Source organism: Ranitomeya variabilis, chromosome 3 (genome assembly GCF_051348905.1).
Source record: "Ranitomeya variabilis isolate aRanVar5 chromosome 3, aRanVar5.hap1, whole genome shotgun sequence".
Classification (NCBI taxonomy): domain Eukaryota; kingdom Metazoa; phylum Chordata; class Amphibia; order Anura; family Dendrobatidae; genus Ranitomeya; species Ranitomeya variabilis.
The window spans coordinates 780,280,789-780,569,146 of record NC_135234.1 but is presented as its reverse complement, the minus strand read 5'-3'; the positions used below and the strand labels follow the sequence as shown (position 1 = coordinate 780,569,146).

The following is a 288,358-nucleotide window of genomic DNA, read 5'->3' as shown; positions in this document are numbered from 1 at the left end:
ATAAAGCCTTCCTAATACCCTGTCTGATGACAAATGCACACTTAGCAGGATGCAGCAGGCCTCCACTGATAAAGGCTAGGTGCGGCACGAGTGCAAACTACTTGATAAAAACAACCACCCCTATCCTCCAAACATTGCAGGGGTTGGCTGCCTAGTAGAAAAAAATGCACATTGATATGACTCACATAGGACGCCAGTCACACTGATAGGTGTGGTGCACAGTGTCTGGTATGCAACCTATTAATGACGCCCCTTGTATTAACAGGCGGGCTGCCCAGCACTATAATATGCAGCACACGGTGACAAACGCCCCCCCAAAAAAACCTAACCAACATAAAAAGGCCTGGCCACATCCTGCAAAAAAGGATATGATATAGTGCAAAAAAATGTATGCATATGATACCCTTGACTTTGGGTTGCGGGCTTACGTTGTTTTGGCCAAAATAATAAACCAATACCTCATATAGTGTATGTGTTTATCATTTGCATACATTTTTTTTCACATTTTTTTGCACTATATCATATCCTTTTTTGCAGGATGTGGCCAGGCCTTTTTATGTTGGTTAGGTTTTTTTGGGGGGGCGTTTGTCACCGTGTGCTGCATATTATAGTGCTGGGCAGCCCGCCTGTTAATACAAGGGGCGTCATTAATAGGTTGCATACCAGACACTGTGCACCACACCTATCAGTGTGACTGGCGTCCTATGTGAGTCATATCAATGTGCATTTTTTCTACTAGGCAGCCAACCCCTGCAATGTTTGGAGGATAGGGGTGGTTGTTTTTATCAAGTAGTTTGCACTCGTGCCGCACCTAGCCTTTATCAGTGGAGGCCTGCTGCATCCTGCTAAGTGTGCATTTGTCATCAGACAGGGTATTAGGAAGGCTTTATCACTTGGTATGTGTTTTTTCTGAGTTTTTTTCTATGTTAGCTGTCTCTGACTCCTCCCTCATCTTTTCTCTATGGCTCCTCCTTCATCCAGTCTATCTGGCTCCTCCCTCATCCTGTCTTTCTAGCTTCTCATGTTGTCTTTCTAGATCTTCCCTCGTCCTGTGTTTCAAGCTTCTCATCTTGTCTTTCTAGCTTCTCATCTTGTCTTTCTAGATCTTCCCTCGTCCTGTGTTTCAAGCTTCTTATCTTGTCTTTCTAGCTTCTCATCTTGTCTTTCTAGCTCCTCCTCATCCTATCTTTCTAGCTCCTCATATCGTTTTTCTAGCTTATCCTCATCCTTTCTTTCTAGCTCCTACTCATCCTATCTGGCTCCTCCCTCATCATGTCGTTCTAGCTCTTCTGTCATCCTGTCTTTATAGCTCCTCCCTCATCCTGTCTTTCTAGCTCCTCCCTTATTCTTTCTAGCTCATCCCTCATCCTGTCTTTCCAGCTCCTCCCTCATCCTGTCTTTATAGCTCCTCCCTTATCCTGTCTTTCTAGCTCTTCCCTTACCCTGTCCTTCTAACTTCTACTCATCCTGTCTTTCTAGCTTCTCCCTCCTCCTGTCTTTCTATCTTCTCCCTCATCCTGTCTTTCTAGCTCCTCCTTATTATGTCTTTCTAGATCCTCCATCATCCTGTTGTTCCAGCTCATCCCTCATCCTGTCTTTCTAGCTCCTCCTCATGCTGTCTTTCTAGCTCCTCCTCATCCTGTCTTTCTAGCTCCTCCTCATCCTGTCTTTCTAGATCTTCCCTCATCGTGTCTTTCTAGCTCCTCCCTCATGCTGTCTTTCAATCTCCTCCCTCATCCTGTCGTACTAGCTCCTCCCTTATCCTGTGTCATGGTTCACACCGTGCTGCCAACACTAGGTCACGGTTCCCAGCAGTATGTCAGGGATCCCGGGGAGGATATCTTTATCATACCCAACACTCACACCCATTTGTCATGGACCGGGGTTGTTTGGTTGCCCCTGGTTCCTTCTGAAGAGGATTTATCTATATCCCACTTCCCAGTTCCGGTTTGGGACTTGCAGTTCTCTGGCGCCCCCTTACCCTCAGGTCAGACCAGGTACTGCACCTAGGGTAATTAGTCACCAGAAAGGCTGCCTGCTGTGTACTTGCTATTGGGCACACTGGAGCGAGGGCGGTATAACTACTCCCACGCAGGCGGGAACAATAATTATCAACGCCGCCATTGCTACAAAGATTCCCAATCGCACAGAACAAAGTATGCTGCCACCAGCTCCGATTAATGGGTCCAAAGCCAACCCAAATCAGTAGCGCAATTCACTTCAGAGGATGCACATTTCATTATAGAACAGAAGAGACAAGCTAGCAATTAAATATTTGACTCCATCAAAAATTAGGCAGTGTTTACAAAGTATAAAAAGATATTTGAAAGGAGACAATTCGTATATACATTACAGATTATAAAATAAAATAGCTTTAACGTTGAAAAAAAAAATTAAAGGTTATGTCATGAAATCATCTTTGCTGGCCTGTAGCTTAGGAGGATAAATACATTCAGATGCATGGAACAGCTTTGCCAAACTGGTGTTAGCTTGCTTACCGGCCAAGACTGAAGGCTGGGCTAAGAGTATAGTGGCCTATACTCCTGAGCTTGTGACATCACTAAAGGGCTGGTTAATGATATGGACTGATCTGAGAGATATTTAGGGTATGTGTCCACATTCAGGTTTGCTTCAGGCTTTGGTCAGGATTTTATGCTGGTAAAATCCTGACCAAAAATGCACCTGAGGTCACTGGCAGGTCACCTGCGGTGTTCCTGCATGTTTCGCTCATTGTAGCAACATGCTGCGTTCTGAAAAAATGCACCGCATGTGCGTTTTTGCGGGAAAAACGCATGCGTTTTTTAATGCACAGTGGAGACGGGATTTCATTAAATCCCCTCCACTATGCTGTAACATCTGGACGCTGCGTTTTTGATGCTGCGGCTCAGCGCTGTGTCAAAAACGCAGCGTTTCCTGAACGTGGACACATACCCTTACGCTTTTGCAAAGTCTCAGACTAAGGGTATGTGTCCACGTTCAGGATTGCATCAGGATTTGGTCAGGATTTTTCATCAGTATTTGTAGCCAAAACCAGGAGTGGAACAATTAGAGGAAAAGTATAATAGAAACATCTGCACCACTTTTGCATTTATCACCCACTCCTGGTTTTGGCTACAAATACTGATGAAAAATCCTGACCAAATCCTGATGCAATCCTGAACGTGGACACATACCCAAAGGCATTCCTGAGTGGGGGGGACCACGAGTGGCTTTACAGGATTGGTCACCTGCAGTTTAAAGCCACACCCTGCTCACACACTAGGTTCAAGTTACCCAGTGTCGCTTCTCTGGGCTTTGCCTTTGGGTGGAGGAATGCAGAGGGGGAGGACGGCTGAAAGGGGGGTCGCAGCTGCATTGTGTGTGTAGAAAGCCATGTCCTTCAACCTAAATTCACATTTATAAGCTCCTCCTCATCCTGTCTTTCTAGCTCCTCCTCAACCGGTCTTTCTAGCTCCTCCTCAACCGGTCTTTCTAGCTCCTCCTCATCCTGTCTTTCTAGCTCCTCCTCATCCTGTCTTTCTAGCTCCTCCCTCATCCTGCCTTTCTAGCTCCTCCCTCATCCTGCCTTTCTAGCTCCTCCTCATCCTGTCTTTCTAGCTCCTCCCTCATCCTGTCTTTCTAGCTCCTCCCTCATCCTGTCTTTCTAGCTTCTCCTCATCCAGTCTATCTGGCTTCTTCCTCATTTGGCATCTGTGTATTCTGGCTGTTGCTGAGAACATGTGACAATATTCATATTTTTCCCCTTGTGGCAGGCCTCGCTCTACCTGCAGATGATGACCACCCAGTTGTATGTAATGGGGATGACCATGATATTGAGCCAGGCATAGTACCAGCTTCCTGCAGGGTCCAGGATCCAGGCCCGCTTCTGTGTGCTGCAAAAGATAACCAGAGGTATCCTATAAATCACTGTATGAACCATTGAATGAGAACAATTGTTCTTTACATTAAGGGTAAATATCAGACTGACATCACACTTTAACCAGCTGAGGGTTTCATGCCTCTGAACCTGCCCCATACTGTGTATGTTGGGGAAAATTTACTATGGTGACATCATACTGTGTGTGGAGGGAATGTACTGTGGGGACATCATACTGTGAGTGGGGAATGTACTGTGGGGACATCATACTGTGTGTGGGGAATGTACAGTGGGGACATCATACTGTGTGTGGGGGAATGTACTGTGGGGACGTCATACAGTGTGTGGAGGGAATGTACTGTGGGGTCATCATACTGTGTGTGGGGAGAATGTACTGTGGGAACATCATACTGTGTGTGGGGGAATGTACTGTGGAGACATCATACTGTGTGTGGGGGAATGTACTGTGGGGACATCATACTGTGTGTGGGGAATGTACTGTGGAGACATCATACTGTGTGTGGGGGAATGTACTGTGGGGACATCATACTGTGTGTGGGGAATGTACAGTGGGGACATCATACTGTGTGTGGGGGAATGTACTGTGGGGACGTCATACAGTGTGTGGAGGGAATGTACTGTGGGGTCATCATACTGTGTGTGGGGACATCATACTGTGTGTGGGGAGAATGTACTGTGGGGTCATCATACTGTGTGTGGGGGAATGTACTGTGGAGACATCATACTGTGTGTGGGGGAATGTACTGTGGGGACATCATACTGTGTGTGGGGGAATGTACTGTGGGGACATCATACTGTGAGTGGGGAGAATGTACTGTGGGAACATCATACTGTGTGTGGGGGAATGTACTCTGGGGACATCATACTGTGTGTGGGGAATGTACAGTGGGGACATCATACTGTGTGTGGGGGGAATGTACTGTGGGGACGTCATACAGTGTGTGGAGGGAATGTACTGTGGGGACATCATACTGTGTGTGGGGGAATGTACTGTGGGGACATCATACTGTGTGTGGGGAGAATGTACTGTGGGGACATCATACTGTGTGTGGGGGAATGTACTGTGGGGACATCATACTGTGTGTGGGGAGAATGTACTGTGGGGACATCATACTGTGTGTGGGGGAATGTACTGTGGGGACATCATACTGTGTGTGGGGGAATGTACTGTGGGGACATCATACTGTGTGTGGGGACATTATACTGTGTGTGGGGACATCATACTGTGTGTGGAGACATCATACTGTGTGTGGGGAGATTGTACTGTGGGGACATCATACTGTGTGTGGGGACATCATACTGTGTGTGGGGACATCATACTGTGTGTGGGGAAATCATACTGTGTGTGGGAGAATGTACTGTGGGGATATCATACTGTGTGTGGGGACATCATACTGTGTGTGGGGACATCATACTGTGTGTGAGGAATGTACTGGGGGACATCATACTGTGTGTGGGGAAATGTACTGTGGGAACATCATACTGTGTGGGGGAAAGTACTGTGTGGACATCTGTGTGTGGGGAAATGTACTGTGAGGACATCATACTGTGTGTGGAGGAATGTACTGTGAGGACATCATACTGTGTGGGGGAATGTAATGTGGGGACATCATACTGTGTGTGGGGGAATGTATTATGGAGACATCATACAGTGTGTGAGGGAATGTACTGTTTGGACATCATACTGTGTGTGGGGGAATGTATTGTGGGGACATCATACTGTGTTTGGGAGAATGTACTGAGGGGACATGACCCATACAGATTCACGTCCCCACAGTACATTCCCACACATGCAATATGTTTCCACAGTACATTACCCCCCCACACACAGTATGATATCCTCATAGTACATTACCCCACATACACAGTAATTTTTATTTTACACTAAGCCAGTACCCTAAATTTTCCCACTCCTTGATATATGTGGGCACTGTAAGGCAGCTAGCATGTGCAGTAGTAGAAGGTGCCAAGCCCCACAGCTTTAGGCAGAAGGGGAGGTATGTAAGGTGGCTGCCGGACACATAGTTGATGGGAGGTATGTATCTTGGAGGTGGTTGTCCTCTGTGATGTAAACCTGGAGAATTGCTCTAGTGCACTTAGTGCTAAGAGGCTTGTTTAGTGCATCTGGGCCAGGTTTTATAGGCAGCCTGAGAGATGGCTGGGTCTGGCTGTTCACATCTCTGGGTCTTGTTTACATGTTATGATGGAGTCCATTATTTGACACAGGGTCTGTGTGTGCATGGAGAAGGCCTCCTATGTGTAATCTCCAGACTGAGCGGGTATCCTGGATGCTATCCAGCCTGTGTGACCAGGACTGACTCTTAGGAGACTTTATATAAGGAACTGTTTCCTTTGTTTTGCCGGCACTGGAGGCCGTATATTTTCCTTGTGGCTGGTTTATGAAGCAGCAATAAACCAGCATGGACATCTAAATGGAAACGCTTGTTGTTTTGCCTCCCAACGCACCCAAGTGAGTAGCATTCCCTCAGCACCTATCGAGGAGTGGGCAAGTTTAGGGTCCTGGCTTAGTGTTAAATACAAATTACCATGGGTGCGGCAATATGTTTCACTTGGTTTTTCCCGCCATAATGTGGAGGAATGGGGTTTGTTACAATGTATCAGTACAAGCAATCATCCAGGATGGAGCTCACAAAGGACTGTCTTCTCTGATAAATTCTGTGTTACTGATACATTGTAACAAACTCTCTGTATTAAGTAGGGGTCTTCTCTCACACCCCATACCCCAGAGTTATCTCCTATTCCTCATACCTGGGGTTTTCGGCGTTCTCCATGGGTTTGGTCCAGGCTTTGATCTCCTCTTTCTCCATCTTCACTTCTTCCTTCATCCTCTCGGCTCGATGGGACATCATCTGGGTCAGAGTATTCATGGCTGCAGCTAGAGGGTCCGGCCACCATTACTATCCCTGTGATGTGTGCTTTCTGCACGTCAGTCGCTGCCGGAGGCACAGGTGACACTAAACCTTAGTAACGGAGCTGAGACAGATCCCCCCGGGGAGATCACACCTGAGCCCAGACGTGAGGACCTAACCAGCAGTAACTAGAGCTAATGAGCGGCAGCTCCGCAGAATCTCTGCCCATTATCAGTGTCCTCTGTACCTGGAGACTCACGTGACCGCACCACTCCGGATCATTACTGGTATCATCATACACCTGGAAACGTCACGTGACTGCGCCACACTGGATCATTACTGGTGTCATCATATACCTGGAGACTCACGTGACCGCGCCAAACCGGATCACTACTGGTGTCATCATACACCTGGAGACTCACGTGACCGCACCACACCGGATCACTACTGGTGTCATCATATACCTGGAGACATCGCGTGACCGCACCACTCCAGATCACTACTGGTGTCATCATACACCTGGAAAAGTCGCGTGACTGCGCCACACCGGATCATTACTGGTGTCATCGTATACCTGGAAACGTCACGTGACTGCGCCACACCGGATCATTACTGGTATCATCGCACACCTGGAGACTCACGTGACCGCGCCACACCGGATCACTACTGGTGTCATCATACAACTGGAGACATCACGTGACCACACCACTCCGGATCATTACTGGTATCATCATACACCTGGAAACGTCACGTGACTGCGCCACACCGGATCATTACTGGTGTCATCGTATACCTGGAGACATCACGTGATCGCACCACACCTGATCATTACTGGTGTCATCATACACCGGGAGACATCACGTGATCACACCACACCTGATCATTACTGGTATCATCGTACACCTGGAGACTCACGTGACCGCGCCACACCGGATCACTACTGGTGTCATCATACACCTGGAGACATCACGTGACCACACCACTCCGGATCATTACTGGTGTCATCGTATACCTGGAGATGTCACATGACCGCGCCACGCCTGATCATTACTGGTGTCATCATACACCGGAAGACATCACGTGACCGCGCCACACCTGATCATTACTGGCAAGGAAATGTGCGATACATGAAATGTGAATAGCATAATGGCTTGTGAAATCTATGAAAAAATACATGAGATGTATTTTTTCATAGATTTCACAAGCCATTATGCTATTCACATTTCATGTATCGCACATTTCCTTGCTTTAGTACAGTTGAGTGCAGCCATTGATCTATTTGCTATGTAAGTCTTTTTTGGTTATGCACCTGTTCAGACTAGATTGCTGTTCAGTCAGTTTACCTATATTTACTATGATCATTACTGGCGTCATCGTACACCTGGAGACATCACGTGACCACATCACGCCTGATCATTACTCGCGTCATAATACACCAGGAGAATTCACGTAACCGTGCCACACCGGATCATTACTGGTGTCGTCATACCCCTGGAGACTAACGTGACCCCACCACACTGGATCATTACTAGTGTCACGATAATGTGAATATGCCATGTCTGAGTATCTGCCTAGCTTTACAAGACACACACTGTGGGCTATTCCAACCCACCCTTCTTTCCCTTTCCACTGCCTTCGCTGGTATAGGAACAAACCCCTATGGCCAAGACCATGTGTAACTTGAAACTCCAGTGTGGGGCTCTGACCCTCCTCACTCCTTCCTTCCTCCCTCCCGTAGGAATTTCTTTGTCTCCAACCACCTGGGCTTGCTATGTGTGCGTGAGATATTAAAGAAGCCATAATGCGACGCCAGTGTATGATAGAAATATGACAGATACATATTTGGAACGTGCTTTGATATAGCAAGGCCTTTTGCTAAAATCTAGCACCAAGAGAACCAGAGAAATGGATTTGATGGGTGTGCCGTTGTTCTGCTAGGTTCTCAAGCACATTTATGAGTATTATAAGTTTTCATACCAAAATGTGCACCCTGGCAGCTAGGGGAGGGTGCAGGTAAACCAGCCCCTTTAGTGATGTCACAAGCCTACAAGTATAAGTTACTGCCAGTCAGCCCAGCCTTCAGTCTTGCCTGAGAAGCTGTTGTACCAGGACCCTCTGATGAATTGGGATGTCTGTCTCCTCCCACCAGGATGGTTAGCTAGGATGATCTAAGCAACATGTGAGTGTTTATCTTCTTTAATCCCTGTTTTTTTTTTTTAACTTCTTGTATATACTTTGATGGTCTCATATTGTAGAATCTTTTTATATCTTCTGTAAACACTGCCTACCTTTTGGAGTAAACTATAAAAATTACCAGTTCATCTTCTCCATGTTCTATGCGAATTTTCACGTGCCTGAAGTTAATTACGCTACTAATTTGGGTTGGCTCGAACCCCTCTGTTGAGGAATCTGAGCTGGTGGCAGCAAAGTGTGCTCTGGGCTAGGTGGGTAAAGCTGGCTGCGACGGAACGGGGTTTGATAAGCTATTGTCTGGCTGCGGCCTGAGCATTTATAATTCTCTCGCTGCAGCGTGCCTGCTAGCCAGTCCACAGTGAAGCGGCCCATCCGGCGACTAATAATCCTAGGTGTAGTTCCCCGACTGACCTGAGGGTAATAGGGGCACCAGCGAGCTGCAAGTTCCGAAGCAGAACTGGAAAGCGGGATATACATAAATTCCTGCAGTTCATGACATATTGTAGAAGCAGTGGGATAACTAAAATAAGCCCCTGCGGTAAATTGATAGGTCAAAAGCCTTGTTTGTGTTTTCATCACATTGTAGCAGTGGTGGGATAACTAAGACAAGCCCCCCTGCACATGTAATAGCCGTGTGCTGGCCAAAGGTCACCACCCTTTTCGTGACAACTAGTGTCATTGTATACCTGGAGACATCACGTGAAAACGCCACACCTAATCATTACTGGTATCATCATACACCTGGAAACTCACGTGACCGCACCACACCGGATCATTACTAGTGTCATCATACACCTGGAGACGTCACGTGACCGCACCACACCTGATCATTACTAGCATCTGCGTACACCTGGAGACATCACGTGACCGCACCACACCTGATCATTACTGGTGTCATTATACACCTGGAGACATCACGTGACCACGCCACACCTGATCATTACAGGAGTCATCATACATCTGGAGAAGTTACGTGACCGCGCCACACCTGATCATTACTGGCGTCATCATAGACCTGGAGACATCACGTGACCGCGCCACACCTGATCATTACTAGCATCATCGTATACCTGGAGACATCACATGACCGCGCCATACCTGATCATTACTGGCGTCATCATACGCCTGTAGACGTCATGTGACCGTGTCACACCTGATTATTACTGGTGTCATCATACACCTTGAGACATCACGTGACCGCACCACACCTGATCATTACTGGCTTCATCATACACCTGGAGACGTCACGTGACCGTGCCACATCGGATTATTATTACTGTCATCATACACCTGAAGACGTTTCGTGTCCGTGTCACAGCTGATCATTACTGGCTTCATCATACACCTGGAGACATCACATGACCGCGCCATACCTTATCATTACTGGTGTCATCATACACCTGGAGACTGTCAGGAAATAGGAGAAGTTCTGACTACTTAAGTTACACATACAGAGCTCTCAGCTGCAGTTTCGTCTGCCTTCCAACACAAGGCCTCAAGAATTTATATGGCTCTATGCTGCGGCAGGCAGGTCTCCCTACCCTACTCATTCCCCCTTCCACCTGGTACTGGTTAAAACTGGTATAGAAACCATGAGCTTCAATTGTTCTTTTCAGGTTATACTGTATATAGTGGCACTGATCAGGGCTAGAGATATAAGGATTATATATTCTGGACGTCCATCGAGGGATCTATAACTCACTGAAACCGCTAGAAGCTAAACCCGAGTGCAAAGATTGTGTTTCTCTGTAAGCGGGTCATGTAACTAAGCCGTGTTTACTGTTGTGAACTCTGTTTTCGGGCTCCCTCTTGTGGTCACTGGTGGTATGGTGCGACTTTTGCTTTGGGCTCCCCCTGGTGGCTTTGTTTGTTATCCTGCTGGTCTCTGGCTATCAGCTGGTTCGTTATCCTCTGGGAGGTTCCTATATAGCTCTGTTTTACTTCCACTTGTGGCCGGCTGTCGATGTAATCAGTGCTACTCAGATTCCTTCTGACTACCTTGCTCCCAGTCCATCCAGGATAAGCTAAGTTTTGTTTGCTCATTTTTTCATCAGCAGTGTTTATCATGTTTTCTGTTATAGCTTGCTAAAATGTAATTCCCTCGCTTGCTGGTTGCTCTAGTGGGCTGAGTTTCTCCCCACACACTGTTAGTGTTGTGAATTTGCTTTTTGCTCCCTCTAGTGGTTACTAGTTTTTTGACTCTGGTTTTTCTGTCATTCCTTTTATCCGCACCTGGGTCGTTAGTTAGGGGTGTTGCTATATAAGCTCCCTGGACCTTCAGTTCAATGCCTGGCAACGTAGTTATCAGAGCTAGTCTGCTGTGCTCTTGTCTACTGATCCTGGTTCCAGTTATATCAGCTAAGTCTGCCTTTTGCTTTTTGCTATTTGTTTTGGTTTTGTATTTTTGTCCAGCTTGTTCCAAATCTATATCCTGACCTTTGCTGGAAGCTCTAGGGGGCTGGTGTTCTCCCCCCGGACCGTTAGACGGTTCGGGGGTTCTTGAATTTCCAGTGTGGATTTTGATAGGGTTTTTGTTGACCATATAAGTTACCTTTCTTTATTCTGCTATCAGTAAGCGGGCCTCTCTGTGCTAAACCTGGTTCATTTCTGTGTTTGTCATTTCCTCTTACCTCACCGTCATTATTTGTGGGGGGCTTCTATCCAGCTTTGGGGTCCCCTTCTCTGGAGGCAAGAAAGGTCTTTGTTTTCCTCTACTAGGGGTAGCTAGATTCTCCGGCTGGCGCGTGTCATCTAGAATCAACGTAGGAATGATCCCCGGCTACTTCTAGTGTTGGCGTTAGGAGTAGATATATGGTCAACCCAGCTACCACTGCCCTATGAGCTGGATTTTTGTATTCTGCAGACTTCCACGTTCCTCTGAGACCCTCGCCATTGGGGTCATAACAGTTTGCCAGGCCAGTATTAAATGTTTAATGCATTGCAGAAGAGGGATTATAAGAAAGAAGATTCTGAGTTTTTTTTTTTCTCCTTCCCCTTTACCTCAGAGTGGCTATGCTTGCTGCAGACATGAATGTCCAGACCTTGATTACAAGTGTGGACCAGCTGGCTACTCGTGTGCAGGGCATACAAGACTATGTTATCAGAAATCCTAGGTCAGAACCTAAAATACCGATTCCTGAACTGTTTTCCGGAGACAGGTTTAAGTTTAGGAATTTCGTGAATAATTGTAAATTGTTTTTGTCCCTGAGACCCTGTTCATCAGGAGATTCTGCTCAGCAAGTAAAAATTGTTATTTCGTTCTTACGGGGCGACCCTCAGGATTGGGCTTTTTCGCTGGCGCCAGGAGATCCGGCATTGGCTGATCTTGATGCGTTTTTTCTGGCGCTCGGTTTACTTTATGAGGAACCCAATCTTGAGATTCAGGCAGAAAAGGCCTTGCTGTCTATGTCTCAGGGGCAGGACGAGGCTGAAGTGTATTGCCAAAAATTTCGGAAATGGTCCGTGCTGACACATTGGAACGAGTGTGCACTGGCCGCTAATTTTAGAAATGGCCTTTCTGAAGCCATTAAGAATGTTATGATGGGTTTTCCCATTCCCACAGGTCTGAATGATACTATGGCACTGGCTATTCAAATTGACCGGCGGTTGCGGGAGCGCAAAACCGCAAATTCCCTCATGGTGTTGTCTGAACAGACACCTAATTCGGTGCAATGTGATAGAAAAACCGCAAATTCCCTCATGGTGTTGTCTGAACAGACACCTGATTTAATGCAATGTGATAGAATCCTGACTAGAAATGAGCGGAAAATTCATAGACGCCGGAATGGCTTGTGCTACTACTGTGGTGATTCTACACATGTTATCTCAGCATGCTCTAAACGTATAGCTAAGGTTGTTAGTCCTGTCACCGTTGGTAATTTGCAACCTAAATTTATTCTGTCTGTAACTTTGATTTGCTCACTGTCATCTTATCCTGTCATGGCGTTTGTAGATTCAGGTGCTGCCCTGAGTCTCATGGATCTCTCATTTGCTAAGCGCTGTGGTTTTATTCTTGAACCATTAGAAAATCCTATTCCTCTTAGGGGTATTGATGCTACACCATTGGCAGCAAATAAACCGCAGTATTGGACTCAGGTTACCATGTGCATGACTCCTGAACACCGCGAGGTGATACGTTTCCTGGTTTTACATAAAATGCATGATTTGGTCGTTTTAGGGCTGCCATGGTTACAGACCCATAATCCAGTCCTGGACTGGAAGGCTATGTCAGTCTCAAGTTGGGGCTGTCGTGGTATTCATGAGGATTCCCTGCCTGTGTCTATTGCTTCTTCTACGCCTTCGGAAGTTCCGGAGTATTTGTCTGATTATCAGGATGTCTTCAGTGAGTCTGAGTCCAGTGCACTGCCTCCTCATAGGGACTGTGACTGTGCTATAGATTTGATCCCAGGCAGTAAATTTCCTAAGGGAAGACTGTTTAATCTGTCGGTACCTGAACATACCGCTATGCGTTCATATATCAAGGAGTCTCTGGAAAAAGGACATATTCGTCCGTCTTCTTCCCCTCTTGGTGCGGGATTCTTTTTTGTGGCAAAAAAGGACGGATCTTTGAGACCTTGTATTGATTATCGGCTTTTAAATAAGATCACTGTCAAATTTCAGTATCCTTTACCGCTGTTGTCTGACTTGTTTGCCCGGATTAAGGGTGCCAAGTGGTTCACCAAGATAGACCTTCGTGGTGCGTACAACCTTGTGCGCATTAAGCAAGGTGATGAATGGAAAACCGCATTCAATACGCCCGAAGGTCATTTTGAGTACTTGGTGATGCCTTTTGGGCTCTCCAATGCGCCTTCAGTTTTTCAGTCCTTTATGCATGACATTTTCCGGAAGTATCTGGATAAATTTTTGATTGTTTATCTGGATGATATTTTGGTTTTTTCTGATAATTGGGATTCGCATGTGGAGCAGGTCAGGTTGGTCTTTAAAATTTTGCGTGAAAATTCTTTGTTTGTCAAGGGCTCAAAGTGTCTCTTTGGTGTACAGAAGGTTCCCTTTTTGGGGTTCATTTTTTCCCCTTCTGCTGTGGAGATGGACCCAGTCAAGGTCCGAGCTATTCTTGATTGGACTCAGCCCTCGTCAGTTAAGAGTCTTCAGAAGTTCTTGGGCTTCGCTAACTTCTACCGTCGTTTTATCGCTAAAATTTCTAGCATTGTGAAACCTTTGACGGATATGACCAAGAAGGGCTCCGATGTAGCTAACTGGGCTCCTGCTGCCGTGGAGGCTTTCCAGGAGTTGAAACGCCGGTTTACTTCGGCGCCTGTTTTGTGCCAGCCTGACGTCTCACTTCCCTTTCAGGTTGAGGTGGATGCTTCGGAGATTGGGGCAGGGGCCGTTTTGTCGCAGAGAGGCCCTGGTTGCTCTGTTATGAAGCCTTGTGCCTTTTTCTCTAGGAAATTTTCGCCTGCCGAGCGAAATTATGATGTGGGCAATCGGGAGTTGTTGGCCATGAAATGGGCATTTGAGGAGTGGCGTCATTGGCTCGAGGGTGCTAAGCATCGTGTGGTGGTCTTGACTGATCACAAAAATCTGATGTATCTCGAGTCTGCTAAACGCCTTAATCCGAGACAGGCCCGCTGGTCATTGTTTTTCTCCCGCTTTGATTTTGTTGTCTCGTATTTACCAGGTTCAAAGAATGTGAAGGCCGATGCTCTTTCTAGGAGCTTTGTGCCTGATGCTCCTGGAGTCGCTGATCCTGTTGGTATTCTTAAAGATGGAGTTATCTTGTCAGCTATTTCTCCGGATCTGCGACGTGTGTTGCAGAGATTTCAGGCTGATAGGCCTGAGTTTGTCCACCTGACAGACTGTTTGTCCCGGATAAGTGGACCAGCAGAGTCATTTCCGAGGTTCATTCCTCGGTGTTGGCAGGTCACCCGGGAATTTTTGGCACCAGAGATCTGGTGGCCAGGTCCTTTTGGTGGCCTTCCTTGTCAAGGGATGTGCGGTCATTTGTGCAGTCCTGTGGGACTTGTGCTCGAGCTAAGCCTTGCTGTTCTCGTGCCAGCGGTTTGCTCTTGCCCTTGCCTGTCCCGAAGAGACCTTGGACACATATCTCCATGGATTTCATTTCTGATCTTCCGCTATCTCAGGGCATGTCCGTTATCTGGGTGATATGTGATCGCTTCTCCAAGATGGTCCATTTGGTTCCTTTGCCTAAGCTGCCTTCCTCTTCCGATCTGGTTCCTGTGTTTTTCCAGAACGTGGTTCGTTTGCACGGCATCCCTGAGAATATTGTGTCAGACAGAGGATCCCAGTTCGTTTCCAGGTTCTGGCGATCCTTTTGTAGTTGGATGGGCATTGATTTGTCGTTTTCGTCTGCTTTCCATCCTCAGACTAATGGACAGACGGAGCGAACCAATCAGACTTTGGAGGCTTATTTGAGGTGTTTTGTCTCTGCTGATCAGGACGATTGGGTGACATTCTTGCCGTTGGCTGAGTTTGCCCTTAATAATCGGGCTAGTTCCGCCACCTTGGTTTCGCCTTTTTTCTGCAACTCTGGTTTCCATCCTCGCTTTTCTTCGGGTCATGTGGAGCCTTCTGACTGTCCTGGGGTGGATTCTGTGGTGGATAGGTTGCAGCAGATCTGGAATCATGTGGTGGACAACTTGAAGTTGTCACAGGAGAAGGCTCAGCGCTTTGCCAACCGCCGCCGCGGTGTGGGTCCCCGACTACGCGTTGGGGATTTGGTGTGGCTTTCTTCCCGCTTTGTTCCTATGAAGGTCTCCTCTCCCAAATTTAAACCTCGTTTTATTGGGCCTTACAAGATATTGGAAATCCTTAATCCTGTATCTTTTCGTCTGGATCTTCCTGTGTCGTTTGCTATTCACAATGTATTTCATAGGTCCTTGTTGCGGCGGTACATTGTGCCTGTAGTTCCTTCTGCTGAGCCTCCTGCTCCGGTGTTGGTTGAGGGCGAGTTGGAGTACGTGGTGGAGAAGATCTTGGATTCTCGCCTCTCCAGGCGGAGGCTTCAGTACCTGGTCAAGTGGAAGGGCTATGGTCAGGAGGATAATTCCTGGGTGGTCGCCTCTGATGTTCATGCGGCCGATTTAGTTCGTGCCTTTCATGCCGCTCATCCTGATCGCCCTGGTGGTCGTGGTGAGGGTTCGGTGACCCCTCACTAAGGGGGGGGTACTGTTGTGAATTTGCTTTTTGCTCCCTCTAGTGGTTACTAGTTTTTTGACTCTGGTTTTTCTGTCATTCCTTTTATCCGCACCTGGGTCGTTAGTTAGGGGTGTTGCTATATAAGCTCCCTGGACCTTCAGTTCAATGCCTGGCAACGTAGTTATCAGAGCTAGTCTGCTGTGCTCTTGTCTACTGATCCTGGTTCCAGTTATATCAGCTAAGTCTGCCTTTTGCTTTTTGCTATTTGTTTTGGTTTTGTATTTTTGTCCAGCTTGTTCCAAATCTATATCCTGACCTTTGCTGGAAGCTCTAGGGGGCTGGTGTTCTCCCCCCGGACCGTTAGACGGTTCGGGGGTTCTTGAATTTCCAGTGTGGATTTTGATAGGGTTTTTGTTGACCATATAAGTTACCTTTCTTTATTCTGCTATCAGTAAGCGGGCCTCTCTGTGCTAAACCTGGTTCATTTCTGTGTTTGTCATTTCCTCTTACCTCACCGTCATTATTTGTGGGGGGCTTCTATCCAGCTTTGGGGTCCCCTTCTCTGGAGGCAAGAAAGGTCTTTGTTTTCCTCTACTAGGGGTAGCTAGATTCTCCGGCTGGCGCGTGTCATCTAGAATCAACGTAGGAATGATCCCCGGCTACTTCTAGTGTTGGCGTTAGGAGTAGATATATGGTCAACCCAGTTACCACTGCCCTATGAGCTGGATTTTTGTACTCTGCAGACTTCCACGTTCCTCTGAGACCCTCGCCATTGGGGTCATAACAGTTAGTTGGTGTGTGGGTTCTTGAAATCTCAGGATGGATATTTTGTAAGGGTTTTTTATTGATCGCATAGACCCCTGCTCTATTTTCTGCTTTCTAGTACTAGTGGGCCTCTTTTGCTGAATCTGATTTCATCCCTATGTATGTGCCTTCTTCTTACTTCACCGTTATTATCTGTTGGGGGCTTCTATATCTTTGGGGATTATTTCTCTGGAGGCAAGCGAGGTCTTTCTTTCTCTTTAGGGGTAGCTAGTTCCTCAGGCTGGCTCGAGACATCTAAGAATTTTTTAGGCACGTTCACCGGCTACCTCTAGTTGTTTTGGATAGGTTCAGATTTGCGATCAGTCCAGTTACCATCTCCCTAGAGCTCGTCCTTAGTTTAATCACTTGCTGATCTATTTGTGATCCTCCGCCAATTGGGATCATAACAGTACAGCCGGCCGTAAAGTGTTAATTGCATGGCAGAAGCAGGAGAAAAGAAGCCTTGAAGTTTTTTTTTTTTTTTTTTGTTGCCGTGTGTCTAGCTGCTGTGGCTGCTTCTCTCCTCCTCTTAATCTTGGTGTGGCTCTGAGTTCAGCTGCTGACATGGATGTCCAGAGCTTGGCTTCCAGTCTGGATCATCTTGCTGCTAGGGTTCAAAGTATTCAGGATTTTGTTGTTCACAGTCCTATGTCAGAGCCTAGAATACCTATTCCGGAGTTGTTTTCTGGAGATAGATCTAGGTTCCTGAATTTTAGGAACAATTGTAAGTTGTTTCTTTCTTTGAAACCTCGTTCCTCTGGTGATGCCGTTCAGCAAGTTAAGATTATCATTTCCTTTTTGCGTGGTGACCCCCAAGATTGGGCCTTCGCATTGGCGCCAGGGGATCCTGCATTGCTTAGTGTAGATGCGTTTTTTCTAGCCCTTGGATTGCTCTATGAGGAACCTAATCTTGAGAACCAGGCTGAAAAAACGTTATTGGCCCTCTCGCAGGGGCAAGATGAAGCAGAGGTGTACTGCCAGAAATTTCGGAAATGGTCGGTGCTTACTCAGTGGAATGAGTGTGCCCTGGCTGCAAATTTCAGAGAAGGTCTTTCTGAAGCCATTAAGAATGTCATGGTGGGGTTCCCTACGCCTGCAGGTCTGAATGAGTCAATGACTCTGGCCATTCAGATTGATCGGCGTTTGCGGGAGCGCAAACCTGTGCACCATTTGGCGGTGTCATCTGAACAGACACCTGAATCTATGCAATGTGACAGAATTCTGACCAGAAGTGAACGGCAAAATTATAGACGGCAAAATGGGTTGTGCTTTTACTGTGGTGACTCAGCTCATGTTATCTCAGCATGCTCTAAGCGCAAAAAAAAGGTTGATAAATCTGTCACCATTGGTACTTTACAGCCTAAGTTCGTTTTGTCTGTTACCCTGATTTGTTCCCTGTCATCTTACCCGGTTAATGCTTTTGTAGATTCAGGTGCCGCCCTGAGTCTGATGGATTGGTCATTTGCCAGGCGCTGTGGTTTTGATTTGGAGCCTTTAAAATTCCCTATTCCACTAAGGGGAATTGATTCTACACCATTGGCTACGAATAGACCTCAGTACTGGACACAAGTGACCATGTGCATGACTCCTGTTCATCGGGAGGTGATTCGCTTTCTTGTACTGCATAATTTGCATGATGTCCTCGTGTTGGTCTACCATGGTTGCAGACTCATAATCCAGTTCTGGATTGGAAAGCTATGTCGGTGTCAAGTTGGGGTTGTCAGGGAATTCATGGTGACGCTCCTGTGGTGTCAATTGCTTCGTCCACTCCTTCTGAAGTCCCTACGTTTTTGTCAGACTACCAGGATGTATTTGAGGAGCCCAAACTCAATTCTCTACCTCCTCATAGGGACTGTGATTGTGCTATAAATTTGATTCCTGGTAGTAAGTTTCCTAAGGAACGACTTTTCAATTTATCTGTGCCGGAGCATGCTGCCATGCGGAGTTATATAAAGGAGTCTTTAGAGAAGGGACATATTCGCCCGTCCTCATCCCCTCTTGGTGCAGGATTCTTTTTTGTGGCTAAAAGGGATGGTTCCCTGAGACCTTGTATTGATTATCGCCTTTTGAATAAAATCACGGTCAAATTTCAGTATCCTTTGCCATTGTTAACTGATTTGTTTGCTCGCATTAGGGGGTCTAGTTGGTTCACCAAGATAGATCTTCGTGGTGCGTATAACCTTGTGCGTATAAAACAGGGTGATGAATGGAAAACTGCATTTAATACGCCGGAAGGCCATTTTGAGTACTTGGTGATGCCTTTTGGACTTTCTAATGCTCCTTCAGTCTTTCAGTCCTTTATGCATGACATCTTCCGTGAATATCTGGATAAGTTTATGATTGTGTATCTGGATGATATTCTGTTTTTTTCGGATGATTGGGAGTCTCATGTTAAGCAGGTCAGGATGGTCTTTCAGGTCCTTCGTGACAATGCTTTATTTGTGAAGGGCTCAAAATGTCTTTTTGGAGTCCAGAAGCTTTCTTTTTTGGGTTTCATTTTTTCTCCTTCTACTATTGAGATGGACCCAGTCAAAGTTCAGGCTATTCATGACTGGACACAGCCTACATCTGTTAAGAGTCTTCAGAAGTTCTTGGGTTTTGCTCATTTTTACCATCGCTTCATAGCTAATTTTTCTGGCGTTGTTAAGCCTTTGACGGATTTGACCAAGAAGGGTTCTGATGTGACTAATTGGTCTTCTGCGGCTGTGGAGGCCTTTCGGGAGCTGAAGCGTCGGTTTTCTTCGGCTCCGGTCTTATGTCAGCCAGATGTCTCACTTCCCTTCCAGGTGGAGGTTAATGCTTCCGAGATTGGAGCGGGGGCTGTTTTGTCGCAGAGAAGCCCCGATGGCTCTGTGATGAAGCCATGTGCTTTCTTTTCAAGAAAGTTTTCGCCTGCCGAGCGGAATTATGATGTCGGTAATCGGGAGCTGTTGGCTATGAAGTGGGCATTTGAGGAGTGGCGACATTGGCTCGAGGGAGCTAAACATCGTGTGCTGGTCTTGACTGACCACAAGAATTTGATTTATTTCGAGTCGGCCAAGCGGCTGAATCCCAGACAGGCTCGTTGGTCGTTGTTTTTCTCTCGTTTTGATTTCATGGTCTCGTACCTGCCGGGTTTGAAGAATGTGAAGGCTGATGCTCTTTCAAGGAGTTTTGTGCCTGACTCTCCTGGAGATTCAGAGCCGGCTGGTATCCTTAGAGAAGGGGTGATTTTGTCTGCCATCTCCCCAGATTTGCGACGTGTGCTGCAAGAGTTTCAGGCGGATAGACCTGACCGCTGTCCACCGGAGAGACTGTTTGTCCCGGATAGATGGACCAACAGAGTCATCTCCGAGGTTCATTCTTCGGTGTTGGCGGGCCATCCTGGAATATTTGGTACCAGAGACTTGGTGGCCAGGTCTTTTTGGTGGCCTTCCTTGTCACGGGATGTGCGTTCCTTTGTGCAGTCTTGTGGAATTTGTGCTCGGGCGAAGCCTTGCTGTTCTCGAGCCAGTGGTTTGCTGTTACCTTTGCCTGTCCCGAAGAGGCCTTGGACGCACATTTCCATGGATTTTATTTCAGATCTCCCTGTCTCTCAGAGAATGTCTGTCATCTGGGTGGTGTGTGATCGTTTTTCTAAGATGGTCCATTTGGTGCCCTTGCCTAAGTTGCCTTCCTCCTCCGAGTTGGTTCCACTGTTTTTTCAAAATGTGGTTCGTTTGCACGGGATTCCTGAGAACATTGTTTCTGACAGAGGATCCCAGTTTGTGTCTAGATTTTGGCGGACCTTTTGTGCTAAGTTGGGCATTGAATTGTCTTTTTCGTCGGCCTTCCATCCTCAGACGAATGGCCAAACCGAGCGAACTAATCAGACCTTGGAGACTTATTTAAGATGTTTTGTTTCTGCTGACCAGGACGACTGGGTTCCTTTTTTACCGTTGGCCGAGTTTGCCCTTAATAATCGGGCTAGTTCTGCTACTTTGGTTTCTCCTTTTTTTTGTAATTTGGGGTTTCATCCTCGTTTTTCCTCGGGTCAGGTGGAGCCTTCTGATTGTCCTGGAGTGGATGTTGTGGTGGATAGGTTGCATCAGATTTGGAATCATGTGGTGGACAATTTGAAGTTGTCACAAGAGAAGGCTCAGCTCTTTGCCAACCGCCGTCGCTGTGTGGGTCCCCGACTTCGCGTTGGGGACTTGGTGTGGTTGTCTTCTCGCTTCGTTCCTATGAAGGTCTCCTCTCCTAAGTTCAAGCCTCGGTTTATCGGTCCTTATAAGATTTTGGAAGTCCTTGGCCCTGTGTCATTCCGTCTGGACCTCCCGGCATCATTTGCTATTCATAATGTGTTCCATCGCTCGTTGTTGCGGAGGTATGTGGTACCTGTGGTTCCTCCGGTTGAGCCTCCTGCCCCGGTGCTGGTTGAGGGAGAATTGGAATACGTGGTGAAGATCTTGGATTCTCGTGTTTCTAGACGGAGGCTCCAGTATTTGGTCAAGTGGAAGGGCTATGGTCAGGAGGATAATTCTTGGGTTGTCGCCTCTGATGTTCATGCGGCCGATTTGGTTCGTGCCTTCCATGTGGCTCATCCTGATCGCCCTGGGGGTTTTCATGAGGGTTCGGTGACCCCTCCTTAAGGGGGGGGTACTGTTGTGAACTCTGTTTTCGGGCTCCCTCTTGTGGCCACTGGTGGTATGGTGTGACTTTTGCTTTGGGCTCCCCCTGGTGGCTTTGTTTGTTATCCTGCTGGTCTCTGGCTATCAGCTGGTTCGTTATCCTCTGGGAGGTTCCTATATAGCTCTGTTTTACTTCCACTTGTGGCCGGCTGTCAATGTAATCAGTGCTACTCAGATTCCTTCTGACTACCTTGCTCCCAGTCCATCCAGGATAAGCTAAGTTTTGTTTGCTCATTTTTTGATCAGCAGTGTTTATCATGTTTTCTGTTCCAGCTTGCTAAAATGTAATTCCCTCGCTTGCTGGTTGCTCTAGTGGGCTGAGTTTCTCCCCACACACTGTTAGTTGGTGTGTGGGTTCTTGAAATCTCAGGATGGATATTTTGTAAGGGTTTTTTATTGATCGCATAGACCCCTGCTCTATTTTCTGCTTTCTAGTACTAGTGGGCCTCTTTTGCTGAATCTGATTTCATCCCTATGTATGTGCCTTCTTCTTACTTCACCGTTAATATTTGTTGGGGGCTTCTATATCTTTGGGGATTATTTCTCTGGAGGCAAGCGAGGTCTTTCTTTCTCTTTAGGGGTAGCTAGTTCCTCAGGCTGGCTCGAGACGTCTAAGAATTTTTTAGGCACGTTCACCGGCTACCTCTAGTTGTTTTGGATAGGTTCAGATTTGCGATCAGTCCAGTTACCATCTCCCTAGAGCTCGTCCTTAGTTTAATCACTTGCTGATCTATTTGTGATCCTCCGCCAATTGGGATCATAACAGTTTACACTTAAAAGAATCGCCCCGGTGTGAGGCACCTCCTGATCATTGTGTCTTTCATATACGATGTTCGTACAGTGAGCTAGGCATAAAAATGGGTGCTATAAGTCCAAGAAAAGGGGAGGATTCGGCCTCTAAGTGAGGTCAATACAGGGGGCGTGCCTTGGTGTTAGGCTAGGAAATAAGTAAATGAAGCAGCAGTCTTCACGTGTCTGGGGTCTATGTTGTGAATTCTGCTCTTGTACTCCCTCCGGTGGTTGTTAGTGGTAGTGCAGTGGTCTCTGGGTTATAGGCCAGGGCAGGTGTTTCTGCTTATTGCAGCTCTATTAGGTATTTAGGTTTGTAGGATCCATCAATCCCTGCCAGTTGTCCATTGTATCTTGGAGGGATTGCATCTCTGTCTGGCTCCACTGCCCTGCTGTCATTTCAGCTAAGATAAGTGCCTTGTTTTGGTTCTCTGTAGCACGCATGCAGTGTGCTTTTATGTGCAGTGCAATCTATTGTGTTTTTGTCCAGCTTGACTTGTTTGGATTTTTCTGTCATGCTGGTTTCTCTGGAGATGCAGATATACATCCTATGTCTTTAGTTAGATGTAGTATATAGTATTTTCTGCTGTGGAATTTTCTAGTGTTTTAATACTGACCACTTAGAACTCTGTCCTATCCTTTCTATCTAGCTAGAAGGGCCTCTTTTGCTCAACTCTGTTTTTTCTGCCTGTGTACGTATTTCCTCTTAAACTCACAGTCAATATTTGTGGGGGGCTGCCTATCCTTTGGGGCTCTGCTCTGAGGCAAGATAGGATTTCCCATTTCCATCTTTAGGGGTATTTAGTCCTCCGGCTGTGTCGAGGTGTCTAGGACGTGTTAGGTACATCCCACGGCTACTTCTAGTTGCGGTGTCAGTATTAGGATTGCGGTCAGTACAGGTACCACCAACTCCAGAGATAGTCTCATGCGGCTCCAGGGTCACCGGATCATAACAGGTCTAGCTGACAGACAGGGGTATGATGCATCGGGATATATGCTCGCTCATCCCTGACAGTACGCAGTCAGCCATGAAATTATATGACTAAATGTAAGTGTTTTTCAACCTTAATCCCATTTTATTTGTAATTGTACATATGATAATTGTCTTCTTTAAAATATCTTTTTATACCTCTGTAAACACTGCCTACCTTTTTAGGAGTAAAATATATAAAATTACTAGCTTGTCTCACCTTGCTCTATAATGAACTGTCACGTCCTCTGAAGTGAATTACGCTACTAATCTGGGTTGGCTCCTGACAGACGTCATGTGACCGCTGCACGCTTGATCATTATTGGCATCATCATACACCTGGAGACATCACGTGACTGCGCCACACCAGATCATTACTGGTGTCATCATACACCTGGAGACATCACGTGACTGCGCCACACCAAATCATTACTGGTGTCATCATACACCTGGAGACATCACGAGACCGCGCCACAACGGATCATTACTGGTGTCATCATACACCTGGAGACATCACGTGACTGCGCCACACCAGATCATTACTGGTGTCATCATACACCTGGAGACATCACGTGACTGCGCCACACCAGATCATTACTGGTGTCATCATACACCTGGAGACATCACGAGACCGCACCACAACGGATCATTACTGGTGTCATCATACACCTGGAGACATCACGTCACCGCGCCACACCAGATCATTACTGGTGTCATCATACACCTGGAGACATCACGTGACCGCGCCACACCTGTACATTACTGGCGTCATCATACACATGGAGACATCACGTGACCGCTGCACGCTTGATCATTACTGGCATCATCATACACCTGGAGACATCACGTGACTGTGCCACACCAGATCATTACTGGTGTCATCATACACCTGGAGACATCACGTGACTGCGCCACACCAGATCATTACTGTTGTCATCATACACCTGGAGACATCACGAGACCGTGCCACACCAGATCATTACTGGTGTCATCATACACCTGGAGACATCATGTGACCGCACCACACCGGATCATTACTGGTGCCATCATACACCTGGAGACATCACGTGACTGCGCCACACCGGATCATTACTGGTGTCATCGTATACCTGGAGACTGTTTCATTAGTCTTTTCCGCCATAATGTAAAGTAGGTCACGTCTGACATTTGTACTGATGTCCCGCACAGCTGGCGTCACCCAAAATGCACGGCAGCTAACCGTCGCTATTCGGGTGACAGTTCAGGGAGACTGGTCACATGACAGGATGGCTGAGAAGTTTCCAATGATTGATATTGTGGTCACAACATAATGAATCTACAAAGAAAATGATCCAGCTGTGCCGGAGGGCTCGGCAGCACGTTGTGAGTCACATGGACGTCGGCAGCACAGACCAGGATGGAGGTGACGGGCAGCAGCGATGGTCAGGAGCATTCACAGCTGTAATTAGATCGCGTTGTAGAAAGTCGCAGATGAGTCGGGATTCTGCAGACGCCGCTGGTGTCCGGTGCCGAGTCCAAGCAGAGCCTAGATTGGGCTGCAGAGCACTAGAACATGGCTACAAAAAGCTGGGACATAAGAAGCCAATTCTGTATATAAAACATATACAGTACAGACTAAAAGTTTGGACACACCTTCTCATTTAAAGATTTTTCTGTATTTTCATGACTATGAAAATTGTACATTCACACTGAAGGCATCAAAACTATGAATTAACACATGTGGAATTATATACTTAACAAAAAAGTGAGAAACAACTGAAATTATGTCTTATATTCTAGGTTGTTCAAAGTAGCCACCTTTTGGTTTGACTGCTTTGCACACTCTTGGCATTCTCTTGATGAGCTTCAAGAGGTAGTCACCAGGAATGGTCTTCCAACAATCTTGAAGGAGTTCCCAGAGATGCTTAGCATTTGTTGGCCCTTTTGCCTTCCCTCTGCGGTCCAGCTCACCCCAAACCATCTCGATTGGGTTCAGGTCTGGTGACTGTGGGGCCAGGTCATCTGGTGTAGCACCCCATCACTCTCCTTCTTGGTCAAATAGCCCTTACACAGCCTGGAGATATGTTTGGGGTCATTGTCCTGTTGAAAAATAAATGATGGTCCAACTAAACGCAAACCGGATGGAATAGCATGCTGCTGCAAGATGCTGTGGTAGCCATGCTGGTTCAGTATGCTTTCAATTTTTAATAAATCCCCAACAGTGTCACCAGTAAAGCACCCCCACACGATCACACCTCCTCCTCCATGCTTCACGGTGGGAACCAGGCATGTAGAGTCCATCCGTTCACCTTTTCTGCGTCACACAAAGACACGTGTTATGAACTGGTAATTTAGGAGTGACATGCGACTAGCTCTGGGCAGGTGGTAACTATACAGACCGCAGTTCCTGATCTTAACACAACACTAGCAGTAGCCGTGGGATGTTCCTGTTACTCCCTGGACACCTCGTCACAGCCGGAGAACTAGCTACCCCTAAAGGTAGAAACAGGAAAGCTATCTTGCCTCAGAGAAAATCCCCAAAGGATAGGACAGCCCCCCACAAATATTGACTGTGAGAGAAGGAAATGACATACGTAGTATGAAACAAGATTTAGCAAAGGAGGCCAATTCTAGCTAGATAGACAGTAAGGAAAGACACACTGTGCGGTCAGTAATAAAAACTAGAAAAAGTCCACCGCAGAGATATGCAAAAATCTCCACACCTGACTAAAGGTGTGGAGGGCAAAATCTGCAGCCCAGAGCTTCCAGCTTAGCTAAATAGATCCATACTGATAAGCTGGACAAATGAGCAAAACATAGAATGTGCTGAACAATAAAGTCCACAACAAGTGGACTGCAAAAGGACAAAAGGACTTATCTTTGCTGAACTGGACAGAGTGTCAGGGAAATCCAAAAGAGCAGTGGCTCCAAGCAGGAACAATTGACAACTGGCATTGATTGAGGAATAAGGCCAGACTAAAATAGCCGAGCCAGAAAGACGATCAGTGGGAGCAGCTGCTGATGCTAAATCCAAGAAGCAGCTATACCACTGAAAACCACAGGAGGGAGCCCAAAAGCAGAATTCACAAAAGTGCTACTTACAACCACCGGAGGGAGCCCAAGAGCGGATTTCACAACAGTACCCCCCCCTTGAGGAGGGGTCACCGAACCCTCACCAGAGCCCCCAGGCCGATCAGGATGAGCCAAATGAAAAGCACAAACCAAATCGGCAGCATGGACATCGGAGGCAACCACCCAAGAATTATCCTCCTGGCCATAACCCTTCCACTTAACAAGATACTGAAGCCTCCGCCTCGAAAAACGAGAATCCAAAATTTTCTCAACCACATATTCCAACTCCCCCTCAACCAACACTGGGGCAGGAGGATCAACAGAGGGAACAACGGGTACCACATATCTCCGCAACAAAGATCTATGGAAAACATTGTGGATGGCAAAAGAGGCTGGAAGGGCCAAACGAAAAGACACTGGATTGATAATCTCAGAGATCTTATAGGGACCAATAAACCGAGGCTTGAACTTAGGGGAAGAAACCTTCATAGGAACATGACGAGAAGATAACCAGACTAAATCCCCCACACGAAGCCAAAGGACCAACACACCGACGGCGGTTAGCAAAACGCTGAGCCTTTTCCTGAGACAACGTCAAATTGTCTACCACATGAGTCCAAATCTGCTGTAACCTGTCCATCACAGAATCTACACCAGGACAATCAGAAGGCTCAACCTGCCCTGAAGAAAAACGAGGATGGAAACCAAAATTACAAAAAAAAGGCGAAACCAAGGTAGCCGAACTGGCCCGATTATTAAGGGCAAACTCGGCCAACGGCAAGAAAGCCACCCAATCATCCTGATCAGCAGACACAAAGCATCTCAAATAGGTTTCCTAGGTTTGATTAGTTCGCTCAGTTTGGCCATTTGTCTGAGGATGGAACGCCGAAGAAAAAGACAAATTAATGCCCATCCTAGCACAAAAGGCCCGCCAAAACCTGGAAACAAACTGGGAACCTCTGTCAGACACAATATTTTCCGGAATGCCATGCAAACGAACCACATGCTGAAAAAACAATGGAACCAAATCAGAGGAGGAAGGCAATTTAGGCAAAGGTACCAAATGGACCATTTTAGAGAACCGGTCACAAACCACCCAGATAACAGACATCCTCTGGGACACATGAAGATCCGAAATAAAATCCATGGAAATATGCGTCCAGGGCCTCTCATGGACAGGCAAAGGCAAAAGCAACCCACTAGCGCGGGAACAGCAAGGCTTAGCCCGGGCACAAGTCCCACAGGACTGCACAAAAGAACGCACATCCCGCGACAAGGAAGGCCACCAAAAGGACCTAGCCACCAAATCTCTGGTACCAAAAATCCCAGGATGACCGGCCAACACCGAACAATGGACCTCAGAAATTACCTTACTTGTCCATCTATCAGGAACAAACAGCTTCCCCACAGGACAGCGGTCAGGTTTATCAGCCTGAAATTCCTGAAGCACCCGCCGTAAATCAGGGGAGATGGCAGAAAGAATCACCCCTTCCCTAAGAATGCCAACCGGCTCAAGAACTCCAGGAGAATCAGGCAAAAAACTCCTAGAGAGGGCATCCGCTTTAACATTCTTAGATCCCGGAAGATATGAAACCACAAAATCGAAACGGGAGAAAAACAGGGACCATCGAGCCTGTCTAGTGTTCAGCCGCTTGGCCGACTCAAGGTAAATCAGATTCTTATGATCGGTCAAGACCATAATACGGTGCTTGGCCCCCTCAAGCCAATGTCGCCACTCCTCAAATGCCCACTTCATAGCCAACAACTCCTGATTGCCGACACCATAATTGTGTTCCGCAGGCGAAAACTTTCGGGAAAAGAAGGCACATGGTTTCATCAAGGAACCATCAGAATTCCTCTGTGACAAAGCGGCCCCTGCCCCAATCTCAGAAGCGTCAACCTCAACCTGAAAAGGAAGAGACACATCCGGCTGACGCAAGACAGGGGCAGAAGTAAATCGGCGCTTAAGCTCCTGAAAGGCCTCAACAGCCTCAGAGGACCAATTTGTCACATCAGCGCCTTTCTTCGTCAAATCGGTCAGGGGCTTAACCACACTAGAGAAGTTGGCAATGAAACGGCGATAAAAATTAGCAAAGCCCAAAAATTTCTGAAGGCTCTTCACAGATGTGGGTTGAATCCAGTCATGAATGGCTTGGACCTTAACAGGATCCATTTCTATAGACGAAGGAGAAAAAATAAACCCCAAAAAAGAGACCTTCTGAACTCCAAATAGGCACTTAAACCCCTTCACAAATAGAGCATTATCACGAAGGATCTGAAATACCATCCTGACCTGCTTCACATGAGACTCCCAATCATTGGAAAAAATCAAAATATCATCCAAATACACAATCAAGAATTTATCAAGATAATTGCGGAAAATGTCATGCATGAAGGACTGAAATACCGAAGGAGCATTAGAAAGCCCGAAAGGCATCACCAGGTATTCAAAATGGCCTTCGGGCGTATTAAATGCAGTTTTCCATTCGTCACCCTGTTTAATACGAGCAAGATTATATGCCCCTCGAAGGTCAATCTTGGTAAACCAACTAGCCCCCTTAATCCGAGCAAACAAATCAGAGAGCAAAGGTAAAGGGTATTGGAATTTGACCGTGATCTTATTAAGATGGCGATAATACAGGGTCTCAAGGAGCCATCCTTCTTGGCAACAAAAAAGAATCCCGCTGCCAATGGTGACGAAGACGGCCGAATATGCCCCTTCTCCAAAAACTCCTTTACATAGCTCCGCATAGCGGCATGTTCTGGCACAGACAGGTTGAAAAGTCGGCCCTTAGGGAACTTAGAGCCTGGAATCAAGTCAATAGCACAATCACAGTCCCTATGTGGAGGAAGGGAACTGGACTTGGGCTCATCGAATACATCCTGGAAATCTGACAAAAATTCAGGAACATCAGAAGAGGGGGAAGAGGAAATTGACATTAAAGGAACGTCACTATGTACCCCTTGACAACCCCAACTAGTCACAGACATCGATTTCCAATCCAACACTGGATTGTGTACTTGTAACCATGGAAAACCCAGTACAACAACATAATGTAAATTATGCAACACCAGAAAACGACAATCTTCCTGATGTGCTGGAGCCATGCACATAGTCAGCTGAGTCCAATACTGAGGTTTATTCTTGGCCAACGGTGTAGCATCAATACCCCTCAAAGGAATAGGGCTCTGCAAAGGCTGCAAAGAAAAACCACAGCGCCTGGCAAATTCTAAGTCCATTAAGTTCAGGGCAGCGCCTGAATCCACAAATGCCATGACAGAGAAAGATGACAATGAGCAAATCAGGGTCACAGACAGGAGAAACTTAGGCTGTACAGTACTAATGGTAACAGATCTAGCGACCCTCTTAATAGGCTTAGGGCAATCAGAGATGGTATGAACTGAATCACCACAGTAAAAACACAGCCCATTCTGACATCTGTATCCCCTCTGTTCCGCTCTAGTCAGAATCCTATCACATTGCATAGGCTCAGGACTCTGTTCAGAGGATGCTGCCATATGGTGCACCACTTTGCGCTCGCGCAGGCGCCGATCGATCTGAATGGCTAGAGACATAGATTCGCTCAGACCAACAGGCATGGGGAACCCCACCATAACATCTTTAAGGGCTTCAGAAAGACCCTTTCTGAAAATTGCTGCCAGAGTGTCCTCATTCCATTTAGTGAGCACAGACCATTTTCTAAATTTCTGGCAGTATAATTCTGCCGCTTCCTGACCCTGGCACAGAGCCAACAAGGTTTTTTTCCGCATGATCCACAGAGTTAGGTTCGTCATACAATAATCCGAGCGATTGAAAAAATGCATCTACATTAAGCAATGCCGGATCCCCTGACTCAAGGGAGAATGCCCAGTCCTGAGGGTCACCACGCAGCAGAGAAATAACTATTTTAACTTGCTGAGTGGGGTCACCAGAGGAACGGGGTTTCAGAGCAAAAAACAATTTGCAGTTATTTTTAAAGTTCAAAAACTTAGATCTATCCCCGTAAAACAAATCTGGAGTAGTAATTCTAGGCTCTAAGGCCGGAGTCTGAACAACATAATCTTGGATACTCTGAACTCTTGCAGCAAGCTGATCCACACGAGAAAACAAACCCTGAACATCCATGTCCGTGCCCAAATCCACCCAGAGATTAAGAGGAAGGAAAAAGACAAAACAGACTAAAGAAAAAAAAATGGCTCAGAACTCTTTTTCTTTTCCTTCTTTTGAGATGCATTCAAATCATTTTTGGCCAGTTGTACTGTTATGGACTGGTAATTTAGGAGCGACATGCGACTAGCTCTGGGCAGGTGGTAACTATGCAGACCGCAGTTCCTGATCTTAACACAACACTAGCAGTAGCCGTGGGATGTTCCTGTCACTCCCTGGACACCTCGTCACAGCCGGAGAACTAGCTACCCCTAAAGGTAGAAACAGGAAAGCTATCTTGCCTCAGAGAAAATCCCCAAAGGATAGGACAGCCCCCCACAAATATTGACTGTGAGAGGAGAACGAAATGACATACGTAGTATGAAACAAGATTTAGGAAAGGAGGCCAATTCTAGCTAGATAGACAGTAAGGAAAGAAACACTGTGCTGTCAGTAATAAAAACTAGAAAAAGTCCACCGCAGAGATATGCAAAAATCTCCACACCTGACTAAAGGTGTGGAGGGCAAAATCTGCAGCCCAGAGCTTCCAGCTTAGCTAAATAGGTCCATACTGAAAAGCTGGACAAATGAGCAAAACATAGAATGTGCTGAACAATAAAGTCCACAACAAGTGGACTGCAAAAGGACAAAAGGACTTATCTTTGCTGAACTGGACAGAGTGTCAGGGAAATCCAAAAGAGCAGTGGCTCCAAGCAGGAACAATTGACAACTGGCATTGATTGAGGAATAAGGCCAGACTAAAATAGCCGAGCCAGAAAGACGATCAGTGGGAGCAGCTGCTGATGCTAAATCCAAGAAGCAGCTATACCACTGAAAACCACAGGAGGGAGCCCAAGAGCAGAATTCACAAAAGTGCTACTTACAACCACCGGAGGGAGCCCAAGAGCGGAATTCACAACAGACATGGTGGTTGGAACCAAAGATCTCAAATTTGGACTCATCAGACCAAAGCACAGATTTCCACTGGTCTAATGTCCATTCCTTGTGTTCTTTAGCCCAAACAAGTCTCTGCTTCTTGCCTGTCCTTAGCAGTGGTTTCCTAGCAGCTATTTTACCATGAAGGCCTGCTGCACAAAGTCTCCTCTTAACAGTTGTTGTAGAGATGTGTCTGCTGCTAGAACTCTGTGTGGCATTGACCTGGTCTCTAATCTGAGCTGCTGTTAACCTGCGATTTCTGAGGCTGGTGACTAGGATAAACTTATCCTCAGAAGCAGAGGTGACTCTTGGTCTTCCTTTCCTGGGGCAGTCCTCATGTGAGCCAGTTTCTTTGTAGCGCTTGATGGTTTTTGCCACAGCACTTGGGGACACTTTCAAAGTTTTCCCAATTTTTCTGACTGACTGACCTTCATTTCTTAAAGTGATGATGGCCACTTGTTTTTCTTTACTTAGCTGCTTTTTTCTTGCCATAATACAAATTCTAACAGTCTATTCAGTAGGACTATCAGCTGTGTATCCACCAGACTCCTGCTCAACACAACTGATGATCCCAACCCCAATTATAAGGCAAAAAATCCCACTTATTAAACCTGACAGGGCACACCTGTGAAGTGAAAACCATTCCCGGTGACTACCTCTTGTAGCTCATCAAGAGAATGCCAAGAGTGTGCAAAGCAGTCATCAAAGCAAAAGGTGGCTACTTTGAAGAACCTAGAATATAAGACATAATTTCAGTTGTTTCACACTTTTTTGTTAAATCTATAATTCCACATGTGTTAATTCATAGTTTTGATGCCTTCACTGTGAATGTACAATTTTCATAGTCATGAAAATACAGAAAAATCTTTAAATGAGAAGGTGTGTCCAAACTTTTGATCTGTACTGTACGGTATATAAAGCTGTGCGCGGCGGTATCAATAGCCCCAATATCTGTCCGTGATGAATGCAGACATGTGTGCTTCTCTGCAGTCTCCTCTCACATCCTGGCCATGAATCCCAATATGTCAGGGATCCCGGGGAGGATACCGCTATCATCCCCACCCCTCACACCAATTTGTCATGAACCGGGGCTGTTTGGTTGCCCCTGATTCTTTCTGAAGGGGATTTATCTATATCCCACTTCCGGTTTGGAACTTGCAGCTCTCTGGCGCCCCCTTACCTTCAGGTCAGTCAGGGTACTGCACCTAGGATAATTAGTCACCGGAAAGGTTGCCTGCTATGTACTGGCTAATGGGCACCCTGCAGCGAGGGCGATATAACTACTCCTGTTGTGAAATTGGATTCTGGGCTCCCCCGGTGGCCACTTGTGGAATTGAACTTGTGTGCATCATCCCCTCTGTTCACCTGCTCCTATCAGGATGTGGGAGTCGCTATATAACCTTGCTCCTCTGTCAGTTTCTTGCCGGTCAACAATGTAATCAGAAGCCTTCTGTGCTTGTTCCTGCTACTAGACAACTCCCAGCTAAGTTGGACTTTTGTCCTTGTGTGTTTTTGCATTTTGTTCCTGTTCACAGCTGCTGTTTCGTTACTGTGTCTGGAAAGCTCTTGTGATCGGAAATTGCCACTCTGGTGTTATGAGTTAATGCTAGAGTCTTAAAGGAATTTCTGGATGGTGTTTTGATAGGGTTTTCTGCTGACCATGAAAGTGTCCTTTCTGTCTTCCTGCTATCTAGAAAGCGGACCTCGATTTTGCTAAACCTATTTTCATACTACGTTTGTCATTTCATCTAAAATCACCGCCAATATATGTGGGGGCCTCTGTCTGCCTTTTGGGAAAATTTCTCTAGAGGTGAGCCAGGACTGTCTTTTCCTCTGCTAGGATTAGGTAGTTCTCCGGCTGGCGCTGGGCATCTAGGGTTAAAAAACGTAGGCATGCTACCCGGCCACTTCTAGTTGTGCGGCAGGTTTAGTTCATGGTCAGTATAGTTTCCATCTTCCAAGAGCTAGTTCTCATATATGCTGGGCTATGTTCTCTCGCCATTGAGAATCATGACAGTTTGACCGGCCCAAAAAAGGGTTAAATTACTGGCTGAGAAAGGAGAGAAAAAAGAAGTCTGCTACAATTTTTTTTTTTTTTTCTCTAGTTCTGAGTGTGCTCTTAATTGAATCACTTGCTAGTCTGCCTATACTGCAGCCTTCCTCTCTTTCTCTCCTTCTAATCCTTGAATGGCTCTGTGTTCACCTGTTTCAAATGGATCTTCAGAGTGTAGCTACAGGTTTGAATAATCTCGCCACAAAGGTACAAAATTTGCAAGATTTTGTTGTTCATGCACCTATGTCTGAGCCTAGAATTCCTTTGCCTGAATTCTTCTCGGGGAATAGATCTCACTTTCAAAATTTTAAAAATAATTGCAAATTGTTTTTGTCCCTGAAGTCTCGCTCTGCCGGAGACCCTGCACAGCAGGTCAGGATTGTAATTTCCTTGCTCCGGGGCGACCCTCAAGACTGGGCTTTTGCATTGGCACCAGGGGATCCTGCGTTGCTCAATGTGGATGCGTTTTTTCTGGCCTTGGGGTTGCTTTATGAGGAACCTCATTTAGAGCTTCAGGCGGAAAAGGCCTTGATGTCCTTGTCTCAGGGGCAAGATGAAGCTGAAATATACTGCCAAAAATTCCGCAAATGGTCTGTGCTTACTCAGTGGAATGAGTGCGCCCTGGCGGCGATTTTCAGAGAAGGTCTCTCTGATGCCATTAAGGATGTTATGGTGGGGTTCCCTGTGCCTGCGAGTCTGAATGAGTCCATGACGATGGCTATTCAGATCGATAGGCGTCTGCGGGAGCGCAAACCTGTGCACCATTTGGCGGTGTCTACTGAGAAAACGCCAGAAAATATGCAATGTGATAGAATTCTGTCCAGAAGCGAGCGGCAGAATTTTAGACGAAAAAATGGGTTGTGCTTCTATTGTGGTGATTCAACTCATGTTATATCAGCATGCTTTAAGCGTACTAAGAAGCCTGACAAGTCTGTTTCAATTAGCACTTTACAGTCTAAGTTTATTCTATCTGTGACCCTGATTTGTTCTTTGTCATCTATTACCGCGGACGCCTATGTCGACTCTGGCGCTGCTTTGAGTCTTATGGATTGGTCCTTTGCCAAACGCTGTGGGTATGATTTGGAGCCACTGGAGGCTCCGATACCTCTGAAAGGGATTGACTCCACCCCATTGGCTAGTAATAAACCACAATACTGGACACAAGTGACTATGCGTGTTAATCCGGATCACCAGGAGGTTATTCGCTTTCTGGTGCTGTATAATCTACATGATGTTTTGGTGCTGGGATTGCCATGGCTGCAATCTCATAACCCAGTCCTCGACTGGAGAGCTATGTCTGTGTTAAGCTGGGGATGTAAAGGAACTCATGGGGACGTACCTTTGGTTTCCATTTCATCATCTATTCCCTCTGAGATTCCTGAATTCTTGTCTGACTTTCGTGACGTTTTTGAAGAACCCAAGGTTGGTTCACTACCTCCGCACCGGGAGTGCGATTGTGCCATAGACTTGATTCCGGGTAGTAAATACCCTAAGGGTCGTTTATTTAATCTGTCTGTGCCTGAACACGCTGCTATGCGAGAATATATAAAGGAGTCCTTGGAAAAGGGACATATTCGTCCTTCGTCATCTCCCTTAGGAGCCGGTTTTTTCTTTGTGTCTAAGAAAGACGGCTCTTTGAGGCCGTGTATTGATTATCGACTTTTGAATAAAATCACGGTTAAATATCAATATCCGTTACCACTGCTGACTGATTTGTTTGCTCGTATAAAGGGGGCCAAGTGGTTCTCTAAGATTGATCTCCGTGGGGCGTATAATTTGGTGCGAATCAAGCAGGGGGATGAGTGGAAAACCGCATTTAATACGCCCGAGGGCCATTTTGAGTATTTGGTGATGCCTTTTGGTCTTTCAAATGCCCCTTCAGTCTTCCAGTCCTTTATGCATGACATTTTCCGCGATTATTTGGATAAATTTATGATTGTGTATCTGGATGATATTCTGATTTTTTCGGATGACTGGGACTCTCATGTCCAGCAGGTCAGGAGGGTTTTTCAGGTTTTGCGGTCTAATTCCTTGTGTGTGAAGGGTTCTAAGTGTGTTTTTGGGGTTCAAAAGATTTCTTTCTTGGGATACATTTTTTCCCCCTCTTCCATCGAGATGGATCCTGTCAAGGTTCAGGCTATTGGTGATTGGACGCAACCCTCTTCTCTTAAGAGTCTTCAGAAATTTTTGGGCTTTGCTAACTTTTATCGTCGATTTATTGCTGGTTTTTCTGATGTTGTAAAACCATTGACTGATTTGACTAAGAAGGGTGCTGATGTTGCTGATTGGTCCCCTGATGCTGTGGAGGCCTTTCGGGAGCTCAAGCGCCGCTTTTCTTCCGCCCCAGTGTTGCGTCAGCCTGATGTTGCTCTTCCTTTTCAGGTTGAGGTCGACGCTTCTGAAATCGGAGCTGGGGCGGTGTTGTCGCAGAGAAGTTCCGACTGCTCCGTGATGAGACCTTGTGCTTTTTTTTCCCGTAAATTTTCGCCCGCCGAGCGGAATTATGATATTGGGAATCGGGAGCTTTTGGCCATGAAGTGGGCTTTTGAGGAGTGGCGTCACTGGCTTGAGGGGGCCAGACATCAGGTGGTGGTATTGACTGACCACAAAAATTTAATTTACCTTGAGTCTGCCAGGCGCCTGAATCCTAGACAGGCGCGCTGGTCGTTGTTTTTCTCTCGGTTTAATTTTGTGGTGTCGTACCTACCGGGTTCTAAGAATGTTAAGGCGGATGCCCTTTCTAGGAGTTTTGAGCCTGACTCCCCTGGTAATTCTGAGCCCACAGGTATCCTTAAAGATGGAGTGATATTGTCTGCCGTTTCTCCAGACCTGCGGCGGGCCTTGCAGGAGTTTCAGGCGGATAGACCTGATCGTTGCCCACCTGGTAGACTGTTTGTTCCTGATGATTGGACCAGTAGAGTCATCTCTGAGGTTCATTCTTCTGCGTTGGCAGGTCATCCTGGAATCTTTGGTACCAGGGATTTGGTGGCAAGGTCCTTCTGGTGGCCTTCCCTGTCACGAGATGTGCGAGGCTTTGTGCAGTCTTGTGACGTTTGTGCTCGGGCCAAGCCTTGTTGTTCTCGGGCTAGTGGATTGTTGTTGCCCTTGCCTATCCCGAAGAGGCCTTGGACGCACATCTCGATGGATTTTATTTCGGATCTGCCTGTTTCTCAGAAGATGTCTGTCATCTGGGTGGTGTGTGACCGTTTCTCTAAGATGGTCCATCTGGTTCCCTTGCCTAAGTTGCCTTCTTCTTCCGAGTTGGCTCCTCTGTTTTTTCAAAATGTTGTTCGTTTGCATGGTATTCCTGAGAATATCGTTTCTGACAGAGGGACCCAATTCGTGTCTAGATTTTGGCGGGCATTCTGTGCTAGGATGGGCATAGATTTGTCTTTTTCATCTGCTTTCCATCCTCAGACTAATGGCCAGACCGAGCGGACTAATCAGACCTTGGAGACATATTTGAGGTGTTTTGTGTCTGCGGATCAGGATGATTGGGTTGCTTTTTTGCCTTTGGCGGAGTTCGCCCTCAATAATCGGGCCAGCTCTGCCACCTTGGTGTCCCCGTTTTTCTGTAATTTGGGGTTTCATCCTCGATTTTCCTCCGGTCAAGTGGAATCTTCGGATTGTCCTGGAGTGGATGCTGTGGTGGAGAGGTTGCATCAGATTTGGGGGCAGGTGGTGGACAATTTGAAGTTGTCCCAGGAGAAGACTCAGCTTTTTGCCAACCGCCGTCGTCGTGTTGGTCCTCGGCTTTGTGTTGGGGACTTGGTGTGGTTGTCTTCTCGTTTTGTCCCTATGAGGGTTTCTTCTCCTAAGTTTAAGCCTCGGTTCATCGGCCCGTACAAGATATTGGAGATTCTTAACCCTGTGTCCTTCCGTTTGGACCTCCCTGCATCCTTTTCGATTCATAATGTTTTTCATCGGTCATTGTTGCGCAGGTATGAGGTACCGGTTGTGCCTTCCGTTGAGCCTCCTGCTCCGGTGTTGGTTGAGGGTGAGTTGGAGTACGTTGTGGAAAAGATCTTAGACTCTCGTGTTTCCAGACGGAGACTCCAGTATCTGGTCAAATGGAAGGGATACGGTCAGGAGGATAATTCTTGGGTCACTGCCTCTGATGTTCATGCCTCCGATCTTGTCCGTGCCTTTCATAGGGCTCATCCTGATCGCCCTGGTGGTTCTGGTGAGGGTTCGGTGCCCCCTCCTTGAGGGGGGGGTACTGTTGTGAAATTGTATTCTGGGCTCCCCCGGTGGCCACTTGTGGAATTGAACTTGTGTGCATCATCCCCTCTGTTCACCTGCTCCTATCAGGATGTGGGAGTCGCTATATAACCTTGCTCCTCTGTCAGTTTCTTGCCGGTCAACAATGTAATCAGAAGCCTTCTGTGCTTGTTCCTGCTACTAGACAACTCCCAGCTAAGTTGGACTTTTGTCCTTGTGTGTTTTTGCATTTTGTTCCTGTTCACAGCTGCTGTTTCGTTACTGTGTCTGGAAAGCTCTTGTGATCGGAAATTGCCACTCTGGTGTTATGAGTTAATGCTAGAGTCTTAAAGGAATTTCTGGATGGTGTTTTGATAGGGTTTTCTGCTGACCATGAAAGTGTCCTTTCTGTCTTCCTGCTATCTAGAAAGCGGACCTCGATTTTGCTAAACCTATTTTCATACTACGTTTGTCATTTCATCTAAAATCACCGCCAATATATGTGGGGGCCTCTGTCTGCCTTTTGGGAAAATTTCTCTAGAGGTGAGCCAGGACTGTCTTTTCCTCTGCTAGGATTAGGTAGTTCTCCGGCTGGCGCTGGGCATCTAGGGTTAAAAAACGTAGGCATGCTACCCGGCCACTTCTAGTTGTGCAGCAGGTTTAGTTCATGGTCAGTATAGTTTCCATCTTCCAAGAGCTAGTTCTCATATATGCTGGGCTATGTTCTCTCGCCATTGAGAATCATGACATACTCCCATTCAGGCGGGAACAATAATTATCAATGCTGCCAGTCGCTACAAAGCCTCACAAATGCACAGGACAAATCCACTGCCACCAGCTCCGATTTCGTAATTATTAACGTATTTAACGCGTCCGGAGCCAACCTGTTATGATCCCAATGGCAGAGGATCTCTGATATTCGGGCAAGATAGCAAAAATATAAATACTGCTCTAGGGAGGTGGAAACTGGGCTAACCGCATACCTGATCCTGACACAAACAACTAAAAGTAGCCGGTGAACGTGCCTACGTTGGTTCTAGACGTCTCGAGCCAGCCGGAGAACTGACTACCCCTAGAGGGAAAAAATAAGACCTCGCTTGCCTCCAGAGAAATTGAACCCCAAAGATATAGAAAGCCCCCAACAAATAATAACGGTGAGGCAAGAGGAAAACACAAACGTAGAGATGAACTAGATTCAGCAAAGTGAGGCCCAATAGTCTAGATAGCAGAAAATAGATAGTGGACTATGCGGTTAGCAGAAAACCCTACAAGACATCCACGCTGAACATTCAAGAACCCCCACACCGACTGACGGTGTGGAGGGAGAATATCAGCCCCCTAGAGCTTCCAGCGAGTCAAAAATCAAATGTAAAGCAAGCTGGACAAAAACACTGAATAATGCAAACGATCCAAATTGTACAAAACAGACTTAGCTTTTCTTGCATGAGGCAGACTGAAAGGAATCCAGAGGAGACCAAATAGGTCTGGATACAACGATGCCAGGCAAGAGACTGAGTCCAGAGGAGACTCAAATAGGAAACACCCGCTGCTTAACGACACAGCTGGAGCTCAGGCCTGCAACAAGACATACCTAACACAATACCGTTAGTGACCACCAGAGGGAGCCCAGAAACACAGTTCACAACAGTACCCCCCCTTGAGGAGGGGTCACCGAACCCTCACCAAGACCCCCAGGGCGATCAGGATGAGCAGCGTGAAAGGCATGAACCAAATCAGCCGCATGAACATCAGAGGCGACAACCCAGGAATTATCCTCCTGACCATAGCCTTTCCACTTAACTAAATACTGGAGTTTCCGTCTAGAGATACGAGAATCCAGAATCTTCTCCACCACGTACTCCAACTCGCCCTCAACCAAAACCGGGGCAGGAGGCTCAACAGCAGGAACCATAGGCACCACGTACCACCGCAACAAGGACCTATGGAACACATTATGAATAGCAAAAGACGCTGGAAGGTCCAAGCGAAAAGACACCGGGTTAAGGATTTCCAAAATCTTATAAGGACCGATAAAGCGAGGCTTGAACTTAGGAGAGGAGACTTTCAAAGGAACATGCCGAGAAGACAACCAAACCAAATCCCCAACACGAAGTCGGAGACCCACACCGCGGCGGCGGTTGGCAAACCGCTGGGCCTTGTCTTGTGACAATTTCAAATTGTCCACCACATGGTTCCAAATCCGCTGCAACCTATCCACCACAGAATCAACCCCAGGACAGTCAGAAGGTTCAACCTGACCCCAGGAGAAACGAGGATGAAAACCAGAGTTGCAGAAAAAGGGTGAAACCAAGGTGGCAGAACTAGCCCGATTATTAAGGGCAAACTCGGCCAGTGGCAAAAAGGTAACCCAGTCGTCCTGATCAGCAGAAACAAAACATCTCAAATAAGTCTCTAACGTCTGATTAGTTCGCTCGGTCTGGCCATTAGTCTGAGGATGAAAAGCCGACGAAAAAGACAAATCAATACCCATCTTAGCACAAAAGGATCGCCAGAATCTGGACACAAACTGGGATCCTCTGTCAGATACAATATTCTCAGGGATGCCATGCAAACGAACCACATTCTGAAAGAACAAAGGAACCAAATCAGAGGAGGAAGGCAACTTAGGCAAGGGCACCAAATGGACCATTTTAGAAAAACGATCGCACACCACCCAGATGACAGACATCTTCCGAGACACCGGAAGATCCGAAATGAAATCCATGGAAATGTGCATCCAAGGCCTCTTTGGGATAGGCAAGGGCAAAAGCAACCCGCTGGCACGAGAACAGCAAGGCTTAGCCCGAGCACAAATCCCACAGGACTGCACAAAAGAACGCACATCCCGCGACAAGGAAGGCCACCAAAAGGACCTGGCCACCAAATCTCTGGTACCAAAAATCCCAGGATGTCCCGCCAACACCGAAGAATGAACCTCAGAAATAACTCTGTTGGTCCATCCATCAGGGACAAACAATCTCTCTGGTGGACAACGATCAGGCCTATCAGCCTGAAATTTTTGCAGCCCTCGTCGCAAATCTGGGGAAATGGCAGACAAAATTACTCCCTCTCTGAGAATACCAGCCGGCTCAGAGACTCCCGGAGAATCAGGCACAAAACTCCTAGAAAGTGCATCAGCCTTCACGTTCTTCGAACCAGGCAGGTACGAGACCACAAAGTCAAAACGGGAGAAAAACAACGACCAACGGGCCTGTCTAGGATTCAGGCGCTTGGCAGACTCGAGGTAAATCAGATTTTTATGATCAGTCAAGACCACCACACGATGTCTAGCTCCCTCGAGCCAATGTCGCCACTCCTCAAATGCCCACTTCATGGCCAACAACTCCCGATTACCAACATCGTAGTTCCGCTCAGCAGGCGAAAATTTCCTTGAAAAGAAGGCGCATGGCTTCATCACGGAGCCATCAGAACTTTTTTGCGACAAAACAGCCCCTGCACCAATTTCAGAAGCATCAACTTCAACCTGGAAGGGAAGAGAGACATCCGGCTGGCACAAGACTGGCGCTGAAGTAAACCGACGCTTCAGCTCCCGAAAGGCCTCCACGGCCGCAGGAGACCAATTCGCAACATCAGAACCCTTCTTGGTCATATCCGTCAAAGGTTTAACCACGCTGGAGAAATTAGCGATAAAACGACGGTAAAAATTAGCAAAGCCCAAGAAATACTGCAGGCTCTTAACAGACGTGGGCTGAGTCCAATCATGAATAGCACGGACCTTAACTGGGTCCATCTCCACAGTAGAAGGGGAAAAAATAAAACCCAAAAAAGAAACCTTCTGTACCCCAAAGATATATTTTGAGCCCTTCACAAATAGAGCATTCTCCCACAAAACCTGAAACACCATCCTGACCTGGTTCACATGGGACTCCCAATCATCCGAAAAAACCAAAATATCATCCAGATAAATAATCATAAATTTATCCAGATATTTCCGGAAGATGTCATGCATGAAGGACTGAAACACAGAAGGAGCATTAGATAATCCGAAAGGCATCACCAGGTACTCAAAATGACCCTCGGGCGTATTAAATGCCGTTTTCCATTCATCTCCCTGCTTTATGCGCACAAGGTTATACGCACCACGAAGATCTATCTTGGTGAACCAACTGGATCCCTTAATCCGAGCAAACAAATCAGACAACAATGGCAAAGGATACTGAAATTTAACAGTGATCTTATTCAGAAGACAATAATCAATACAAGGTCTCAGAGACCCGTCTTTCTTGCCCACAAAAAAGAATCCTGCACCAAGAGGGGACGAGGATGGGCGAATATGTCCCTTCTCCAAAGACTCCTTTATATAACTCCGCATCGCGGCATGCTCTGGCACAGATAAATTAAAGAGTCGTCCCTTAGGAAACTTACTACCAGGAATCAAATCTATAGCACAATCACAGTCCCTATGAGGAGGAAGGGCACTGGACCTGGCCTCATTAAATACATCCTGAAAGTTTGACAAAAACTCAGGGATCTCAGAAGGAGTAGAAGAAGCAATAGACACCAATGGAGAATCGCCATGAATCCCCTGACACCCCCAACTAGACACAGTCATAGCTTTCCAATCTAAAACTGGATTATGGGCCTGTAACCATGGCAGACCCAAAACGACAACATCATGCATTTTATGCAGTACCAGAAAACGAATCACCTCCTGATGTACAGGAGTCATGCACATGGTCACTTGCGTCCAATATTGAGGTTTATTCTCTGCCAATGGCGTAGAATCAATTCCTCTAAGAGGAATAGGATTTTCCAAAGGCTCCAGGACAAAACCGCAGCGCTTGGCAAACGAAAAATCCATCAGACTTAAAGCAGCACCAGAATCCACAAAAGCCATAACTGAGTAAGAAGATAATGAACAAATCAAAGTCACAGACAAAATAAACTTAGGCTGAAAAGTACCAATAGCGACAGGATTAACTTTTTTCTTTAAACGTTTAGAGCATGCTGAGATAACATGTGTTGAATCACCACAGTAGAAACACAACCCATTTTGACGTCTATGATTTTGTCGCTCGGCTCTGGTCAGAATTCTGTCACATTGCATAGAATCAGGTGATCGTTCAGACAGCACCGCCAAAGGATTATCAGATTTGCGCTCCCGCAAACGTCGATCAATTTGAATGGCTAGAGCCATTGAATCATTTAGACCTGTAGGGATAGGAAACCCCACCATCACATCTTTAATGGCTTCAGAAAGACCATTTCTGAAATTTGCGGCCAGTGCACACTCATTCCATTGAGTAAGCACGGACCATTTCCGAAATTTTTGGCAATATACCTCAGCTTCGTCCTGACCCTGAGAGATAACCAGCAACATTTTTTCAGCCTGATTTTCAAGATTAGGCTCCTCATAAAGCAAACCAAGTGCCAGAAAAAATGCATCAACATTCACCAATGCAGGATCTCCTGGCGCCAGAGAGAAGGCCCAATCCTGAGGGTCGCCGCGCAAGAAGGAAATAACAATCTTAACTTGCTGAGCGGAATCACCAGAGGAACGAGGTTTCAGAGACAGAAACAATTTACAATTATTCCTAAAATTCAGGAATTTAGATCTATCTCCAAAAAACGGCTCAGGAATAGGTATTTTTGGTTCAGACATAGGGCTATGGATAACAAAATCCTGAATGCTTTGCACCCTAGCAGCAAGCTGATCCACACTAGAAGTCAGAGTCTGGACATTCATATCTGCAGCAGAGTTTCAGCCACTCAGAGAAAAAGGGGATGGAAGAAGCTAGGCAAACTGCAGCAAAAAAACAAAACAAAACAAAAAAACCCTCAGAACTTCTTTTTAATCCCGCTTCTGCGATGCATTAAACATTTTCTTTTGGCCTGGCATTCTGTTATGATCCCAATGGCAGAGGATCTCTGATATTCGGGCAAGATAGCAAAAATATAAATACTGCTCTAGGGAGGTGGAAACTGGGCTAACCGCATACCTGATCCTGACACAAACAACTAAAAGTAGCCGGTGAACGTGCCTACGTTGGTTCTAGACGTCTCGAGCCAGCCGGAGAACTGACTACCCCTAGAGGGAAAAAATAAGACCTCGCTTGCCTCCAGAGAAATTGAACCCCAAAGATATAGAAAGCCCCCAACAAATAATAACGGTGAGGCAAGAGGAAAACACAAACGTAGAGATGAACTAGATTCAGCAAAGTGAGGCCCAATAGTCTAGATAGCAGAAAATAGATAGTGGACTATGCGGTTAGCAGAAAACCCTACAAGACATCCACGCTGAACATTCAAGAACCCCCACACCGACTGACGGTGTGGAGGGAGAATATCAGCCCCCTAGAGCTTCCAGCGAGTCAAAAATCAAATGTAAAGCAAGCTGGACAAAAACACTGAATAATGCAAACGATCCAAATTGTACAAAACAGACTTAGCTTTTCTTGCATGAGGCAGACTGAAAGGAATCCGGAGGAGACCAAATAGGTCTGGATACAACGATGCCAGGCAAGAGACTGAGTCCAGAGGAGACTCAAATAGGAAACACCCGCTGCTTAACGACACAGCTGGAGCTCAGGCCTGCAACAAGACATGCCTAACACAATACCGTTAGTGACCACCAGAGGGAGCCCAGAAACAGTTCACAACACCAACCCAAATCAGTAGCATAATTCACTTCAGAGGACGCGACAGTTCCTTATAGAACAAGGAGAGACAAGCTAGTACTTTTATATTTTACTCCAAAAAAAGGTAGGCAGTGTTTACAAAGTATAAAAGATATTATAAAGAAGAAAAATCATATGTACACTACCATTCAAAAGTTTAGGGTCACTTAGAAATTTCCTTATTTTTGAAAGAAAAGCATTTTTTTCCAATGAAGCTAACATTAAATGATTCAGAAATACACTCTATACATTGTTAATGTGGTAAGTGACTATTCTAGCTGCAAACGTCTGGTTTGTAATGCAATATCTTCATAGGTGTATAGCGGCCCATTTCCAACAACCATCACTCCAGTGTTCTTCTGGTACAGTAAGTTTTCTAACTGTGAAAGAAGGCTAAGGCTGGATGAATAGAATACCCTTGAAAACCCTTGTGCAAGAATGTTAGCACAGCTAAAAACAGTTTGGCTGATTAGAGAAGCTATAAACCTGACCTTCCTTTGAGCTAGTGGAGGATCTGGAGCATTACATTTGTTGGTTCCATTAAACTCTCAAAACGGCCAGAAAAAAAGAACTTTCATGTGAAACTCGACAGTCTATACTTGTTCTTAGAAATGAAGGCTATTCCATGCGAGAAATTGCCAAGAAGTTGAAGATTTCCTACAACGATGTGTACTACTCCCTTCAGAGGAGAGCACAAACAGGCTCTAACCAGAGTAGAAAGAGAAGTGGGAGGCCCCGCTGCACAACTGAGCAACAAGACAAGTACATTAGAGTCTGTAGTTTGAGAAATCGACGCCTCGCAGGTCCTCAACTGGCAGCTTCATTAAATAGTACACGCAAAACGCCAGTGTTAACGTCTACAGTGAAGAGGTGACTCCGGGATGCTGGCCTTCAGGGCAGAGTGGCAAAGAAAAAGCCATATCTGAGACTGGCTAATAAAAGGAAAAGATTAATGTGACAAAAGAACACAGACATTGGACAGAGGAAGATTGGAAAAAAGCGTTATGGACAGACGAATCCAAGTTTGAGGTGTTTGGATCACACAGAAGAACATTTGTGAGACGCAGAACAACTGAAAAGATGCTGGAGGTAATGTAATGGTCTGGGGTTGCTTTGGGGCTGGTAAAGTGGGAGATTTGTACAAGGTAAAAGGGATTTTGAATAAGGAAGGCTATTACTCCATTTTGCATCGCCATGCCATACCCTGTGGACAGCGCTCGATTGAAGCCAATTTCATCCTACAACAAGACAATGACCAAAACACACCTTCAAATTATGCAAGAACTATTTAGGGAAGAAGCCGGGAGCTGGTATCTATCTGTAATGGAGCGGCCAGCGCAGTCACCAGACCTCCGCCCCATTGTGCTGTTGTGGGAGCAGCTTGACCGTATGGTGCAAAAAGTACCCATCAAGCCAAACCAACTTGTGGGAGGGGCTTCTGGAAGCATGGGGGGAAATGTCTCCAGATTACCTCAGCAAATAAACTGCTAGAATGCCAAAGGTCTGCAATGCTGGAATTGCTGCAAAGGGAGCATTCTGTGACGAAAGCAAAGTTTGAAGGAGAAAATTATTAGTTCAAATAAAAATCATTTTTTCGAACCTGGTCAATGTCTGGACTAGATTTTCAATTCATTTGGCTACTTATTGGATTAATAAAAGCGGTAGTGTACAATACAATTACAAATAAAACAAAGGATTAAAATTGAGAACCCTTACAGGTCATTATGTCATTGCATCATCATGGCTGGCTGTGTGATGAGGAGGAGGGGCTACATCTAGATGCATCACACATCTGTACAGCAGCTAGACCCCAAACAAAAGACACTGCAATACTGCTGTCTCACTAAGTTATCTCATAGCCCAAAGCCCAGGCACTCCCCCTGTGGTGACCTCACTTAAGAGGCTGAAACCTCCCCTTTACTTGGAGCTATGGCAACTATTTTGTTGCCTAGCTCGCTGTATGAATCTCGTATACTAAATACAATGATGAGGAGGTGCCCACATTATGGAGATTCTTTTAAGTGTAAACATGGAGTAATTACATGACCCGCTTAAGGCGAAATCCACTCTTTGCAGTCGTTGCGTTTAGCTGCTAGCGGTTTCAGTGGGTTATAGATCTATCGATAGACATCCGTAATATATAATTCTTCTATCTCTAGCCCGGATCGGTGTCCTTATATATCACTTTAATAGAGCAATAGAAGCTCATGGTTTCTATATATCAGTTTTAACCAGTACCAGTTGGGAGGGGGAATGAGGAGTGTAGGGAGACCTGCTTGCAGCTCAAAGCCATAAAAATTATAGAGGGAGGAGGGAAATGAGGGGTTTTGGGTTACACACTCAGGCAGAGTGGGAAGAGGGGGGGTCGGAAAGGCCCAAAACTTGTGTCTGAAAAGCCAATGTACTTTTAGGTAGATACTCAAACATGGCATATTCACATTATTGTGACAGCCTGTCTCTCTACAGCTCCAGCACAATCCGCTCTGCTCCACTCCCCCAGCTGGACTGACAGGCCTGGCTCTAGTCCTAGTATCTCGGTGCAGTCTTCTCTCAGATCCAGGCCTGTCTCTCTACAGCTCCAGCACAATCCGCTCTGCTCCACTCCAGCGGACTGACCAGTGATCACAGGCACGGCTCTAGTCCTCGGGTCCCTGTGCAGTCTCCTCTCAGATCCTGGCCTGTCTCTCTACAGCTCCAGCACAATCTGCTCTGCTCCGCTCCCCCAGCGGACTGACCAGTGATCACAGGCCCGGCTCTAGTCCTGGGGTCCCTGTGCAGTCTCCTCTCAGATCCTGGCCTGTCTCTCTACAGCTCCAGCACAATCTGCTCTGCTCCGCTCCCCCAGCAGACTGACCAGTGATCACAGGCCCGGCTCTAGTCCTGGTGCAGTCTTCTCTCAGATCCTGGCCTGTCTCTCTACAGCTCCAGCACAATCTGCTCTGCCCCGCTTCCCCAGCGAACTGACCAGTGATCACAGGCCCGGCACTAGTCCTGGTGTCCCTGTGCAGTCTCCTCTCAGATCCTGGCCTGTCTCTCTACAGCTCCAGCACAATCCGCTCTGCTCCACTCCCCTAGCGGACTGACCAGTGATCACAGGCCCGGCTCTAGTCCTGGGGTCCCTGGGCAGTCTCCTCTCAGATCCTTGCCTGTCTCTCTACAGCTCCAGCACAATCCGCTCTGCTCCTCTCCCCAAGCGAACTGACCAGTGATCACAGGCACGGCTTTAGTCCTGGTGTCCCTGTGCAGTCTCCTCTCAGATCCTGGCCTGTCTCTCTACAGTTCCAGCACAATCCTCTCTGCTCCACTCCCCCAGCGGACTGACCGGTGATCACAGGCACGGCTCTAGTCCTGGGGTCCCTGTGGAGTCTCCTCTCAGATCCTGGCCTGTCTCTCTACAGCTCCAGCACAATCCGCTCTGCTCCGCTCCCCCAGCGGACTGACCGGTGATCACAGGCCCGGCTCTAGTCCTGGGGTCCCTGTGCAGTCTCCTCTCAGATCCTGGCCTGTCTCTCTACAGCTCCAGCACAATCCGCTCTGCTCCGCTCCCCCAGCGGACTGACCAGTGATCACGGGCCCGGCTCTAGTCCTGGGGTCCCTGTGCAGTCTCCTCTCAGATCCTGGCCAGTCTCTCTACAGCTCCAACACAATCTGCTCTGCTCCACTCCCCTAGCAGACTGACCAGTGATCACAGGCCCGGCTCTAGTCCTGGTGTCCCTGTGCAGTCTCCTCTCAGATCCTGGCCTGTCTCTCTACAGCTCCAGCACAATCCGCTCTGCTCCACTCCCCTAGCAGACTGACCAGTGATCACAGGCCCGGCTCTAGTCCTGGGGTCCCTGTGCAGTCTTCTCTCAGATCCTGGCCAGTCTCTCTACAGCTCCAGCACAATCCGCTCTGCTCCACTCCCCCAGCGAACTGACCAGTGATCACAGGCCCGGCTCTAGTCCTGGTGTCCCTGTGCAGTCTCCTCTCAGATCCTGGCCTGTCTCTCTACAGCCCCAGCACAATCTGCTCTGCTCCGCTCCCCCAGCAAACTGACCAGTGATCACAGGCCCGGCTCTAGTCCTGGTGTCCCTGGGCAGTCTCCTCTCAGATCCTGGCATGTCTCTCTACAGCTCCAGCACAATCCGCTCTGCTCCGCCCCCCCCAGCGGACTGACCAGTGATCACAGGCATGGCTCTAGTCCTGGTGTCCCTGTGCAGTCTCCTCTCAGATCCTGGCCTGTCTCTCTACAGCTCCAGCACAATCCTCTCTGCTCTGCTCCCCCAGCGGACTGACCGGTGATCACAGGCACGGCTCTAGTCCTGGGGTCCCTGTGGAGTCTCCTCTCAGATCCTGGCCTGTCTCTCTACAGCTCCAGCACAATCCGCTCTGCTCCGCTCCCCCAGCGGACTGACCGGTGATCACAGGCCCGGCTCTAGTCCTGGGGTCCCTGTGCAGTCTCCTCTCAGATCCTGGCCTGTCTCTCTACAGCTCCAGCACAATCCGCTCTGCTCCGCTCCCCCAGCGGACTGACCAGTGATCACGGGCCCGGCTCTAGTCCTGGGGTCCCTGTGCAGTCTCCTCTCAGATCCTGGCCAGTCTCTCTACAGCTCCAACACAATCTGCTCTGCTCCACTCCCCTAGCAGACTGACCAGTGATCACAGGCCCGGCTCTAGTCCTGGTGTCCCTGTGCAGTCTCCTCTCAGATCCTGGCCTGTCTCTCTACAGCTCCAGCACAATCCGCTCTGCTCCACTCCCCTAGCAGACTGACCAGTGATCACAGGCCCGGCTCTAGTCCTGGGGTCCCTGTGCAGTCTCCTCTCAGATCCTGGCCAGTCTCTCTACAGCTCCAGCACAATCCGCTCTGCTCCACTCCCCCAGCGAACTGACCAGTGATCATGGGCCCGGCTCTAGTCCTGGGGTCCCTGTGCAGTCTCCTCTCAGATTCTGGCATGTCTCTCTACAGCTCCAGCACAATCCGCTCTGCTCCACTCCCCTAGCAGACTGACCAGTGATCACAGGCCCGGCTCTAGTCCTGGGGTCCCTGTGCAGTCTCGTCTCAGATCCTGGCCTGTTGTGAACTCTGTTTTTGGGCTCCCTCTTGTGGTCACAAGTGGTACTGTGTGAGTGCTGTCTTTGGGCTCCCTCTGGTGGCTCTTTGTGTCATTCTGCAGGTCTGAGGCTGGATCAGCTGTCTCGTTATGTTAGCTGGTTTCCTATTTAGCTCACCTGGACTATCAGTTGTTGCCTGCTGTCAATGTATTCAGTGCTATTTTGATCTCTCCTGCCTACCTTTGTTACCAGTCTCTCCAAGAGAAGCTAAGTTTTCTGTTTGTTCATTTTTTGATCATCAGTGTTCAATATGTTCCTTGGTTATTTATTTGTCCTTGTCCAGCTTGCTAATATGTGATTTCCTTGCTTGCTGGTAGCTCTAGGGGGCTGAGTTTCTCCCCTCACACCGTTAGTTGATGTGGGGGTTCTTGAATTCTCAGCGTGGATATTTTGTATAGGGTTTTTTACTGACCGCACAGTTCCCTGCCTGTCTTCTGCTATCTAGTATTAGTGGGCCTCATTTGCTGAATGTTTTCATTTCTACGTTTTGTATTTTCCCATTACCTCACCGTTATTATTTGTTGGGGGCTTACTATATCTTTGGGGTCATTTCTCTGAGGCAAGTGAGGTCTTACTTTCTCTATAGGGGTAGCAAGTTTCTCAGGCTGCGTCGAGACGTCCAGGAATTTAGGCACGTTCACCGGCTACCTTCAGTGTGTTTGGTTAGGATCAGATTTGCGGTCAGTCCAGTTACCACCTCCCTAGAGCTCGTTCTATGTTCAGTAACTTAGCTAGTTCATTCTGTGATCCTCAGCCACTAAGGATCATAACAGTACAGCAGGCCAAAAAGTGTTTAATGCATCGCAGACGTGGGATAAGAGAAGTCCTGAGTACAATTTTTTTTTTTTTCCTCTCCCTTTGCTGCAGTCTGTCCAGCTTCTCTCATCCCCTTAATCTCTGGGTGGCTTTGAGTTTAGCTGCAGACATGGATATTCAGAGTCTGACTTCTAGTGTGGATCATCTTGCTGCAAGGGTGCAAAGCATTCAGGATTTTGTTGTTCACAGTCCTATGTCTGAGCCAAAAGTACCTATTCCTGAGTTGTTTTCTGGAGATAGATCAAGGTTTCTGAATTTTAAGAATAATTGTAAATTATTTCTATCTTTGAGACCTCGTTCCTCTGGTGATTCCGCTCAGCAAGTTAGAATTGTTATCTCCCTGTTAGGTGGCGACCCTCAAGATTGGGCTTTCTCCCTGGCGCCAGGAGATCCTGCATTGCTGAATGTGGATGCGTTTTTTCTGGCGCTTGGATTGCTTTATGAGGAACCTAATCTTGAGAACCAGGCAGAAAAGGCCTTGCTGGCTCTCTCTCAGGGCCAGGATGAAGCCGAGGTGTATTGTCAAAAATTTCGGAAATGGTCGGTGCTTACTCAATGGAATGAGTGTGCCCTGGCTGCAAATTTCAGAGGTCTTTCTGAAGCCATTAAAAATGTTATGGTGGGGTTCCCCACGCCTGCAAGTCTGAATGACTCAATGGCTTTGGCCATTCAGATTGATCGGCGTTTGCGGGAGCGCAAATCTGCGCACCATCTGGCGGTGTTTTCTGAACAGAGACCTGAGTCTATGCAATGTGACCGAATTCTGACCAGAGTTGAGCGGCAAAATCATAGACGTCAAAATGGGTTGTGCTTTTACTGTGGTGATTCAACTCATGTTATCTCAGCATGCTCTAAGCGCTTAAAAAAAAATCACTAAAACTGTCACCGTTGGTACTATACAGCCTAAATTCATTTTGTCTGTTACTTTAATTTGTTCTCTGTCCTCTTACTCGGTTATGGCTTTTGTGGATTCAGGTGCTGCCCTGAACCTGATGGATTTGTCGTTTGCCAGGCGCTGTGGTTTTGTCCTGGAGCCTTTAGAATTCCCTATTCCACTGAGGGGAATTGATGCTACACCATTGGCTGAGAATAAGCCTCAGTATTGGACTCAAGTGACCATGTGCATGACTCCTGTACATCAGGAGGTGATTCGCTTTCTTGTGCTGCATAATTTGCCTTATGTTGTCGTTTTGGGTCTGCCATGGCTGCAGGCTCATAATCCAGTGCTGGATTGGAAAGCTATGTCTGTTTCAAGTTGGGGTTGCCAGGGGATTCATGGCGATGCTCCTTTGGTGTCTATTGCTTCTTCCACTCCTTCTGAGGTCCCTGAGTTTTTGTCGGACTACCAGGATGTATTTGATGAGCCCAGATCCGGTGCCCTGCCCCCTCATAGGGATTGTGACTGTGCTATAAATTTGATTCCTGGTAGTAAGTTCCCTAAGGGACGACTTTTTAATTTGTCTGTACCAGAACATGCCGCGATGCGGAGCTATATAAAGGAGTCTTTAGAGAAGGGACATATTCGCCCGTCCTCCTCCCCTCTTGGTGCAGGATTCTTTTTTGTGGCCAAGAAGGATGGTTCTCTGAGACCTTGTATTGATTATCGTCTTCTAAATAAAATCACGGTGAAATTTCAGTATCCTTTGCCATTATTATCTGATCTGTTTGCTCGGATTAAGGGGTCCAGTTGGTTCACCAAGATAGACCTTCGTGGTGCGTATAACCTTGTGCGTATTAAGCAGGGGGATGAATGGAAAACAGCATTTAATACGCCCGAAGGCCATTTTGAGTACTTGGTGATGCCTTTTGGACTCTCTAATGGTCCTTCTGTGTTCTAGGCCTTCATGCATGACATCTTCCGAGAATATCTGGATAAATTTATGATTGTGTATCTGGATGACATTTTGGTCTTTTCTGAGGACTGGGAGTCCCATGTGAAGCAGGTCAGGATGGTATTTCATGTCCAGCGTGCTAATGCCTTATTTGTGAAGGGCTCAAAATGTCTTTTCGGAGTACAGGTTTCCTTTTTGGGTTTTATTTTTTCTCCTTCTACTATTGAGATGGACCCAGTCAAGGTTCAGGCTATTCATGACTGGACTCAGCCTACATCTGTTAAGAGTCTTCAGAAGTTCTTGGGTTTTGCTAATTTTTACCGTCGCTTCATTGCTAATTTTTCTGGCGTGGTTAAACCCTTGACGGATTTGACCAAGAAGGGTTCTGATGTGACTAATTGGTCTCCTGAGGCCGTGGAGGCCTTTCGGGAGCTGAAGCGCCGGTTTTCTTCGGCTCCAGTTTTGTGTCAGACTGATGTCTCTCTTCCTTTTCAGGTCGAGGTTGATGCTTCTGAGATTGGAGCAGGGGCTGTTTTGTCGCAGAGAAGCTCTGATTGCTCTGTGATGAAGCCTTGTGCTTTCTTTTCGAGGAAGTTTTCGCCTGCCGAGCGGAATTATGATGTTGGTAATCAGGAGTTGTTGGCTATGAAGTGGGCATTTGAGGAGTGGCGACATTGGCTCGAGGGAGCTAAGCATCGTGTGCTGGTCTTGACTGATCACAAAAATCTGATTTATCTCGAGTCTGCCAAGCGGCTGAATCCTAGACAGGCTCGTTGGTCGTTGTTTTTCTCCCGTTTCGATTTCGTGGTCTCGTACCTGCCTGGTTCGAAGAACGTGAAGGCTGATGCACTTTCTAGGAGTTTTGTGCCTGACTCTCCGGGAGTTTCAGAGCCGGCTGGTATCCTCAGAGAGGGAGTGATTTTGTCTGCCATTTCCCCAGATTTGCGACGAGTGCTGCAGAAATTTCAGGCTGATAGGCCTGACCGTTGCCCACCAGAGAGACTGTTTGTCCCAGATAGATGGACCAGCAAAGTTATTTCCGAGGTTCATTCTTCGGTGTTGGCAGGCCATCCTGGGATTTTTGGTACCAGAGATTTGGTGGCTAGGTCCTTCTGGTGGCCTTCCTTGTCGCGGGATGTGCGTTCCTTTGTGCAGTCCTGTGGGATTTGTGCTCGGGCTAAGCCTTGCTGTTCTCGTGCCAGCGGTTTGCTTTTGCCTTTGCCTGTCCCGAAGAGGCCTTGGATGCACATTTCCATGGATTTCATTTCGGATCTTCCAGTCTCTCAGAGAATGTCTGTCATCTGGGTGGTGTGTGATCGTTTTTCCAAAATGGTCCATTTGATGCCCTTGCCTAAGTTGCCTTCCTCCTCCGATTTGGTTCCTCTATTTTTTCAGAATGTGGTCCGCTTGCACGGCATCCCTGAAAATATTGTGTCTGACAGAGGATCCCAGTTCGTATCCAGATTTTGGTGGATCTTTTGTACTAAGATGGGCATTGATTTGTCTTTTTCGTCGGCCTTCCATCCTCAGACGAATGGCCAAACCGAGCGAACTAATCAGACCTTGGAAACTTATTTAAGATGTTTTGTTTCTGCTGATCAGGATGATTGGGTGACTTTTTTGCCATTGGCCGAGTTTGCCCTTAATAATCGGGCTAGTTCTGCTACTTTGGTTTTGCCTTTTTTCTGCAATTCTGGTTTTCATCCTCGTTTCTCCTCGGGTCAGGTCGAGCCTTCTGACTGTCCTGGGGTGGATTCTGTGGTGGATAGGTTGCAGCAGATTTGGAACCATGTGGTAGACAATTTGAAGTTGTCACAGAAGGCTCAGCACTTTGCCAACCTCTGTCGCGGTGTGGGTCCCCGACTTCATGGTGGGGATTTGGTATGGCTGTCTTCTCGGTATGTTCCTATGAAGGTCTCCTCTCCTAAATTCAAGCCTCGCTTCATCGGTCCTTATAAGATTTTGGAAATCCTTAACCCGGTGTCATTTCGTCTGGACCTCCCAGCGTCGTTTGCCATTCATAACGTGTTCCATAGGTCTTTGTTGCGGAGGTATGTGGTGCCTGTGGTTCCTTCTGTTGAGCCCCCTGCCCCGGTGCTGGTTGAGGGCGAATTGGAGTACGTGGTGGAGAAGATCTTGGATTCTCGTATTTCTAGACGGAGGCTTCAGTATTTGGTTAAGTGGAAGGGCTATGGTCAGGAGGATAATTCCTGGGTTGTCGCCTCTGATGTTCATGCGGCCGATTTGGTTCATGCCTTCCATGTTGCTCATCCTGATCGCCCTGGGGGTTTTGATGAGGGTTCGGTGACCCCTCCTCAAGGGGGGGGTACTGTTGTGAACTCTGTTTTTGGGCTCCCTCTTGTGGTCACAAGTGGTACTGTGTGAGTGCTGTCTTTGGGCTCCCTCTGGTGGCTCTTTGTGTCATTCTGCAGGTCTGAGGCTGGATCAGCTGTCTCGTTATGTTAGCTGGTTTCCTATTTAGCTCACCTGGACTATCAGTTGTTGCCTGCTGTCAATGTATTCAGTGCTATTTTGATCTCTCCTGCCTACCTTTGTTACCAGTCTCTCCAAGAGAAGCTAAGTTTTCTGTTTGTTCATTTTTTGATCATCAGTGTTCAATATGTTCCTTGGTTATTTATTTGTCCTTGTCCAGCTTGCTAATATGTGATTTCCTTGCTTGCTGGTAGCTCTAGGGGGCTGAGTTTCTCCCCTCACACCGTTAGTTGGTGTGGGGGTTCTTGAATTCTCAGCGTGGATATTTTGTATAGGGTTTTTTACTGACCGCACAGTTCCCTGCCTGTCTTCTGCTATCTAGTATTAGTGGGCCTCATTTGCTGAATCTGTTTTCATTTCTACGTTTTGTATTTTCCCCTTACCTCACCGTTATTTTTTGTTGGGGGCTTACTATATCTTTGGGGTCATTTCTCTGAGGCAAGTGAGGTCTTACTTTCTCTATAGGGGTAGCAAGTTTCTCAGGCTGCGTCGAGACGTCCAGGAATTTAGGCACGTTCACCGGCTACCTTCAGTGTGTTTGGTTAGGATCAGATTTGCGGTCAGTCCAGTTACCACCTCCCTAGAGCTCGTTCTATGTTCAGTAACTTAGCTAGTTCATTCACAGGTCTGGCTCTAGTCCTGGGGTCCCTGTGCAGTCTCCTCTCAGATCCTGGCCTGTCTCTCTACAGCTCCAGCACAATCCGCTCTGCTCCGCTCCCCCAGCGGACTGACCAGTGATCACAGGTCTGGCTCTAGTCCTGGTGTCCCTGGGCAGTCTCCTCTCAGATCCTGGCCAGTCTCTCTACAGCTCCAACACAATCCTCTCTGCTCCGTTCCTCCAGCGAACTGACCGGTGATCACAGGCACGGCTCTAGTCCTGGGGTCCCTGTGCAGTCTCCTCTCAGATCCTGGCCTGTCTCTCTACAGCTCCAGCACAATCCGCTCTGCTCCACTCCCCCAGCGGACTGACCAGTGATCACAGGCCCGGCCCTAGTCCTGGGGTCCCTGTGCAGTCTCCTCTCAGATCCTGGCCTCTCTACAGATCCAGCATAATCCAATCTGCTCTCCTCCCCCAGGGGACTAACCAGTGAACATAGGCCCGGCTCTAGTCCTGATGTCCCCCTGCAGCTCATCAGGACCTGCGCTGCTTACAAACACCACGGCAGAATTGGGGGTCTTCACCATTTTACAGAACTTAGTGCATTATGTGGAAATGTGAACGATCTCGATTGCTGTATGAGGGGGTCTGCTGTACGAGGGGGTCCACTGTATGACGCGTCCGCTGTATGACAGGGTCCACTGTATGACGGAGTCCGCTGTATGAGAGGGTCCCCTGTATGACGGGTCCGCTGTATGACAGGGTCCGTTGTATGACGGCGTCTGCTGTATGACGGGGTCCGCTGTATGAGAGGGTCCGCTGTATGACGGTGCCCGCTGTATGTCGGGGTCCGCTGTATGCCGAGGTCCGCTGTATGACGGGGTCCACTGTATGGCAGGGTCCGATGTATGACGTCGTCCGCTGTATGAGGGGGTCCGCGGTATGACGGCGTCCGCTGTATGAGGGGGTCCGCTGTAAGACGGGGTCCGCAGTATGAGAGGGTTCGCTGTATGACGGCGTCCACTGTATGACAGGGTCCGATGTATGACGTCGTCCGCTGTATGAGGGGGTCTGCTGTATGACGGCATCCGCTGTATGAAGGGGTCCGCTGTATGACAGGGTCCGCACTATGAGAGGGTTCGCTGTATGATGCGTCCGCTGTATGACGGGGTCCGCTGTATGACGGAATCTGCTGTATGATGGCGTCCGCTGTATGACAGGGTCCGCTGTATGATGGGGTCCGCTGTATGAAAGGGTCCACTGTATGACGGGGTCCGCTGTATGAGAGGGTCCACTGCATGACGGGGTCCACTGTATGGCGGCATCCGCTCTATGAGTTTCCACTGTATGATGAGGTCCGCTGTATGAGGGGATCCGCTGTATGACGGGGTCCGCTGTATGAGGGTCCGCTGTATGATGGAGTCTCCTGTATGAGAGGGTCCGCAGTATGAGAGGATCCGCTGTATGAGAGGATCCGCTGTATGACAGGGTCCACTGTATGATGGTGTCCGCTGTATGAGAGTCTACTGTATGACGGGGTCCGCTGTATGACGGCGTCCGCTGTATGACAGGGTCCGCACTATGAGAGGGTTCGCTGTATGATGCGTCCGCTGTATGACGGGGTCCGCTGTATGACAGGGTCCGCACTATGAGAGGGTTCGCTGTATGATGCGTCCGCTGTATGACGGAGTCCGCTGTATGACGGAATCTGCTGTATGATGGCGTCCGCTGTATGACGGGGTCCGCTGTATGACAGGGTCCGCTGTATGAGGGGGTCCGCTGTAAGACGGGGTCCGCAGTATGAGAGGGTTCGCTGTATGACGGCGTCCACTGTATGACAGGGTCCGATGTATGACGTCGTCCGCTGTATGAGGGGGTCTGCTGTATGATGGCATCCGCTGTATGAAGGGGTCCGCTGTATGACAGGGTCCGCACTATGAGAGGGTTCGCTGTATGATGCGTCCGCTGTATGACGGGGTCCGGCGTCCGCTGTATGACGGAATCTGCTGTATGATAGCGTCCGCTGTATGACGGGGTCCGCTGTATGATGGGGTCCGCTGTATGAGAGGATCCGCTGTATGACGGGGTCCGCTGTATGACGGGGTCCGCTGTATGAGAGGGTCCACTGTATGGCGGCATCCGCTCTATGAGAGTTTCCACTGTATGATGAGGTCCGCTGTATGAGGGTCCGCTGTCTGACGGGATCCGCTGTATGATGGAGTCTCCTGTATGAGAGGGTCCGCTGTATGAGAGGATCCGCTGTATGAGAGGATCCGCTGTATGACAGGGTCCACTGTATGATGGTGTCCGCTGTATGAGAGAGTCTACTGTATGACGGGGTCCGCTGTATGACGGGGTCCGCTGTATGACAGGGTCCGCACTATGAGAGGGTTCGCTGTATGATGCGTCCGCTGTATGACGGGGTCCGCTGTATGACGGAATCTGCTGTATGATGGCGTCCGCTGTATGACGGGGTCCGCTGTATGACGGGGTCCGCTGTATGAGAGGGTCCACTGTATGACGGGGTCCACTGTATGGCGGCATCCGCTCTATGAGAGTTTCCACTGTATGATGAGGTCCGCTGTATGAGGGGATCCGCTGTATGACGGGGTCCGCTGTATGACGGGGTCCGCTGTATGACGGGATCCGCTGTATGACGGCATCTGCTGTATGACGGGGTCCGCTGTATGACGGGGTCCGCTGTATGAGAGGATCCGCTGTATGACGGGGTCCACTGTATGATGGTGTCCGCTGTATGAGAGAGTCCACTGTATGACGGGGTCCGCTGTATGACGGCGTCCGCTGTATGAGAGGGTCCGCTGTATGACGGCGTCCGCTGTATGAGGGGGTCCACTGTATGAGGGGGTCCGCTGTATGACGGGGTCCGCTGTATGATGGGGTCCACTGTATGAGAGGGTCCGCTGTATGAGGGGGTCCACTGTATGACGGGGTCCACTGTATGACGGCGTCCGCTGTATGAGGGGGTCCACTGTATGACGGGGTCCGCTGTATGACGGGGTCCGCTGTATGAGTATCACCCTCATCATCAGCCTCACTCTCCCTCAGCCTCACCCTCATCATCAGCCTCGTCCTCACCCTCATCTTCACCCTCAGCCTCAATCATCAGTCTGACCCTCATCCTTATCATCAGCCTCATCCTCACCCTCATCGTCAGCCTCATTCTCACTCTCACCCTCATTCTCATCCACATTCACATCCTCACCCTCAGCCCCACCCTCACCCTCGCTCTTATTCTCATCCTCACCCTCACCCTTAGGGCTTGTTTCCATTTGCGAGAAACACGTCCGTGTCTCGCATGTGGAAACCAAGCTCTGGCACTCCAGAGCGGAGCGTGCGGCTCCACGTGTTCCTATGCGGCCGCACGCTCCGCTCTGGAGTGCCGGCACCAGAGCTTGGTTTCCACATGCGAGACACGGACGTGTTTCTCGCAAATGGAAACAAGCCCTTACTCTCATCCTTAGGCTGCCGTCACACGCTCAGTATTTGGTCAGTATTTTACATCAGTATTTGTAGTCAGGAAGGAGGGTGATAATACAGAAGTGGTGCAGATGTTTCTATTATACTTTTCCTCTGATTGTTCCACTCCTGGTTTTGGCTACAAATACTGATGTAAAATACTGACCAAATACTGATAGTGTGACGGCAGCCTTAGGGCTCCTTTTCACTTGCGAGAAATACGTCCAAGTCTCACATGTTAAAATCCTGCTCTGGTGCCGGCACTCTGGAGCGGAGCGTGCGGCTCCATGTATTGCTATGCAGCTGCACGCTCCACTCCGGAGTGCCGGTGCCAGAGCTGGGTTTTAACATGTGAGACTTGGACGTATTTCTCACAAGTGAAAAGGAGCCCTTATCTTCAGCTCCACCCTGACTCTCATCCTCACCCTGACTCTCATCCTCTCACCCTGACTCTCACCCTCACCCTCTCATCCTCACCCTAATCCTCACCCTCATCCTCTCACCCTGACTCTCATCCTCTCACCCTGACTCTCATCCTCACCCTGACTCTCACCCTCACCCTGACTCTCATCCTCACCCTGACTCTCATCCTCACCCTGACTCTCATCCTCACCGACTCTCACCCTCATCCTCTCACCCTGACTCTCATCCTCACCCTGACTCTCACCCTCATCCTCTCACTCTGACTCTCATCCTCACCCTGACTCTCACCCTCACCCTGACTCTCATCCTCATCCTCACCCTGACTCTCACCCTCACCCTGACTCTCATCCTCACCCTCATCCTCACCCTGACTCTCATCCTCACCCTCACCCTGACTCTCATCCTCACCCTCACCCTGACTCTCATCCTCACCCTGACTCTCATCCTTACCCTGACTCTCACCCTCACCCTGACTCTCATCGTCACCCTCTCACCCTGACTCTCATCGTCACCCTCTCACCCTGACTCTCATCGTCACCCTCTCACCCTGACTCTCATCCTCACCCTCTCACCCTGACTCTCATCCTCACCCTCTCACCCTGACTCTCATCCTCACCCTGACTCTCATCCTTACCCTCACCCTCTCACCCTGACTCTCATCCTCATCCTCTCACCCTCACCCTCTGACCGACTCTCACCCTCACCCTTACTCTCATCCTCACCCTGACTCTCATCCTCACCCTGACTCTCACCCTCATCCTCACCCTCTCACCCTGACTCTCATCCTCACCCTCATCCTCACCCTGACTCTCACCCTCACCCTCTCATCCTCACCCTGACTCTCATCCTCACCCTCATCCTCACCCTGACTCTCACCCTCTCCCTGACTCTCATCCTCACCCTCACCCTGACTCTCATCCTCACCCTGACTCTCATCCTCACCCTGACTCTCACCCTCACCCTGACTCTCATCCTCACCCTGACTCTCATCGTCACCCTCTCACCCTGACTCTCATCCTCACCCTCACCCTGACTCTCATCCTCACCCTCACCCTGACTCTCATCCTCACCCTGACTCTCATCCTCACCCTGACTCTCACCCTCACCCTGACTCTCATCGTCACCCTCTCACCCTGACTCTCATCATCACCCTCTCACCCTGACTCTCATCCTCACCCTCTCACCCTGACTCTCATCCTCACCCTCTCACCCTGACTCTCATCCTCATCCTCTCACCCTCACCCTCTGACCGACTCTCGCCCTCACCCTTACTCTCATCCTCACCCTGACTCTCATCCTCACCCTGACTCTCACCCTCATCCTCTCACCCTGACTCTCATCCTCACCCTGACTCTCACCCTCACCCTCTCATCCTCATCCTCACCCTGACTCTCACCCTCACCCTCTCATCCTCACCCTCATCCTCACCCTGACTCTCACCCTCTCCCTGACTCTCATCCTCACCCTGACTCTCATCCTCACCCTCACCCTGACTCTCATCCTCACCCTGACTCTCATCCTCACCCTGACTCTCACCCTCACCCTGACTCTCATCGTCACCCTCTCACCCTGACTCTCATCCTCACCCTGACTCTCATCCTCACCCTCTCACCCTGACTCTCATCGTCACCCTCTCACCCTGACTCTCATCCTCACCCTCACCCTGACTCTCATCCTCACCCTGACTCTCATCCTCACCCTCACCCTGACTCTCATCCTCACCCTGACTCTCACCCTCACCCTGACTCTCATCGTCACCCTCTCACCCTGACTCTCATCCTCACCCTCTCACCCTGACTCTCATCCTCACCCTGACTCTCATCCTCACCCTCTCACCCTGACTCTCATCCTCACCGTGACTCTCATCCTTACCCTCACCCTCTCACCCTGACTCTCACCCTCACCCTCTGACCGACTCTCACCCTCACCCTTACTCTCATCCTCACCCTCTCACCCTGACTCTCACCCTCACCCTGACTCTCATCCTCACCCTCTCACCCTGACTCTCATCCTCACCCTCTCACCCTGACTCTCACCCTCACCCTGACTCTCATCCTCACCCTCACCCTCATCCTCACCCTGACTCTCATCCTCACCCTGACTCTCACCCTCACCCTGACTCTCATCGTCACCCTCTCACCCTGACTCTCATCCTCACCCTCTCACCCTGACTCTCATCGTCACCCTCTCACCCTGACTCTCATCCTCACCCTCACCCTGACTCTCATCCTCACCCTCACCCTGACTCTCATCCTCACCCTGACTCTCACCCTCACCCTGACTCTCATCGTCACCCTCTCACCCTGACTCTCATCCTCACCCTCTCACCCTGACTCTCATCCTCACCCTGACTCTCATCCTCACCCTCTCACCCTGACTCTCATCCTCACCGTGACTCTCATCCTTACCCTCACCCTCTCACCCTGACTCTCACCCTCACCCTCTGACCGACTCTCACCCTCACCCTTACTCTCATCCTCACCCTCTCACCCTGACTCTCACCCTCACCCTGACTCTCATCCTCACCCTCTCACCCTGACTCTCATCCTCACCCTCTCACCCTGACTCTCACCCTCACCCTGACTCTCATCCTCACCCTCTCACCCTGACTCTCATCCTCACCCTCACCCTCTCACCCTGACTCTCATCCTCACCCTGACTCTCATCCTTACCCTCTCACCCTGACTCTCATCCTCACCCTCACCCTCTCACCCTGACTCTCATCCTCATCCTCTCACCCTCACCCTCTGACCGACTCTCACCCTCACCCTCTCACCCTGACTCTCACCCTCATCCTGACTCTCACCCTCATCCTCACCCTGACTCTCACCCTCACCCTGACTCTCACCCTCACCCTGACTCTCATCCTCACCCTCTCACCCTGACTCTCATCCTCACCCTGACTCTCATCCTCACCCTCACCCTCTCACCCTGACTCTCATCCTCATCCTCTCACCCTCACCCTCTGACCGACTCTCACCCTCACCCTTACTCTCATCCTCACCCTGACTCTCATCCTCACCCTGACTCTCACCCTCATCCTCACCCTCTCACCCTGACTCTCATCCTCACCCTGACTCTCACCCTCACATCCTCATCCTCACCCTGACTCTCACCCTCACCCTGACTCTCATCCTCACCCTCATCCTCACCCTGACTCTCACCCTCACCCTGACTCTCATCCTCACCCTGACTCTCATCCTCACCCTCACCCTGACTCTCATCCTCACCCTGACTCTCACCCTCACCCTCTCATCCTCACCCTCTCACCCTGACTCTCATCGTCACCCTCTCACCCTGACTCTCATCCTCACCCTCACCCTGACTCTCATCCTCACCCTCACCCTGACTCTCATCCTCACCCTGACTCTCACCCTCACCCTGACTCTCATCGTCACCCTCTCACCCTGACTCTCATCCTCACCCTCTCACCCTGACTCTCATCGTCACCCTCTCACCCTGACTCTCATCCTAACCCTCACCCTGACTCTCATCCTCACCCTCTCACCCTGACTCTCATCCTCACCCTTTCACCCTGACTCTCATCCTCACCCTCTCACCCTGACTCTCATCCTCACCCTCTCACCCTGACTCTCATCCTCACCCTCACCCTCTCACCCTGACTCTCATCCTCACCCTGACTCTCATCCTCACCCTGACTCTCATCCTCACCCTCTCACCCTGACTCTCATCCTCACCGTGACTCTCATCCTCACCCTCACCCTCTCTCTCATCCTCATCCTCTCACCCTCACCCTCTGACCGACTCTCACCCTCACCCTCTCATCCTCACCCTCTCACCCTGACTCTCACCCTCATCCTGACTCTCACCCTCACCCTCTCACCCTGACTCTCACCCTCACCCTGACTCTCACCCTCATCCTCACCCTGACTCTCACCCTCATCCTGACTCTCACCCTCATCCCGACTCTCACCCTCACCCTCTCACCCTGACTCTCACCCTCACCCTGACTCTCACCCTCATCCTGACTCTCACCCTCACCCTGACTCTCACCCTCACCCTGACTCTCACCCTCATCCTGACTCTCACCCTCATCCTGACTCTCACCCTCACCCTCTCACCCTGACTCTCACCCTCACCCTGACTCTCACCCTCATCCTGACTCTCACCCTCACCCTGACTCTCACCCTCATCCTCACCCTGACTCTCACCCTCATCCTGACTCTCACCCTCATCCTGACTCTCACCCTCATCCTGACTCTCACCCTCACCCTCTCATCCTCACCCTCTCACCCTGACTCTCACACTCATCCTGACTCTCACCCTCATCCTCACTCTCACCCTCACCCTCATCCTGACTCTCACCCTCATCCTGACTCTCACCCTCATCCTGACTCTCACCCTCATCCTCACCCTGACTCTCACCCTCATCCTGACTCTCACCCTCATCCTGACTCTCACCCTCATCCTCACCCTGACTCTCACCCTCACCCTGACTCTCACCCTCATCCTCACCCTGACTCTCACCCTCATCCTGACTCTCACCCTCATCCTGACTCTCACCCTCACCCTCTCACCCTGACTCTCATCCTCACCCTGACTCTCACCCTCACCCTCTCACCCTGACTCTCATCCTCACCCTGACTCTCACCCTCAACCTCTCACCCTGACTCTCACCCTCTCACCATCACAGTCCGCCCCTCTTCCCTCCCCGAGTGGCGCTGTTGTTGTACTTCTAGCTTCAGCCTCTAGATGGCAGTGCTGGATTCAGTCTGACACTTGCTCATGGCAGCACACAAAGGTCTCTGGGAAATGTAGTCCGATAGCCGTACTTAACCAAGATGAAAGAACAAAAGAAAACTACAACTCCCGTCACGTATCAGACTCAGGGAGAAACTATCCCAGTTACTACACGTCCCGGCATGCCTAAGGAATGCGCTTGCGCCACGGGGAGTAGGCGGGGCCAGAATCCTGCACCTTCAGAGCGGAGCAAGATGGAGGCAGGGAGCCGCGGAGAGGACGGAGCGGAGCGGGGGCAGGTGAGCGGCGGACAGCGAGGGACGGGGGCGGCGAGGGGCGACCACCGTCCACACAGAGGCGCAGCGGGGGAGGGCCGGGGTGTGTGTATGTGTGTGTATATATATATATATATATCTATCTATCACCTGCGGGGGAGGGGAGATATATAAGTGGTTACCTGTGAGGGAGGGGTTATATATGGGGGTCACCTGCGGGGGAGGGGTTATATATATGGGGGGGTCACCTGTGATGGGAGGGGTTATATATATGGGGGTCACCTGTGATGGAGGGGTTATATATATGGGGGTCACCTGTGAGGGAGGGGTTATATATGGGGGTCACCTGCGGGGGAGGGGTTATATATATGGGGGGGTCACCTGTGATGGGAGGGGTTATATATATGGGGGTCACCTGTGAGGGAGGGGTTATATATATGGGGGTCACCTGTGAGGGAGGGGTTATATATGGGGGTCACCTGCGGGGGAGGGGTTATATATATGGGGGGGTCACCTGTGATGGGAGGGGTTATATATATGGGGGTCACCTGTGAGGGAGGGGTTATATATATGGGGGGTCACCTGTGAGGGAGGGGTTATATATGGGGGTCACCTGCGGGGGAGGGGTTATATATATGGGGGGGTCACCTGTGATGGGAGGGGTTATATATATGGGGGTCACCTGTGAGGGAGGGGTTATATATATGGGGGGTCACCTGTGATGGGAGGGGTTATATATATGGGGGTCACCTGTGAGGGAGGGGTTATATATATGGGGGGTCACCTGTGAGGGAGGGGTTATATATATGGGGGTCACCTGTGAGGGAGGGGTTATATATATGGGGGGTCACCTGTGATGGGAGGGGTTATATATATGGGGGTCACCTGTGAGGGAGGGGTTATATATATGGGGTCACCTGTGAGGGAGGGGTTATATATGGGGGTCACCTGTGAGGGAGGGGTTATATATATGGGGGGTCACCTGTGATGGAGGGGTTATATATATGGGGGTCACCTGTGAGGGAGGGGTTATATATATGGGGTCACCTGTGAGGGAGGGGTTATATATATGGGGGTCACCTGTGAGGGAGGGGTTATATATGGGGGTCACCTGCGGGGGAGGGGTTATATATATGGGGGGGTCACCTGTGATGGAGGGGTTATATATATGGGGGTCACCTGTGAGGGAGGGGTTATATATATATGGGGTCACCTGTGAGGGAGGGGTTATATATATGGGGGTCACCTGTGAGGGAGGGGTTATATATATGGGGGGTCACCTGTGATGGGAGGGGTTATATATATGGGGGTCACCTGTGAGGGAGGGGTTATATATATGGGGTCACCTGTGAGGGAGGGGTTATATATGGGGGTCACCTGTGAGGGAGGGGTTATATATATGGGGGGTCACCTGTGATGGAGGGGTTATATATATGGGGGTCACCTGTGAGGGAGGGGTTATATATATGGGGTCACCTGTGAGGGAGGGGTTATATATGGGGGTCACCTGTGAGGGAGGGGTTATATATATGGGGGGTCACCTGTGATGGGAGGGGTTATATATATGGGGGTCACCTGTGAGGGAGGGGTTATATATATGGGGTCACCTGTGAGGGAGGGGTTATATATATGGGGGTCACCTGTGATGGGAGGGGTTATATATATGGGGTCACCTGTGAGGGAGGGGTTATATATATGGGGTCACCTGTGAGGGAGGGGTTATATATATGGAGGTCACCTGTGAGGGAGGGGTTATATATATGGGGGTCACCTGTGAGGGAGGGGTTATATATATGGAGGTCACCTGTGAGGGAGGGGTTATATATATGGGGTCACCTGTGAGGGAGGGGTTATATATATGCGGGTCACCTGTGAGGGAGGGGTTATATATATGGGGTCACCTGTGAGGGAGGGGTTATATATATGGGGGTCACCTGTGAGGGAGGGGTTATATATATGGGGGTCACCTGTGAGGGAGGGGTTATATATATGGGGGTCACCTGTGAGGGAGGGGTTATATATATGGGGTCACCTGTGAGGGAGGGGTTATATATATGGGGGTCACCTGTGAGGGAGGGGTTATATATATGGGGGTCACCTGTGAGGGAGGGGTTATATATATGGGGGTCACCTGTGAGGGAGGGGTTATATATATGGGGGTCACCTGTGAGGGAGGGGTTATATATATGGGGGTCACCTGTGAGGGAGGGGTTATATATATGGGGGTCACCTGTGAGGGAGGGGTTATATATATGGGGGTCACCTGTGAGGGAGGGGTTATATATATGGGGTCACCTGTGAGGGAGGGGTTATATATATGGGGGTCACCTGTGAGGGAGGGGTTATATATATGGGGGTCACCTGTGATGGGAGGGGTTATATATATATGGGGGTCACCTGTGAGGGAGGGGTTATATATATGGGGTCACCTGTGAGGGAGGGGTTATATATATGGGGTCACCTGTGAGGGAGGGGTTATATATATGGGGTCACCTGTGAGGGAGGGGTTATATATATGGGGGTCACCTGTGAGGGAGGGGTTATATATATGGGGTCACCTGTGAGGGAGGGGTTATATATATGGGGGTCACCTGTGAGGGAGGGGTTATATATATGGGGTCACCTGTGAGGGAGGGGTTATATATATGGGGTCACCTGTGAGGGAGGGGTTATATATATGGGGTCACCTGTGAGGGAGGGGTTATATATATGGGGGGTCACCTGTGAGGGAGGGGTTATATATATGGGGGTCACCTGTGAGGGAGGGGTTATATATATATGGGGGTCACCTGTGATGGGAGAGGTTATATATATGGAGGTCACCTGCGGGGGAGGGGTTATATATATGGGGTCACCTGTGAGGGAGGGGTTATATATATGGAGGTCACCTGTGAGGGAGGGGTTATATATATGGGGTCACCTGTGAGGGAGGGGTTATATATATGGGGGGTCACCTGTGAGGGAGGGGTTATATATATGGGGGTCACCTGTGAGGGAGGGGTTATATATATATGGGGGTCACCTGTGATGGGAGAGGTTATATATATGGGGTCACCTGTGAGGGAGGGGTTATATATATGGGGGTCACCTGCGGGGGAGGGGTTATATATGGGGGGTCACCTGTGAGGGAGGGGTTATATATATTGGGGTCACCTGTGAGGGAGGGGTTATATATATATATATGGGGGTCACCTGTGATGGGAGGGGTTATATATATGGAGGTCACCTGTGAGGGAGGGGTTATATATATGGGGGTCACCTGCGGGGGAGGGGTTATATATGGGGGGTCACCTGCGAGGGAGGGGTTAGATATATGGGGGTCACCTGTGAGGGAGGGGTTATATATATATGGGGGTCACCTGTGATGGGAGGGGTTATATATATGGGGGTCACCTGTGATGGGAGGGGTTATATATGGGGTCACCTGTGATGGGAGGAGTTATATATGGGGGGTCACCTGTGAGGGAGGGGTTATATATGGAGGTCACCTGTGAGGGAGGAGTTATATATATATGGGGGTCACCTGTGATGGGAGGGGTTATATATGGGGGGTCACCTGTGAGGGAGGGGTTATATATATGGGGGTCACCTGTGATGGGAGGAGTTATATATATGGGGGTCACCTGTGATGGGAGGGGTTATATATGGGGTCACCTGTGATGGGAGGAGTTATATATGGGGGGTCACCTGTGAGGGAGGGGTTATATATGGGGGTCACCTGTGAGGGAGGGGTTATATATGGGGGTCACCTGTGATGGGAGGGTTTATATATATATATGGGGGTCACCTGTGATGGGAGGAGTTATATATGGGGGGTCACCTGTGAGGGAGGGGTTATATATATGGGGGTCACCTGTGAGGGAGGGGTTATATATGGGGTCACCTGTGATGGGAGGAGTTATATATGGGGGGTCACCTGTGAGGGAGGGGTTATATATGGAGGTCACCTGTGATGGGAGAGGTTATATATATGGGGGTCACCTGTGAGGGAGGGGTTATATATATGGGGGTCACCTGTGATGGGAGGGGTTATATATATATGGGGGTCACCTGTGATGAGAGGGGTTATATATGGGGTCACCTGTGATGGGAGGAGTTATATATGGGGGGTCACCTGTGAGGGAGGGGTTATATATGGAGGTCACCTGTGAGGGAGGAGTTATATATATGGGGGTCACCTGTGATGGGAGGGGTTATATATGGGGGGTCACCTGTGAGGGAGGGGTTATATATATGGGGGTCACCTGTGATGGGAGGAGTTATATATATGGGGGTCACCTGTGATGGGAGGGGTTATATATGGGGTCACCTGTGATGGGAGGAGTTATATATGGGGGGTCACCTGTGAGGGAGGGGTTATATATGGGGGTCACCTGTGAGGGAGGGGTTATATATGGGGGTCACCTGTGATGGGAGGGTTTATATATATATGGGGGTCACCTGTGATGGGAGGAGTTATATATGGGGGGTCACCTGTGAGGGAGGGGTTATATATGGAGGTCACCTGTGAGGGAGGAGTTATATATATGGGGGTCACCTGTGATGGGAGGGGTTATATATGGGGGGTCACCTGTGAGGGAGGGGTTATATATGGGGGTCACCTGTGAGGGAGGGGTTATATATGGGGGTCACCTGTGATGGGAGGGTTTATATATATATGGGGGTCACCTGTGATGGGAGGAGTTATATATGGGGGGTCACCTGTGAGGGAGGGGTTATATATATGGGGGTCACCTGTGAGGGAGGGGTTATATATGGGGTCACCTGTGATGGGAGGAGTTATATATGGGGGGTCACCTGTGAGGGAGGGGTTATATATGGAGGTCACCTGTGATGGGAGAGGTTATATATATGGGGGTCACCTGTGAGGGAGGGGTTATATATATGGGGGGTCATCTGTGATGGGAGGGGTTATATACAGGTCCTTCTCAAAAAATTAGCATATAGTGTTAAATTTCATTATTTACCATAATGTAATGATTACAATTAAACTTTCATATATTATAGATTCATTATCCACCAACTGAAATTTGTCAGGTCTTTTATTGTTTTAATACTGATGATTTTGGCCTACAACTCCTGATAACCCAAAAAACCTGTCTCAATAAATTAGCATATCAAGAAAAGGTTCTCTAAACGACCTATTACCCTAATCTTCTGAATCAACTAATTAACTCTAAACACATGCAAAAGATACCTGAGGCTTTTAAAAACTCCCTGCCTGGTTCATTACTCAAAACCCCCATCATGGGTAAGACTAGCGACCTGACAGATGTCAAGAAGGCCATCATTGACACCCTCAAGCAAGAGGGTAAGACCCAGAAAGAAATTTCTCAACAAATAGGCTGTTCCCAGAGTGCTGTATCAAGGCACCTCAATGGTAAGTCTGTTGGAAGGAAACAATGTGGCAGAAAACGCTGTACAACGAGAAGAGGTGACCGGACCCTGAGGAAGATTGTGGAGAAGGACCGATTCCAGACCTTGGGGAACCTGAGGAAGCAGTGGACTGAGTCTGGTGTGGAAACATCCAGAGCCACCGTGCACAGGCGTGTGCAGGAAATGGGCTACAGGTGCCGCATTCCCCAGGTAAACAGCGGCAGAAGCGCCTGACCTGGGCTACAGAGAAGCAGCACTGGACTGTTGCTAAGTGGTCCCAAGTACTTTTTTCTGATGAAAGCAAATTTTGCATGTCATTCGGAAATCAAGGTGCCAGAGTCTGGAGGAAGACTGGGGAGAAGGAAATGCCAAAATGCCTGAAGTCCAGTGTCAAGTACCCACAGTCAGTGATGGTGTGGGGTGCCATGTCAGCTGCTGGTGTTGGTCCACTGTGTTTCATCAAGGGCAGGGTCAATGCAGCTAGCTATCAGGAGATTTTGGAGCACTTCATGCTTCCATCGGCTGAAATGCTTTATGGAGATGAAGATTTCATTTTTCAGCACGACCTGGCACCTGCTCACAGTGCCAAAACCACTGGTAAATGGTTTACTGACCATGGTATTACTGTGCTCAATTGGCCTGCCAACTCTCCTGACCTGAACCCCATAGAGAATCTGTGGGATATTGTGAAGAGAAAGTTGAGAGACGCAAGACCCAACACTCTGGATGAGCTTAAGGCCGCTATTGAAGCATCCTGGGCCTCCATAACATCTCAGCAGTGTCACAGGCTGATTGCCTCCATGCCACGCCGCATTGAAGCAGTCATTTCTGCCAAAGGATTCCCGACCAAGTATTGAGTGCATAACTGAACATTATTATTGGATGGTTTTTTTGTTTGTTATTAAAAAACACTTTTATTTGATTGGACGGGTGAAATATGCTAATTTACTAATTTATTGAGACAGGTTTTTTGGGTTATCAGGAGTTGTATGCCAAAATCATCAGTATTAAAACAATAAAAGACCTGACAAATTTCAGTTGGTGGATAATGAATCTATAATATATGAAAGTTTAATTGTAATCATTACATTATGGTAAATAATGAAATTTAACACTATATGCTAATTTTTTGAGAAGGACCTGTATATGTAGGTCACCTGTGATGGGAGGAGTTATATATATGGGGTCACCTGTGAGGGAGGGGTTTATATATATTGGGGTCACCTGCGGGGGAGGGGTTATATATATGGGGTCACCTGTGAGGGAGGGGTTATATATATGGGGGTCACCTGTGATGGGAGCGGTTATATATATACTAGACTGTGGCCCGATTCTAACGCATCGGGTATTCTAGAATATGCATAGAATATGCATGCCCCCGTAGTATGTGATTCGCGGCAGACTGTGCCCATCGCTGATTGGTCGAGGCAACCTTTATGACATCATCGTCGCCATGGCAACCATTATGACATCTACGTCTATACTGTGCCTGTCGCTGATTGAATTCAATCAGACGCGGGATTTCCATTATGACATCATCGTCGCCATGCTGTGCCCGTCGCTGATTGGTCGAGGCCTGGCGGCCTCGACCAATCAGAGACGCGGGATTTCCAGGACAGACAGACAGACAGACAGACAGACAGACGGAAAAACCCTTAGACAATTATATATATAGATGGGGTCACCTGTGAGGGAGGGGTTATATATATGGGGGTCACCTGTGAGGGAGGGGTTATATATATGGGGGGTCACCTGTGAGGGAGGAGTTATATATGGGGGGTCACCTGTGAGGGAGGGGTTATATATGGGGTCATCTGTGATGGGAGGGGTTATATATATTGGGGTCACCTGCGGGGGAGGGGTTATATATATGGGGGTCACCTGTGAGGGAGGGGTTATATATATGGGGGTCACCTGTGATGGGTGGGGTTATATATATGGGGGGTCACCTGTGAGGGAGGGGTTATATATATGGGGGGTCACCTGTGAGGGAGGAGTTGTATATGGGGGGTCACCTGTGAGGGAGGGGTTATATATGGGGTAATCTGTGATGGGAGGGGTTATATATTGGGGTCACCTGTGATGGGAGGGGTTATATATATAGGGGGGTCACCTGTGAGGGAGGAGTTATATAGGGGGGTCACCTGTGAGGGAGGGGTATTTGGAGTCACCTGCGGGGGAGGGGTTATATATATATTGGGGTCACCTGTGAGGGAGGGGTTATATATTGAGGGTCACCTGCGGGGGAGGGGTTATATATTGGGGTCACCTGTGATGGGAGGGGTTATACATATGTATATTATAAATGGGTCACCTGCGGGGAGGGAATATATATTTATTTGGGGTAGGAGTCATATATATGGGGGGGTCACCTGCGGGGGAAGGGATATGTATATGGGGGGAGGGGTTATATATTTGGGGGGGGTGTTATATATATGGGGGGGTCACCTGCGGGGGAGGGGTTATATATTTGTATGGGGGAGGGGTTATATATATGGGGGGTCACCTGCGGGGGAGGGGTTATATATTTGTATGGGGGAGGGGTTATATATATGGGGGGTTACCTGCGGGGGAGGGGTTATATATTTGTATGGGGGAGGGGTTATATATATGGGGGTCACCTGCGGGGAGGGGACATATTTATTTGGGGTAGGGGTCATATATATGGGGGGTCACCTGCGGGGGAAGGGATATGTATTTATATGGGGGGAGGGGTTATATATATGGGGGGTCACCTGCGGGGAGGGGATTTATATTTATAAAGTTGTATTAGTGTTCACCCCCTTCCTGATTTCTTGTTCTTTAACAGATGTAAATATTCGACCCCGATCACCCCGGTTACACAGAATGCCGTTTTTAACCCCGTAGCGGCTGCCGATGCCCCTTTAATGCGGCAGCTGAGGGTCCTTATTCCTCAGTGCGGCTTTTCATGGCGCTGAGATATAGGGGTATAGCGCCCCCCAGTGATCACAATATAATAATAATTAATAATAATTTGTATTTATATAGCACCAACATATTCCGCAGCGCTTTACAAATTATAGAGGGGACTTATATATATGGGGTCACCTGTGAGGGAGGGGAAAAGCCGCGGAGACACCATCACGTGTGGGGGGGCAGTGTTCTGGATCACTGCGTTGACAAACACGTGATGGTGTCTCCGCGGTGTTGGATGTTTTGATCTCCCCGAGGTCACAATAAAAAAGTCTGATTTAGAATTAATTCTTCTCTTTTCTGAAAAGATCTAAAATATTAGAGAAGAGAGAACTGGGGGCCCCCGATACCTCAGGCATCCCCGGCCCTCCACCTCAGGCCTGTTTAACACGTCAGTGGCTCCGGTACGTGACTTGCATTAAAATACTCACCCAGCTCCCGCGATGCCTCCTCTCAGCGCCGGCAGCTTGTCCTGTGTGAGCGGTCACGTGGTACCGCTCATTACAGTGATGAATATGCGACTCCACCTCCCATAGTGACCACGAACTTTATTTTAAACACAAAAAAAATTAAAAAAAATCTTGATTTTTCATTCCTTCTCTCCAGTGAACGCTGCTGGGGAGAAGGAATGAATGCCGGCTTCAGCACCAAAAGCAGGGGACAGTGCTTAACTCTAGCGCTGTCTCCTGCACGGTCCGTGTGGTCCTCAGTCGGCACACGGGCGGCACACGGCTGCCGCACATGTGCCACACTGATGTGCCACGTGAGCACACGGACACGGATAACTCCGGTACCGGAATTATCTGGACGTGTGAGACTGGCCTCATGTTTCCTGGAGATATTGGGGGCGCATACACAGAGCCCACCGAGAACAGCTGGACGGCACCCGGCAGCAGTGCGGAGAGTTTCCTATTGATCCCTCTTGATCATGGTGCTAGATTCTATAAATAATAAGGCTGTGTTCACACTGGGCGTCTTTGGTGCTTTTTGTTCTGCAGTAAAACCTGATTTCTTGCAGGAAAGAAGCTGCGGCAAAGACGCATGTTTGTGTGCGATTTTGGTGCGTTTTTTCCATGCGTTTTGGGGGCTATCTTGTCTCTTTGTGCATGCTAATAAAGTTGAGTTCCTCCAGAGAGAAAAAAACCTACGTCCTGTAGAACCGTACCTCCTTTATAAAGCCGTTAATTCATGAGCGGTGTGCAGTACATCCACACTGACGGGTTATAATAGGTCTATACACATGGAATACGTAGATATGGGCCCCTCTATTCTCGATAACCAGCCTGGCTGAAGCTGACATCTGAGAGCTTTGTCTGGCTGGTCATCAAAAATACAGGGGAACGCACGCCGCTTAAAAAAAATAAAAAATACATTAATACTCCCATCCGCCGCTCCGGCTCTCGCTGTTATTAGTGGCTGTAGGTGTCGGATGATGGGAGCAATAGTCCCATCATCTGACTCCAGTGACTGGAGGTGAAGGTTACACCTCCGATCACAGCTGAGTGCTCCCGCTGTCTGACCGTGTGGGAACTGCGGCTCTCTGACCGGCGAGGAGGATTTCATGCATGCCCCACGATCGGGGGTCAGCGATGCGTTGGCATAGTAACCAGAGGTCTCCTTGAGACCTCTATGGTTACTGGTGCCAGCTTGCTGTGAGCGCCACCCTGTGGTCGGCGCTTATAGCACACCTGCAATTCAGCTACATAGGAGCGATCTGGTGATCGCTGCTATGTAGCAGAGGCAATCAGGCTATGCCAGCTTCTAGCCTCCCATGGAGGCTATTGAAGCGTGGCAAAAGAAAAAAAAAGTTTGAAAAAATATAAAAGTTTAAATCACCCCCTTTTTCCCCATCCAAAATAAAACCATTTAAAAAAAATCAAACCTACATATGTTTGGTATCGCCGCGTTCAGAATCGCCCGACCTATCAATAAAAAAAAAAGCATTAACCTGATCGCTAAACAGCGTAGCGAGAAAAAAATTCTAAACGCCAGAATAACGTTTTTTTTGTAACCGCGACATTACATTAAAATGCAATAATGGGCGATCAAAAGAACGTATCTGCACAAAACGTGGTATCATTAACAACGCCAGCTCGGCACACAAAAAATAAGCCCTCACCCAACCCCAGATCATGGAGATGCTACAGGTATCGGAAAATTGCACTTTTTTTTACTTTTTGTTTTTTTTTTAGTTAAGTTTTGAATTTTTTTCACCACTTAGATAAAAGGGAACCTAGACATGTTTGGTGTCTATGAACTCGTAATGACCTGGAGAATCATAGTGGCAGGTTAGTTTTAGCATTTAGTGAACCTAGCAAAAAAGCCAAACAAAAAACAAGTGTGGGACTGCACTTTTTTTTTTGCAGTTTCACCACACTTGGAATTTTTTTCCGTTTTCTAGTACACGACATATTAAAACCAAAAGTTGTTCAAAAGTACAACTCGTCCCGCAAAAAAATAAGCCCTCACATGGCCAAATTGACGTAAAATTAACAAAGTTATGGCTCTGGGAAGGAGGGGAGCGAAAAACAAAAACGCAAAAATGAAAAAGGGCCGCGTCTTGAAGGGGTTAAGAAATGGGGGATGTGAACTTTTCATCAGGGTCATTTGGATGTTTTGAGTTGTCACTATGATTTAAAAACAAGACTTAATACTTGGTGGTAACCCTTGTTGGCAAGCTTAGCAGTTAGACTTTTTTGTACTTGGTGATGAGGTTTGCGCACAAACAGGAGGAATTTTGCTCCACTCCTCTTTGCAGATCATCTCTAAATCATTAAGATTTTGAGGCTGTCGCTGGACACTCGGAGCTTCAACTCCCTCCATAAGTTTTCTATGGGATGAAGGTCTGGAGACTGGCTAGGCCACTCCATGACCTTAATGTGCTTCTTTCTGAGCCACTTCTTTGTTGCCTTGGCTGTATGTTTTGGGTCATTGTCTTGCTGGAAGACCCAGACATGATCCATTATTAATGTCCTGGCGGAGGAAAGGAGGTTGTCACTCAGGATTTTATGGTACATGGCTCCATTCATTCTCCCATTGATGCGGTGAAGTAGTCCTGTGCCTTTAGCAGAGATACACCATCAGAACATAATGTTTCCCCCTCCATGCTTGACAGTGGGGATGGTGTTCTTTGGGTCGTAGGCAGCATTTCTCTTCCTCCAAACACGGCGAGTTTAGTTAATGCCAAAGAACTCAATTTTTTTCTCCTCTGACCACAGCACCTTCTCCCAATCCCTCACAGAGTCATCCAGGTGCTCATTGACAAACATCAGACAGGCCGCACATGTGCCTTCTTGAGCAGGGGGACCTTGTGGGCACTGCAGGATTTTACACCTTTACGGCGTAATGTGTTACCAATGGTTTTCTTGGTGACTGTGGTCCCAGCTGCAATGAGATCATTAACAAGTTCCCCCGTGTAGTTTTAGGCTGATTTCTCACCTTCGTCATGATCAAGGATACCCCACGAGGTGAGATTTTACACGGTGCCCCAGATCGATGTCGATTGACAGTCATTTTGTATTTCTTCCATTTTCTTACTATTGCACCAGCAGTTGTCTCCTCCTCACCCAGCGTCTTACTTATGGTTTTGTAGCTCATTCCAGCTTTGTGCAGGTCTATGATCTTGTCCCTGACATCCTTACAAAGCTTCTTGGGTCTTGCCCGTGTTGTAGAGGTTAGAGTCTGACTGATTAATGGAGTCTGTGGACAGGAGTCTTTTATAAAGGTGACTATGTAAGACAGCTGTCTGTAATGCAGGTAACGAGTTGATTAGGAGTCTAACTGGTCAGTAGGAGCCAGAACTCTTAATGGTTGGTAGGGGATCAAATACTTATTTCTCACTGCAAAATGCAAATGTATATAATTTATACAATGTGATTTTCTGGACTTTATTTTTGATATTCTGTCGCTCAATGTTAAAGTTAACCGACCCTTAAAATTATAGACTGTTCATGTGTTTGGCAGTGGGCAAACTTACAAAATCAGCAGGGGATCAAATACTTATTTCCCCCCACTGTATGTACACAGTGACTGCACCAGCAGAATGGTGAGTGCAGCTCTGAGGTATAATGTAAGGTGCACAGTGATTTTGCTTTTTATCTGTACAGATATTGACAAAATTGTAGTTTTTCTGATAAAGTAAGGACAGCCCCCCAGTCACTAAAATAACCTGAAACTAATAAAAGTATCGTATATACTCGAGTATAAGCCGACCCCCCCCCCCCCCCTAATTTTTCCACAAAAAACTGGAAAAACATAATGACTCGAGTATAAGCCTAGGGTAGAAAATGCAGGAGCTATTGGTAAATTTCAAAAATAAAAATAAATCCCAATAAAAGTAAAATTAATTGAGACATCGGTAGGTTAAGTGTTTTTGAATATCCATATTGAATCAGGAGCCCCATATAATGCTCCATACAGTTCATGATGGCTCCATAAGATGCTCCATACAAAATACACCCCATATAATGCTGCATAAAGGTTAACGATGGCCCCATAAGATGCTCCATAGAATAATATGCTCCATGTAACGCCTCACAAAGGTTAATAATGGCCCCATAAGATGCTCCATAGAATAATATGCCCCATGTAAAGCCTCACAAAGGTTAATGATGGCCCCGTAAGATGCTCCATAGAATAATATGCCCCATGTAAAGCCTCACAAAGGTTAATGATGGCCCCGTAAGATGCTCCATAGAATAATATGCCCCATGTAACGCCTCACAAAGGTTAACGATGGCCCCATAAGATGCTCCATAGAATAATATGCCCCATGTAAAGCCTCACAAAGGTTAATGATGGCCCCGTAAGATGCTCCATAGAATAATATGCCCCATGTAACGCCTCACAAAGGTTAACGATGGCCCCATAAGATGCTCCATAGAATAATATGCCCCATGTAACGCCTCACAAAGGTTAATGATGGCCCCATAAGATGCTCCATAGAATAATATGCCCCATGTAACGCCTCACAAAGGTTAATGATGGCCCCGTAAGATGCTCCATAGAATAATATGCCCCATGTAACGCCTCACAAAGGTTAATGATGGCCCCATAAGATGCTCCATAGAATAATATGCCCCATATAATGCTGCATAAAGGTTAACGATGGCCCCATAAGATGCTCCATAGAATAATATGCCCCATGTAACGCCTCACAAAGGTTAATGATGGCCCCATAAGATGCTCCATAGAATAATATGCCCCATATAATGCTGCATAAAGGTTAACGATGGCCCCATAAGATGCTCCATAGAATAATATGCCCCATATAACGCCTCACAAAGGTTAATGATGGCCCCATAAGATGCTCCATAGAATAATATGCCCCATATAACGCCTCACAAAGGTTAATGATGGCCCTATAGGATGCTCCATAGAATAATATGCCCCATATAACGCCTCACAAAGGTTAATGATGGCCCCATAAGATGCTCCATAGAATAATATGCCCCATGTAACGCCTCACAAAGGTTAATGATGGCCCCATAAGATGCTCCATAGAATAATATGCCCCATGTAACGCCTCACAAAGGTTAATGATGGCCCCATAAGATGCTCCATAGAATAATATGCCCCATGTAACGCCTCACAAAGGTTAACGATGGCCCCATAAGATGCTCCATAGAATAATATGCCCCATGTAACGCCTCACAAAGATTAATGATGGCCCCATAAGATGCTCCATAGAATAATATGCCCCATATAACGCCTCACAAAGGTTAATGATGGCCCCATAAGATGCTCCATAGAATAATAAGCCCCATGTAACGCCTCACAAAGGTTAACGATGGCCCCATAAGATGCTCCATAGAATAATATGCCCCATGTAACGCCTCACAAAGGTTAACGATGGCCCCATAAGATGCTCCATAGAATAATATGCCCCATGTAACGCCTCACAAAGGTTAATGATGGCCCCATAAGATGCTCCATAGAATAATATGCCCCATGTAACACCTCACAAAGGTTAATGATGGCCCCGTAAGATGCTCCATAGAATAATATGCCCCATATAACGCCTCACAAAGGTTAATGATGGCCCCATAAGATGCTCCATAGAATAATATGCCCCATGTAACGCCTCACAAAGGTTAATGATGGCCCCATAAGATGCTCCATAGAATAATATGCCCCATGTAACGCCTCACAAAGGTTAATGATGGCCCCATAAGATGCTCCATAGAATAATAAGCCCCATGTAACGCCTCACAAAGGTTAATGATGGCCCTATAGGATGCTCCATAGAATAATATGCCCCATGTAACGCCTCACAAAGGTTAACGATGGCCCCATAAGATGCTCCATAGAATAATAAGCCCCATGTAACGCCTCACAAAGGTTAATGATGGCCCCGTAAGATGCTCCATAGAATAATATGCCCCATGTAACGCCTCACAAAGGTTAATGATGGCCCCATAAGATGCTCCATAGAATAATATGCCCCATGTAACGCCTCACAAAGGTTAACGATGGCCCCATAAGATGCTCCATAGAATAATATGCCCCATGTAAAGCCTCACAAAGGTTAACAATGGCCCCATAAGATGCTCCATAGAATAATATGCTCCATGTAACGCCTCACAAAGGTTAATGATGGCCCCATAAGATGCTCCATAGAATAATATGCTCCATGTAACGCCTCACAAAGGTTAATGATGGCCCTATAGGATGCTCCATAGAATAATATGCCCCATGTAACGCCTCACAAAGGTTAATGATGGCCCCATAAGATGCTCCATAGAATAATATGCCCCATATAACGCCTCACAAAGGTTAATGATGGCCCTATAGGATGCTCCATAGAATAATATGCCCCATGTAACGCCTCACAAAGGTTAATGATGGCCCCATAAGATGCTCCATAGAATAATATGCCCCATATAACGCCTCACAAAGGTTAATGATGGCCCCATAAGATGCTCCATAGAATAATATGCCCCATGTAACGCCTCACAAAGGTTAACGATGGCCCCATAAGATGCTCCATAGAATAATATGCTCCATGTAACGCCTCACAAAGGTTAATGATGGCCCCATAAGATGCTCCATAGAATAATATGCCCCATATAACGCCTCACAAAGGTTAATGATGGCCCCATAAGATGCTCCATAGAATAATATGCCCCATGTAACACCTCACAAAGGTTAACGATGGCCCCATAAGATGTAGTCCATGAGCCAAGAACCAAATTTGACGATATCGGTACCAAGCGGAGTGACTAATTCTCTTTGGTATTTTTAGGTAGATGCATGTCTGTAGTTTATTTTTTGATATGATAGCCCTTACATATACGTAGCTTATTAACCCCTTCAGCCCTAGGCCTATTTGTACCCAAGTGCCTAAGCCAATCTGACCTGTGCCACTTCATGGGCTAATAACTTTGGAACGCTTTCACCTATCCAGGCCATTCTGAGATTGTTTTCTCGTGACATATTGTACTTCACGTCAGTGCTAAATGGGAGTCAATATATTTTACCTTTCTATATAAAAAAATGCTAAATATTCGGAAATTTTGGAAAAATCGGCAATTTTTTAACTTTGAAATTCTCTGCTTTTTACAAAAATACTGATACCCCCCATAATAGTTATTAATTTACACTCCCCACATGTTTACTTCATATTGGCATCATTTTGAAAATGAAACCTTATTGTTTTACGACGTAATAGGGCTTATAGTTTTATGCGCAATTTTTCACATTTACAGCAAAACCCACTTTTCAAAGGACCAAGTCACTTCTGAAGTCACTTTAAGGGGCTTACATAACAGAAACCACCCATAAATTACCCCATTTTGCAAACTACACCCCTCAAGCTGTTCAAAACTCATTTTTAAAAACTGTTAACCCTTTAGGTGTTCCACAGGAATTTTAGCATGAGCCAAGAACCAAATATGACGATATCGGTACCACCCGGAGTGACTAGATGTAGTATTTGTAACAAAATTTAATCCAAGTTATGTAAATACACACTGAACATGTCATGTGCATATATATATATATATATATATATATATATATATATATATATATATATATATATATATATATATATATATATATGTTACTCCATAATATCTTCAACATCGGACTCTGAATCTGACTGTTGTTCTACTGGCTCGTCTTCAGTACCCTTGTTCTGGCATGTCTGTAATCTGCACATGTCTGTGCACTTCAGGCCATTGCTGAGGCAAGTACACTGAGGAAGTTCACATGACCGCACACACTTGCAGGACAGTAGCTGTATAATAGCTTCTGGTGCTGGTGCCCCTTGCATCCACTTGACAACAAGCTTTCCGTCGTTATCTATCATCCAACCGCAGTCTGTTGGGTTTGCAACCCATGGCTGGCTCTGCAGACTTCTCCTCCAGATCGCAGCCTGGTAGTTTGCACGCAGTGCATGCATGAAAAGGCAGTCCTGGCAAGGAGGGAGTTGACTTGACTCTACCACTCCACGTCTGGCACAGAACAGCTGATAACGGAGCCTGTTTACCTCAGTTGTTTGGGTAGTTGGCAGGTACATGTGGCAGGTGATTTCCTGTAACTTCTCAAAAAGTTCGGTAGACACTTCCCATGAACGACCAACTTCCTGAAAGGCATCCTGGTATGTCTTGTTCATCTTCAACTGCTTGAGTGTCGTCATCTTCCCACGGCCAGCGAATGCACTGACGGTGTCACAGCCTGTAAATGCATGCATACCAATCAATGAATCACATACGCTGCCTCCCAATGTTCGGCTCAGAGTGGTGATATCCAGGAATCTTGTCCGGTTCTGTGTACCGCATTTCTGGAACAGGTGGGATGGGATTTTGTGGCACATGCCCAGACACAGGACCATGACATCAGTATCCTCCGAAGTGATGATGACCGACTTGTAACCAGATTCTGCTGCATGAAGAGCATGGAGAAGGAGGCGTGTGTCTGCTTCTTCTTGATTTGACTTAAGGTCAGCAGCCTCTTCCCACTGTTCTTTGGTGATCTTAAAGCAGAGCTGCTCACATGTGACATACAGCTCCTTCTCCTCAAGCTTCTCCCTGTGGTGTTTCGCCTTCCATTCTTCTACCAGAAACTTTATGAGACTTGCCTTGTTGGAGGAACTACTTAGAAGCTTTTTCCACTGCTGGATGTTGTGCCCATGTTGAATGTTCTTGAAATGGATCCCTGTGCCTTCATATCTGTTGACTCTTTCTGTATCTTTGATGGATGTCTCCTTGTAGACGTCAAAGACAATATCAATGCGCTTGCTCTTAGCACCCTCATGGATAGCGCGACTCATTGCTGTGCCTGCTAGCTGGCCAAATGTTGCATTGTTTCCCTTCAGTTTCTGAACCAGGCTCATCCCATCAATGATGGTTGCAGAGGGCTCGGGGATCACTTCTGCAGGACGAGCATTCCTCTCCAACTCCCTTGCGAGGGCAGCCTTGTTGGTCTTGCGGATAGACCCATCACCATTGGTAAGTGCCCATGGCAATGGACCCAGGGGATGAGTCAAGACATCACTCATTTGTAGCTTTCTGTTCTCAGCTACAAGTATCATCTGGCCAAATAGGTTTCTGTCAGCCTTCAAAATTACCTCCTTGCCAAGACCTTGTCTGCGTGTCTTCATTTGGATGTTAGAGAACGTTTTAAGTTTGTTCTTCGTCATCTTGTCATGAAACAATGTAGTTGGCTTATCGGTACCCAAACGCTCATCCTTGAATGTTTGATATGCATCCTCTCCTATACTGTATGCCCCTTGAAGGTCTTTGGCTACATCTGGTGGTGCTACAGTCGCTGTTGACAAACTGATAAGTTCACCATTATGCTCTTTGTTGAAGGGGTTCACCCAACCTGTCTCCAGCAGTTGAACGAAAGATTGGACATCGGCTTCATCTCTTCTAATCCTAGACACCTGTAGGTCTGAATGGCTGAAGTCAGTATATTGTTGGCCTACCAGGGCCCTCAGCTGCCTCAAGTACATACTGCGGTACTCTGATGTCAGGTAGAACCTGGAAACAGCTCCAACTTTGAGGCTGAAGCCTTTTGTGCCCCCTGGTGTCTGGGTGTCTTTGTTGATTGTCTCTTCAATGGTCTGGTCCACAGGAATTCGTCCAAAAGGATTCTTGCTACCGATCTGGACCGAAAAGCCACCTTGCATGAAGTATTCATGGACCTCTGGGTGTTCTATGGGCAGCCGAGACATTGTGGCATAGTAATAGGTTAGGTATCGGGCATAGTTGACCTTGTCATAGGCAAAACACCATGGTATCATCTGTCGGATTGCTCAGTGTGTGTGCGTGTGTTGGGGCACCTCAGGGTGTCTTCAAATGTGACATAGCCCCCTAGATTTCTTCCAGTAAAATTTGCACTCCAAAAGTCATTTGGCGCTCCTTCCCTTCCGAGGCCTGCCGTTCCCCAATACTGCAGTGTACGACAACATATCGGGTGTTGTTGTGTTCGGGAGAGATTGGTGAACAAATAGTGGGGTGCATTTTTTGCTGGTACACCTCTTAAAAATAAAAAAATGAGCCTAAAATGACACCTTCATGTAAAAAATGCACTTTTTCCATTTTCTCAACCAAGTGTTTCCAACTACTGTGAAACACTGGTTGGGTCAAAGTGGTCACTATACCCCCTAAAAGATTCCTTGGGGGTGTAGTTTCCAAAATAGGGTCACTTTTTGGGGTTTCCACTGTGGGGGTACCTCAGGCAGCCTTCAAATGTGACATGGCCCCCTAGATTTCTTCCAGTGAATCCGCCACCCAAAAACCACATAGCGCTCCTTCCGTGTTGAGCTGTGCTGTGTGCCCATACTTTAGTTTACGAGTACATGTGGGGTGTTTCTATAAACTGCAGAATTAGGGTAACCAAGTTTGGGTTTGCTGTTAACCCTTGCTAGGTTGCAGGTAAAATTGGATTACAATGTAATATCTGGAAAAAAAATGAAATTTTGAAATTTCGCCTTCATTCTGCTAAAATTCCTGTGGAACACCTAAAGGGTTAACAGTTTTTAAAAATGAGTTTTGAACAGCTTGAGGGGTGTAGTTTGCAAAATGGGGTAATTTATGGGTGGTTTCTGTTATGTAAGCCCCTTAAAGTGACTTCAGAAGTGACTTGGTCCTTTGAAAAGTGGGTTTTGCTGTAAATGTGAAAAATTGCGCATAAAACTATAAGCCCTATTACGTCGTAAAACAATAAGGTTTCATTTTCAAAATGATGCCAATATGAAGTAAACATGTGGGGAGTGTAAATTAATAACTATTATGGGGGGTATCAGTATTTTTGTAAAAAGCAGAGAATTTCAAAGTTAAAAAATTGCCGATTTTTCCAAAATTTCCGAATATTTAGCATTTTTTTATATAGAAAGGTAAAATATATTGACTCCCATTTAGCACTGACGTGAAGTACAATATGTCACGAGAAAACAATCTCAGAATGGCTTGGATAGGTGAAAGCGTTCCAAAGTTATTAGCCCATGAAGTGGCACAGGTCAGATTGGCTTAGGCACTTGGGTACAAATAGGCCTAGGGCTGAAGGGGTTAATAAGCTACGTATATGTAAGGGCTATCATATCAAAAAATAAACTACAGACATGCATCTACCTAAAAATACCAAAGAAAATTAGTCACTCCGGGTGGTACCGATATCTGGCCCGGCTCATGGACTAATGCTCCATAGAATAATATGCCCCATATAACGCCTCACAAAGGTTAATGAAGGCCCCATAAGATGCTCCATAGAATAATATGCTCCATGTAACGCCTCACAAAGGTTAATGATGGCCCCATAAGATGCTCCATAGAATAATATGCCCCATATAACGCCTCACAAAGGTTAATGATGGCCCCATAAGATGCTCCATAGAATAATATGCCCCATATAACGCCTCACAAAGGTTAATGATGGCCCCATAAGATGCTCCATAGAATAATATGCCCCATGTAACGCCTCACAAAGGTTAATGATGGCCCCATAAGATGCTCCATAGAATAATATGCTCCATGTAACGCCTCACAAAGGTTAATGATGGCCCCATAAGATGCTCCATAGAATAATATGCCCCATATAACGCCTCACAAAGGTTAATGATGGCCCCATAAGATGCTCCATAGAATAATATGCCCCATGTAACGCCTCACAAAGGTTAACGATGGCCCCATAAGATGCTCCATAGAATAATATGCCCCATATAACGCCTCACAAAGGTTAATGAAGGCCCCATAAGATGCTCCATAGAATAATATGCCCCATGTAACGCCTCACAAAGGTTAATGATGGCCCCATAAGATGCTCCATAGAATAATATGCCCCATGTAACGCCTCACAAAGGTTAACGATGGCCCCATAAGATGCTCCATAGAATAATATGCCCCATGTAACGCCTCACAAAGGTTAACGATGGCCCCATAAGATGCTCCATAGAATAATATGCCCCATATAACGCCTCACAAAGGTTAACGATGGCCCCATAAGATGCTCCATAGAATAATATGCCCCATGTAACGCCTCACAAAGGTTAATGATGGCCCCATAAGATGCTCCATAGAATAATATGCCCCACATAACGCCTCACAAAGGTTAATGATGGCCCCATAAGATGCTCCATAGAATAATATGCCCCATGTAACGCCTCACAAAGGTTAATGATGGCCCCATAAGATGCTCCATAGAATAATATGCTCCATGTAACGCCTCACAAAGGTTAATGATGGCCCCATAAGATGCTCCATAGAATAATATGCCCCATATAACGCCTCACAAAGGTTAATGATGGCCCCATAAGATGCTCCATAGAATAATATGCCCCATGTAACGCCTCACAAAGGTTAATGATGGCCCCATAAGATGCTCCATAGAATAATATGCCCCATATAACGCCTCACAAAGGTTAATGATGGCCCCATAAGATGCTCCATAGAATAATACGCCCCATGTAACGCCTCACAAAGGTTAATGATGGCCCCATAAGATGCTCCATAGAATAATATGCCCCATGTAACGCCTCACAAAGGTTAATGATGGCCCCATAAGATGCTCCATAGAATAATACGCCCCATGTAACACCTCACAAAGGTTAACGATGGCCCCATAAGATGCTCCATAGAATAATATGCCCCATATAACGCCTCACAAAGGTTAATGAAGGCCACATAAGATGCTCCATAGAATAATATGCCCCATGTAACGCCTCACAAAGATTAATGATGGCCCCATAAGATGCTCCATAGAATAATATGCCCCATGTAACGCCTCACAAAGGTTAATGATGGCCCCATAAGATGCTCCATAGAATAATACGCCCCATGTAACGCCTCACAAAGGTTAATGATGGCCCCATAAGATGCTCCATAGAATAATATGCCCCATGTAACGCCTCACAAAGGTTAATGATGGCCCCGTAAGATGCTCCATAGAATAATATGCCCCATGTAACGCCTCACAAAGGTTAATGATGGCCCCGTAAGATGCTCCATAGAATAATATGCCCCATATAACGCCTCACAAAGGTTAATGATGGCCCCATAAGATGCTCCATAGAATAATATGCCCCATATAACGCCTCACAAAGGTTAACGATGGCCCCATAAGATGCTCCATAGAATAATATGCCCCATATAACGCCTCACAAAGGTTAACGATGGCCCCATAAGATGCTCCATAGAATAATAAGCCCCATATAACGCCTCACAAAGGTTAATGATGGCCCCGTAAGATGCTCCATAGAATAATACGCCCCATGTAACGCCTCACAAAGATTAACGATCTGCTGCTGCTGCGATTAAAAAAGACATACTCACCTCTCATCGCTGAGGCCCCCGGCATTTGCGATATTCACCTGTCCCCGTTCCACTGCCGCGCGCCGCTCCGTCTCTCTGCAGTGACTGGTCAGGTGGAGGGCGCGCACTAGCCACGTCATTGCGCCCTCTGCCTGAACTTCACAGCCAGAGGACATGTAAGCCTGAGTCCGGTGGTGGAACGGGGCCAGGTGAATATCGCATGGCTCACCCTCCCCCGTCATACTCGCCCTCCTGGCACGGTCCCTGCTTCTCCGATGCAATGGACTCTGGCGCCGGCAGCTTGTTCCTGTGTTCAGCGGTCACATGGTACTGCTCATTAAAGTAATTTTTTATTTTCTAGTTTTTATGTATCTTAGTTAGTCCTGCTCCTGCGCACGTTTCAATTATTTTATATTTATTGTAATCTTTTGCCACTTTTTTTTTTAAATAAAGGCATGTTTTAATTCTATTCTAGCCCGCATACTTTTTTGGTGGTTTCATGTTCTGTATTGCCTTGGTTATGGTCATTAAAGTAATGAATATGCGCTCCATGCCTATGGGAGTGGAGTCACCGGAAGAGCTGCAGGCACCAGAGACCATTGGAGAAGCAGGGAAGTACAGAGACCGTGCCGGGAGCAGGTATGATGTGACAGCTGCTGCTCCCCCGCCAACCCCCTGGGACAATGACTCGAGTATAAGCCAAGAGGGGCACTTTCAGCCTAAAAAAATGGGCTGAAAAATCTCAGCTTATATTCGAGTATTTTCGGTAATTGTCAGTGTAAACTTACTGAATATCAATGATCAGGCTTTACTTGTCAATTTTGGCTCAATAGACAAATTTTAAACAGACAACCTCCTGTCTCGGGCCAGACACTGATGATTGTTCTGTAACGTAATATTTTGTTGCACGACGTTTTGGGTTGATTGCTGCACGCAGACGATTTCTGTGCCTCAGTGAGACTTCCGTCCCCATCCACAGGTATTTAGGCGGCTGCTCCTCGTGTCTCAGGTGTAGAGTCGTCTTCTCCAGACTGCTGTTCTCTGCTCTGTCCACAGATATTCTGTTGGATTTAGATCAGGGTCATAGATACCTCTTCAGAAGAGTCCATTGCTCTTAGCTTTCGATGGTTTGCTGTGTTTTGGGTCATTATCAAATATAACATCTACAGAATGGGAGGAAAAGAACTAAGTAACAGCACGTGTGAAAAAAAAACTTGTGTAGACTAATAGGTCACAGACTGCACATGAGTCATCAGTGTGATGCAGCAGCAAAAAAGGAAAACTCAGTTCTAGGATGTATTAGGAGAAGCATAGAGTCTAGATCATGTGTAATAATTCCCCCCCCTCTACTCCTCTTTGGTCAGGCCTCATCTGGAATACTGGGTCCAGTTCTGGGCACTACATTCTAAAAAAGACATTGAGAAACTGGAGCAAGTTCAGAGAAGAGCGACCAGGATGGTGAGCAGACTGCAAAGTATGCCCTACAAGGAACGGTTACAGGATCTGGTAATGTTTAGCTGCAAAAAAGAAGAGGAGACTAAATAGCCGTCTACAAATATCGGAAGGGCTGTCACCATGTAGAAGGATCATTATTCTCATCTTCACATGGAAACACGAGAAGCAATGGGATGAAACTGAAAGGGACAAGATACAGATTAGATATTAGAAGGGTGACAGTGAGGGTGATCAATAAATGGAACAGGCAGCCACGAGAGGTGGTGAGTTTCCTCCAATGGAAGTCTTCAAAGGCTGGACAGACATCTGTCTGACATGGTTTAGTGAATCCTTCATTGAGCAGGGGGTTAGACAAGGAGACCCTGGAGGTCCTGATGACCCTTGAGGTCCTTTCCAACTCTTAACAGTCTAGAATTATCCTGTTGGAAGAACCATGATCGGCGGCTCAGACCGTGCTTTCTGACATTGGGCAGCACATTTCTCTGCAGGATGCCTAAATTGTCTGCAGTTTTCAGGATACTCTGTCAGATGCAGCAGAGCCAGAAAATCCCTCCGTGTGTCAGTGGCAGCTGTCCCAGGGTGTCCCCGAGCTCCTCCATGTGTCGGATGCAGTCATCCCCGAGCGCCTCCGTGTGTTGGGTGCAGCTGCCCCAGGGCGTCCCCGAGCTCCTCCGTGTGTTGGGTGCAGCTGCCCCAGGGCGTCCCCAAGCTCCTCCGTGTGTTGGGTGCAGCTGCCCCAGGGCGTCCCCAAGCTCCTCCGTGTGTTGGGTGCAGCTGCCCTAGGGCGTCCCCAAGCTCCTATGTGTGTTGGGTGCAGCTGCCCCAGAACGTCCCCAAGCTCATCCGTGTGTCAGGAGTAGCTGCCCCAGGGCGTCCCCGAGCTCCTCCGTGTGTTGGGTGCAGCTGCCCCAGGGCGCCCCCAAGCTCCTCCGTGTGTTGGGTGCAGCTGTCCCAGAACGTCCCCGAGCTCATCCGTGTGTCAGGAGTAGCTGCCCCAGGGCATCCCCGAGCTCCTCCGTGTGTTGGGAGCAGCCGCTTCAGGGCATCCCCGAGCTGCTCCGTGTGTCGATTGCAGGCGTCCCCGAGCTGCTCCGTGTGTCGGATGCAGGCGTCCCCGAGCTGCTCCGTGTGTCGGATGCAGGCGTCCCCGAGCTCCTCCGTGTGTTGGGTGCAGCCGCCCCAGGGCGTCCCTGAGCTCCTCCGTGTTTCTCAGCAGGTGCAATGTTCTGTTCTTTGCTTCGTTCTTGCATCTGTGAGCATAGAGCTGATGTGACACCATAAAGCTCCAGTTTTCTCCCAGAACTTTGTGACGCAGTCTGCATTGTGGCAAATTCCAGTCTGGCTTTTTAGGATTTCCTTTGTAGTGTCTTCCTCGGCTGTCCTCTTTGAAGTCCGCTTTGTCGCTGGCAGTGCTGGATGGTGTGACCTGACGCTGGTGAATCCTGACCTCGGAGATCACCTCTAATCTCTTGAAGTTCTTGGCTCAGTGGTTCCCATTCCTCTTCGGTTTATCACCAGTTTTCCTCTTGCAGCCGCGTCCAGAGAGGTCGGCTACAGCCCCAGAGTCCTGATACTTCTGAGTAATATGCCCGGCTGTAGGAGACGTCTTCTGGCCTTCAGCTGCATCATGTTTGTGTATAATTCCAACCTCCGGAGACGACGCTCTTCAGCTTTCTGTGCCCCATGTACAGTGCAGACTTGCTGTGATGCTAAACAGCACAGTGACTACTTTGCTCCATGTACAGTCACTGATCCCAGGTGTGTAGACGCCTATAATTGATATTCAGTAAATGTACGATCACTTGTCGGTGTGCAGATATCTCCGGGACCAGTGCGGTTCTTCCTCTACCAGGACCCCATCTGTGTGTAATGTGGGGTTCTTCTTGGGTTGCCCATGGTTACTGTCTTCTGGCTCAGAATATGGATATGTTGGTCGCCTTTTACCTGGAGTATAACCCTCAGTCTTCAGCCCCAGCGCCCCTCCTCCGCTCTGCTGCATTTTTTTTTATTGATTTCACACCAGTGTCGGAGCGATGATTCTCGCTAGTACAAAGGTCAGGAAATAATGGCCGACACACCCAGAGGCAGGAATCAGTCGTCTTCCTGCTGAGAAGTCATTGTCCACCCGTGTGCTGCGTCTCCTGTGCCTCGTACCTCCTTCACCCATGACCTCTCCTCCAGCTGCATACCTGCTCTATTCTGTATGTATCCTCAGTGCCTCGTACCTCCTTCACCCATGACCTCTCCTCCAGCTGCATACCTGCCCTATTCTGGATGTATCCTCTGTGCCTCGTACCTCCTTCACCCATGACCTCTCCAGCTGCATACCTGCCCTATTCTATATGTATCCACTGTGCCTCGTACCTCCTTCACCCATGACCTCTCCTCCAGCTGCATACCTGCCCTATTCTATATGTATCCACTGTGCCTCGTACCTCCTTCACCCATGACCTCTCCTCCAGCTGCATACCTGCCCTATTCTATATGTATCCTCTGTGCCTCATACCTCCTTCACCCATGACCTCTCCTCCAGCTGCATACTTGCCCTATTCTGGATGTATCCTCAGTGCCTCGTACCTCCTTCACCCATGACCTCTCCTCCAGCTGCATACCTGCCCTATTGTATATGTATCCTCAGTGCCTCGTACCTCCTTCACCCATGACCTCTCCTCCAGCTGCATACCTGCCCTATTCTGGATGTATCCTCAGTGCCTCGTACCTCCTTCACCCATGACCTCTCCTCCAGCTGCATACCTGCCCTATTGTATATGTATCCTCAGTGCCTCGTACCTCCTTCACCCATGACCTCTCCTCCAGCTGCATACCTGCCCTGTTCTGTATGTATCCTCAGTGCCTCGTACCTCCTTCACCCATGACCTCTCCTCCAGCTGCATACCTGCCCTATTCTATATGTATCCTCAGTGCCTCATACCTCCTTCACCCATGACCTCTCCTCCAGCTGCATACCTGCCCTATTCTATATGTATCCTCAGTGCCTCATACCTCCTTCACCCATGACCTCTCCTCCAGCTGCATACCTGCCCTATTCTGGATGTATCCTCAGTGCCTCGTACCTCCTTCACCCATGACCTCTCCTCCAGCTGCATACCTGCTCTATTCTGTATGTATCCACTGTGCCTCGTACCTCCTTTACCCATGACCTCTCCTCCAGTTGCATACCTGCCCTATTCTATATGTATCCTCAGTGCCTCGTACCTCCTTCACCCATGACCTCTCCTCCAGCTGCATACCTGCCCTATTCTATATGTATCCTCAGTGCCTCGTACCTCCTTCACCCATGACCTCTCCTCCAGCTACATACCTGCCCTATTCTGGATGTATCCACTGTGCCTCGTACCTCCTTCACCCATGACCTCTCCTCCAGCTGCATACCTGCCCTATTCTGGATGTATCCTCTGTGCCTCGTACCTCCTTCACCCATGACCTCTCCTCCAGCTACATACCTGCCCTATTCTATATGTATCCACTGTGCCTCGTACCTCCTTCACCCATGACCTCTCCTCCAGCTACATACCTGCCCTATTCTATATGTATCCTCAGTGCCTCATACCTCCTTCACCCATGACCTCTCCTCCAGCTACATACCTGCCCTATTCTGGATGTATCCACTGTGCCTCGTACCTCCTTCACCCATGACCTCTCCTCCAGCTGCATACCTGCCCTATTCTGGATGTATCCTCTGTGCCTCGTACCTCCTTCACCCATGACCTCTCCTCCAGCTACATACCTGCCCTATTCTATATGTATCCACTGTGCCTCGTACCTCCTTCACCCATGACCTCTCCTCCAGCTGCATACCTGCCCTATTCTATATGTATCCACTGTGCCTCGTACCTCCTTCACCCATGACCTCTCCTCCAGCTGCATACCTGCCCTATTCTATATGTATCCACTGTGCCTCGTACCTCCTTCACCCATGACCTCTCCTCCAGCTGCATACCTGCCCTATTCTATATGTATCCTCTGTGCCTCGTACCTCCTTCACCCATGACCTCTCCTCCAGCTACATACCTGCCCTATTCTATATGTATCCTCTGTGCCTCGTACCTCCTTCACCCATGACCTCTCCTCCTGCTGCATACCTGCCCTATTCTATATGTATCCTCTGTGCCTCGTACCTCCTTCACCCATGACCTCTCCTCCTGCTGCATACCTGCCCTATTCTATGTATCCACTGTGCCTCGTACCTCCTTCACCCATGACCTCTCCTCCAGCTGCATACCTGCCCTATTCTGGATGTATTCTCAGTGCCTCGTACCTCCTTCACACATGACCTCTCCTCCTGCTGCATACCTGCCCTATTCTATATGTATCCTCTGTGCCTCGTACCTCCTTCACCCATGACCTCTCCTCCTGCCGCATACCTGCCCTATTCTATGTATCCACTGTGCCTCGTACCTCCTTCACCCATGACCTCTCCTCCAGCTGCATACCTGCCCTATTCTGGATGTATTCTCAGTGCCTCGTACCTCCTTCACACATGACCTCTCCTCCTGCTGCATACCTGCCCTATTCTATATGTATCCTCTGTGCCTCGTACCTCCTTCACCCATGACCTCTCCTCCAGCTGCATACCTGCCCTATTCTATATGTATCCTCTGTGCCTCGTACCTCCTTCACCCATGACCTCTCCTCCAGCTGCATACCTGCCCTATTCTATATGTATCCTCAGTGCCTCGTACCTCCTTCACCCATGACCTCTCCTCCAGCTGCATACCTGCCCTATTCTGGATGTATCCTCAGTGCCTCGTACGTCCTTCACCCATGACCTCTCCTCCAGCTGCATACCTGCCCTATTCTATATGTATCCTCTGTGCCTCGTACCTCCTTCACCCATGACCTCTCCTCCAGCTGCATACCTGCCCTATTCTATATGTATCCTCAGTGCCTCGTACCTCCTTCACCCATGACCTCTCCTCCAGCTGCATACCTGCCCTATTCTATATGTATCCTCTGTGCCTCGTACCTCGTTCACCCATGACCTCTCCTCCAGCTACATACCTGCCCTATTCTGGATGTATTCTCAGTGCCTCGTACCTCCTTCACCCATGACCTCTCCTCCAGCTGCATACCTGCCCTATTCTATATGTATCCTCAGTGCCTCGTACCTCCTTCACCCATGACCTCTCCTCCAGCTGCATACCTGCCCTATTCTGGATGTATCCTCAGTGCCTCGTACCTCCTTCACCCATGACCTCTCCTCCAGCTGCATACCTGCCCTATTCTATATGTATCCACTGTGCCTCGTACCTCCTTCACCCATGACCTCTCCTCCAGCTGCATACCTGCCCTATTCTATATGTATCCTCAGTGCCTCGTACCTCCTTCACCCATGACCTCTCCTCCAGCTGCATACCTGCCCTATTCTATATGTATCCTCAGTGCCTCGTACCTCCTTCACCCATGACCTCTCCTCCAGCTGCATACCTGCCCTATTCTATATGTATCCTCTGTGCCTCGTACCTCCTTCACCCATGACCTCTCCTCCAGCTGCATACCTGCCCTATTCTATATGTATCCACTGTGCCTCGTACCTCCTTCACCCATGACCTCTCCTCCAGCTGCATACCTGCCCTATTCTATATGTATCCTCAGTGCCTCGTACCTCCTTCACCCATGACCTCTCCTCCAGCTGCATACCTGCCCTATTCTATGTATCCACTGTGCCTCGTACCTCCTTCACCCATGACCTCTCCTCCAGCTGCATACCTGCCGTATTCTATATGTATCCTCAGTGCCTCGTACCTCCTTCACCCATGACCTCTCCTCCAGCTGCATACCTGCCCTATTCTATGTATCCACTGTGCCTCGTACCTCCTTCACCCATGACCTCTCCTCCAGCTGCATACCTGCCCTATTCTATATGTATCCTCAGTGCCTCGTACCTCCTTCACCCATGACCTCTCCTCCAGCTGCATACCTGCCCTATTCTGGATGTATCCTCAGTGCCTCGTACCTCCTTCACCCATGACCTCTCCTCCAGCTGCATACCTGCCCTATTCTATATGTATCCTCTGTGCCTCGTACCTCCTTCACCCATGACCTCTCCTCCAGCTGCATACCTGCCCTATTCTATATGTATCCTCTGTGCCTCGTACCTCCTTCACCCATGACCTCTCCTCCTGCTGCATACCTGCCCTATTCTGGATGTATCCTCTGTGCCTCGTACCTCCTTCACCCATGACCTCTCCTCCAGCTGCATACCTGCCCTATTCTGGATGTATCCACTGTGCCTCGTACCTCCTTCACCCATGACCTCTCCTCCAGCTGCATACCTGCCCTATTCTATATGTATCCACTGTGCCTCGTACCTCCTTCACCCATGACCTCTCCTCCAGCTGCATACCTGCCCTATTCTATATGTATCCTCTGTGCCTCGTACCTCCTTCACCCATGACCTCTCCTCCAGCTGCATACCTGCCCTATTCTGGATGTATCCACTGTGCCTCGTACCTCCTTCACCCATGACCTCTCCTCCAGCTGCATACCTGCCCTATTCTATATGTATCCTCAGTGCCTCGTACCTCCTTCACCCATGACCTCTCCTCCAGCTACATACCTGCCCTATTCTATATGTATCCTCAGTGCCTCGTACCTCCTTCACCCATGACCTCTCCTCCAGCTGCATACCTGCCCTATTCTATATGTATCCTCTGTGCCTCGTACCTCCTTCACCCATGACCTCTCCTCCAGCTGCATACCTGCCCTATTCTGGATGTATCCTCAGTGCCTCGTACCTCCTTCACCCATGACCTCTCCTCCAGCTGCATACCTGCCCTATTCTATATGTATCCTCTGTGCCTCGTACCTCCTTCACCCATGACCTCTCCTCCAGCTGCATACCTGCCCTATTCTATATGTATCCTCTGTGCCTCGTACCTCCTTCACCCATGACCTCTCCTCCTGCTGCATACCTGCCCTATTCTGGATGTATCCTCTGTGCCTCGTACCTCCTTCACCCATGACCTCTCCTCCAGCTGCATACCTGCCCTATTCTGGATGTATCCACTGTGCCTCGTACCTCCTTCACCCATGACCTCTCCTCCAGCTGCATACCTGCCCTATTCTATATGTATCCACTGTGCCTCGTACCTCCTTCACCCATGACCTCTCCTCCAGCTGCATACCTGCCCTATTCTATATGTATCCTCTGTGCCTCGTACCTCCTTCACCCATGACCTCTCCTCCAGCTGCATACCTGCCCTATTCTGGATGTATCCACTGTGCCTCGTACCTCCTTCACCCATGACCTCTCCTCCAGCTGCATACCTGCCCTATTCTATATGTATCCTCAGTGCCTCGTACCTCCTTCACCCATGACCTCTCCTCCAGCTACATACCTGCCCTATTCTATATGTATCCTCAGTGCCTCGTACCTCCTTCACCCATGACCTCTCCTCCAGCTGCATACCTGCCCTATTCTATATGTATCCTCTGTGCCTCGTACCTCCTTCACCCATGACCTCTCCTCCAGCTGCATACCTGCCCTATTCTGGATGTATCCACTGTGCCTCGTACCTCCTTCACCCATGACCTCTCCTCCAGCTGCATACCTGCCCTATTCTATATGTATCCTCAGTGCCTCGTACCTCCTTCACCCATGACCTCTCCTCCAGCTACATACCTGCCCTATTCTGGATGTATCCTCTGTGCCTCGTACCTCCTCTGTATACAGTGCAGTGATTGGGCGCAGATTTTATTTGGGCATTTGCAGAGATTAATAGTCAGGTTTTTGGCCGGGGGTGCCACAGATGAGTCAATATTTTTGTGTGTGAGTAGAATGGAGTCAGTTTTGGGGGTGTCATTGTTGGTACTCTAGGGAGTCAGTCATGCTGGGGTTAAACTATATTTGGAGATGTAGAGTGGAGTCAGTTTTGGGGGTGTCTTGCTGGGAGGTGTCATGGTGGAGATTAAACTATTTTTGGGGGATGTAGGCTGATACTGAGGACTTGGGATTTGGGGGACTGCTTGCCAGGAGTTTGTTGGGGTCTCGGGGCTGTGGAGTCGGTAAGCCAAACCTCCGACTCCTCAATTTCCCTGACTTCACGACTCCAACTCCCCAGACCCGGTCACTACAGACATGGACATAAAGTGCAGCACAGATTCTTCCCCACTAAAAGCTGAGATCAGGAACACAACAGACATTTATGGGACATTTCACAACTTTCCCAAATTATTATGAATCCATTTACAGCACATCCTGCATTGTACAACTGCACCCGATGTGTTCTATGTGATAGGAGTCCGAGTCGCTCCATTTTATACCGACTCCAACGCCACCAAAATGGGCTCGGACGCCACAGCCCTGGTTGGGAGGTGTCAAGGGGTAATGGTGACAACTTTGTTGACCAGGACTATATTGTGTATGGTGGGGGTGTGCACTGCTGGCCAGGACTGCATTGTGTGTGTGGGTGGGGGGACTGCTGTCCAGGAATCTGTTGGGGGAGGTGGACTGCTGCCTAGGACTGTACTGTGTGAGGGGAAGGGGGGGAATGCTGCCCAGGACTGTATTGTGGGGGGTAGACTGCTGCCCAGGACTGTATTGTGGGGGGTAGACTGCTGCCCAGGACTGTATTGTGGGGGGTAGACTGCTGCCCAGGACTGTATTGTGGGGGGGTAATTGCTGTCCAGGGCTGTATTGTGGGGGGTAGACTGCTGCCCAGGACTGTATTGTGTGTGGGGGGTAGATAGACTGCTGCCCAGGACTGTATTGTGGGGGGGTAATTGCTGCCCAGGACTGTATTGTGGGGGGGTAATTGCTGCCCAGGACTGTATTGTGGGGGGGTAATTGCTGTCCAGGACTGTATTGTGGGGGGGTAATTGCTGTCCAGGGCCATATTGTGGGGGGGGGGTTAGATAGACTGCTGCCCAGGACTGTATTGTGTGTGAGGGGTAGATAGACTGCTGCCCAGGATTGTATTGTGGGGGGGTAATTGCTGTCCAGGACTGTATTGTGGGGGGGTAATTGCCAGGACTGTATTGTGTGTGAGGGGTAGATAGACTGCTGCCCAGGACTGTATTGTGTGTGAGGGGTAGATAGACTGCTGCCCAGGACTGTATTGTGTGTGGGGGGTAGATAGACTGCTGCCCAGGACTGTATTGTGGGGGGGGGGGGGGTAATTGCTGCCCAGGACTGTATTGTGGGGGGGTAATTGCTGTCCAGGACTGTATTGTGGGGGGGGATTGTTGTCCAGGGCCGTATTGGGGGGGGGGGGGGGTTGATGGACTGCTGCCCAGGACTGTATTGTGTGTGGGGGGTAGATAGACTGCTGCCCAGGACTGCATTGTGGGGGGGTAATTGCTGCACAGGACTGTATTGTTGGGGGGGGGGGGGTAATTGCTGTCCAGGGCTGTATTGTGGGTGGGGTAATTGCTGTCCGGGACTGTATTGTGGGGGGGGTAATTGCTGCCCAGGACTGTATTATGTGTGGGGGGTAGATAGACTGCTGCCCAGGACTGTATTGTGTGTGTGTGTGTGTGGGGGGGGGGGGTAGATAAACTGCTGTCCAGGGCTGTATTGTGTGTGGGGGGGGTAGATAAACTGCTGTCCAGGGCTGTATTGTGTGTGGGGGGGGGGTAGATAAACTGCTGTCCAGGGCTGTATTGTGTGTGGGGGGGTAGATAAACTGCTGTCCAGGGCTGTATTGTGTGTGGGGGGTGGATAAACTGCTGTCCAGGGCTGTATTGTGGGGGGGTAGATAGACTTCTGCCCAGGACTGTATTGTGTGTGGGGGGTAGATAGACTGCTGCCCAGGACTGTATTGTGGGGGGTAATTGCCGCCCAGGACTGTATTCTGGGGGGGTAATTGCTGTCCAGGGCTGTATTGTGGGGGGGTAATTGCTGTCCAGGGCTGTATTGTGGGGGGAGTAACTGCTGTCCAGGACTATATTGTGGGTGGTGGGCAGTACTGCATTGTTGAGGGTGGGCAGGACTGTACTGTGGTGCGGTGGTTGCTATCCAGGATTATGTGGGGGGGGGGTGGACTGCTGTCCAGGACTGTTTTGTGGGGGGTAGACTGCTCTCCAGGACTGCATTGTGGGGGGTGGACTGCTGTCCAGGACTGTATTGAGGGGGGACTGCTGTCCAGGACTGTATTGGGGGGGAACTGATGTCCAGGACTGTATCGGGGGGGAACTGATGTCCAGGACTGTATTGGGGGGGGGGGGGGGGGGACTGCTGTCCAGGACTATATTGTGGGGGACTGCTGTCCAGGACTGTATTGGGGGTGAGCAGCACTGCATTGTAGGGGGTGGCCAGGACTGTACTGTGGTGCCTCGGCTGCTGTCCAGAACTTTATTGTGGGTGGGCAACTGCTGTCCAGAACGTTGTGGGGGCTTTTTCTTCTGTCCAGGACTGTATTGTTGGGGGAGGGGGCGAACTGCATTGTCGGGGGTAGACAGGACTATATTGGGGGGTGGACTGCTGTCCAGCACTTTATTGTAGCAGGGGAGGGCAGTACTACATCGTCAGGGGTAGGCAGGACTGTACTGTGGTGTGGTGGCTGATATCCAGGACTATGTGGGGGGTGGACAGACTATTGTGGGGGGTGGTTGCTGTCCATGACTGTATTGCGGGGGGTTGGGCAGGACTGTATTATGGGGGGAGGGAGTACTGTATTGTGGGGGGTGGGCAGTACTGCATTGTTAGGGGTGGACAGACTGTATTGTGGGGGATGGTTGCTCTCCAGGACTATATTATGGGGGGTGGACAGGACTGTATTGTCGGGGGTGGACAGGAGTGTATTGTCGGGGGTGGACAGGACTGTATTGTGGGGGTTGGCTGCTGTCTAGGACTGTATTGTGGGGGGTGGGCAGTACTGCATTATCAGGGGTGGATAGGACTGTATTGTGGGGGGAGGGCAGTACTGCATTTTCGGGGGTTGACAGGACTATATTGTGGGGGGGGGGGGGGCAGTACTGCATTGTCAGGGTGGGCAGGAATATATTATGGTGGGTGGGCATTACTGCATTGTCGCGGGTTGAGAGGACTATATTGTGGGGGAAGGGCAGTATTGCATTGTCGGGGTGGGGTCAGTATTGCATTGTTGGGGTGGGCAGGACTATATTATGGTGGGTGGGCTGTACTTCATTGTCAGGGGTGGATAGGACTGTATTGTGGGGGGTAGACTGATGCCCAGGACTGTATTGTGTGTTTGGGGTAGATAGACTGCTGCCCAGGACTGTATTGTGTGTGTGTGTGGGGGGGGGGGTAGATAGACTTCTGCCTAGGACTATATTGTGGGGGGGTAATTGCTGTCCAGGACTGTATTGTGTGTGGGGGGGGGGTAATTGCTGTCCAGGACTATATTGTGGGGGGTGGATAGGACTGTATTGTGAGGGGTGGGCAGGACTGTATTGTGGGGGGAGGGCAGTACTGTATTGTGGTGGTTGGATAGGACTGTATTGTGGGTGGTGGGCAGTATGCATTTCCGAGGTGGGCAGGACTGTATTGTGGGGGGAGGGTAGTAGTGTATTGTGGGGGGCTGGATAGGACTGTATTGTGGGTGGTGGGCAGTACGGCATTTCCGGGGTGGGCAGGACTGTATTGTGGGGGATGGGCAGTACGGCATTGCCGGGGGTGGATAGGACTGTATTGTGGGGGATGGGCAGGACTGTATTGTGGGGGGTGGGTAGGACTGTATGGTGAGGGGTGGGCAATACTGCATTGCCGGGGTGGGCAGTACTGCATTGCATGGGTGGATAGGACTGTATTGTGGGGGATGGGCAGGACTGTATTGTGGGGGGGTGGGTAGGACTGTATGGTGAGGGGTGGGCAGGACTATATTGTGGGGGGTGGGCAGTACTGCATTGCCGGGGTGGGCAGGACTCTTTGGGGCGCTCCAGTTCTCATCTTGCCTTCTCTCCGTAGCTCGCGATCGCCGTGTGATGGATCCTCCGACTCCACGGACGGGATGAGCGGCGCCTCGTTATTTCCTCTAATCCAGTGATGGGGTCCGGACCCCCCCACATCCAGTGACCCCCAGACCCTCATCCACAACAATGAGTTGGCTCAGTAAGCTGAATCCGCGGGGGACGGGCAGTAAGTCTGGGCGTAATGCCAGCCTGCAGCCGCAGGTCACCGCCGACCCCGAGACCTGCCTCATGGTGTTCAAGAACCACTGGTCCCAGGTGAGCCATGGGGGAGGGGCGAGGCATCATGTGATCGCACATTGTATGGGGGCGACTAATGTGTGACATGAGAAGACCCCGCTGCACCAATCGTCTAAACGAGAATCCTCCTTCCGTTTTGTCTGCAGGATCAGACTACAGAGGGGGCTGTATGTTGGTGGAGGCGGCTTCTAATGAAAGCTTCGTTTACATTGGAGCAATCATTGTGCAGGTGGAGATGGGATGTAAGGGTCTTCTGAGAGGCGGGGGTCCAGGGGGTATTGCAGGGTATCCGGGGGCTCTGAGGACCCCACAATTTAGGCCATAAGCACTGTAGAGGTGGGGGCGCTGTTTAACAGAAGTGTATGGGAATATTGGCTGCCAGCTGTGGTGGCATGTAGTACTGCATGTGGCAGAAGACTTGAGACGTCGCCATGCTGACTGTCTCCTGACAGCTCTGCAAATTGCCTCTTCCGAGAAAATGAGGACTTGAACTCTACAGCGCCACCTGTTGGAAGTAGTGAACCTACAAGTCACAATCAACCCTTTAACGAGTCTTGCAGTATGACTTAGGATAAAAGCCAAACCAGAATCTGACAGCTCTGAGCACTTTATTCAGCTGTCCCTCTCTGCACATTGTCATGTCTCGTGATTGCACCGAGTCCTCCATATCTGCAGACCGTGAATGTGGGTGGATTTGGGGGTGATCTTCCCTAGACCCCTCATTATGAGCTCTGGAGGGAGTGAGCGGAGCAATGAGCCTCCCCTTCAATAATGGCCCCGTGTCTGGGAAAATGGCGTCCTCGAGGGGCGCATCTCCTCCGGTGTCACCAGACTTCTGTCCTGGCAGGTTCTCCGCATATTGGAGCGTCCTGGATCCGCCGACCGCGTGACCCCCGACGACCTGAGCTGTGTGCGGAATAACACCTACCAGATGCTGAGCCTGCTGGCCGAAGAGCGCCCCCGAGAGGAGGAGGGCCCCGGGCCCATCCTGGGCTATGTGGCCTCTGAGGGCGTCCTGGAGCGGCTGCTGAGGTGGCATCTTCAGAGAGACTTCACCGAGGACAAGAAGGTGATTCCATGCCTCGTGTGTACAGCGGGGGGCGCCGCACAGGGGGTGGGGGGGCCAACTGCACCTACCGGCTGGCGAATACATCCCTGGTGTCCAGGGCCAACTACACCCCGGGGGGCCAACTGCACCTACCAACCCATAAGTACATCCCTAGTATCCGGGGCCAACTACACCCCGGGGGGCCAACTGCACCTACCAACCCATAAGTACATCCCTAGTATCCGGGGCCAACTACACCCCGGGGGGCCAACTGCACCTACCAACCCATAAGTACATCCTTAGTATTCGGGGCCAACTGCACCTACCAGCCCTCGAATATATCCCGAGTATCCAGGGCCACCCTGCACCCCAGGGGGCCAACTGCACCTACCACCCCTCGAATACATCCCCAGTATCTGGGGCCACCATGCACCCCAGGGGGGCCAACTGCACCTACCAGCCCTCGAATACATCCCCAGTATCCAGGGCCACCCTGCACCCCAGGGGGCCAACTGCACCTACCACCCCTCGAATACATCCCCAGTATCTGGGGCCACCATGCACCCCAGGGGGGCCAACTGCACCTACCAGCCCTCGAATACATCCCCAGTATCCAGGGCCACCCTGCACCCCAGGGGGCCAACTGCACCTACCACCCCTCGAATACATCCCCAGTATCTGGGGCCACCATGCACCCCAGGGGGGCCAACTGCACCTACCAGCCCTCGAATACATCCCCAGTATCCAGGGCCACCCTGCACCCCAGGGGGCCAACTGCACCTACCAGCCCTCGAATACATCCCCAGTATCTGGGGCCACCCTGCACCCCGGGGGGCCAACTACACCCCAGGAGATGGCGGTTCCCAGGATCTGTTGTCAGTTGAGTCAAGAGCCGTCTACACGAACCGACTGAAAAAAATCAATAGATATCTACACACTTCAGGAGTGCAAGAGGGTCTGGGGCCCTGTGACTGCCAGGTATATGATCGATAAGGGGCCCCGACCTGTGACTGCCGGGTGTATAATTGATAAGGGGCCCCGACCTGTGACTGCCGGGTGTATGATCGATAAGGGGCCCCGACCTGTGACTGCCGGGTGTATAATTGATAAGGGGCCCCGACCTGTGACTGTCGGGTGTGTGATGGATAAGGGGCCCTAACCTGTGACTGCCGGGTGTGTGATGGATAAGGGGCCCCAACCTGTGACTGCCGGGTGTGTGATGGATAAGGAGCCCCGACCTGTGACTGCCGGGTGTGTGATGGATAAGGGGCCCTAACCTGTGACTGCCGGGTGTGTGATGGATAAGGGGCCCTGACCTGTGACTGCCGGGTGTGTGATGGATAAGGGGCCCCGACCTGTGACTGCCGGGTGTGTGATGGATAAGGGGCCCTAACCTGTCACTGCCGGGTGTGTGATGGATAAGGGACCCTAACCTGTCACTGCCGGGTGTGTGATGGATAAGGGCCCTGACCTGTGACTGCCAGGTGTATGACGGATAAGGGTCCCTGACCTGTGACTGCCGGGTGTGTGATGGATAAGGGGCCCCGACCTGTCACTGCCGGGTGTGTGATGGATAAGGGGCCCTAACCTGTCACTGCCGGGTGTGTGATAAGGGGCCCTAACCTGTCACTGCCAGGTGTGTGATGGATAAGGGGCCCCGACCTGTCACTGCCGGGTGTGTGATGGATAAGGGGCCCTGACCTGTGACTGCCGGGTGTGTGATGGATAAGGGGCCCCGACCTGTGACTGCCGGGTGTGTGATGGATAAGGAGCCCCGACCTGTGACTGCCGGGTGTGTGATGGATAAGGGGCCCTAACCTGTGACTGCCGGGTGTGTGATGGATAAGGGGCCCTGACCTGTGACTGCCGGGTGTGTGATGGATAAGGGGCCCCGACCTGTGACTGCCGGGTGTGTGATGGATAAGGGGCCCTAACCTGTCACTGCCGGGTGTGTGATGGATAAGGGACCCTAACCTGTCACTGCCGGGTGTGTGATGGATAAGGGCCCTGACCTGTGACTGCCAGGTGTATGACGGATAAGGGTCCCTGACCTGTGACTGCCGGGTGTGTGATGGATAAGGGACCCTAACCTGTCACTGCCGGGTGTGTGATGGATAAGGGGCCCTAACCTGTCACTGCCGGGTGTGTGATGGATAAGGGGCCCTGACCTGTCACTGCCGGGTGTGTGATGGATAAGGGGCCCCGACCTGTCACTGCCGGGTGTGGATGGATAAGGGGCCCCGACCTGTCACTGCCGGGTGTGGATGGATAAGGGCCCCGACCTGTGACTGCCGGGTGTGTGATGGATAAGGGCCCCGACCTGTGACTGCCGGGTGTGTGACGGATAAGGGGCCCTAACCTGTCACTGCCGGGTGTGTGATGGATAAGGGCCCCGACCTGTGACTGCCGGGTGTGTGACGGATAAGGGGCCCTAACCTGTCACTGCCGGGTGTGTGATGGATAAGGGGCCCCGACCTGTGACTGCCGGGTATGTGACGGATAAGGGGCCCCGACCTGTCACTGCCGGGTGTGTGACGGATAAGGGGCCCTAACCTGTCACTGCCGGGTGTGTGATGGATAAGGGCCCCGACCTGTCACTGCCGGGTGTGTGACGGATAAGGGGCCCTAACCTGTCACTGCCGGGTGTGTGATGGATAAGGGCCCCGACCTGTGACTGCCGGGTGTGTGACAGATAAGGGGCCCTAACCTGTCACTGCCGGGTGTGTGATGGATAAGGGGCCCCGACCTGTGACTGCCGGGTGTGTGATGGATAAGGGCCCCGACCTGTCACTGCCGGGTGTGTGACGGATAAGGGGCCCTAACCTGTCACTGCCGGGTGTCTGATGAATAAGGGGCCCCGACCTGTGACTGCCGGGTGTGTGACGGATAAGGGGCCCCGACCTGTCACTGCCGGGTGTGTGATGGATAAGGGGCCCCGACCTGCGACTGCAGGGTGTATGACCCCTCACCCCACGGCAAGAGTTAGGGGGATACGGGGCCCCGGAGACTGGGGTGGCGGGGGGCTACACGGTGCAGTGTTAACCCTTTCCTCTCTCCCAGGTGGAGCAGTTGAAGCTGTACGAGATGTTGATCAGCCAGTCGCGCCAGCCTCTCCTGCGTTACCAGCCGGTGCTGCGGCCCCTGGTCACTCTCCTGGGCTCCTTCTCCCCGGGGCCCGCCTCACCGGTGCTGGAAAACAACCTGGTCCTGCTGCTGAATCAGCTGTGCGTGTCACTGGCGCGGGAGCCCTCCACCCTTGAGCTCTTCTTCCAGGACCCCACCGGGCAGGAAGGCGCCGCCAACCTCCTCATCTTCTCACTGCTGGTGCCCTTCATCCACCACGAGGGGCTAATCGGCCAGCAGGCCCGCGACGCTCTGCTGCTCATCATGGCCATGTCCTCGGACAACCCCACCATGGCGCGGTACATCACCGAGAACTCCTTCTTCTGCCCCGTAAGTGATTACCTCCCCATAGCTGCATCTCCGAGTGGCTGCTGCTGCGTCTCCTCAGTGTGACGTTCGGTGCTGGCTGCTGCTGCTGCGTCTCCTCAGTGTGACGCCTGGTGCTGGCCTCTGCTGCTGCGTCTCACTGTGTGACGTCCGATGCAGGCTGCTGCGGCTCAGTGTGACACCTGGTGCTGGCTGCTGCTGCGTCTCCTCAGTGACGTCTGGTGCTGGCTGCTGAGGCTCCTCACAGTGTGACACCCGATGCTGGCTGCTGCGTCTTCTCACAGTGTGACGCCGGGTGCTGGCCTCTGCTGCTGCGTCTCCTCACAGTGTGACGCCCGGTGCTGGCTGCTGCTGCGTCTCCTCACAGTGTGATGCCCGGTGCTGGCTGCTGCTGCTGCGTCTCCTCAGTGTGACGCCCGGTGCTGGCTGCTGCTGCGTCTCCTCAGTGTGACGCCTGGTGCTGGCCTCTGCTGCTGCGTCTCACTGTGTGACGTCCGATGCAGGCTGCTGCGGCTCAGTGTGACACCTGGTGCTGGCTGCTGCTGCGTCTCCTCACAGTGACGTCTGGTGCTGGCTGCTGAGGCTCCTCACAGTGTGACACCCGATGCTGGCTGCTGCGTCTTCTCACAGTGTGACGCCGGGTGCTGGCCTCTGCTGCTGCGTCTCCTCACAGTGTGACGCCCGGTGCTGGCTGCTGCTGCGTCTCCTCACAGTGTGACGCCCGGTGCTGGCTTCTGCTGCGTTTCCTCACAGTGTGACGCCCGGAGCTGGCTGCTGCTGCGTCTCCTCACAGTGTGATGCCCGGTGCTGGCTGCTGCTGCTGCTGCGTCTCCTCACAGTGTGATGCCCGGTGCTGGCTGCTGCTGCTGCATCTCCTCACAGTGTGACGACCGGTGCTGGCTGCTGCTGCGTCTTCTCACAGTGTGACGCCTGGTGCTGGCTGCTGCTGCGTCTCCTCACAGTGTGATGCCCGATTCTGGCTGCTGCTGCTGCTGTGTCTCCTCACAGTGTGATGCCCTGTGCTGGCTGCTGTTGCTGCTGCAGCTCCTCAGTGTGACGCCCGGTGCTGGCTGCTGCTGCTGCGTCTCCTCACAGTGTGACACCCGGTGCTGGCTGCTGCTGCTGCTGCAGCTCCTCAGTGTGACGCCCGGTGCTGGCTGCTGCTGCTGCGTCTCCTCACAGTGTGACACCCGATGCTGGCTGCTGCTGCTGCAGCTCCTCAGTGTGACGCCCGGTGCTGGCTGCTGCGTCTCCTCACAGTGTGATGCCCGGTGCTGGCTGCTGCTGCTGCAGCTCCTCACAGTGTGACACCCGGTGCTGGCTGCTGCTGCTGCAGCTCCTCAGTGTGACGCCCGGTGCTGGCTGCTGCTGCTGCAGCTCCTCAGTGTTACGCCCGGTGCTGGCTGCTGCTGCTGCTGCAGCTCCTCACAATGACGCCCGGTGCTGGCTGCTGCGTCTCCTCACAGTGTGATGCCCGGTGCTGGCTGCTGCTGCTGCGTCTCCTCACAGTGTGATGCCCGGTGCTGGCTGCTGCTGCTGCTGCGTCTCCTCACAGTGTGATGCCCGGTGCTGGCTGCTGCTGCTGCAGCTCCTCACAGTGTGACGCCCGGTGCTGGCTGCTGCTGCTGCTGCAGCTCCTCAGTGTGACGCCCGGTGCTGGCTGCTGCTGCTGCGTCTCCTCACAGTGTGATGCCCGGTGCTGGCTGCTGCTGCTGCAGCTCCTCACAGTGTGACGCCCGGTGCTGGCTGCTGCTGCTGCAGCTCCTCAGTGTTACGCCCGGTGCTGGCTGCTGCTGCTGCAGCTCCTCAGTGTTACGCCCGGTGCTGGCTGCTGCTGCTGCGTCTCCTCACAGTGTGATGCCCGGTGCTGGCTGCTGCTGCTGCGTCTCCTCACAGTGTGACGCCCGGTGCTGGCTGCTGCTGCTGCAGCTCCTCAGTGTGACGCCCGGTGCTGGCTGCTGCTGCTGCGTCTCCTCACAGTGTGATGCCCGGTGCTGGCTGCTGCTGCTGCAGCTCCTCAGTGTTACGCCCGGTGCTGGCTGCTGCTGCTGCGTCTCCTCACAGTGTGATGCCCGGTGCTGGCTGCTGCTGCTGCAGCGCCTCACAGTGTGACGCCCGGTGCTGGCTGCTGCTGCTGCAGCTCCTCAGTGTTACGCCCGGTGCTGGCTGCTGCTGCAGCTCCTTAGTGTGACGCCCGGTGCTGGCTGCTGCTGCTGCAGCTCCTCAGTGTTACGCCCGGTGCTGGCTGCTGCTGCAGCTCCTTAGTGTGACGCCCGGTGCTGGCTGCTGCTGCTGCAGCTCCTCACAGTATGACGCCCGGTGCTGGCTGCTGCTGCTGCAGCTCCTCACAGTGTGACACCCGGTGCTGGCTGCTGCAGCTCCTCACAGTGTGACACCCGGTGCTGGCTGCTGCTGCTGCAGCTCCTCAGTGTTACGCCTGGTGCTGGCTGCTGCTGCTGCAGCTCCTCAGTGTTACGCCTGGTGCTGGCTGCTGCTGCAGCTCCTCAGTGTTACGCCCGGTGCTGGCTGCTGCGTCTCCTCACAGTGTGATGCCCGGTGCTGGCTGCTGCTGCTGCGTCTCCTCACAGTGTGATGCCCGGTGCTGGCTGCTGCTGCTGCAGCTCCTCAGTGTTACGCCCGGTGCTGGCTGCTGCTGCTACGTCTCCTCACAGTGTGATGCCCGGTGCTGGCTGCTGCTGCTGCAGCTCCTCAGTGTTACGCCCGGTGCTGGCTGCTGCTGCTACGTCTCCTCACAGTGTGATGCCCGGTGCTGGCTGCTGCAGCTCTTCGTCACCCTTCAGCTCTTGCAGCGGTACGTCACATTGCCCTCCAGCAGTCTGTGTATGTTTATGCCGCTGTTGGTTTCTGGTGTCGGCGCCCGCTTCCTCCACTGCCTCCACTATGTGTAGCCGGTGCTGCCGTCTCCTCGGATCCCCCCGCGTCCGCTGTCACTTCTGACATGTACCCAGTGGCTGGGACTGTGCTCTCGGTGCTGGTCATGTGGGAGACGCTATTCCTGGAAGCTTCCAGCAGGGATGGGGTTAATGTGCAGCCTGCGCCGGGTGCGGGGTGATGCCACACTGGCAATTACATGTGTGAGCGGAGAAGGGAATGCAGCCGCTCCCTGTTTGTGGCCGCTGCTGGCCCGGGGCCAGGTCTGTCCTGCCTCTGCCTGAATCTCCCGGCCTGAGCGCCGGTCCCTGCTGAATCACTGTGTAAGCTGACACCGGCCTCCAGCGCTGCCCCACGGCACCACATATCTCACCAGGCAGCTGCTAACACATCCTCCACCAGGGGGCGGCAGTGTGTGACACCTATGCCTCCGCTGCCCCCTGGTGTATGACCTGTGCCACCACTGCCCCCTGGTGTATGACCTGTGCCGCCGCTGACCCCTGGTGTATGACCTGTGCCACCGCTGACCCCTGGTGTATGACCTGTGCCACCGCTGACCCCTGGTGTATGACCTGTGCCACCGCTGACCCCTGGTGTATGACCTGTGCCACCGCTGACCCCTGGTGTATGACCTGTGCCACCGCTGACCCCTGGTGTATGACCTGTGCCACCGCTGACCCCTGGTGTATGACCTGTGCCACCGCTGCCCCCTGGTGTATGACCTGTGCCGCTGCTGCTCCCTGGTGTATGACCTGTGCCACCGCCGTCCCCTGATGTATGACCTGTGTATCACCTGTGCCACCGCCGCCCCCTGATGTATGACCTGTGTATCACCTGTGCCACCGCCGCCCCCTGGTGTATGACCTGTGCCACCGCTGCCCCCTGATATATGACCTGTGTATCACCTGTGCCACCACTGCCCCCTGGTGTATGACCTATGTATGACCTGTGCCACCGCTGCCCCCTGGTGTATGACCTGTGCCGCTGCTGCTCCCTGGTGTATGACCTGTGCCACCGCCGCCCCCTGATGTATGACCTGTGTATCACCTGTGCCACCGCTGCCCCCTGGTGTATGACCTGTGCCACCGCTGCCCCCTGATATATGACCTGTGTATCACCTGTGCCACCACTGCCCCCTGGTGTATGACCTATGTATGACCTGTGCCACCGCTGCCCCCTGGTGTATGACCTGTGCCACCGCTGCCCCCTGGTGTATGACCTGTGCCACCGCTGCCCCCTGGTGTATGACCTGTGCCGCCGCTGCCCCCTGGTGTATGACCTGTGCCACCGCTGACCCCTGGTGTATGACCTGTGCCACCGCTGCCCCCTGGTGTATGACCTGTGCCACCGCTGCCCCCTGGTGTATGACCTGTGCCACCGCTGCCCCCTGGTGTATGACCTGTGCCGCTGCTGCCCCCTGGTGTATGACCTGTGCCACCGCCGTCCCCTGATGTATGACCTGTGTATCACCTGTGCCACCGCCGCCCCGATGTATGACCTGTGTATCACCTGTGCCACCACTGCCCCCTGGTGTATGACCTATGTATGACCTGTGCCACCGCTGCCCCCTGGTGTATGACCTGTGCCAGCGCCACCCTCTGGTGTATGACCTGTGCCACCACTGCCCCCTGGTGTATGACCTGTGCCACCGCTGCCCCCTGGTGTATGACCTGTGCCACCGCTGCCCCCTGATATATGACCTGTGTATCACCTGTGCCACCACTGCCCCCTGGTGTATGACCTATGTATGACCTGTGCCACCGCTGCCCCCTGGTGTATGACCTGTGCCAGCACCACCCTCTGGTGTATGACCTGTGCCACCGCCACCCCCTGGTGTATGACCTGTGCCACCGCTGCCCCCTGGTGTATGACCTGTGCCGCTGCTGCCCCCTGGTGTATGACCTGTGCCACCGCTGCCCCCTGGTGTATGACCTGTGCCACCGCTGCCCCTGGTGTATGACCTGTGCCACCGCTGTCCCCTGGTGTATGACCTGTGCCACCGCTGCCCCCTGGTGTATGACCTGTGCCGCCGCTGCCCCCTGGTGTATGACCTGTGCCGCCGCTGCCCCCTGGTGTATGACCTGTGCCGCCGCTGCCCCCTGGTGTATGACCTGTGCCACCGCTGCCCCCTGGTGTATGACCTGTGCCACCGCTGCCCCTGGTGTATGACCTGTGCCACCGCTGACCCCTGGTGTATGACCTGTGCCGCTGCTGCCCCCTGGTGTATGACCTGTGCCACCGCTGCCCCTGGTGTATGACCTGTGCCACCGCTGCCCCCTGGTGTATGACCTGTGCCACCGCTGCCCCCTGGTGTATGACCTGTGCCACCGCTGCCCCCTGGTGTATGACCTGTGCCGCCGCTGCCCCCTGGTGTATGACCTGTGCCACCGCTGCCCCTGGTGTATGACCTGTGCCACCGCTGCCCCCTGGTGTATGACCTGTGCCGCTGCTGCCCCCTGGTGTATGACCTGTGCCGCTGCTGCCCCCTGGTGTATGACCTGTGCCACCGCCGTCCCCTGATGTATGACCTGTGTATGACCTGTGCCACCGCCGCCCCCTGATGTATGACCTGTGCCACCGCCACCCCCTGGTGTATGACCTGTGCCACCACTGCCCCCTTGTGTATGACCTGTGCATCACCTGTGCCACCACCACCCTCTGCTGTATGACCTGTGCCACCGCTGCCCCTGGTGTATGACCTGTGCCACCACCGCCCCCTGGTGTATGACCTGTGCCACCGCCACCCCCTGGTGAATGACCTGTGCCACCACTGCCCCCTTGTGTATGACCTGTGCATCACCTGTGCCACCACCACCCCCTGGTGTATGACCTGTGCCACTGCCGCCCCCTGGTGTATGACCTGTGCCACCGCCACCCCCTTGTGTATGACCTGTGCCACCACTGCCCCCTTGTGTATGACCTGTGCATCACCTGTGCCACCACCGCCCTCTGCTGTATGACCTGTGCCACCACCGCCCCCTGGTGTATGACCTGTGCCACCGCCACCCCCTGGTGTATGACCTGTGCCACTGCTGCCCCTGGTGTATAACCTCTGCCACCGCCGCCCCCTGGTGTATAACCTGTGCCCCCGCTGCCCTCTGATGTATGACCTGTGCCACCACCGCCCCCTGGTGTATAACCTGTGCCCCCGCCACCCTCTGGTGTATTACCTGTGCCCCCGCCACCCTCTGGTGTATGACCTGTGCCACCGCCACCCCCTGGTGTATCACCTCTGCCACCGCCACCCCCTGGTGTATGACCTGTGCTGATGCCACCTAGTGCTACATAACTGAAACGCTCTGTGCTTCTGTGTCAGCAGCAGATGGTGCTGAATCCTACTATTATATGAGGCAGACGTCAGATAATTGTGGACTCTGGGATCCCCTGGCATCAGAGAACATGACTTCTTCATTTTCTCCCCCCAAGATCCTGGCCACCGGGCTGAGCGCTCTGTACTCCTCTCTGCCGCGTAAGATAGAAGTGCGCGGGGACGACTGGCACTTCCTGCGGCGGGAGGACTGGATTGGTGTCTCTTCCCTTGTCCTGTTCATGAATTCACTTGAATTCTGTAATGCAGTCACTCAGGTGAGTGTGCGGTCAGTGTGCCTTCCCCTCTGCGTCCCCTGCCGACGTCAGTGCACCCCCTGCAGACGGCCCCACCTTCCCCTCTGTGTCCCCGGCCGACGTCAGTGCACCCCCTGCAGACGGCCCCACCTTCCCCTCTGCGGCCCCTGCCGACGTCAGTGCACCCCCTGCAGACGGCCCCACCTTCCCCTCTGCGTCCCCTGCCGACGTCAGTGCACCCCCTGCAGACGGCCCCACCTTCCCCTCTGCGTCCCCGGCCGACGTCAGTGCACCCCCTGCAGACGGCCCCGCCTTCCCCTCTGCGTCCCCTGCCGACGTCAGTGCACCCCCTGCAGACGGCCCCACCTTCCCCTCTGTGTCCCCGGCCGACGTCAGTGCACCCCCTGCAGACGGCCCCGCCTTCCCCTCTGCGTCCCCTGCCGACGTCAGTGCACCCCCTGCAGACGGCCCCACCTTCCCCTCTGCGTCCCCTGCCGACGTCAGTGCACCCCCTGCAGACGGCCCCGCCTTCCCCTCTGCGTCCCCTGCCGACGTCAGTGCACCCCCTGCAGACGGCCCCACCTTCCCCTCTGTGTCCCCGGCCGACGTCAGTGCACCCCCTGCAGACGGCCCCGCCTTCCCCTCTGCGTCCCCTGCCGACGTCAGTGCACCCCCTGCAGACGGCCCCACCTTCCCCTCTGTGTCCCCGGCCGACGTCAGTGCACCCCCTGCAGACGGCCCCACCTTCCCCTCTGTGTCCCCGGCCGACGTCAGTGTACCCCCTGCAGACGGCCCCACCTTCCCCTCTGCGTCCCCTGCCGACGTCAGTGCACCCCCTGCAGACGGCCCCACCTTCCCCTCTGCGTCCCCTGCCGACGTCAGTGCACCCCCTGCAGACGGCCCCACCTTCCCCTCTGTGTCCCCGGCCGACGTCAGTGCACCCCCTGCAGACGGCCCCACCTTCCCCTCTGCGGCCCCTGCCGACGTCAGTGCACCCCCTGCAGACGGCACCGCCTTCCCCTCTGCGGCCCCTGCCGACGGCCTCGTCTTCCCCTTCCCCGGCCATGCTGATCCTTTCCTGTGCCCCCAGGTGGCTCATCCTCTGGTCCAGAACCAGCTGGTGGAGTACATACACAATGGCTTCCTGGTGCCGGTGATGGGTCCTGCGTTGCACAAGGCGAGTATGGGGGTCTGGGAATAGCACAGGGTAATGTCGTCTGCTCCCGGTTCCCCGGTAAATCCTGCCCATCTCCCCCAGACTTCCATCGAGGAGATGATCGCCAGCACCGCCTACCTGGAGCTCTTCCTGCGCAGCATCAGTGAGACGGCGCTGCTGAAAACCTTCCTGAGATTCATCCTCCTGCACCGGCACGACAGCGCCACCATCCTGCACACCCTGACCAGCCGCATCGCCAGCAACTCCCGGGTGAGCGGCGACCGCTGAGGGCTTGTGCACTGGTACATTGTAGCAAAATGTCAGCACAGGACACCGATTAGGAAGCTTATACCACAGGATGGTCCAGACTGGAGTCTATTGTAACAAACCCTCAGCGGTGACGCTGTGAAATATCCCGTCAGGCCGGGGCGTCCGCCATACATGCCCCCAGGACTGTGAGCCGGGGGGGTGGGGGGGGATATGTTGTAGTCACAGGTCACCACTCATGCTCCTCTGCCGTCTCTTTCCTGCAGCTCTGCATGGTGTCTCTGACCCTGTTCCGCACTCTGCTCAACCTGAACTGCGAGGACGTCATGCTGCAGCTGCTGCTGAGGTAGGTGGGCTCCGCGCTCCGAGGGGGCCACCCAGAAACACACATGATGAGTAACCCTGACCTGACCACCCTACATCGTGTCTTATCCTCCAGTCACCTCCAGAGCTGCGCTCACTATTCTGCTATCATTTCACATATGGATACGTTCAGTCTGTTTTTGTCTCTTCTCAGATATCTCATCCCCTGCAATCACGTGATGCTGAGCCAGAGAAGAGCAGTGAAGGATTTGGACTTGTACTCAAAGACAGCGGATAAGTTCTTGTCCCTCATCCCAAAATGTTGCAGAAAGGACAGTTTGTTGTCCCAGGAAAGAGAAGAAGAGCACGCCACATGGAGTAAAGGTAAGAACAACAAGAACATATATACTTTAATACTGCCACTATGTACAAGAATATAACTGCTATAATACTGCCCCTATATACAAGAATATAACTACTATAATACTGCCCCCTATGTACAAGAATATAACTACTATAATACTGCTCCTATGTACAAGAATATAACTACTATAATACTGCCCTTATGTACAGTAATATAACTACTATAATATTGCTCCTATGTACAAGAATATAACTACTATAATACTGCCCCTATGTACAAGAATATAACTACTATAATACTGCTCCTATGTACAAGAATATAACTACTATAATACTGCTCCCTATATACAAGAATATAACTACTATAATACTGCCCCTATGTACAAGAATATAACTACTATAATACTGCTCCTATGTACAAGAATATAACTACTATAATACTGCTCCCTATATACAAGAATATAACTACTATAATACTGCCCCTATGTACAAGAATATAACTACTATAATACTGCCCCTATGTACAAGAATATAACTACTATAATACTGCCCCTATGTACAAGAATATAACTACTATAATACTGCCCCTATGTACAAGAATATAACTGCTATAATACTGCCCTTATGTACAGTAATATAACTACTATAATACTGCCCTTATGTACAAGAATATAACTACTATAATACTGCCCCTATGTACAAGAATATAACTACTATAATACTGCTCCTATGTACAAGAATATAACTACTATAATACTGTTCCTATGTGCAAGAATATAACTACTATAATACTGCCCCCTATGTACAAGAATATAACTACTATAATACTGCCCCTATGTACAAGAATATAACTACTATAATACTGCTCCTATGTACAGTAATATAACTACTATAATACTGCCCCTATGTACAAGAATATAACTACTATAATACTGCCCTAAGAGTACAGTTGCTGTAGTACCGCCTGTGTATGAGTACACCTGCTATAAGCCCCTCCGTGTATGAGTACAGCTGCTGTAGTACTGCCCCTTTGTGCGAGTACAGCTGCTTTAGTACTACCCCTTTGTGCTTGTACAGCTGCTGTAGTAGTGCCCCTTTGTGCGAGTACAGCTGCTGTAGTAGTGCCCCTTTGTGCTAGTACAGCTGCTGTAGTATTGCCCCTTTGTGCGAGTACAGCTGCTGTAGTACTGCTCCTTTGTGCGAGTACAGCTGCTGTAGTACTGCCCCTTTGTGCTAGTACAGCTGCTGTTGTATTGCCCCTTTGTGCATGTGCAGCTGCTGTAGTACTGCCCCTTGTGCAGCTGCTGTAATACTGCCCCTTTGTGTGAGTACAGCTGCTGTAGTACTGCCCCTTTGTGTGAGTACAGCTGCTGTAGTACTGCCCCTTTATGCAAGTACAGCTGCTGTAGCCCCCCCGTGTATGAGTACAGCTGCTGTAGTACTGCCCCTTTGGGTGAGTATAGCTGCTGTAGCCCCCTGTGTATGAGTACAGCTGCTGTAGTACTGCCCCTTTGTGCGAGTACAGCTGCTGTAGTACTGCCCCTTTGTGCTTGTACAGCTGCTGTAGTACTGCCCCTTTGCGCTTGTACAGCTGCTGTAGTACTGCCCCTTTGTGCGAGTACAGCTGCTGTAGTATTGCCCCTTTGTGCTTGTGCAGCTGCTGTAATACTGCCCCTTTGTGCTTGTGCAGCTGCTGTAATACTGCCCCTTTGCGTGAGTACAGCTGCTATAATACTGCCCCTTTGCGTGAGTACAGCTGCTGTAGTACTGCCCCTTTGTGTAAGTACAGCTGCTGTAGTAGTGCCCCTTTGTGCGAGTACAGCTGCTGTAGTACTGCCCCTTTGTGCTTGTACAGCTGCTGTAGTACTGCCCCCCTATCTGGTATAGCACCCCCTGGTGATAGTTTCAGGATCTGCCCTTCAGTGCCTTCTCTTCTGTCTCCGCAGCTCAGGGCAGCCCGAGCATTGACACGTCCTCCGTCCACACCGTGCCACGCCCCGCCACCCCCTCCAGGATGGGCTTCTTCATGCGTCAGTCTACCCCTGACAGCCCCTCGCACCGCTCCCCGGTCTTCTCCCCTCCGGACCCCAGCAGCCCCCGCCATGGCTCCGTCTCATGGGATGAAGTGTCTGAGCTGGACGGGAATTATCTGGAGTATTTGCAGGAGGCTCGGGCCGGCATTAACCGCTGCGCCCGTGCCTGTCGTGTCTGGTCCGCCCCCTATGATGGTGAGGAGCCCAGCCCCCGCAGTGTCTCGCCCCCCACCCCTGAGGAGGTCTCCGTGTCCCCCGATTATTTCTCTCCCCCTCCCTCCTCCTCCAGGAGCCAGGACAGGGAGCGGGAGTCGCGGCGGCACAGCATTACCCCGCGGACTAAGAAGCGCAGCCTGCAGGAGGAGGAGGCCGGGCACCGCGCTGCAGCCTGTGATGGCGGCTACTCCGAATCATCTCGTGATAGGGCATCGGTACCTGCTCTTATGAATGGGGCGGTGTCAGAGGAGCAGGGGCAACTGGGGGGCTCGCAGAGGGGGGCTGGGAATCTGGGGCAAACTGATAACTTTGAGATTAAAAAGGTGAAGAGGGAAGACGGAGCGATGAGCAGAGCCGACGGTGCGGAGCAGAGAGTCGGGGTGAAAGCGCCAGATCGAGGGGAGACACCGCGTTGGGCGGTGACTCAGTGGGACACAACAGACTCTGTGGACAGTCTGATCGATGAGCTGCTGGACCGGGCCCCGGCCGAGACAAATGGGGCCCATGTGAGCATCGAGGTGCTTGGGGAGGAACTGAAGAAAATGGAGGACAGCATGCGGGTGGTGGCCGTGCAGGAGGAGCCAGCGGACGGGCACATGACCATCCCCCCAGAGGACGAGCTAGATGGTGAAGACCACCGGGAAATGGACAACTCAAAGAGCCGCTCCGACTCGCTGACCCTCTTCCTGTGCAGCCCCCTGCGGGCCCAGAATGGAGGCCAACCATACACAGGTGGGCAGACGGCCACCACTTAATAATCTGAATAATGCCGGCCTCTGCCTGCCATCTGCCCCCCAACCTTTATGTGGCCGGCCTGTGCCTGCCCCCCCACCCTATATGAGGCCGGTCTGTGCCTGCCCCTCGCCCTATATGAGGCTGGCCTGTGCCTGCCCCTCGCCCTATATGAGGCCGGTCTGTGCCTGCCCCCGCCCTATGTGAGGCCGGCCTGCCCCTCGCCCTATGTGAGGCCGGCCTGTGCCTGCCCCCCACCCTATATGAGGCCGGCCTGTGCCTGCCCCCGCCCTATAAGGTTGGCCTGTGCCTGCCATCTGCCCCCACCCTATATGAGACCTGCCCCCCACTCTGTGAGGCCGGCCTGTGCCTGCCCCCGCCCTATATGAGGCCGGCCTGTGCCTGCCCCCCGCCCTATATGAGGCCGGCCTGTGCCTGCCCCCCGCCCTATATGAGGCCGGCCTGTGCCTGCCCCTCGCCCTATATGAGGCCGGCCTGTGCCTGCCCCCCGCCCTATATGAGGCCGGCCTGTGCCTGCCCCCGCCCTATAAGGTTGGCCTGTGCCTGCCATCTATCCCTACCCTATATGAGACCTGCCCCCCACTCTGTGAGGCCGGCCTGTGCCTGCCCCCGCCCTATATGAGGCCGGCCTGTGCCTGCCCCTCGCCCTATGTGAGGCCGGCCTGTGCCTGCCCCCGCCCTATGTGAGGCTGGCCTGCCCCTCGCCCTATGTGAGGCCGGCCTGTGCCTGCCCCCCACCCTATATGAGGCCGGCCTGTGCCTGCCCCCGCCCTATATGAGGCCGGCCTGTGCCTGCCCCCCGCCCTATATGAGGCCGGCCTGTGCCTGCCCCCCGCCCTATATGAGGCCGGCCTGTGCCTGCCCCTCGCGCTATATGAGGCCGGCCTGTGCCTGCCCCCCGCCCTATATGAGGCCGGCCTGTGCCTGCCCCCCGCCCTATATGAGGCCGGCCTGTGCCTGCCCCTCGCCCTATATGAGGCCGGCCTGTGCCTGCCCCCCGCCCTATATGAGGCCGGCCTGTGCCTGCCCCCGCCCTATAAGGTTGGCCTGTGCCTGCCATCTGCCCCCACCCTATATGAGACCTGCCCTCCACTCTGTGAGGCCGGCCTGTGCCTGCCCCCGCCCTATATGAGGCCGGCCTGTGCCTGCCCCTCGCCCTATATGAGGCTGGCCTGTGCCTGCCCTTCACCCTTTCATGTCACTTCCCACTCACTCCCCTCCATTGTTGTGCACCAGACTTGATGCCTTTCCTGATGCCCGGCTGGCACCGGGTGTAATCCTCTGTGATCCTTTTTGCCGCAGGTCCGTTCATCGCCATCATCTTTGCCAAGTTGGAGAACATGCTGACCAACTCGCTGTACGTTAACTTCCTGCTGACTGGCATGGTTGCACAGCTGGCATGTCACCCACAGCCGTTGCTCCGCTCCTTCCTGCTCAACACCAACATGGTGTTCCAGCCCAGCGTCAAGTCCTTGGTGCAGGTGAGGCAGATGGGGCTCCTCCTGCGTCTCTGGGCTTCGCACCCCCGGCGGCTCTGGGCTTTGCACCCCCGGCGGCTCTGGGCATAGCTCCGCCGGCGGCGTCTCTGGGCTTCGCTCCGTCTGCGGCTTTGGCCTTCGCTCCGCCTGCACCTCTGGGCTTCGCTCCGCCTGCGTCTCTGGGCTTAGCTCCGCCTGCGCCTCTGGGCTTAGCTCCGCCTGCGCCTCTGGGCTTAGCTCCGCCTGCGCCTCTGGGCTTCGCTCCGTCTGCGTCTTTGGGCTTCGCTCCGTCTGCGTTTTTGGGCTTCGCTCCGTCTGCCGCTCTGGGCTTCACTCCCCCCGCTTCTCTGGGCTTCGCTCCGTCGGCGTCTCTGGGCTTCGCTCCCCCTGCTTCTCTGGGCTTCGCTCCCCCTGCTTCTCTGGGCTTCGCTCCGCCGGCGTCTCTGGGCTTCGCTCCGCCGGCGTCTCTGGGCTTCGCTCCCCCTGCTTCTCTGGGCTTCGCTCCCCCTGCTTCTCTGGGCTTCGCTCCGTCGGCGTCTCTGGGCTTCGCTCCGCCGGCGTCTCTGGGCTTCGCTCCCCCCGCTTCTCTGGGCTTCGCTCCCCCTGCTTCTCTGGGCTTCGCTCCCCCTGCTTCTCTGGGCTTCGCTCCCCCTGCTTCTCTGGGCTTCGCTCCGTCGGCGTCTCTGGGCTTCGCTCCGTCGGCGTCTCTGGGCTTCGCTCCGCCGGCGTCTCTGGGCTTCGCTCCCCCCGCTTCTCTGGGCTTTGCTCCGTCGGCGTCTCTGGGCTTCGCTCCCCCTGCTTCTCTGGGCTTCGCTCCCCCTGCTTCTCTGGGCTTCGCTCCGCCGGCGTCTCTGGGCTTCGCTCCGCCGGCGTCTCTGGGCTTCGCTCCGCCGGCGTCTCTGGGCTTCGCTCCGTCGGCGTCTCTGGGCTTCGCTCCGCCGGCGTCTCTGGGCTTCGCTCCCCCCGCTTCTCTGGGCTTCGCTCTGTCGGCGTCTCTGGGCTCCGCTCCGTCGGCGTCTCTGGGCTTCGCTCCGCCGGCGTCTCTGGGCTTCGCTCCCCCCGCTTCTCTGGGCTTCGCTCCGTCGGCGTCTCTGGGCTTTGCTCCCCCTGCTTCTCTGGGCTTCGCTCCCCCCGCTTCTCTGGGCTTCGCTCCGCCGGCGTCTCTGGGCTTCGCTCCCCCTGCTTCTCTGGGCTTCGCTCCATCGGCGTCTCTGGGCTTCGCTCCGCCGGCGTCTCTGGGCTTCGCTCCCCCCGCTTCTCTGGGCTTCGCTCTGTCGGCGTCTCTGGGCTCCGCTCCGTCGGCGTCTCTGGGCTTCGCTCCGTCGGCGTCTCTGGGCTTCGCTCTGTCGGCGTCTCTGGGCTTCGCTCCGTCGGCGTCTCTGGGCTTTGCTCCGTCGGCGTCTCTGGGCTTTGCTCCGTCGGCGTCTCTGGGCTTCGCTCCGTCGGCGTCTCTGGGCTTCGCTCCGTCGGCGTCTCTGGGCTTCGCTCCGTCGGCGTCTCTGGGCTTCGCTCCGTCGGCGTCTCTGGGCTTCGCTCCGTCGGCGTCTCTGGGCTTCGCTCCGTCGGCGTCTCTGGGCTTCGCTCCGTCGGCGTCTCTGGGCTTCGCTCCCCCTGCTTCTCTGGGCTTCGCTCCGTCGGCGTCTCTGGGCTTCGCTCCGTCGGCGTCTCTGGGCTTCGCTCCGTCGGCGTCTCTGGGCTTCGCTCCGTCGGCGTCTCTGGGCTTCGCTCCGTCGGCGTCTCTGGGCTTCGCTCCGTCGGCGTCTCTGGGCTTCGCTCCGTCGGCGTCTCTGGGCTTCGCTCCGTCGGCGTCTCTGGGCTTCGCTCCGTCGGCGTCTCTGGGCTTCGCTCCGTCGGCGTCTCTGGGCTTCGCTCCGTCGGCGTCTCTGGGCTTCGCTCCCCCTGCTTCTCTGGGCTTCGCTCCGTCGGCGTCTCTGGGCTTCGCTCCGCCGGCGTCTCTGGGCTTCGCTCCCCCCGCTTCTCTGGGCTTCGCTCCCCCTGCTTCTCTGGGCTTCGCTCCCCCTGCTTCTCTGGGCTTCGCTCCCCCTGCTTCTCTGGGCTTCGCTCCGTCGGCGTCTCTGGGCTTCGCTCCGTCGGCGTCTCTGGGCTTCGCTCCGTCGGCGTCTCTGGGCTTCGCTCCGCCGGCGTCTCTGGGCTTCGCTCCCCCCGCTTCTCTGGGCTTCGCTCCGTCGGCGTCTCTGGGCTTCGCTCCCCCTGCTTCTCTGGGCTTCGCTCCCCCTGCTTCTCTGGGCTTCGCTCCGCCGGCGTCTCTGGGCTTCGCTCCGCCGGCGTCTCTGGGCTTCGCTCCGTCGGCGTCTCTGGGCTTCGCTCCGCCGGCGTCTCTGGGCTTCGCTCCGTCGGCGTCTCTGGGCTTCGCTCCGCCGGCGTCTCTGGGCTTCGCTCCCCCCGCTTCTCTGGGCTTCGCTCTGTCGGCGTCTCTGGGCTTCGCTCCCCCCGCTTCTCTGGGCTTCGCTCCGTCGGCGTCTCTGGGCTTTGCTCCCCCTGCTTCTCTGGGCTTCGCTCCCCCCGCTTCTCTGGGCTTCGCTCCGCCGGCGTCTCTGGGCTTCGCTCCCCCTGCTTCTCTGGGCTTCGCTCCGTCGGCGTCTCTGGGCTTCGCTCCGCCGGCGTCTCTGGGCTTCGCTCCCCCCGCTTCTCTGGGCTTCGCTCCGTCGGCGTCTCTGGGCTTCGCTCCCCCTGCTTCTCTGGGCTTCGCTCCCCCTGCTTCTCTGGGCTTCGCTCCGCCGGCGTCTCTGGGCTTCGCTCCGCCGGCGTCTCTGGGCTTCGCTCCGCCGGCGTCTCTGGGCTTCGCTCCGTCGGCGTCTCTGGGCTTCGCTCCGCCGGCGTCTCTGGGCTTCGCTCCCCCTGCTTCTCTGGGCTTCGCTCTGTCGGCGTCTCTGGGCTCCGCTCCGTCGGCGTCTCTGGGCTTCGCTCCGCCGGCGTCTCTGGGCTTCGCTCCCCCCGCTTCTCTGGGCTTCGCTCCGTCGGCGTCTCTGGGCTTTGCTCCCCCTGCTTCTCTGGGCTTCGCTCCCCCCGCTTCTCTGGGCTTCGCTCCGCCGGCGTCTCTGGGCTTCGCTCCCCCTGCTTCTCTGGGCTTCGCTCCGTCGGCGTCTCTGGGCTTCGCTCCGCCGGCGTCTCTGGGCTTCGCTCCCCCCGCTTCTCTGGGCTTCGCTCTGTCGGCGTCTCTGGGCTCCGCTCCGTCGGCGTCTCTGGGCTTCGCTCCGTCGGCGTCTCTGGGCTTCGCTCCGTCGGCGTCTCTGGGCTTCGCTCCGTCGGCGTCTCTGGGCTTCGCTCCGTCGGCGTCTCTGGGCTTTGCTCCGTCGGCGTCTCTGGGCTTCGCTCCGTCGGCGTCTCTGGGCTTCGCTTCGTCGGCGTCTCTGGGCTTCGCTCCGTCGGCGTCTCTGGGCTTCGCTCCGTCGGCGTCTCTGGGCTTCGCTCCGTCGGCGTCTCTGGGCTTCGCTCCGTCGGCGTCTCTGGGCTTCGCTCCGTCGGCGTCTCTGGGCTTCGCTCCGTCGGCGTCTCTGGGCTTCGCTCCGTCGGCGTCTCTGGGCTTCGCTCCGTCGGCGTCTCTGGGCTTCGCTCCGTCGGCGTCTCTGGGCTTCGCTCCCCCTGCTTCTCTGGGCATCGCTCCGTCGGCGTCTCTGGTCTTCGCTCCGTCGGCGTCTCTGGGCTTCGCTCCGTCGGCGTCTCTGGGCTTCGCTCCGTCGGCGTCTCTGGGCTTCGCTCCGTCCGCGTCTCTGGGCTTCGCTCCGTCGGCGTCTCTGGGCTTCGCTCCGTCCGCGTCTCTGGGCTTCGCTCCGTCGGCGTCTCTGGGCTTCGCTCCGTCGGCGTCTCTGGGCTTCGCTCCGTCGGCGTCTCTGGGCTTCACTCCGTTCATGGTTTCATCTCTTACAGGTTCTGGGCTCCGTGAAGAATAAGATAGAGGCGTTCGCAGCCACGCAGGACGACTTCCACATCCTCCTCCTCAAAGCCAAAAAGTTCCTCATCGCCCGGGGAAAGCTGGACTGGGGCGAGGGACAAGGATCTGTGCCCGCCCTGCGCCGCTCCGACACACTGGGTGAGGTCACTAACCGCCATGTCTGCAAGTATTGATGCTGCAAAACAGCGGAATAGTGAGTGCAGCTCTGGAGGTGACTGGAGGATAAGACACGATGTAACAGCAGAATAGTGAGAGCAGCTGTGGAGGTGACTGGAGGATAAGACACAATGTAACAACAGAATAGTGACTACAGATTTGGAGGTGACTGGAGGATAAGACACGGTGTAACAGCAGAATAGTGAGTGCAGCTCTGGAGGTGCCTGGAGCATAAGACACGATGTAACAGCAGAATAGTGAGTGCAGCTCTGTGTGTGCGCTCTGACTTTCCGCTCTCGCAGCTCTGGGTGTGCGCTCTGACGTTCCGCTCTCGCAGCTCTGGGTGTGCGCTCTGACGTTCCGCTCTCGCAGCTCTGGGTGTGCGCTCTGACGTTCCGCTCTCGCAGCTTTGGGTGTGCGCTCTGACGTTCCGCTCTCGCAGCTCTGGGTGTGCGCTCTGACGTTCCGCTCTCGCAGCTCTGGGTGTGCGCTGTGACGTTCCGCTCTCGCAGCTCTGGGTGTGCGCTGTGACGTTCCGCTCTCGCAGCTCTGGGTGTGCGCTGTGACGTTCCGCTCTCGCAGCTCTGGGTGTGCGCTGTGACGTTCCGCTCTCGCAGCTCTGGGTGTGCGCTCTGACGTTCCGCTCTCGCAGCTCTGGGTGTGCGCTCTGACGTTCCGCTCTTGCAGCTCTGGGTGTGCGCTCTGACGTTCCGCTCTTGCAGCTCTGGGTCTGCGCTCTGACGTTCCGCTCTTGCAGCTCTGGGTCTGCGCTCTGACGTTCCGCTCTCGCAGCTCTGGGTGTGCGCTGTCACATTCCGCTCTCGCAGCTCTGGGTGTGCGCTCTGACGTTCCGCTCTCGCAGCTCTAGGTGTGCGCTCTGATGTTCCGCTCTCGCAGCTCTGGGTGTGCGCTCTGACGTTCCGCTCTCGCAGCTCTGGGTGTGCGCTCTGACGTTCCGCTCTTGCAGCTCTGGGTGTGCGCTCTTGACGTTCCGCTCTTGCAGCTCTGACTTTCCGCTCTCGCAGCTCTGGGTGTGCGCTCTGACGTTCCGCTCTCGCAGCTCTGGGTGTGCGCTCTGACGTTCCGCTCTTGCAGCTCTGGGTGTGCGCTCTTGACGTTCCGCTCTTGCAGCTCTGACTTTCCGCTCTCGCAGCTCTGGGTGTGCGGTCTGACGTTCCGCTCTCGCAGCTCTGGGTGTGCGCTGTGACGTTCCGCTCTTGCAGCTCTGGGTGTACGCTGTGACGTTCCGCTCTCGCAGCTCCGGGTGTACGCTGTGACGTTCCGCTCTCGCAGCTCTGGGTGTGCGCTCTGACGTTCCGCTCTCGCAGCTCTGGGTGTGCGCTGTGACGTTCCGCTCTCGCAGCTCCGGGTGTACGCTGTGACGTTCCGCTCTCGCAGCTCTGGGTGTGCGCTCTGACGTTCCGCTCTCGCAGCTCTGGGTGTGCGCTGTGACGTTCCGCTCTCGCAGCTCTGGGTGTGCGCTCTGACGTTCCGCTCTTGCAGCTCTGGGTGTGCGCTCTTGCAGCTCTGACTTTCCGCTCTCGCAGCTCTGGGTGTGCGGTCTGACGTTCCGCTCTCGCAGCTCTGGGTGTGCGCTGTGACGTTCCGCTCTTGCAGCTCTGGGTGTACGCTGTGACGTTCCGCTCTCGCAGCTCTGGGTGTACGCTCTGACTTTCCGCTCTCACAGCTCTGGGTGTGCGCTCTGACGTTCCGCTCTCGCAGCTCTGGGTGTGCGCTCTGACTTTCCGCTCTCGCAGCTCTGGGTGTGCGCTGTGACGTTCCGCTCTCGCAGCTCTGGGTGTGCGCTCTGACTTTCCGCTCTCGCAGCTCTGGGTGTGCGCTGTGACATTCCGCTCTCGCAGCTCTGGGTGTGCGCTCTGACGTTCCGCTCTTGCAGCTCTGACTTTCCGCTCTCGCAGCTCTGGGTGTGCGCTCTGACGTTCCGCTCTCGCAGCTCTGGGTGTGCGCTCTGACGTTCCGCTCTTGCAGCTCTGGGTGTGCGCTCTTGACGTTCCGCTCTTGCAGCTCTGACGTTCCGCTCTTGCAGCTCTGGGTGTACACTCTGACTTTCCGCTCTCACAGCTCTGGGTGTGCGCTCTGACGTTCCGCTCTCGCAGCTCTGGGTGTGCGCTCTGACTTTCCGCTCTCGCAGCTCTGGGTGTGCGCTGTGACGTTCCGCTCTCGCAGCTCTGGGTGTGCGCTCTGACTTTCCGCTCTCGCAGCTCTGGGTGTGCGCTGTGACGTTCCGCTCTCGCAGCTCTGGGTGTGCGCGCTGACGTTCCGCTCTCGCAGCTCTAGGTGTGCGCTCTGATGTTCCGCTCTCGCAGCTCTGGGTGTGCGCTCTGACGTTCCGCTCTCGCAGCTCTGGGTGTGCGCTCTGACGTTCCGCTCTTGCAGCTCTGGGTGTGCGCTCTTGACGTTCCGCTCTTGCAGCTCTGACTTTCCGCTCTCGCAGCTCTGGGTGTGCGCTCTGACGTTCCGCTCTCGCAGCTCTGGGTGTGCGCTCTGACGTTCCGCTCTCGCAGCTCTGGGTGTGCGCTCTGACGTTCCGCTCTTGCAGCTCTGGGTGTGCGCTCTTGACGTTCCGCTCTTGCAGCTCTGACTTTCCGCTCTCGCAGCTCTGGGTGTGCGCTCTGACGTTCCGCTCTCGCAGCTCTGGGTGTGCGCTCTGACGTTCCGCTCTTGCAGCTCTGGGTCTGCGCTCTGACGTTCCGCTCTTGCAGCTCTGGGTCTGCGCTCTGACGTTCCGCTCTCGCAGCTCTGGGTGTGCGCTGTGACATTCCGCTCTCGCAGCTCTGGGTGTGCGCTCTGACGTTCCGCTCTCGCAGCTCTAGGTGTGCGCTCTGATGTTCCGCTCTCGCAGCTCTGGGTGTGCGCTCTGACGTTCCGCTCTTGCAGCTCTGGGTGTGCGCTCTTGACGTTCCGCTCTTGCAGCTCTGACTTTCCGCTCTCGCAGCTCTGGGTGTGCGCTCTGACGTTCCGCTCTCGCAGCTCTGGGTGTGCGCTCTGACGTTCCGCTCTTGCAGCTCTGGGTGTGCGCTCTTGACGTTCCGCTCTTGCAGCTCTGACTTTCCGCTCTCGCAGCTCTGGGTGTGCGGTCTGACGTTCCGCTCTCGCAGCTCTGGGTGTGCGCTGTGACGTTCCGCTCTTGCAGCTCTGGGTGTACGCTGTGACGTTCCGCTCTCGCAGCTCCAGGTGTACGCTGTGACGTTCCGCTCTCGCAGCTCTGGGTGTGCGCTCTGACGTTCCGCTCTCGCAGCTCTGGGTGTGCGCTGTGACGTTCCGCTCTTGCAGCTCTGGGTGTACGCTCTGACTTTCCGCTCTCACAGCTCTGGGTGTGCGCTCTGACGTTCCGCTCTCGCAGCTCTGGGTGTGCGCTCTGACTTTCCGCTCTCGCAGCTCTGGGTGTGCGCTGTGACGTTCCGCTCTCGCAGCTCTGGGTGTGCGCTCTGACTTTCCGCTCTCGCAGCTCTGGGTGTGCGCTGTGACGTTCCGCTCTCGCAGCTCTGGGTGTGCGCTCTGACTTTTCGCTCTCGCAGCTCTGGGTGTGCGCTCCGACGTTCCGCTCTCGCAGCTCTGGGTGTGTGCTCTGACGTTCCGCTCTCGCAGCTCTGGGTGTGCGCTGTGACGTTCTCCTGACTTCTTGTGTCTCCCGCAGTGAAGAGCCGGAAGCCGTCCATCGGAGAGCTGATCCTGCGGCACACTAACAGCCCCACGCGGGCGCGGCAGGCGGCACAGATGGCTTTCCAGCATGTCCGGGACGGGCAGGTCCTCCACGCCCTCTCGGGGACGTCCATCTTTAAGACCTCAGCAGAGAAGCAGAACGAGGCGCTGCGGGTGAAGAACGCTGTCTACTGTGCCGTCATCTTCACCGAGTTCATGAAGGAGCTGGCGGCCATCACCCAGGAGCACGCGGTGACCTCGCCGTATCCACCGCCGGAGGCCGAGGAGTGAGCGGACACTCATGTGGTGTAACCACTCCCGGTGTCCAGGGGTCCGCGGACCTGTGACTGCCCCTCCACCACCATGGACCAGGCACTGGAGCCATTATCAGTGGGCAGCTCTTCTCGGACCAAAATCGCCATCATCTGCGTCACAACCACCGGGGGGCGCAGTTTTTAACTTATTATTGCAGGTGTCTGTGTACATAGCTGTCTGTACATGTGTATATAGCCATATTTATAGACACGCTGCCGCACTGTGTCTACGAGCCGTTGTGGCCTGCGCCGGGTGGACGGGTGGTCCCGGCCCTTGCGGCAGCTTCTCGCCGTGTGTTGTCCTGTCCGCCATAATGACTGTGCCATAAGAAACGAGCCACTGTCCTGCCATCTGCTGCTCAGCACCGGAACTGCAGCGGAGACTCCACCGTGTGCGAGACCGCTGCGCCTGATCCAAGATTGTAGTCTGATGTACGGTCTGTGAGTGACTGTCACTGCGGCGTCTACGCTTTACCCTGCAAGAGTAGAGCGGCTGTCACATCGGGGGCCCGCGCTCCTCACATCGGGGGCCCGCGCTCCTCACATCGGGGGCCCGCGCTCCGCTCACCTCCAGAGCAGCTGTCACATCGGGGCTCACCTGCGCCGTCTCTGCCCGGTGTCTCTGTGAGTCTGATGTCGGCACATTGACGGTTTGCAATCAAACACACATCCGAATTGTAAGCGCAGCTCTGGGGGTGACTGGAGGAAAAGACGTGATGTGTGACATCACAGCCCCGCCCATTGGTCTGCAGGTGGGCGGAGTCTCATAGCGGCTTTTTAGCGAATGATTTTATTATTTTTTTTTATTTTGAGAATGACGAATCTGATCCTCTATGAATTCTGTGTCACCAATCAGAAGGTGGAATCCTGATAATTACAGCGGCCGCGAGTCTGTACAATCCGCGAGTCTGTACGTTTGTGATGATCTGTACAATCCGCGAGTCTGTACGTTTGTGATGATCTGTACAATCCGGGAGTCTGTACAATCCGGGAGTCTGTACAATCCGCGAGTCTGTACAATCCGCGAGTCTGTACGTTTGTGATGATCTGTACAATCCGGGAGTCTGTACAATCCGCGAGTCTGTACAATCCGCGAGTCTGTACGTTTGTGATGATCTGTACAATCCGCGAGTCTGTACGTTTGTGATGATCTGTACAATCCGGGAGTCTGTACAATCCGGGAGTCTGTACAATCCGCGAGTCTGTACAATCCGCGAGTCTGTACGTTTGTGATGATCTGTACAATCCGGGAGTCTGTACAATCCGCGAGTCTGTACAATCCGTGAGTCTGTACGTTTGTGATGATCTGTACAATCCGCGAGTCTGTACGTTTGTGATGATCTGTACAATCCGCGAGTCTGTACGTTTGTGATGATCTGTACAATGCGCGAGTCTGTACAATCCGTGAGTCTGTACGTTTGTGATGATCTGTACAATCCGCGAGTCTGTACGTTTGTGATGATCTGTACAATCCGCGAGTCTGTACAATCCGCGAGTCTGTACGTTTGTGATGATCTGTACAATCCGCGAGTCTGTACAATCCGTGAGTCTGTATGTTTGTGATGATCTGTACAATCATCGAGTCTGTACGTTTGTGATGATCTGTACAATGCGCGAGTCTGTATGATCCGCGAGTCTGTACAATGCGCGAGTCTATATTTTTGTGATGATCTGTACAATCTGCTCTGCTCCGTTTGCCGCTGCTGGCGGTTGTTTACATTGCCTCCTGTGTACGAGGTGTCGGCGCTGCGGTTGACGCACGGTTTGTTGCAATTTTTGCTCTCTCAAATCATGTGTGATGTCTGCGCCGACTACGCTCTGCGGACACTCTCTGCGCGGACCCTCGCTCCCTGCGCAGACCTTCTCGCTGTTTTGCACATTTAGCTTCCTGTTGATTTTATGTTTTGTGTTGCCAAATAGAAATAAGAGCGGGCCCGGCAGATGCTACATTGGAGTCAGGCTTCCTGCGAGGGGTTAGTGGTCAGGCCCCCGGGGTCGGAGGTTGATACGGCAGCCAAGCCTGCGGGGTCAGGGGGTTGGGACGGCGGCCGGGCCCGTGGCGTCAGGGGGTTGGGATGGCGGCCGGGCCAGGCGGTTGGGACGGTTGCCGGGCCCGTGGCGTCAGGCGGTTGGGACGGTTGCTGGGCCCGTGGCGTCAGGCGGTTGGGACGGCAGCCGGGCCCGCGGCGTCAGGGGGTTGGGACGGCGGCCGGGCCCGCGGGGTCAGGGGGTTGGGACGGTTGCCGGGCCTGCGGGGTCGGAGGTTGGGATGGCGGGGTCAGGCGGTTGGGACGGTTGCCGGGCCCGTGGCGTCAGGGGGTTGGGACGGCGGCCGGGCCTGCGGGGTCTTGCTCATCTCACTGCACGTTTATTAGTTTTAATTATTTTTTGCTGTAAGGGTTAAAAGGGAATTTAGGTGCCAGGATCCGGTCCATCAGGATCTGCTCCGTCCGGGCGTCACCCGTCTGTACCACGCTGTCCTCCCCCAGACATGATGGCGTCCGGGCCGCCTGCAGTGCACTGCCAGGAGTCGGTGTGTTGCACCCTGGGGGAGGGGATAATGAGGGGGTCACATGACCGGTCGCGCTGCCGCCTTCACACTGACCTATAGTGAGGTCCAGATGATGACGTCCAATAAATGGTGTCAATGATCCCTGTGTGGTCGTGTCTCGTGCTGTCGTCGTGGCGCCTCCCTGAGGACCAGGCCATAGCAACCAACCAGATTCCAGCTTTCATTTGGCTTGGAAGTATAAAGCTGATTTGTTGCTTTGTTCAACTCCTCCTCCACATGGGGTGTAGTTAGCAGCAGCAACCAGTAATATTGTAGCTTCCTGACAGCCTATCAGATCACAGCTTTCATCTACTGCCCTGCATAGGAAATAACTAAGCTGGCAGCTGATTGGTTGCTGTTTTTCTCCTCAGTGTTGGTCGCTATGTTGAGGGGACATCTTGGGCACAGACTGACCGCCATGTCTAGTGTAGAGGTGCCAGACATGAGCCGACTAGAGGCCGTGAAGAGCCACGAGGAGGAGTATGGGGCCGGGGCTGCCCTGTGTTGTGGCCCCTTCTGCTCATGCTTTAAACCAAAAACAGTGGCCTCGGCGGGAGAGCTCCGGGCCCTGAAGGCTCAGGAAGGGTCCTCTCTACACGGTGAGCGGGCCGCAGAGCCCCGGACCATGATTCTGGGAGGACTGGACGCCTGGCTGAGCTTATACACCAGGTACGGTCAGGTAACCATGGCAATGGGGAGGGAGAAAACTGCCGCACACAACCAAATGGGGCCGCTACCTGGGGGCCACACGGGAAGGAAAAGCGCTAAAAACCCAGGAAAACATGGCCACCTTCACTCACTGATCCATTGTAACGAGCCGTCTGCCGTGACTGGAAACGTCCCTGATGCACCATAATTAGTGAGGAGCGAGTATACTCGTTACCCGAGATTTCCCGAGCACGCTCGGGGGTCCTCCGAGTATTTGTGACGGCTCAGAGATTTAGTTTTTGTTGACGCAGCTGAATGATTTACATCTGTTATTATTATTATTATTTATTGTTATAGTGCCATTTATTCCATGGCGCTTTACATGTGAGGAGGGGTATACATAATAAGAACAGGTACAATAATCTTATCAATACAAGTCATAACTGGTACAGGAGGAGAGAGGACCCTGCCCGTGAGGGCTCACAATCTACAAGGGATGGGTGAGAATACAGGAGGAGGAGGACCCTGCCCGCGAGGGCTCACAATCTACAAGGGATGGGTGAGGATACAGGAGGAGAGAGGACCCTGCCCGTGAGGGCTCACAATCTACAAGGGATGGGTGAGGATACAGGAGGAGAGAGGACCCTGCCCGCGAGGGCTCACAATCTACAAGGGATGGGTGAGGATACCGGAGGTGAGAGGACCCTGCCCGCGAGGGCTCACAATCTACAAGGGATGGGTGAGAATACAGGAGGAGGAGGACCCTGCCCGCGAGGGCTCACAATCTACAAGGGATGGGTGAGGATACAGGAGGAGAGAGGACCCTGCCCGCGAGGGCTCACAATCTACAAGGGATGGGTGAGGATACAGGAGGAGCGAGGACCCTGCCCGTGAGGGCTCACAATCTACAAGGGATGGGTGAGGATACAAGAGGAGAGAGGACCCTGCCCGCGAGGGCTCACACTCTACAGGGGATGGGTGAGGATACAGGAGGAGAGAGGACCCTGCCCGTGAGGGATCACAGTCTACAGGGGATGGATGAGGATACAGGAGGAGAGAGGACCCTGCCCGCGAGGGCTCACAATCTACAAGGGATGGGTGAGAATACAGGAGGAGAGAGGACCCTGCACGCGAGGGCTCACAATCTACAAGGGATGGGTGAGGAGAGAGGACCCTGCCCGCGAGGGCTCACACTCTACAAGGGATGGGTGAGGATACAGGAGAGAGGACCCTGCCCCCGAGGGCTCACACTCTACAGGGGATGGGTGAGGATACAGGAGGAGAGAGGACCCTGCCCGCGAGGGCTCACACTCTACAGGGGATGGGTGAGGATACAGGAGGAGAGAGGACCCTGCCCGCGAGGGCTCACAATCTACAAGGGATGGGTGAGAATACAGGAGGAGAGAGGACCCTGCACGCGAGGGCTCACAATCTACAAGGGATGGGTGAGGATACAGGAGGAGCGAGGACCCTGCCCGCGAGGGCTCACACTCTACAAGGGATGGGTGAGGATACAGGAGGAGCGAGGACCCTGCCTGCGAGGGATCACAGTCTACAAGGGATGGGTGAGGATACAGGAGGAGAGAGGACTCTGCCCGCGAGGGCTCACACTCTACAAAGGATGGGTGAGGATACAGGAGGAGCGAGGACCCTGCCCGCGAGGGCTCACAGTCTACAAGCTGTTAGCCAGCATAGGTACATGTGGGGGTTGTCTGGTTGCTAGGGAATCCCCACATGGAATCAAGCTGGCTAGTAGCTGTAAATCATTCAGTGGCGACGAAAACTAAATCTCCGGGCAGTCATAAATACTCAGAGACCACCCAAGCGTGCTCTCGAAATCTCGAGTAACGAGTATATTCGCTCCTCACTAATTATAATGAGCCGCCTGCTGTGAGCGATGGGGTCGGGGGGTGTCTGGCTCTAGTGATGGGTCGGGGGGGTGTCTGGCTCTGTAGTAATGGGATGTGGGGGTGTCTGGCTCTAGTAATGGGTCGGGGGGTGTCTGGCTCTGTAGTGATGGGATGTGGGGGTGTCTGGCTCTAGTGATGGGTCGGGGGGTGTCTGGCTCTGTAGTGATGGGATGTGGGGGTGTCTGGCTCTAGTGATGGGTCGGGGGGGTGTCTGGCTCTGTAGTAATGGGATGTGGCGGTGTCTGGCTCTGTAGTGATGGGATGTGGGGGTGTCTGGCTCTGTAGTGATGGGATGTGGGGGTGTCTGGCTCTAGTGATGGGATGTGGCGGTGTCTGGCTCTGTAGTGATGGGATGTGGGGGTGTCTGGCTCTGTAGTGATGGGATGTGGGGGTGTCTGGCTCTGTAGTGATGGGGTCGGGGGTGTCTGGCTCTGTAGTGATGGGATGTGGCGGTGTCTGGCTCTGTAGTGATGGGATGTGGGGGTGTCTGGCTCTGTAGTGATGGGATGTGGGGGTGTCTGGCTCTGTAGTGATGGGTCGGGGGGGTGTCTGGCTCTGTAGTGATGGGATGTGGGGGTGTCTGGCTCTAGTGATGGGTCGGGGGGGTGTCTGGCTCTAGTGATGGGATGTGGGGGTGTCTGGCTCTGTAGTGATGGGGTCGGGGGGGTGTCTGGCTCTGTAGTGATGGAATGTGGCGGTGTCTGGCTCTAGTGATGGGTCGGGGGGGTGTCTGGCTCTGTAGTGATGGGATGTGGCGGTGTCTGGCTCTGTAGTGATGGGATGTGGGGGTGTCTGGCTCTAGTGATGGGTCGGGGGGGTGTCTGGCTCTGTAGTGATGGGATGTGGGGGTGTCTGGCTCTGTAGTGATGGGGTCGGGGGGGTGTCTGGCTCTGTAGTGATGGGATGTGGGGGTGTCTGGCTCTGTAGTGATGGGATGTGTCTGGCTCTAACGATGGGGTTGGGGGGTGTCTGGCTCTGTAGTGATGGGATGTGGGGGTGTCTGGCTCTGTAGTGATGGGGTCGTGGGGTGGTGTCTGGCTCTGTAGTGATGGGATGTGGGGGTGTCTGGCTCTGTAGTGATGGGGTCGGGGGGGTGTCTGGCTCTGTAGTGATGGGATGTGGGGGTGTCTGGCTCTGTAGTGATGGGATGTGGGGGTGTCTGGCTCTGTAGTGATGGGGTCGGGGGTGTCTGGCTCTGTAGTGATGGGATGTGGGGGTGTCTGGCTGTAGTGATGGGATGTGGGGGTGTCTGGCTCTGTAGTGATGGGGTTGGGGGTGTCTGGCTCTGTAGTGATGGGATGTGGGGGTGTCTGGCTGTAGTGATGGGATGTGGGGGTGTCTGGCTCTGTAGTGATGGGATGTGGGGGTGTCTGGCTCTGTAGTCATGGGGTTGGGGGTGTCTGGCTCTAGTGATGGGATGTGGGGGTGTCTGGCTCTGTAGTGATGGGATGTGGGGGTGTCTGGCTCTGTAGTGATGGGGTCGGGGGTGTCTGTCTCTAGTGATGGGATGTGGGGGGTGTCTGGCTCTGTAGTGATGGGATGTGTCTGGCTCTAACGATGGGGTTGGGGGGTGTCTGGCTCTGTAGTGATGGGATGTGGGGGTGTCTGGCTCTGTAACGATGGGGTTGGGGGGTGTCTGGCTCTGTAACGATGGGGTTGGGGGGTGTCTAGCTCTGTAGTGATGGGATGTGGGGGTGTCTGGCTCTGTGGTGATGGGATGTGGGGGTGTCTGGCTCTGTAACGATGGGGTCACGGTGTCGCTCATGCTCTTTCTTTGTTGTCAGGAAGTCTTACACTGAACCCAGACAGCCGATTTGCTGCCTGATGGAGCCGCAGGGTCCTGTGTGGCTGATCCAGATGTGCCGAGCCTGCGCCACCCTTCACTACCAGCCCAACTTCATCGAGCACTGCCTCCTGGAGCCCCCCGACCAGAGACCCCACAGCAACACAGGACACGGTGTGTGAGGAATGGAACGTAGAAAGCACTGAAAAGAAAAGCACACGGCGGCCATGCTCTCCCCTCACTGCCATATTTGCCCTCATGTTCACCGAGCGGGGTCTCCCCAGCAGTAGAGATGAGTGAATTTGCTCGGGTTCCTTCTTATTTGGCAAGCTGCAGGGGAGCCCGGATTCTCGGATCGTGCTGGCTGATCGGCACCGCAGCTGCATGTGTCTCGTGAGCCTCCTCCTGCTAAGAAAGGTGGTCAGCTCTCAACTACTATTCAGACCCAAGTCCAGGCGCTCGGTGATTCAGACCGGCGCCACGTCTATTTCCACCGTCACTCCTGCCTGTTCTCGGTCTCCACCCCTCTCCTGTGATTGACAGCTCTGGCTTCATAGAGGAGAGATAGAGGGAAAGTGCAGAGAAATGATTGGCCGCCATGAAGGACCGAGCGCCTGGAATTGGTCTGAACAATCAAGTGCTGACAGATTCTCTTTAAATGGCTGATAACAGGGAGTAATAGATTGTAGGTCTTTTATTATATAAAATACTTCACGTGACACAACTACAATACATTAAAAAATAAAACTCAACTGAACAAAACATAAGAACAAAACTCCAATCAGACGACAGAATCACAAAGAAATAAACCAAAATGGAGAAAGTTCATGACCTACAAATCAGGGACAGGAAAGAAAAATTCAAAGAAAAAACTAAAAGGGAAAAAAAACCAAAATAACCATAACTACATGAATACCCCCGTAAAATAATAAACCGTATAAAATCATGTAAGACCCCCGGCCCAGCTTCATTCATACTACTATATACAACCCAACTACATTCACACCGTCCTATATACAATATTATATACAATATATACACTATAAACACATTATACTAAACCAAACACTATACAACACCGCAAACACAACAAAACCCTACTGGTCCCACTGCCTCACCTTACAGCCACCCCCTTACACCACCACATTCACCCTACAACAAACCTAAATACAATACAATGTACTAAATTAATATTTGTTTTTAATATATATATATTTAATTTATTTTTTGGGATAATTTTTTTTTACTATATATAAACACACGCCTACAGTAACTATCCTGCCACCCCTGATCCAGCTCTGGCCACAAAGTTCAGGAATTATCCGAGCTAGGATCAGGCCCCAAAGTTTTTCCCCAGGCGGGGCCAGGCCAGATCAGTCTCTTATCACTGCCATTGAACCCCCCAATCCCCCCACCCAACCTAACTAAGACCCTCTATTATACACACTATATACAATACACTATATACAACATATACATAAACCAACATCACAGAACACAACCTACATACTCACCACCCAAGGCTCAAGTTCGATGCCTGCAAACCTATTCAGGGACCAGAAACACAAAACAAAAACCTAGGGTGTAAAGACATCAGCCCACCACCAGGATATAGGAGCGCTAACGGACTAAGGCACCCCGAAGGAGAAACCCCTCCAGAGATGGGCCGCCCTCTGGGCACCCAGTCTTTCGCTCTCCAGAGAACGCACCTTAACCAGGGCACCTAGGATGCTGCTACAAACTTCATCTACACGGAGGATTTTACTCTGCGTCGAAACTAAAACTCGTGCGTTCCACGTGAAGTACCTGACCACTGCGCTGACTAAGAATAAAGTGGCTCGGTCCCTTCTCCCGAGGTCTCTGAACGCTCCATAGGCCCACTCGGCATAGGACAGAGTGGCCAGCCGTGGCCAACCAATGGAAGCGCCCACCCTGTTGTACACCTCTGTATTAAAAGGACAATGAAGCAGGAAGTGCTCCATGCTTACCAGCATGGTAGCACAAGCCTCACGGGGAGAATTCCGGTCCACGGAGCTCCTGTGCTTCAAATTGTCCCTCACATACAACTTACCTTGGAAGCAGCGCCAAGTCAAGTCCCAATACTTCTTGGGGATCCTGTTAGAATTTAACAAACTCAACCCAAGCTCTAGATCCCGACTTGGGCAGTCCTTGAGGACCAATGGTCTCTGAAAATGCGAAAGCAAGACCCGCATGTCGAGGAGTTTCCTCGGGAGGGACCTCACCTCCCACATTCCCAGACCCCACCGGCGCATCATTTTCAGAACCGGGGTAACATAAGCCGGGAGATGCCTCTGCGGTGTGCGAAGATCCTTCAATCTTTCCCGTCTCCCATTCCTGGAAGAAAGGCTGAAACCATCCCTTGCAGGAGAATACCCACGGAGAAGCCCTCTCTTTCCAGAGGTTTGCCACGTTAACTTTCATAAAGGTATTCACTAGGAACACCACGGGGTTCACCATATTCAACCCCCCTAGTCTCCTCATGCGGTAAGTGACCTCCCGTTTGACTAGGTTCAGTCTATTCCCCCATAACATCTGGAAGAACAGACTGTAGACCCCGTGTCCAGAGAGGCTCTGGCAAGACACAGACGCTGCCCAGGTAGATTAGCAAGGGGAGCAGGAAAGCTTTGTACAGGTCGACCCTTTCCCTCAGGGTCAAAGACCAACCCTTCCATTAGTCTACTCTTTGGGCGACACCTTTGATTCTGCCTTCCCAGTTTTTTGTGGGGTAATCACCCTGGCCAAATTCGATGCCTAGGACTTTGGCATGTTCTTGTGGTTCAGGGAGGGTGTCCGGAAGATCAAACGCAGGATCCCAGCCTCCCAGCCAGAGACTCTCACACTTGTCATGGTTGACCTTGGACCCGGATGCCACCGAGTAGCTCTCCACTTCTGACATTGCCACCATCGCCTCCTCTTGCAAAGAAACAAAGACGGTGATGTTGACCACGTAGGCCACTACCCTCAGGATAGCCTCACCACCGCCAACGGTCCACAATCGACCCTTCTGAGGAAGGGATCAATCGCAAAAGAGTAAAGCAAAGGGCTAAGAGGGCAGCCCTTGCAGACACCAGATCCTACCCTGAAAGGTTGTCCAATCCACTCGTTTACCAGAGGGAAAGTCTCAGCCCCTGCGTACAAGGTCTTCAACCAGTTCACAAACCCTCCAGGCAGACCATACCTCAAAAGAGTGGACTAGAGGTACTCGTGGTTGACCCGATCAAAGGCTTTTGCCTGATCCAGGGTCCGCAAGAACCCCTTCCAAAGGCCCGTCCTGCTTTGCTCAACGGCCTCTCGGACACCTAGAACAGCACTGAAAGTGCTACGGCCAGGACCAGGAACGCAACAGTGCTGGGCCTCCGAAAGGAGCCGCAGCGCAAACTTCACCAACCTCTTGAAGAGTATCTTAGCCAAAAACTTCCTGTCCACATTGAGAAGTGATATGGGACGCCAATTCTCAATGCGTGACAGATCCTTACCCTTTGACAAAATGATCACAGCTGACCTCCTTAATGACCTCGGCAGAGTACCCGAGGAGAGACCCTCATTAAACACCTGAGTCAAGAGGGGGACCAAGGAGTCCCTAAAGGTCCTAAAGAACTCGGATGTTAACCCCTTCAAGATCTTGGGATTTTCCGTGTTCGTTTTTCGCTCCCCTCCTTCCCAGAGCCATAACTTTTTTATTTTTCCGTCAATATGGCCATGTGAGGGCTTATTTTTTGCGGGACGAGTTGCACTTTTCCACTTTTCAATGACATTATTGGTTTTAGCATGTCGTGTACTAGAAAACAGGAAAAAAATTCCAAATGCGGTGAAATTGCAAAAAAAATGCAGTCCCACACTTGTTTTTTGTTTGGCTTTTTTTTGCTAGGTTCACTAAATGCTAAAACTGAGCTGCCACTATGATTCTCCAGGTCATTACGAGTTCATAGACACCTAACATGACTAGGTTATTTTTTATCTAAGTGGAGAAAAAAAATTCCAAACTTTGCTAAAAAAAAAAAATTGTGCCATTTTCTGATACCCGTAGCATTTCCATTTTTCATGATCTGTGGTCTGTTGAGGGCTTATTTTTTGCGTGCCGAGCTGACGTTTTTAATGATACCATTGCAGTGCAGATAAGTTCTGTTGATCGCCCGTTATTGCATTTTAATGGAATGTCGCGGCGACAAAAAAAACATAATTCTGGCGTTTCGATTAGCTACACTGTTTAGCGATCAGGTTAATGCTTTTTTTTATTAATAGATCGGGCGATTCTGAACGCGGCGATACCAAATATGTGTAGGTTTGATTTTTTTTTTATTGATTTATTTTAAATGGGGCGAAAGGGGGGAGATTTAAACTTTTATTTTTTATTTTTTTTTTCACCTTTTTTTTTTTATTTTTTTTATTACTTTTGCCATGCTTCAATAGCCTCCATAGGAGGCTAGAAGCTGGCACAACGCGATCGGCTCTGGTACATAGCAGCGATCGGCTCTGCTACATAGCGATCATCAGATCAGATCAGAAATGCAGGTGTGCTATGAGCACCGACCACAGGGTGGCGCTCACAGCTACCGGGTATCAGTAACCATAGAGGTCTCAAGGACCTCTATGGTTACTATACAGAAGCATCGCCGACCCCCGATCATGTGACGGGGTCGGCGATGTGCTCATTTCCGACCGGAAGTGCCGGGTAAATGCCGCTATCAGCATTTGACAGCGGCATTTAACTAGTTAATAGGCGCGGGCGGATCACGATTCTGCCCGCGCCTATTGTGGGCATATGTGAGCTGTTCAAAACAGCTGACATGTCCCGGCTTTGATGCGGGCTCACTGCCGGAGCCCACATCAAAGCGGGGGTTCTGACCTCAGAAGTACTATCCCGTCCGAGGTCAGAAAGGGGTTAAGCCATCCGGACCTGGTGATTTTTTGGGCCTGAGTCCATCGATCGCCAGTCTCACTTTCTCTTTGATCGCTTCTGCCAAACCACCCAGCGGGAGGTCAGCCCCTAGCTCAGGAACAGCTTCAGCCAAGAAAGCCGACATTCTGTCACAATCCAGTTCCTTCGTTCCCAAGACATGCGAGTAGTATGAATTAATGACCTCTAAGATCCCTGATCTGGACCTTCTCAGGGATTCCCTACTGTCTTATCAGCCCCGTCACTATCTTACTATTCACTGACATCTTGCAGCTTCTGTAAGGGTCGGGCGAGTAGTACTTCCAGTAATCCCTCTCAGAAACCAAAGATGCGTGCCTATAGGAACTGACACATCTTCAACAAGGATTTCACACTGGAGATCTAGTGGCTACCCCCAGTCGAGAAAAGATGCTTGAGTTTCCTCCTCAGGCTCTGATACAGGCGATCCCTGTTCAGGCTTCTGAGGTTCGAGAGTTGCCGGAAGAATCTCATCACCCGATGTTTGAACATCTCCCACCACTCTGACTTAGTGTTACTTAGGTTTATCAATGGTCCCAAGATAATTAACACACCTCAAAATCATGTTACAAAAACCCCCAATACCCAGAATATAATCCGGGAAACAAAAGGTGTGGACTACTCGTAAATTTTAAAATACATCTTTAATAAATATAATAAAAATACACAAAATACAAAACAAAACACAGGTAAAATTAACAGTACATATGGTAGGGGACAGCAAATAAGCTATATATAAGCTATATAACCCGATATAGCTTATTTGCTGTCCCCTACCATATGTACTGTTAATTTTACCTGTGTTTTGTTTTGTATTTTGTGTATTTTTATTATATTTATTAAAGATGTATTTTAAAATTTACGAGTAGTCCACACCTTTTGTTTCCCGGATTATATTCTGGGTATTGGGGGTTTTAGTGTTACTTAGGACCAGCAGCGGTACCTGGCTCTGAAGAAATTCCTCAAAGGACCGTCTTACAGCTTCTTCCTGAAGGAGTGACTAATTCAGCTTCCAATAACCTCTTTCCATCCGAGGAGTCTCTGTAACGCTCAGAGAAAACATAATCAAACCGTGATCGGAGAACTCCACCTCCACAATGGCGAGGAGATGGCCTCCTCCTTCAAATAAAACCTGTCTAACCTAGATCTGCACTACCTCTAAAAAAGGTGAATCCCGCGTGGCCTGTGTTGTGTCGGATGTGGACATCCACCAGGCGTGCCTCACTTACTATCCTATTTAGCGTGACGCAATCGTAAGCCAGCCGGTCTCTGGAACCTCCTCTATAACAGGGTCTCGTGACGTTGTTGAAATCCCCTCCAAAGACCACCTGCCGACTCGAAAATAAAAAAGGTTTGATCTTCATGAAGAGACACTTGCGGTTCCACTTGGACTGGGGACCGTAGATGTTAATAAGCCAAAGCTCCTGTCCCTAAATGGAGACATCTAGGATCAAGCATTCAACTGCTGCGGTCTTAAAAAGGACCGCCACCCCGCTATACGGCTCGGCCGCAAGAGACCAGTAGAAGGGCCCATGCCTCCACTCCCGCCTTTACGCATGGTTGGTAGGTCAGTCAACCAGGTCTGCAAAAACAAAATGTTGGCGTCAAGTTGGCCAAGAAAATGAAAGGCCGTGTACCTTGTCGCTTCTGACATTATGCGGGCAACATTAATGGTTGCCAGCATCAACAGAGTGGGTGCCGCCATCATGATTGCTTGAATTAGATAGCCTTTTTTTCTTCCCACCCCCAACAGTTTCACCCTCTTCCTCTGACAATGATGAGTTTTTAGTGCGCTTAAGACACACAGACTCTTCCATTCTCTCCTTACATACACTCTGGCCCTTGTCTTGTGGACCTGAGGTAGTCCCCCCCAAAGGGCCTTTTATTTGCTCCCTGAGAAGAAGACCCAGCGACCTCCTGAGCCCCAACTACCTTGAAAGCAACCTCCTGCTCCGGGTCCCCGTCGCCCCCTCAGGAGGGGAGTCCTTGAGGGCCCGGAACCAGTTGGAGAGATCCACCAGAGGGAGGGCGGCTGGAGCTTCCAATGGCACCTGGATCAGGGCTAGAGAGTCAGAGGGGTCGCACTCCAAGGAGGAGGCTCGAGGCCCGGACCCCCTCTTATCCTTTGTTGTTTTCCTGTTACCATTTTTCTTTTGCTGTGACCACTCTCCCTCATCCAGACTGTCACCGGATGAAGGTTCCTGGGAAGTCATGGTGTCCTTTTGCTCCTCGGCTTCAAGTCTCTTGACTTCCTCGCTTACTTCACTGTCTTTAGGATCCTCAGCTGCAAGTGAAGCACCCGGGTCAGAGTTTAGGGTCATTACTCCCTGCCCCCTGTTGCCATGGCATGGCTCCTGACACCTGATATTGGATGGCAGCAGCCTGCTCCTCACCGGTTCCCTGCCTCCTCTGCCCCTACTTGTCCATTCACCAGCGAGATTAGTCCCGGCTTTCGCCTGTCCCGCACTCGCCGCTTTCAGGACCGCATTGGCAAAGGAACGCGGACAGCAACGGAACAGGTGACTGAGGTCACCACACAAGTTACACCTAATCCTGACACAGGTAGCAGCAAGATCGCATTTCTGGGTGGTACACTGCGCACTGAAGTGTGTGGGGCTGCCGCACCTGTGACAGACCTTAGGCTGCCCCCGGTAGAAAATCAAGATCCTGTCCCTCCCCAAAAATGTTGAGGAAAGGATATGGGTAACGGTGTTTCCTGAAATCTTCAATTTCACCATGAAGGTCCAGGCCCCTGACCAGATACCATGGTCATCGAGGGTCTTCTCGGGAATACCGACGATGTCGCCGTATCGTCCAACCCAGGTGGAGATGTAAAAGGGGCAGCAACGCTTACCTGCCCAGGTCTCTGAGCAAATGCACTACAGGATGCAGCCAGCCCATGTGGCAAAGATATCGGCAACACAGGTGCAAAATACCAAATAGACAGCCACTCACAGTGTAACTATTAATGAAGGGGGTGACTGCTTAGTATGTGTTTGCACAATAGAGGCCTGTATAGGGCACTGTTCACATGCAGGTAATGCATAGTGTCTGGTTCTCAGCCTATTAGTCATGCCCATACTATTCAATTAGGTGGGCTGGCCAGTACTCTCTCAATGCATCCCAAGTGAACACCCATGGAGATGTCCATACAGGAAAGTGACTCGTTACTGGTCAAAACGGTCACCTTCCTGAGTTCTGGCAGGATATCGCAACTGGAAAGAAACCCTGCCATTCGGGGTGACCCTGAGCCAGCTCATGGCGAGACCAGAAAAGCTCAAGGCCCTCCGGTCTCACGAAGCTGACATCAAAGTAGGAGGTCCCATAGGGATGGATCAAGGCGAAGATGTCATATGCCATGAAGCCCATCCCCAGCAGGAGCTCAGCAACCTTTCACCGATCAGGACAGGCATCCTTGCTTACCCACTGGAGACGGGCCACGTTCCTACGGTTACCCCTCTGCCCCGGTGTCGGCAGAGACCAGACAGTCTCTGCCCCTCTATCTCGGAAGGCGGAAAGACCGTGTCTCTCTATCCAGAAAGATCAACCTCCCTCCCCTCTACATTGATGGAACTCTCCCCTTTCCTCAAAGTGTCCAGGAAGCGCTGCTGCAAGTCACCATCCCCAGGGTCACCAGACAAGGGCGCACTACTACCCCCAGCAGTGACAGCTCCTGAATAGCTTGGGCCTGAAGCCCTCGCCACTGCCGGGGGGGCAGTGGGACCACTACCTGCTTCCCCTCCACCAAAACCAGTGCTGGTCTCCTCATTCACTCCACCATTACTCCCATCATTTGTAACTTCAGTACTCCCATCATTCACTCCACTACTACTCCCATAATTTCCTGCACAGCTCCTTTCATTCCCCTTAGCATTACCACCACCTCCCGTCACCCCATTCCCATTACTCTCACCACCATTTGTTCCACTGTTCTCTGCACCTTCCACAGTCACATCCATTCCTTCCTCCCTTGTTTCTAGCCTCTGTACTCACACCTGCTGGACCGGGCGAGGGGTGCAGCACCACACCCAGTTTCCCTTGATCAGTGCTGGCTCCCTACTGTATTCCTGGAGCATCGTGCCCCCTATTGTCCTGGGCAGCCTGTTTGTCAGCCACCTGCTCTTTAGCTACAGACTTCGGGGGTCTAGTGTCCGAGGCACACTGCCCCTCTGTCGCAGCAGTGCGCCCAGTATTCTTGGCAGTTTTAGTTTTTCCCTGCTGTTTTTCTGCAGGAACAGTCCTGACACGCTCCTCCCCTGTCCCAGACACGTGCCTCTTCTGCTCTGTTGAGATGCACTGCATTGTCACAACAGTGCGCCCCCTTTTTGCCGCAACATGTGCCTCGGCCCTGCCCCCCAAACCCCCGGCGTCGGCCGGCTCAGCCGCAGTGAGCAGGGATGGAGTCTTCCCACACCGTCCCCCTCTCGCAATGGCATGGTTATCCCTCCCGCCCTCCTTGGCCCCGGTGGTAACAGGCTTAGCTGCAGAGGGCAGGGAAGGAAACTCCTCGGGGTCCCCTATGTCCGGCGCCGTGAGTACCTCCACAGCCTCGCCCCCTGCACTGTTCCCCGCACAGACGGCAGCACCGCCGGACGTCCTCCTCCTCTCCCCACCTTGCCTATGCTGTTGTGAATTTTGATTCTGGGCTCCCCCGGTGGCCGCTTGTGGAATTGGACTTGTCATCCTCTTTCCTGTTTCACCTGGTTCCATCAGTAGTGGGTGTCGCTATTTAAGCTCATTTCTCTGGTGGTTTCTTGCCGGTCAACAATGTTATCTGATGCCTCTCAGTGCTTGTTCCTGCTTCTAGACAACTACTAGATAAGTTGGACTTTTGTCCATGTTTTGTTTTGCCTATTAGTTCCAGTTCACAGCTGAAGTTTTGTTACTGTGTCTGGAAAGCTCTCGTTGATCAGGGATTGCTACTCTGGTGTTATGAGTTAATGCCAGAGTTTAAGGTAATCTCTGGATGGTGTTTTGTTAGTGTTTTTCTGCTGACCATGAAAGTATACTATCTGTCTTCTGCTATCTAGTAAGCGGACCTCAAATTTGCTAAGACTATTTTCCTGCTGCGTTTGTTGTTTCATCTGAACTCACCGTCATTATATGTGGGGGGCTACTGTCTTCTTTGGAATATTTCTCTAGAGGTGAGCCAGGTCTTATATTTCCCTCTGCTAGCTATTTAGGTCTTAGGCCAGAGCTGGGCATCTAGCGATAAATAGGTAATGCTACCTGGCTATTTCTAGTTGCGCGGCAGGCTTAGTTCATGGTCAGTATAGTTCCATCTTCCGAGAGCTTGTCCCTCTATAGGCTTGCTATGATCTCTGCCTGCAGAGATCACGACAGTTTGACCGGCCCATAAAGTGTTAAAGACCCAGGTTGAGAAAGGAGAGTTATAAGAAGTCTGCTGGAATTTTTTTTTTTTTTTTTTTTTCCTCCAGTCTGCCTTGCTGCAGTCTTTTTTCTCTCTCTCCTCCTAATCTCTGTATGGCTCTGTGTGCACCTGACAATCATGGATCTCCAGAGTGTAACTGCGGGTTTGAATAATCTCATCACGAAAGTACAAAATTTACAAGATTTTGTGGTACATGCTCCGGTATCTGAGCCGAGAATTCCTTTGCCGGACTTCTTCACAGGGAATAGAGCTAGCTTCCAGAATTTCCGAAATAATTGTAAGCTTTATTTGTCCCTGAAGTCTCGTTCAGCTGGAGACCCTGCTCAGCAGGTTAGGATTGTGATTTCCTTGCTCAGGGGTGACCCTCAAGATTGGGCCTTCTCATTGCCAGCAGGGGATCCTGCGTTACGCGATGTGGATGCGTTTTTTCTGGCCTTGGGCTTGCTTTATGAGGAACCTCATTTGGAACTTCAGGCAGAAAAAACTTTGATGGCACTATCTCAGGGGCAAGACGAAGCTGAAGTTTTCTGCCAAAAATTCCGTAAATGGTCTGTGCTTACTCAGTGGAATGAGTGCGCCTTGGCGGCAACTTTCAGAGAAGGTCTCTCTGATGCCGTTAAGGATGTTATGGTGGGGTTCCCTGTGCCTGCAGGTCTGAATGAGTCCATGACAATGGCTATTCAGATTGATAGGCGTCTGCGGGAGCGCAAACCGGTGCACCATCTGGCGGTGTCTATGGAAAAGACGCCAGAAAGTATGCAGTGTGATAGAATTCTGTCCAGGAGCGAGCGACAGAATTTTAGACGGAAGAATGGATTGTGTTTCTATTGTGGGGATTCTACTCATGTTATATCAGCATGCTCTAGGCGTACAAAGAAGCTTGATAAGTCTGTTTCCATTGGCACCATTCAGTCTAAGTTTATTTTGTCTGTAACCCTGATTTGCTCTTTGTCATCCATTGCCACGGACGCCTATGTTGACTCTGGCGCCGCTCTGAGTCTTATGGATTGGTCCTTTGCCAATCGTTGTGGTTTTGATTTAGAGCCTTTGGAGACTCTTATTCCTCTGAAGGGGATTGACTCCACCCCATTGGCTAATAATAAACCACAATACTGGACACAAGTAACCATGCGTATCAATCCGGATCACCAGGAGATTATTCGTTTCCTGGTGCTGTATAATTTACATGACGATTTGGTACTGGGATTGCCATGGTTGCAGTCTCACAACCCAGTCTTGGACTGGAGAGCAATGTCTGTGTTGAGCTGGGGATGTAAGGGTATTCATGGGGACTTACCTTTGGTTTCTATTTCGTCGTCCATTCCCTCTGAAGTCCCTGAGTTCCTCTCTGATTATCAAGACGTCTTTGACGAACCTAAGCTTGGGTCGTTACCTCCGCACCGTGAGTGCGATTGTGCCATAGATTTGATACCGGGTTGTAGATATCCAAAGGGTCGTTTGTTTAATCTGTCTGTGCCGGAACATGCTGCTATGCGGGAATATATAAAGGAGTCTTTGGAAAAGGGACATATTCGTCCATCTTCTTCTCCCTTGGGAGCTGGGTTTTTCTTTGTCTCAAAAAAAGACGGCTCTTTGAGACCATGTATTGATTATCGGCTTCTGAATAAGATCACTGTTAAGTATCAATACCCATTGCCATTGCTTACTGATTTGTTTGCTCGTACAGAGGGTGCTAAGTGGTTCTCTAAAATTGATCTTCGTGGGGCGTATAATTTGGTGCGGATCAGGCAGGGGGATGAGTGGAGAGATTGCATCACATCTGGGGGCAGGTTATGGACAATTTGAAGTTGTCCCAGGAGAAGACTCAGCGTTTTGCCAACCGTCATCGTCGTGTTGGTTCTCGGCTTTGTGTTGGAGATTTGGTGTGGTTGTCTTCTCGTTTTGTCCCTATGAGGGTCTCTTCTCCTAAGTTTAAACCTCGGTTCATCGGCCCTTATAGAATATTGGAGATTCTTAATCCTGTTTCTTTCCGTTTGGACCTCCCTGCGTCCTTTTCCATTCATAACGTTTTTCATCGGTCGTTATTGCGCAGGTATGAGGTACCTGTTGTACCTTCAGTTGAGCCTCCTGCTCCGGTGTTGGTTGAGGGTGAGTTGGAGTACGTTGTGGAGAAAATTTTGGACTCTCGTGTTTCCAGACGGAGACTCCAGTATCTGGTCAACTGGAAGGGTTACGGCCAGGAGGATAATTCTTGGGTCAATGCATCTGATGTTCATGCTTCTGATCTTGTTCGTGCCTTCCATAGGGCTCATCCTGGTCGCCCTGGTGGATCTGGTGAGGGTTCGGTGCCCCCTCCTTGAGGGGGGGGTACTGTTGTGAATTTTGATTCTGGGCTCCCCCGGTGGCCGCTTGTGGAATTGGACTTGTCATCCTCTTTCCTGTTTCACCTGGTTCCATCAGTAGTGGGTGTCGCTATTTAAGCTCATTTCTCTGGTGGTTTCTTGCCGGTCAACAATGTTATCTGATGCCTCTCAGTGCTTGTTCCTGCTTCTAGACAACTACTAGATAAGTTGGACTTTTGTCCATGTTTTGTTTTGCCTATTTGTTCCAGTTCACAGCTGAAGTTTTGTTACTGTGTCTGGAAAGCTCTCGTTGATCAGGGATTGCTACTCTGGTGTTATGAGTTAATGCCAGAGTTTAAGGTAATCTCTGGATGGTGTTTTGTTAGTGTTTTTCTGCTGACCATGAAAGTATACTATCTGTCTTCTGCTATCTAGTAAGCGGACCTCAAATTTGCTAAGACTATTTTCCTGCTGCGTTTGTTGTTTCATCTGAACTCACCGTCATTATATGTGGGGGGCTACTGTCTTCTTTGGAATATTTCTCTAGAGGTGAGCCAGGTCTTATATTTCCCTCTGCTAGCTATTTAGGTCTTAGGCCAGAGCTGGGCATCTAGCGATAAATAGGTAATGCTACCTGGCTATTTCTAGTTGCGCGGCAGGCTTAGTTCATGGTCAGTATAGTTCCATCTTCCGAGAGCTTGTCCCTCTATAGGCTTGCTATGATCTCTGCCTGCAGAGATCATGACACTATGCCCCGGACCCACTGCAGAGCCCGTGCCTTTAGGTTTGGTGGGGTTTACACAGGAGGTGGTAGGTGTAACATCAGCCATAGGTACATACTGGTAACTCACGTGCAGTCTCCTTCTTCTTCCTCTTTCTTGGTCTCCTCCATTGGTTCGTCCTCACCAAAGGAAAAGCGATTCAGGTCAACAGGAGACTCTAGCTCTCAGATCTCCCTCAGCAAACCACACTTCTCTTAGGCTGGTTTCACACTTGCGTTTTTGTCTGCAGCGTTTTTTGCACAAAAAACGCATGCGTTTTTTTTTCCTATATTTAACATTGAAAACGCATGCGTTTTTTTTGCACATGCGTTTGGTCGCGTTTTCAAACGCATGCGTTTTTTGTCTGCATGCGTTCATTTTCAAAAATGCTACCTGCAGTATTTTCTTGCGCGTTTTTTTGCCACGAAAAAATGCATGCGTTTTTTCGCGGCAAAAAAAATGCATTGCTGTCTATGTAAACGCATGCGTTTTTAAGCACATGCGTTTGTTTGCGCTAAAAACGCATGCGTTTTTATAGAAAAAAACCAGAAAACACACTGAAAAGCCACCCACCACCATCAAGGTGATAAAGGGATCCAAACCCTAACCCTAACTCTACCCCTAACCTCACCCCTAACCGTTTAATGAACATTTTCTGACAGTCATATTGCCACGTATTTAAGTGCCACGTATCACGTATTTCAGTGCCACGTATGCCACGTGCCACGTATTTAAGTGCCACGTGCCACATATTTAAGTGCCACGTGCCACGTATTAAAGTGCCACGTGCCACGTATTTAAGTGCCACGAGGCACATATTTAAGTGCCACGTGCCACGTATTTAAGTGCCACGTGCCACGTATTTAAGTGCCACGTGCCACGTATTTAAGTGCCACGTGCCACGTATTTAAGTGCCACGTGCCACGTATTTAAGTGCCACGTGGCACATATTTAAGTGCCACATGCCACGTATTTAAGTGCCACGTGCCACGTATTTGAGTGCCACGTATTTAAGTACCACGTATTTCAGTTGCACGTATTTCAGTGCCACGTATTTCAGTCACGTTTAGGGGTAGGGGTAGGGGTAGGGTTAGGGTTTTCTTGTTTTTTCTTGTGTTTTCTTGTGTTTTCTTGTGTTTTTCTATAAAAACGCATGCGTCTAAAAAACGCATGCGTTTTACCGCGTTTACATGCGTTTTTCACACATGCGTTTTTTTAAAAAAACGCATGCAGACAAAAACGCAAGTGTGAAACCAGCCTTACTCCGCTGACACTCCAGCCTGTGCTGTCGGAGTCCTCTGCCGTGCCCAGAGGCCACTTCCCTGTTGTCGGCTCTGCGACTCACTTTCCCGGCTTGTTCCACCACGTGGGACTCCAGTCACGATTTTGTCCTCCTCCTCGTCGCTTAGGACGCCGGCTGGCGGTTCTGAAGTATTTAACCCCTTCATTTCTGAGAACCGCTGCTGGTTCTTAAACCTCTCCAGGAAGGGATCTGCGCTGTTCTCAATCCCCTCCCGGAGGAGCACTAACTGGACCACCTCATCTCTGAGGGCTTTAAACCTCTGGGAGGTCGCGGGTCTTTCCTTGTTGGAGGCACGGGTGTTCAGGACCCAGGCCTCCCGCTGCTCCTCCTTTGGCCAGGTTAGTGCTTTGCCAGCATCCTCGTACTCACGCCACATGGCGACCATTCGGAAGAAGAAACTCGTGGACTCATTGGAGCTCATCTACCCCCAGGATGTTCCTGGGCTCTCCTTCCTCGGGCCTGGGGTTCCCCTGTCTCCCTCTCTGGGTGGACGATGAGCCATCTTGGGGTTGGAGTAGTTAGGTATGGTCTTCTTCAGCCGTCCTGATCTCCTCACTCCCTCTTCAGCTGGTTGCTCCTGCTGCTCTCTGTCCCCTGACGGCATACAACATAGGGGAACAGAAGCCTGGGAAGCCATGCCGGCCTGCCTCTCCCTGGGTAGAAGAGAGGCCAACTTCTCCTGGAAGTGCTGGAGCTCCTGAGGAAGGTGCTACTCCTAGCAGGGTGTGACAGGGAGTAATAGATTGTTGTCACCTGTCCTACAGTCTCCTCCCCAGTAATGGCTGAGTAATAGACTGTATCTCTCTTTTTTCCTCTCCGTTTTCAGTGCTGGTCGCATGTCCTCCTCACACTGAGTCAGCACCATCTCCATGAACGTGATCTTCTTGCACTTGGATCTGCTGGGCCCATTACCCACAGCCTGGAGCCCACTGTGACCGGTCACCCCAGGAGGTTGTGGGGAGTCTTCCCTTAACATTAATAATAAAGCATATGTTCTTTACCACAAGACCTGTCTGTGTTGATCAGTGAATTGACCCAGGACTCCCATTGTATGTCCTAGAGGGCTGCAGCTGTCCTGAAATCTGGGGTGACAGTCATGGTAGTAAACTCTTCCAGCATCATACAGGAGTCTGGCCCCCACACGGCAGGCAGGATGGATGCGCCCTTTTGTTTGATAATGCAGAGCCACATAAAATTAAAGTTTCTGCACCCCCCCCCCCCCCCCACTGTGATAGGGGCAGAAGCACTGTGCAGTGCCGTCATATGACATCAGCGCTGGATGCAGTCTGCTCCCTGGAGGCGGAGCTAAGGAGTATGAGCATGGGTGGGTTTAAAATTAATAAGAAAATACTTGAGCAGAAATATTGGTCCAAAGAAAAGCTCTGTCCTGACCGGTGACCATACAGTACTGGGGCACATGACAGGGTGGGGTACAACACAACCATGGCCCACTAACATGAATCGCCTGTGACACACTATCCTGAGGAAGTTGCAATTCATAAACCGGAAGAGCAGCCATTCATCCGCGCAGCCACGCCCACATCTCCACCCACATGTCACAAGTGGCAAACTCATAAAATTGACAACTTTGTGGCAACTACTTCACTATGTAAAACTCCGTCTATTTTTAAGATACAATATGGGGATAACAGAAAATAGCAACAAAATACAATTTTGTTTGCATAAATACCCACAGTCCAATCCTGCATTCACCGTCCTCCAAGTACAGTGAGTGTATAGACGCCATAAGGGAGTGAATAGTTTTACAAGACACCTGCCCCTCCCTCAGCACAGGTATCACACACCGGTCTCCTCCCTCCCATCTGCTGCTGGACACACATCCTGGCCGTAACCTGGAGCCGGAGACAGGATCTGCTAGTTGTTGTTAGTAACCAGATCTGTACACAGAGGAGAAGACAGCAGGGGAATCCGCCATGATCTCAGGTGAGCGATGGGGGCGGGGGATACACAGGGGTCTCTACATGATCTCAGGTGTATGCACAGGTGAGTGACAGGAGGACGGGGGATACACAGGGGTCTCTACATGATCTCAGGTGTATGTACAGGTGAGTGACAGGAGGACGGGGGATACACAGGGGTCTCTACATGATCTCAGGTGTATGTACAGGTGAGTGACTGGGGGATACACAGGGGTGTCTACATGATGTCAGGTGTATGCACAGGTGAGTGACAGGAGGACGGGGAATACACAGGGGTCTCTACATGATCTCAGGTGTATGTACAGGTGAGTGACAGGAGGACTGGGGGATACACAGGGGTCTCTACATGATCTCAGGTGTATGTACAGGTGAGCGATGGGGACGGGGGATACACAGGGGTCTCTACATGATGTCAGGTGTATGTACAGGTGAGTGACAGGAGGACTGGGGGATACACAGGGGTCTCTACATGATCTCAGGTGTATGTACAGGTGAGTGACTGGGGGATACACAGGGGTCTCTACATGATCTCAGGTGTATGTACAGGTGAGTGACAGGAGGATGGGGGATACACAGGGGTCTCTACATGATGTCAGGTGTATGTACAGGTGAGTGACAGGAGGACTGGGGGATACACAGGGGTCTCTACATGATCTCAGGTGTATGTACAGGTGAGTGACAGGAGGACTGGGGGATACACAGGGGTCTCTACATGATCTCAGGTGTATGTACAGGTGAGTGATGGGGACGGGGGATACACAGGGGTCTCTACATGATGTCAGGTGTATGTACAGGTGAGTGACAGGAGGACTGGGGGATACACAGGGGTCTCTACATGATCTCAGGTGTATGTACAGGTGAGTGACAGGAGGTCGGGGGATACACAGGGATCTCTACATGATCTCAGGTGTATGTACAGGTGAGTGACAGGAGGAGTGGGGGATACACAGGGGTCTCTACATGATCTCAGGTGTATGTACAGGTGAGTGACAGGAGGAATGGGGGATACACAGGGGTCTCTACATGATCTCAGATGCATGTACAGGTGAGTGGCAGGAGGACTGGGGGATACACAGGGGTCTCTACATGATCTCAGGTGTATGTACAGGTGAGTGACAAGAGGACTGGGGGATACACAGGGGTCTCTACATGATGTCAGGTGTATGTACAGGTGAGTGACAGGAGGACGGGGGATACACAGGGATCTCTACATGATCTCAGGTGTATGTACAGGTGAGAGACAGGAGGACTGGAGGATACACAGGGGTCTCTACATGATGTCAGGTGTATGTACAGGTGAGTGACAGGAGGACTGGAGGATACACAGGGGTCTCTACATGATGTCAGGTGTATGCACAGGTGAGTGACAAGAGGACTGGGGGATACACAGGGGTCTCTACATGATGTCAGGTGTATGTACAGGTGAGTGACAGGAGGACGGGGGATACACAGGGGTCTCTACATGATCTCAGGTGTATGTACAGGTGAGTGACAGGAGGACTGGGGGATACACAGGGGTCTCTACATGATCTCAGGTGTATGTACAGGTGAGCGATGGGGGCGGGGGATACACAGGGGTCTCTACATGATCTCAGGTGTATGTACAGGTGAGTGACAGGAGGAATGGGGGATACACAGGGGTCTCTACATGATCTCAGGTGTATGTACAGGTGAGTGACAGGAGGAATGGGGGATACACAGGGGTCTCTACATGATCTCAGGTGTATGTACAGGTGAGTGACAGGAGGACGGGCATATACAGGGGTCTCTACATGATCTCAGGTGTATGTACAGGTGAGTGACAGGAGGACGGGGGGATACACAGGGGTCTCTACATGATCTCAGGTGTATGTACAGGTGAGTGACAGGAGGACGGGGGATACACAGGGGTCTCTACATGATCTCAGGTGTATGTACAGGTGAGTGACAGGAGGACTGGGGGATACACAGGGGTCTCTGCATGATCTCAGGTGTATGTACAGGTGAGTGACAGGAGGACTGGGGATACACAGGTGTTATGGACTGGTAATTTAGGAGCGACATGCGACTAGCTCTGAGCAGGTGGTAACTATACAGACCGCAGTTCCTGATCTTAACACAACACTAGCAGTAGCCGTGGGATGTTCATGTCACTCCCTGGACACCTCATCACAGCCAGAGAACTAGCTACCCCTAAAGGTAGAAATAGGAAAGCTATCTTGCCTCAGAGAAAATCCCCAAAGGATAGGACAGCCCCCACAAATAATGACTGTGAGAGGAGAAGGAAATGACATACGTAGTATGAAACAAGATTTAGCAAAGGAGGCCACTTCTAGCTAGATAGATAGTACAGGAAAGAACACTGTGCGGTCAGTAATAAAAACTAGAAAAAGTCCACCGCAGAGATATGCAAAAATCTCCACACCTGACTAAAGGTGTGGAGGGCAAAATCTGCAGCCCAGAGCTTCCAGCTTAGCTGAATAGATCCATACTGATAAGCTGGACAAATGAGCAAAACATAGAATGTGCTGAACAATAAAGTCCACAACAAGTGGACTGGAAAAGGACAAGCAAGGACTTATCTTTGCTGAACTGGACAGAGTGTCAGGGAAATCCAAAAGAGCAGTGACTCCAAGCAGGAACAATTGACAACTGGCATTGATTGAGGGATAAGGCCAGACTAAAATAGCTGAGCCAGAAAGATGATCAGTGGAAGCAGCTGCTGATGCTAAATCCAAGAAGCAGCTATACCACTCAAAACCACAGGAGGGAGCCCAAGAGCAGAATTCACAAAAGTGCTACTTACAACCACCGGAGGGAGCCCAAGAGCGGAATTCACAACACACAGGGGTCTCTACATGATCTCAGGTGTATGTACAGGTGAGAGACAGGAGGACTGGGGGATACACAGGGGTCTCTACATGATCTCAGGTGTATGTACAGGTGAGTGACAGGAGGACGGGGGATACACAGGGGTCTCTACATGATCTCAGGTGTATGTACAGGTGAGCGATGGGGGCGGGGGATACACAGGGGTCTCTACATGATCTCAGGTGTATGTACAGGTGAGTGACAGGAGGAAGTGGGATACACAGGGGTCTCAACATAATCTCAGGTGTATGTACAGGTGAGTGACAGGACGGGGGATACACAGGGGTCTCTACATGATCTCAGGTGTATGTACAGGTGAGTGACAGGAGGACGGGGGATACACAGGGGTCTCTGCATGATCTCAGGTGTATGTACAGGTGAGCGATGGGGGCAGGGGATACACAGGGGTCTCTGTTGTGAGTTCTGTTTGTGGGCTCCCTCTGGTGGCTACTGGTGGTACTGGCTGACTTTTGTCTGTTATCTCCAGTGCACCTGTTCCCATCAGGAAATGGGAGTTTTCTATATAGTCTGGCTTCTCAGTCATTTACTTGCCGGCTATCAATGTTACCAGAGCTCCTCTGTTACTTGTTACCTGCTCCAAGGTCTGCTGATTCAGATAAGTTGGATCATCTGTACCTTTTGTGAATTTTTGTCCAGCGTGCTTTTATTTGTATCTTGCTGCTGGAAGCTCTAGTGAACTGAAATGACCACTCCGGTGTCATGAGTTGATACCGGAGTTAAAGTTATTTCAGGATGGTATTTTGTAGGGTTTTGAGTTGACCGTGAAGACCACTTTTGTATTTTCTGCTTTCTAGTTAGTGGGCCTCTCTTTGCTGAACCTGTATTCATACTACGTATGTGTTTTCTTCTTAACTAACCGTCATTATATGTTGGGGGCTACTATCACTTTGGGGTTTTCTCTTGAGGCAAGCCAGGTCTGTGTTTCCTCTATTAGGGGTAGCTAGATCTCCGGCTGGTGCGAGACGTCTAGGGATAAAACGCAGGCACGTTCCCCGGCTATTGGTAGTTGCGCGTGAGGTTCAGCATCGCGGTCAGCTTAGATTCCATCTTCCTAGAGCTAGTCCTGTTTTTGCCTATGTCCCTGCCATTGGGAACCATGACAGTATAGCCGGCCTACTGTGTTAAAAGTATTGGCTGAAGAAGGAGAGAAAAGAAGTTTCTGATACCTTTTTTTTTTTTTTTTTTTACTCTGAAGTCTGTCTAGCCATAATTGCAGTCTGCTGCTTTTCCCTCCTCTTAATCCCTGAATGGTTTAGATCTCAGCTGCTGAGAAATGGATATCCAGAGTTTAGCTTCAAATCTGAATAATCTTGCTTCTAAGGTTCAAAATATACAAGATTTTGTTATACATGCTCCTATGTCTGAACCTAAAATTCCTATACCAGAGTTTTTTCTGGAGATAGATCTCGTTTTTTGAATTTTAAGCACAATTGTAAATTGTATCTTTCTCTGAGATCTCACTCCGCTGGAAACCCCGCTCAGCAGGTTAAGATTGTTATTTCCTTGCTGCGGGGTGACCCCCAGAATTGGGCATTTGCATTGGCGCCAGGGGATCCTGCGCTGCTCAATGTGGATGCGTTTTTTCTGGCGCTGGGGTTGCTCTATGAGGAACCTAATTTGGAGATTCAGGCTGAAAAAGCCTTGATAGCCCTCTCTCAAGGGCATGATGAAGCTGAAATATATTGTCAAAAATTTCGAAAATGGTCTGTGCTTACTCAGTGGAATGAGTGCGCCCTGGCGGCGAATTTCAGAGAGGGTCTCTCTGACGCCGTTAAAGATGTCATGGTGGGGTTTCCTACGCCCACAGGTCTGAATGAGTCCATGACAATGGCTATTCAGATTGACCGGCGTTTACGGGAGCGCAAACCTGTGCACCATTTGGCGGTGTCTTCTGAGCAGGCACCGGAGAATATGCAATGTGATAGAATTCTGTCCAGAAGTGAGCGGCAGAATTATAGGCGTAGAAATGGGTTGTGCTTCTATTGTGGCGATTCTGCTCATGTTATATCAGCATGCTCTAAACGCACAAAAAAGGTTGATAAGTCTTTTGCAATTAGCACTTTGCAGTCTAAGTTTATTTTGTCTGTGACTTTGATTTGTTCGTTATCATCTATTACCGTGAATGCCTATGTGGACTCTGGCGCCGCCCTGAGTCTTATGGATTGGTCCTTTGCCAGGCGCTGTGGGTTTAGTCTAGAGTCTCTGGAAGTCCCCATTCCTTTGAAGGGTATTGATTCCACACCATTGGCTAGGAATAAACCTCAATACTGGACACAAGTGACTATGTGTATGACTCCAGACCATCAGGAGGTGATTCGATTCCTTGTGTTGCATAACTTGCATGATGTTTTAGTGCTTGGATTGCCATGGTTACAAACTCATAACCCAGTTCTTGACTGGAAAACAATGTCCGTATTAAGCTGGGGATGTCAGGGGGCTCATGGGGAAGTACCTTTGGTTTCCATTGCTTCATCTATTCCCTCTGAGGTTCCGGTATTTTTGTCTGACTACTGTGATGTTTTTGAGGAGCCTAAACTTAGTTCGCTCCCTCCTCACAGGGATTGCGATTGTGCTATAGATTTGATTCCTGGCAGCAAATTTCCTAAGGGTCGTTTGTTCAATCTGTCTGTGCCAGAGCATGCTGCTATGCGAGAGTATATTAAGGAGTCCTTGGAAAAGGGACATATCCGTCCATCCTCATCCCCTTTAGGAGCAGGGTTTTTTTTTGTGGGTAAAAAAGATGGTTCCCTGAGGCCTTGTATTGATTATCGGCTGTTGAATAAAATTACTGTCAAATATCAGTATCCTTTGCCACTGTTGACTGATTTGTTTGCTCGTATTAAGGGGGCAAGGTGGTTCTCCAAGATTGATCTTCGGGGTGCGTATAATTTGGTGCGGATAAAGCAAGGAGATGAGTGGAAAACTGCATTTAATACGCCCGAGGGCCATTTTGAGTATTTAGTAATGCCTTTTGGTCTTTCTAATGCCCCTTCAGTCTTTCAGTCCTTTATGCACAATATTTTCCGTGAATATCTGGATAAATTTATGATTGTGTATTTGGATGATATTTTGATTTTTTCTGATGACTGGGAGTCGCATGTTCAACAGGTCAGGAAGGTTTTTCAGGTTTTGCGGGCCAATTCTTTGTTTGTAAAGGGTTCAAAGTGTATTTTTGAGGTTCAGAAGATCTCTTTTTTGGGGTACATTTTTTCCCCTTCTTCTATTGAGATGGATCCTGTCAAGGTTCGGGCTATTTGTGATTGGACGCAACCTACTTCTCTTAGGAGTCTTCAGAAGTTCTTGGGCTTTGCTAATTTCTATCGTTGATTTATAACGGGTTTTTCTAGTGTTGTTAAACCTCTAACGGATTTGACTAAGAAGGGTGCTGATGTTGCCAATTGGTCCTCGGCTGCTGTGGAGGCCTTTCGGGAGCTTAAGCGCCGCTTTTCTTCTGCCCCTGTGTTGCGCCAGCCTGATGTTTCACTTCCTTTTCAGGTCGAAGTTGATGCTTCCGAGATCGGAGCGGGGGCGGTTTTGTCGCAGAGAAGTTCCGATTGCTCGGTGATGAGACCATGTGCGTTCTTTTCTCGAAAATTTTCGGCCGCCGAGCGAAATTATGATGTTGGTAATCGGGAGCTCTTGGCTATGAAGTGGGCCTTTGAGGAGTGGCGTCATTGGCTTGAGGGTGCTAGGCATCAGGTGGTGGTCTTGACTGATCACAAGAATCTGATTTACCTTGAGTCTGCCAGGCGTCTGAATCCTAGACAGGCGCGCTGGTCGTTGTTTTTCTCTCGGTTTAATTTTGTGGTCTCATATCTACCAGGTTCAAAAAATGTAAAGGCAGATGCCCTTTCTAGGAGTTTTGAGCCTGACTCCCCTGGTGATTCTGAGCCTACGGGTATCCTTAAGGATGGGGTGATATTGTCTGCTGTCTCTCCAGACTTGCGACGTGCTTTGCAGGAGTTTCAGGCGGATAGGCCTGATCGTTGTCCGCCTGGGAGACTGTTTGTTCCAGATGAGTGGACCAGTAGAGTCATCTTGGAAGTTCATTCTGCTGCGTTGGCAGGCCACCCTGGAATCTTTGGTACCAGAGATTTGGTGGCCAGGTCCTTCTGGTGGCCTTCCCTGTCTCGGGATGTGCGTACTTTTGTACAGTCTTGTGATGTTTGTGCTCGGGCCAAGCCTTGTTGTTCTCGGGCTAGTGGATTGTTGTTGCCCTTGCCTATTCCGAAGAGGCCTTGGACGCACATCTCTATGGACTTTATTTCGGATCTCCCGGTTTCTCAAAAAATGTCCGTCATCTGGGTGGTGTGTGACCGTTTTTCTAAAATGGTTCATTTGGTACCCTTGCCCAAGTTGCCTTCTTCATCTGAGTTGGTCCCTCTATTTTTTCAGAACGTGGTTCGTTTACATGGTATTCCGGAAAACATCGTTTCTGACAGGGGATCCCAATTTGTGTCTAGATTTTGGCGGGCGTTCTGTGCCAGGATGGGCATTGATTTGTCTTTTTCGTCTGCATTCCACCCTCAGACGAATGGCCAGACAGAGCGAACTAATCAGACCTTGGAGACTTATTTGAGGTGTTTTGTGTCTGCTGATCAGGATGACTGGGTCGCCTTTTTGCCGTTGGCAGAGTTTGCCCTTAATAATCAGGCTAGTTCTGCCACTCTGGTTTCTCCTTTCTTTTGCAATTCGGGGTTTCACCCTCGTTTTTCATCTGGCCAGGTGGAATCTTCGGACTGCCCTGGAGTGGACACGATGGTGGATAGACTGCACCGGATTTGGAGTCATGTTGTGGACAACTTGAAGTTGTCCCAGGAGAAGACCCAGCAGTTTGCTAATCGTCATCGTCATGTTGGTCATCGTCTTCGTGTTGGGGACTTGGTGTGGTTATCTTCTCGTTTTGTCCCTATGAAGGTCTCTTCTCCTAAGTTTAAACCTCGGTTCATAGGTCCTTATAAGATTTTGGAGATTCTTAATCCTGTATCATTTCGTTTGGACCTACCAGCATCTTTCACTATTCATAATGTCTTCCATTGGTCGTTGTTACGGAGGTACGAGGTGCCGGTTGTTCCTTCTGTTGAGCCTCCTGCTCCTGTGCTGGTGCAGGGTGAATTGGAGTATGTTGTGGAGAAGATTTTGGACTCTCGCGTTTCCAGACGGAGACTTCAATATTTGGTTAAATGGAAGGGATACGGTCAGGAAGATAATTCTTGGGTGACTGCCTCTGATGTTCATGCCTCTGATTTGGTTCGCGCCTTTCATAGGGCTCATCCAGATCGCCCTGGTGGTTCTCATGAGGGTTCGGTGCCCCCTCCTCAAGGGGGGGGACTGTTGTGAATTCTGTTTGTGGGCTCCCTCTGGTGGCTACTGGTGGTACTGGCTGACTTTTGTCTGTTATCTCCAGTGCACCTGTTCCCATCAGGAAATGGGAGTTTTCTATATAGTCTGGCTTCTCAGTCATTTACTTGCCGGCTATCAATGTTACCAGAGCTCCTCTGTTACTTGTTACCTGCTCCAAGGTCTGCTGATTCAGATAAGTTGGATCATCTGTACCTTTTGTGAATTTTTGTCCAGCGTGCTTTTATTTGTATCTTGCTGCTGGAAGCTCTAGTGAACTGAAATGACCACTCCGGTGTCATGAGTTGATACCGGAGTTAAAGTTATTTCAGGATGGTATTTTGTAGGGTTTTGAGTTGACCGCGAAGACCACTTTTGTATTTTCTGCTTTCTAGTTAGTGGGCCTCTCTTTGCTGAACCTGTATTCATACTACGTATGTGTTTTCTTCTTAACTAACCGTCATTATATGTTGGGGGCTACTATCACTTTGGGGTTTTCTCTTGAGGCAAGCCAGGTCTGTGTTTCCTCTATTAGGGGTAGCTAGATCTCCGGCTGGTGCGAGACGTCTAGGGATAAAACGCAGGCACGTTCCCCGGCTATTGGTAGTTGCGCGTGAGGTTCAGCATCGCGGTCAGCTTAGATTCCATCTTCCTAGAGCTAGTCCTGTTTTTGCCTATGTCCCTGCCATTGGGAACCATGACAGTATAGCCGGCCTACTGTGTTAAAAGTATTGGCTGAAGAAGGAGAGAAAAGAAGTTTCTGATACCTTTTTTTTTTTTTTTTTTACTCTGAAGTCTGTCTAGCCATAATTGCAGTCTGCTGCTTTTCCCTCTTCTTAATCCCTGAATGGTTTAGATCTCAGCTGCTGAGAAATGGATATCCAGAGTTTAGCTTCAAATCTGAATAATCTTGCTTCTAAGGTTCAAAATATACAAGATTTTGTTATACATGCTCCTATGTCTGAACCTAAAATTCCTATACCAGAGTTTTTTTCTGGAGATAGATCTCGTTTTTTGAATTTTAAGCACAATTGTAAATTGTATCTTTCTCTGAGATCTCACTCCGCTGGAAACCCCGCTCAGCAGGTTAAGATTGTTATTTCCTTGCTGCGGGGTGACCCCCAGAATTGGGCATTTGCATTGGCGCCAGGGGATCCTGCGCTGCTCAATGTGGATGCGTTTTTTCTGGCGCTGGGGTTGCTCTATGAGGAACCTAATTTGGAGATTCAGGCTGAAAAAGCCTTGATAGCCCTCTCTCAAGGGCATGATGAAGCTGAAATATATTGTCAAAAATTTCGAAAATGGTCTGTGCTTACTCAGTGGAATGAGTGCGCCCTGGCGGCGAATTTCAGAGAGGGTCTCTCTGACGCCGTTAAAGATGTCATGGTGGGGTTTCCTACGCCCACAGGTCTGAATGAGTCCATGACAATGGCTATTCAGATTGACCGGCGTTTACGGGAGCGCAAACCTGTGCACCATTTGGCGGTGTCTTCTGAGCAGGCACCGGAGAATATGCAATGTGATAGAATTCTGTCCAGAAGTGAGCGGCAGAATTATAGGCGTAGAAATGGGTTGTGCTTCTATTGTGGCGATTCTGCTCATGTTATATCAGCATGCTCTAAACGCACAAAAAAGGTTGATAAGTCTTTTGCAGTTAGCACTTTGCAGTCTAAGTTTATTTTGTCTGTGACTTTGATTTGTTCGTTATCATCTATTACCGTGAATGCCTATGTGGACTCTGGCGCCGCCCTGAGTCTTATGGATTGGTCCTTTGCCAGGCGCTGTGGGTTTAGTCTAGAGTCTCTGGAAGTCCCCATTCCTTTGAAGGGTATTGATTCCACACCATTGGCTAGGAATAAACCTCAATACTGGACACAAGTGACTATGTGTATGACTCCAGACCATCAGGAGGTGATTCGATTCCTTGTGTTGCATAACTTGCATGATATTTTAGTGCTTGGATTGCCATGGTTACAAACTCATAACCCAGTTCTTGACTGGAAAACAATGTCCGTATTAAGCTGGGGATGTCAGGGGGCTCATGGGGAAGTACCTTTGGTTTCCATTGCTTCATCTATTCCCTCTGAGGTTCCGGTATTTTTGTCTGACTACTGTGATGTTTTTGAGGAGCCTAAACTTAGTTCGCTCCCTCCTCACAGGGATTGCGATTGTGCTATAGATTTGATTCCTGGCAGCAAATTTCCTAAGGGTCGTTTGTTCAATCTGTCTGTGCCAGAGCATGCTGCTATGCGAGAGTATATTAAGGAGTCCTTGGAAAAGGGACATATCCGTCCATCCTCATCCCCTTTAGGAGCAGGGTTTTTTTTTGTGGGTAAAAAAGATGGTTCCCTGAGGCCTTGTATTGATTATCGGCTGTTGAATAAAATTACTGTCAAATATCAGTATCCTTTGCCACTGTTGACTGATTTGTTTGCTCGTATTAAGGGGGCAAGGTGGTTCTCCAAGATTGATCTTCGGGGTGCGTATAATTTGGTGCGGATAAAGCAAGGAGATGAGTGGAAAACTGCATTTAATACGCCCGAGGGCCATTTTGAGTATTTAGTAATGCCTTTTGGTCTTTCTAATGCCCCTTCAGTCTTTCAGTCCTTTATGCACAATATTTTCCGTGAATATCTGGATAAATTTATGATTGTGTATTTGGATGATATTTTGATTTTTTCTGATGACTGGGAGTCGCATGTTCAACAGGTCAGGAAGGTTTTTCAGGTTTTGCGGGCCAATTCTTTGTTTGTAAAGGGTTCAAAGTGTATTTTTGAGGTTCAGAAGATCTCTTTTTTGGGGTACATTTTTTCCCCTTCTTCTATTGAGATGGATCCTGTCAAGGTTCGGGCTATTTGTGATTGGACGCAACCTACTTCTCTTAGGAGTCTTCAGAAGTTCTTGGGCTTTGCTAATTTCTATCGTTGATTTATAACGGGTTTTTCTAGTGTTGTTAAACCTCTAACGGATTTGACTAAGAAGGGTGCTGATGTTGCCAATTGGTCCTCGGCTGCTGTGGAGGCCTTTCGGGAGCTTAAGCGCCGCTTTTCTTCTGCCCCTGTGTTGCGCCAGCCTGATGTTTCACTTCCTTTTCAGGTCGAAGTTGATGCTTCCGAGATCGGAGCGGGGGCGGTTTTGTCGCAGAGAAGTTCCGATTGCTCGGTGATGAGACCATGTGCGTTCTTTTCTCGAAAATTTTCGGCCGCCGAGCGAAATTATGATGTTGGTAATCGGGAGCTCTTGGCTATGAAGTGGGCCTTTGAGGAGTGGCGTCATTGGCTTGAGGGTGCTAGGCATCAGGTGGTGGTCTTGACTGATCACAAGAATCTGATTTACCTTGAGTCTGCCAGGCGTCTGAATCCTAGACAGGCGCGCTGGTCGTTGTTTTTCTCTCGGTTTAATTTTGTGGTCTCATATCTACCAGGTTCAAAAAATGTAAAGGCAGATGCCCTTTCTAGGAGTTTTGAGCCTGACTCCCCTGGTGATTCTGAGCCTACGGGTATCCTTAAGGATGGGGTGATATTGTCTGCTGTCTCTCCAGACTTGCGACGTGCTTTGCAGGAGTTTCAGGCGGATAGGCCTGATCGTTGTCCGCCTGGGAGACTGTTTGTTCCAGATGAGTGGACCAGTAGAGTCATCTTGGAAGTTCATTCTGCTGCGTTGGCAGGCCACCCTGGAATCTTTGGTACCAGAGATTTGGTGGCCAGGTCCTTCTGGTGGCCTTCCCTGTCTCGGGATGTGCGTACTTTTGTACAGTCTTGTGATGTTTGTGCTCGGGCCAAGCCTTGTTGTTCTCGGGCTAGTGGATTGTTGTTGCCCTTGCCTATTCCGAAGAGGCCTTGGACGCACATCTCTATGGACTTTATTTCGGATCTCCCGGTTTCTCAAAAAATGTCCGTCATCTGGGTGGTGTGTGACCGTTTTTCTAAAATGGTTCATTTGGTACCCTTGCCCAAGTTGCCTTCTTCATCTGAGTTGGTCCCTCTATTTTTTCAGAACGTGGTTCGTTTACATGGTATTCCGGAAAACATCGTTTCTGACAGGGGATCCCAATTTGTGTCTAGATTTTGGCGGGCGTTCTGTGCCAGGATGGGCATTGATTTGTCTTTTTCGTCTGCATTCCACCCTCAGACGAATGGCCAGACAGAGCGAACTAATCAGACCTTGGAGACTTATTTGAGGTGTTTTGTGTCTGCTGATCAGGATGACTGGGTCGCCTTTTTGCCGTTGGCAGAGTTTGCCCTTAATAATCGGGCTAGTTCTGCCACTCTGGTTTCTCCTTTCTTTTGCAATTCGGGGTTTCACCCTCGTTTTTCATCTGGCCAGGTGGAATCTTCGGATTGCCCTGGAGTGGACACGATGGTGGATAGACTGCACCGGATTTGGAGTCATGTTGTGGACAACTTGAAGTTGTCCCAGGAGAAGACCCAGCAGTTTGCTAATCGTCATCGTCATGTTGGTCATCGTCTTCGTGTTGGGGACTTGGTGTGGTTATCTTCTCGTTTTGTCCCTATGAAGGTCTCTTCTCCTAAGTTTAAACCTCGGTTCATAGGTCCTTATAAGATTTTGGAGATTCTTAATCCTGTATCATTTCGTTTGGACCTACCAGCATCTTTCACTATTCATAATGTCTTCCATTGGTCGTTGTTGCGGAGGTACGAGGTGCCGGTTGTTCCTTCTGTTGAGCCTCCTGCTCCTGTGCTGGTGCAGGGTGAATTGGAGTATGTTGTGGAGAAGATTTTGGACTCTCGCATTTCCAGACGGAGACTTCAATATTTGGTTAAATGGAAGGGATACGGTCAGGAAGATAATTCTTGGGTGACTGCCTCTGATGTTCATGCCTCTGATTTGGTTCGCGCCTTTCATAGGGCTCATCCAGATCGCCCTGGTGGTTCTCATGAGGGTTCGGTGCCCCCTCCTCAAGGGGGGGGGACTGTTGTGAATTCTGTTTGTGGGCTCCCTCTGGTGGCTACTGGTGGTACTGGCTGACTTTTGTCTGTTATCTCCAGTGCACCTGTTCCCATCAGGAAATGGAAGTTTTCTATATAGTCTGGCTTCTCAGTCATTTACTTGCCAGCTATCAATGTTACCAGAGCTCCTCTGTTACTTGTTACCTGCTCCAAGGTCTGCTGATTCAGATAAGTTGGATCATCTGTACCTTTTGTGAATTTTTGTCCAGCGTGCTTTTATTTGTATCTTGCTGCTGGAAGCTCTAGTGAACTGAAATGACCACTCCGGTGTCATGAGTTGATACCGGAGTTAAAGTTATTTCAGGATGGTATTTTGTAGGGTTTTGAGTTGACCGCGAAGACCACTTTTGTATTTTCTGCTTTCTAGTTAGTGGGCCTCTCTTTGCTGAACCTGTATTCATACTACGTATGTGTTTTCTTCTTAACTAACCGTCATTATATGTTGGGGGCTACTATCACTTTGGGGTTTTCTCTTGAGGCAAGCCAGGTCTGTGTTTCCTCTATTAGGGGTAGCTAGATCTCCGGCTGGTGCGAGACGTCTAGGGATAAAACGCAGGCACGTTCCCCGGCTATTGGTAGTTGCGCGTGAGGTTCAGCATCGCGGTCAGCTTAGATTCCATCTTCCTAGAGTTAGTCCTGTTTTTGCCTAAGTCCCTGCCATTGGGAACCATGACAGGTCTCTACATGATCTCAGGTGTATGTACAGGTGAGTGACAGGAGGAATGGGGGATACACAGGGGTCTCTACATGATCTCAGATGTATGTACAGGTGAGTGACAGGAGGAATGGGGGATACACAGGGGTCTCTACATGATCTCAGGTGTTTGTACAGGTGAGTGACAGGAGGAATTGGGGGATACACAGGGGTCTCTACATGATGTCAGGTGTATGTACAGGTGAGTGACAGGAGGACTGGAGGATACACAGGGGTCTCTACATGATCTCAGGGGTATGTACAGGTGAGTGACAGGACGGGGGATACACAGGGGTCTCTACATGATGTCAGGTGTATGTACAGGTGAGCGATGGGGGCAGGGGATACACAGGGGTCTCTACATGATCTCAGGTGTATGTACAGGTGAGTGAAAGGAGGACGGGGGATACACAGGGGTCTCTACATGATCTTAGGTGTATGTACAGGTGAGTGACAGGAGGACGGGGGGATACACAGGGGTCTCTACATGATCTCAGGTGTATGTACAGGTGAGTGACAGGAGGAATGGGGGATACACAGGGGTCTCTACATGATCTCAGGTATATGTACAGGTGAGTGACAGGAGGACGGGGATACACAGGGGTCTCTGCATGATCTCAGGTGTATGTACAGGTGAGTGACAGGAGGACGGGGATACACAGGGGTCTCTACATGATCTCAAGTGTATGCACAGGTGAGTGACAGGAGGACGGGGGATACACAGGGGTCTCTACATGATCTCAGGTGTATGTAAAGGTGAGATACAGGAGGACGGGGTATACACAGGGGTCTCTACATGATCTCAGGTGTATGTACAGGTGAGTGACAGGAGGAATGGGGGATACACAGGGGTCTCTACGTGATCTCAAGTGTATGCACAGGTGAGTGACAGGAGGACGGGGGATACACAGGGGTATCTACATGATCTCAGGTATATGTACAGGTGAGTGACAGGAGGACGGGGATACACAGGGGTCTCTCCATGATCTCAGGTGTATGTACAGGTGAGAGACAGGAGGACTGGGGGATACACAGGGGTCTCTACATGATCTCAGGTGTATGTACAGGTGAGTGACAGGAGGACGGGGGGATACACAGGGGTCTCTACATGATCTCAGGTGTATGTACAGGTGAGTGACAGGAGGACGGTGGATACACAGGGGTCTCTACATGATGTCACGTGTATGTACAGGTGAGTGACAGGAGGACTGGGGGATACACAGGGGTCTCTACATGATCTCAGGTGTATGTACAGGTGAGTGACAGGAGGACGGGGGATACACAGGGGTCTCTACATGATGTCACGTGTATGTACAGGTGAGTGACAGGAGGACTGGGGATACACAGGGGTCTCTACATGATCTCAGGTGTATGTACAGGTGAGTGACAGGAGGACGGGGGATACACAGGGGTCTCTACATGATGTCACGTGTATGTACAGGTGAGTGACAGGAGGACTGGGGGATACACAGGGGTCTCTACATGATCTCAGGTGTATGCACAGGTGAGTGACAGGAGGACGGGGGATACACAGGGGTCTCCACATGATCTCAGGTGTATGTACAGGTGAGTGACAGGAGGACGGGGGATACACAGGGGTCTCTACATGATCTCAGGTGTATGCACAGGTGAGTGACAGGAGGACGGGGGAAACACAGGGGTCTCTACATGATCTCAGGTATATGTACAGGTGAGTGACAGGAGGAATGGGGGATACACAGGGGTCTCTACATGATCTCAGGTGTATGCACAGGTGAGTGACAGGAGGACGGGGGATACACAGGGGTCTCTACATGATCTCAGGTATATGTACAGGTGAGTGACAGGAGGACGGGGATACACAGGGGTCTCTGCATGATCTCAGGTGTATGTACAGGTGAGTGACAGGAGGACGGGGGATACACAGGGGTCTCTACATGATCTCAGGTGTATGTACAGGTGAGAGACAGGAGTACTGGGGGATACACAGGGGTCTCTACATGATCTCAGGTGTATGCACAGGTGAGTGACAGGAGGACGGGGGATACACAGGGGTCTCTACATGATCTCAGGTGTATGTACAGGTGAGTGACAGGAGGACGGGGGATACACAGGGGTCTCTACATGATCTCAGGTGTATGCACAGGTGAGTGACAGGAGGACGGGGGAAACACAGGGGTCTCTACATGATCTCAGGTGCATGTACAGGTGAGTGACAGGAGGACGATATATGTACAGGTGAGTGACAGGAGGACGGGGGATACACAGGGGTCTCTACATGATCTCAGGTGTATGTACAGGTGAGTAACAGGAAGAGCGGGGGATACACAGGGGTCTCTACATGATCTCAGGTATATGTACAGGTGAGTGACAGGAGGAATGGGGGATACACAGGGGTCTCTACATGATCTCAGGTGTATGCACAGGTGAGTGACAGGAGGACGGGGGATACACAGGGGTCTCTACATGATCTCAGGTGTATGCACAGGTGAGTGACAGGAGGACGGGGGATACACAGGGGTCTCTACATGATCTCAGGTGTATGCACAGGTGAGTGACAGGAGGACGGGGGATACACAGGGGTCTCTGCATGATCTCAGGTGTATGTACAGGTGAGTGACAGGAGGACGGGGGATACACAGGGGTCTCTACATGATCTCAGGTGTATGTACAGGTGAGAGACAGGAGTACTGGGGGATACACAGGGGTCTGTACATGATCTCAGGTGTATGTTCAGGTGAGTGACAGGATGACGGGGGATACACAGGGGTCTCTACATGATCTCAGGTGTATGTACAGGTGAGGGACAGGAGGACGGGGGATACACAGAGGTCTCTACATGATGTCATGTGTATGTACAGGTGAGTGACAGGAGGACTGGGGGATACATAGGGGTCTCTACATGATCTCAGGTATATGTACAGGTGAGTGACAGGAGGACGGGGGATACACAGGGGTCTCTACATGATCTCAGGTGTATGTACAGGTGAGTGACAGGAGGACGGGGGATACACAGGGGTCTCTACATGATCTCAGGTGTATGTACAGGTGAGAGACAGGAGTACTGGGGGATACACAGGGGTCTGTACATGATCTCAGGTGTATGTTCAGGTGAGTGACAGGATGACGGGGGATACACAGGGGTCTCTACATGATCTCAGGTGTATGTACAGGTGAGGGACAGGAGGACGGGGGATACACAGAGGTCTCTACATGATGTCACGTGTATGTACAGGTGAGTGACAGGAGGACTGGGGGATACATAGGGGTCTCTACATGATCTCAGGTATATGTACAGGTGAGTGACAGGAGGACGGGGGATACACAGGGGTCTCTACATGATCTCAGGTGTATGTACAGGTGAGTGAGAGGAGGACTGGGGGATACACAGGGGTCTCTGCATGATCTCAGGTGTATGTACAGGTGAGAGACAGGAGGACTGGAGGATACACAGGGGTCTCTACATGATGTCAGGTGCATGTGCAGGTGAGTGACAGGAGGACGATATATGTACAGGTGAGTGACAGGAGGACGGGGGATACACAGGGGTCTCTACATGATCCCAGGTGCATGTACAGGTGAGTGACAGGAGGATGGTATATGTACAGGTGAGTGACAGGAGGACTGGGGGATACACAGGGGTCTCTACATGACCTCAGGTGTATGTACAGGTGAGTGACAGGAGGACGGGGATACACAGGGGTCTCTGCATGATCTCAGGTGTATGTACAGGTGACTGACAGGAGGACGGGGGATACACAGGGGTCTCTGCATGATGTCAGGTGTATGTACAGGTAAGTGACAGGAGGACGGGGGATACACAGGGGTCTCTACATGATCGCAGGTGTATGTACAGGTGAGTGACAGGAGGACGGGGATACACAGGGGTCTCTGCATGATCTCAGGTGTATGTACAGGTGACTGACAGGAGGACGGGGGATACACAGGGGTCTCTACATGATCGCAGGTGTATGTACAGGTAAGTGACAGGAGGACGGGGGACACACAGGGGTCTCTACATGATCTCAGGTGTATGTACAGGTGAGTGACAGGAGGACGGGGGATACACAGGGGTCTCTACATGATCTCAGGTGTATGTACAGGTGAGTGACAGGAGGACTGGGGGATACACAGGGGTCTCTACATGATCTCAGGTGTATGTACAGGTGAGTGACAGGAGGACGGGGGGTGTTGTGAATTTGGATTCTGGGCTCCCCCGGTGGCTACTGGTGGAATTGAACTGGTGTCTTCATCTTCTCTGTTCACCTGTTCCCATCAAGATGTGGGAGTCGCTATATAACCTTGCTGCTCTGTTAGTTGCTTGCCGGTCAACAATGTTATCAGAAGCCTCTCTGTGCTTGTTCCTGCTCCTAGACAACTACTAGATAAGTTGGACTCTTGTCCATGTTTGTTTTTGCATTTTGTTCCAGTTCACAGCTGTAGTTTCGTTACTGTGTCTGGAAAGCTCTTGTGAACGGGAATTGCCACTCTGGTGTTATGAGTTAATGCCAGAGTTTTAAAGTAATTTCTGGATGGTATTTTTGATAGGGTTTTCAGCTGACCATGAAAGTGCCCTTTCTGTCTTCTGCTATGTAGTAAGTGGACCTCAAATTTGCTAAACCTATTTTCATACTACGGTTGTTATTTCATCTCAACTCACCGCCAATACATGTGGGGGGCCTCTGTCTCCTTTCGGGGTATTTCTCTAGAGGTGAGCTAGGACTAATATTTTCTTCTGCTAGCTTTATTTAGTCCTCCGGCTGGGCTGGGCATCTAGAATCAACGTAGGCATGCTACCCGGCCACTGCTAGTTGTGCGTTAGGTTTAGTTCATGGTCAGCTCAGTTCCCATCTTCCAAGAGCTAGTTCCTATATATGCTTATGCTATGTTCTCTTGCCATTGAGATCATGACAGTTTGACCGGCCAGCAAAGTGTTAATTGTTTGGGCTGAAGCAGGAGAAAAAGAAGTGTTGAAGGGAAATTTTTTTTTTTTTTCCCCTCAGAGTTTTGCTGCCTAGCCCTTAATTGCTGTCTAGCTGCTTCTTACCTCCTCTTAACCCTTGAATGGCTCTGTGTCCACCTGTTTGTAATGGATCTTCAGAGTGTAACTGCAGGTTTGAATAATCTCGCCACGAAGGTACAAAATTTGCAAGATTTTGTTTGTCATGCACCTGTATCTGAGCCGAGAATTCCTTTGCCGGAATTTTTCTCGGGGAATAGATCCGGGTTTCAGAATTTTCGAAATAATTGCAAATTATTTTTGTCTCTGAAATCTCGCTCTGCCGGAGACCCTGCACAGCAGGTCAGGATTGTGATTTCCTTGCTCCGGGGCGACCCTCAAGACTGGGCTTTTTCATTGACACCAGGGGATCCTGCGTTGCTCAATGTGGATGCGTTTTTTCTGGCCTTGGGGTTGCTTTATGACGAACCTCATTTGGAGCTTCAGGCAGAAAAAACTTTGATGTCCCTATCTCAGGGGCAAGATGAAGCGGAAATTTACTGCCAAAGATTCCGTAAATGGTCTGTGCTTACTCAGTGGAATGAGTGCGCCCTGGCGGCGACTTTCAGAGAGGGTCTCTCTGATGCCATTAAGGATGTTATGGTGGGGTTCCCTGTGCCTGCGGGTCTGAATGAGTCCATGACAATGGCTATTCAGATCGATAGGCGTTTGCGGGAGCGCAAACCAGTGCACCATCTGGCGGTGTCCACTGAGAAGTCGCCAGAGAGTATGCAGTGTGATAGAATTCTGTCCCGAAGCGAGCAGCAGAATTTTAGACGGAAAAATGGGTTGTGTTTCTATTGTGGGGATTCTACTCATGTTATATCAGCATGCTCTAAGCGCACTAAAAAGCTTGGTAAATCTGTTTCCATTTGCACCTTACCGTCTAAATTTATTCTATCTGTGACCCTGATTTGCTCTTTGTCATCTATTACCACGGACGCCTATGTCGACTCTGGCGCCGCTTTGAGTCTTATGGATTGGTCCTTTGCCAAACGCTGTGGGTATGATTTAGAGCCTTTGGAGACTCCTATTCCTCTGAAGGGGATTGACTCCACCCCATTGGCTAATAATAAACCACAATACTGGACACAAGTAACTATGCGTATTAATCCGGATCACCAGGAGATTATTCGCTTTCTGGTGCTGTATAATCTACATGATGATTTGGTGCTAGGATTGCCTTGGCTGCAATCTCACAACCCAGTCCTCGACTGGAGAGCTATGTCTGTGTTGAGCTGGGGATGTAAGGGGGCTCATGGGGATGTACCTGTGGTTTCCATTTCATCATCTATTCCCTCTGAAATTCCTGAGTTCCTGTCTGACTATCGTGACGTCTTTGAAGAATCCAAGCTTGGTTCATTACCTCCGCACCGAGAGTGCGATTGTGCCATAGATTTAATCCCGGGTAGTAAATACCCAAAGGGTCGTTTATTTAATCTGTCTGTGCCTGAACACGCTGCTATGCGAGAATATATAAAGGAGTCCTTGGAAAAGGGACATATTCGTCCATCGTCATCTCCCTTAGGAGCCGGTTTTTTCTTTGTGTCAAAAAAAGACGGCTCTTTGAGACCATGTATTGATTATCGGCTTTTGAATAAAATCACTGTTAAATATCAATACCCATTGCCGTTGCTGACTGATTTGTTTGCTCGCATAAAGGGGGCCAAGTGGTTCTCTAAGATTGACCTTCGTGGGGCGTATAATTTGGTGCGAATCAGGCAGGGGGATGAGTGGAAAACCGCATTTAATACGCCCGAGGGCCACTTTGAGTATTTAGTGATGCCTTTTGGTCTTTCTAATGCTCCGTCAGTTTTCCAGTCCTTTATGCATGATATTTTTCGCGATTATTTGGATAAATTTATGATTGTGTATCTGGATGATATTCTGATTTTTTCGGATGACTGGGACTCTCATGTCCAGCAGGTCAGGAGGGTTTTTCAGGTTTTGCGGTCTAATTCTTTGTGTGTGAAGGGTTCTAAGTGTGTTTTTGGGGTACAGAGGATTTCCTTTTTGGGATATATTTTTTCCCCCTCTTCCATTGAAATGGATCCTGTCAAGGTTCAAGCTATTTGTGATTGGACGCAGCCCTCTTCTCTTAAGAGTCTTCAGAAATTTTTGGGCTTTGCTAACTTTTATCGTCGATTTATTGCTGGTTTTTCGGATATTGCTAAGCCATTGACCGATTTGACTAAGAAGGGTGCTGATGTTGCTGATTGGTCCCCTGATGCTGTGGAGGCCTTTCGGGAGCTTAAGCGCCGTTTTTCCTCTGCCCCTGTGTTGCGTCAGCCTGATGTTGCTCTACCTTTTCAGGTTGAGGTCGACGCTTCTGAGATCGGAGCTGGGGCAGTGTTGTCGCAGAAAAGTTCTGACTGCTCCGTGATGAGGCCTTGTGCCTTCTTTTCCCGTAAATTTTCGCCAGCTGAGCGGAATTATGATGTTGGGAATCGGGAGCTTTTGGCCATGAAGTGGGCTTTTGAGGAGTGGCGCCATTGGCTTGAGGGGGCCAGACATCAGGTGGTGGTATTGACTGACCACAAAAATTTGATTTATCTTGAGACCGCCAGGCGCCTGAATCCTAGACAGGCGCGCTGGTCATTATTTTTCTCTCGGTTTAATTTTGTGGTGTCATACCTACCGGGTTCTAAGAATGTTAAGGCGGATGCCCTTTCTAGGAGTTTTGAGCCTGACTCGCCTGGTAACTCTGAGCCCACAGGTATCCTTAAGGATGGAGTGGTATTGTCAGCCGTTTCTCCAGACCTGCGGCGGGCCTTGCAGGAGTTTCAGGCGGAGAGACCTGATCGTTGCCCACCTGATAAACTGTTTGTTCCTGATGATTGGACCAGTAGAGTCATCTCTGAGGTTCATTCTTCTGCGTTGGCAGGTCATCCTGGCATTTTTGGTACCAGGGATTTGGTGGCAAGGTCCTTCTGGTGGCCTTCCCTGTCACGAGATGTGCGAGGCTTTGTGCAGTCTTGTGACGTTTGTGCTCGGGCCAAGCCTTGTTGTTCTCAGGCTAGTGGATTATTGTTGCCCTTGCCTATTCCTAAGAGGCCTTGGACGCACATCTCGATGGATTTTATTTCAGATCTGCCTGTTTCTCAGAAGATGTCTGTCATCTGGGTGGTGTGTGACCGTTTTTCTAAGATGGTCCATTTGGTTCCTCTGCCCAAGTTACCTTCTTCTTCCGAGTTGGTTCCTCTGTTTTTTCAAAATGTTGTTCGTTTGCATGGTATTCCTGAGAATATCGTTTCTGACAGAGGGACCCAATTCGTGTCTAGATTTTGGCGGGCATTCTGTGCTAGGATGGGCATAGATTTATCTTTTTCGTCCGCTTTCCATCCTCAGACGAATGGCCAGACCGAGCGGATTAATCAGACCCTGGAGACATATCTGAGGTGTTTTGTGTCTGCTGACCAGGATGATTGGGTTGCTTTTTTGCCATTGGCGGAGTTCGCTCTCAATAATCGGGCCAGCTCTGCCACTTTGGTGTCCCCGTTTTTCTGTAATTCGGGGTTTCATCCTCGATTTTCCTCTGGTCAGGTGGAATCTTCGGATTGTCCTGGAGTGGATGCTGTGGTGGAGAGATTGCATCAGATCTGGGGGCAGGTGGTGGACAATTTGAGGTTGTCCCAGGAGAAGACTCAGCTTTTTGCCAACCGCCACCGTCGTGTTGGTCCTCGGCTTTCTGTTGGGGATTTGGTGTGGTTGTCTTCTCGTTTTGTCCCTATGAGGGTCTCTTCTCCTAAGTTTAAGCCTCGGTTTATCGGCCCGTATAAGATATTGGAGATTCTTAACCCTGTTTCCTTCCGTTTGGACCTCCCTGCATCCTTTTCTATTCATAACGTTTTTCATCGGTCATTATTGCGCAGGTATGAGGTACCGGTTGTGCCTTCCGTTGAGCCTCCTGCTCCGGTGTTGGTTGAGGGTGAGTTGGAGTACGTTGTGGAGAAAATTTTGGACTCTCGTGTTTCCAGACGGAGACTCCAGTATCTGGTCAAGTGGAAGGGATACGGCCAGGAGGATAATTCTTGGGTGAATGCATCTGATGTTCATGCCTCCGATCTGGTTCGTGCCTTTCATAGGGCCCATCCTGATCGCCCTGGTGGTTCTGGTGAGGGTTCGGTGCCCCCTCCTTGAGGGGGGGGTACTGTTGTGAATTTGGATTCTGGGCTCCCCCGGTGGCTACTGGTGGAATTGAACTGGTGTCTTCATCTTCTCTGTTCACCTGTTCCCATCAAGATGTGGGAGTCGCTATATAACCTTGCTGCTCTGTTAGTTGCTTGCCGGTCAACAATGTTATCAGAAGCCTCTCTGTGCTTGTTCCTGCTCCTAGACAACTACTAGATAAGTTGGACTCTTGTCCATGTTTGTTTTTGCATTTTGTTCCAGTTCACAGCTGTAGTTTCGTTACTGTGTCTGGAAAGCTCTTGTGAACGGGAATTGCCACTCTGGTGTTATGAGTTAATGCCAGAGTTTTAAAGTAATTTCTGGATGGTGTTTTTGATAGGGTTTTCAGCTGACCATGAAAGTGTCCTTTCTGTCTTCTGCTATGTAGTAAGTGGACCTCAAATTTGCTAAACCTATTTTCATACTACGTTTGTTATTTCATCTCAACTCACCGCCAATACATGTGGGGGGCCTCTGTCTCCTTTCGGGGTATTTCTCTAGAGGTGAGCTAGGACTAATATTTTCCTCTGCTAGCTTTATTTAGTCCTCCGGCTGGGCTGGGCATCTAGAATCAACGTAGGCATGCTACCCGGACACTGCTAGTTGTGCGTTAGGTTTAGTTCATGGTCAGCTCAGTTCCCATCTTCCAAGAGCTAGTTCCTATATATGCTTATGCTATGTTCTCTTGCCATTGAGATCATGACAGGGGGGATACACAGGGGTCTCTACATTATCTCAGTTGTATGTACAGGTCAGTGACAGGAGGACGGGGGATACACAGGGGTCTCTACATGATCTCAGGTGTATGTACAGGTGAGTGACAGGAGGACTGGGGGATACACAGGGGTCTCTACATGATCTCAGGTGTATGTACAGGTGAGTGACAGGAGGACGGGGGGATACACAGGGGTCTCTACATGATCTCAGGTGTATGTACATGTGAGTGACAGGAGGACGGGGGATACACAGGAGTCTCTACATGATCTCAGGTGTATGTACAGGTGAGTGACAGGAGGACTGGGGGATACACAGGGGTCTCTACATGATCTCAGGTGTATGTACAGGTGAGTGACAGGAGGACGGGGATACACAGGGGTCTCTACATGATCTCAGGTGTATGTACAGGTGAGTGACAGGAGAACGGGGGATACACAGGGGTGTCTACATGATCTCTGGTGTATGTACAGGTGAGTGACAGGAGGACTGGGGGATACACAGGGGTCTCTACATGATGTCAGGTGTATGTACAGGTGAGTGACAGGAGGACTGGAGGATACACAGGGGTCTCTACATGATGTCAGGTGTATGTACAGGTGAGTGACAGGAGGAGTGGGGGATACACAGGGGTCTCTACATGATGTCAGGTGTATGTACAGGTGAGTGACAGGAGGAGTGGGGGATACACAGGGGTCTCTACATGATCTCAGGTGTATGTACAGGTGAGTGACAGGAGGACGGGGGATACACAGGGGTCTCTACATGATGTCAGGTGTATGTACAGGTGAGTGACAGGAGGACGGGTGATACACAGGGGTCTATACATGATCTCAGGTGTATGTACAGATGAGTGACAGGAGGACGGGGGATACACAGGGGTCTCCACATGATGTCAGGTGTATGTACAGGTGAGTGACAGGAGGACGGGGGATACACAGGGGTCTCTACACGATGTCAGGTGTATGCACAGGTGAGTGACAGGAGGACTGGGGGATTCACAGGCGTCTCTACATGATCTCAGGTGTATGTACAGGTGAGTGACAGGAGGACGGGGGATACACAGGGGTCTCTACACGATGTCAGGTGTATGCACAGGTGAGTGACAGGAGGACTGGGGGATTCACAGGGGTCTCTACATGATCTCAGGTGTATGTACAGGTGAGTGACAGGAGGACGGGGGATACACAGGGGTCTCTACACGATGTCAGGTGTATGCACAGGTGAGTGACAGGAGGACTGGGGGATTCACAGGGGTCTCTACATGATCTCTGGTGTATGTACAGGTGAGTGACAGGAGGACGGGGGATACACAGGGGTCTCTACATGATCTCAGGTGTATGTACAGGTGAGTGACAGGAGGACTGGGGGATACACAGGGGTCTCTACATGATCTCTGGTGTATGTACAGGTGAGTGACAGGAGGACGGGGGATACACAGGGGTCTCTACATGATCTCAGGTGTATGTACAGGTGCGTGACAGGAGGACTGGGGGATACACAGGGGTCTCTACATGATCTCAGGTGTATGTACAGGTGAGTGACTGGAGGACGGGGGATACACAGGGGTCTCTACATGATCTCAGGTGTATGTACAGGTGAGTGACAGGAGGACTGGGGGATACACAGGGGTCTCTACACGATGTCAGGTGTATGCACAGGTGAGTGACAGGAGGACTGGGGGATTCACAGGGGTCTCTACATGATCTCTGGTGTATGTACAGGTGAGTGACAGGAGGACGGGGGATACACAGGGGTCTCTACATGATCTCAGGTGTATGTACAGGTGAGTGACAGGAGGACTGGGGGATACACAGGGGTCTCTACATGATCTCTGGTGTATGTACAGGTGAGTGACAGGAGGACGGGGGATACACAGGGGTCTCTACATGATCTCAGGTGTATGTACAGGTGAGTGACAGGAGGACTGGGGGATACACAGGGGTCTCTACATGATCTCAGGTGTATGTACAGGTGAGTGACTGGAGGACGGGGGATACACAGGGGTCTCTACATGATCTCAGGTGTATGTACAGGTGAGTGACAGGAGGACTGGGGGATACACAGGGGTCTCTATATGATCTCAGGTGTATGTACAGGTGAGTGACAGGAGGACTGGGGGATACACAGGGGTCTCTACATGATCTCAGGTGTATGTACAGGTGAGTGACAGGAGGACTGGGGGATACACAGGGGTCTCTACATGATCTCAGGTGTATGTACAGGTGAGTGACAGGAGGACTGGGGGATACACAGGGGTCTCTACATGATCTCAGGTGTATGTACAGGTGAGTGACAGGAGGACTGGGGGAAACACAGGGGTCTCTACATGATCTCAGGTGTATGTACAGGTGAGTGACTGGAGGACGGGGGATACACAGGGGTCTCTACATGATCTCAGGTGTATGTACAGGTGAGTGACAGGAGGACTGGGGGATACACAGGGGTCTCTATATGATCTTAGGTGTATGTACAGGTGAGTGACAGGAGGACTGGGGGATACACAGGGGTCTCTACATGATCTCAGGTGTATGTACAGGTGAGTGACAGGAGGACTGGGGGATACACAGGGGTCTCTACATGATCTCAGGTGTATGTACAGGTGAGTGACAGGAGGACTGGGGGATACACAGGGGTCTCTACATGATCTCAGGTGTTTGTACAGGTGAGTGACAGGAGGACGGGGGATACACAGGGGTCTCTACATGATCTCAGGTGTATGTACATGTGAGTGACTGGAGGACGGGGGATACACAGGGGTCTCTACATGATCTCAGGTGTATGTACAGGTGAGTGACAGGAGGACTGGGGGATACACAGGGGTCTCTACATGATCTCAGGTGTATGTAGAGGTGAGTGACAGGAGGACTGGGGGATACACAGGGGTGTCTACATGATCTCAGGTGTTTGTACAGGTGAGTGACAGGAGGACGGGGGATACACAGGGGTCTCTACATGATCTCAGGTGTATGTACAGGTGAGTGACTGGAGGACGGGGGATACACAGGGGTCTCTACATGATCTCAGGTGTATGTACAGGTGAGTGACAGGAGGACTGGGGGATACACAGGGGTCTCTACATGATCTCAGGTGTATGTACAGATGAGTGACAGGAGGACGGGGGGATACACAGGGGTCTCTACATGATCTCAGGTGTATGTACAGGTGAGTGACAGGAGGACTGGGGGATACACAGGGGTCTCTACATGATCTCAGGTGTATGTACAGGTGAGTGACAGGAGGACTGTGGGATACACAGGGGTGTCTACATGATCTCAGGTGTATGTACAGTTGAGTGACAGGAGGACTGGGGGATACACAGGGGTCTCTACATGATCTCAGGTGTTTGTACAGGTGAGTGACAGGAGGACGGGGGATACACAGGGGTCTCTACATGATCTCAGGTGTATGTACAGGTGAGTGACTGGAGGACGGGGGATACACAGGGGTCTCTACATGATCTCAGGTGTATGTACAGGTGAGTGACAGGAGGACTGGGGGATACACAGTGGTCTCTACATGATCTCAGGTGTATGTACAGGTGAGTGACAGGAGGACTGGGGGATACACAGGGGTCTCTACATGATCTCAGGTGTTTGTACAGGTGAGTGACAGGAGGACGGGGGATACACAGGGGTCTCTACATGATCTCAGGTGTATGTACAGGTGAGTGACAGGAGGACGGGGGATAAGGGGTCTCTACATGATCTCAGGTGTATATACAGGTGAGTGACAGGAGGACTGGGGGATACACAGGGGTCTCTACATGATCTCAGGTGTATGTACAGGTGAGTGACAGGAGGACTGTGGGATACACAGGGGTGTCTACATGATCTCAGGTGTATGTACAGGTGAGTGACAGGAGGACTGGGGGATACACAGGGGTCTCTACATGATCTCAGGTGTTTGTACAGGTGAGTGACAGGAGGACGGGGGATACACAGGGGTCTCTACATGATCTCAGGTGTATGTACAGGTGAGTGACTGGAGGACGGGGGATACACAGGGGTCTCTACATGATCTCAGGTGTATGTACAGGTGAGTGACAGGAGGACTGGGGGATACACAGGGGTGTCTACATGATCTCAGGTGTATGTACAGGTGAGTGACAGGAGGACTGGGGGATACACAGGGGTCTCTACATGATCTCAGGTGTTTGTACAGGTGAGTGACAGGAGGACGGGGGATACACAGGGGTCTCTACATGATCTCAGGTGTATGTACAGGTGAGTGACTGGAGGACGGGGGATAAGGGGTCTCTACATGATCTCAGGTGTATGTACAGGTGAGTGACAGGAGGACTGGGGGATACACAGGGGTCTCTACATGATCTCAGGTGTATGTACAGGTGAGTGACAGGAGGACTGAGGGATACACAGGGGTCTCTACATGATCTCAGGTGTTTGTACAGGTGAGTGACAGGAGGACGGGGGATACACAGGGGTCTCTACATGATCTCAGGTGTATGTACAGATGAGTGACAGGAGGACGGGGGGATACACAGGGGTCTCTACATGATCTCAGGTGTATGTACAGGTGAGTGACAGGAGGACGGGGGATACACAGGGGTCTCTACACGATGTCAGGTGTATGCACAGGTGAGTGACAGGAGGACTGGGGGATTCACAGGGGTCTCTACATGATCTCAGGTGTATGTACAGGTGAGTGACAGGGGGACGGGGGATACACAGGGGTCTCTACATGATGTCAGGTGTATGTACAGGTGAGTGACAGGAGGACGGGGGATACACAGGGGTCTCTACATGATCTCAGGTGTATGTACAGGTGAGTGACAGGAGGACTGGGGGATACACAGGGGTCTCCACATGATCTCAGGTGTATGTACATGTGAGTGACAGGAGGACGGGGGATACACAGGGGTCTCTACATGACCTCAGGTGTATGTACAGGTGAGTGACAGGAGGACTGGGGGATACACAGGGGTCTCTACGTGACCTCAGGTGTATGTACAGGTGAGTGACAGGAGGACTGGGGGATACACAGGGGTCTCTACGTGATCTCAGGTGTATGTACAGGTGAGTGACAGGAGGACTGAGGGATACACAGGGGTCTCTACATGATGTCAGGTGTATGTACAGGTGAGTGACAGGAGGACAGGGGGATACACAGAAGTCTCTACATGATCTCAGGTGTATGTACAGGTGAGTGACAGGAGGACTGGGGGATACACAGGGGTCTCTATATGATCTCAGGTGTATGTACAGGTGAGTGACAGGAGGAATGGGGGATACACAGGGGTCTCTACATGATCTCAGGTGTATGTACAGGTGAGTGACAGGAGGACGGGGGGATACACAGGGGTCTCTACATGATCTCAGGTGTATGTACAGGTGAGTGACAGGAGGACGGGGGATACACAGGGGTCTCTACATGATATCAGGTGTATGTACAGGTGAGTGACAGGAGGACGGGGGATACACAGGGGTCTCTACATGATCTCAGGTGTATGTACAGGTGAGTGACTGGAGGACGGGGGATACACAGGGGTCTCTACATGATCTCAGGTGTATGTACAGGTGAGTGACAGGAGGACTGGGGGATACACAGGGGTCTCTACATGATCTCAGGTGTATGTACAGATGAGTGACAGGAGGACGGGGGGATACACAGGGGTCTCTACATGATCTCAGGTGTATGTACAGGTGAGTGACAGGAGGACTGGGGGATACACAGGGGTCTCTACATGATCTCAGGTGTATGTACAGGTGAGTGACAGGAGGACTGTGGGATACACAGGGGTGTCTACATGATCTCAGGTGTATGTACAGTTGAGTGACAGGAGGACTGGGGGATACACAGGGGTCTCTACATGATCTCAGGTGTTTGTACAGGTGAGTGACAGGAGGACGGGGGATACACAGGGGTCTCTACATGATCTCAGGTGTATGTACAGGTGAGTGACTGGAGGACGGGGGATACACAGGGGTCTCTACATGATCTCAGGTGTATGTACAGGTGAGTGACAGGAGGACTGGGGGATACACAGTGGTCTCTACATGATCTCAGATGTATGTACAGGTGAGTGACAGGAGGACTGGGGGATACACAGGGGTCTCTACATGATCTCAGGTGTTTGTACAGGTGAGTGACAGGAGGACGGGGGATACACAGGGGTCTCTACATGATCTCAGGTGTATGTACAGGTGAGTGACAGGAGGACGGGGATAAGGGGTCTATACATGATCTCAGGTGTATATACAGGTGAGTGACAGGAGGACTGGGGGATACACAGGGGTCTCTACATGATCTCAGGTGTATGTACAGGTGAGTGACAGGAGGACTGTGGGATACACAGGGGTGTCTACATGATCTCAGGTGTATGTACAGGTGAGTGACAGGAGGACTGGGGGATACACAGGAGTCTCTACATGATCTCAGGTGTTTGTACAGGTGAGTGACAGGAGGACGGGGGATACACAGGGGTCTCTACATGATCTCAGGTGTATGTACAGGTGAGTGACTGGAGGACGGGGGATACACAGGGGTCTCTACATGATCTCAGGTGTATGTACAGGTGAGTGACAGGAGGACTGGGGGATACACAGGGGTGTCTACATGATCTCAGGTGTATGTACAGGTGAGTGACAGGAGGACTGGGGGATACACAGGGGTCTCTACATGATCTCAGGTGTTTGTACAGGTGAGTGACAGGAGGACGGGGGATACACAGGGGTCTCTACATGATCTCAGGTGTATGTACAGGTGAGTGACTGGAGGACGGGGGATAAGGGGTCTCTACATGATCTCAGGTGTATGTACAGGTGAGTGACAGGAGGACTGGGGGATACACAGGGGTCTCTACATGATCTCAGGTGTATGTACAGGTGAGTGACAGGAGGACTGAGGGATACACAGGGGTCTCTACATGATCTCAGGTGTTTGTACAGGTGAGTGACAGGAGGACGGGGGATACACAGGGGTCTCTACATGATCTCAGGTGTATGTACAGATGAGTGACAGGAGGACGGGGGGATACACAGGGGTCTCTACATGATCTCAGGTGTATGTACAGGTGAGTGACAGGAGGACGGGGGATACACAGGGGTCTCTACACGATGTCAGGTGTATGCACAGGTGAGTGACAGGAGGACTGGGGGATTCACAGGGGTCTCTACATGATCTCAGGTGTATGTACAGGTGAGTGACAGGGGGACGGGGGATACACAGGGGTCTCTACATGATGTCAGGTGTATGTACAGGTGAGTGACAGGAGGACGGGGGATACACAGGGGTCTCTACATGATCTCAGGTGTATGTACAGGTGAGTGACAGGAGGACTGGGGGATACACAGGGGTCTCCACATGATCTCAGGTGTATGTACATGTGAGTGACAGGAGGACGGGGGATACACAGGGGTCTCTACATGACCTCAGGTGTATGTACAGGTGAGTGACAGGAGGACTGGGGGATACACAGGGGTCTCTACGTGACCTCAGGTGTATGTACAGGTGAGTGACAGGAGGACTGGGGGATACACAGGGGTCTCTACGTGATCTCAGGTGTATGTACAGGTGAGTGACAGGAGGACTGAGGGATACACAGGGGTCTCTACATGATGTCAGGTGTATGTACAGGTGAGTGACAGGAGGACGGGGGGATACACAGAAGTCTCTACATGATCTCAGGTGTATGTACAGGTGAGTGACAGGAGGACTGGGGGATACACAGGGGTCTCTATATGATCTCAGGTGTATGTACAGGTGAGTGACAGGAGGAATGGGGGATACACAGGGGTCTCTACATGATCTCAGGTGTATGTACAGGTGAGTGACAGGAGGACGGGGGGATACACAGGGGTCTCTACATGATCTCAGGTGTATGTACAGGTGAGTGACAGGAGGACGGGGGATACACAGGGGTCTCTACATGATATCAGGTGTATGTACAGGTGAGTGACAGGAGGACGGGGGATACACAGGGGTCTCTACACGATGTCAGGTGTATGCACAGGTGAGTGACAGGAGGACTGGGGGATTCACAGGGGTCTCTATATGATCTCAGGTGTATGTACAGGTGAGTGACCGGAGGACGGGGATACACAGGGGTCTCTACATGATCGCAGGTGTATGTACAGGTAAGTGACAGGAGGACGGGGGATACACAGGGGTCTCGACATGATGTCAGGTGTATGTACAGGTGAGTGACAGGAGGATGGGGGGATACACAGGGGTCTCTACATGATCTCAGGTGTATGTACAGGTGAGTGACAGGAGGAATGGGGGATACACAGGTGTCTACATGATCTCAGGTGTATGTACAGGTGAGTGACAGGAGGACGGGGGATACACAGGGGTCTCTACATGATCTTAGGTGTATGTACAGGTGAGTGACAGGAGGACTGGGGGATACACAGGGGTCTCTACGTGATCTCAGGTGTATGTACAGGTGAGTGACAGGAGGACTGAGGGATACACAGGGGTCTCTACATGATGTCAGGTGTATGTACAGGTGAGTGACAGGAGGACGGGGGGATACACAGGGGTCTCTACACGATGTCAGGTGTATGCACAGGTGAGTGACAGGAGGACTGGGGGATTCACAGGGGTCTCTACATGATCTCAGGTGTATGTACAGGTGAGTGACAGGAGGACAGGGATACACAGGGGTCTCTACATGATCGCAGGTGTATGTACAGGTGAGTGACAGGAGGACGGGGGATACACAGGGGTCTCTACATGATCTCAGGTGTATGTACAGGTGAGTGACAGGAGGACTGGGGGATACACAGGGGTCTCTACATGATCTCAGGTGTATGTACATGTGAGTGACAGGAGGACGGGGGATACACAGGGGTCTCTACATGACCTCAGGTGTATGTACAGGTGAGTGACAGGAGGACTGGGGGATACACAGGGGTCTCTACATGATCTCAGGTGTATGTACAGGTGAGTGACAGGAGGACTGGGGGATACACAGGGGTCTCTACGTGATCTCAGGTGTATGTACAGGTGTGTGACAGGAGGACTGAGGGATACACAGGGGTCTCTACATGATGTCAGGTGTATGTACAGGTGAGTGACAGGAGGACGGGGGGATACACAGGGGTCTCTACATGATCTCAGGTGTATGTACAGGTGAGTGACAGGAGGACTGGGGGATACACAGGGGTCTCTACATGATGTCAGGTGTATGTACAGGTGAGTGACAGGAGGATGGGGGGATACACAGGGGTCTCTACATGATCTCAGGTGTATGTACAGGTGAGTGACAGGAGGAATGGGGGATACACAGGGGTCTCTACATGATCTCAGGTGTATGTACAGGTGAGTGACAGGAGGACTGGGGGATACACAGGGGTCTCTACATGATCTAAGGTGTATGTACAGGTGAGTGACAGGAGGACTGGGGGATACACAGGGGTCTCTACGTGATCTCAGGTGTATGTACAGGTGAGTGACAGGAGGATGGGGGGATACACAGGGGTCTCTACATGATCTCAGGTGTATGTACAGGTGAGTGACAGGAGGACTGGGGGATACACAGGGGTCTCTACATGATCTCAGGTGTATGTACAGGTGAGTGACAGGAGGACGGGGGATACACAGGAGTCTCTACATGATCTCAGGTGCATGTACAGGTGAGTGACAGGAGGACTGAGGGATACACAGGGGTCTCTACATGATGTCAGGTGTATGTACAGGTGAGTGACAGGAGGATGGGGGGATACACAGGGGTCTCTACATGATCTCAGGTGTATGTACAGGTGAGTGACAGGAGGACTGGGGGATACACAGGGGTCTCTACATGATCTCAGGTGTATGTACAGGTGAGTGACAGGAGGACGGGGGATACACAGGAGTCTCTACATGATCTCAGGTGCATGTACAGGTGAGTGACAGGACTGGGGGATACACAGGGGTCTCTACATGATCTCAGGTGTATGTACAGGTGAGTGACAGGAGGACGGGGGATACACAGGGGTCTCTACATGATTGCAGGTGTATGTACAGGTAAGTGACAGGAGGACGGGGGATACACAGGGGTCTCTACATGATCTCAGGTGTATGTACAGGTGAGTGACAGGAGGACTGGGGGATACACAGGGGTCACTACATGATCTCAGGTGTATGTACAGGTGAGTGACAGGAGGACGGGGGATACACAGGGGTCTCTACATGACCTCAGGTGTATGTACAGGTGAGTGACAGGAGGACTGGGGGATACACAGGAGTCTCTACGTGATCTCAGGTGTATGTACAGGTGAGTGACAGGAGGACTGAGGGATACACAGGGGTCTCTACATGATGTCAGGTGTATGTACAGGTGAGTGACAGGAGGACTGGAGGATACACAGGGGTCTCTACATGATGTCAGGTGTATGTACAGGTGAGTGACAGGAGGAGTGGGGGATACACAGGGGTCTCTACATGATGTCAGGTGTATGTACAGGTGAGTGACAGGAGGATGGGGGGATACACAGGGGTCTCTACATGATCTCAGGTGTATGTACAGGTGAGTGACAGGAGGAATGGGGGATACACAGGGGTCTCTACATGATCTCAGGTGTATGTACAGGTGAGTGACAGGAGGACTGGGGGATACACAGGGGTCTCTACGTGATCTCAGGTGTATGTACAGGTGAGTGACAGGAGGACTGAGGGATACACAGGGGTCTCTACATGATCTCAGGTGTATGTACAGGTGAGTGACAGGAGGATGGGGGGATACAAAGGGGTCTCTACATGATCTCAGGTGTATGTACAGGTGAGTGACAGGAGGACTGGGGGATAAACAGGGGTCTCTACATGATCTCAGGTGTATGTACAGGTGAGTGACAGGAGGACGGGGGATACACAGGAGTCTCTACATGATCTCAGGTGCATGTACAGGTGAGTGACAGGACTGGGGGATACACAGGGGTCTCTACATGATTTCAGGTGTATGTACAGGTGAGTGACAGAAGGACGGGGGGATACACAGGGGTCTCTAAATGATGTCAGGTGTATGTACAGGTGAGTGACAGGAGGACGGGGATACACAGGAGTCTCTACATGATCTCAGGTGCATGTACAGGTGAGTGACAGGACTGGGGGATACACAGGGGTCTCTACATGATCTCAGGTGTATGTACAGGTGAGTGACAGGAGGACGGGGGATACACAGGGGTCTCTACATGATTGCAGGTGTATGTACAGGTAAGTGACAGGAGGACGGGGGATACACAGGGGTCTCTACATGATGTCAGGTGTATGTACAGGTGAGTGACAGGAGGACGGGGGATACACAGGGGTCTCTACATGATCTCAGGTGTATGTACAGGTGAGTGACAGGAGGACTGGGGGATACACAGGGGTCACTACATGATCTCAGGTGTATGTACAGGTGAGTGACAGGAGGACGGGGGATACACAGGGGTCTCTACATGACCTCAGGTGTATGTACAGGTGAGTGACAGGAGGACTGGGGGATACACAGGGGTCTCTACGTGATCTCAGGTGTATGTACAGGTGAGTGACAGGAGGACTGAGGGATACACAGGGGTCTCTACATGATGTCAGGTGTATGTACATGTGAGTGACAGGAGGACGGGGGGATACACAGGGGTCTCTACATGATCTCAGGTGTATGTACTGGTGAGTGACAGGAGGACTGGGGGATACACAGGGGTCTCTACATGATCTCAGGTGTATGTACAGGTGAGTGACAGGAGGATGGGGGGATACACAGGTGTCTCTACATGATCTCAGGTGTATGTACAGTTTAGTGACAGGAGGAATGGTGGATACACAGGGGTCTCTACATGATCTTAGGTGTATGTACAGGTGAGTGACAGGAGGACTGGGGGATACACAGGGTTCTCTACATGATCTCAGTTGTATGTACAGGTGAGTGACAGGAGGACTGAGGGATACACAGGGGTCTCTACATGATGTCAGGTGTATGTACAGGTGAGTGACAGGAGGACGGGGGGATACACAGGGGTCTCTACATGATCTCAGGTGTATGTACAGGTGAGTGACAGGAGGACTGGGGGATATATAGGGGTCTCTACATGATCTCAGGTGTATGTACAGGTGAGTGACAGGAGGACGGGGGGATACACAGGGGTCTCTACATGATGTCAGGTGTATGTACAGGTGAGTGACAGGAGGACTGGGGGATACACAGGGGTCTCTACATGATCTCAGGTGTATGTACAGGTGAGTGACAGGAGGACGGGGGGATACACAGGGGTCTCTACATGATGTCAGGTGTATGTACAGGTGAGTGACAGGAGGACTGGGGATACACAGGGGTCTCTAAATGATCTCAGGTGTATGTACAGGTGAGTGACTGGAGGACGGGGGATACACAGGGGTCTCTACATGATCTCAGGTGTATGTACAGGTGAGTGACAGGAGGACGGGGATACACAGGGGTCTCTACATGATCTCAGGTGTATGTACAGGTGAGTGACAGGAGGACTGGGGGATACACAGGGGTGTCTGTTGTGAAATTGGATTTTGGGCTCCCCCGGTGGCCACTGGTGGAATTGAACTGGTGTGCATCATCCCCTCTGTTCACCTGTTTCCATCAGGATGTGGGAGTCGCTATTTAACCTTGCTCCTCTGTCACTTCCATGCCGGTCAACATTGTAATCAGAAGCCTTTCTGTGCATGTTCTTGCTGCTAGACAACTCCCAGCTAAGTTGGACTTTAGTCCTCGTTTGTTTTTGCATTTGGTTCCAGTTCACAGCTGTAGTTTCGTTTCTGTGTCTGGAAAGCTCTTGTGATCTGAAATTGCCACTCTGATGTTATGAGTTAATATTAGAGTCTTAAAGTAATTTCAGGATGGTATTTTGATAGGGTTTTCAGCTGACCATGAAAGTGCCCTTTCTGTCTTCCTGCTATCTAGTAAGCGGACCTCAATTTTGCTAAACCTATTTTCATACTACGTTTGTCATTTCATCTAAAATCACCGCCAATATATGTGGGGGCCTCTGTCTGCCTATCGGGGAAATTTCTCTAGAGGTGAGCCAGGACTATATTTTCCTCTGCCAGGATTAGTTAGTCCTCCGGCCGGCGCTGGGCGTCTAGGGATAAAAAACGTAGGCAACGCTACCCGGCTACTGTTAGTTGTGCGGCAGGTTTAGTTCATGGTCAGTTTAGTTTCCATCCTTCCAAGAGCTAGTACTTATGTTTGCTGGGCTATGTTCTCTTGCCATTGAGAACCATAACAGTTTGACCGGCCCAAAAGGGTTAAATTAATTGACAGAGAAAGGAGAGAAAAGAGAAGTCTGCTGAAGATTTTTTTTTTTTTTTTTTCCCTTCAGTTCTGAGTGTGCTTGTAATTGAATCTCTTGCAAGTCTGCCTATATTGCAGCCTTTCTCTCTCTCTCTCTCCTTCTAATCCTGGAATGGCTCTGTGTTCACCTGTTTAAAATGGATATTCAGAGTTTAGCTGCAGGTTTGAATAATCTCACCACGAAAGTTCAAAATTTACAAGATTTTGTTGTTCATGTTCCTATATCTGAACCTAGAATTCCTTTGCCTGAATTTTTCTCGGGGAATAGATCTTGCTTTCAAAATTTTAAAAATAATTGCAAGTTGTTTTTGTCCCTGAAATCTCGCTCTGCTGGAGATCCTGCTCAGCAGGTCAGGATTGTGATTTCCTTGCTCCGGGGCGACCCTCAGGATTGGGCTTTTGCATTGGCTCCAGGGGATCCTGCGTTGCTCAATGTGGATGCGTTTTTTCTGGCCTTGGGGTTGCTTTATGAGGAACCTCAGTTAGAGCTTCAGGCGGAAAAGGCCTTGATGTCCCTATCTCAGGGGCAAGACGAAGCTGAAATATACTGCCAGAAATTCCGTAAATGGGCTGTGCTTACTCAGTGGAATGAGTGCGCCCTGGCGGCGAATTTCAGAGAGGGTCTCTCTGATGCCATTAAGGATGTTATGGTGGGGTTCCCTGTGCCTGCGGGTCTGAATGAGTCCATGACAATGGCTATCCAGATCGATAGGCGTCTGCGGGAACGCAAACCTGTGCACCATTTGGCGGTGTCTACTGAGAAGACGCCAGAGAATATGCAATGTGATAGAATTCTGTCCAGAAGTGAACGGCAGAATTTAAGACGAAAAAATGGGTTGTGCTTCTATTGCGGTGATTCAACTCATGTTATATCAGCATGCTCTAAGCGTACTAAGAAGCTTGATAAGTCTGTTTCAATTGGCACTTTACAGTCTAAGTTTATTCTATCTGTGACCCTGATTTGTTCTTTATCATCTATTACCGCGGATGCCTATGTCGACTCTGGCGCCGCTTTGAGTCTTATGGATTGGTCCTTTGCCAAACGCTGTGGGTATGATTTGGAGCCTCTTGAAACTCCTATACCCCTGAAGGGGATTGACTCCACCCCATTGGCTAGCAATAAACCACAATACTGGACACAAGTAAGTATGCGGATTAATCCGGATCACCAGGAGATTATTCGCTTTCTTGTGCTGTATAACCTACATGATGTGTTGGTGCTTGGATTGCCATGGCTGCAATCTCATAACCCAGTCCTTGACTGGAAAGCTATGTCTGTGTTAAGCTGGGGATGTAAGGGGACGCATGGGGACGTACCTGTGGTTTCCATTTCATCATCTATTCCCTCTGAGATTCCTGAATTCTTGACTGAATTTCGTGACGTTTTTGAAGAACCTAAGCTTGGTTCATTACCTCCGCACCGGGAGTGCGATTGTGCCATAGATTTGATTCCGGGTAGTAAATACCCTAAGGGTCGTTTATTTAATCTGTCTGTGCCTGAACATGCTGCTATGCGAGAATATATAAAGGAGTCCTTGGAAAAGGGACATATTCGTCCTTCGTCATCTCCCTTAGGAGCCGGTTTTTTCTTTGTGGCTAAGAAAGATGGCTCTTTGAGGCCGTGTATTGATTATCGGCTTTTGAATAAAATCACGGTTAAATATCAATATCCGTTGCCACTGCTGACTGATTTGTTTGCTCGCATAGAGGGGGCCAAGTGGTTCTCTAAGATAGATCTCCGTGGGGCGTATAATTTGGTGCGAATTAAGCAGGGGGATGAGTGGAAGACCGCATTTAATACGCCCGAGGGCCACTTTGAGTATTTGGTGATGCCTTTTGGTCTTTCAAATGCCCCTTCAGTCTTTCAGTCCTTTATGCATGACATTTTCCGTGATTATTTGGATAAATTTATGATTGTGTATCTGGATGATATTTAGATTTTTTCGGATGACTGGGACTCTCATGTCCAGCAGGTCAGGAGGGTTTTTCAGGTTTTGCGGTCTAATTCCTTGTGTGTGAAGGGTTCTAAGTGCGTTTTTGGGGTTCAAAAGATTTCCTTTTTGGGATATATTTTTTCCCCCTCTTCCATCGAGATGGATCCTGTCAAGGTTCAGGCTATTTGTGATTGGACGCAACCCTCTTCTCTTAAGAGTCTTCAGAAATTTTTGGGCTTTGCTAACTTTTATCGTCGATTTATTGCTGGTTTTTCTGATGTTGTTAAACCATTGACTGATTTGACTAAGAAGGGTGCTGATGTTGCTGATTGGTCCCCTGCTGCTGTGGAGGCCTTTCGGGAGCTTAAGCGCCGCTTTTCTTCCGCCCCTGTGTTGCGTCAGCCTGATGTTGCTCTTCCTTTTCAGGTTGAGGTCGACGCTTCTGAAATCGGAGCTGGGGCAGTTTTGTCGCAGAGAAGTTCCGATTGTTCCGTGATGAGACCTTGTGCCTTTTTTTCGCGTAAATTTTCGCCCGCCGAGCGGAATTATGATGTTGGGAATCGGGAGCTTTTGGCCATGAAGTGGGCTTTTGAGGAGTGGCGTCATTGGCTTGAGGGGGCTAGACATCAGGTGGTGGTATTGACTGACCACAAAAATCTAATTTATCTTGAGTCCGCCAGACGCCTGAATCCTAGACAGGCGCGCTGGTCGTTGTTTTTCTCTCGGTTTAATTTAGTGGTGTCCTACCTGCCGGGTTCTAAGAATGTTAAGGCGGATGCCCTTTCTAGGAGTTTTGAGCCTGACTCCCCTGGTAACTCTGAACCTACAGGTATCCTTAAGGATGGAGTGATATTGTCTGCCGTTTCTCCAGACCTGCGGCGGGCCTTGCAGGAGTTTCAGGCGGATAGACCTGATCGTTGCCCACCTGGTAGACTGTTTGTTCCTGAGGATTGGACCAGTAAAGTCATTTCTGAGGTTCATTCTTCTGCGTTGACAGGTCATCCTGGAATCTTTGGTACCAGGGATTTGGTGGCAAGGTCCTTCTGGTGGCCTTCCCTGTCTCGAGATGTGCGAGGCTTTGTGCAGTCTTGTGACGTTTGTGCTCGGGCCAAGCCTTGTTGTTCTCGGGCTAGTGGATTGTTGTTGCCCTTGCCTATCCCGAAGAGGCCCTGGACGCACATCTCGATGGATTTTATTTCGGATCTTCCTGTTTCTCAGAAGATGTCTGTTGTTGTGAATTTGGATTCTGGGCTCCCCCGGTGGCTACTGGTGGAATTGAACTGGTGTCTTCATCTTCTCTGTTCACCTGTTCCCATCAAGATGTGGGAGTCGCTATATAACCTTGCTGCTCTGTTAGTTGCTTGCCGGTCAACAATGTTATCAGAAGCCTCTCTGTGCTTGTTCCTGCTCCTAGACAACTACTAGATAAGTTGGACTCTTGTCCATGTTTGTTTTTGCATTTCGTTCCAGTTCACAGCTGTAGTTTCGTTACTGTGTCTGGAAAGCTCTTGTGAACGGGAATTGCCACTCTGGTGTTATGAGTTAATGCCAGAGTTTTAAAGTAATTTCTGGATGGTGTTTTTTGATAGGGTTTTCAGCTGACCATGAAAGTGTCCTTTCTGTCTTCTGCTATGTAGTAAGTGGACCTCAAATTTGCTAAACCTATTTTCATACTACGTTTGTTATTTCATCTCAACTCACCGCCAATACATGTGGGGGGCCTCTGTCTCCTTTCGGGGTATTTCTCTAGAGGTGAGCTAGGACTAATATTTTCCTCTGCTAGCTTTATTTAGTCCTCCGGCTGGGCTGGGCATCTAGAATCAACATAGGCATGCTACCCGGCCACTGCTAGTTGTGCGTTAGGTTTAGTTCATGGTCAGCTCAGTTCCCATCTTCCAAGAGCTAGTTCCTATATATGCTTATGCTATGTTCTCTTGCCATTGAGATCATGACAGTTTGACCGGCCCGCAAAGTGTTAATTGTTTGGGCTGAAGCAGGAGAAAAAGAAGTGTTGAAGGGAAATTTTTTTTTTTTTTTTTTTTTTCCCCTCAGAGTTTTGCTGCCTAGCCCTTAATTGCTGTCTAGCTGCTTCTTACCTCCTCTTAACCCTTGAATGGCTCTGTGTCCACCTGTTTGTAATGGATCTTCAGAGTGTAACTGCAGGTTTGAATAATCTCGCCACGAAGGTACAAAATTTGCAAGATTTTGTTTGTCATGCACCTGTATCTGAGCCGAGAATTCCTTTGCCGGAATTTTTCTCGGGGAATAGATCCGGGTTTCAGAATTTTCGAAATAATTGCAAATTATTTTTGTCTCTGAAATCTCGCTCTGCCGGAGACCCTGCACAGCAGGTCAGGATTGTGATTTCCTTGCTCCGGGGCGACCCTCAAGACTGGGCTTTTTCATTGACACCAGGGGATCCTGCGTTGCTCAATGTGGATGCGTTTTTTCTGGCCTTGGGGTTGCTTTATGACGAACCTCATTTGGAGCTTCAGGCAGAAAAAACTTTGATGTCCCTATCTCAGGGGCAAGATGAAGCGGAAATTTACTGCCAAAGATTCCGTAAATGGTCTGTGCTTACTCAGTGGAATGAGTGCGCCCTGGCGGCGACTTTCAGAGAGGGTCTCTCTGATGCCATTAAGGATGTTATGGTGGGGTTCCCTGTGCCTGCGGGTCTGAATGAGTCCATGACAATGGCTATTCAGATCGATAGGCGTTTGCGGGAGCGCAAACCAGTGCACCATCTGGCGGTGTCCACTGAGAAGTCGCCAGAGAGTATGCAGTGTGATAGAATTCTGTCCCGAAGCGAGCGGCAGAATTTTAGACGGAAAAATGGGTTGTGTTTCTATTGTGGTGATTCTACTCATGTTATATCAGCATGCTCTAAGCGCACTAAAAAGCTTGGTAAATCTGTTTCCATTTGCACCTTACCGTCTAAATTTATTCTATCTGTGACCCTGATTTGCTCTTTGTCATCTATTACCACGGACGCCTATGTCGACTCTGGCGCCGCTTTGAGTCTTATGGATTGGTCCTTTGCCAAACGCTGTGGGTATGATTTAGAGCCTTTGGAGACTCCTATTCCTCTGAAGGGGATTGACTCCACCCCATTGGCTAATAATAAACCACAATGCTGGACACAAGTAACTATGCGTATTAATCCGGATCACCAGGAGATTATTCGCTTTCTGGTGCTGTATAATCTACATGATGATTTGGTGCTAGGATTGCCTTGGCTGCAATCTCACAACCCAGTCCTCGACTGGAGAGCTATGTCTGTGTTGAGCTGGGGATGTAAGGGGACTCATGGGGATGTACCTGTGGTTTCCATTTCATCATCCATTCCCTCTGAAATTCCTGAGTTCCTGTCTGACTATCGTGACGTCTTTGAAGAATCCAAGCTTGGTTCGTTACCTCCGCACCGAGAGTGCGATTGTGCCATAGATTTAATCCCGGGTAGTAAATACCCAAAGGGTCGTTTATTTAATCTGTCTGTGCCTGAACATGCTGCTATGCGAGAATATATAAAGGAGTCCTTGGAAAGGGGACATATTCGTCCATCGTCATCTCCCTTAGGAGCCGGTTTTTTCTTTGTGTCAAAAAAAGACGGCTCTTTGAGACCATGTATTGATTATCGGCTTTTGAATAAAATCACTGTTAAATATCAATACCCATTGCCGTTGCTGACTGATTTGTTTGCTCGCATAAAGGGGGCCAAGTGGTTCTCTAAGATTGACCTTCGTGGGGCGTATAATTTGGTGCGAATCAGGCAGGGGGATGAGTGGAAAACCGCATTTAATACGCCCGAGGGCCACTTTGAGTATTTAGTGATGCCTTTTGGTCTTTCTAATGCTCCGTCAGTTTTCCAGTCCTTTATGCATGATATTTTTCGCGATTATTTGGATAAATTTATGATTGTGTATCTGGATGATATTCTGATTTTTTCGGATGACTGGGACTCTCATGTCCAGCAAGTCAGGAGGGTTTTTCAGGTTTTGCGGTCTAATTCTTTGTGTGTGAAGGGTTCTAAGTGTGTTTTTGGGGTACAGAGGATTTCCTTTTTGGGATATATTTTTTCCCCCTCTTCCATTGAAATGGATCCTGTCAAGGTTCAAGCTATTTGTGATTGGACGCAGCCCTCTTCTCTTAAGAGTCTTCAGAAATTTTTGGGCTTTGCTAACTTTTATCGTCGATTTATTGCTGGTTTTTCGGATATTGCTAAGCCATTGACCGATTTGACTAAGAAGGGTGCTGATGTTGCTGATTGGTCCCCTGATGCTGTGGAGGCCTTTCGGGAGCTTAAGCGCCGTTTTTCCTCTGCCCCTGTGTTGCGTCAGCCTGATGTTGCTCTACCTTTTCAGGTTGAGGTCGACGCTTCTGAGATCGGAGCTGGGGCAGTCTTGTCGCAGAAAAGTTCTGACTGCTCCGTGATGAGGCCTTGTGCCTTCTTTTCCCGTAAATTTTCGCCCGCTGAGCGGAATTATGATGTTGGGAATCGGGAGCTTTTGGCCATGAAGTGGGCTTTTGAGGAGTGGCGCCATTGGCTTGAGGGGGCCAGACATCAGGTGGTGGTATTGACTGACCACAAAAATTTGATTTATCTTGAGACCGCCAGGCGCCTGAATCCTAGACAGGCGCGCTGGTCGTTGTTTTTCTCTCGGTTTAATTTTGTGGTGTCATACCTACCGGGTTCTAAGAATGTTAAGGCGGATGCCCTTTCTAGGAGTTTTGAGCCTGACTCGCCTGGTAACTCTGAGCCCACAGGTATCCTTAAGGATGGAGTGGTATTGTCAGCCGTTTCTCCAGACCTGCGGCGGGCCTTGCAGGAGTTTCAGGCGGAGAGACCTGATCGTTGCCCACCTGATAAACTGTTTGTTCCTGATGATTGGACCAGTAGAGTCATCTCTGAGGTTCATTCTTCTGCGTTGGCAGGTCATCCTGGCATTTTTGGTACCAGGGATTTGGTGGCAAGGTCCTTCTGGTGGCCTTCCCTGTCACGAGATGTGCGAGGCTTTGTGCAGTCTTGTGACGTTTGTGCTCGGGCCAAGCCTTGTTGTTCTCAGGCTAGTGGATTATTGTTGCCCTTGCCTATTCCTAAGAGGCCTTGGACGCACATCTCGATGGATTTTATTTCAGATCTGCCTGTTTCTCAGAAGATGTCTGTCATCTGGGTGGTGTGTGACCGTTTTTCTAAGATGGTCCATTTGGTTCCTCTGCCCAAGTTACCTTCTTCTTCCGAGTTGGTTCCTCTGTTTTTTCAAAATGTTGTTCGTTTGCATGGTATTCCTGAGAATATCGTTTCTGACAGAGGGACCCAATTCGTGTCTAGATTTTGGCGGGCATTCTGTGCTAGGATGGGCATAGATTTATCTTTTTCGTCCGCTTTCCATCCTCAGACGAATGGCCAGACCGAGCGGATTAATCAGACCCTGGAGACATATCTGAGGTGTTTTGTGTCTGCTGACCAGGATGATTGGGTTGCTTTTTTGCCATTGGCGGAGTTCGCTCTCAATAATCGGGCCAGCTCTGCCACTTTGGTATCCCCGTTTTTCTGTAATTCGGGGTTTCATCCTCGATTTTCCTCTGGTCAGGTGGAATCTTCGGATTGTCCTGGAGTGGATGCTGTGGTGGAGAGATTGCATCAGATCTGGGGGCAGGTGGTGGACAATTTGAGGTTGTCCCAGGAGAAGACTCAGCTTTTTGCCAACCGCCACCGTCGTGTTGGTCCTCGGCTTTCTGTTGGGGATTTGGTGTGGTTGTCTTCTCGTTTTGTCCCTATGAGGGTCTCTTCTCCTAAGTTTAAGCCTCGGTTTATCGGCCCGTATAAGATATTGGAGATTCTTAACCCTGTTTCCTTCCGTTTGGACCTCCCTGCATCCTTTTCTATTCATAACGTTTTTCATCGGTCATTATTGCGCAGGTATGAGGTACCGGTTGTGCCTTCCGTTGAGCCTCCTGCTCCGGTGTTGGTTGAGGGTGAGTTGGAGTACGTTGTGGAGAAAATTTTGGACTCTCGTGTTTCCAGACGGAGACTCCAGTATCTGGTCAAGTGGAAGGGATACGGCCAGGAGGATAATTCTTGGGTGAATGCATCTGATGTTCATGCCTCCGATCTGGTTCGTGCCTTTCATAGGGCCCATCCTGATCGCCCTGGTGGTTCTGGTGAGGGTTCGGTGCCCCCTCCTTGAGGGGGGGGTACTGTTGTGAATTTGGATTCTGGGCTCCCCCGGTGGCTACTGGTGGAATTGAACTGGTGTCTTCATCTTCTCTGTTCACCTGTTCCCATCAAGATGTGGGAGTCGCTATATAACCTTGCTGCTCTGTTAGTTGCTTGCCGGTCAACAATGTTATCAGAAGCCTCTCTGTGCTTGTTCCTGCTCCTAGACAACTACTAGATAAGTTGGACTCTTGTCCATGTTTGTTTTTGCATTTCGTTCCAGTTCACAGCTGTAGTTTCGTTTCTGTGTCTGGAAAGCTCTTGTGATCTGAAATTGCCACTCTGATGTTATGAGTTAATGCCAGAGTTTTAAAGTAATTTCTGGATGGTGTTTTTTGATAGGGTTTTCAGCTGACCATGAAAGTGTCCTTTCTGTCTTCTGCTATGTAGTAAGTGGACCTCAAATTTGCTAAACCTATTTTCATACTACGTTTGTTATTTCATCTCAACTCACCGCCAATACATGTGGGGGGCCTCTGTCTCCTTTCGGGGTATTTCTCTAGAGGTGAGCTAGGACTAATATTTTCCTCTGCTAGCTTTATTTAGTCCTCCGGCTGGGCTGGGCATCTAGAATCAACGTAGGCATGCTACCCGGCCACTGCTAGTTGTGCGTTAGGTTTAGTTCATGGTCAGCTCAGTTCCCATCTTCCAAGAGCTAGTTCCTATATATGCTGATGCTATGTTCTCTTGCCATTGAGATCATGACAGTCTGTCATCTGGGTGGTGTGTGACCGTTTCTCTAAGATGGTCCATTTGGTTCCCCTGCCTAAGTTGCCTTCTTCTTCCGAGTTGGTTCCTCTGTTTTTTCAAAATGTGGTCCGTTTGCATGGTATTCCGGAGAATATCGTTTCTGACAGAGGAACCCAGTTCGTGTCTAGATTTTGGCGAGCATTCTGTGCTAGGATGGGCATAGATTTGTCTTTCTCGTCTGCTTTCCATCCTCAGACTAATGGCCAGACCGAGCGGACGAATCAGACCTTGGAGACATATTTGAGGTGTTTTGTGTCTGCAGATCAGGATGATTGGGTTGCTTTTTTGCCTTTAGCGGAGTTTGCCCTCAATAATCGGGCCAGCTCTGCCACCTTGGTGTCTCCTTTTTTCTGTAATTCGGGGTTTCATCCTCGATTTTCTTCTGGTCAGGTGGAATCTTCGGATTGTCCTGGAGTGGATGCTGTGGTGGAGAGGTTGCATCAGATTTGGGGGCAGGTGGTGGACAATTTGAAGTTGTCCCAGGAGAAGACTCAGCTTTTTGCCAACCGCCGGCGTCGGGTTGGTCCTCGGCTTTGTGTTGGGGACTTGGTGTGGTTGTCTTCTCGTTTTGTCCCTATGAGGGTTTCTTCTCCTAAGTTTAAGCCTCGGTTCATCGGCCCGTACAAGATATTGGAGATTCTTAACCCTGTGTCCTTCCGTTTGGACCTCCCTGCATCTTTTTCTATTCATAATGTTTTTCATCGGTCATTGTTGCGCAGGTATGAGGTACCGGTTGTGCCTTCCGTTGAGCCTCCTGCTCCGGTGTTGGTTGAGGGCGAGTTGGAGTACGTTGTGGAAAAAATCTTGGACTCCCGTGTTTCCAGACGGAAACTCCAGTATCTGGTCAAATGGAAGGGATACGGTCAGGAGGATAATTCTTGGGTGACTGCCTCTGATGTTCATGCCTCCGATCTGGTCCGTGCCTTTCATAGGGCTCATCCTGATCGCCCTGGTGGTTCTGGTGAGGGTTCGGTGCCCCCTCCTTGAGGGGGGGGTACTGTTGTGAAATTGGATTTTGGGCTCCCCCGGTGGCCACTGGTGGAATTGAACTGGTGTGCATCATCCCCTCTGTTCACCTGTTTCCATCAGGATGTGGGAGTCGCTATTTAACCTTGCTCCTCTGTCACTTCCATGCCGGTCAACATTGTAATCAGAAGCCTTTCTGTGCATGTTCCTGCTGCTAGACAACTCCCAGCTAAGTTGGACTTTAGTCCTCGTTTGTTTTTGCATTTGGTTCCAGTTCACAGCTGTAGTTTCGTTTCTGTGTCTGGAAAGCTCTTGTGATCTGAAATTGCCACTCTGATGTTATGAGTTAATACTAGAGTCTTAAAGTAATTTCAGGATGGTATTTTGATAGGGTTTTCCGCTGACCATGAAAGTGCCCTTTCTGTCTTCCTGCTATCTAGTAAGCGGACCTCAATTTTGCTAAACCTATTTTCATACTACGTTTGTCATTTCATCTAAAATCACCGCCAATATATGTGGGGGCCTCTGTCTGCCTATCGGGGAAATTTCTCTAGAGGTGAGCCAGGACTATATTTTCCTCTGCCAGGATTAGTTAGTCCTCCGGCCGGCGCTGGGCGTCTAGGGATAAAAAACGTAGGCAACGCTACCCGGCTACTGTTAGTTGTGCGGCAGGTTTAGTTCATGGTCAGTTTAGTTTCCATCCTTCCAAGAGCTAGTACTTATGTTTGCTGGGCTATGTTCTCTTGCCATTGAGAACCATAACAGGTGTCTACATGATCTCAGGTGTATGTGCAGGTGAGTGACAGGAGGACGGGGGGATACACAGGGGTCTCTACATGATCTCAGGTGTATGTACAGGTGAGTGACAGGAGGACGGGGGATACACAGGGGTCTCTACATTATCTCAGGTGTATGTACAGATGAGTGACAGGAGGACGGGGGATACACAGGGGTCTCTACATGACCTCAGGTGTATGTACAGGTGAGTGACAGGAGGACTGGGGGATACACAGGGGTCTCTACGTGATCTCAGGTGTATGTACAGGTGAGTGACAGGAGGACTGAGGGATACACAGGGGTCTCTACATGATCTCAGGTGTATGTACAGGTGAGTGACAGAAGGACTGAGGGATACACAGGGGTCTCTACATGATGTCAGGTGTATGTACAGGTGAGTGACAGGAGGACGGGGGGATACACAGGGGTCTCTACATGATCTCAGGTGTATGTACAGGTGAGTGACAGGAGGACTGGGGGATACACAGGGGTCTCTTCATGATCTCAGGTGTATGTACAGGTGAGTGACAGGAGGACGGGGGGATACACAGGGGTCTCTACATGATGTCAGTTGTATGTACAGGTGAGTGACAGGAGGACTGGGGGATACACAGGGGTCTCTACATGATCTCAGGTGTATGTACAGGTGAGTGACAGGAGGACGGGGGGATACACAGGGGTCTCTACATGATGTTAGGTGTATGTACAGGTAAGTGACAGGAGGACTGGGGATACACAGGGGTCTCTACATGATCTCAGGTGTATGTACAGCTGAGTGACTGGAGGACGGGGGATACACAGGGGTCTCTACATGATCTCAGGTGTATGTACAGGTGAGTGACAGGAGGACGGGGATACACAGGGGTCTCTACATGATCTCAGGTGTATGTACAGGTGAGTGACAGGAGGACTGGGGGATACACAGGGGTCTCTACATGATCTCAGGTGTATGTACAGGTGAGTGACAGGAGGACGGGGGGATACACAGGGGTCTCTACATGATCTCAGGTGTATGTACAGGTGAGTGACAGGAGGAATGGGGGATACACAGGGGTCTCTACATGATCTCAGGTGTATGTACAGGTGAGTGACAGGAGGACTGGGGGATACACAGGGGTCTCTACGTGATCTCAGGTGTATGTACAGGTGAGCGATGGGGGCAGGGGATACACAGGGGTCTCTACATGATGTCAGGTGTATGTACAGGTGAGTGACAGGAGGACGGGGGGATACACAGGGGTCTCTACATGATGTCAGGTGTATGTACAGGTGAGTGACAGGAGGACGGGGGATACACAGGGGTCTCTACCTGATCTCAGGTGTATGTACAGGTGAGTGACAGGAGGACGGGGATACACAGGGGTCTCTACATGATCTCAGGTGTATGTACAGGTGAGTAACAGGAGGATTGGGGGATACACAGGGGTCTCTACATGATCTCAGGTGTATGTATAGGTGAGTGACAGGAGGACGGGGGATACACAGGGGTCTCTACATGATCTCAGGTGTATGTACAGGTGAGTGACAGGAGGACGGGGGATACACAGGGGTCTCTACATGATCTCAGGTGTATGTACAGGTGAGTGACAGGAGGACTGGGGGATACACAGGGGTCTCTACATGATCTCAGGTGTATGTACAGGTGAGTGACAGGAGGACTGGGTGATACACAGTGTTCTCTACGTGATCTCAGGTGTATGTACAGGTGAGCGATGGGGGCAGGGGATACACAGGGGTCTCTACATCATCTCAGGTGTTTGTACAGGTGAGAGACAGGAGGACTGGGGGATACACAGGGTTCTCTACATGATCTCAGGTGTTTGTACAGGTGAGAGACAGGAGGACTGGGGGATACACAGGGGTCTCTACATGATCTCAGGTGTATGTACAGATGAGTGACAGGAGGACGGGGGATACACAGGGGTCTCTACATGATCTCAGGTGTATGTACAGGTGAGTGACAGGAGGACTGGGGATACACAGGGGTCTCTACATGATCTCAGGTGTTTGTACAGGTGAGTGACAGGAGGACTGGGGGATACACAGGGGTCTCTACATGATGTCAGGTGTATGTACAGGTGAGTGACAGGAGGAGTGGAGGATACACAGGGGTCTTTACATGATGTCAGGTGTATGTACAGGTGAGTGACAGGAGGAGTGGGGGATACACAGGGGTCTCTACATGATCTCAGGTGCATGTACAGGTGAGTGACAGGAGGACGGGGGATACACAGGGGTCTCTACATGATCTCAGGTGTATGTACAGGTGAGTGACAGGAGGACTGGGGGATACACAGGGGTCTCTGCATGATCTCAGGTGTATGTACAGGTGAGTGACAGGAGGACTGAGGGATACACAGGGGTCTCTACACGATGTCAGGTGTATGCACAGGTGAGTGACAGGAGGACGGGGATACACAGGGGTCTCTACATGATGTCAGGTGTATGTACAGGTGAGTGACAGGAGGACGGGGATACACAGGGGTCTCTACATGATGTCAGGTGTATGCACAGGTGAGTGACAGGAGGACTGGGGGATTCACAGGGGTCTCTACATGATCTCAGGTGTATGTACAGGTGAGTGACAGGAGGACGGGAGATACACAGGGGTCTCTACATGATCTCAGGTGTATGTACAGGTGAGTGACAGGAGGACTGGGGATACACAGGGGTCTCTACATGATCTCAGGTGTATGTACAGGTGAGTGACAGGAGGACGGGGGATACACAGGGGTCTCTACACGATGTCAGGTGTATGCACAGGTGAGTGACAGGAGGACGGGGATACACAGGGGTCTCTACATGATGTCAGGTGTATGTACAGGTGAGTGACAGGAGGACGGGGATACACAGGGGTCTCTACATGATGTCAGGTGTATGCACAGGTGAGTGACAGGAGGACTGGGGGATTCACAGGGGTCTCTACATGATCTCAGGTGTATGTACAGGTGAGTGACAGGAGGACGGGAGATACACAGGGGTCTCTACATGATCTCAGGTGTATGTACAGGTGAGTGACAGGAGGACGGGGCATACACAGGGGTCTCTACATGATCTCAGGTGTATGTACAGGTGAGTGACAGGAGGACGGGGGATACACAGGGGTCTCTACATGATCTCAGGTGTATGTACAGGTGAGTGACAGGAGGACGGGGGATATACAGGGGTCTCTACATGATCTCAGGTGTATGTACAGGTGAGTGACAGGAGGACTGGGGATACACAGGGGTCTCTACATGATCTCAGGTGTATGTACAGGTGAGTGACAGGAGGACGGGGGATACACAGGGGTCTCTACATGATCTCAGGTGTATGTACAGGTGAGTGACAGGAGGACGGGGGATATACAGGGGTCTCTACATGATCTCAGGTGTATGTACAGGTGAGTGACAGGAGGACTGGGGGATACACAGGGGTCTCTACATGATCTCAGGTGTATGTACAGGTGAGTGACAGGAGGACTGGGGGATACACAGGGGTCTCTACATGATGTCAGGTGTATGTACAGGTGAGTGACAGGAGGACTGGGGGATACACAGGGGTCTCTACATGATGTCAGGTGTATGCACAGGTGAGTGACAGGAGGAGTGGGGGATACACAGGGGTCTCTACATGATCTCAGGTGCATGTACAGGTGAGTGACAGGAGGACGGGGGATACACAGGGGTCTCTACATGATCTCAGGTGTATGTACAGGTGAGTGACAGGAGGATGGGGGATACACAGGGGTCTCTACATGATGTCAGGTGTATGTACAGGTGAGTGACAGGAGGACTGGGGATACACAGGCGTCTCTACATGATCTCAGGTGTATGTACAGGTGAGTGACAGGAGGAATGGGGGATACACAGGGGTCTCTACATGATCTCAGGTGTATGTACAGGTGAGTGACAGGAGGACGGGGGATACACAGGGGTCTCTACATGATCTCAGGTGTATGTACAGGTGAGTGACAGGAGGAGGGGGGATATACAGGGGTCTCTACATGATCTCAGGTGTATGTACAGGTGAGTGACAGGAGGACTGGGAGATACACAGGGTTCTCTACATGATCTCAGGTGTATGTACAGGTGAGTGACAGGACGGGGGGATACACAGGGGTCTCTACATGATGTCAGGTGTATGTACAGGTGAGTGACAGGAGGACTGGGGGATACACAGGGGTCTCTACATGATCTCAGGTGTATGTACAGGTGAGTGACAGGAGGACTGGGGGATACACAGGGGTCTCTACATGATCTCAGGTGTTTGTACAGGTGAGTGACAGGAGCACGGGGGATACACAGGGGTCTCTACATGATCTCAGGTGTATGTACAGGTGAGTGACAGGAGGACTGGGGGATACACAGGGGTCTCTACATGATCTCAGGTGTATGTACAGGTGAGTGACAGGAGGACTGGGGTATACACAGGGGTCTCTACATGATCTCAGGTGTTTGTACAGGTGAGTGACAGGAGCACGGGGGATACACAGGGGTCTCTACATGATGTCAGGTGTATGTACAGGTGAGTGACAATAGGACTGGGGGATACACAGGGGTCTCTACATGATCTCAGGTGTATGTACAGGTGAGTGACAGGAGGACTGGGGGATACACAGGGGTCTCTACATGATCTCAGGTGTTTGTACAGGTGAGTGACAGGAGCACGGGGGATACACAGGGGTCTCTACATGATCTCAGGTGTATGTACAGGTGAGTGACAGGAGGACTGGGGGATACTCAGGGGTCTCTACATGATCTCAGGTGTATGTACAGGTGAGTGACAGGAGGACTGGGGGATACACAGGGGTCTCTACATGATCTCAGGTGTTTGTACAGGTGAGTGACAGGAGGAATGGGGGATACACAGGGGTCTCTACATGATCTCAGGTGTATGTACAGGTGAGTGACTGGAGGACGGGGGATACACAGGGGTCTCTACATGATGTCAGGTGTATGTACAGGTGAGTGACAGGAGGATGGGGGGATACACAGGGGTCTCTACTTGATCTCAGGTGTATGTACAGGTGAGTGACAGGAGGACTGGGGGATACACAGGGGTCTCTACATGATCTCAGGTGTATGTACAGGTGAGTGACAGGAGGACTGGGGGATACACAGGGGTCTCTACATGATCTCAGGTGTATGTACAGGTGAGTGACAGGAGGACTGGGGGATACACAGGGGTCTCTACATGATCTCAGGTGTTTGTACAGGTGAGTGACTGGAGGACTGGGGGATACACAGGGGTCTCTACATGATCTCAGGTGTTTGTACAGGTGAGTGACTGGAGGACTGGGGGATACACAGGGGTCTCTACATGATCTCAGGTGTTTGTACAGGTATGTAATGTGCCTAAATTTATTTCCTTTAAATCGTTCGACTCTAGAATGAATCCAGCCAGTGTCCCGTCCCCTGATGACTCCACAAACGCGGTGAAACTTGTTCGGTTGACTAGTGCGATAAATGTATATGTCCTATTTTGCCAGACAGGTGTCAGCCCCCCGGGGTGCCTCCCATTATGTATAATAAATAGGGCATCGAGCAATGTCATGTAAACAAATTTAGACAGATTAGAGACTTTATTTTCATACCTTAAATTCGTTTTTAATATAGATAATAAAAACATTACAGTACTGACCAAAAGTTTGGACACACCTTCTCATTTAAAGATTTTTCTGTATTTTCATGACAATGAACATTGTACATTCACCCTGAAGGCATCAAAACTATGAATTAACATATGTGGAATTATATACTTAACAAAAAGTGTGAAACAACTGAAATTATGTCTTATATTCTAGGTTCTTCACAGTAGCCACCCTTTGCTTTGATGACTGCTTTGCACACTCTTGGCATTCTCTTGATGAGCTTCAGGAGGTAGTCACCAGGAATGGTCTTCCAACAATCTTGAAGGAGTTCCCAGAGATGCTTAGCACTTGTTGGCCCTTTTGCCTTCACTCTGCGGTTCAGCTCACCCCAAACCATCTCGATTGGGTTCAGGTCTGGTGACTGTGGGGCCAGGTCATCTGGCGTAGCACCCCATCACTCTCCTCCTTGGTCAAATAGCCCTTACACAGCCTGGAGGTGTGTTTGGGGTCATTGTCCTGTTGAAAAATAAATGAAGGTCCAACTAAACGCAAACCGGATGGAATAGCATGCCGCTGCAAGATGCTGTGGTAGCCATGCTGGTTCAGTATGCCTTCAATTTTGAATAAATCCCCAACAGTGTCACCAGCAAAGCCGCCCACACCATCACACCTCCTGCTCCATGCTTCACGGTGGGAACCAGGCATGTAGAGTCCATCCGTTCACCTTTTCTGCGTCGCACAAAGACACGGTGGTTGGAACCAAAGATCTCAAATTTGGACTCATCAGACCAAAGCACAGATTTCCACTGGTCTAATGTCCATTCCTTGTGTTCTTTAGCCCAAACAAGTCTCTTCTGCTTGTTGGTTGTCCTTAGCAGTGGTTTCCTAGCAGCTATTTTACCATGAAGGCCTGCTGCACAAAGTCTCCTCTTAACAGTTGTTGTAGAGATGTGTCTGCTGCTAGAACTCTGTGTGGCATTGACCTGGTCTCTAATCTGAGCTGCTGTTAACCTGCGATTTCTGAGGCTGGTGACTCGGATAAACTTATCCTCAGAAGCAGAGGTGACTCTTGGTCTTCCTTTCCTGGGGCGGTCCTCATGTGAGCCAGCTTCTTTGTAGCGCTTGATGGTTTTTGCCACTGCACTTGAGGACACTTTCAAAGTTTTCCCAATTTTTCAGACTGACTGACCTTCATTTCTTAAAGTAATGATGGCCACTCAGTTTTCTTTACTTAGCTGCTTTTTTCTTGCCATAATACAAATTCTAACAGTCTATTCAGTAGGACTATCAGCTATGTATCCACCAGATTTCTGCACTACACAACTGATAGTCCCAACCTCATTTATAAGGCAAGAAATCCAACTTATTATACCTGACAGGGCACACCTGTGAAGTGAAAACTATTTCCGGTGACTACCTCTTGAAGCTCATCAAGAGAATGCCAAGAGTGTGCAAAGCAGTTGTGAAGAAACCAGATTGTATCTTAATTTCCCAGACAACCATGTTTTGCAAAAACAAAAGAACTGGCTTTTTATCTGTATATTGGCTTGTGAATTTAAGTGTTTATGTCTGGTGGGTCAAGAAGGCACACTTGCCCACTGATATACTATCTAACATAATGTGTAAAGGTACCATCACACTCAGCAACTTTGCAAAGAGAACGACAACAATCCGTGACGTTGCAGCGTCCTGGATAGCGATCTCGTTGTGTTTGACACGCAGCAGCGATCTGGATCCCGCTGTGCCATCGCTGGTCGGAGCTAGAAGTCCAGAACTTTATTTTGTCGCCAGGTCGGCGTGTATCGTCATGTTTGACATCAAAAGCAACGACGCCAGCAACGAGCATAGGGGGCGTCGCAGAGTCTCCTTCTAGCCAGTCGGTTACACTCCGGCTGTTTGACATGGAGCTAACAACCAGCGAGAACGAGAAGTGAGTCGCCGTTACGTCACTGGATCGCTCCTGCATCGTTCTGGAGTTGCTGTGTTTGACGTCTCTACAGCGACCTAAACAGCGACGCTCCAGCGATCTAGTTTAGGTCGGCTCGTTGTCTATATCGCCGCAGCGTCGCTGAGTGTGACGGTACCTTAAAGGTACCTTCACACTCAGCAACTTTACAACGAGAACGACAACGATCCGTGACGTTGCTGCGTCCTGGTTAGCAATCTCGTTGTGTTTGACACGCAGCAGCGATCTGGATCCCGCTGTGATATCGCTGGTCGGAGCTAGAAGTCCAGAACTTTATTTGGTCATCAGATCGGCGTGTATCGTCGTGTTTGACAACGATGCCAGCAATGTTTTACATGGAGCTAACGACCTGTGAGAACGATAAATGAGTCACCGTTACGTCACTGGATCGCTCCTGCATCGTTCTGGAGCTGCTGTGTTTGACGTCTCTACAGCGATCGGCTCGTTGTCTATATCTCTACAGCATTGCTGAGTGTGACTCAGCCTTAAGTCTGTAATAGTGACTGTACATTGAGTGTGTTGGGCTTTGTTTATTGATGTGTGCTTATATGCTAATAGTGCTACTTAATCCCATCACCATTGTTTACCTTATCTTGATGTTAGACTGAAGGACCCTGGGTAATTCTAAAAATAGCTTACATGCCTTGGGTATAAAAAGACTCAGAGATCACATCCTGGGAGTCTGAAGTAACACAGAGCTACCAGCCAGACATTCTGCAAACCACCCAACAGACAAGAGAAAGGACTGCAGCCAATTCATCATGGCACCATCACGAGGGACACTGATCTAGGATTCTATAGGATACAACCTAGGGGTTTTCGGCTCTGGTTGGAAGGACACAGATCTGATCCAGTGACAATTTCTGAACCATGGATCTGTTTGGAGAAAGCCAGGGTTGGGACCCGCTGGTCGCCTGGTTCCATGGAGATGGTCAGATAAGCCAGGTGGTGACTCTCGTGTCAACTGGCTTTGGACCTTGTATGGACTCTATGGACAGTTCTTGGTCATCTCCCTATGCTTGTCGTTACATCTTCTCTGTGCGTTCATCCACAGATGGAGTAGCGACCCTGGGAGCTCTGACATCATTTCATACTGGAAATACGTGGAGACGCAGTGATATTTTATATGCGCCCATGTGACCCTGGGAGCTCTGACATCGTGTCATACTGGAAATACGTGGAGACGCAGTGATCTTTTATATGCGCCCATGTACCCATACAATTCCAGTCATGGTGGGATTGTTCTGTTTGCTATTGTGTGTTGTGGTTCAATAAAGTATTGCCACACTCTTTTACCTTAACCTTGTGTTGTCTGTGTAGTGTATTGCCCACGGGGAGATAGAGCGGGCGTTCAGTGGTATGAGCCGTGGTCCATGCAGTCTTGCTAAAGACAGCAGGGCCAGCGGACAAGAGCACCCACTGACCCCGTTTCTCCACAGCAATCATCAATGCAAAAGGTGGCTACTTTGAAGAACCTAGAATATAAGACATATTTTCACTTGTTTCACACTTTTTTGTTAAGTATATAATTCCACATGTGTTAATTCATAGTTTTGATGCCTTCAGTGTGAATGTACAATTTTCATAGTCATGAAAATACAGAAAAATCTTTAAATGAGGTGTGTCCAAACTTTTGGTCTATACTGTACATTTTAAGGCTTTCTTGTGAGGATTTATTTGGGGTTCTCCCCAGTTTGTTAATAATCAATACATCCCTCCAAAGCCTTTTTTATCCTCAAATTTGGAGTTTGTTATGCATGTGTTAATGTCTCTTTTCCCAATACATAGTACACAATATCCTACGGATCGCAGCCAGGAACCATATACTCCAGTTTACAGTCACTAAACACGCCAGTCCACCTCCTGAGACTAGTTGCCGTGGGCGACCGCACTGCTGTGTACGCTGTGAGGTGCCAGGCTTTTCAGCTGCCTTGACTGTTTGGCTCCACTGGCCGGTGTTGCCTCATACAGGTGGAGCGCTGCAGAGCCTCCTGCTCCTGACACACCCAAACCCTATACTGCAGGGTTTTTAACTTGAATCCGTGGCCTTCAGCCACATGGCAAACCCAGCCAGGAACTAAAGGGACAGCACCACTACTGTCCTGTAGTCTGTTTCAAAACACAAAAGCCCAGAGCAGGTTTTCTTAAATCTGCCTTGGACAACCAGCATGTCCAAGACCTACACTTACTTTAGTCTGCATTGCAACCACAGCTACGCCTGTGACTGCAATGCACTCTCATGGCTTCAATACCCTCCGTGCGCATCCTAGGGGAAGATACAGTGACCCTCACATGTAACACAAGTCACTGCCTCACAGCAGTGTTACATGAAGCAGCGAGCTTTCTGGTTACGCAGTGTTATATGAGGCAGTGAGCTTGCCGATTACGTAGTGTTACATGAAGCAGCGAGCTTGCCGGTTGCCCAGAATTACATGAGGCAGCAAGCTTGCCGGTTATGCAGTGTTACATGAAGCAGCGAGCTTGCCGGTTACGCAGTATTACATGAAGCAGTGAGCTTGCCGGTTATGCAGTATTACATGAGGCAGCAAGCTTGCCGGTTACCCAGTATTACATGAGGCAGCGAGCTTGCCGATTACTCAGTATTACATGAGGCAGCGAGCTTGCCGGTTACCCAGTATTACATGAGGCAGCGATCTTGCCGGGTACCCAGTAATACATGAGGCAGCGAGCTTGCCGGTTGCGCAGTGTTACACGAGGCAGTGAGCTTGCCGGTTACACATTGTTACATTAGGCAACAAGCTACCGGTTATGCAGTGTTACATGAGGCAGTGAGCTTGCCAGTTACACAGTTACATGAAGCAGTGACCTTGCCGGTTGCACAGTGTTACACGAGGCAGAGAGCTAGCCAGTTACGCACTGTTACATGAGGCAGCGTGCTTGCCGGTTACACATTGTTACATTAGGCAACAAGCTACCGGTTATGCAGTGTTACATGAGGCAGTGAGCTTGCCAGTTACACAGTTACATGAAGCAGTGACCTTGCCGGTTGCACAGTGTTACACGAGGCAGAGAGCTAGCCAGTTACGCACTGTTACATGAGGCAGCGTGCTTGCCGGTTACACATTGTTACATGAGGCAACAAGCTACCGGTTACGCAGTATTACACGAGGCAGTGAGCTTGCCGGTTACACATTGTTACATTAGGCAACAAGCTACCGGTTATGCAGTGTTACATGAGGCAGTGAGCTTGCTGGTTATACAGCCTTGCATTCATAGTTGACCCACTCTCACCCATGTCCTACCTACTCAGTGCACATTATCTTCATGGACACACTACAGAATCTTAATTTGCTTAGTGGACCATAGATTTCCTATCCACTACACAGCAACCGTGATTTTTTGCTTGGATGAAATATGAACACTAAAGTCGATCAGTGAACTCCGACGCCCCCGTTGGATGTTGAAGCTAATGGATCAGCCAGTGATACAGCACAGAGCATGGAGGAGCAGCACCATAGGCCCATTAATAAGGGGTTGTTCATTAGTGGACTACCCCTTTAACATAGTACTCTGCATCACAGTAACATACCTGATTATATTGGCATAATACTACTGTGCGGGGGTGCGGGGGTTTTGCTGGGGGTGCACAACACTTAGAGAATGAAACACAAAGTACGGCCATTGGAGATATTCCACCACAAGAGGGTCAGTGACAGCATTCAGCAGATATGACCGTCCAAGACACCACAGTGGAGTCCATATAATGGTTCCGCCTTTCTTGTAGGAGGGCAGCAGAGTCATATTTAATGCTCTTTCACTTTTCTGTAAGGTGGATAATGCGTCCATAATGATGTCACTGTAGGATCGCTACTTCCAACAGGTTGTGTTATAGAATTCAAGTCCTTTTTTTCTCTGAAGAGGTAATTTGCATAATGATGTCACATGATGGTTAGTGAGGATCAGGTTTCTCCCATCCCTGGTGATCAGGTGATTGGTGAGGATCAGATTTCTCCCATCCCTGGTGATCAGATGATTGGTGAGGATCTAACTTATTGCACCCACTGGTGATCAGCTGATTGGTTAGAATCTGGTTTATCCTGCCCCTGTGATCAGATGGTTGGTAAGGATCTGGTTTCTCCCACACCTGGTGATCAAATTATTGGTGAGGATCTGGCTTCTTCCTCCACTGATGGTCAGATGATTGGTGAAGATCCGGCTTCTCGCAACCCAAGTGATCATATGATTATTGACATCTTGTAATCAGATTACTGATGAGGATCTATATTCTTCCTCCACTGATGATTAGATGATTGGTGAGGATCTGGTTTCTCCCACCCTTGGTGATCAAATGATTGTTGAGGATTTGGATTCTTCCTCCACTGGTCAGCAGATGATTGTTGAGGATCTGGCATCTTCCTCCACTGGTTATCAGATGATTAGTGAGTATCTGGCTACCTCCTCCACTTGTCATCAGATGATTGGTGAGGACCTGGCTTCTTCCTGTACTGGTGATTAGATGATTAGTGAGGATCTGGCATCTGCTTCCACTGCTCATCAGATGATTGTTGAGGATCTGGCATCTTCCTCCACTGGTCATCAGATGATTGTTGAGGATCTGGCATCTTCCTCCACTGGTCATCAGATAATTAGTGAGGATCTGGCTACCTCCTCCACTGGTCATCAGATGATTGGTGAGGATCTGGCATCTTCCTCCACTGGTCATCAGATGATTGGTGACAATCTGTCGTCTTCCTCCACTGGTCATCAGATGATTGGTGACGATCTAGCTTCTGCCAACCCTGATGATTAGATGATTAGTGAGGATCTGGCTTCCTCCAACTCCAGCTTCTCACAACCCTGGTAATCAGTGATAAGGTGTCTGATGTTAGGGTCCCACCACGTTTAAGTTAATATTTTTAGTGGGCTGTACCACATTTTGCCATCTGTCCCAATTATTTCCACACTACCAGAGGATATGTTGTCTTTTGGTTGTGTCTCCTGTGTCTCTGAGCCTCATCCTGTTCTCATGTATAATCTATGATGTTTCTGATATCTTTTACACCGCGGCTGCGCTGCATCTGGACGCTGCTGATGCTTAAATGTTCAATGACTGTAAATTGAAGCGCAGAGCTCGCACTCCAGGTTATACAGTGCACACCACTTGTGACTGCAGCATGGCTTCTGTAGAACATCCAGCGTTCCCATCATTCAAGTCTACGGGGAGTGATCTACACAGGTAGAAGTTCCTCAGCTGTAATCGCACATCTTGTTGTGTTTAGAGTGGTCGAGTCCATGCCCATTTCTAGATCACCACGGTCATACTCATCTCCTGCAGCATCATCAATGGTGTCACCTTAGTGGCAGATCCCCTCCATAGCACTTGGCATCATGTGGTTAACGGCTGTAATTCGGTACATTGGGCTAGGAGGAACTTGTGCCAATTTGTCCACAGAGTGGAGTGAAAATGAGCAAGACACACCATAATGTCCAGATATTTCCTTACAAGCTAAAATGCAGGAGAGTCCATGGCATTCAGAACTCATGGGGAAGCCCAATCAAACACCATCCAACTCATTCATACAAGATAATCTAGACATTTGCGTATGATTTCTTTTGGACACATAACACATGTTGATGAAACTGCTTTGGATATTATGTCCTCCATGTTTTGGCCTCTAGGTCATTAGTTGGGGGAGCTTGTGGTTTTAGGTGGTTATTGTCAGGATAATGTATAAAATGGAGTAGGATTTTTCATTTTCCCAATTATCGTTATCACACACGCTGTGGGCTAGTCCGACCCCCCCTCTCTTCGCATCTGCTGCTGTGTGTGAATCCCAAACCTCTCATTCCCTCCCACCAAAAGAATGTTTATTGCCCCTGTAGCTGCGGTAGACAATTTTCCCATCTAGTACCAACTAAAACTGGTATAGTCTTTCTCAAAAGACATGAGGTTCTTTGTTCTATTATAGAAAGATATTGGGCCACCGATTTGGGCTAGGAAAATAAGGAGTACATATTGCGAATTTCCATCGGTAGATCTGTCAACCACTGTAAGTGCTAGCAGCTAAACACAACGAGTACAAAGTGCGGATTTCTCCTAAACCATGTAGAACAACTAGTACGAATTTGGTATCATTAGAAAGAGAAAGCTAATTTCAAAATAAGATGAGTGAGGTGGTTGCCGTTACTCTGCTAGATACGCGAGCCAAGCTATGAGAATTATAAGTATTGCTGGTAAAATCTGTAACTTTGAGGAGAGGGGAGGGTGCAGGTAAACCAGCCCCTTTAGTGATGTCACAAGCCTGCAATTATAAGGCATGGCACTCAACCCAACCTTCAGTCTTGCCTGAGGAGCTGTTACAGCGGGTCCCTCTGATGAACTGGGACATTTGGCTCCACCCACCGACCTGGTTAGGTGAAATGATCTGAGCACATGTAAGTGTTACTTTCTGTTTTAATCCCTGTTTTTTTTTATAATTGCTGTACATACTTTAAATTGTCTCATCTTGTAAAACCTTGATATACATTTTATAAACACTGCTTAACTTTTTTATGGAGTAAAAGTTATAATATTTACTAGCTTCGTTCCCTTGCTCTAAAACATACCCTAAGTCTTCTGACATTAATTACGCTACTAATTTGGGTTGTCTCTGAACCTCTCTGTGGGGAAATCTGAGCTGGTGGCAGCGAAGTGTGTTCTGGGCTAGGTGGGTACAGCTGGCAGCGACGGTACAGGGTTTTATAAGCTATTGTCTGGCTGCGGCCTGAGCATTTATAATTCCTTGCAGTGTGCCTGCTAGCCCGTCCAAAGTGATGAGGCCCATCCGGTGACCAATTATCCTAGGTGTAGTTCCCTGACTGACCTGAGGGTATGAGGGGCACCGGAGAGCTGCAAGTTCCGAAGCGGAACTGGAAAGCAGGATATACATAAATCCCTGCAGTTCGTGTTATGTTGTAGCGGCACTGGGATAACTAAAATAAGCCCCTGTGGTAAATTGGTAGGTCAATAGCCTTGTTTGCGTTTTCATCACATTCTAGCAGTGGTGGGATAACTAAGATAAGCCCCCCTGCACGTGATAACCGTGTGCTGGCCAAAAGGTCACCCCTGATCCGTGACACATTGGTGGCAGCACGGAAGGATTCGTGAGTTATTATTCACAGAGGCTTGATAAGACTTTCTGGTTGATCAGAGGTTGATTCTCACTGGAGTTTCTTTCTTTCTGCAGGCTGTTTTCCTGTTACTTGTGCTAGTGAACGCTGAGTAGACATGGGCGACTTCACCATTTTACTAGACAACCTTGCTCAAACCTGCCAAGAACTGGAACAGATCAAAGCACAACAAGCAAAAGACCATGAGAGGGTGTCCAAGTCATTTGAAAAGACACTGCTTTCCATCCTTAAACAAGAGCAGTCCATCCTGAATCAGGTGGAGGAAGACCACCAGCGGCTGAAGGATGAGCTTTCCTCAATCCAGAGGGATAATGAGCTCGCCCTACATAACGGAGCTTGTGAGATTAATAGCATGGTACACACAATCTGCAATGTGTCGTCCCAGCTGAAGCAAGCACTGGTCACCTCCAGAAACAATGATCTGGTAATGAGGCAAATTCAAGGAACAGTCTCCAACATCTTCTCTAAAAAGAACCACATCAACATCAGACTAAAGAAAGTTCACTTTTCCCCTCGTCCTCTGCAGACCACACCTTTAGGGGAGATTGGATGTGAAGAACAAACTCTCGGCTTATCCATCCCTTGTCTGAGTTCGGAATCCAACTGGAACAATATAACAAACAAACCAGTCCTAGTAAGTGATGAAACTCCACCGTGGGAGGACAAGTCGGACGATCCTGGGAGATATGTGGGAGTAAAGATGGAGTATGACAGCGACCATGAGTCCATGTCCACCACCACATACCAATCATCTGTGGATCTGAGGAAACGGCATGAAGATCAGAGGCTGAACCCTTCGCTGAGAGATCTGGCTGTCATGGAAGCAGACAATGCAGCTCTGTGTCCTCAGGTGGCCACCAAAATCTGGATCACAGGCAACAAAAATACAGCACAGAAGCTTAACAACAAGCTGCATGGATCAAAAGCCATGGTAGCAAATGGAGACTTGAGTAAAAAACCCTCCACCCCGCACCTAACCAGCAAAGGAACTAGGGTAAACCCTAGGAGAGAGGCATTTCAGCAGCTCAAATCGTCCTCCAAACGTAATCAAGCAACTGGGCTGAAAAATGAGACCATGACGAGGCTGGAGTCAGAAATCCTGGGCAACCTCCAAGAAACCAATGATCAAAACGAGACCGAGACAATGTGTGAGGAGGAAGAACAAGATGGAGTCACCAACCAAGAGCAAAATACTTTATTTAGAGCAACTGCGGCCTATGTGTTTGAAGATGAGTTTGAGAGCTCAGAAGACATCGTGGAGGATATGGAGACAGATCATGTGAGGGATCCCAAAACTTGCAGACAAGTGGCCATCAGAGACAGCCGGGTCCCATCAGCCAAGAAGCAAAACGATGGAGAACAGGTACCCAGATTGAACTCATTGGACTATAGTACTCAAGACACAGAATCCAGGGAAACCTCACTAGAGAGCAACGCAATTCAAGTGACACATCAAAGACCGCCCTCAGGCATTGACTACATGCGGATGTCTGATGAGACGTCAGATTCCCTCACTGGAGACATTCTCAATGTTCCTCAGAGGTCATGTTCTCCCAGCGATAGTGTGAAGTCTTCATATACCTTCATCATTGAGTCTCCCAAAAAAAAGCATCCAGAAGTCAAGTGTGGTACATATTCCCATTCATCGAATCCCAATAGTCGAGAGTCTAGAAAAAGACCACCAGTGATCACACTGGAAAAATCTAAAATAAAATCAAAACAGCAAACTCCAGCTGTCCCAGATGGGAAGCAGAGACCAGGGACTAAAATCAGAAATCAAAGGCTGCAAGGCAACTGGAGACCTATACTTCGCTCATCATCCTTGCCGTACATCGAGAGGTTATCTCGGCCACATACCGCTCCTTCGAGATCCACCAGACCAATGTCTGCCAAGGAAAGAAGAGATTCTGTGTCTAGTTCATCAAGCACTTGGTCGAATCCCAGGAGTGTGGCCACCTCCACACCATCAGGTGCTCTCCGTGAGATACGGGTCCGGGTCAAGTCTGCTCAGTATTCTAGAAAGCCTCCAAAGACATCACCCCAGCATCCAAGAAGCCTTAGTAGGAGTGAGCCGAGCCTAGTTGACAACGCTTTGGCTGCTCGTGGAGATGGCATCACCAGGCTTCTAAGACAGTTTGGTAAGTTTGGATCTGGACGGGCAGAGTTAAACCTGCCCCATGGTATTTGTGGCAGCAGCTCTGGCTCCATCTATATAGTGGATTATGGAAACAGACGGCTTCAGGTGATGGACATCAAGGGGAAACTTCTCCAACAATTTGCTTTGGAAGCAAAGAATTACTTTGATGTTGCCGTGAGTAATCGGGGCCTGGTGGCTGTGACCAACTCCAGTGACCGCTCCGTGGATGTATATAGTAAACACGGACGCCTACTCCAAGTCATATCCCGAAACTGGGGAGCCCCGAGGGGCATCACTGCCAACTATAGAGACGAGTTCATAGTGGCAGACATGAAACTGGGAAACATCTGTGCCCTGAGCCTAGACCCTATCTCCGGACGTCAGAAGGAAATCACAGTGGTACCAGGATTTAACAAGCCTTACCTCCTGGCCTCCAATAGTCAGGGGCTCATGGCTGTGTCTGAGAGGGGCTTAGATGGTGGCTGCTGTGTGAAGGTTTTAGGGGAGGACTGGCAACTCCTCAAGGTTCTAGGCCTCAAATCCAGCCCAGGCCCTGTTCTGTGCAATCCCTGGGGGGTCTGCGTGGACAGTCAGGGAGGAGTGCTGGTATCGGACTGGGCACAGACACATCGTCTTATCTACTACCCCGGCAGGAAACCGGCCCGTGTCATAGTGTCAGGCGGCCTCAGCAGCCCCCGGGGACTGGCCGTGTGGCAGGACGGTCTGGTGCTGGTGGCTGACAGCATGCACAACTGTATGAAGTTATTCCAGTATCAGGACCCAGAGGACTGAAATCACATCCTGGGGTTCATCTCATTCCTGGTGGGGCCCCTGGGAGCAGATAAGAAGGGACCAAGCAGTACCTGGAAAACTGTCCTAATAAGACAAGGCGATCATTGATGGAAGGTGACGCCATGTCCAGAGGTTATTTACTGAACACAAAGAGCAGAGGCAGAAGCCGAAAGGTTTAAATTAGTCTATTGCTCTCTGTTATCAGCCAGTTCTATAGTGGTTCTACAACAGATAAATGACAGGAAGTTCAAAGCCTCCTGACCCAACAATCCCTGCTTTATATTGTCCTTCTTCTGATAATGCTTCAGCACTGTGCTAAGCTGAGCTCTCTGTGTAAAACCTACAAGAGAAACAATGAGCAAAAACCCTGCTGTAATTAAGTAACAATGTAGGACCGTCCCGATCAGAGTCACCTTGTCGTGGTGGGATGGCTTTTATGCCATTTTTTTCATCAAAAACAGTATTACTAAGAAGTCGGTGTTATTTAGATGCACTTTTTGCTTTTTACTTATTTAGTTACAGCAGGGTTTTTGCTCATTTTGTTTCTTGCAGCTTTTGTATGTTTTATGGCCAGTGTGAACATGAGTTTATGTGCTGCATGTGTACCACCTCAAACCAAGCTCAATTTTTGTGTTTTGACCTCTCTGTGTGTAGTAACCGGATCCTGAGGTCCGGAGCGATGTCCGAGATCACATTACAGGATGGTCGAGAATTACCCGCACAAACTATAAAGATCGCCCTGCAGTCTGACCAAAAGGAGGAGCCGAGGAGTCCAGCCCCGATGTAGAAAGGCAGCCCCCATAACAGTGCGTCACCCACAGATCCCCCATAACAGTGCATCATCCACAGATCCCCTATAACAGTGCGTCATCCACAGATCCCCCATAATAGTGTGTCATCCACAGATCCCCCATAACAGTGCATCATCCACAGATCCCCCATAATAGTGCATCATCCACAGATCCCCCATAACAGTGCGTCATCCACAGATCCCCCATAACAGTGCATCATCCACAGATCCCCTATAACAGTGCATCATCCACAGATCCCCCATAACAGTGCATCATCCACAGATCCCCTATAACAGTGCATCATCCACAGATCCCCCATAACAGTGCGACATCAACAGATCCCCAATAAAATACCATTTTCACACTGCGGTTTCCTGTTGTTAGATGAGAACAAACATTTTAATTTCTTATTGGTTTGAAAAAATGTGAAAGACACAAGAGAATCTGTTCTGAGGGGGCGGCACAGATAGATGTGAGATGATGAATCATGGCCCCGCCCCTGAGGAACACAAGCATTCAGTCTTATGAACTTTCCTCTCCAAACAAGAAACAAAGAAAGGAGAAAATATTTTTATTATATAAAAATGAATGTAAACAATGATAGGGGTCCTCCCTCCTTCCAGGGGTCTACAGCCTAATGAGCCCACACTGCAGCCTGTCCCCACTGGACGTCTTAACATCAACAGAAAATACCTGAAAAAATTCATGATATAAAACAAATTCTCTGTCATTTTTGAGTTGACGTCGGCAACGTTCAGTACTGAAATTAAAAATACACGGAGTCTACTGTGTCGTGGTCCATCTATCTGTGGAAAGGAAAGAGAAAAAATAAGAAAATTATAGAACTGAGAAATATCCGGGCAACAAGCAGTCAAGTTCTGAAACACTCTCTGATGCTGAGACACATCACCAGCTCCCCCTAGTGGTGGCTCCATACAGGATCTTATCATGTATCTCTGTATACAGGGAGCTCCCCCTAGTGGTGGCTGCAGACAGGATCTTATCATGTATCTCTGTATACAGGGAGCTCCCCCTAGTGGTGGCTGCAAACAGTATCTTATCATGTATCTCTGTATACAGGGAGCTCCCCCTAGTGGTGGCTGCAGGCAGAATCTTATCATGTATCTCTGTATACAGAGAGCTCCCCCTAGTGGTGGCTGCAGACGGGATCTTATCATGTATCTGTATACAGGGAGCTCCCCCTAATGGTGGCTGCAGACAGGATCTTATCATGTATCTATGTATACAGGGAGCTCCCCCTAGTGGTGGCTGCAGACAGGATCTTATCATGTATCTCTGTATACAGGGAGCTCCCCCTAGTGGTGACTGCAGACAGGATCTTATCATGTATCTCTGTATACAGGGAGCTCCCCCTAGTGGTGGCTGCAGACAGGATCTTATCATGTATCTGTGTATACAGGGAGCTCCCCCTAGTGGTGGCTGCAGACAGGATTTTATCATGTATCTCTGCATACAGGGAGCTCCCCCTAGTGGTGGCTGCAGACAGGATCTTATCATGTATCTCTGTATACAGGGAGCTCCCCCTAGTGGTGGCTACAGACAGGATCTTATCATGTATCTCTGTATACAGGGAGCTCCCCCTAGTGGTGGCTCCATACAGGATCTTATCATGTATCTCTGTATACAGGGAGCTCCCCCTAGTGGTGGCTGCAGACAGGATCTTATCATGTATCTCTGTATACAGGGAGCTCCCCCTAGTGGTGACTACAGACAGAATCTTATCATGTATCTCTGTATACAGGGAGCTCCCCCTAGTGGTGGCTGCAGACAGAATCTTATCATGTATCTCTGTATACAGGGAGCTCCCCCTAGTGGTGACTGCAGACAGGATCTTATCATGTATCTCTTTATACAGGGAGCTCCCCCTAGTGGTGGCTGCAGACAGGATCTTATCATGTATCTCTGTATACATGGAGCTCCCCCTAGTGGTGGCTGCAGACAGGTTCTTATCATGTATCTCTGTATACAGGGAGCTCCCTCTAGTGGTGGCTGCAGACAGGTTCTTATCATGTATCTCTGTATACAGGGAGCTCCCCCTAGAGGTGGCTGCAGACAGATATGATCATTTATCTTTGTATACAGGGAGCTCCCCCTAGTGGTGACTGCAGACAGGATCTTATCATGTATCTCTGTATACAGGGAGCTCCCCCTAGTGGTGGCTGCAGACAGGATCTTATCATGTATCTCTGTATACAGGCAGCTCCCCCTAGTGGTGGCTGCAGACAGGATCTTATCATGTGTCTCTGTATACAGGGAGCTCCCCCTAGTGGTGACTACAGACAGATATTATCATGTATCTCTGTATACAGGGAGCTCCCCCTAGTGGTGGCTGCAGACAGATATCATTATTTATCTCTGTATACAGGGAGCTCCCCCTAGTGGTGACTGCAGACAGAATGTTATCATGTATCTCTGTATACAGGGAGCTCTCCCTAGTGGTGGCTGCAGACAGATATGATCATTTATCTTTGTATACAGGGAGCTCCCCCTAGTGGTGACTGCAGACAGAATGTTATCATGTATCTCTGTATACAGGGAGCTCCCCCTAGTGGTGACTGCAGACAGAATGTTATCATGTATCTCTGTATACAGGGAGCTCCCCCTAGTGGTGACTGCAGACAGATATTATCATGTATCTCTGTATACAGGGAGCTCCCCCTAGTGGTGGCTGCAGACAGGATCTTATCATGTATCTCTTTATACAGGGAGCTCCCCCTAGTGGTGGCTGCAGACAGGATCTTATCATGTATCTCTGTATACAGGGAGCTCCCCCTAGTGGTGGCTGCACACAGATATTATCCTGTATCTCTGTATACATTGAGCTCTCCCTAGTGGTGGCTGCAAACAGGACCTTAGCATGTATCTCTATATACAGGGAGCTCCCCCTAGTGGTGGCTGCAGACAGGATCTTATCATGTATTTCTGTATACAGGGAGCTCCCCCTAGTGGTGACTGCAGAGAGGATCTTATCATGTATCTCTGTATACAGGGAGCTCCCCCTAGTGGTGACTGCAGACAGATCTTATCATGTATCTCTGTATACAGGGAGCTCCCCCTAGTGGTGACTGCACACAGATATTATCCTGTATCTCTGTATACATTGAGCTCTCCCTAGTGGTGGCTGCAAACAGGACCTTAGCATGTATCTCTATATACAGGGAGCTCCCCCTAGTGGTGGCTGCAGACAGAATCTTATCATGTATCTCTGTATACAGGGAGCTCCCCCTAGTGGTGGCTGCAGACAGGATCTTATCATGTATTTCTGTATACAGGGAGCTCCCCCTAGTGGTGACTGCAGACAGGATCTTATCATGTATCTCTGTATACAGGGAGCTCCCCCTAGTGGTGGCTGCAGACAGGATCTTATCATGTATCTCTATATACAGGGAGCTCCCCCTAGTGGTGACTGCAAACAGATATTATCCTGTATCTCTGTATACATTGAGCTCTCCCTAGTGGTGGCTGAAAACAGGACCTTATCATGTATCTTTGTATACAGGGAGCTCCCCCTAGTGGTGGCTGCAGAGAGAATCTTATCATGTATCTCTGTATACAGGGAGCTCCCCCTAGTGGTGGCTGCAGACAGGATCTTATCATGTATCTCTGTATACAGGGAGCTCCCCCTAGTGGTGACTGCAGACAGGATCTTATCATGTATCTCTGTATACAAGGAGCTCCCCCTAGTGGTGACTGCAGACAGGATCTTATCATGTATCTGTATACAGGGAGCTCCCCCTAGTGGTGACTGCAGACAGGATCTTATCCTGTATCTCTGTATACAAGGAGCTTCCCCTAATGGTGACTGCAGACAGGATCATATCATGTATCTCTGTATACAGGGAGCTCCCCCTAGTGGTGGCTGCAGACAGGATATTATCCTGTATCTCTGTATACAGGGAGCTCCTCCTAGTGGTGACTGCATACAGGCTCTTATCATGTATCTCTGCATACAGGGAGCTCCCCCTAGTGGTGTCAGCAGAGAGGATCTTATCATGTATCTCTGTATACAGGGAGCTCCCCCTAGTGGTGACTGCAAACAGATATTATCCTGTATCTCTGTATACATTGAGCTCTCCCTAGTGGTGGCTGAAAACAGGACCTTATCATGTATCTCTGTATACAGGGAGCTCCCCCTAGTGGTGGCTGCAGAGAGAATCTTATCATGTATCTCTGTATACAGGGAGCTCCCCCTAGTGGTGGCTGCAGACAGGATCTTATCATGTATCTCTGTATACAGGGAGCTCCCCCTAGTGGTGACTGCAGACAGGATCTTATCATGTATCTCTGTATACAAGGAGCTCCCCCTAGTGGTGACTGCAGACAGGATCTTATCATGTATCTGTATACAGGGAGCTCCCCCTAGTGGTGACTGCAGACAGGATCTTATCCTGTATCTCTGTATACAAGGAGCTTCCCCTAATGGTGACTGCAGACAGGATCATATCATGTATCTCTGTATACAGGGAGCTCCCCCTAGTGGTGGCTGCAGACAGGATATTATCCTGTATCTCTGTATACAGGGAGCTCCTCCTAGTGGTGACTGCATACAGGCTCTTATCATGTATCTCTGTATACAGGGAGCTCCCCCTAGTGGTGTCAGCAGAGAGGATCTTATCATGTATCTCTGTATACAGGGAGCTCCCCCTAGAGGTGGCTGCAGACAGGATCTTATCATGTATCTCTGCATACAGGGAGCTCCCCCTAGTGGTGGCTGCAGACAGGATCTTATCATGTATCTCTGCATACAGGGAGCTCCCCCTAGTGGTGGCTGCAGACAGGATCTTATCATGTATCTCTGTATACAGGGAGCTCCCCCTAGTGGTGACTGCAGGCAGGATCTTATCATGTATCTCTGTATACAGGGAGCTCCCCCTAGTGGTGGCTGCAGACAGAATCTTATCATGTATCTCTGTATACAGGGAGCTCCTCTAGTGGTGGCTGCAGACAGGATCTTATCATGTATCTTTGTATACAGGGAGCTCCCCCTAGTGGTGGCTGCAGACAGGATCTTATGTATCTCTATACAGGGAGCTCCCCCTAGTGGTGGCTGCAGACAGATATCATTATTTATCTCTGTATACAGGGAGCTCCCCCTAGTGGTGGCTGAAGACAGGATCTTATGTATCTCTGTATACAGGGAGCTCCCCCTAGTGGTGACTACAGACAGATATTATCATGTATCTCTGTATACAGGGAGCTCCCCCTAGTGGTGGCTGCAGACAGGATCTTATGTATCTCTGTATACATGGAGCTCCCCCTAGTGGTGGCTGCAGACAGATATCATTATTTATCTCTGTATACAGGGAGCTCCCCCTAGTGGTGGCTGAAGACAGGATCTTATGTATCTCTGTATACAGGGAGCTCCCCCTAGTGGTGACTGCAGACAGATATTATCCTGTATCTCTGTATACATGGAGCTCTCCCTAGTGGTGGCTGCAAACAGGACATTATCATGTATCTCTGTATACAGGGAGCTCCCCCTAGTGGTGGCTGCAGACAGGATCTTATCATGTATCTCTGTATACAGGGAGCTCCCCCTAGTGGTGACTGCAGACAGGATCTTATCATGTATCTCTGTATACAGGGAGCTCCCCCTAGTGGTGGCTGCAGACAGGATCTTATCATGTATCTCTATATACAGGGAGCTCCCCCTAGTGGTGACTGCAGACAGGATATTGTCATGTATCTCAGTATACAGGGAGCTCCCCCTAGTGGTGACTGCAGACAGATATTATCCTGTATCTCTGTATACAGGGAGCTCCCCCTAGTGGTGACTGCAGACAGGATCTTATCATGTATCTCAGTATACAGGGAGCTCCCCCTAGTGGTGGCTGCAGACAGTATCTTATCATGTATCTCTGTATACAGGAGCTCCCCCTAGTGGTGACTGCAGGCAGAATCTTATCGTGTATCTCTGTATACAGGAGCTCCCCCTAGTGGTGACTGCAGAGAGAATCTTGTCATGTATCTCTGTATACAGGGAGCTCCCCCTAGTGGTGACTGCAGACAGGATATTATCATGTATCTCAGTATACAGGGAGCTCCCCCTAGTGGTGACTGCAGACAGATATTATCATGTATCTCTGTATACATGGAGCTCTCCCTAGCGGTGGCTGCAGACAGGATCTCATCATGTATCTCTATATACAGGGAGCTCCCCCTAGTGGTGGCTGCAGACAGGATCTTATCATGTATCTCTGTATACAGGGAGCTCCCCCTAGTGGTGGCTGCAGACAGTATCTTATCATGTATCTCTGTATACAGGGAGCTCCCCCTAGTGGTGACTGCAGACAGGATCTTATCATGTATCTCTATATACAGGGAGCTCCCCTAGTGGTGGCTGCAGACAGGATCTTATCATGTATCTCTGTATACAGGGAGCTCCCCTAGTGGTGACTGCAGACAGATATTATCATGTATCTCTTTATACAGGGAGCTCCCCCTAGTGGTGGCTGCAGACAGGATCTTATCATGTATCTCTGTATACATGGAGCTCCCCCTAGTGGTGGCTGCAGACAGGTTCTTATCATGTATCTCTGTATACAGGGAGCTCCCCCTAGTGGTGACTGCAGACAGGATCTTATCATGTATCTCTGTATACATGGAGCTCCCCCTAGTGGTGGCTGCAGACAGGTTCTTATCATGTATCTCTGTATACATGGAGCTCCCCCTAGTGGTGGCTGCAGACAGGTTCTTATCATGTATCTCTGTATACAGGGAGCTCCCCCTAGTGGTGACTGCAGACAGATATTATCATGTATCTCTGTATACAGGGAGCTCCCCCTAGTGGTGGCTGCAGACAGGATCTTATCATGTATCTCTTTATACAGGGAGCTCCCCCTAGTGGTGACTGCAGAGAGAATCTTATCATGTATCTCTGTATACAGGGAGCTCCCCCTAGTGGTGGCTGCAGACAGGATCTTATCATGTATCTCTGTATACAGGGAGCTCCCCCTAGTGGTGGCTGCACACAGATATTATCCTGTATCTCTGTATACATTGAGCTCTCCCTAGTGGTGGCTGCAAACAGGACCTTAGCATGTATCTCTATATACAGGGAGCTCCCCCTAGTGGTGGCTGCAGACAGAATCTTATCATGTATCTCTGTATACAGGGAGCTCCCCCTAGTGGTGGCTGCAGACAGGATCTTATCATGTATTTCTGTATACAGGGAGCTCCCCCTAGTGGTGACTGCAAACAGATATTATCCTGTATCTCTGTATACATTGAGCTCTCCCTAGTGGTGGCTGAAAACAGGACCTTATCATGTATCTTTGTATACAGGGAGCTCCCCCTAGTGGTGGCTGCAGAGAGAATCTTATCATGTTTCTCTGTGTACAGGGAGCTCCCCCTAGTGGTGACTGCAGACAGGATCTTATCATGTATCTCTGTATACAGGGAGCTCCCCCTAGTGGTGGCTGCAGACAGGATCTTATCATGTATCTCTATATACAGGGAGCTCCCCCTAGTGGTGACTGCAAACAGATATTATCCTGTATCTCTGTATACATTGAGCTCTCCCTAGTGGTGGCTGAAAACAGGACCTTATCATGTATCTTTGTATACAGGGAGCTCCCCCTAGTGGTGGCTGCAGAGAGAATCTTATCATGTATCTCTGTATACAGGGAGCTCCCCCTAGTGGTGGCTGCAGACAGGATCTTATCATGTATCTCTGTATACAGGGAGCTCCCCCTAGTGGTGACTGCAGACAGGATCTTATCATGTATCTCTGTATACAAGGAGCTCCCCCTAGTGGTGACTGCAGACAGGATCTTATCATGTATCTCTGTATACAAGGAGCTTCCCCTAATGGTGACTGCAGACAGGATCATATCATGTATCTCTGTATACAGGGAGCTCCCCCTAGTGGTGGCTGCAGACAGGATATTATCCTGTATCTCTGTATACAGGGAGCTCCTCCTAGTGGTGACTGCATACAGGCTCTTATCATGTATCTCTGCATACAGGGAGCTCCCCCTAGTGGTGTCAGCAGAGAGGATCTTATCATGTATCTCTGTATACAGGGAGCTCCCCCTAGTGGTGACTGCAAACAGATATTATCCTGTATCTCTGTATACATTGAGCTCTCCCTAGTGGTGGCTGAAAACAGGACCTTATCATGTATCTCTGTATACAGGGAGCTCCCCCTAGTGGTGGCTGCAGAGAGAATCTTATCATGTATCTCTGTATACAGGGAGCTCCCCCTAGTGGTGGCTGCAGACAGGATCTTATCATGTATCTCTGTATACAGGGAGCTCCCCCTAGTGGTGACTGCAGACAGGATCTTATCATGTATCTCTGTATACAAGGAGCTCCCCCTAGTGGTGACTGCAGACAGGATCTTATCATGTATCTGTATACAGGGAGCTCCCCCTAGTGGTGACTGCAGACAGGATCTTATCCTGTATCTCTGTATACAAGGAGCTTCCCCTAATGGTGACTGCAGACAGGATCATATCATGTATCTCTGTATACAGGGAGCTCCCCCTAGTGGTGGCTGCAGACAGGATATTATCCTGTATCTCTGTATACAGGGAGCTCCTCCTAGTGGTGACTGCATACAGGCTCTTATCATGTATCTCTGTATACAGGGAGCTCCCCCTAGTGGTGACTGCAGAGAGGATCTTATCATGTATCTCTGTATACAGGGAGCTCCCCCTAGTGGTGACTGCAGAGAGGATCTTATCATGTATCTCTGTATACAGGGAGCTCCCCCTAGAGGTGGCTGCAGACAGGATCTTATCATGTATCTCTGCATACAGGGAGCTCCCCCTAGTGGTGGCTGCAGACAGGATCTTATCATGTATCTCTGCATACAGGGAGCTCCCCCTAGTGGTGGCTGCAGACAGGATCTTATCATGTATCTCTGTATACAGGGAGCTCCCCCTAGTGGTGACTGCAGGCAGGATCTTATCATGTATCTCTGTATACAGGGAGCTCCCCCTAGTGGTGGCTGCAGACAGAATCTTATCATGTATCTCTGTATACAGGGAGCTCCTCTAGTGGTGGCTGCAGACAGGATCTTATCATGTATCTTTGTATACAGGGAGCTCCCCCTAGTGGTGGCTGCAGACAGGATCTTATGTATCTCTATACAGGGAGCTCCCCCTAGTGGTGGCTGCAGACAGATATCATTATTTATCTCTGTATACAGGGAGCTCCCCCTAGTGGTGGCTGAAGACAGGATCTTATGTATCTCTGTATACAGGGAGCTCCCCCTAGTGGTGACTACAGACAGATATTATCATGTATCTCTGTATACAGGGAGCTCCCCCTAGTGGTGGCTGCAGACAGGATCTTATGTATCTCTGTATACATGGAGCTCCCCCTAGTGGTGGCTGCAGACAGATATCATTATTTATCTCTGTATACAGGGAGCTCCCCCTAGTGGTGGCTGAAGACAGGATCTTATGTATCTCTGTATACAGGGAGCTCCCCCTAGTGGTGACTGCAGACAGATATTATCCTGTATCTCTGTATACATGGAGCTCTCCCTAGTGGTGGCTGCAAACAGGACATTATCATGTATCTCTGTATACAGGGAGCTCCCCCTAGTGGTGGCTGCAGACAGGATCTTATCATGTATCTCTGTATACAGGGAGCTCCCCCTAGTGGTGACTGCAGACAGGATCTTATCATGTATCTCTGTATACAGGGAGCTCCCCCTAGTGGTGGCTGCAGACAGGATCTTATCATGTATCTCTATATACAGGGAGCTCCCCCTAGTGGTGACTGCAGACAGGATATTGTCATGTATCTCAGTATACAGGGAGCTCCCCCTAGTGGTGACTGCAGACAGATATTATCCTGTATCTCTGTATACAGGGAGCTCCCCCTAGTGGTGACTGCAGACAGGATCTTATCATGTATCTCAGTATACAGGGAGCTCCCCCTAGTGGTGGCTGCAGACAGTATCTTATCATGTATCTCTGTATACAGGAGCTCCCCCTAGTGGTGACTGCAGGCAGAATCTTATCGTGTATCTCTGTATACAGGGAGCTCCCCCTAGTGGTGACTACAGACAGGATCTTATCATGTATCTGTATACAGGGAGCTCCCCCTAGTGGTGACTGCAGAGAGAATCTTGTCATGTATCTCTGTATACAGGGAGCTCCCCCTAGTGGTGACTGCAGACAGGATATTATCATGTATCTCAGTATACAGGGAGCTCCCCCTAGTGGTGACTGCAGACAGATATTATCATGTATCTCTGTATACATGGAGCTCTCCCTAGCGGTGGCTGCAGACAGGATCTCATCATGTATCTCTATATACAGGGAGCTCCCCCTAGTGGTGGCTGCAGACAGGATCTTATCATGTATCTCTGTATACAGGGAGCTCCCCCTAGTGGTGGCTGCAGACAGTATCTTATCATGTATCTCTGTATACAGGGAGCTCCCCCTAGTGGTGACTGCAGACAGGATCTTATCATGTATCTCTATATACAGGGAGCTCCCCTAGTGGTGGCTGCAGACAGGATCTTATCATGTATCTCTGTATACAGGGAGCTCCCCTAGTGGTGACTGCAGACAGATATTATCATGTATCTCTTTATACAGGGAGCTCCCCCTAGTGGTGGCTGCAGACAGGATCTTATCATGTATCTCTGTATACATGGAGCTCCCCCTAGTGGTGGCTGCAGACAGGTTCTTATCATGTATCTCTGTATACAGGGAGCTCCCCCTAGTGGTGACTGCAGACAGGATCTTATCATGTATCTCTGTATACATGGAGCTCCCCCTAGTGGTGGCTGCAGACAGGTTCTTATCATGTATCTCTGTATACATGGAGCTCCCCCTAGTGGTGGCTGCAGACAGGTTCTTATCATGTATCTCTGTATACAGGGAGCTCCCCCTAGTGGTGGCTGCAGACAGGTTCTTATCATGTATCTCTGTATACATGGAGCTCCCCCTAGTGGTGGCTGCAGACAGGTTCTTATCATGTATCTCTGTATACATGGAGCTCCCCCTAGTGGTGGCTGCAGACAGGTTCTTATCATGTATCTCTGTATACAGGGAGCTCCCCCTAGTGGTGGCTGCAGACAGGTTCTTATCATGTATCTCTGTATACAGGGAGCTCCCCCTAGTGGTGGCTGCAGACAGGATCTTATTATATATCTCTGTATACAGGGAGCTCCCCCTAGTGGTGGCTGCAGACAGGATCTTATCATGTATCTCTGTATACAGGGAGCTCCCCCTAGTGGTGACTGCAGACAGAATCTTATCATGTATCTCTGTATACAGGGAGCTCCCCCTAGTGGTGGCTGCAGACAGAATCTTATCATGTATCTCTGTATACAGGGAGCTCCCCTAGTGGTGACTGCAGACAGGATCTTATCATGTATCTCTGTATACAGGGAGCTCCCCCTAGTGGTGGCTGCAGACAGGTTCTTATCATGTATCTCTGTATACAGGGAGCTCCCCCTAGAGGTGGCTGCAGACAGATATGATCATTTATCTTTGTATACAGGGAGCTCCCCCTAGTGGTGACTGCAGACAGGATCTTATCATGTATCTCTGTATACAGGGAGCTCCCCCTAGTGGTGGCTGCAGACAGGATCTTATCATGTATCTCTGTATACAGGGAGCTCCCCCTAGTGGTGGCTGCAGACAGGATCTTATCATGTGTCTCTGTATACAGGGAGCTCCCCCTAGTGGTGGCTGCAGACAGATATCATTATTTATCTCTGTATACAGGGAGCTCCCCCTAGTGGTGGCTGAAGACAGGATCTTATGTATCTCTGTATACATGGAGCTCCCCCTAGTGGTGGCTGCAGACAGATATGATCATTTATCTTTGTATACAGGGAGCTCCCCCTAGTGGTGGCTGCAGACAGATATCATCATGTATCTCTGTATACAGGGAGCTCCCCCTAGTGGTGACTGCAGACAGATATTATCATGTATCTCTGTATACAGGGAGCTCCCCCTAGTGGTGACTGCAGACAGGATCTTATCATGTATCTCTTTATACAGGGAGCTCCCCCTAGTGGTGACTGCAGAGAGAATCTTATCATGTATCTCTGTATACAGGGAGCTCCCCCTAGTGGTGGCTGCAGACAGGATCTTATCATGTATCTCTGTATACAGGGAGCTCCCCCTAGTGGTGGCTGCAAACAGGACCTTAGCATGTATCTCTATATACAGGGAGCTCCCCCTAGTGGTGGCTGCAGACAGGATCTTATCATGTATTTCTGTATACAGGGAGCTCCCCCTAGTGGTGACTGCAGACAGAATCTTATCATGTATCTCTGTATACAGGGAGCTCCCCCTAGTGGTGGCTGCAGACAAAATCTTATCATGTATCTCTGTATACAGGGAGCTCCCCCTAGTGGTGACTGCAGACAGGATCTTATCATGTATCTCTGTATACAGGGAGCTCCCCCTAGTGGTGACTGCAGACAGGATATTGTCATGTATCTCAGTATACAGGGAGCTCCCCCTAGTGGTGACTGCAGACAGATATTATCCTGTATCTCTGTATACAGGGAGCTCCCCCTAGTGGTGACTGCAGACAGGATCTTATCATGTATCTCAGTATACAGGGAGCTCCCCCTAGTGGTGGCTGCAGACAGTATCTTATCATGTATCTCTGTATACAGGAGCTCCCCCTAGTGGTGACTGCAGGCAGAATCTTATCGTGTATCTCTGTATACAGGAGCTCCCCCTAGTGGTGACTGCAGAGAGAATCTTGTCATGTATCTCTGTATACAGGGAGCTCCCCCTAGTGGTGACTGCAGACAGGATATTATCATGTATCTCAGTATACAGGGAGCTCCCCCTAGTGGTGACTGCAGACAGATATTATCATGTATCTCTGTATACATGGAGCTCTCCCTAGCGGTGGCTGCAGACAGGATCTCATCATGTATCTCTATATACAGGGAGCTCCCCTTAGTGGTGACTGCAGACAGGATCTTATCATGTATCTCTGTATGCAGGGAGCTCCCCCTAGTGGTGACTGCAGACAGGATCTTATCATGTATCTCTGTATACAGGGAGCTCCCCCTAGTGGTGGCTGCAGACAGGATCTTATCATGTATCTCTGTATACAGGGAGCTCCCCCTAGTGGTGACTGCAGACAGGATCTTATCATGTATCTCTGTATACAGGGAGCTCCCCCTAGTGGTGGCTGCAGACAGGATCTTATCATGTATCTCTGTATACAGGGAGCTCCCCCTAGTGGTGGCTGCAGACAGGATCTTGTCATGTATCTCTGTATACAGGGAGCTCCCCCTAGTGGTGACTGCAGACAGGATCTTATCATGTATCTCTGTATACAGGGAGCTCCCCCTAGTGGTGGCTGCAGACAGGATCTTATCATGTATCTCTGTATACATGGAACTCCCCCTAGTGGTGGCTGCAGACAGGTTCTTATCATGTATCTCTGTATACAGGGAGCTCCCCCTAGTGGTGACTGCAGACAGAATCTTATCATGTATCTCTGTATACAGGGAGCTCCCCCTAGTGGTGGCTGCAGACAGAATCTTATCATGTATCTCTGTATACAGGGAGCTCCCCTAGTGGTGACTGCAGACAGGATCTTATCATGTATCTCTGTATACAGGGAGCTCCCCCTAGTGGTGGCTGCAGACAGGTTCTTATCATGTATCTCTGTATACAGGGAGCTCCCCCTAGAGGTGGCTGCAGACAGATATGATCATTTATCTTTGTATACAGGGAGCTCCCCCTAGTGGTGACTGCAGACAGGATCTTATCATGTATCTCTGTATACAGGGAGCTCCCCCTAGTGGTGGCTGCAGACAGGATCTTATCATGTATCTCTGTATACAGGGAGCTCCCCCTAGTGGTGGCTGCAGACAGGATCTTATCATGTGTCTCTGTATACAGGGAGCTCCCCCTAGTGGTGACTACAGACAGATATTATCATGTATCTCTGTATACAGGGAGCTCCCCCTAGTGGTGGCTGCAGACAGATATCATTATTTATCTCTGTATACAGGGAGCTCCCCCTAGTGGTGGCTGAAGACAGGATCTTATGTATCTCTGTATACATGGAGCTCCCCCTAGTGGTGGCTGCAGACAGATATGATCATTTATCTTTGTATACAGGGAGCTCCCCCTAGTGGTGGCTGCAGACAGATATCATCATGTATCTCTGTATACAGGGAGCTCCCCCTAGTGGTGACTGCAGACAGATATTATCATGTATCTCTGTATACAGGGAGCTCCCCCTAGTGGTGACTGCAGACAGGATCTTATCATGTATCTCTTTATACAGGGAGCTCCCCCTAGTGGTGACTGCAGAGAGAATCTTATCATGTATCTCTGTATACAGGGAGCTCCCCCTAGTGGTGGCTGCAGACAGGATCTTATCATGTATCTCTGTATACAGGGAGCTCCCCCTAGTGGTGGCTACACACAGATATTATCCTGTATCTCTGTATACATTGAGCTCTCCCTAGTGGTGGCTGCAAACAGGACCTTAGCATGTATCTCTATATACAGGGAGCTCCCCCTAGTGGTGGCTGCAGACAGGATCTTATCATGTATTTCTGTATACAGGGAGCTCCCCCTAGTGGTGACTGCAGACAGAATCTTATCATGTATCTCTGTATACAGGGAGCTCCCCCTAGTGGTGGCTGCAGACAAAATCTTATCATGTATCTCTGTATACAGGGAGCTCCCCCTAGTGGTGACTGCAGACAGGATCTTATCATGTATCTCTGTATACAGGGAGCTCCCCCTAGTGGTGACTGCAGACAGGATATTGTCATGTATCTCAGTATACAGGGAGCTCCCCCTAGTGGTGACTGCAGACAGATATTATCCTGTATCTCTGTATACAGGGAGCTCCCCCTAGTGGTGACTGCAGACAGGATCTTATCATGTATCTCAGTATACAGGGAGCTCCCCCTAGTGGTGGCTGCAGACAGTATCTTATCATGTATCTCTGTATACAGGAGCTCCCCCTAGTGGTGACTGCAGGCAGAATCTTATCGTGTATCTCTGTATACAGGAGCTCCCCCTAGTGGTGACTGCAGAGAGAATCTTGTCATGTATCTCTGTATACAGGGAGCTCCCCCTAGTGGTGACTGCAGACAGGATATTATCATGTATCTCAGTATACAGGGAGCTCCCCCTAGTGGTGACTGCAGACAGATATTATCATGTATCTCTGTATACATGGAGCTCTCCCTAGCGGTGGCTGCAGACAGGATCTCATCATGTATCTCTATATACAGGGAGCTCCCCTTAGTGGTGACTGCAGACAGGATCTTATCATGTATCTCTGTATGCAGGGAGCTCCCCCTAGTGGTGACTGCAGACAGGATATTATCATGTATCTCTGTATACAGGGAGCTCCCCCTAGTGGTGACTGCAGACAGATATTATCATGTATCTCTGTATACAGGGAGCTCCCCCTAGTGGTGACTGCAGACAGATATTATCATGTATCTCTTTATACAGGGAGCTCCCCCTAGTGGTGGCTGCAAACAGGACCTTATCATGTATCTTTGTATACAGGGAGCTCCCCCTAGTGGTGACTGCAGAGAGAATCTTGTCATGTATCTCTGTATACAGGGAGCTCCCCCTAGTGGTGGCTGCAGACAGGATCTCATCATGTATCTCTATATACAGGGAGCTCCCCCTAGTGGTGACTGCAGACAGGATCTTATCATGTATCTCTGTATAGAGGGAGCTCCTCCTAGTGGTGACTGCAAACAGGACCTTATCATGTATCTTTGTATACAGGGAGCTCCCCCTAGTGGTGACTGCAGAGAGAATCTTGTCATGTATCTCTGTATACAGGGAGCTCCCCCTAGTGGTGGCTGCAGACAGGATCTCATCATGTATCTCTATATACAGGGAGCTCCCCCTAGTGGTGACTGCAGACAGGATCTTATCATGTATCTCTGTATACAGGGAGCTCCCCCTAGTGGTGGCTGCAGACAGTATCTTATCATGTATCTCTGTATACAGGGAGCTCCCCCTAGTGGTGACTGCAGACAGGATCTTATCATGTATCTCTATATACAGGGAGCTCCCCTAGTGGTGGCTGCAGACAGGATCTTATCATGTATCTCTGTACACAGGGAGCTCCCCCTAGTGGTGGCTGCAGACAGAATCTTATCATGTATCTCTGTATACAGGGAGCTCCCCCTAGTGGTGACTGCAGACAGGATATTATCATGTATCTCAGTATACAGGGAGCTCCCCCTAGTGGTGGCTGCAGACAGGTTCTTATCATGTATCTCTGTATACAGGGAGCTCCCCCTAGTGGTGGCTGCAGACAGAATCTTATCATGTATCTCTGTATACAGGGAGCTCCCCCTAGTGGTGGCTGCAGACAGGATCTTATCATGTATCTCTGTATACAGGGAGCTCCCCCTAGTGGTGACTGCAGACAGATATTATCATGTATCTCTGTATACAGGGAGCTCCCCCTAGTGGTGGCTGCAGACAGGATCTTATCATGTATCTCTGTATACATGGAACTCCCCCTAGTGGTGGCTGCAGACAGGTTCTTATCATGTACCTCTGTATACAGGGAGCTCCCCCTAGTGGTGACTGCAGACAGAATCTTATCATGTATCTCTGTATACAGGGAGCTCCCCCTAGTGGTGGCTGCAGACAGAATCTTGTCATGTATCTCTGTATACAGGGAGCTCCCCCTAGTGGTGACTGCAGACAGGATCTTATCATGTATCTCTGTATACAGGGAGCTCCCCCTAGTGGTGACTGCAGACAGGATCTTATCATGTATCTCTGTATACAGGGAGCTCCCCTAGTGGTGACTGCAGACAGGATCTTATCATGTATCTCTTTATACAGGGAGCTCCCCCTAGTGGTGGCTGCAGACAGGATCTTATCATGTATCTCTGTATACATGGAGCTCCCCCTAGTGGTGGCTGCAGACAGGTTCTTATCATGTATCTCTGTATACAGGGAGCTCCCCCTAGTGGTGACTGCAGACAGGATCTTATCATGTATCTCTGTATACAGGGATCTCCCCCTAGTGGTGACTGCAGACAGGATCTTATCATGTATCTCTGTATACAGGGAGCTCCCCCTAGTGGTGACTGCAGACAGGATCTTATCATGTATCTCTGTATACAGGGAGCTCCCCTAATGGTGACTGCAGACAGGATCTTATCATGTATCTCTGTATACAGGGAGCTCCCCCTAATGGTGACTGCAGACAGGATCTTATCATGTATTTCCGTATCCAAGGTGCTCCCCCTTGTTGTTGCTGCAGACAGAATCTAGTGCCTATAATGTAGTGCGGCTCATACCTCACAGTGGTGTCTCCTTTCTGTAGTTGAATCCACAAGTGCGACCCTCGAACTGCAGTTTGATTGCCTGCTTGAGGTGAAGTTGTGGGTCCATAGTGGTGATGGAGATAAGTGAGGAGTCTTGTCTCCTCGGGGAGTGGTCCTGGTTCTCCTTCACTGGAGATCTCAGAGGGTTTTTCTTACTATAGGAGAGCACAAGGTCCACAGGGTTCCCAGCAGTCGTCACTGAATCTTCCTTGTGTGTAGGTGAGGTCAGTAGGTTTGATGGTTTGTTCTTAGGATCCACTGGATCTACAGTTGGTCTGGACAAAGGAGGCACCAGGGGATTACTGTTTCCTGGAGAGGAGACAGAGCCTGCATTCACACGAGGTTGCCAGGGCTCATGTGTGATGTTTATTACTTTCTTTGGCGAGCTGATGATTTTGCCGTGGATCTCGCCCACGGCGTGGCTGGAGGAGTACCCCGAGCTGCTGCTTTTACTTTGAGCATAATCTGGTGCAGTGCTGTCAGGATCGGGTCTTGTGTTATCCATAGAGTGCATGCTGTCCCCGGCCTTGAAGTGAGCGTATGTCAGGCTCCCGTATTTAGGGTTGGTGAGTATCCCATTCCTCCTTAGCTCACGATCAGGAGAAGTCGGACTTTGGCTACAGATGGTAATCTCTTCCTCATGATCAGGTATTAGTCCAGGACAGGTTGAGGCAGGGAAGGCAGTAAAACCGACCATGCCAGAGAGGGCAACCACTTGTCGAGAGCGGCTGCGTGGTAGCGAGTGTTGCTGAACCTTCTGGGTAAAGGTGAGGCTGTCCATCGGCACGGTGGCCTGGGAATGGTATGTGGAGCATGTCAGCACAGACCCCGCAGAGCTCTTCAGAGAGTTGTCGAGTGAGCGGCTGCCTGTCGACACAGGGGAAAGTGTGGACCAGCTGCCACATCCACCATCCACTCGCTGACTACCAGGGGCATCCTTTACTGGAGCCCTCACCACTGGTCCTTGGTAGGATGGCACACCATGAGCTTCCAAGAGATGAACTATGGCTGTGTGCCCTCCTTTGGCTGCTACGTTTATAGGGGTGCGTCCACAGTAGTCAGCATGGAAAGGGCTGGCATGTCCTTCCTCCAGAAGGACTTTGGCCAGGGCATGGTGGCCTTCCTGAGCTGCTATACAGAGAGGGGTGGCTCCCTGGGAACACTGAGCATCAGTGAACACCCCATGCTCCATCAACAGTTGGGCGATATTGGCATGGCCTCGCCACGCGGCGCAGTGAAGTGGAGTTCTCTTTTCTTTGTCAAAAGCATTGCAATTAGCCCTACCGACCTCCAGAAGAAGATGAGCCATGTCAGCGTCCCCTTGCCAGCAGGAGGCATGCAAAGCCGTGCGTTCTTCTGGGTCTCTCCCTTCGGCGTCAGCACCGTGCTCCAATAGAACTTTTGCTATACTTGTAAGTCCTTGCAAGGCCAAAAGGTGCAGCAGCGGCTTCCCTTGGGTGGTCTTCATGTCAGGGTCTGCTCCTTTCCTCAGTAGTAACTCCACTGTGGTTTTGTGGCCTGCAAGAGCAGCAAAGCATAAAGCTGTCATGCCATCACTGCCTCTCTGGTTGACGGAGGACCCTCGGTTAATCAGCAGTTCTACACAGCCGGTGTGCCCTTCTTCAGCTGCCAGGAGGAGAGGTGTGTACCCTTCTCTGTCCTTCAGTCCCACCTTGGCTCCTCCGTCTAACAAGGCACGGCAAACACTTCTCCGACCCTCACAGGCCGCCCAGTGCAATGCTGTCCACCCCAGGTGGTCCTGATGATTCTCATTCAGGCCCCTATGTAGTAAGGCCCTCACTGCCTCCTCTCCTCGAGCTGTGGCTGCAGCCAGGAGGAGTGCCGACCTCCCTTCTTTGTCTGAGACATCGGCGGAGGCGCCCCATAGTAGTAGCACACGCACCGTTTCAGCATGTCCTCCAGAAGCAGCTGCCAAAAGTGGTGTCATCTGGTCCTTGCCAGGCCTGTCCGGGTTGGCCCCAGCTTCAAGGAGATGTTCTGCCACTTCTTCTTGCCCCTCGTAAGCAGCGACCAGAAGTGGGGTTAACCCTTCCCTGTCCAGCAGCTCTGGATCTGCCCCATGTTCCAACAAAACAGATATCAGTTGTGGATGCCTCTGACCGGTTGGAGCACAGAGACATGCAACGGCCAGGGCAGTACGTCCTTCTTTATCACATGTATTCACATTAGCCCCAGATTCCAGTAGTAATTCAGCCACTGCACAATGGCCCATGTATGCCGCCGCCATGAGCGGAGTGCGGCCCTCCACATCAGCATGATCTATCTCTGCTCCAGCCTTCAGAAGAGCCTTGACGGGACCCTCGTGTCCACCCCACGCTGCTGCCCTCAGTGCAGTGCGTCCATTAGGACCAGATGTGTCTGGCTGAGCCCCAAATGCAAGCAGTGACTCCACTACCTCAGTGTGCCCCCCCCAAGCAGAAGCACGTAGAGGGCTCCAACCACGACTGTCAACATGGTCATGCCGGGCACCGTGTTCAAGAAGAAACTCCACCACCGGCAAGTGCCCCTGGTGAGCAGCCAGCCCCAGCGGAGTCTGTCCATCTTCATCTGTGGCCTCCAGACTGGCTCCTCTGGAAAGCATCAGCTTCACAGCGTCCAGGTTCCCAGCATGGGCCGCGGCCGCAAGCAGAGTTCGCCCGGACCTGTCCCTCTGATTCAGTCCACCCCCAGTGTCTAAGAGGAACTCCAGAGAAACGCCTCGTTCCAGGGTTCTCTTCAGGGAACTTGATTCCTCCACCATGGAGGCTCCGTCTACTTTAGGCCGGGCTAACAAAAGCAACTGTAAGACCTCCAACGCTAAAGGGACATTAGAGGCCAAACAGTCCGACACCGGCACCTCCGTCCACAGGAGCCACAGAGCCAAATGACACGGCTCAAGCCCCCGAATGTCAGCCAGGAGGAGATGTGTGGCCAGCTGGGCGACCTCGGCTGGCAGCAGGTGTGGTGCCTGTGTAGATAAGCTCATGGCGAGCATGCAGTGCCCGTCGGTGACGTTACACAGGTACTTCTGGGTACAGTACTTCACATCCAGTAGCCACTCCGAGAAGCTGTGATGGAAGAGCAGCACCTGGCCGTGATCCTGGGGGCGCAGCAGCATGGCGATGGATGCCAGGGTCTTGCTGAACTCCTCCGCCCTCCAGCCTTCCATCTGTTTAGTCCACACGGCATTTTGGAGCTGCGGCCGGGACAGAGGAGCGGGAGCGGCCAAGATGACGTTCAGCAGCGTCCGCACCGGGCAGAACTGGCGTCCCGAGAAGAGGCGCTGGCACAGCCACAGGTACAGGCCATTCAGCGTGCCGGGGATGTGGCGGATCTCTCGCAGGAGGATGGACCCCTCCGACACGCCGTCCAGCACACGCTCCAGGAACAGGAAGCAGCCATTGCTCTTTATGTGCAGCTGGTTCAGCATCTCGGCCGTGTCCAGGGTCAGGTGCTGCCGCAGAGCCGCCTCCAGGTCCAGGCGGCACAGGATGTAGCGCTGCACGTCACGCACAATGTGGGCCTTACGGAGGTCGTCCAGGCAGAGTCTGCGGAAACCTGCGGCGGGAGGAAAAGCATCAGTCAATGGCAACAACCACAAGTCCCAGCATGTCACTATCTGACATCCGGATATACAGGAGAGGCTGAGTATCTGACAACCTGATGTACAGGAGAGGCTGATTATCTGACAACCTGAACTACAGGAGAGGCCGATTATCTGACAACCTGAACTACAGGAGAGGCCGATTATCTGACAACCTGAACTACAGGAGAGGCCGATTATCTGACAACCTGAACTACAGGAGAGGCCGATTATCTGACAACCTGAACTACAGGAGAGGCCGATTATCTTACAACCTGATCTACAGGAGGGGTGGATTATCTGACAACCTGATGTACAGGAAAGGCCGATTATCTGACAACCTGAACTACAGGAGAGGCCGATTATCTGACAACCTGATCTACAGGAGGGGTGGATTATCTGACAACCTGATGTACAGGAGAGGTGGATTATCTGACAACCTGAACTACAGGAGAGGCCGATTATCTGACAACCTGATCTACAGGAGGGGTGGATTATCTGACAACCTGATGTACAGGAGAGGCCGATTATCTGACAACCTGATCTACAGGAGATGCCGACTATCTCATATCTATTAGGTCATGTGACTTGCATGTTGGGCGGAGCCTCCTTACCTGTGAACATCCTGGTGACGGCCTTGTTCTGCCTCCGCGCGGAGCACACCATTAGCAGCCATGGGGGGAGAAGCTCGTGGTGAGCGGCCAGCAGCTCCACTATGGTACAGCCAGGATCTCCAGAAAAGCCATCGCATCGACAGCAGCAGCAAATCTCATCCAGCGAATCCACGAGGAGCAGGAGGTTCTGCGAGGGTGGCGGCAGCTCTGCCAGCGGTGTCAGGACCACCCTGCAACACAGACGGCCAGTGAGTCAACCCCTGCTAAACAGACAGGCAGTGAGCCCACCCCTGCAGAATACAGATTATCAGTGAGCCCACCCCTGCAGAACACATGATCAGTGAGCCCACCCCTGCAACACAGACTGTCAGTGAGCCCACCCCTGCAGAACACAGACTGTCAGTAACTCCACCCCTGCAACAGAGACTGTCAGTGAGCCCACCCCTGCAGAACAGACTGTCAGTAACTCCACCCCTGCAACAGAGACTGTCAGTGAGCCCACCCCTGCAGCACAGACTGTGAGTGAGCCCACCCCTGCAGTGCAGACTGTCAGTGATCCCACCCCTACAGAACAGACTGTCAGTAACTCCACCCCTGGAGAACACAGAATGTAAGTGAGCCCACCCCTGGAGAACACAGACTGTAAATGAGTCCACAGTGCAGAATACAGACTGTCAGTGAGCCCACACCTGCAGAACACAGACTGTCAATGAGCTCACCCCTGCAACAGAGACTGTCAGTGAGCCCACCCCTGCAGCACAGACTGTCAGTGAGCCCACCCCTGCAGCACAGACTGCCAGTAAGCCCACCCCTGCAGAACAGACTGTCAGTGAGCCCACCCCTGCAGAACAGACTGTCAGTGAGCCCACTCCTGCAGCACAGACTGTCAGTGAGCCCACCCCTGGAGAACACAGAATGTAAGTGAGCGCACCCCTGTAAAACAGACAGTCAATGAGCCCACCCCTGCAGAACACAGACTGTAAGTGAGTCCACCGATGCAGAATACAGACGGTCAGTGAGCCCACACCTGCAGAACACAGACTGTCAGTAACTCAACCCCTGCAGCACAGACTGTCAGTGAGCCCAGCCCTGCAGAATAGACTGTCATTGAGCCCACCCCTGCAGAACAGACTGTCAGTAACTCCACCCCTGCAGAACAGACTGTCAGTGAGCCCACTCCTGCAGCACAGACTGTCAGTGAGCCCACCCCTGCAGAACACAGGCTGTCAGTGAGCGCACCCCTGGAGAACACAGAATGTAAGTTAGTCCACTGGTGCAGAATACAGACTGTCAGTGAGCCCACCCCTGCAGAACAAAGACCGGCAATGAGCCCACCCCTGCAGAACACAAACTGTCAGTGAGCCCACTCCTGCAACAGAGACTGTTAGTGAGCTCACCCCTGCAGCACAGACTGTCAGTGAGCCCACCCCTGCAGAACACAGACTGTCAATGAGCCCACCCCTGCAACAGAGATGTCAGTGAGCCCACCCCTGCAGAACAGACTGTCAGTGAGCCCACCCTTGCAGCACAGATTGTCAGTGAGCCCACTCCTGCAGCACAGACTGTCAGTGAGCCCACCCCTGCAGAAAACAGGCTGTCAGTGAGCCCACCCCTGGAGAACACAGAATGTAAGTGAGTCCACTGGTGCAGAATACAGACTGTCAGTGAGTTCACCCTTGCAGAACAGACTGTCAGTGAGCCCACCCCTGCAGCAATCTGTCTGTTATGGACTGACCTGGGTTGGAGAAGTGGCACTGCAACCACTAGTGGCAGAACCGGCAAGGTAGCATCGTCACTCGTCAGGGATAGCCAAGAAGTCAGAACACAGGAGAAGCAATGTAGTTTTAGAATGAAGGAGCAGATGAAAGGAAGCATGCCTAAAAGCCAGTAGCTCAATAATCTTGCAAGGTATGGAGTGCTATGCCAGCTTTAAATAGGGTGTTCAATCAGGGTGGAGCCAATCAGAAACTTAGGGTAGAGCCAATCAGGAACTCAGGGTGGAGCCATTCAGGAACAACACAGGTACTAGTATCTGGGTTAGCATGGAACTGTCCAGCGACCTGAATATTTGGGAGGGAAGAATTGCCGCCTGGTGCAGAAGAGCTGCTGGGTTCGAGTCCTGACACTGTCAGTGAGCCCAGCCCTGCAACAGACTGTCAGTGAGCCCACCCATGCAGAACATAGACTGTCAGTGAGCCCACCCATGCAGAACAGGGTTATTATGGGACGGTGTCTAAAGCATCACATGATTTGTCAGGTGATCAGTGAACCTGGTTCTCACCTCTTGAAGATTTCGTGCAGATCTCCCCCACAGGTGGTGCCGTCGGCCGCTCCCTTGTAGCCAATGATCAGGGGGCTCCTTTGCAGCTGCTGCACCAGGTTCTGGATGAAGTGATGGGGGTCGAGGCTGGCATGACTGTGCGCCTGACAGAAGTGGTACGCCAGAACCCGGGAACTGAGCCTGGAAGACCTTCCAGCCTCCGAGGAGGGCCACAGGATCTCTGTACACAGGGCTGTCTTTCCTGCACCAGGGGCCCCAGTAATAAGAATGCCGGGGGCACGAGCTCCACTCAGCCCCTCCAGACAGTGCTGAAGCCTTTGAAAGGCCCATTCCCGACAGTAGAAGGGCCGACCCCGCAGATCACTTGATGTCATCACACAGGGAAAGCAGCCAACATAATGGTGGCAGCAGGTGGACGAGACAGCGAGGAGACTGCACTGCGGGAAAAAGAGGAGACAGCACATTGTAATAACAGTGAGGTGGAGCGCACCTGAGAGAATGGACCAGGGAAAGAGCACAGCCATGAGAGGGGTCCGGAGAGAGACAGGGAGACAGCACAGTCATGAGAGAGAGCGGCTGAGAGACAAGGAGACAGCACAGCCATGAGAGAGAGCGGCTCAGAGAGAGAGAGCACAGCCATGAGAGAGTGGCCCAGAGAGAGACAGAGGGAGCATTGCCATGAAAGAGAGCGATTGAGAGATGAAGAGAGCACCACTATGAGAGAGTGCACCCCAGGAAGCGACAGGGAGAAAGCACAGCCAAGAAAGAGTGGCCCAGAGAGAGACAGGGAGAGCGCACAGCCATGAGAGAGAACAGCCAAGGAGACAGGGAGAATGGACAGCCATGAGAGAGAACAGACCAGAGAGAGAGACAGGGAGAGCGTGGCCTTGAAAGAGAGCTGCTAAGACAGAGACAGATACAGAACATGGCCATGAGAGAGTGCAGGCCAGGGAGCAACACAGAGAGAGCACAATCATTAGAGAGAACGGCTAAGAGACAGCATGGCCAAGAAAGAGCAACTTAAATAGCGTGCAGCTTAGAGAGCTAGGAAGAGAGGGCAACCATGAGAGAGAGTGACCCAGGGAGTGATCAGTCCAGAAAGAGAGAGGCCTAGAAAATAGCAGCCCAAAGAGAGAAAAAGGAAGTTGTGAACGGGAGTTTCAGAGAGCGAGTAGCCCAGATAGAGACAGGAAGAAAGCATTTGAGAGAGAGGCCTAGAATGAGATCTGTCCATAGAGAGAAAGAGAGAAACAAGAAGAGCGTGCCACCATGAGAAAAACAGGCACACAGAGAGAAGCCCAGAAAAAGATCACCCTGGAGAGATAAGACGAGAGTGCAGCTGTGAGAGTGAAAGAATCAGAGAGACAGGAAGAGAGAAGCTCTGAAAAAGAACAACCCAGAGAGAGACAAGAAGACAGCACAGCTGTGAAAGAGTGGCCCAGAGAGACAGAAAGAGAGCAGCTCTGAAAGCAAACAGTCTAGAAAGAGAGCAGTCCAGAGAGAGAAAAGAAGGGAGTGCCACCATGAGAGAACATGGCACAGAAAGAGGAGCCCAGAAAGAGAGCATGGCCTTAAGAGAGCAGCCCACAGAAAGACAGGAAGAGAGCGACTCAGAAAGACAACAGTCCAGAGAGAGACAGCAGGAGGGCGTGGCTGTGAAAGAGAGTGGCCCACAAGAGAGCATCTATGAGAAAGACAGGAAGAAAGCATCCCAGAGAGACGTAGAAAGAAAGAAGTCCAGAGAGAGATGGAAAGACAGCACGACCATGAGAGTGTGCGGACCAGAGAGACAGGAAGAGAGTAGCCTAGAGAGAAAGGCCTAGAAAGAGACCAGACCAGAGAGAGAGACAAGAGAGTGTTGCCGTGAGAGAAAGAGTCCTAGAGAGAGCAGCCCAGAAAGAGAGCAGGACAGAGAGAATGATAGGAAAAGAGAGCAGATGTGAGAGAGAATGGCTCAGTGACTCAAGGAGACAGGAAGAGAGAGCAGCCATGAGAGGAAAAGGAAGAGAATGGCTCAGAAAGAAAAATCTCAGAGAGAGAATCAGGAAGGGAACACGGCTGTAAAAGAGAGCGACCCAGAGCGAGAAACCCAAAGAGAGACAGGAAGAGAGTGCGGCCATGAAAGAAAGCAGCTCAAAGAGAGCAAACAAGAGAGCATCCCAGAGAATCAGACAGAAAAAGTGTGACTCAGAAAGACAACAGTCCAGAGAGAGACTCTTGAAGAGAGGGCAGCCGTCAAAGAGAGTGGCCCAGAGAGAGTGTATCCAACAGAAAGACAGGAAGAAAGCGTGCCAGAGAAAGATGTAGAAAGAGAGGAATCCAGAGAGACAGAAAGAAAGCACAACCATTTGAGTGAGCGACTCAGAGAACGAGGACCCTGAGAGACAGGAAGAGAGCAAGGCCGTTACAAAGAAAAGCCTAGACACAGGAAGAGAGCAGCCCAGAGAGAGAATGGCCTAGAGAGACACAAAAGCAGCCAAAAGACCATGGAAGCGGGCAAGAGACAGTCAGGAAGAGAGTGACTCAGAAAGACAACGGTAAAGAGAGACAGAAAAAGAGCGTGGCTGTGAAAAAGAGTGTTGCAGAGAGAAAAACAGCCCAGAAAGATACAGTAAGAGAGAGAGGCATAGAGAGAGAGCAGTCAAGAGAAAGAGAGTGCAGCTGGGAGAGAAAGGGGCACAGAGAAAGCAGCCCATGGAGAGAGACACAAAAAGCACACAGTTGTGACAGAAAGCAGCCCAGAGAGCAAGTGACCTACAGAGAGACAGGAACATACACAGCATTCTAGAGAGAGTGTCCCAGAGAGAGAGCATTCCAGAGACAGCAGACCAGAGAATGGAACATGAAGAGAGCAGCCCAGAAAGAGAAAGCAAGAGATCGCAGCCAAGAGAAACACAGAAAGAGAGTGCCGCCCAGCGAGATAACAGCTCAAAGAGAGAGAGAAAAGCAAACCGTGCAGGCCAAAGCGAGACAAAAAGAGAACAGCCCAGAGTAGAGGACGAGAGAGAGACAGCAAGAGCACAGACCGGAGAGAATTCAGCTAGGAGAGAGAACGGACTAGAGAAATAAAGAAAGCTGCCAAGAGAGAGAAACAGGAAGAGAGAGCGGCACAAATAGAGCGTCCAAGAGAGAGAGACAGAAAGAGAGTGGCCCAGAGAGAGACAGGAAGAATGCTGCTCAGGTAGAAGATAAGAAGAGGGCAGCTCAGAGAAAGAGGAGAAAGCAGCCTATAAGGTGGCCATATAACTACTGTATATCACACTGAGGAGAAGGGCGGCCATATTACTATAAATATTACTACATCACACTGAGGAGAAGGGCGGCCATATTACTATATATATTACTACATCACACTGAGGAGAAGGGCGGCCATATTACTATATATATTACTATATCACACTGAGGAGAAGGGCGGCCATATTACTATATATATTACTATATCACCACTGAGGAGAAGAGCGGCCATATTACTATATATATTACTATATCACACTGAGGAGAAGGGCGGCCATATTACTATATATATTACTATATCACACTGAGGAGAAGGGCGGCCATATTACTATATATATTACTATATCATCACTGAGGAGAAGTGCGGCCATATTACTATATATATTACTATATCACACTGAGGAGAAGGGGCGGCCATATTACTATATATATTACTATATCACACTGAGGAGAAGGGCGGCCATATTACTATATATATTACTATATCACACTGAGGAGAAGGGTGGCCATATTACTATATATATTACTGTATCATCACTAAGGAGAAGGGCGGCCATATTACTATATATATTACTATATCACACTGAGGAGAAGGGCGGCCGTATTACTATATATATTACTATATCACACTGAGGAGAAGGGCGGCCATATTACTATATATATTACTATATCACACTGAGGAGAAGGGCGGCCATATTACTATATATATTACTATATCACACTGAGGAGAAGGGCGGCCATATTACTATATATATTACTATATCATCACTGAGGAGAAGGGCGGCCATATTACTATATATATTACTATATCACACTGAGGAGAAGGGCGGCCATATTACTATATATATTACTATATCACCACTGAGGAGAAGAGCGGCCATATTACTATATATATTACTATATCACACTGAGGAGAAGGGCGGCCATATTACTATATATATTACTATATCACACTGAGGAGAAGAGCGGCCATATTACTATATATATTACTATATCATCACTGAGGAGAAGTGCGGCCAGATTACTATATATATTACTGTATCACCACTGAGGAGAAGAGCGGCCATATTACTATATATATTACTATATCACACTGAGGAGAAGGGCGGCCATATTACTATATATATTACTATATCACACTGAGGAGAAGGGCGGCCATATTACTATATATATTACTATATCACCACTGAGGAGAAGGGCGGCCATATTACTATATATATATTACTACATCACACTGAGGAGAAAGGCGGCCATATTACTATATATATTACTATATCACCACTGAGGAGAAGGGCGGCCATATTACTATATATATTACTATATCATCACTGAGGAGAAGTGCGGCCAGATTACTATATATATTACTGTATCACCACTGAGGAGAAGGGCGGCCATATTACTATATCACACTGAGGAGAAGGGCGGACATATTACTATATATATTACTATATCACACTGAGGAGAAGGGCGGCCATATTACTATATATATTACTATATCACACTGAGGAGAAGGCGGCCATATTACTATATATATTACTATATCACACTAAGGGGAAGGGCGGCCATATTACTATATATATTACTATATCACACTGAGGAGAAGGGCGGCCATATTACTATATATATTACTATATCACACTGAGGAGAAGGGCGGACATATTACTATATATATTACTATATCACTGAGGAGAAGGGTGGCCATATTACTATATATATTACTATATCACACTGAGGAGAAGGGCGGCCATATTACTATATATATTACTATATCACCACTGAGGAGAAGGGCGGCCATATTACTATATATATTACTATATCACACTGAGGAGAAGGGCGGCCATATTACTATATATATTACTACATCACACTGAGGAGAAGGGCGGCCATATTACTATATATATTACTACATCACACTGAGGAGAAGGGCGGCCATATTACTATATATACATTACTATATCACACTGAGGAGAAGGGCGGCCATATTACTATATATATTACTATATCACACTGAGGAGAAGGGCGGCCATATTACTATATATATTACTATATCACACTGAGGAGAAGGGCGGCCATATTACTATAAATATTACTACATCACACTGAGGAGAAGGGCGGCCATATTACTATATATATTACTATATCACACTGAGGAGAAGGGCAGCCATATTACTATATATATTACTATATCACACTGAGGAGAAGGGCGGCCATATTACTATATATATTACTACATCACACTGAGGAGAAGGGCGGCCATATTACTATATATATTACTATATCACACTGAGGAGAAGGGCGGCCATATTACTATATATATTACTATATCACACTGAGGAGAAGGGCAGCCATATTACTATATATATTACTATATCACACTGAGGAGAAGGGCAGCCATATTACTATATATATTACTATATCACACTGAGGAGAAGGGCGGCCATATTACTATATATATTACTATATCATCACTGAGGAGAAGGGCGGCCATATTACTATGTATATTACTATATCACACTGAGGAGAAGGGCGGCCATATTACTATATATATTACTATATCACACTGAGGAGAAGAGCGGCCATATTATTATATATATTACTATATCACCACTGAGGAGAAGGGCGGCCATATTACTATATATATTACTATATCATCACTGAGGAGAAGTGCGGCCATATTACTATATATATTACTATATCACACTGGGGAGAAGGGCGGCCATATTACTATATATATTACTATATCACACTGAGGAGAAGGACGGCCATATTACTATAAATATTACTACATCACACTGCGGAGAAGGGCGGCCATATTACTATATATATTACTATATCACACTGAAGAGAAGGACGGCCATATTACTATATATATTACTATATCACACTGAGGAGAAGGACGGCCATATTACTATATATATTACTATATCACACTGGGGAGAAGGGCGGCCATATTACTATATATATTACTATATCACACTGAGGAGAAGGGCGGCTGCTATGACCCCAATGGCGAGGGTCTCAGAGGAATGTGGAAGTCTGCAGAATACAAAAATCCAGCTCATAGGGCAGTGGTAGCTGGGTTGACCATATATCTACTCCTAACGCCAACACTAGAAGTAGCCGGGGATCATTCCTACGTTGATTCTAGATGACACGCTCCAGCCGGAGAATCTAGCTACCCCTAGTAGAGGAAAACAAAAGACCTTTCTTGCCTCCAGAGAAGGGGACCCCAAAGCTGGATAGAAGCCCCCCACAAATAATAACGGTGAGGTAAGAGGAAATGACAAACACAGAAATGAACCAGGTTTAGCACAGAGAGGCCCGCTTACTGATAGCAGAATAAAGAAAGGTAACTTATATGGTCAACAAAAACCCTATCAAAATCCACACTGGAAATTCAAGAACCCCCGAACCGTCTAACGGTCCGGGGGGAGAACACCAGCCCCCTAGAGCTTCCAGCAAAGGTCAGGATATATATTTGGAACAAGCTGGACAAAAATACAAAACCAAAACAAAATAGCAAAAAGCAAAAAGCGGACTTAGCTGATATAACTGGAACCAGGATCAGTAGACAAGAGCACAGCAGACTAGCTCTGATAACTACGATGCCAGGCATTGAACTGAAGGTCCAGGGAGCTTAAATAGCAACACCCTTAACTAACGACCCAGGTGCGGATAAAAGGAATGACAGAAAAACCAGAGTCAAAAAACTAGTAACCACTAGAGGGAGCAAAAAGTAAATTCACAACAGTACCCCCCCCTTAGTGAGGGGTCACCGAACCCTCACCACGACCACCAGGGCGATCAGGATGAGCGGCATGAAAGGCACGAACTAAATCGGCCGCATGAACATCAGAGGCGACCACCCAGGAATTATCCTCCTGACCATAGCCCTTCCACTTGACCAGGTACTGAAGCCTCCGCCTGGAGAGGCGAGAATCCAAGATCTTCTCCACCACGTACTCCAACTCGCCCTCAACCAACACCGGAGCAGGAGGCTCAGCAGAAGGAACTATAGGCACAATGTACCGCCGCAACAAGGACCTATGAAATACATTGTGAATAGCAAACGACACAGGAAGATCCAGACGAAAAGATACAGGATTAAGGATTTCCAATATCTTGTAAGGCCCAATAAAACGAGGTTTAAATTTGGGAGAGGAGACCTTCATAGGAACAAAGCGGGAAGAAAGCCATACCAAATCCCCAACGCGTAGTCGGGGACCCACACCGCGGCGGCGGTTGGCAAAGCGCTGAGCCCTCTCCTGTGACAACTTCAAGTTGTCCACCACATGATTCCAGATCCGCTGCAACCTATCCACCACAGAATCCACCCCAGGACAGTCAGAAGGCTCCACATGACCCGAAGAAAAGCGAGGATGGAAACCAGAGTTGCAGAAAAAAGGCGAAACCAAGGTGGCGGAACTAGCCCGATTATTAAGGGCAAACTCAGCCAACGGCAAGAATGTCACCCAATCGTCCTGATCAGCAGAGACAAAACACCTCAAATAAGCCTCCAAAGTCTGATTGGTTCGCTCCATCTGTCCATTAGTCTGAGGATGGAAAGCAGACGAAAACGACAAATCAATGCCCATCCTACTACAAAAGGATCGCCAGAATCTGGAAACGAACTGGGATCCTCTGTCTGACACAATATTCTCAGGGATGCCGTGCAAACGAACCACGTTCTGGAAAAACACAGGAACCAGATCGGAAGAGGAAGGCAGCTTAGGCAAAGGAACCAAATGGACCATCTTAGAGAAGCGATCACATATCACCCAGATAACGGACATGCCCTGGGATAGCGGAAGATCAGAAATGAAATCCATGGAGATATGTGTCCAAGGTCTCTTCAGGACAGGCAAGGGCAAGAGCAAACCGCTGGCACGAGAACAGCAAGGCTTAGCTCGAGCACAAGTCCCACAGGACTGCACAAATGACCGCACATCCCTTGACAAGGAAGGCCACCAAAAGGACCTGGCCACCAGATCTCTGGTGCCAAAAATTCCCGGGTGACCTGCCAACACCGAGGAATGAACCTCGGAAATGACTCTGCTGGTCCACTTATCCGGGACAAACAGTCTGTCAGGTGGACAAGACTCAGGCCTATCAGCCTGAAATCTCTGCAACACACGTCGCAGATCCGGAGAAATAGCTGACAAGATAACTCCATCTTTAAGAATACCAACAGGATCAGCGACTCCAGGAGCATCAGGCACAAAGCTCCTAGAAAGAGCATCAGCCTTCACATTCTTTGAACCTGGTAAATACGAGACAACAAAATCAAAGCGGGAGAAAAACAATGACCAGCGGGCCTGTCTCGGATTAAGGCGTTTAGCAGACTCGAGATACATCAGATTTTTGTGATCAGTCAAGACCACCACACGATGCTTAGCACCCTCGAGCCAATGACGCCACTCCTCAAATGCCCATTTCATGGCCAACAACTCCCGATTGCCCACATCATAATTTCGCTCGGCAGGCGAAAACTTCCTAGAGAAAAAGGCACAAGGTTTCATAACAGAGCAACCAGGGCCTCTCTGCGACAAAACGGCCCCTGCTCCAATCTCTGAAGCATCCACCTCAACCTGAAAGGGAAGTGAGACATCGGGCTGGCACAAAACAGGCGCCGAAGTAAACCGGCGTTTCAACTCCTGGAAAGCCTCCACGGCAGCAGGAGCCCAGTTAGCTACATCGGAGCCCTTCTTGGTCATATCCGTCAAAGGTTTCACAATGCTAGAAAAATTAGCGATAAAACGACGGTAGAAGTTAGCGAAACCCAAGAACTTCTGTAGACTCTTAACTGACGAGGGCTGAGTCCAATCAAGAATAGCTCGGACCTTGACTGGGTCCATCTCCACAGCAGAAGGGGAAAAAATTAACCCCAAAAAGGGAACCTTCTGTACACCAAAGAGACACTTTGAGCCCTTGACAAACAAAGAATTTTCACGCAAAATTTTAAAGACCAACCTGACCTGCTCCACATGCGAATCCCAATTATCAGAAAAAAACAAAATATCATCCAGATAAACAATCAAAAATTTATCCAGATACTTCCGGAAAATGTCATGCATAAAGGACTGAAAAACTGAAGGCGCATTGGAGAGCCCAAAAGGCATCACCAAGTACTCAAAATGACCTTCGGGCGTATTGAATGCGGTTTTCCATTCATCACCTTGCTTAATGCGCACAAGGTTGTACGCACCACGAAGATCTATCTTGGTGAACCACTTGGCACCTTTAATCCGGGCAAACAAGTCAGACAACAGCGGTAAAGGATACTGAAATTTGACAGTGATCTTATTTAAAAGCCGATAATCAATACAAGGTCTCAAAGATCCGTCCTTTTTTGCCACAAAAAAGAATCCCGCACCAAGAGGGGAAGAAGACGGACGAATATGTCCTTGCTCTAGAGACTCCTTGATATATGAACGCATAGCGGTATGTTCAGGTACCGACAGATTAAACAGTCTTCCCTTAGGAAATTTACTGCCTGGGATCAAATCTATAGCACAGTCACAGTCCCTATGAGGAGGCAGTGCACTGGACTCAGACTCACTGAAGACATCCTGATAATCAGACAAATACTCCGGAACTTCCGAAGGCGTAGAAGAAGCAATAGACACAGGCAGGGAATCCTCATGAATACCACGACAGCCCCAACTTGAGACTGACATAGCCTTCCAGTCCAGGACTGGATTATGGGTCTGTAACCATGGCAGCCCTAAAACAACCAAATCATGCATTTTATGTAAAACCAGGAAACGTATCACCTCGCGGTGTTCAGGAGTCATGCACATGGTAACCTGTGTCCAATACTGCGGTTTATTTGCTGCCAATGGCGTAGCATCAATACCCCTAAGAGGAATAGGATTTTCTAATGGTTCAAGAGTAAAACCACAGTGCTTAGCAAATGACAGATCCATAAGACTCAGGGCAGCACCTGAATCTACAAACGCCATGACAGGAAAAGACGACAGTGAGCAAATCAAAGTTACAGACAGAATAAATTTAGGTTGCAAATTACCAACGGTGACAGGACTAACAACCTTAGCTATACGTTTAGAGCATGCTGATATAGCATGTGTAGAATCACCACAGTAGTAGCACAAGCCATTCCGGCGTCTATGAATTTTCCGCTCATTTCTAGTCAGGATTCTATCACATTGCATTAAATCAGGTGTCTGTTCAGACAACACCATGAGGGAATTTGCGGTTTTTCTATCACATTGCACCGAATTAGGTGTCTGTTCAGACAACACCATGAGGGAATTTGCGGTTTTTCTATCACATTGCACCGAATTAGGTGTCTGTTCAGACAACACCATGAGGGAATTTGCGGTTTTGCGCTCCCGCAACCGCCGGTCAATTTGAATAGCCAGTGCCATAGTATCATTCAGACCTGTGGGAATGGGAAAACCCACCATAACATTCTTAATGGCTTCAGAAAGGCCATTTCTAAAATTAGCGGCCAGTGCACACTCGTTCCAATGTGTCAGCACGGACCATTTCCGAAATTTTTGGCAATACACTTCAGCCTCGTCCTGCCCCTGAGACATAGACAGCAAGGCCTTTTCTGCCTGAATCTCAAGATTGGGTTCCTCATAAAGTAAACCGAGCGCCAGAAAAAACGCATTAATATCAGCCAATGCCGGATCTCCTGGCGCCAGCGAAAAAGCCCAATCCTGAGGGTCGCCCCGTAAGAACGAAATAACAATTTTTACTTGCTGAGCAGAGTCTCCAGATGAACAGGGTCTCAGGGACAAAAACAATTTACAATTATTCACAAAATTCCTAAACTTAAACCTGTCTCCGGAAAACAGTTCAGGAATCGGTATTTTAGGTTCTGACCTAGGATTTCTGATAACATAGTCTTGTATGCCCTGCACACGAGTAGCCAGCTGGTCCACACTTGTAATCAAGGTCTGGACATTCATGTCTGCAGCAAGCATAGCCACTCTGAGGTAAAGGGGAAGGAGAAAAAAAAAAAACTCAGAATCTTCTTTCTTATAATCCCTCTTCTGCAATGCATTAAACATTTAATACTGGCCTGGCAAACTGTTATGACCCCAATGGCGAGGGTCTCAGAGGAACGTGGAAGTCTGCAGAATACAAAAATCCAGCTCATAGGGCAGTGGTAACTGGGTTGACCATATATCTACTCCTAACGCCAACACTAGAAGTAGCCGGGGATCATTCCTACGGTGATTCTAGATGACACGCGCCAGCCGGAGAATCTAGCTACCCCTAGTAGAGGAAAACAAAGACCTTTCTTGCCTCCAGAGAAGGGGACCCCAAAGCTGGATAGAAGCCCCCCACAAATAATAACGGTGAGGTAAGAGGAAATGACAAACACAGAAATGAACCAGGTTTAGCACAGAGAGGCCCGCTTACTGATAGCAGAATAAAGAAAGGTAACTTATATGGTCAACAAAAACCCTATCAAAATCCACACTGGAAATTCAAGAACCCCCGAACCGTCTAACGGTCCGGGGGGAGAACACCAGCCCCCTAGAGCTTCCAGCAAAGGTCAGGATATAGATTTGGAACAAGCTGGACAAAAATACAAAACCAAAACAAATAGCAAAAAGCAAAAGGCAGACTTAGCTGATATAACTGGAACCAGGATCAGTAGACAAGAGCACAGCAGACTAGCTCTGATAACTACGATGCCAGGCATTGAACTGAAGGTCCAGGGAGCTTAAATAGCAACACCCTTAACTAACGACCCAGGTGCGGATAAAAGGAATGACAGAAAAACCAGAGTCAAAAAACTAGTAACCACTAGAGGGAGCAAAAAGTAAATTCACAACAGGCGGCCATATTACTATAAATATTACTACATCACACTGAGGAGAAGGGCGGCCATATTACTATATATATTACAATATATCACCACTGAGGTGAAGGGCGGCCATATTACTATGTATATTACTATATCACACTGAGGAGAAGGGCGGCCATATTACTATAAATATTACTACATCACACTGAGGAGAAGGGCGGCCATATTACTATATATATTACTATATCGCACTGAGGAGAAGAGCGGCCATATTACTATATATATTACTATATCACACTGAGGAGAAGAGCGACCACATTACTATATATATTACTATATCATCACTGAGGAGAAGAGCGGCCATATTACTATATATATTACTATATCACACTGAGGAGAAGGGCGGCCATATTACTATATATATTACTATGTCACACTGAGGAGAATGGCAGCCATATTACTATATATATTACTATATCGCACTGAGGAAAAGAGCGGCCATATTACTATATATATTACTATATCACACTGAGGAGAAGAGCGACCATATTACTATATATATTACTATATCATCACTGAGGAGAAGAGCGGCCATATTACTATATATATTACTATATCACACTGAGGAGAAGGGCAGCCATATTACTATATATATTACTATATCACACTGAGGAGGAGGGCGGCCATATTACTATATATATTACTATATCACACTGAGGAGAAGAGCGGCCATATTACTATGTATATTAGTATATCACACTGAGGAGAAGAGCGGCCATATTACTATATATATTACTATATCACACTGAGGAGAAGAGCGGCCATATTACTATGTATATTACTATATCACACTGAGGAGAAGGGTGGCCATATTACTATATATATTACTATATCACACTGAGGAGAAGGGCGGCCATATTACTATATATATTACTATATCACACTGAGGAGAAGGGCAGCCATATTACTATATATATTACTATATCACACTGAGGAGAAGGGCGGCCATATTACTATATATATTACTATATCACACTGAGGAGAAGGGCGGCCATATTACTATATATATTACTATATCACACTGAGGAGAAGGGCGGCCATATTACTATATATATTACTATATCATCACTGAGGAGAAGTGCGGCCAGATTACTATATATATATCACTATATCACACTGAGGAGAAGGGTGGCCATATTACTATGTATATTAGTATATCACACTGAGGAGAAGAGCGGCCATATTACTATATATATTACTATATCACACTGAGGAGAAGAGCGGCCATATTACTATGTATATTACTATATCACACTGAGGAGAAGGGTGGCCATATTACTATATATATTACTATATCACACTGAGGAGAAGGGCGGCCATATTACTAAATATATTACTATATCACACTGAGGAGAAGGGCAGCCATATTACTATATATATTACTATATCACACTGAGGAGAAGGGCGGCCATATTACTATATATATTACTATATCACACTGAGGAGAAGGGCGGCCATATTACTATATATATTACTATATCACACTGAGGAGAAGGGCGGCCATATTACTATATATATTACTATATCATCACTGAGGAGAAGTGCGGCCAGATTACTATATATATTACTATATCACACTGAGGAGAAGGGCGGCCATATTACTATATATATTACTATATTACACTGAGGAGAAGAGCGGCTATATTACTATATATATTACTATATCACACTGAGGAGAAGAGCGGCCATATTACTATATATATTACTATATCACACTGAGGAGAAGGGCGGCCATATTACTATATATATTACTATATCACACTGAGGAGAAGAGCGGCCATATTACTATATATATTACTACATCACACTGAGGAGAAGGGCGGCCATATTACTATATATATTACTATATCACACTGAGGAGAAGGGCGGCCATATTACTATATATATTACTATATCATCACTGAGGAGAAGTGCGGCCAGATTACTATATATATATCACTACATCACACTGAGGAGAAGGGCGGCCATATTACTATATATATTACTGTATCACACTGAGGAGAAGGGCGACCATATTACTATATATCTATAATATAACGCTGGGAGCGTCACTCTGTCCGAAGCCTCTATAGACTGCGCAAGCGCAAGCGCCGGCGCAGTCTGGACCGCACAGAGCGACGCTCCCAGGAGATCGCGGTATGCGTAAGCGCTGAACGCACACCGCGATCTCCACCGGACAAGCAGGGACGAGCCAGGAGGCGGAGGGTGAGTATACTTACCTGACCCGTTCCACCGACGCGCTTCCGGGCCGTGACTGTCCCCCTGCTCCCGGAATCGGCGCCTGCGCAGTCCGCGCTTTCCGGCGCCATTTTCTTGAAGACACATTGCAGTGTCTTCAAGAAAATGGCGCCGGAAAGCGCGGACTGCGCAGGCGCCGACTCCGGGAGCAGGACCAAGAAAATGGCCGCACCCAGCACAGCCGCCGCGCCCAGCACAGCCACGCACAGCCGCCCACAGCAACGCACAGCCGCCGCACCCAGCACAGCCGACCATAGCCGCCCACAGCCACGCACAGCCGCCGCACCCAGCACAGCTGCCCACAGCCACCCATAGCCACGCACAGCCGCCGCACCCAGCACAGCCGCCCACAGCCACGCACAGCCGCCGCACCCAGCACAGCCGCCCACAGCCACGCACAGCCGCCCACAGCCACGCACAGCCGCCCACAGCCACGCACAGCCGCACCCAGCACAGCCGACCACAGCCACGCACAGCCGCCGCACCCAGCACAGCCGCCCACAGCCACGTACAGCCACCCATAGCCACGCACAGCCGCCGCACCCAGCACAGCCGACCACAGCCGCCGCACCCAGCACAGCCGCCCACAGCCACGCACAGCCCACAGCCACGCACAGCCGCCGCACCCAGCACAGCCGCCGCACCCAGCACATCCGCCGCACCCAGCACAGCCATGCACAGCCGCCACAGCCACGCACAGCCGCCTACAGCCACGCACAGCCTCCCACAGCCACGCACAGCCGCCCACAGCCACGGACAGCCGCCGCACCCAGCACAGCCGCCGCACCCAGCACAGCCGCCCACAGCCACGCACAGCCGCCCACAGCCACGCACAGCCGCCGCACCCAGCACAGCCACGCACAGCCGCCCACAGCCGCCGCACCCAGCACAGCCGCCCACAGCCACGCACAACCGCTGCACCCAGCACAGCCACCCACAGCCGCCGCACCCAGCACAGCCGCCGCACCCAGCACATCCGCCGCACCCAGCACATCCGCCGCACCCAGCACAGCCGCCGCACCCAGCACAGCCACGCACAGCCGCCACAGCCATGCACAGCCTCCGCACCCAGCACAGCCGCCTACAGCCACGGACAGCCGCCGCACCCAGCACAGCCACCGCACCCAGCACAGCCGCCGCACCCAGCACAGCCGCCCACAGCCACGCACAGCCGCCGCACCCAGCACAGCCTCCCACGGCCGCCTACAGCCACGCACAGCCGCTGCACCCAGCACAGCCGCTGCACCCAGCACAGCCACCGCACCCAGCACAGCCACCGCACCCAGCACAGCCACCGCACCCAGCACAGCCACCGCACCCAGCACAGCCGTCCACAGCTGCCGCACCCAGCACAGCCGCCCGCACCCAGCACAGCCACGTCACATACAGCCGCCCACACTCAGCACAGCCACATACAGCCGCCCGCACTCAGCACAGCCGCCCGCACTGATGGGGGCGCAGGATGGAGCAGCACGTGATAGGATTGGGGCGCAGGATGGGAGCACATGACAGGATGGGGATGAGGATGGAGCAGCACATGACACGGTGGAGCAGCACATGACAGGATGGGGGCGCAGGATGGAGCAGCACATGACACGGTGGAGCAGCACATGACAGGATGGGGATGCAGGATGGAGCAGCACATGACACGGTGGAGCAGCACATGACAGGATGGGGGCGCAGGATGGAGCAGCACATGACACGGTGGAGCAGCACATGACAGGATGGGGGCGCAGGATGGAGCAGCATATGACAGGATAGGAGCAGCACATACCAGGATGGAGACCATATTCCAATATAAATGCTCGCCACCCGGGCGTAGAACGGGTTCAATAGCTAGTATTACTATATCACACTGAGGAGAAGGGCGGCCATATTACTATATATTACTATATCACACTGAGGAGAAGGGCGGCCATATTACTATATATATTACTATATCACACTGAGGAGAAGGGTGGCCATATTACTATATATATTACTATATCACACTGAGGAGAAGGGCGGCCATATTACTATATATATTACTATATCACACTGAGGAGAAGAGCGGCCATATTACTATATATATTACTATATCACACTGAGGAGAAGGGCAGCCATATTACTATATATATTACTATATCACACTGAGGAGAAGGGCGGCCATATTACTATATATATTACTATATCACACAGAAATGAAGGGCGGCCATATTACTATATATATTACTATATCACACTGAGGAGAAGGGCAGCCATATTACTATATATATTACTATATCACACTGAGGAGAAGGGCGGCCATATTACTATATATATTACTATATCACACAGAAATGAAGGGCGGCCATATTACTATATATATTACTATATCACACTGAGGAGAAGGGCGGCCATATTACTATATATATTACTATATCATGCTGAGGAGAAGGGCGGCCATATTACTATATATATTACTATATCACACTGAGGAGAAGAGCGGCCATATTACTATATATATTACTATATCACACTGAGGAGAAGAGCGGCCATATTACTATATATATTACTATATCACACTGAGGAGAAGGGCGGCCATATTACTATATATATTACTATATCACACTGAGGAGAAGGGCGGCCATATTACTATATATATTACTATATCACACTGAGGAGAAGGGCGGCCATATTACTATATATATTACTATATCGCACTGAGGAGAAGGGCGGCCATATTACTATATGTATTACTATATCACACTGAGGAGAAGAGCGGCCATATTACTATGTATATTACTATATCACACTGAGGAGAAGGGTGGCCATATTACTATATATATTACTATATCACACTGAGGAGAAGAGCGGCCATATTACTATATATATTACTATATCACACTGAGGAGAAGAGCGGCCATATTACTATGTATATTACTATATCACACTGAGGAGAAGAGCGGCCATATTACTATATATATTACTACATCACACTGAGGAGAAGGGCGGCCATATTACTATATATATTACTATATCACACTGAGGAGAAGGGCGGCCATATTACTATATATATTACTATATCACACTGAGGAGAAGGGCGGCCATATAACTATATATATTACTATACCACACTGAGGAGAAGGGCGGCCATATTACTACATATATTACTACATCACACTGAGGAGAAGGGCGGCCATATTACTATATATATTACTATATCGCACTGAGGAGAAGGGCGGCCATATTACTATATGTATTACTATATCACACTGAGGAGAAGAGCGGCCATATTACTATGTATATTACTATATCACACTGAGGAGAAGAGCGGCCATATTACTATGTATATTACTATATCACACTGAGGAGAAGGGCGGCCATATTACTATATATATTACTATATCGCACTGAGGAGAAGGGCGGCCATATTACTATATGTATTACTATATCACACTGAGGAGAAGGGCGGCCATATTACTATATGTATTACTATATCACACTGAGGAGAAGGGCGGCCATATTACTATATGTATTACTATATCACACTGAGGAGAAGGGCGGCCATATTACTATATATATTACTATATCACACTGAGGAGAAGGGCGGCCATATTACTATATATATTACTATATCGCACTGAGGAGAAGGGCGGCCATATTACTATATGTATTACTATATCACACTGAGGAGAAGAGCGGCCATATTACTATGTATATTACTATATCACACTGAGGAGAAGAGCGGCCATATTACTATGTATATTACTATATCACACTGAGGAGAAGGGCGGCCATATTACTATATGTATTACTATATCACACTGAGGAGAAGGGCGGCCATATTACTATATGTATTACTATATCACACTGAGGAGAAGGGCGGCCATATTACTATATATATTACTATATCGCACTGAGGAGAAGGGCGGCCATATTACTATATGTATTACTATATCACACTGAGGAGAAGGGCGGCCATATTACTATATATATTACTATATCACACTGAGGAGAAGGGCGGCCATAGTACTATATATATTACTATATCACACCGAGGAGAAGAGCGGACATATTACTATATATATTACTATATCGCACTGAGGAGAAGGGCGGCCATATTACTATATATATTACTATATCGCACTGAGGAGAAGGGCGGCCATATTACTATATGTATTACTATATCACACTGAGGAGAAGGGCGGCCATATTACTATATGTATTACTATATCACACTGAGGAGAAGGGCGGCCATATTACTATATATATTACTATATCGCACTGAGGAGAAGGGCGGCCATATTACTATATGTATTACTATATCACACTGAGGAGAAGGGCGGCCATATTACTATATATATTACTATATCACACTGAGGAGAAGGGCGGCCATAGTACTATATATATTACTATATCACACCGAGGAGAAGGGCGGCCATATTACTATATATATTACTATATCACACTGAGGAGCAGGGCGGCCATATTACTATATATATTACTATATCACACTGAGGAGAAGGGCGGCCATAGTACTATATATATTACTATATCACACCGAGGAGAAGAGCGGACATATTACTATATATTACTATATCACACTGAGGAGAAGGGCGGCCATATTACTATATATATTACTATATCACACTGAGGAGAAGGGCGGCCATATTAGTATATATATTACTACATCACACTGAGGAGAAGAGCGGCCATATTACTATGTATATTACTATATCACACTGAGGAGAAGGGTGGCCATATTACTATATATATTACTATATCACACTGAGGAGAAGGGCGGCCATATTACTATATATATTACTATATCACACTGAGGAGAAGGGCAGCCATATTACTATATATATTACTATATCACACTGAGGAGAAGGGCGGCCATATTACTATATATATTACTATATCACACTGAGGAGAAGGGCGGCCATATTACTATATATATTACTATATCACACTGAGGAGAAGGGCGGCCATATTACTATATATATTACTATATCATCACTGAGGAGAAGTGCGGCCAGATTACTATATATATATCACTACATCACACTGAGGAGAAGGGCGGCCATATTACTATATATATTACTATATCACACTGAGGAGAAGGGTGGCCATATTACTATATATATTACTGTATCACACTGAGGAGAAGGGCGACCATATTACTATATATATTACTATATCACACTGAGGAGAAGGGCGGCCATATTACTATATATTACTATATCACACTGAGGAGAAGGGCGGCCATATTACTATATATATTACTATATCACACTGAGGAGGAGGGCGGCCATATTACTATATATATTACTATATCACACTGAGGAGAAGGGTGGCCATATTACTATATATATTACTATATCACACTGAGGAGAAGGGCGGCCATATTACTATATATATTACTGTATCACACTGAGGAGAAGGGCGACCATATTACTATATATATTACTATATCACACTGAGGAGAAGGGCGGCCATATTACTATATATATTACTATATCATCACTGAGGAGAAGTGCGGCCAGATTACTATATATATTACTATATCACACTGAGGAGAAGGGCGGCCATATTACTATATACAGGTCCTTCTCAAAAAATTAGCATATAGTGTTAAATTTCATTATTTACCATAATGTAATGATTACAATTAAACTTTCATATATTATAGATTCATTATCCACCAACTGAAATTTGTCAGGTCTTTTATTGTTTTAATACTGATGATTTTGGCATACAACTCCTGAAAACCAAAAAAACCTGTCTCAATAAATTAGCATATTTCACCCGTCCAATCAAATAAAAGTGTTTTTTAATAACAAACAAAAAAACCATCCAATAATAATGTTCAGTTATGCACTCAATACTTGGTCGGGAATCCTTTGGCAGAAATGACTGCTTCAATGCGGCGTGGCATGGAGGCAATCAGCCTGTGACACTGCTGAGATGTTATGGAGGCCCAGGATGCTTCAATAGCGGCCTTAAGCTCATCCAGAGTGTTGGGTCTTGCGTCTCTCAACTTTCTCTTCACAATATCCCACAGATTCTCTATGGGGTTCAGGTCAGGAGAGTTGGCAGGCCAATTGAGCACAGTAATACCATGGTCAGTAAACCATTTACCAGTGGTTTTGGCACTGTGAGCAGGTGCCAGGTCGTGCTGAAAAATGAAATCTTCATCTCCATAAAGCATTTCAGCCGATGGAAGCATGAAGTGCTCCAAAATCTCCTGATAGCTAGCTGCATTGACCCTGCCCTTGATGAAACACAGTGGACCAACACCAGCAGCTGACATGGCACCCCACACCATCACTGACTGTGGGTACTTGACACTGGACTTCAGGCATTTTGGCATTTCCTTCTCCCCAGTCTTCCTCCAGACTCTGGCACCTTGATTTCCGAATGACATGCAAAATTTGCTTTCATCAGAAAAAAGTACTTGGGACCACTTAGCAACAGTCCAGTGCTGCTTCTCTGTAGCCCAGGTCAGGCGCTTCTGCCGCTGTTTACCTGGGGAATGCGGCACCTGTAGCCCATTTCCTGCACACGCCTGTGCACGGTGGCTCTGGATGTTTCCACACCAGACTCAGTCCACTGCTTCCTCAGGTTCCCCAAGGTCTGGAATCGGTCCTTCTCCACAATCTTCCTCAGGTTCCGGTCACCTCTTCTCGTTGTACAGCGTTTTCTGCCACATTGTTTCCTTCCAACAGACTTACCATTGAGGTGCCTTGATACAGCACTCTGGGAACAGCCTATTTGTTGAGAAATTTCTTTCTGGGTCTTACCCTCTTGCTTGAGGGTGTCAATGATGGCCTTCTTGACATCTGTCAGGTCGCTAGTCTTACCCATGATGGGGGTTTTGAGTAATGAACCAGGCAGGGAGTTTTTAAAAGCCTCAGGTATCTTTTGCATGTGTTTAGAGTTAATTAGTTGATTCAGAAGATTAGGGTAATAGGTCGTTTAGAGAACCTTTTCTTGATATGCTAATTTATTGAGACAGGTTTTTTGGGTTATCAGGAGTTGTATGCCAAAATCATCAGTATTAAAACAATAAAAGACCTGACAAATTTCAGTTGGTGGATAATGAATCTATAATATATGAAAGTTTAATTGTAATCATTACATTATGGTAAATAATGAAATTTAACACTATATGCTAATTTTTTGAGAAGGACCTGTATATTACTATATCACACTGAGGAGAAGGGCGGCCATATTACTATATATATTACTATATCACACTGAGGAGAAGAGCGGCCATATTACTATATATATTACTATATCACACTGAGGAGAAGAGCGGCCATATTACTATATATATTACTATATCACCACTGAGGAGAAGGGCGGCCATATTACTATATATATATTACTATATCACACTGAGGAGAAGGGCGGCCATATTACTATATATATTACTATATCACACTGAGAAGAGCGGCCATATTACTATATATATTACTACATCACACTGAGGAGAAGGGCGGCCATATTACTATATATATTACTATATCACACTGAGGAGAAGAGTGGCCATATTACTATATATATTACTATATCACACTGAGGAGAAGGGCGGCCATATTACTATATATATTACTACTAACTATTGAACCCGTTCTACGCCCGGGTGGCGAGCATTTATATTGGTATATGGTCTCCATCCTGGTATGTGCTGCTCCCATCTTGCTCTCCCATCCTGTCATGTGCTGCTCCATCCTGCGCCCCCATCCTGTCATGTGCTGCTCCACCGTGTCATGTGCTGCTCCATCCTGCATCCCCATCCTGTCATGTGCTGCTCCACCGTGTCATGTGCTGCTCCATCCTGCATCCCCATCCTGTCATGTGCTGCTCCACCGTGTCATGTGCTGCTCCATCCTGCATCCCCATCCTGTCATGTGCTCCCATCTTGCGCCCCCATCCTATCACGTGCTGCTCCATCCTGCGCCCCCATCATTGCGGGCGGCTGTGCGGAGTGCGGGCGGCTGTGCTGAGTGCGGGCGGCTGTGCGGAGTGCGGGCGGCTGTGCGGAGTGCGGGCGGCTGTGCTGAGTGCGGGCGGCTGTGCTGAGTGCGGGCGGCTGTGCTGAGTGCGGGCGGCTGTGCTAAGTGCGGGCGGCTGTGCTGAGTGCGGGCGGCTGTGCTGAGTGCGGGCGGCTGTGCTGAGTGCGGGCGGCTGTGCTGAGTGCGGGCGGCTGTGCTGAGTGCGGGCGGCTGTGCTGAGTGTGGGCGGCTGTGCGTGGCGCTGCTGGGTGCGGTGGCTGTGCTGGGTACAGCGGCTGTGTGTGGCTGTGGGCGGCGGCTGTGCTGGGTGCGGCGGCTGTGCTGGGTGCGGCGGCTGTGCGTGGCTGTGCTGGGTGCGGCGGCTGTGGGTGGCTGTGCGTGGCTGTGCTGGGTGCAGCGGCTGTGTGTGGCTCTAGGCGGCTGTGCGTGGCTGTGGGCGGCTGTGCGTGGCTGTGCTGGGTGCGGCGGCTGTGGACGGCTATGCTGGGTGCGGTGGCTGTGCTGGGTGCGGCGGCTGTGCTGGGTGCGGCGGCTGTGCTGGGTGCGGCGGCTGTGCGTGGCTGTAGGCGGCTGTGCGTGGCTGTAGGCGGCTGTGCTGAGTGCGGCGGCTGTGCTGAGTGTGGGCGGCTGTATGTGGCGCGGCTGTGCTGGGTGCGGGCGGCTGTGGGTGGCTGTGCTGGGTGCGGCGGCTGTGGACGGCTGTGCTGGGTGCGGAGGCTGTGCTGGGTGCGGCGGCTGTGCGTGGCTGTAGGCGGCTCTGTGTGGCTGTAGGCGGCTGTGCGTGGCTGTGCTGGGTGCGGCGGCTGTGGACGGCTGTGCTGGGTGTGGTGGCTGTGCTGGGTGCGGCAGCTGTGTGTGGCTGTGTGTGGCTGTGGGCGGCTGTGCTGGGTGCGGCGGCTGTGCTGGGTGCGGCGGCTGTGCTGGGTGCGGCGGCTGTGCGTGGCTGTGCTGGGTGCGGTGGCTGTGGTGGGTGCGGCGGCTGTGGGTGGCTGTGCTGGGTGCGGCGGCTGTACTGGGTGCGGCGGCTGTGGGCGGCTGTGTGTGGCTGTGGGCGGCTGTGCGTGGCTGTGGGTGGCTGTGCGTGGCTGTGCTGGGTGCGACGGCTGTGGACGGCTGTGCTGGGTGCGGCGGCTGTGCTGGGTGCGGCGGCTGTAGGCGGCTGTGCGTGGCTGTGCTGGGTGTGGCGGCTGTGCTGGGTGCGGCGGCTGTGCTGGGTGCGGCGGCTGTGCGTGGCTGTAGGCGCCTGTGCGTGGCTGTGGGCGGCTGTGCGTGGCTGTGCTGGGTGCGGCGGCTGTGGGTGGCTGTGCGTGGCTGTGCAGGGTGCAGCGGCTGTGTGTGGCTCTAGGCGGCTGTGCGTAGCTGTGGGCGGCTGTACTTGGCTGTGCTGGGTGCGGCGGCTGTGGGCGGCTATGCTGGGTGCGGCGGCTGTGCGTGGCTGTGCTGGGTGCAGCGGCTGTGCTGGGTGCGGCGGCTGTGCTGGGTGCGGCGGCTGTGCGTGGCTGTAGGCGGCTGTGCGTGGCTGTAGGCGGCTGTGGGCGGCTGTGCTGAGTGCGGCGGCTGTGCTGAGTGTGGGCGGCTGTATGTGGCGCGGCTGTGCTGGGTGCGGGCGGCTGTGGGTGGCTGTGCTGGGTGCGGCGGCTGTGGACGGCTGTGCTGGGTGCGGAGGCTGTGCTGGGTGCGGCGGCTGTGCTGGGTGCGGCGGCTCTGTGTGGCTGTAGGCGGCTCTGTGTGGCTGTAGGCGGCTGTGCGTGGCTGTGCTGGGTGTGGTGGCTGTGCTGGGTGCGGTGGCTGTGTGTGGCTGTGTGTGGCTGTGTGTGGCTGTGGGCGGCTGTGCTGGGTGCGGCGGCTGTGCTCGGTGCGGCGGCTGTGCTGGGTGCGGCGGCTGTGCGTGGCTGTGCTGGGTGCGGTGGCTGTGGTGGGTGCGGCGGCTGTGGGTGGCTGTGCTGGGTGCGGCGGCTGTACTGGGTGCGGCGGCTGTGGGCGGCTGTGTGTGGCTGTGGGCGGCTGTGCGTGGCTGTGGGCGGCTGTGCGTGGCTGTGCTGGGTGCGGCGGCTGTGCTGGGTGCGGCGGCTGTGGGCAGCTGTGCGTGGCTGTGCTGGGTGTGGCGGCTGTGCTGGGTGCGGCGGCTGTGCTGGGTGCGGCGGCTGTGCGTGGCTGTAGGCGCCTGTGCGTGGCTGCGGGCGGCTGTGCGTGGCTGTGCTGGGTGCAGCGGCTGTGCGTGGCTGTAGGCGGCTGTGCTGGGTGCGGCGGCTGTGCGTGGCTGTGCTGGGTGCGGTGGCTGTGGTGTGTGCGGCGGCTGTGGGTGGCTGTGCTGGGTGCGGCGGCTGTGGGCGGCTGTGTGTGGCTGTGGGCGGCTGTGTGTGGCTGTGGGCGGCTGTGTGTGGCTGTGCTCGGTGCGGCGGCTGTGCTGGGTGCGGTGGCTGTGGTGGGTGCGGTGGCTGTGGACGTAAGTGGCGTAAGTAACAAATAGCTGTGGCATGAAGTGCCACAGCCTCATGGCACAGCAATTTGTTACTTGCGGAGGGTGAGTATACTTACCTGTCCCGTTCCACCGACGCCATTCCGGGCCATGACTATCCCCCTGCTCCCGGAATCGGCGCCTGCGCAGTCCGCGCTTTCCGGCGCCATTTTCTTGAAGACATTGCAGTGTGTCTTCAAGAAAATGGCGCCGGAAAGCGCGGACCGTGCAGGCGCCTTTTCCGGCACCAGGATGACAGATTTTCTGTGTCCTCCTGGTGCCGGAATCGGCGCCTGCGCAGTCCGCGCTTTCCGGCGCCATTTTCTTGAAGACACACTGCAATGTGTCTTCAAGAAAATGGCGCCGGAAAGCGCGGACTGCGCAGGCGCCGATTCCGGGAGCAGGGGGGGTAGTCATGGCCCGGAATGGCGTCGGTGGAACGGGACAGGTAAGTATACTCACCCTCCGCCTCCTGGCTCGTCCCTGTTTCTCTGTTGGAGATCGCGGTGTGCGTTCAGCGCTTACGCATACCGCGATCTCCTGGGAGCGTCGGTCTGTGGGGTCCAGACTGCGCCGGCGCTTGCGCTTGCGCAGTCTATAAAGGCTTCGGACAGAGTGACGCTCCCAGCGTTATATTATAGATATCACACTGAGGAGAAGGGCGGCCATATTACTATATATATTACTATATCACACTGAGGAGAAGGGCGGCCATATTACTATGTATATTACTATATCACACTGAGGAGAAGGGGGCCATATTACTATATATATTACTATATCACACTGAGGAGAAGGGCAGCCATATTACTATATATATTACTATATCACACTGAGCAGAAGGGCAGCCATATTACTATATATATTACTATATCACACTGAGGAGAAGGGCGGCCATATTACTATATATATTACTATATCACACTGAGGAGAAGGGCAGCCATATTACTATATATATTACTATATCACACTGAGCAGAAGGGCAGCCATATTACTATATATATTTCTATATCACACTGAGGAGAAGGGCGGCCATATTACTATGTATATTAGTATATCACACTGAGGAGAAGAGCGGCCATATTACTATATATATTACTATATCACACTGAGGAGAAGGGCGGCCATATTACTATATATTACTATATCACACTGAGGAGAAGGGCAGCCATATTACTATATATATTACTATATCACACTGAGGAGAAGGGCGGCCATATTACTATATATATTACTATATCACACTGAGGAGAAGGGCGGCCATATTACTATATATATTACTATATCGCACTGAGGAGAAGGGCGGCCATATTACTATATATATTACTATATCACACTGAGGAGAAGGGCGGCCATATTACTATATGTATTACTATATCACACTGAGGAGAAGGGCGGCCTTATTACTATGTATATTACTATATCACACTGAGGAGAAGGGCGGCCATATTACTATATATATTACTATATCACACTGAGGAGAAGGGCGGCCATATTACTATATATATTACTATATCACACTGAGGAGAAGGGCGGCCATATTACTATATATATTACTATATCACACTGAGGAGAAGGGCGGCCATATTACTATATATATTACAATATCACGCTGAGGAGAAGGGCGGCCATATTACTATATATTACTACATCACACTGAGGAGAAGGGCGGCCATATTACTATATATATTACTATATCACACTGAGGAGAAGGGCGGCCATATTACTATGTATATTACTATATCACACTGAGGAGAAGGGCGGCCATATTACTATATCACACTGAGGAGAAGGGCGGCCATATTACTATATATATTACTATATCACACTGAGGAGAAGGGCGGCCATATTACTATATATATTACTATATCACACTGAGGAGAAGGGCGGCCATATTACTATGTATATTACTATATCACACTGAGGAGAAGAGCGGCCATATTACTATATATATTACTATATCACACTGAGGAGAAGGGCGGCCATATTACTATATATATTACTATATCGCACTGAGGAGAAGGGCGGCCATATTACTATATATATTACTATATCACACTGAGGAGAAGGGTGGCCATAATACTATATATATTACTATATCACACTGAGGAGAAGGGCGGCATATTACTATATTACACTGAGGAGAAGGGCGGCCATATTACTATATATATTACTATATCACCACTGAGGAGAAGGGCGGTCATTTTACTATATATATTACTATATCACACTGAGGAGAATAGCGGCCATATTACTATGTATATTACTATATCACACTGAGGAGAAGAGCGGCCATATTACTATATATATTACTATATCACACTGAGGAGAAGGGCGGCCATATTACTATATATATTACTATATCGCACTGAGGAGAAGGGCGGCCATATTACTATATATATTACTATATCACACTGAGGAGAAGGGTGGCCATATTACTATATATATTACTATATCACACTGAGGAGAAGAGCGGCCATATTACTATGTATATTACTATATCACACTGAGGAGAAGAGCGGCCATATTACTATGTATATTACTATATCACACTGAGGAGAAGGGCGGCCATATTACTGTATATATTACTATATCACACTGAGGAGAAGGGTGGCCATATTACTATATATATTACTACTAGACTGTGGCCCGATTCTAACGCATCGGGTATTCTAGAATATGCATGTCCCCGTAGTATATGGACAATGATGATTCCAGAATTAGCGGCAGACTGTGCCCGTCGCTGATTGGTCGAGGCAACCTTTATGACATCATTGTCGCCATGACAACCATTATGACATCTACGTTGATACTGTGCCCTGGCGGCCTCGACCAATCAGAGACGCGGGATTTCCAGGACAGACAGACAGACAGACAGACAGACGGAAAAACCCTTAGATAATTATATATATAGATATGTACAGCTGGTATAACCTGGGTATCTCCTGCATATAATTATATATGTGGCCGCCAGGCCTCGACCAATCAGCGAAGGGCACAGTATCGACGTAGACGTGGGATTTCCATTATGACATCATCGTCGCCATGCTGTGCCTGTCTCTGATTAGTCGAGGCCTGGCGGCCTCGACCAATCAGAGATGTGTGATTTCCAGGACAGACAGACAGAAAGACAGACAGACAGACAGAAAGACAGACAGACAGACAGACAGACGGAAAAACCCTTAGACAATTATATATATAGATATCACACTGAGGAGAACAGCGGCCATATTACTATATATATTACTATATCACACTGATGAGAAGGGCGGCCATATTACTATATATATTACTATATCACACTGAGGAGAAGGGCGGCCATATTACTATATATATTACTATATCACACTGAGGAGAAGGGCGGCCATATTACTATATATATTACTATATCACACTGAGGAGAAGGGGGCGGCCATATTACTATATATATTACTATATCACACTGAGGAGAAGGGCGGCCATATTACTATATATATTACTATATCACACTGAGGAGAAGGGGGCGGCCATATTACTATATATATTACTATATCACACTGAGGAGAAGGGCGGCCATATTACTATATATATTACTATATCACACTGAGGAGAAGGGCGGCCATATTACTATATATATTACTATATCGCACTGAGGAGAAGGGCAGCCATATTACTATATATATTACTATATCACACTGAGGAGAAGGGCAGCCATATTACTATATATATTACTATATCACACTGAGGAGAAGGGTGGCCATATTACTATATATATTACTATATCACACTGAGGAGAAGGGCGGCCATATTACTATATATATTACTATATCACACTGAGGAGAAGGGCGGCCATATTACTATATATATTACTATATCACACTGAGGAGAAGGGCGGCCATATTACTATATATATTACTATATCGCACTGAGGAGAAGGGCAGCCATATTACTATATATATTACTATATCACACTGAGGAGAAGGGTGGCCATATTACTATATATATTACTATATCACACTGAGGAGAAGAGCGGCCATATTACTATGTATATATTACTATATCACACTGAGGAGAAGGGCGGCCATATTACTATATATATTACTATATCACACTGAGGAGAAGGGCGGCCATATTACTATATATATTACTACATCACACTGAGGAGAAGGGCGGCCATATCACTATATATATTACTATATCACACTGAGGAGAAGGGTGGCCATATTACTATATATATTACTATATCGCACTGAGGAGAAGAGCGGCCATATTACTATATATATATTACTATATCACACTGAGGAGAAGGGCGGCCATATTACTATATATATTACTATATCACACTGAGGAGAAGAGCGGCCATATTACTATATATATATTACTATATCACACTGAGGAGAAGGGCGGCCATATTACTGTATATATTACTATATCACACTGAGGAGAAGAGCGGCCATATTACTATATATATTACTACATCACACTGAGGAGAAGGGCGGCCATATTACTGTATATATTACTATATCACACTGAGGAGAAGGGCGGCCATATTACTATATATATTACTATATCACACTGAGGAGAAGGGCGGCCATATTACTATATATATTACTATATCACACTGAGGAGAAGGGCGGCCATATTACTATATATATTACTGTATCACACTGAGGAGAAGGGCGGCCATATTACTATATATATTACTATATCATCACTGAGGAGAAGGGCGGCCATATTACTATATATATTACTATATCACACTGAGGAGAAGGGCGGCCATATTACTATATATATTACTATATCACACTGAGAAGGGCGGCCATATTACTATATATATTACTATATCACACTGAGGAGAAGGGCGGCCATGTTACTATATATATTACTATATCACACTGAGGAAAAGGGCGGCCATATAACTATATATATTACTATATCACACTGAGGAGAAGCGCGGCCATATTACTATACATATTACTATATCACACTGAGGAGAAGGGCGGCCATATAACTATATATATTACTATATCACACTGAGGAGAAGGGCGGCCATATTACTATATATATTACTATATCACACTGAGGAGAAGGGCGGCCGTATTACTATATATATTACTATATCACACTGAGGAGAAGGGCGGCCATATTACTATATATATTACTATATCACACTGAGGAGAAGGGCGGCCATATTACTATATATATTACTATATCACACTGAGGAGAAGGGCGGCCATATTACTATATATATTACTATATCACACTGAGGAGAAGAGCGGCCATATTACTATATATATTACTATATCACACTGCGGAGAAGGGCGGCCATATTACTATATATATTACTATATCACACTGAGGAGAAGGGCGGCCATATTACTATATATATTACTATATCACACTGAGGAGAAGAGCGGCCATATTACTATATATATAACTACATCACACTGAGGAGAAGGGCGGCCATATTACTATATATATATTACTATATCACACTGAGGAGAAGGGCGGCCATATTACTATATATATTACTATATCACACTGAGGAGAAGGGCGGCCATATTACTATATATATTACTATATCACACTGAGGAGAAGGGCGGCCATGTTACTATATATATTACTATATCACACTGAGGAGAAGGGCGGCCATATTACTATATATATTGCTATATCACACTGAGGAGAAGAGCGGCCATATTACTATATATATTACTATATCACACTGAGGAGAAGGGCGGCCATATTACTATATATATTACTATATCACACTGAGGAGAAGGGCGGCCATATTACTATATATATTACTATATCACACTGAGGAGAAGGGTGGCCATATTACTATATATTACTATATCACACTGAGGAGAAGGGCGGCCATATTACTATATATATTACTATATCACACTGAGGAGAAGGGCGGCCATATTACTATATATATATTACTATATCACACTGAGGAGAAGGGCGGCCATATTACTATATATATATTACTATATCACACTGAGGAGAAGGGCGGCCATATTACTATATATATTACTATATCACACTGAGGAGAAGGGCGGCCATATTACTATATATTACTATATCACACTGAGGAGAAGGGCGGCCATATTACTATATATATTACTATATCACACTGAGGAGAAGGGCGGCCATATTACTATATATATATTACTATATCACACTGAGGAGAAGGGCGGCCATATTACTATATATATATTACTATATCACACTGAGGAGAAGGGCGGCCATATTACTATATATATTACTATATCACACTGAGGAGAAGAGCGGCCATATTACTATATATATTACTATATCACACTGAGGAGAAGGGCGGCCATATTACTATATATATTGCTATATCACACTGAGGAGAAGAGCGGCCATATTACTATATATATTACTATATCACACTGAGGAGAAGGGCGGCCATATTACTATATATATTACTATATCACACTGAGGAGAAGGGCGGCCATATTACTATATATATTACTACATCACACTGAGGAGAAGGGCGGCCATATTACTATATATATTACTATATCACACTGAGGAGAAGGGCGGCCATATTACTATATATATTACTATATCACACTGAGGAGAAGGGCGGCCATATTACTATATATATTACTATATCACACTGAGGAGAAGGGCGGCCATATTACTATATATATATATTACTATATCACACTGAGGAGAAGGGCGGCCATATTACTATATATATTACTATATCACACTGAAGAGAAGGGCGACCATATTACTATATATATTGCTATATCACAATGAGGAGAAGGGCGGCCATATTACTATATATATTACTATATCATCACTGAGGAGAAGGGCGGCCATATTACTATATATATTACTATATCACACTGAGGAGAAGGGCGGCCATATTACTATATATATTACTATATCACACTGAGGAGAAGGGCGGCCATGTTACTATATATATTACTATATCACACTGAGGAGAAGGGCGGCCATATTACTATATATATTGCTATATCACACTGAGGAGAAGAGCGGCCATATTACTATATATATTACTATATCACACTGAGGAGAAGGGCGGCCATATTACTATATATATTACTATATCACACTGAGGAGAAGGGCGGCCATATTACTATATATATTACTATATCACACTGAGGAGAAGGGCGGCCATATTACTATATATATTACTATATCACACTGAGGAGAAGGGCGGCCATATTACTATATATTACTATATCACACTGAGGAGAAGGGCGGCCATATTACTATACATATTACTATATCACAATGAGGAGAAGAGCGGCCATATTACTATATATTACTATATCACACTGAGGAGAAGGGTGGCCATATTACTATATATATTACTATATCACACTGAGGAGAAGGGCGGCCATATTACTATATATATATTACTATATCACACTGAGGAGAAGGGCGGCCATATTACTATATATATTACTATATCACACTGAGGAGAAGGGCGGCCATATTACTATATATATATTACTATATCACACTGAGGAGAAGGGCGGCTATATTACTATATATATTACTATATCACACTGAGGAGAAGGGCGGCCATATTACTATATATGTTACTATATCATCACTGAGGAGAAGGGCGGCCATATTACTATATATATTACTATCACACTGAGGAGAAGGGCGGCTATATTACTATATATATTACTATATCACACTGAGGAGAAGGGCGGCCATATTACTATATATATTACTATCACACTGAGGAGAAGGGCGGCCATATTACTATATATATTACTATATCACACAGAAATGAAGGGCGGCCATATTACTATATATATTACTATATCACACTGAGGAGAAGGGCGGCCATATTACTATATATATTACTATATCACACTGAAATGAAGGGCGGCCATATTACTATATATATTACTATATCACACTGAGGAGAAGGGCGGCCATATTACTACATATATTACTATATCACACTGAGGAGAAGGGCGGCCATATAACTATATATATTACTATACCACACTGAGGAGAAGGGCGGCCATATTACTACATATATTACTACATCACACTGAGGAGAAGGGCGGCCATATTACTATATATATTACTATATCACATAGAAATGAAGGGCGGCCATATTACTATATATATTACTATATCACACTGAGGAGAAGGGCGGCCATATTACTATATATATTACTATATCACACTGAGGAGAAGGGCGGCCATATTACTATATATATTACTATATCACACTGAGGAGAAGGGCGGCCATATTACTATATATATTACTATATCACACTGAGGAGAAGGGCGGCCATATTACTATATATATTACTATATCACACTGAGGAGAAGGGCGGCCATATTACTATATATATTACTATATCACACTGAAGAGAAGGGCGGCCATATTACTATATATATTACTATATCACACTGAGGAGAAGGGCAGCCATATTACTATATATATTACTATATCATCACTGAGGAGAAGGGCGGCCATATTACTATATATATTACTATATCACACTGAGGAGAAGAGCGGCCATATTACTATATATATTACTATATCACACTGAGGAGAACAGCGGCCATATTACTATATATATTACTATATCACACTGAGGAGAAGGGCGGCCATATTACTATATATATTACTATATCACACAGAAATGAAGGGCGGCCATATTACTATATATATTACTATATCACACTGAGGAGAAGGGCGGCCATATTACTATATATATTACTACATCACACTGAGGAGAAGGGCGGCCATATAACTATATATATTACTATACCACACTGAGGAGAAGGGCGGCCATATTACTACATATATTACTACATCACACTGAGGAGAAGGGCGGCCATATTACTATATATATTACTATATCACACAGAAATGAAGGGCGGCCATATTACTATATATATTACTATATCACACTGAGGAGAAGGGCGGCCATATTACTATATATATTACTATATCACACTGAGGAGAAGGGCGGCCATATAACTATATATATTACTATATCACACTGAGGAGAAGGGCGGCCATATTACTATATATATTACTATATCACACTGAGGAGAAGGGCGGCCATATAACTATATATATTACTATATCACACTGAGGAGAAGGGCGGCCATATTACTATATATATTACTATCACACTGAGGAGAAGGGCGGCCATATTACTATATATATTACTATATCACACTGAGGAGAAGGGCGGCCATATTACTATATATATTACTATATCACACTGAGGAGAAGGGCGGCCATATTTCTATATATATAACTACATCACACTGAGGAGAAGGGCGGCCATATAACTATATATATTACTATATCACACTGAGGAGAAGGGCGGCCATATTACTATATATATTACTATATCACACTGAGGAGAAGGGTGGCCATATTACTATATATATTACTATATCACACTGAGGAGAAGGGGCGGCCATATTACTATATATATTACTATATCACACTGAGGAGAAGGGGCGGCCATATTACTATATATATTACTATATCACACTGAAGAGAAGGGGCGGCCATATTACTATATATATTACTATATCACACTGAGGAGAAGGGCGGCCATATTACTATATATATTACTATATCACACTGAAGAGAAGGGCGGCCATATTACTATATATATTACTATATCACACTGAGGAGAAGGGCGGCCATATTACTATATATATTACTATATCACACTGAGGAGAAGGGCGGCCATATTACTATATATATTACTATATCATCACTGAGGAGAAGGGCGGCCATATTACTATATATATTACTACATCACACTGAGGAGAAGGGCGGCCATATTACTATATAATTTATGACATAATACACATGTTTTGAGGCCTGAAGGCACCGCATGTCACCCCAACAACACCATGTCAGCAGTGAGGTTGGAGGTGGGAACATCATCTTGGTGTCGGGCTGTTTTTCATACGGCAATGGCTAACTTCATATAATTGCAGGAGGGATGAATGGACAAATGTATCGAGACTTTCTTGATAAAAACCTGCCACCATCTACCAGGATGATGAAGATGAAATGAGGGAGGACATTTCAGGAAGACGATGATCCCAAACATACAGCCATATAAACTCTCATTTGGATTCAGAGAAAGAAAATAAATCTGGTGAAATGGCGGAGCCGATCACAGGACCTGAATCCTATAGAAAATGTATGGAAGGAAGTAAAGCTCAGAGCTCAGAGAAGGAGCCACGGAAGCTTCAGGGTGTGACGAGTGTTTGTGTGGAAGAATGGCCAAAATCCCACCTGAGCAATGCCTGCGACTAGTTTCTCCATACAGAACGAGTCTGGGAGCTTCATCACCCACAAAGGCTTTTGTATGAAGTACTAAATACATTTCAGTCTTGTGTTCAATGCTTTTTTATCCCTTCTCCATTTGTCATTATTACACATAATGTGTGGACATCTATGGAGATTTCTGTCCTGGTGGATTGGATGCTCCCGACATCTGGAGAGAATTTCATGTCAATAGCAGCAGTTCAATATTTATTTCATCTGCTGTACATTACTATAGACAATGGCAGACCAAGGTGTGAGACTGAACAATACCTGATCAACTCAAGTGCCGACCAAAGTGTGTTAAAAAACAGTGTCCTACAAACTCAATGCTCTGCCAACGTCTTAGGCAAACGATTCCTGCCCCGTCTCCTCCCAGACTGTTAAGGTACCGTTACACTAAACGACTTACCAACGATCACGTCCAGTGATACGACCTGGCCGTGATCGTTGGTAAGTCGTTGTGTGGTCGCTGGGGAGCTGTCACACAGACCGCTCTCTCCAGCGACCAACGATCAGGGGAACGACTTCGGCATCGTTGAAACTGTCTTCAACAATGCCGAAGTCCCCCTGCAGCACCCGGGTGACCAGGGTAAACATCGGGTTACTAAGTGCAGGGCCGCGCTTAGTAACCCGATATTTACCCTGGTTACCATTGTAAAAGTTAAAAAAAAACCAGTAAATTCTCACATTCTGATGTCTGTCACGTCCCCCGGCGTCCACAGGGTTAAAACTGATTTCGGCAGGAGCGCTGATAATATGCACGCGCTGCTGCCGAGAACTTCCCTGCACTGAATGTGTCAGCACCGGCAGTAACAGCGGTGACGTCACCGCTGTGCTCTGCTTTACGGCCGGCGCTGAGACATTCAGTGCAGGGAAGCTCTCGGCAGCAGCGCGTGCATATTACCAGCACTCCTGCCGAAATCAGTTTTAACCCTGTGGACGCCGGGGGACGTGACAGACATCAGAATGTGAGTATGCACTGTTTTTTTTTTAAACTTTTACAATGGTAACCAGGGTAAATATCGGGTTACTAAGCGCGGCCCTGCACTTAGTAACCCGATATTTACCCTGGTTACAAGTGAACACATCGCTGGATCGGCGTCACACGCGCCGATCCAGCGATGACAGCGGGTGATCAGCGACCAAAAAAAGGTCCTGATCATTCCCATCGACCAACGACCTCCCAGCAGGGGCCTGATCATTGGTCGCTGTCACACATAACGAGATCGTTAGCGGGATCGTTGCTACGTCACCAAAAGCGTGACGTTGCAGCGATATCGTTATGTGTGACTCAGCCTTTACTTTTGGAATTGTGTGTTTTTTCATGAACCCATGTGAACTTTTTTTGCTCAGAATAGTCTAATTTTTTTCAGACATAAAAATCTTTTTCCACTAAACAATTTGATCAATTTGTCCTTTTTTTCTTCCAGAATTAGATTTCTGGCTTCCCATATGTCTTGTGTTGGTGACATGTTCATGCTTCTGTGGTGGAAGCAAAGATGAACTTTGGGATCCTGAAAAGTCCAAATCTGGGGTGTAGCGGGTATTGGGGTGCAGGGTCCCGATATCTGGGGTGTAGCAGGTATTGGGGTGCAGGGTCCCGATATCTGGGGTGTAGCGGGTATTGGGGTGCAGGGTCCCGATATCTGGGGTGTAGCAGGTATTGGGGTGCAGGGTCCCGATATCTGGGGTGTATTGGGGTGCAGGGTCCCGATATCTGGGGTGTAGCGGGTATTGGGGTGCAGGGTCCCGATATCTGGGGTGTATTGGGGTGCAGGGTCCCGATATCTGGGGTGTAGCAGGTATTGGGGTGCAGGGTCCCGATATCTGGGGTGTATTGGCGTGCAGGGTCCCGATATCTGGGGTGTAGCAGGTATTGGGGTGCAGGGTCCCGATATCTGGGGTGTAGCGAGTATTGGGGTGCAGGGTCCCGATATCTGGGGTGTAGCAGGTATTGGGGTGCAGGGTCCCGATATCTGGGGTGTAGCAGGTATTGGGGTGCAGGGTCCCGATATCTGGGGTGTATTGGGGTGCAGGGTCCCGATATCTGGGGTGTAGCGGGTATTGGGGTGCAGGGTCCCGATATCTGGGGTGTAGCGGGTATTGGGGTGCAGGGTCCCGATATCTGGGGTGTAGCGGGTATTGGGGTGCAGGGTCCCGATATCTGGGGTGTAGCGGGTATTGGGGTGCAGGGTCCCGATATCTGGGGTGTAGCAGGTATTGGGGTGCAGGGTCCCGATATCTGGGGTGTAGCGGGTATTGGGGTGCAGGGTCCCGATATCTGGAGTGTAGCAGGTATTGGGGTGCAGGGTCCCGATATCTGGGGTGTAGCGGGTATTGGGGTGCAGGGTCCCGATATCTGGGGTGTAGCGGGTATTGGGGTGCAGGGTCCCGATATCTGGGGTGTAGCAGGTATTGGGGTGCAGGGTCCCAATATCTGGGGTGTAGCAGGTATTGGGGTGCAGGGTCCCGATATCTGGGGTGTACTGGGGTGCAGGGTCCCGATATCTGGGGTGTAGCGGGTATTGGGGTGCAGGGTCCCGATATCTGGGGTGTATTGGGGTGCAGGGTCCCGATATCTGGGGTGTAGCGGGTATTGGGGTGCAGGGTCCTGATATCTGGGGTGTAGCAGGTATTGGGGTGCAGGGTCCCAATATCTGGGGTGTAGCAGGTATTGGGGTGCAGGGTCCCGATATCTGGGGTGTATTGGGGTGCAGGGTCCCGATATCTGGGGTGTAGCGGGTATTGGGGTGCAGGGTCCCGATATCTGGGGTGTATTGGGGTGCAGGGTCCCGATATCTGGGGTGTAGCGGGTATTGGGGTGCAGGGTCCTGATATCTGGGGTGTAGCAGGTATTGGGGTGCAGGGTCCCGATATCTGGGGTGTAGCAGGTATTGGGGTGCAGGGTCCCGATATCTGGGGTGTAGCGGGTATTGGGGTGCAGGGTCCCGATATCTGGGGTGTAGCGGGTATTGGGGTGCAGGGTCCCGATATCTGGGGTGTAGCGAGTATTGGGGTGCAGGGTCCCAATATCTGGGGTGTAGCAGGTATTGGGGTGCAGGGTCCCGATATCTGGGGTGTAGCAGGTATTGGGGTACAGGGTCCCGATATCTGGGGTGTATTGGGGTGCAGGGTCCCGATATCTGGGGTGTAGCGGGTATTGGGGTGCAGGGTCCCGATATCTGGGGTGTAGCAGGTATTGGGGTGCAGGGTCCCGATATCTGGGGTGTAGCAGGTATTGGGGTGCAGGGTCCCGATGTCTGGGGTGTAGCGGGTATTGGGGTGCAGGGTCCCGATATCTGGGGTGTAGCGGGTATTGGGGTGCAGGGTCCCGATATCTGGGGTGTAGCGGGTATTGGGGTGCAGGGTCCCGATATCTGGGGTGTATTGGGGTGCAGGGTCCCGATATCTGGGGTGTAGCGGGTATTGGGGTGCAGGGTCCTGATATCTGGGGTGTAGCAGGTATTGGGGTGCAGGGTCCCGATATCTGGGGTGTAGCAGGTATTGGGGTGCAGGGTCCCGATATCTGGGGTGTAGCGGGTATTGGGGTGCAGGGTCCCGATATCTGGGGTGTAGCGGGTATTGGGGTGCAGGGTCCCGATATCTGGGGTGTATTGGGGTGCAGGGTCCCGATATCTGGGGTGTAGCAGGTATTGGGGTGCAGGGTCCCGATATCTGGGGTGTAGCAGGTATTGGGGTGCAGGGTCCCGATATCTGGAGTGTAGCAGGTATTGGGGTGCAGGGTCCCGATATCTGGGGTGTAGCAGGTATTGGGGTGCAGGGTCCCGATATCTGGGGTGTAGCAGGTATTGGGGTGCAGGGTCCCGATATCTGGGGTGTAGCAGGTATTGGGGTGCAGGGTCCCGATATCTGGGGTGTAGCAGGTATTGGGGTGCAGGGTCCCGATATCTGGGGTGTAGCAGGTATTGGGGTGCAGGGTCCCGATATCTGGGGTGTAGCAGGTATTGGGGTGCAGGGTCCCGATATCTGGGGTGTAGCAGGTATTGGGGTGCAGGACCTGATATCTGGGGTGTAGCAGGTATTGGGGTGCAGGGTCCCGATATCTGGAGTGTAGCAGGTATTGGGGTGCAGGGTCCCGATATCTGGGGTGTAGCGGGTATTGGGGTGCAGTGTCCCGATATCTGGGGTGTAGCGGGTATTGGGGTGCAGGGTCCCGATATCTGGGGTGTAGTAGGTATTGGGGTGCAGGGTCCCGATATCTGGGGTGTAGCAGGTATTGGGGTGCATGGTCCCGATATCTGGGGTGTATTGGGGTGCAGGGTCCCGATATCTGGGGTGTATTGGGGTGCAGGGTCCCGATATCTGGGGTGTAGCAGGTATTGGGGTGCAGGGTCCCAATATCTGGGGTGTATTGGGGTGCAGGGTCCCGATATCTGGGGTGTAGCAGGTATTGGGGTGCAGGGTCCCGATATCTGGGGTGTAGCGGGTATTGGGGTGCAGGGTCTCTATAACTGGGCAGCAGTACAGACATTACATGGAGAGACGCACAGTGTGTAAAGTTTGGGGGTCGTCACCTGTGGGGGCTGCAGTCACTCGGGGTCCATCCTCCTCCCTCTGGTTTCGCTGTATTGGCTGCAGTCTCTTCTTCTACATTGGGATCCACATGGAGCGCTCTCCGGGCTCAGCTCCCCGCACTCTCAGGCGTCTCACACTACACTGCGCTCTCTCCACCTCCTGTTAGACAAGGAACAGTCTCCATTGCGCTCTCTTCTGTTTTCTCAGACTTCCTCTACTCCAGCTCTCTTCTAGGACACTCCGACCCTCCTCACACCGTCCCTGCACTCTCTCCTCTCTCCTGCACTCTCTGACTTCCTCTGTAGTCTCTTTTCCTCTCTTCTCTTTTTTTCTGTCTTCTCCTCTCTCCTGCACTCTCTGCACTCTGTGACTTCCTCTGCAGTCTCTGTGCCCGGGGGTGACAGCAGGTTCCGCCTCATTCTTGCACACCCAGCTCTGATGCTCCGGCCATTCCCAGCATTCCAGGCCCAGTGATACATTGTATCCACAGAGTATAAACACGGAGACACAATGTGACCCCACAGTATCACACAGGAGAGGATTAGATACAGAGCTCAGCAGACAGTATCACACAGGAGAGGATTAGATACACAGCTCAGCAGTCAGTATCACACAGGATAGGATTAGATACACAGCTCAGCAGTCAGTATCACACAGGATAGGATTAGATACACGGCTCAGCAGTCAGTATCACACAGGAGAGGATTAGATACACGGCTCAGCAGTCAGTATCACACAGGAGAGGATTAGATACACGGCTCAGCAGTCAGTATCACACAGGAGAGGATTAGATACACAGCTCAGCAGACAGTATCACACAGGAGAGGATTAGATACACGGCTCAGCAGTCAGTATCACACAGGAGAGGATTAGATACACGGCTCAGCAGTCAGTATCACACAGGAGAGGATTAGATACACGGCTCAGCAGTCAGTATCACACAGGAGAGGATTAGATACACAGCTCAGCAGACAGTATCACACAGGAGAGGATTAGATACACGGCTCAGCAGTCAGTATCACACAGGATAGGATTAGATACACGGCTCAGCAGTCAGTATCACACAGGAGAGGATTAGATACACGGCTCAGCAGTCAGTATCACACAGGAGAGGATTAGATACACAGCTCAGCAGACAGTATCACACAGGAGAGGATTAGATACACGGCTCAGCAGTCAGTATCACACAGGAGAGGATTAGATACACGGCTCAGCAGTCAGTATCACACAGGAGAGGATTAGATACACGACTCAGCAGTCAGTATCACACAGGAGAGGATTAGATACACAGCTCAGCAGACAGTATCACACAGGAGAGGATTAGATACACAGCTCAGCAGTCAGTATCACACAGGAGAGGATTAGATACACAGCTCAGCAGACAGTATCACACAGGAGAGGATTAGATACACGGCTCAGCAAACAGTATCACACAGGATAGGATTAGATACACGGCTCAGCAAACAGTATCACACAGGATAGGATTAGATACACAGCTCAGCAGGCAGTATCACACAGGAGAGGATTAGATATATGGCTCAGCAGACAGTATCACACAGGAGAGGATTAGATACACGGCTCAGCAAACAGTATCACACAGGATAGGATTAGATACACAGCTCAGCAGTCAGTATCACACAGGAGAGGATTAGATACACGGCTCAGCAGTCAGTATCACACAGGAGAGGATTAGATACACAGCTCAGCAGTCAGTATCACACAGGAGAGGATTAGATACATGGCTCAGCAGTCAGTATCACACAGGAGAGGATTAGATACACAGCTCAGCAGTCAGTATCACACAGGAGGATTAGATACACAGCTCAGCAGTCAGTATCACACAGGAGGATTAGATACACGGCTCAGCAGTCAGTATCACACAGGAGAGGATTAGATACACGGCTCAGCAGTCAGTATCACACAGGAGAGGATTAGATACACAGCTCAGCAGTCAGTATCACACAGGAGAGGATTAGATACACAGCTCAGCAGTCAGTATCACACAGGAGAGGATTAGATACACGGCTCAGCAAACAGTATCACACAGGATAGGATTAGATACACAGCTCAGCAGGCAGTATCACACAGGAGAGGATTAGATACATGGCTCAGCAGACAGTATCACACAGGAGAGGATTAGATACACGGCTCAGCAAACAGTATCACACAGGATAGGATTAGATACACAGCTCAGCAGGCAGTATCACACAGGAGAGGATTAGATACGTGGCTCAGCAGACAGTATCACACAGGAGAGGATTAGATACACGGCTCAGCAAACAGTATCACACAGGATAGGATTAGATACATGGCTCAGCAGTCACTATCACACAGGAGAGGATTAGATACACAGCTCAGCAGTCAGTATCACACAGGAGAGGATTAGATACACAGCTCAGCAGTCAGTATCACACAGGATAGGATTAGATACACAGCTCAGCAGTCAGTATCACACAGGAGAGGATTAGATACACGGCTCAGCAGTCAGTATCACACAGGATATGATTAGATACACAGCTCAGCAGTCAGTATCACACAGGAGAGGATTAGATACACAGCTCAGCAGTCAGTATCACACAGGAGAGGATTAGATACACAGCTCAGCAGTCAGTATCACACAGGATAGGATTAGATACACAGCTCAGCAGTCAGTATCACACAGGATAGGATTAGATACACGGCTCAGCAGTCAGTATCACACAGGAGAGGATTAGATACACAGCTCAGCAGTCAGTATCACACAGGAGAGGATTAGATACATGGCTCAGCAGACAGTATCACACAGGATAGGATTAGATACACGGCTCAGCAGTCAGTATCACACAGGAGAGGATTAGATACACAGCTCAGCAGTCAGTATCACACAGGAGAGGATTAGATACACGGCTCAGCAGTCAGTATCACACAGGAGAGGATTAGATACACAGCTCAGCAGACAGTATCACACAGGAGAGGATTAGATACACAGCTCAGCACACAGTATCACACAGGATAGGATTAGATACACAGCTCAGCAGACAGTATGACAGGTCAGGATTAGATACACGGCTCAGCAGACAGTATCACACAGGATAGAATTAGATACACGGCTCAGCAGACAGTATCATACAGGAGAGGATTAGATACACAGCTCAGCAGACAGTATCACACAGGAAAGGATTAGATACACAGCTCAGCAGTCAGTATCACACAGGATAGGATTAGATACACGGCTCAGCAGTCAGTATCACACAGGAGAGGATTAGATACACGGCTCAGCAGTCAGTATCACACAGGAGAGGATTAGATACACAGCTCAGCAGTCAGTATCACACAGGAGAGGATTAGAAACACGGCTCAGCAGTCAGTATCACACAGGAGAGGATTAAATACACAGCTCAGCAGTCAGTATCACACAGGAGAGGATTAGATACACGGCTCAGCAGACAGTATCACACAGGAGAGGATTAGATACACGGCTCAGCAGTCAGTATCACACAGGATAGGATTAGATACACAGCTCAGCAGTCAGTATCACACAGGAGAGGATTAGAAACACGGCTCAGCAGTCAGTATCACACAGGAGAGGATTAGATACACAGCTCAGCAGTCAGTATCACACAGGAGAGGATTAGATACACAGCTCAGCAGTCAGTATCACACAGGAGAGGATTAGATACACGGCTCAGCAGTCAGTATCACACAGGAGAGGATTAGATACACAGCTCAGCACACAGTATCACACAGGATAGGATTAGATACACGGCTCCGCAGTCAGTATCACACAGGATAGGATTAGATACACAGCTCAGCAGACAGTACCACACAGGAGAGGATTAGATACACGGCTCAGCAGTCAGTATCACACAGGATAGGATTAGATACACAGCTCAGCACACAGTATCACACAGGATAGGATTAGATACACAGCTCAGCAGACAGTATCACACAGGATAGGATTAGATACACGGCTCAGCAGTCAGTATCACACAGGAGAGGATTAGATACACAGCTCAGCACACAGTATCACACAGGATAGGATTAGATACACAGCTCAGCAGACAGTATCACACAGGAGAGGATTAGATACACAGCTCAGCACACAGTATCACACAGGATAGGATTAGATACACAGCTCAGCACACAGTATCACACAGGAGAGGATTAGATACACAGCTCAGCACACAGTATCACACAGGATAGGATTAGATACACGGCTCAGCAGTCAGTATCACACAGGATAGGATTAGATACACAGCTCAGCACACAGTATCACACAGGATATGATTAGATACACAGCTCAGCAGACAGTATCACACAGGAGAGGATTAGATACACAGCTCAGCACACAGTATCACACAGGAGAGGATTAGATACACGGCTCAGCAGTCATTATCACACAGGAGAGGATTAGATACACGGCTCAGCAGACAGTATCACACAGGAGAGGATTAGATACACAGCTCAGCACACAGTATCACACAGGAGAGGATTAGATACACGGCTCAGCAGTCAGTATCACACAGGATAGGATTAGATACACGGCTCAGCAGTCATTATCACACAGGAGAGGATTAGATACACGGCTCAGCAGACAGTATCACACAGGAGAGGATTAGATACATGGCTCAGCAGACAGTATCAAACAGGATAGGATTAGATACACGGCTCAGCAGTCAGTATCACACAGGACAGGATTAGATACACGGCTCAGCAGTCAGTATCACACAGGGGAGGATTAGATACACGGCTCAGCAGACAGTATCACACAGGATAGGATTAGATACACAGCTCAGCAGACAGTATCACACAGGATAGGATTAGATACACAGCTCAGCAGTCAGTATCACACAGGATAGGATTAGATACACAGCTCAGTAGACAGTATCACAAAGGAGAGGATTAGATACACGGCTCAGCAGTCAGTATCACACAGGAGAGGATTAGATACACGGCTCAGTAGACAGTATCACACAGGAGAGGATTAGATACACGGCTCAGTAGACAGTATCACACAGGAGAGGATTAGATAAACGGCTCAGCAGTCAGTATCACACAGGATAGGATTAGATACACAGCTCAGCAGTCAGTATCACACAGGAGAGGATTAGATACACAGCTCAGCAGTCAGTATCACACAGGAGGATTAGATACACGGCTCAGCAGTCAGTATCACACAGGAGAGGATTAGATACACGGCTCAGCAGTCAGTATCACACAGGAGAGGATTAGATACACAGCTCAGCAGTCAGTATCACACAGGAGAGGATTAGATACACAGCTCAGCAGACAGTATCACACAGGAGAGGATTAGATACACGGCTCAGCAGTCAGTATCACACAGGAGAGGATTAGATACACGGCTCAGCAGACAGTATCACACAGGAGAGGATTAGATACACGGCTCAGCAGACAGTATCACACAGGCCAGGATTAGATACACGGCTCAGTCAGTATCACACAGGACAGGATTAGATACACAGCTCAGCAGACAGTATCACACAGGATAGGATTAGATACCCGGCTCAGCAGTCAGTATCACACAGGAGAGGATTAGATACACAGCTCAGCAGTCAGTATCACACAGGAGAGGATTAGATACACAGCTCAGCAGTCAGTATCACACAGGATAGGATTAGATATACGGCTCAGCAGACAGTATCACACAGGAGAGGATTAGATACACAGCTCAGCACACAGTATCACACAGGAGAGGATTAGATACACAGCTCAGCAGTCAGTATCACACAGGATAGGATTAGATACACGGCTCAGCAGTCAGTATCACACAGGATAGGATTAGATACATGGCTCAGCAGACAGTATCACACAGGATAGGATTAGATACACAGCTCAGCAGTCAGTATCACACAGGATAGGATTAGATACACGGCTCAGCAGACAGTATCACACAGGATAGGATTAGATACACGGCTCAGCAGTCAGTATCACACAGGATAGGATTAGATACACAGCTCAGCAGTCAGTATCACACAGGAGAGGATTAGATACACGGCTCAGCAGTCAGTATCACACAGGAGAGGATTAGATACACGGCTCAGCAGTCAGTATCACACAGGATAGGATTAGATACACGGCTCAGCAGACAGTATCACACAGGAGAGGATTAGATACACAGCTCAGCACACAGTATCACACAGGATAGGATTAGATACACAGCTCAGCAGACAGTATGACAGGTCAGGATTAGATACACGGCTCAGCAGACAGTATCACACAGGATAGAATTAGATACACGGCTCAGCAGACAGTATCACACAGGAGAGGATTAGATACACGGCTCAGCAGACAGTATCACACAGGAAAGGATTAGATACACGGCTCAGCAGTCAGTATCACACAGGAGAGGATTAAATACACAGCTCAGCAGACAGTATCACACAGGATAGGATTAGATACACAGCTCAGCAGACAGTACCACACAGGAGAGGATTAGATACACGGCTCAGCAGTCAGTATCACACAGGATAGGATTAGATACATGGCTCAGCACACAGTATCACACAGGATAGGATTAGATACACAGCTCAGCAGACAGTATCACACAGGATAGGATTAGATACACGGCTCAGCAGACAGTATCACACAGGAGAGGATTAGAAACACGGCTCAGCAGACAGTATCACACAGGAGAGGATTAGATACACAGCTCAGCACACAGTATCACACAGGATAGGATTAGATACACGGCTCAGCAGTCAGTATCACACAGGATAGGATTAGATACACAGCTCAGCAGACAGTATCACACAGGAGAGGATTAGATACACAGCTCAGCAGTCAGTATCACACAGGAGAGGATTAGATACACGGCTCAGCAGTCATTATCACACAGGAGAGGATTAGATACACGGCTCAGCAGACAGTATCACACAGGATAGGATTAGATACACAGCTCAGCACACAGTATCACACAGGAGAGGATTAGATACACGGCTCAGCAGACAGTATCACACAGGAGAGGATTAGATACACAGCTCAGCAGTCAGTATCACACAGGAGAGGATTAGAAACACAGCTCAGCACACAGTATCACACAGGAGAGGATTAGATACACAGCTCAGCAGTCAGTATCACACAGGAGAGGATTAGATACACAGCTCAGCAGTCAGTATCACACAGGAGAGGATTAGATACACAGCTCAGCACACAGTATCACACAGGAGAGGATTAGATACACGGCTCAGCAGACAGTATCACACAGGATAGGATTAGATACACAGCTCAGCAGACAGTATCACACAGGAGAGGATTAGATACACAGCTCAGCAGACAGTATCACACAGGAGAGGATTAGATACACAGCTCAGCAGTCAGTATCACACAGGAGAGGATTAGATACACAGCTCAGCAGACAGTATCACACAGGAGAGGATTAGATACACGGCTCAGCAGTCAGTATCACACAGGAGAGGATTAGATACACGGCTCAGCAGACAGTATCACACAGGAGAGGATTAGATACACGGCTCAGCAGACAGTATCACACAGGCCAGGATTAGATACACGGCTCAGTCAGTATCACACAGGACAGGATTAGATACACAGCTCAGCAGACAGTATCACACAGGATAGGATTAGATACCCGGCTCAGCAGTCAGTATCACACAGGAGAGGATTAGATACACGGCTCAGCAGACAGTATCACACAGGAGAGGATTAGATACACAGCTCAGCAGTCAGTATCACACAGGATAGGATTAGATACACGGCTCAGCAGACAGTATCACACAGGAGAGGATTAGATACACAGCTCAGCAGTCAGTATCACACAGGATAGGATTAGATATACGGCTCAGCAGACAGTATCACACAGGAGAGGATTAGATACACAGCTCAGCACACAGTATCACACAGGAGAGGATTAGATACACAGCTCAGCAGTCAGTATCACACAGGATAGGATTAGATACACGGCTCAGCAGACAGTATCACACAGGATAGGATTAGATACACAGCTCAGCAGTCAGTATCACACAGGATAGGATTAGATACACAGCTCAGCAGACAGTATCACACAGGATAGGATTAGATACACGGCTCAGCAGACAGTATCACACAGGATAGGATTAGATACATGGCTCAGCAGTCAGTATCACACAGGATAGGATTAGATACACAGCTCAGCAGTCAGTATCACACAGGAGAGGATTAGATACACGGCTCAGCAGTCAGTATCACACAGGAGAGGATTAGATACACGGCTCAGCAGTCAGTATCACACAGGAGAGGATTAGATACACGGCTCAGCAGTCAGTATCACACAGGATAGGATTAGATACACGGCTCAGCAGACAGTATCACACAGGAGAGGATTAGATACACAGCTCAGCACACAGTATCACACAGGATAGGATTAGATACACAGCTCAGCAGACAGTATCACACAGGAAAGGATTAGATACACGGCTCAGCAGTCAGTATCACACAGGATAGAATTAGATACACGGCTCAGCAGACAGTATCATACAGGAGAGGATTAGATACACAGCTCAGCAGACAGTATCACACAGGAAAGGATTAGATACACGGCTCAGCAGTCAGTATCACACAGGATAGGATTAGATACACGGCTCAGCAGTCAGTATCACACAGGATAGGATTAGATACACAGCTCAGCAGACAGTACCACACAGGAGAGGATTAGATACACGGCTCAGCAGTCAGTATCACACAGGATAGGATTAGATACATGGCTCAGCACACAGTATCACACAGGATAGGATTAGATACACGGCTCAGCAGACAGTATCACACAGGAGAGGATTAGAAACACGGCTCAGCAGACAGTATCACACAGGAGAGGATTAGATACACAGCTCAGCACACAGTATCACACAGGATAGGATTAGATACACGGCTCAGCAGTCAGTATCACACAGGATAGGATTAGATACACAGCTCAGCAGACAGTATCACACAGGAGAGGATTAGATACACAGCTCAGCAGACAGTATCACACAGGAGAGGATTAGATACACGGCTCAGCAAACAGTATCACACAGGATAGGATTAGATACACGGCTCAGCAAACAGTATCACACAGGATAGGATTAGATACACGGCTCAGCAGTCAGTATCACACAGGATAGGATTAGATACACGGCTCAGCAGTCAGTATCACACAGGAGAGGATTAGATACACGGCTCAGCAAACAGTATCACACAGGATAGGATTAGATACACGGCTCAGCAAACAGTATCACACAGGATAGGATTAGATACACAGCTCAGCAGGCAGTATCACACAGGAGAGGATTAGATATATGGCTCAGTAGACAGTATCACACAGGAGAGGATTAGATACACGGCTCAGCAAACAGTATCACACAGGATAGGATTAGATACATGGCTCAGCAGTCAGTATCACACAGGAGAGGATTAGATACACAGCTCAGCAGTCAGTATCACACAGGAGAGGATTAGATACACGGCACAGCAGACAGTATCACACAGGAGAGGATTAGATACATGGCTCAGCAGTCAGTATCACACAGGAGAGGATTAGATACACAGCTCAGCAGTCAGTATCACACAGGAGGATTAGATACACAGCTCAGCAGTCAGTATCACACAGGAGGATTAGATACACAGCTCAGCAGTCAGTATCACACAGGAGGATTAGATACACGGCTCAGCAGTCAGTATCACACAGGAGAGGATTAGATACACGGCTCAGCAAACAGTATCACACAGGATAGGATTAGATACACGGCTCAGCAAACAGTATCACACAGGATAGGATTAGATACACAGCTCAGCAGTCAGTATCACACAGGAGAGGATTAGATACACAGCTCAGCAGACAGTATCACACAGGAGAGGATTAGATATATGGCTCAGCAGACAGTATCACACAGGAGAGGATTAGATACTCGGCTCAGCAAACAGTATCACACAGGATAGGATTAGATACATGGCTCAGCAGTCAGTATCACACAGGAGAGGATTAGATACACAGCTCAGCAGTCAGTATCACACAGGAGAGGATTAGATACATGGCTCAGCAGTCAGTATCACACAGGAGAGGATTAGATACACGGCTCAGCAGACAGTATCACACAGGAGAGGATTAGATATATGGCTCAGCAGACAGTATCACACAGGAGAGGATTAGATACTCGGCTCAGCAAACAGTATCACACAGGATAGGATTAGATACATGGCTCAGCAGTCAGTATCACACAGGAGA

At 49.7% G+C, this 288,358-nt stretch overlaps 5 protein-coding genes across 8 annotated transcripts in view; 3 read left to right on the top strand and 2 right to left on the bottom strand.

Annotated features, from left to right (window-relative positions):
- CNGA4 (cyclic nucleotide gated channel subunit alpha 4) overlaps nt 1–6,765 on the bottom strand; it is a 15,908-nt gene extending 9,143 nt beyond the window's left edge. Inside the window, exons 1-2 of the mRNA XM_077299912.1 lie at nt 6,647–6,765; nt 3,765–3,872 (exon numbers count right to left, since the gene is read on the bottom strand). Of these exons, the coding sequence (XP_077156027.1) occupies nt 3,765–3,872; nt 6,647–6,765 (227 nt within the window). The remainder of the gene's footprint in view (nt 1–3,764; nt 3,873–6,646) is intronic.
- A 57,104-nt stretch (nt 6,766–63,869) lies between these two features.
- On the top strand, nt 63,870–127,874 carry FHIP1B (FHF complex subunit HOOK interacting protein 1B). Of its 2 annotated transcripts, none has more exons than XM_077298967.1 (13): nt 63,870–64,027; nt 99,413–99,672; nt 100,502–100,723; nt 103,763–104,155; nt 110,471–110,629; nt 111,699–111,785; nt 111,867–112,034; nt 112,298–112,377; nt 112,549–112,718; nt 114,644–115,678; nt 117,002–117,180; nt 121,066–121,228; nt 124,905–127,874. In XM_077298967.1, exons 2-13 carry the CDS (start codon nt 99,544–99,546, stop codon nt 125,198–125,200), a joined length of 3,081 nt encoding a protein of 1,026 aa, XP_077155082.1. In that variant the 5' UTR covers nt 63,870–64,027; nt 99,413–99,543; the 3' UTR covers nt 125,201–127,874. The 2 variants fall into 2 exon arrangements, with proteins under 2 accessions (XP_077155082.1, XP_077155083.1); XM_077298968.1 differs by lacking the exon at nt 63,870–64,027 and adding an exon at nt 87,444–87,525.
- Nucleotides 127,875–127,993: 119 nt separating this feature from the next.
- On the top strand, nt 127,994–147,805 carry LOC143817500 (uncharacterized). The gene is made up of 3 exons (XM_077298969.1): nt 127,994–128,443; nt 132,117–132,289; nt 147,637–147,805. The coding sequence occupies exons 1-3, from the start codon at nt 128,157–128,159 to the stop codon at nt 147,681–147,683; spliced, it is 507 nt and encodes a 168-aa protein (XP_077155084.1). The 5' UTR covers nt 127,994–128,156; the 3' UTR covers nt 147,684–147,805.
- An 840-nt stretch (nt 147,806–148,645) lies between these two features.
- LOC143817498 (uncharacterized) lies at nt 148,646–215,265 on the top strand. 2 transcript variants are annotated; one of them, XM_077298966.1, is made up of 3 exons: nt 148,646–148,754; nt 211,103–211,470; nt 211,573–215,265. In XM_077298966.1, the coding sequence occupies exons 2-3, from the start codon at nt 211,144–211,146 to the stop codon at nt 213,973–213,975; spliced, it is 2,730 nt and encodes a 909-aa protein (XP_077155081.1). In that variant the 5' UTR covers nt 148,646–148,754; nt 211,103–211,143; the 3' UTR covers nt 213,976–215,265. The 2 variants fall into 2 exon arrangements, with proteins under 2 accessions (XP_077155081.1, XP_077155080.1); XM_077298965.1 differs by having other exon boundaries at nt 211,103–215,265.
- Nucleotides 215,266–215,321: 56 nt separating this feature from the next.
- On the bottom strand, nt 215,322–278,571 carry LOC143817497 (uncharacterized). 2 transcript variants are annotated; one of them, XM_077298964.1, is made up of 5 exons: nt 278,166–278,571; nt 238,550–238,981; nt 236,269–236,498; nt 232,045–235,629; nt 215,322–215,572 (listed from the first exon to the last, which is right to left on the bottom strand). In XM_077298964.1, the coding sequence occupies exons 2-4, from the start codon at nt 238,921–238,923 to the stop codon at nt 232,046–232,048; spliced, it is 4,188 nt and encodes a 1,395-aa protein (XP_077155079.1). In that variant the 5' UTR covers nt 238,924–238,981; nt 278,166–278,571; the 3' UTR covers nt 215,322–215,572; nt 232,045. The 2 variants fall into 2 exon arrangements, with proteins under 2 accessions (XP_077155079.1, XP_077155078.1); XM_077298963.1 differs by having other exon boundaries at nt 238,550–238,986; nt 278,166–278,570.
- Nucleotides 278,572–288,358: the final 9,787 nt, after the last annotated feature.

Coding starts and splice junctions, on each gene's coding strand:
- FHIP1B (XM_077298967.1), top strand. CDS start 99,544: ATGAGTTGGCTCAGTAAGCTGAATCCGCGGGGGACGGGCAGTAAGTCT. Junction 99,673..100,501: donor TCAAGAACCACTGGTCCCAG/GTGAGCCATGGG, acceptor CTGTCCTGGCAG/GTTCTCCGCATATTGGAGCG. Junction 110,630..111,698: donor TCTGTAATGCAGTCACTCAG/GTGAGTGTGCGG, acceptor CTGTGCCCCCAG/GTGGCTCATCCTCTGGTCCA.
- LOC143817500 (XM_077298969.1), top strand. CDS start 128,157: ATGTTGAGGGGACATCTTGGGCACAGACTGACCGCCATGTCTAGTGTA. Junction 128,444..132,116: donor TGGCTGAGCTTATACACCAG/GTACGGTCAGGT, acceptor CTTTGTTGTCAG/GAAGTCTTACACTGAACCCA. Junction 132,290..147,636: donor CCACAGCAACACAGGACACG/GTGTGTGAGGAA, acceptor CTCCGTTTTCAG/TGCTGGTCGCATGTCCTCCT.
- LOC143817497 (XM_077298964.1), bottom strand. CDS start 238,923: ATGACATCAAGTGATCTGCGGGGTCGGCCCTTCTACTGTCGGGAATGG. Junction 236,499..238,549: donor CTGCACGAAATCTTCAAGAG/GTGAGAACCAGG, acceptor TCTGTGTTGCAG/GGTGGTCCTGACACCGCTGG. Junction 235,630..236,268: donor CGTCACCAGGATGTTCACAG/GTAAGGAGGCTC, acceptor CTCCCGCCGCAG/GTTTCCGCAGACTCTGCCTG.
- LOC143817498 (XM_077298965.1), top strand. CDS start 211,144: ATGGGCGACTTCACCATTTTACTAGACAACCTTGCTCAAACCTGCCAA.